The 288,358-nt window shown below is 44.5% G+C and overlaps 1 protein-coding gene and 1 pseudogene across 4 annotated transcripts; one reads left to right on the top strand and one right to left on the bottom strand.

Annotated features, from left to right (window-relative positions):
* Positions 1-89,780: 89,780 nt before the first annotated feature.
* Positions 89,781-90,698, bottom strand: LOC133775781 (ADP-ribose pyrophosphatase, mitochondrial-like; annotated as a pseudogene).
* A 12,438-nt stretch (positions 90,699-103,136) lies between these two features.
* On the top strand, positions 103,137-227,518 carry PCGF5 (polycomb group ring finger 5). 4 transcript variants are annotated; one of them, XM_062214059.1, is made up of 10 exons: positions 103,137-103,220; positions 161,092-161,384; positions 180,374-180,470; positions 185,709-185,764; positions 185,879-185,938; positions 189,007-189,155; positions 201,145-201,243; positions 204,064-204,153; positions 214,063-214,122; positions 221,904-227,518. In XM_062214059.1, exons 2-10 carry the CDS (start codon positions 161,273-161,275, stop codon positions 221,949-221,951), a joined length of 771 nt encoding a protein of 256 aa, XP_062070043.1. In that variant the 5' UTR covers positions 103,137-103,220; positions 161,092-161,272; the 3' UTR covers positions 221,952-227,518. The 4 variants fall into 4 exon arrangements, with proteins under 4 accessions (XP_062070043.1, XP_062070041.1, XP_062070045.1 ...); XM_062214057.1 differs by having other exon boundaries at positions 103,159-103,220; positions 161,089-161,384; XM_062214060.1 differs by lacking the exon at positions 103,137-103,220 and adding an exon at positions 158,957-159,042.
* Positions 227,519-288,358: the final 60,840 nt, after the last annotated feature.

Genomic DNA, 288,358 nt, shown 5'->3' with positions numbered 1-288,358 from the left:
GGGTCCAGATTTCTTTCATTAAAATGTTTTCTTCTTCATCTGCTTGAAAGGCAGAGCAGGAAAAGGAAAGAGGGGAGAACTTTCATTCACTGATTCGACCCCTAAATGCCCCGAACAGCCAGGCTGGGTCCGGCCAAATCCAGGAGCACGTCTGTGTCTCCCCGTGGGCAGCAGGGGCCCAGTCACTCGAGTCATCCTCTGCTTCCTCCCAGGACACATTAGCAGGAAGCTGGATCAGAAGTGGAATAGCAGGGACTCAAACCTGGCACTCCAATGTGGGATGCTGGTGGCCAAAGGGGCAGCTCAACCCACTGTGCCACAACACTCATGCTGAGCCTCCTGAATTTCTAAACATAGGGAGTCCTAAGTACATGGGACTTCCAAGGGCTCATAAGAAATTTGTCACACACACACACACACACACACACACCCCTACCTCATACAGCACTTGGTAACGTCTAGCAGACCACACCTAGCACAAAGATCCCCAAATGAAAATTTTACCTAAAACAATCAACTCCAGACTTTCCATTCCCATGAATGAGCCAAAGGCATGCTGTGAGGAAAAGAGGGAGGGGCAGGAATTTGGCCTATTGGTAAAGCTGCTGGTTTGTCCTCTGAGTGCCTGGGTTCAAGTTGCAGCTCCACTCCTGAGTCTAGCTTTCTGCTAATGTACACTCTGGGAGGCAGCAGGTGATGGCTCTCGTGGTTGGATCCCTGGAACCCATATGGGAGACCTGGGTTGGATTTCAGGCCCCCTGATAGAGCCCCAGCCATTGCAGGTATCAGGGGAGTGAACCGATGGATGGAAGCTCTGTCTTTCAAATATATAAAATAAATAATAAATAAATTTTTGGAGCCAGGAGCTTCATCAAAATCTCCCACATGGGGGCAAGGTCGCAGACACTTTGGTCATCCTCCGCTGCTTTCCAAGGTCATTAGCAGGGAGCTGGATTGGAAGTGGAGCAACTAGGACATGAACCTGCACCCATAAGTAATGCTGGCACTGCAGGTGGCAGCTTAACCTGCTATGCCACAATGCCAGCCCCTATAATAAATAATGTTTTATAAAGATATATTTATTTATTTGAAAGCCAGAGTAACACAGAGAGAGAAGGAAAGGCAGAGAGGAGAGATCTTCCATCCACTGATTCACTCCCCATTTGGCTGCAATGGCTGGAGCTGCACCGATCCGAAGCCAGAAACCAGGATCCAGGAGCTTTTCCGGGTCTACCACATGGGTGCAGGGGCTGAAGCACTTGGGCCATCATCTACTGCTTTCCCAGGCCAAGGCAGAGAGTGGGAGTGGATGTGGAGCAGCCGGGACTCGAACCGGCGCCCACATGGAATGCTGTCTCTGCAGGCAGTGGCTTTACCCACTACACCACAGCGCCAGCTCTGATAAATAAATTTTTTAAACCTGAAGGAAAATATTTCAGAAGGACTCATGGTTTCCCTCTAGACCAGAGTGTTTCTAAACCTCATCTATGCAACAGAATCACTTGGTGGGCTTTTAAAAATGCCAATGTTCAGACCACACCAGAGACCAACTACATCTGAATTTCTGGGGCAGAAATCCAGAGAGCAACATTTTTTCCAGTGCCCTGGGTGCCTCCAACGTGCAGCCAGGGCTGAGAGCTGCTCTGAGTTCCTTCCTTGAACTCTCTCACTGACCCACTGTGTGCCAGCCATTGAATGAGGTGCTGTATTTCCTTTAATTTATTAATATACAATTCCATCTCATCCATTTTACATGAACTGGCCTGCACCCTGGAAGGAGACCAATTTGATAAGCCCTCATTATTTACTCTCTGTGGTTGGGGCACTGGGAGAACAAGAAAAATGTTTTTGCATGCACTTGCTTAAGCCAGCCCCTTAATACCTCCAGAAAATCCTTTACCTCGGTTCTTTATAAGAACATTGGCAATCAGGCTAATTGGGAACGAAGCCACTCCATAGATGCATTCTATAGAATTTAATTTATACACTTCAGTTTATACATGATGCAACAGAAGCTATTTACTTTGGTGGTTCACAGCATTCTCACACCACTTTTGCCTACTAAGTTCCTTATTCTTCCCTCATTTTTTATGAAACAAAGGGGGGAATTTCACTCTTGTGAGAAAGGCAATCAATATAGAATACAACCATTAACCTTCAGGGTGCTTTGTGGAGCTGGGGATGTGACTCATTCGGAATCTGTGTAGACTTCTGCATGGCATGGAGAGGAGAAGGGACCAAGAGACCATGGTGGCAGAGACAGGGCAGAAGAAGCAAAAGCCCAAGAAACTTAGGGATGCCGTAGAGGAAGAGGACAAGAGATTTGAATGAATTTCTGGGGACTAAATTTTTGAATCTGCATAAATATTGGCGACAGTCAAGTGTAAAGACTACAACCTCTATTTGGGCTGTGCTGTGACATCCCCTTGGACAGGACTGCAAGGGCCATGCCTTTTTGTGACTTAACATGAATATGCTGGAGTGAGGAGAGGGGGTAAGGCTCACAACTTCAGCACTTGTGGCTAGTGCAACTGGGATATTGAGTTTATTTTTTGTTAATTTTCTTTCATTTAAAGAAGGAAATAGGTCCAGTGGTTACTCATATTGGACAGTGCAGCCCTACAGGATATGAATATACCTATTCGTCTGCTTGGAAGTATATGAACACTTATAAATAAGTGATTATATACCCTAATACCCCAAGAACATACATATAAATGCAACTAGACACAATTGCATGAATTCCTAGTTTGGTGGAAGAATGTTCAATAAAAATTGAAATAGGAAATAGTATATGGGTCAGTTGGAAGAAGAAGGATATGAGTGGATTGGACAACAAAATGACTTTAAGGAAATACTTTTTATCTTATAAAAAATAAAATAAAAGATTGAAAATCCAATGAGACCACCAGTGGTTTGGGGAACTAAGTATTATTTCCCTTGATTTTTTTTTTAATCTTTCAGCAAAAGACTTTTATAAATGATATACATTCTTCCAAGGTAAACTCGAACTCTTAGGGAATCTAACAACTGGGGAGAACTCCAAGGAGCAAACATAGGAAAAGCAATTCCTAATGAGGATGGCCGAATTCTTTAATTGATATTCATTCACCAAAGAAATTTTCTGTGGGTTGCAGGAGAAGAATTTATCTCAAAGTCACGAAAATTGTATGAAATGGATTAGATGAAGTCACAGCCATCAGCATTATTAGTTTGTCTATAAGCTTCACCACCCCATGGGCCAGAGTGTTGACTTTCCCCTCACTGAACTCAGTTCCACTCTGTGAACTAAACAGTGACTCCGCCATCCAGAAAGCAGTGTCCTTGTGTTTGGCTAGAATTGCTTTCTGTGCTCATCTTATCCATCTCAGTTTCTTGATGTACACCCTTGACCAATGTTAGCCTTGCCATTCTTGAAGTGAGCTACACTGCTGCCTGCCTCTGAGCCTTTGCAAATGCTATTCCCTTGTCATGAAACACTCTTCTCAAACTCTTTCCAAGTTATCTTGTGTGCTTCCTTGTGTGTGTGGTTTCCAAAATACCCCACCTATCCTAGATTACAATAGTTCTTTCTGTTTGATGTTTTCATAGTACCCTGTACTCTTTCATGCCACTTTCCAGTTATAATTACTGTATTTTTATGTAACTATTGCTTAAGTTTATCACATACTCTGGATTGGTAGCTCCATGGGACAGATATCACAATTTGCCTTGTTCATCGGTGCACTGTATCCCCAGAGTTTAGTACAATACCCAGCAGAGAGTAGATGCTCATCAAATATTAATTAAATGTTCAATAAGTGAATGCATGCATTAAAAAATTTCCACTTTAACCTTATTTGTCTTATCCCTCCCTTCCATTTTGGTACATCATATACGGCACTATTTTTAAAGAGATTTTTAAAAATTAATTTTATTTATTTATCTGTGAGGCAGAGATTGACAGAGCAGGAGTAAGCTCTCATGCTGGCCCCTCCCAGAAACTCAATCCAGCCCTCCCATGTGGGTGGCAGAGACCCAAAAACTTGAGCCATCACCTGCTGCCTCCCAGTTTGCCCAATAGTTGGAAGCTGAAATCAGGAGCAGAGCCCATCCTGAACCCAGACATTTCAATATGGGATGGAGGCATCAGAAAAAGGGTCTTAAATGCTGTGCCAAATGCTTACCCCTACACTCTATTACTCTCTAGTTTTGTACAATGGCAAAGCAACTCAAAAGAAGCTCTAAGTTCTGCACATAGTTGATCAAGTCTAATATTTCTTGTTCAGTTCCACCTAAGATCTAAAAGAGCATCCAGTGATGAATCATTAAACCATAGCAGCTATAAACCAAAGCAGCGTGAACCTGGTCTGACATCTAACCAGGCTTCTGACTGTCACAGAAATGCCTCCATTCATTTCAGAAATGTGCTTACCACAGAAAGTTGATGCTCAGCTTGCCGTATTTATGAGACAGTGAATTTTCCAGATGCCTTCAATCAATAGAAAAATAGCCATTATATTCTTACCTGAAGGCAACACTGATAGGACTAGTCGTGAACTTGTGAGTAAGGGAAATGAGATGGCTCTTGGAGATTTACTTTAATACAGAAATGTGCTAACTCACTAGGGGGAGAATGGCGCACTGAACAATTTGACTTGGTTACAATGAGAACTATGGAAAGTGTTAAAGTATGAGTTGGTCAAAAGGGGCACTGATCAGCAAGGGGGACCCAGAAAGGAAGAAGTAAACTCCAGCGAGAAGGTCACAGACAATAGAACTTGAGGAGCCATGGTGACACTGGCTAAATCTTTGCTCCCTGGTTAGAGAGTGATCAAGCTACCCATACCCATCTAATTCTTTGTTCTGTCTCCATGTTCACCAAGCTGCCATTGGATATAATCTGGTTTCTCACCCAAGTCACAGAAGACTGTCTACAAGGAGAGAGTGTGTTAATCTAATCTCACATGCTTCCAGTGTAATGGCTCTGTTTCTCATTGGAGACACAGGCATTGGACACATCAGTGTTGGACACCTGGTTAACCTGATTCCAACCTTGAGAGTACCCTCCCCTAGGCAGGCAGTGAGAAGCAGGTGTCAAAGCCTGTGTGGCTGAGGTCAGCCAGAAGCCTGATGCAGCTACGATAGAAGGCCTGCCCTGGCAAGCTCTCAGGGGAGTCACTCGCCCTCCAGCAAATCCCAACTTTGCTCTATGCTTTCTTTCCAAATTTAACACGCAGACTAAGGAACGGAAAATCTCCATTAGAACCAGCCACACCGTCCTGGAGATCCTTTAGAAGATTTCAGGGGAGACTGGCTATCCAAGTCACACTTCTGGGATGAGAACTGACAACTTGGGAAAGATAATGAGACTTGGGAGGGGGCATGAAGGAGGAAGGCAGGAGGAAGGGGTCCCGGCCAGACATCCTCATCTCAGAAGCTGGGGCGACAGTAGACACCGGGCCACAATCAGGCAAATGCAGCTGGCCGAACAGAACTAAGTTGTAAATGTAATGGATCTTTAACAGTCTAAAAATATTCACTACATGGGGAAGATGAAAAAAGTGTGAATGAATCAAAGCCAGCTCCATCGCAGCAAGGCAGAGATAATGCTAACAGTCAGTCAATGGCGAAATGTCGGTAGACACGTGTTCTTCAGAGACATGGCGGGGCACTGCTGAAGTTCTGAGTGCTTGCCTCCAGAAATGCGACTGAGTAAGAAGCCTTAGGACAAAGGAGGTGTTTATTTTTTTAATATAAGTTCTTGATTATTATTCTTGTGCCATTTGATTTACATATTAACAAATCTGTATTAAGGACCAACTGGGGGCAAAACAGAAGCTAGGCACTGGAAATATAGCACGAAACATAAGTTAAAAATGTAGTAGAGGAAACAGAAAATATCCAAGTAAAACACACGCCAGGTCAGACAGCACTGGATTTTTTTATGTTGAATTGGGGGGGGGGGGGGGAGAAGTGCTTCCCGCAGAGGGGACAAGCTGGTGCAGCAGAGGTCCACCCGGGGAGGAAGGGCCTGGGGAGGCAGAGAACAAGGGGCTGATGCGGCTGAAAGAAGTGAGTGAGAAGACACTCTGGGAGGGTAGAGGTGGCAGGCAGGACACGAATGGGGTGCAGGGCAGGGCACGCAACATAAGGCTTTGCCACCATAGCTGGATTTTGACCTTTCAACTGAGTGAGGCAGGAAGGCCAAAGAAATACCATCTGATGTGTGTGTTGAACTTTCTGACTTTTTTTCAGAACAGATCTTTCTGAGAGAGACATGGGAGGGAACACAGGGATCAATAAGGATAAATACTAGACGATAGGAATTTTTAAAATTAGAAATCAAGCTTTAAAAATGCATCTCCTGGGCTGGCGCTGTGGCTCAATAGGCTAATCCTCCGCCTTGCAGCGCCGGCACACCGGGTTCTAGTCCCGGTCGGGGTGCCGGATTCTGTCCCAGTTGCCCCTCTTCCAGGCCAGCTCTCTGCTATGGCCTGGGAGTGCAGTAGAGGATGGCCCAAGTGCTTGGGCCCTGCACCCCATGGGAGACCAGGAGAAGCACCTGGCTCCTGGCTTCGGATCAGCGAGATGCGCCGGCCGCAGCGGCCATTGGAGGGTGAACCAATGGCAAAAAGGAAGACCTTTCTCTCTCTCTCTCTCTCTCACTGTCCACTCTGCCTGTCCAAAAAAAAAAAAAAAAAATATGCATCTCCTCATAATTTATCGCTAAATAAAAGGACATGTTTTCTTGTTTCAGTGTATACATATCTAGGTGTTAACCATTTTTCTTAATGCAATAGGATAGCTCTCTCCATCCTTGGAGGTTCTTTAAACATCATCATTCTCAGTGACAATCCATCCTCCATGTGCAGCTAAGGGTGGGGTTTGAGAATTAGAAGACTTGAGCAGCTCCTTGGAGGTCCCAGGCTCCTCCCTTGATTTTGAGTCTTGGGTATTTCTGTCCCTGTTCCCTTCTCAGTGGTTCCCAAGCTGGCCAGCTGCCCACTAGAATCTCATGGAAGAATATTTTACACAAATAGACCTCTGAGCCCCACTTTGGCTCAAGGTGGGATCTAAGCAACAGTGTGCCAAGGGCAGAGTGGTGGGCACAGTGTGTCAGGTGTAGGCCATGAGAGTGCACATTGTCTTTGAGAACCTGAACTGCAATAATAGAACCAACTGAAAGTCTGCATGTCTTTTGTTACCTCCGTGTGCTGACGGTTCTGTACAATGTCAGTGAGAAAGCACTTCTCCCCCCTGAAATTTTTGGGTTTTTTGGTCTAACTTCTAAGCAGTTATCATTGAGTTTAAATAAATACATGTGGGGCCAGCACAGTGGCTCAGAGGGTAAAAGCCTCTGCCTACAGTGTCAGCATTCCATATGGGCACTAGTTCAAGTCCCAGCTGCTCTACTTCTGATTCAGCTCCCTACTAATGAATCTAGGAAAGCAATGGAGGATGGCCCCTGCACCCATGTGGGAGACCCAGAGGAAGCTCTGGACTCTGGGCTTCCTCCTGGCCTAGCCCTGGCTGTTGCAGTCATTTGGAGAGTGAACTAGCAGACTGAAGACCCCACCCCTCTTTCTCTTCCCCCCCTCTCTCTGTAACTCTGCCTTTCAAGTAAATAAAAAAATCTTAAAAAAATAAATAAATTACAATGTTATTATCCTTTAACAGACACTGTATTCTACATGAAAGTTAATTTAGACAGCGCTCAGACAGCCAGCCTCCAAAACACAGTCTCACCTAATGGTCATTTGAAGAGAAAATTTTTAACAATTGGGGGTTTTTAGTTTACTTTGTGCTTAATTAGTGTCCTCAACACCATGGTGCTACATTTCCCTACATTTAAAGAATTGATTCTTTTTTTTTTTTAAGATTTATTTATTTATTTGAAAGAATTACACAGAGAGAGGTCTTCCATCCGCTGGTTCACTCCCCAATTGGCCATAACAGCCAGAGCTGCGCCGATCTGAAGCCAGGAGCCAGGAGCTTCTTCCAGGTCTCCCATGTGGGTGCAGGGGCCCAAGGACTTGGGCCATCTTCTACTGCTTTCCCAGGCCATAGCAGAGAGCTGGATTAGAAGAGGGGCAGCTGGGACTAGAACCGGCGCCCATATGGGATGCCAGCGCTTCAGGCCAGGGCGTTAATCCGCTGCACCACAGGGCCGGCCCCAAGAGTAGATTCTTGGTTAGTTGTCAAAAAAAAAAAAAGAGAGTGGATCCTTGGTAAACAAGAATCACCCACGGTAATAATCTTAGTCTTATTAACAACTGAGGAACAGAACTTGAGTTACATTGATTCTGTCATTCTGTGTAATCACTGGGAGGTTTTATTTATGTTTCAAATTTTGAATAGCACTTCAACTATGAGTGACAATATTTTATTTTGGAAAGGGTACATTTTATTTCTTTTTTTTTCTTTTTCTTTTTTTTTTTTTTTTTTTGACAGGCAGAGTGGATAGTGAGAGAGAGAGAGACAGAGGGAAAGGTCTTTTTGCCGTTGGTTCACCCTCCAATGGCCGCCACGGCCAGCGCACCGCACTGATCTGAAGGCAGGAGCCAGGTGCTTCTCCTGGTCTCCCATGGGGTGCAGGGCCCAAGCACTTGGGCCATCCTCCACTGCACTCCCTGGCCACAGCAGAGAGCTGGCCTGGAAGAGGGGCAACTGGGACAGAATCCGGCACCCTGACCGGGACTAGAACTCGGTGTGCTGGCGCCGCAAGGTGGAGGATTAGCCTATTGAGCCACGGCTCCAGCCACATTTTATTTCATATACAAACTTGTTCACTGGCTAATTTAAATCAGAAGTTGTGGTTTCGGTTGGGCACTTGGGTTAAGGTGCCACTTGGGACACCCGCGTCCCACATTACAGTGACCGTGTTCAAGCTCCTTTTCTGCTTACAGATCCAGCTTTCTGCTCATGTGCACCCTGGGAGGCAGCAGATGATTGTACAAGTGTTTAGTTCCCTGCCACCCACGTGGAAGACCTGGGTTGAGTTCTGGACTCGTGGCTTTGGTCTGGCCCAGCTCAGGGTGTTGGAGACATTTGGGGAGTGAACCAGTACTTTCTTTCTCTTTCTATGTCTCTGTTTCTGTCTTTCAAATAAATATATATATTTTAAAGTTTTAAAGAGCTATACTTTTCTTTAGCTGTTATTTATTCGTTAAAATGAGTCTATAAAATAATGTTAGTGATATATAAAACTGTTATTCATATATATACATAATATATACACTACTATATTTGTAGACACTATACATTATATAATTTATATTTGTATTAGAAAATGCACATATTCTATAATCCTATTTTCCATGAGAATTTTACACCCTCACATTTTTACATAATATAATCAGTTATTATTCATTGTTGCATAATCACTCTTAAATAATTTTGTCTCATAGAAGAGGAAGCTATATGTTCCAAGTGTTGAATGTGCTAAGCACTCCACTGGATCTAAAGTCTTCATCTTTTCAAAAGTTCTGCAGGTAATTCTCCCACAGAGCCAGATACGGGAGGCACAGTGGGAAGCCTCTCCCTCTGTATCCCCATCTTCCTCCTGGACCCCGACTCTATCCAGCTTTCATCATATTCAAAGTCCCTGGGGTAGGTGAAGGGGTGCTAATTAAAACCCTCATTACCTCCAGGCAATGGAGTGCTTGGAAATGCTTAACAACTGGCTCTCTGGGAGACTTAAAGCAGTTGCTGATTTCCAATGTAAATACTTCCAACGTGCTAATTTCAAATCACCAGTGTAAGCCAACCTGTTTGGGAAATTCCTGACAATTTAACAATTAGCTCTCCCAAGCTGGCACACATCAGCTGAGCACCCCACTGCTCCCAGGGGTTCCCAAGAAATTCTGCTAGGAGGCTAATGGATTCCCAAGGAAGATTTTTGCTCATTTTTTAGAAATGAAAATTCAGTTTTCTAGATTATTTCTTTAATTTTTCGTTCATCTTTAAAACGGAGATCACTCCAAGATGGCTGTTTGGTACTGGGATTAACGTGCCACGTGGGATGCCTGCATCCATATCACAGTGTCTGGACTCCGATTCTGTCTCCACTTCCATGTCCAGATTTCTGTCCATGTGTACCCAGCAGCAGGTGATGGCTCAAGCACTTGAGTCCCTGCCACCCCTGTAGGTGAGTTCCTGGCTCCTAGTTTCACCCTGGCCTAGCCCAGGCTCTTACAGATGTTTGAGTGAGCCAGCAGATGGAAGATCTTTCCTTGTCCTCTGTATCTCTGACTGCCTTTCAGATCAAAAAACAAAAAAATGCAAAAAACTAGATCACTTTGACATACATTTTCCCAACTAGTGTCAGGAATAACGGCCCTCCTCTGCATTTCTTTATCTACTTTGCATAACACACCCCAGCCCTGTGTCCAGGAATGGTTCTGAATGGAAGTTGACTTTCTGGCAATTGTGTGTAACACACGCTTGCAAAGTCTTCCTTCTCCCCTTAAGTGTGTGATGGAATGTATCTAAGAGAATGGACACTGCTTCCTGTCCCCAGCTAACCTGTTCCCCTTACAAACCCACTTGTCTTCATTCATCCTTTCGTCTCAGAAGGAGCTGCTAAGGAGTGGGGACGCCTCCATCCCAACTTTGGTACCAGGCCTGCTGGAAGAATGAGCTGAAACCAGACAGACCTGGGGTCAAGTTCCAGCTCTACCCAGTTACAGGATGCCAGCTCATCTACTCCCTCTGAGCCAGCAGTAGATGCTACTTCAGGGGGTTGATGTGAGGTTTAAGTGAGCTAATACTTGCAAATTGTACTGCCTGTACCCAAAACAGGGTGAGCCTCCTCGGTGTATGTTGTTATCGTTCTAATTACTCTGATAAGTATTAATGTTATAACTCCCCTAGAATTTCCAGTTACCATGGAAATGAATAGCCAAGGTGCTGATAGTCAGCGAGATGCATCCACCACTGAGCTGAAAACCATTGAAGGCCCTTTTCCTACCCCTCACTCCTCACTGTGCTGATAATGACTTGCAAAGCATTGTTGAGAAGCAAGTCGACTGTAAAATTTCTCTGTATTCCTTTGTATAAACAAAGTCTCAATACTTAATTCCATCTTACTATTGAACTGTTTACTCAGCCTGCTTTGTTTTCTTAATTGTTTTGGGAAAACACAGGACCCACGTCTTATTCATCAGTGAGCTCCTAAACAGTGCTTAGCAGAGTGCCTGCAATGAAGTGAGTTTTCCATAAACATTTGATTGACTACATTGCTGTTTGCACTTCTGTGTGCTTGCCTTCATGCTGGACATCTGTATTACCTCCCATATTCTTGATTCCAAGGACTAAGGACTGTGGAAAAGCAAAGAACCTCCTGCCTCCACAAGCAGACACGTACACTATTTACATTCATACAAAGTATATGTGAATGGGGCCGGCGTTGTGATGTAGCGGGCAAGGCCACGGCTGTAACGCAGGCATCCCATGTGGGTACCATTTCCTATCCTGGCAGCTCTACTTCGAATCCAGCTTCCTGCTAGCAGCCTGGGAAAGCAGCAGACGATGGCCCAAGTGTTTGGGCACCCACATGAGAAACCTGGAAGAAATTCCTGGCTCCTTGCTTTGACCTGGCCTAGCTCTGCCCATTGTGGCCATCTGGGGAGTGAACCAGTGGATGGAAAATCTCTCTCTCTCTCTCTCTCTCTCTCTCTCTCTCTAACTTTCAAATAAATAAATCTTAAAGTCTACATGGATATAGCCAGTTGAACAAAGGTGATTGATGACAATTCCTAGGCCATGCTCTGGGATAAAATGCTAATAATAGCGTGTTCAGGGTCCTCAGACCTGTTGCATTCTCTATCTTTGTTAGAAAGTGCCCTCAAGGGACACTTTGTGTGCCGATCTGGGTGACTGTTCGACACCTGTTTGCCTCCAGAAAGATCCTCCCACGTTGCTCTCATAACAGAACCAGAGAGCAGTCAGTCTACAGAAACCCTCAGCCTTTGTACAGCACTTGCTGCCAGCTGTAAAGGGTGGGAAATGCTGGAGGGAGCAGGTGTCGGGTGGATGCCGTCCGCCAAGCTGGAAAACAGGCCTAGCAAAGGCCTCAGAGGGAAGCCGATTGTTTGCTTTCAGAGATGTCAAATTCGGGGTGCCCAGAAATACTCCCACATGGGCGGTTGTCACGGAGGAGACTGGATCTTGGACATAAGACACTGGAACCCTGAAGAGTGTTCTGGGCTGGATGTATAAATAGGCAGGGCCTTCCGCTTGAGAACATGGGAGTGGATGAATTCACCCGGGAAGAGAAGTGAGAACCCCCTAGTTAGAGAGAGGATTGAAAGCCCACAAAGACACGGAAGCAGGCCGGGCAGAGGAGTGAGCTAGGGACCAAGGGAAAGTGGAGTCACAGCAGGTGAAGGAGGAGCATTTGAAGAGGAAGCTACCTGAAGCTGGTTTCTAAGGTTCCTCCTAAGGGTTCTCCTTGGGTTCAACATGAGTGGGGAGGAAGGGAGGGAGGCAGGAATGAGTAGAAAGGGAAGTTGAGCTGCAATGCAGGACCAAAGGCATCTTGTCTAGCCCCAGATTGCTCAGGAGCTAGGACGGCTGCCGGAGCTCCCTCGAGGTGGCCAGGCCTTTCCCCTGCCCCACAGCAATCATGTTGGATGAGGGCCATCTGAGCCAAAGCGCAATATTAGCTGGCCGGCTGCAGCTGAGGTCAGCCCTGAGCCGGCTCACAGCGGAAGGCCCCACCACTCCCCCAGCAGCTGGGACAACAAGCCCAGCGTGGAAGGGGTCTGCGCGGTGCGTCAGAGCTTCCACCCAGAGGGCCAGTTGGCTGCAGCGTGAAGCTTCCGGTGAGTCAACAGTGTGAAAATGCATGTTGCCATTGATGCTGATTCTGCCTGGTGTGTGTTATGAGTTGGAACTGGGTTTTCAGAGGGTCAGAGAGTGACTAGAAGCAAGGAGAGTGTGCTGACAAGGCTTGCATTTGAAGGGGAGTGCAAAAAGGGGCAGAGGCTGAAGAATGGGATATGGATAGAAGGGCTTTTGTGTTTTTGATGATTTTAAAAAGGAAGACCTTCTCTCTCCCTGTGCCCCAACTGCGTTCCCATGCTTGGCTTCCATGAGACACTCTCTCCGCCTGGAAACACCAGTGAGTTACTCTTTATCGGCTCAGGCTTTGTGAGGGTGGCTTCTTATTGCAACCAGAGCATCTCCGTCAGTCAGGATTCGAGCAGAGAAGCAGAACCCCTGAGCCCTGGAGGCTGAGGGGTTTATCCTAGGATTTAGATCTTATGCACTGATGTGCTCTTGCCTCTGCTTCTGATGTTGGCCCTGCGCTGCTACTGATCAGCCAGCCTGGCAGGCAAGAGAGAAAGCTGGGGGAGAGTAAGGGAAAGCGAGTGCCCTATGCAACAGGTGGAATTCATGAGGACAAACGCCATCCACAAGAGCAAACAGCCTCCAATCTTGATAACGCAACTGGCCTGTGGGAGAAGCCAGCGCCTCCATCACGCAGCTCCCCGCACACCTGGCCCAGGCCCCAGAGAAACTGAAGGAGAGTTTGCGGTGGGAGGAGGAGCAGCTGGGAGCCTTGATGCTGCCCCATGCCAACAAGGAAGCCAGCTGCCACTGTGCTGGCATAGGAATGTAGGCTGCTTTGCTGCTGTCTTCCAAATGTCACCCAGATTTCTCTCGTGGCCAGCTCTAATCCCAGATTCTACAGAGAAGTAATCTTCCTTCTCCAAATGTACACAGTAAGAGTCGCCATCGTGCTCCAAATAGCACAAGGCCTTTCATTCCCTGGCAGAATGAGCTATGCTAATGCATGCAAATCCCACAGAATGACAGACACATACCTGGCCCTCAACAATGATGGGGAGTGAAAAGAGGGTAAATTTTTTTTAAAATGTCAACTTAGTTTCTTTTCCTTATATTTTCTACAGTCCCAACTGTCCTCTGATATCATCTCTTACTTCTAAGTACAAGATTTCCCTCTAGTGCTCCCTCTCCTTAGAGCCAAGTGTGTGGCCCTGTGAATTAGTGCAGTCAATGGTTTGGAAAGTGACACAAGAGCTTTCAGGGCATCCCCTTACTGACCCTGGGCTGCTTCTCTCTGTCCTTTGTGTGGGCCACAGACATAGAGGCGACACAGCTGTGGCCACACAGGTGAGGACAACATCCTGGACTGGTAGAAGGAGGAGATGGCAGAAGCTATATTTTAAGTCCTCTTACTTCTAGATCTCTTGATAAAGCAACTTAGCCCATGCCCTAATTCACATGCTGCTTCCTTACATCTCAGCGTCTCTTCTAAAAGCCTGTAGTTGAGATTTCTTGAAATCTCTCCTAGATTTAAACACCTAAATTTATTGAATAGATGTCCCTGGGAGAAAAGAGAGGCAGAGAGAGAGAGAGAGAAATGAATTTTGAACAAGAAAAAGGATTGAAATCTTCAGAATCCGTGAATAGCGGGGACCCTTGCCCCATTCTCGGGCAGAGTTCTAGGAGATGGCAAGTCTTGGAGGGAAGCACTGTGTGGTGTCCCAGGGAAGCTGGGCCCTGGTACACTGGCTCCAAGTCTCATTGTAGAATACCATGGTGGGAGAAGCAGAGAGGCCAGATGTGAAGGGACCACTCGGGCTGGCACAGAGAAGGACTTGGCAGCAGCCAGCCATCAATTGGCCAAGGGTCTGCGCTAATACCATAGGAAGATGCGAGGCCATTTTACCCAAGAGCCACCAAAGTGGAGCCTCAGAAATCACCAAGACAGATTTCCACATTAGCCCGGCAGGATGGAGACCAAGGCAGATCTAAGAGTGTTTTTTAAATAGAGAAATGTGACATTTCTGACACTCCAGAGTTTGTGGGTTCAAATTCAGTCCAAGGCTGGGCTGAGCTGATCTTCAAGGGAGAAGGTGTTTGGGTCTGCAGGGAGGGGAAGAAACACCCTCATGCCCAGGAAGAACTACAGCTCCAGGGAGGAGTAGTTTTTCCTTAGTTCTTGTGCCTGTGAATATAAAAGAGAATGTTAAAGCCCAAGGAAGCTGAAGGCAGACTTCCAGAGGACTCCAGCATCTCCCATTCTCTCTCTCTCTCTCTCTCTCTCTCTCTCTCTCTCTCTCTCTCTCACCGTCCCCAGCTAGGGAAGGGCTTCAGAGGGGCTGGGGATAACAGAGATTAGAAGCCCATTCCAGGGCATGGAGATCCCCTCCAAGGCTAAATTGCCATGTTTTCCTCATAGCCAGTGCCACCTGGAAACCTTTGAGATGCTTTGTAAATTACAAAAGCCTAATAAATTAGATGTGCACCATAAAGGCCTGAGATTTTTATGGCCCCAAAGCAGGTGTAACAAACAGCTGGAGAAGGCAAACAAAGCTGCTTCCCAGCAGGCAGGTGCACTGACCCAGAGAAGTAGGGTGGCCAGCCCAGCTGTCTCAAGCTCTCCCTCCCTCCCTCCACACCCCCTTCTCTCTTTCTCTTCCTTTTCTCCCTTCCTCTTTTCCTTTCCTAACTCAATCCAAAAATATGTGTTGTGGTTCAAGAACCTTGTTTAGATGTTATGGTTGCAAAGGCAGCCTTTAGTCCCTGCACTAAAGGATACTGTACCATTTTTACCCATTATTCATACATCTATTTTCTCATTCAACACATATTTATGACTTGCTGGGTTAGGGAAAACACAGCCATCTGGGCTTAGTGCTGACACTAATACCTACCCTATTGCAGCTTCCTTCTACCGGGCATACAGAGAAATACACGATCCTGCAGACTGGCTACAGAAATCTGCCTTAGCTTTTCCCTATCTCTTTCTCCATTCCTAAACTCCTCTATGACCATATTCACTAATTTTTCTTCCTAAAAAGGGAAGTTGTTTGCGCCTGAAATTCTAAACTCCTTGATTTCAGACAAGGCCCAGGGTGGTATAAATAAGCACATGAATATTTAGCAAAAATGACTGCTATGCGAAGCTTGAAGCACTGTTGTCATAACGCAGAGCCCACTTTAATCGCAGCCACAGGGAAAGCATTTGTCGCTGCCTTATCACACGGAATGATTTTCCCACTAGCTATGGCTGCCGGCCAGTTGGCTGTGGAGCCAGCGCCCACTTGGTCCTTCGGGTCACAATACCAGTCGGCACGCTCCACCTCCACCAGGCCCTGACATTTCTATTTGTGCAGGAGGTACCGGGGCAGGAACAGAACGCAGAATCACAGGCTCGTTCTTCTTTACGCTGAACATGAATCTCATTTTGGCTCAGAAGCCAAACCTGAGTACATCAGGGTGACTTGGAAGCTTGCTGATGGAAGCCGGCTGGTGGCCTCTGGAGCTTGTCCCTCCCTTTACATTCCCAAGGCAGGTGGCAGAGGAGGTCCGGGTGCTTTGATAGGAAGGCCAGGCATGCTGGTTAGTTGTGTATCCCAGAGGATGCTGCCAAGGGCTCCTTCAGACTTCACCTGACGAAGTTCAGAGCCACTTAGATTCCACAACAGCTGCCCCTTTGAAATATTGTAAAATCAGATGGGTCCTTCGGAGTCTAGCCAGGATGGAGTAATAGTGATCACATTTACTCTCCCATTTTTTTTAAAGTGAACAAAATATGAAACAACACTTTTCAAGCCACTGACTGTGGGCAATAAAGAATCCCTGGGAGCTGAGAAGCCAACACCAGGAACCCGGAAATAGTCTGGAATGCTGATTTGGGAGAGTCCATGGGTTGCCCTTCAGGAGAAAGAAACCCGGGCAGAGGGTCGTGGGCTTCCTGCACTGGGCTGGGGTTGAGCTGCTGGTATGTGTGGGGCAGATTCTAGAGAGGAGAGAGTATTATGCAGAGTGCACTCTAGAAAGTTGAGTGTCCCCCAAGAGTATTCAGCCAAGTTACAACCAGTGTCTGTGTGTGTAAGAGCTACATGAGTTCGGGGAAAGAACCTCCTGGAAGGAGGAGATGTCACAATTCCTAGCAACCACATAAACCTGCTCCCACCAACCACACTGGGCAACTCCCTGGCACATGGAGATTGGGGTGAGTCACAGAAGAGACTGACTTGAGTAGTGGGGGAAAATTAGCCCTTCACTAAGCGCGGCCCCACCCCTGATAAGCAGACCTTAAAGCTCAAGACCCAAAGGGATCCAAATATTTACGAATAATTTAACTGCAACTCAGAATAAAAGCTCAAGAATAATTTCCGGAAGATAAATATCCAGTGCCCAGCAAAGTAAAATGCAGTATCTGGCATCCAATCAAAAATCGCCAAATATACAAAGAAGCAAGAAAACACAACTCATCATTAGGAGGAAAACCAATCAATTAAAACTCAACCAGAGCCCTTGTGTGTGTTAGAGATGGGGATATTAAAACAGCTATTACAAATTTATGTTCACAAAGTTAAGTAGAGACACTGCTTTAAAAGTCAGCGGAATTGACTCAGGAGAGTGGATACTAAGTCGGATAAAAGGGTCTAGAGGGGTAATGGGGAGAACACAAGGAGTGTAGGGGAGACCCAGAATGAGGGAGCTGGGACGTCCAGGAAATGGTAAAGCTTCCCTTCTCTCCCACCTTCGGATTGTAAGTATATAAAAAATGAGATTTCAATGGGTGATTTTTATCTCATACAACATAGAAAAGACAGCAAATATCGAATGGGCACTCTCTGATCTACTCACGAGCAATCATAACAGATGAGTGTATCTCCCTCCAACCACTGCTGCCTGCTCACTGGTTCAAATGAAAAATTACCCAACCTCCTCCTCACTGGCCCAGGATTTGTTTCGTCCTTTTGCACCGGTGTCTCTTCCTCACCACCACGTCATGCCCTGGAGCAGATGCGTGTGCCGTGCCTTTGCTGTGCTCCCAGCTTCCAGCCCTGACCACTGCACCACACCTTCTTCTAACCCCTGCCAGGATGACCCAACTTTGTGGCTAATCTCGCTCCTTGGTGTCCTGCTATGAGCCTCAGTCCTACCCCATGACCATCAGCAGTTCTAACTGTAACTCTGCATCATGCCCACGTCACACCACTCACCGTGAATGGAAGAGCTGGGGTTTAACCCCAGGTATTGTAATTGCAAATATTTTCATTATGCCAGAGGGACTGAGGTCACAACAATGAGACAACCTTGGCGAAGCTTTGGAATTCAGACTCCTCTTCAACCTGTGCCTGATGTGGAGAATTTCTGCAGGGCTGGTTACCTGTAACAATCTGGAGAGTTCTCGGCCGTCCTGCCATTCTTCTGACCTTGCTCCTCTTCAGAGAGTCCCCCTTCAGGTGCGGAAGGGTCCCTGTTTTGTCCTTGACTGTAGGTTATTTTGTTCAGGAATAAGGAAATCCATGTAGACTGAGTTTCTGCAAAATGTTTTAACCTGTTTGATCTTACAAAACAATGACACCAACCTTGTGAGAAGGGACTCAGGACACCATTCGTGTGTGTGTGTATGTATGTGTGTGTGTGTGTGTATTAGTTGAACAAAGATGTAATTCCTCTAGATACTGAACAGGAAATAGGAAGAGTACAGCAAATTGGAGCAATTACTTAGCCAAATATCAAGACTTATTCATAATATAAAGTAATCAAAATTGTATGGTATTTTCACAAAAACAGAGTAAACAAACAAACAAACAAAAACCTGGAGATCATACAGTGTAAAATTTTGTAAGATTTTATTTAAGCTCTAAGAACAGAAAGCAAAAGGCCATTCTACCTCTCTGTGATGAAATGATAAATCTGATTTTAAACATCAATAATTTCCTAAACTCCTCTATGACTCTTCTATTATTTAAATAAATTTAAATAATCTATTAAAAGATAAGACTTTCAAATTTGTTCTTAAAGAGAGATTCAGTTCTATAGGCATGATTTGTAAAGGAAACAAAAACTTGAACAAATGGAGAACGTTGTTTTATTGGATAGGAAATCATAGACCATAAAAAGATAAATTCTCCCCAGGTTAACTTATAATTTCAAACACTCCTCAATAAAAGTCACCAAATTATTTGAAACTTGACAGGCTAATTCTAAAGTTCATTTGAGAAAGAGATTTAATACAGGCAAAGACATTCTGCAAAAAAGAAAATAAGTACTAATACATATTATAAAGTTATAATAAGTTAAGCAGTGTGGTACATGAATTAATAATAAGTGCATTAGAATGTAAAGTCAGATATAGATCAAAATAAGAAATTTAATAAATTTTTAGAAGAACATACTATTGAACAAATAATGTTCAAAGTGGTGGCCAGCTAGAAAAAAACAAACATCATACACCAAAATAATTTCCAGATAAATCAGATTTGAATGAGAAAATTACTTTGTAGGAATACTAAACAAAAAGACTTTGCAAGTTTGACACAAAACCCAGATAGGAATAAAACATTCCTAAATTAGCTATTTAAAAACATATAAGTGCTCACATACAAATGCATTTAAATATCGAGACACTATCATAAAGCCAACATACAGATGGCACAGTAGGAGGAAAAAGAAAACATAGAGACAATGGTGTATAGATATAATCAGATAATAGTAAGTATAGGTTAAAAAAAAAAAAAAGGACCAACAGTAGAAAAATGGGCAAAGCTTCATTTTTTGATATATAGTTTAAATCCCCTAATGGAAATGATTTTATTTTCCAGTCTCTCTAGCCACGTCTTTAATATAATTGTTATAATTTATTGATTCTTCACTTACTTTTCCAGACGATATTTCTTCCATGTCTGCTCTGTTCACTCACTTCTCCACCCTCAGATACCATTCAATTAAAAATTCAGTTTAACTTGAACCTTCACTGGCTTCCCTGATAACCCTCGAAGGTCAGGTCTGGTGTTGGGCAGCATGTGCCAGTGACCCACCTGCTACCGAGGGAGACAGCAGACAGAATCCAGGACTGTTTCAAAGCTAAACCTAACTAACGGCCTTCTTCTCAGCACTCTGCTCTCCCTGTCAATCAGCTGAACACCTGCTTCACATCCTGCTCTTGCTCCTTGGTGGCCACTGGTGCTTGATCTCAACATCCTTTGACATGGAGTCCATGCAGACTGAGCTTCACCCTTCTTCGGGACAGAGACTAGAGGCACTTCAAAGAGTAGTGACATTCAGTGTCAGCCCAGGTGGACCCACCTGCATGGCATTTACCCACCCTCCCCTCAATGTTCCAGCCACACAAAGCTAATGTTTCAACAGGTGCCTTTAAGTTCAATACTTTCCCAGTGTTAATGGAAAACAATGAGTAACTTGTTTTTATTTTGCTTTTTTTTTCTTTCCTCCTTCTCCCTTTCCTTCTTTCTCCTCCTCCATCTCCTCCTCCTTCCCCAGAGTTGTCCCTAAACTCTTTGGCTTTATAAAGCAGTCCCATTAGGTTTCCATATTTGTAGGTATATGTCCTGAACTGAAGTCAGCCTGGATTTATATTAGAAATTTCCTAAAATGTAGAGAAGAGGAAGAGGAAGGGAAAAGGATGTTATTGTTGTTGAATGCCTATCCACTGAGGACAGCAGAAGAACCATTTTGAGTTTTGCCAAAATTAGCATTGCTAGATAAATTGAGAGCCTTATGTCCCTCCAGTTGCCAGGAGAGTGTGCCAGCTAATTTTAGCCCACTGTGTAAATATAACCAGCCCTGGTGTGCACTGGCCTTTAACATCCACACAGGTCAAGGATGTCCTAAAGCAGCCAGAGAAATGCCTCCACTAGCCCAGTCTTGACCAGGCTTCCTGGACCCTTAGGCCCTGCCACTCTTAACATATTGATTTTTTCCACTTGGGAATGCTCTTGGCCATCGTTTGGCCCAACCCTATGCATGAGGCATGACCTCTTCTGCTTCTCTGAGCGGAAAACCTGCCTAGCAAAGCCAGTGACATCTGCAGTCCTTGAGGCAGGTGCTGCTTCAGGCATTTGCTCTCAACAATGGCATTCTCAGAAGAGCTAGAAATGGCATTTTGGAAGGAAATGGTCCTGTGTGTTTTTCTAGAAAAATGCCCTTTTGACTCAACTCTGGAACACCCTCTCCCGGAGCGCAGTAACATCCTAGCCAGGAGAGGTCACAATAGAGCTGATTGTGTAGGCAGCCCTCTGCATCGGGCCTCCTGCAGAACTGGCAGGGGCAGGGTGCTGGGAGGCCCACACCAAGTGGAAGGAACACACAAGGTGGGGAGATGCTCCCAAGCTGGCCTATAGCTCGAGTGTGAGGGCCAGCTCCCTGCACACCTCAGTAGCCTCGTCTACACCAAAGTGCTTACAGTGCCTACCTCTTAGGGCTTTCCTGGAGCTTACTTGACTTGATATATGCAAAGACTTTGGAAAAGTTCCTGAAAAAGTATGGATGCTCAATAAATAGGAATGACTGTTGTATCATTGTCATGTGGACTGAAATCACAAACCTAAGCCTGAATTTCCTCATCAGTAAAATGAGCCTAGGGAATGGGTTGGAGGTAGAAAGTTCCTTGGTTCTGCCCAGGTTCTGCGTGTACCTGCAATGCGGCAGCTCCTTTGCTACTTCTGCAGGCCCTTGAGAGTCTTCGCCTGCACCAGTCACACTGACCGACTCCTCGAGTGGCCCCAAAGGCGAGGCACAGTGACCAGAGATGTGTGAGGACACGTGTTTGTGCTCAGTATTGTGTTCTTGATGGCTCCTGAGAATTAAATCATGATCAAGACAAAATGGCTGTTAAATATGTCAAGTGTATAAAATAACTTGAATAGCATTTGATAGAGAAAGAAAATACTTGTGAATTTTTCCCTGTTATCTTCTTGTTTCTGGGTTTTGGCTTTGTGGGTTTTGTTTGGTGGCTTTTACAGCAAAGTTGGTCACAAGAATGAGAGTGTGATGGAGTTATTAGCCCAAGTGGACCAGCTAGGCTGCTATTCTGATTCAAAGATCCTTGGCAAACACGGAGAATAACTGAGACCAGTAGAAATGGCTTCTCACTGCCCTGTAGACGATGTGAACCTGAAGAATGGGGCTAATACAAGCTGGAGACTAATATCCCACATTTTCCTCATTCGATTAAGGGTGTGTCATGTTATTTGTTTTTAGCGGCCAGTTAATCCTGCTGTGTTTTTGCTTAGACTAATATTAAGGATAGTGTGTGTATTTCCAGAGGTAGCCAAGCAATTGGGATAAGACAGTGACGTGGGGATGTTAAAAGTGGTAAAGGGGCAACTGTAAAGCGAACCATCTGAGAAGAGAGTCGGAGGAAAGTCAGTAGTCAGTGGGGGATATTGCTGCCTAGCTTCCTGGCATAGGGAAGCAACTCTAGGAGGGAAACCATTTCTCCTACACTTCCCCTCATTTGTAAGTTTCCAAAGACTTACTTCTAGAGCTACCTTATTATGTGTTGTTCTTGGCAAACATCTTTCATTATAGCTCCTCCCACCCTCCCTGTGGCCCTCAGGAGACTCGTGGTTAAGCTTTGCTCTTGTGTGATAAAGGCTGTGACAAGTCGAGAGAAATTGCTCCTCTCCACCTCAAACCCCTTAGGGAAAGGACTTTTCTATTTTAAAATGGATCTGGTGCCCGGAAACCTGACAGGCTGAGTTCAATCCCTTATTCTTCAGTTCACAAATGGTGTGGCCCGGGACAAGTTATTTAACCACTGTGAACCTTGCAACAGGAACTGGGATCCACTTGGCCTGGCTTGGCTTTAGCTCAGTAAAGGTCAGTGCTTCGCTCTCGTGAGTCTGGTTAAGCCCCACAATGCTTCTGTGAGGTGGGTGTTATCCTTTGCCGTGTTTTCCAGATGAGAAAACCAAAGCTGGTAAGTGTTTAAGTCATGCCTCGCCACCATAAGGCTTCTTCAGTGCTGCAGGGACTGCCACACGTTGCTTTAGGGTCCCTTACTGAGGGGCCAGTGATGTGCATGGGAGCTTGCTCACAGATCCTTCGAACGGACTGCACCTGTGCCTATCACTAGTGGGAGTAGAAGGAAGAGGAGGAATGTGGTTTCCCCGCCCTTGTCTTCATGTCAGCCCATCTGTCTCCCTCCCTTTTTCCTACTCCATGTTGATGACAGTTTCTCTCAACTTCAGGTAATTTAGTTGACTAATTCTCTCTCTCTCTCTCTCTCTCTCTCTCTCTCTCACACACACACACACACACACACACACACACACACAACTTCTCAGCACTCACATCCTGCCATGGCCACAAGGGTGACCCCAAGACCTGACTTTTCCGTGATGCTTAATCAAGTTTGCTGAAGGCCCCAAGTCCAACAACTTGGCATAGGCTTGTCTGTAGGAAAAGACTCAAAGGCCAACAAAAAACTCAGAGACTGGTAGAAACAAGCTGCACGGAAGGCCACCTACACGGAGTCCTCAATGACACCTCCTAAGGAAAAGGCCAACAGCTTTCTGACCCTGAGATCTCTGGTGTCTCTGGGCCCTGCCCTTCTGCAGCCTGGTTCTTCTTCTCTTTCTTCCATCCTTTGAACTTCTCAGTGTCCCTCACAGCTACCTGAACCAGTTTGAGAAATCAAATTTGAGTTGGGTCTGACATTTGCAACAGGGGCGTTCCAATTTAGTTCACTCAAGTCTTATATCAGAAAGTAGAAGGGAAAGAGAATCTTAAATGTAAATACACTCTTTTCTAAGATGACTCATTCATCCAACAAACTTATTGGACACCTACTGCATGCAAGCGCTGCACTGAGGACTTGACATTCAAGGGTTAATAAAACATCCCTAAAGGAGCTCCTACTCTAAAAGAAGACTATAAACACTAGTAAAGTGCAGTAAAATGCCACCAGGGCATTGATAAAGTTCACAGGCAACCCTGCATGCAGGACGAAAGTTGTCAGTTCTTCTGGAAGGTTCAGGAAAGTCACCAGAGATAAGAACCCTTGGTGATGTTTGAAAGATGAGCATTACCTAGGTTTTTGCTATTCTGAGTGTTGTCCATGGGCTGGCGGCTTTAGCATCATCAGTTAGAAATACAGCATCCGGGATCCCTCTGCAGATCTAAGGAATCAACAACAAATTTGAACAAAATGCTCAGGTGATTGATGCCCCGTTAAGGTTTGAAAGGTGCTGATCTAGACAACAAAGGGGGAGAGAAAGTGTCATTGCAGGCACAGGGACAGTTTGAACGAAGGTTGGCTGAAGTGCTGGATGTGTTCATGTGCTCATGATGTGTCCATGAGATTGTTAGTCTCTGCACAGGGTGAGAGGAAGGATGTGGCACAAATTAAAGCAAGGCCAGACCAGGGAGGGGCTTGTGATCCATGCAGAGAGGGCTGGACTTTATCCTATCATTTCTGGGGAACCAGGAAAGTCAGATGTGACATCATCAGATTGCACATTTAAAAGAGAACTTTCCTGGCAAGCAGAGTAAGGGATGAAGTTTGGACATGAGCTCGAAAGGAGGGGAGGCAAAAGAACAAGCTAAATGCCTAACAGTGGGACAGAGGGCAGCAATTGGCATACTCCTATCCCATGGAAGAGATGATGAGGATCAAAAAGACAGAAGTGGCCATGGGGATGGGAAAGAAGAGAGGACCAGGAGAGAGAAAATGAGGGGACATCTATAGAACACACTCAGGGGCTGAAATTGCATTCTGTGGCTGGGTGTTTCTGGCTTAAATAACAGAGGGGATGTGATGGAAGAGTGAGTATGGAACAGAAGATGAGAAGTTCCGTTGGCAGTCCCTGAGTTTGAGTGCTCTCTGGGGCATACATGTGGGAGATAAACAGACACAGATCAGCACCAAAAACTGACCTTTGTATACAAGGACAATTTAAACAGTTCATAGAAAGAGGATTGGAAAGTTTACTTGGGGAAAATTTTTGAAATCCACACATAGGAGGGGTCTCTCAAAATCTCACAAAAATGAATATTATGAAAATTTATCCATAGATTTCCATTTTTTTGCACCAAAATAAACTTATCTTCTAATTACATTTTTCCATGGAGATTTTTAAATAGCTTGTCCACAGTCTCCTGAAATTCCTCAATTATAACCTACTTTATTTATTTAGGTGTAACTAATCCAGTTAGCTCTGATGTAGAATTTAGTGGCTGTGAACTCAGACTCGGCAGCTTAGAACTGAGCTTCAGCCTGTCACCCGTGCTACCTGCACACCCAGTGTGGAAAGCCATAGAAGCATCAGCAGAAGTCAGAATGAGGTGAGTCAGACAGAAAAAGAGGACTTCTTTCTGTTTTCCTAAATACCCCCTAGCTCCCTCAAGTGCAACTCAACTTAACAGGTAAAGATTGAGCATCTGCCATGAGGCAAGCACTGATAGGCACAGGGGATACAGTAACAAGAAAAAGTTGCCTGAGTCCATCTAGCAAGGGAGACAGCTGGAAAGAAATGTGGCAGAGGCAGAGATCTTCTGCTCAGTTCTCCCTTCAAGAAAGGACCTGGGGCTCTCAAGTGTGTGGTTGGAGGACAGCCTCTAAGTACTTAGTACCTCCAGTACTTAGCACCACTGGGTCTACCTTGGCTTTCCAGGTAGGGCTCATTCATCTCGGGTGACTTCAAGCCAGTATCTGGGCAAAGCAGTGGTAACAGCAGGCGTCTTGAGCTGACCCCCAGCTACGGTTGTCATATTTAGCAAAAAGAAACACAGCAAAGAATGCTGAGGGGCGGGCATTATGATGTAGAGCTTAAGCTGCTGCTTGGGATGCCCCAAACTCATGTAAGAGGGCTAGCTTGACTTTTGGATAACTGTTTCTAATCCAGCTCCCAACAATGCAACTGGGAAGCAGCAGATAATGGCTGTAGTACTTGAGTCCCTGCTACCCATGCGGGAGACTTGGATAGAGCTCCTGGCTTTGTCCTGGCTCAGCCCCAGCTGCTGCTGCCATTTGGGGAAAGAAACTGCATATGGAAGGTTTCTTTCTCTAATTCTCTGTCCCCCTCTCTGTCACTCTGCCTTTCATATAAATAAATAAATACTGATTTAAAAAATGTTCTGAGAAATCAGATGATACGATAAAGGCTGGGAGACTGGATCACTCACTGCTCAGCTGCTGTTAGGAACCCATCCCTGGTGGTAGGTGGTGTGCAGTCTTTGGCAGAAGATGGGGGTCCAGTTGTTAAAAGTTTCACCAGCCATGGGCGGGGATGGCCTATAGGCAGAGAGGAATGCACTGATTCAAGCATTTGGAACATATCTGGGATTTGTAAAGTATGAGAATAAAGGAATTTGCTGATTATGACTAAGTTGCAATGGTCTCCCAATGAGAATCTGAGGGCAGTTAAGGAACAACGGAAACTAACTAGCAAAGGAGTCTCCCAGACAGAATCCCTTTTACTGTGGGCGGGCAGGAAAAAGCTAAAGATTAAGCAAAGGATATAACAGAAGTACTGAATTTCAAAGACAAGCAAATGCTCAATCAAACCTGGCTGTGATGCCAAAGTCAGGTGTTAGATGCCAAAACCAGGGATCCTGACACATGGGATTGGAATGTTTGGATGGATGGTCCCTAGACTCCTCTGAACCTTCTGGGCTTACTAGGGTGGCTCACCCCTCTGAATTAAGAGCAAGCATTTTGTGCAGGAAGACCCTTGGGTCATCCCCAAAAGGCAAAAGGTGGCTCCTTTTTCCTATTTACATCCAGCCTATGTAGAACTAAGTCACAGGACAGCCTAGCCAGGAATATTCTGGCCTTGATAAGGGAGGAAACATCATAACCCAAAGGGGCAGCAGATGGCATCAAGGTATATGAGCAAGGATCACCTTACTTGATCCCTCCAACCAGCTGGAGTGTAAGCCTGGGTCAGGGAGACTTGAGGACACCATGTTGAGATACAGGATTTAACATCCTGGGGAAGGATGCAAAGTTGCCACTAGGGTAGCTCCTAGAAGCCTGGAGAAAGCACTAGTCCCAGCTAGGAGGCTGAATGACATGGAAAATGGGAAGTTAGAAGTTCCAGAGGAGTAGACTTGCAAAAATCAGTGCCTTGTGTAAGGTCAACCAGAAGACACACAAGACACACCACTCACCAAGGCCACCCAGAATGAGCCAGCGAGAGAAGCATAGCCAGCACCACCCAGGACTCAGTGGTGCCGCCCCTCTGGGTCCAGGGCTGACAAGGGAACACTCTGCTCCAGAACTCAGCTCATGGTACCAGTGGGATGTGGCCCGCACCCCACTCCCAGAAACTGAAGTTGGGTGGTGATACCTATCACTGGAAGGATGGTGTTTGTCATTGTCATGACAACCAACGGGAACAGGTTGTGGCCAAGAGGACATAATCCAAAGATCATCATGGAGGGGGTAACTAGAACTCACCCTTCCTGGGAATAATGTGAAGAGCTGGCTAGCAAGGGTCTTGTTTAACATATGGAACAAAAAGGGAAGAAGAACAGATGCCCAGGAGGCCAAAGGAAATTGTCCCAGTGAAGTGTCAGAATAACCTGGCCAGGTTTCTAGATTGGTTTTCAGGTTCAAAATCTGTTGGCTGAAAAGGAGACTAGGTCCACAGAGGCGAGGATCCCACAATACCATGGCAAGTTCATGATCCCCAAAGTCTTTCCCAAAGGAAGCTGTTGTCATCTCCTTGACTGTACACTGAGGAAAAAGAAATGTCCAGACTGCTCAATGACTGTTGGACACAGGATCCAGATTGTCATGGACACATCAGAGTTGACGCATCTGCCGGCACTGCGGCTCAACAGGCTAATCCTCCGCCTGCGGCGCCAGCACCCCAGGTTCTAGTCCCAGTCGGGGTGCCAGATCCTGTCCCGGTTGCTCCTCTTCCAGTCCAGCTCTCTGCTGCGGCCCAGGAGTGCAGTGGAGGATGGCCCAAGTCCTTGGGCCCTGCACCCGCATGGGAGACCAGGAGAAGCACCTGGTTCCTGGCTTCGGATCGGCACGGTGCGCTGGCCACAGAGTGCTGGCCACAGCAGCCATTGGGGGGTGAACCAACAGAAAAAAGGAAGACCTTTCTCTCTGTCTCTCTCTCTCACTGTCCACTCTGCCTGTCCAAAAAAAAAAAAGTTGACACGTTGTCGTGTGCTCTGATTACAAGCCAGGAACATGGACTCAGCCTAGAAATGGAGTCCTGGCCAGAGCAGGTTTGTAGAGTGCCTGCTGGTGCATGGACCCACATGGCAGCCACTTTTTCTGCTCAAAAATGTTTCATCGGTGTTATTAGACTTGACAGTTGATGTAACTCCCACACCGGGTCCTTGGCCTCAGATAAGAGCTGGCGTAGTGGAGAAGGTTAAGTCAATGCCCCGGAAATTCCTGGCTACAGTTAGTAAACAAAAAACAGTTCTGTATCCTGGGAGGAATAGTGGAGATTAAAGATCTAAGGATGCAGAGATAGTGGCCTTGTCATATCTTCACTTAGTTCCCTAGTCTCACTGCGGCAGCAACTGAATGGATCCTGGAGGATTACTGTAGACTACAGCAAGTCCAATGAAGTAGTGGTCCTGATCGTATCTCCTGTGCCAGACATGGCACCATTGCTGGAATAGACAGACATGGCTTTGGGTTTATAGTATGCAACCACTGATTGAGCAACTGCAGGCTTTTTAGTCCCAAACAGAAGAGGCCATCAGCAATGGCTCACATCCTAAAGGAATTCAGCAGGATTCCACACTTAACAGTTTTGCTTCAGGGCTGCTGTTAACTGCCCTGCCTTCTGCCATAACATACCCAAGGAGATTTGGACTGTCTGGATGAGGCAGAGGACATCAGCCTGGCCCATTGAATTGATGACGTGCTGGGGAAGAAGTGACTGCCACGCTGGAAGCCTTAGGAAGAACATGGATTCAGAAACCTGACCCTTCAGTAAAACTCAGGGGCCCTAGGTTCGGGCCACATTAGATATTCTGTCCAAAGTGAAAGGCAGATGTGATTTTTCTTGTGTTCTTATTAAAAACAGGAGAGCACAATGCTGATAGGCCTTGTCATGGCCTGGGGGCTACATACTATACACCTAGAAGTATTGCCTGAGCCCAGGGCAGTGGGCCTGTGACTGTGGGATTCACTGGGTGTATCCCATACCCACCACACAACCTCCTGAAGGTACCGCCAGAGCACCAGCCCAGCGGCCGTGGCCTACTGGAACAGCGTGCCTTCCTCCAGCATGCTGCCATGTGCACTTTAAAGTGGAGGTCTCTGGAGGCATGCCCTTGGAAGATAACTCTCATGAGAAGGTTGGTTATGAGAACCTGCGTCAGGCCCAGCCATTCTCCCTGTTCCCGGAATCCCCACAGAATCTTTTCTTCTTGCCCACGTTCTCTCTTGCCCTGCGATTATCTGTGCCACCTTGGCCTCTGCCAGCAAGGGCACCATCCCCAGATGCTGAACCAATGGGATCACCCGATCCTGCACTGAGGACTTCCATGCCTTCGTAGTTAGCTCTCTCTGGTATTTCATCATAGTCACAAAGAGTTGATTCAAAGGATGAGGATTAATGTGATCACAGAGGGAGAGACTGGAGTGACACAGCCGTGACTAAGCAGTGCCTGGAGCCACCAGAACCTGGGACGGGAAAAGAACAGATTCTCCCCTGGAGCCTATAAAGGAAGCATGGCCCTGCTGACCCCTTGACTTTAGACTTCTGACTCCCGAACTGTGGGAGAATGCATTTCTGTTGTCTGAAACCACCGTGTTTGGGGTAATTTATTATGGCGACCTCAGACACATTGCTTTTCCAAGACGTCCCCCCTCAAGCTGCTGTACTCATAACCACAACTCTGCACCTGCTGCTTGGAGTAGCTCGACCTGCAAAAGCGGGCTATGAGACAGTGAAGTGGCGCGGTTGGATGGCAGTGGGGAGGGCACCAAGTACAGCTGGAGTGGAGAGGGGGGAGGGGGAAGACAGAGGACAGTCTGCACGAGGTGGTATCTCAAGTGCCTGGGCGTGGTAGGAGCCAGCCATGTCAGCAGACACCAAACAGAAAGTGGATCCCACTGGAGGAACTAGCAAGTACTCAGTACGGAGGAAATGAGTGGCGGTGATGTAAGGGCAGTGAGGCAAGCAAAGGCCAGTTCAAACTGGGCTTTGGAAGCGATCTTGGGACTTTGTACTTAATCCTGCAAGATTTTAAACAGAGGGTGCCCTGGCCAGCATTCCACTAATAAAGATGAATTCATTTGACTTAAAAGGATTGGGAGAACACAGCTATTCCTGAGAAAAACAGCACAATAAAAACTTCACTTATTGATGTCTTGGTGGAAACAGCTGTGTCCAATCCTGTGCTAAGAATGCGGTCACTGGGGAGAAGGCGACATTATGACAGCCTTGGGCAGCTCTCTCTCTGGAGTTTGATAAGGACAACTTACATGCAGGCTTCTTTCCATCTGTACATAAGGCGTGTTGCAAAAGCAGCTTCAAACCCCCCTTCCAACCAACCAGCTTCCTTCCATTCAGGGATGGTCTACCCCAAATCTCTTCTACACAGCAACTCTGGTGCTGCCTGTAGCCACGTGTACTTTCAGCACAGGAAGGGTTTCTCAAGCGGGGAGGAGTAGAAGTGATGCAGAAAGTGGCCTAAGCATCTGCAGCCGTGGCTCCTCCCTGGGGGCAGCCTGGGCCAGCATGGGGTCCTTATCTCACCAGAGCAGCTGGGGGACGTGACCAAGCCCTGTGAGCCAGAGAGTCTTAGGCACCCTAGGAAGGCCCAGCCTACTCAGGAAATTGTTATCTTACCTCCCTTTGGGAACAAAGGGGAAGCTTTGTTTGATGCAGACTTCAAAAAGGAGTGGCCTTCAGGCCACATCTGGTGTATTTTCTGTGGTTCTGCTCTTGTTGCTTTTAATTGAACCAACATTCAGATATGGGAAGGGGTCACGTGACAGTCCAGACTTCCAGGTTCCCCTGTCAATTCAGGAGCCCTGGCTTCAATCCCCTGCCTTCCTACAGGGATAAGAGCCCGGCAGAGGCCACCCTGTTCTTGTGGGGCAAGTCCTTTCCCCTCTACCCAGAGCCCCGCCCTGGGAGGAGCTTCTCCTGCTCACAGAGGCCAAGAGTTTTGCCTCTTTCTAAGATGAGCACAAGAAAGACTTAGCTGTACCGATAATCTTACCAAAAGTGGGAAAATGAATTTTGCAATGAGAGGACCAGCATTTCTGTAGAATAGGAAGATGTTGGCCAGCGCCGTGGCTCATTTGGCTAATCCTCCACCTGCGGCGCTGGCACCCCGGATTCTAGTCCCAGTCGGGGTGCCGAATTCTGTCCCATTTGCTCCTCTTCCAGTCCAGCTCTCTGCTATGGCCCGGGAGTGCAGTGGAGGATGGCCCAAGTGCTTGGGCCCTGCACCCACGTGGGAGACCAGGAGAAGCACCTGGCTCCTGGCTTCAGACTGGCACAGCATGCTGGCTGTGGTGGCCATTTGGGGGGTGAACCACTGGAAAAGGAAGACCTTTCTCTCTCTTTCTCTCACTGTCTAACGCTGCCTGTCAAAAAAAAAAAAAAAATTAGGAAGATGTCAGAGTAGTTCTCCTCTTATACTAGTCAGGTTCATTCACTGAATTTATGTGACTGAGTTTGCTGTCAAGGCCCCAGGCCCCCTGGTGCAGTTCATCTTGTAGCCTCCAGGACCCGCTGCCGTTCTGCTAGCCTGAGCCTTCAGATGTGGTTTCATCCTGGTGGCTGAATGTCTCCCTCCCCCAGCAGGTGCCTCTGGGAGACCATTCCTGAGAAGCTGGGGAACTCCAGACATCTGAGAAGAAAGGCTTTGATCAAAACGGAGATTAAAAAATACACTAAACTGAGCCATACTTGTATAAGGCCCTTCCAAAAGTTCATAGAAGACAGAATTAAAAGATAAGTTTATTTTGATGCCAAAAATTTTGAAATTTATATGTATGAGGGGTTTTCAAGAGGTTCATGGAAAATGCATGTTATGAAAACACTATGCAATCTTCCAATATTTTGCACAAAAATAAGCTTATCTTTTACTTCTGTTTTTCCACAGACTTTCTGTAAAATTATGTACCATGTGTAATGGTCAAATCAAGATTATTGGTCTTTCTTAAATATTTATCATTTCTTTGTGTTGGGAAACTTCCAACCTTCTCTTCTGATTCTTGATAAACTATATGATGATCACTTACTGTGAACCATGGTCACCTTCTGTGCTGTGGGCCATTAGAACCCACTGCTCCTGTCTCACTATGGTGTTGGTGCCCATTGTCCAACCTGCCACCATCCTCCCCAGTCTTTCTCATGATCACCATTCTTCTCTCATTTTCTACAAGGTCAACTTTTTAGCTTCCACAAATGAGTGAGAACACAGAGTATTTGTCTGCCTGTGCCTGGCTATTTCACTTAATAAAACGTCCTCCAGTAAATGAGATCTGATTATTTCATTTCGGGTGCACCTGCACACCTAGCTTAGGCCACACCTCACTATTAAACCTACCAGGAGTGGAATTGGAGTCTGCTCATGAATCGCTCTTCCTCCTTGTTCAAGATCATTGGGAGTAAATGAACAGGCAGCCAGAGGAGCTCTGTAGTGCTGGCCTTGTGAGGGAGAGGGGTGCTGTTTCCTTTATTTAGGAAGCAGCAGCCCACGTAAGGTAGAGATGAGAATCCAGCAATGGCTGTGTCCTTCCCTCAGTATGGGCCAGAGTGTACTACAGGGTGGGTGGGGGACAGGCAGTGGGAGTGGGGCAGATCCCCCTAGCATGGAGGAGCATTTTATGATTGACATAATTTAGAATTGCCAACACAACTCTGTTATTGTTTTTAATTCTTCACAGAAAGGGCATCCTCTTATTTCCTGCACCCAGGGCGGCCATGCCTGTGGCCCATCCTCCCTGATGTGCCCTCTGCGCTCCCCACTCTCTACTATGACCCCACTAGCTTTTAAGTATGCTGGCCAGCCTAGAGTCCCACAGGTGAGCCTGTTAACCTGGCCTCACCAACTTACACATCTGCTCCCACAGAATCATCTCAACAGCTCTGGAGATTTTCCAGAAGAGGAATAAGGCTTAGGAAGTGAGGAGACTTGGCCAAGGTCACACCAGGAAGTGACGAAGCGCAGAGGAGTCTAGGTTCACCTGTCTTCTTGTCCTTTGCTTCACTAAGCTGCCCACGCACCTTGTTTCTTTCTGATCGGGTTTCCAGTCTTCCCAGCTGCCGGCCTGGGCCAGCAGCACCTGTTTCATCTTTGACTCACCTCCTAGCATGCGACACCAGTGCTCCTTTTCCCTGACTCAGACCTTGGCCCCTCTGATGACCCATACTTAGGATTCTCCATCTTTCCATGCTGTTGCTAGTTCCCTCACAGAAGACCCCCCCACCTCATCCAGACTGGCCTGCAGGAGGTCCTCCAATCTTGCTAGGTTTGCCCTGTCTATGGAGCAGATCTGAAGCACAGGGAAATGCAACTGTGTGTTAGTGTGCACACATGGGCATGAGGAAGTCTGGAGGAGTGCAGAGGCATGGGGGCTTGCAGGATGGGGCACCCAGTCCTGTTGGGACCACGTCGTTAAGTAAAGATACAGGGAGAAAATCTAGGAGTGATGGAGCCTGACCGACCGCCCCTACGCACGCCTTCCTGGTAGCTTTCCTGCCTGGATGACTGGAAGAGCGTTCTCGGGACTAGCAGCTCCTCTTCCTGCCTCCTGCACTCCTACTTCCCAGTGCTGACTCCAGCAACTCAGTCGCCCCCATGTGCAGAAGAAAGAGGGCACTCTTTACTGGTCCTGCACTGTGTCCTCTCCAACTTGGTCCTTCTGACCAAGGACCTCAGGACACAGGCTTGGCCACCTGCTCCTCCTGTGCCACCGTGCAAGGGAGGCTGGCTTCCCAGTCACCAGGTATGCCCAATGTTCTAATGTGAATGAAGAAGCCAAATTAGAGGTGCATTTTAAGCTAACAATACCATTTAAGTGCTACCAAGTGGTTTTAAGAAATGGATTTTAATTTCATAGGGAAAGTGTACTTAAGAAGAAAAATCAGAAAATCTTTGCAAAAAGTTAAAACCTCATCACACATAGGGAGAAATTTTGAGAACTTCTCCAAGGCTTTTCCCATCAATATGAATGAGTGTGTGTATGTGTGTGTGTATGCATGTGTTTTTATAAAAAGCATGAGAAGTACACATAGTTTTCTAACCTACTTTTCTAAGGAACTGATTATTATGGGTTTGGTGTAGTTCAACAATTTTTCAGGAATCTAGGTTTCCCTATATTATACTCTCTTAATTTTCTTGTAATTCAGTATATTATGCACTGAATAGCTGACAAAGTTTGGGCCAGGATCAATTTTTTATCAATTATGCTTCTGACCCAAGGTCAACCTGTTATGTGCTGGAAGCTTGTACATGCATTATCTCATTGAATCCTTACATCAACCTGATCTTATCACTCATTGTCAAGGCAAGGAAACCTTTGAGAGGTTAATTAACCCACCCAAGGTCACATAGCTGAGAAGCAACAGATCCACCCTCATCTCTCTGACGCCAAAGCTCTTTCCAACTTGCCAGTCCATCAGTGAAATAAAGCTTGGCTTGGGGCAGTCAGGAGAAGTGTGTAGCAATACTGGTAGTGTGATTTCTTTTTAAGATTTATTTATTTGAAAGGCAGAGATTTATAGAGAGAAAGAGAGACGTTCTATCTGCTGGTTCACTCCCTGAATGGCCACAACAACCGGAGCTAGGCCAATCCTAAGCCCAGAGCTAGGAGCTTCTTCTGGGTCTCCTACATGGGTGCAGGGGCCCAAGCACTTGGGTCATTTTCCACTGCTTTTCCAGGCCACAGCAGAGAGCTGGATCAGAAGAGGAGCAGCTAGGACCTGAACCGGCACCCCTATGGGATGCTGGCACTGCAGGCAGAGGCTTAACCTTCTAAACCACAGCGCTGGCCTCTGACAGTGTGATTTAAATGACAGAAGTGGGTGTCCACCGTAACCATGGCGCCCATCTCCAGCATCTGGTTGCGTGTTCTTCATAGAGGCCCATGCAGGGGATCGACCTCAGTCTCCACCTGCAACAGTACTATTCTCAGAACAAGAAGTAAAGTAGGGAAACTGAGGCAGCTGAATGGACTCATGGAGAGGCAGAGCTATGCTTGCCCTCTTGTATATGAGAAAATAGATGCTGTGTTAACTGGGACCCTGCTGGCTGAAGTTGACTGGCAACAATCAGTGCCCTACAGTGGGCTCTAAGGAACCCAGGTGAGCACCCCCAGGCTGTAGTAATTTAACGTCTCTTGTGGAAAAAGGTCCCTTCTGTTGTAAAAATTCAGGATGACATAGGTGAATCTCACCGTGGTCGCTCATGGACCTTGGCTGACCACAATTCGGAAAGAACAGGAAAAACGGTTGCTCTACATCAGGGATCCTTTTGTCTTCTGGGGATGAAACCTGAGAATAAAGGTGCCCACTTGCAGGTTTTGGAATTTGTGCTGTAAGAGTGGGAGGATTAGCACTCCATAACTTCACCCTGGGCTTGAAAGGGCAGTGGTTATTTGCTGGTACAACAGTCATTCATTTCCTTCAGTGCTACAGTCATAACTTTAAACTATTTTAACGTCTTTGAAGAGAATTAATTAGCTCTTCTGTTGATACTTCTAAAGCACTTTAATGCAGGTCTGGTTTTTCCTCAGCCTTTAAAAGAATTTCCATGGAAGCCATTTAACAGATAACAGATTTTTCAGGAAATGCCCGATGCTCTGTAGCATTTGAAAAGAATTGTGTTTGATGGACATTTGTGCAATCAAAAATATAATTACTCATTAAAAAAAGTGTACTCTTGATGAAAATTCTTTTAAAAAATGAAGGATATGTCTTATAATTGATTTTTTTGTTGCCTGGAAAATCATACCATGGCCAATTTGTTTAATTATAAGAACTTTAAAGTATGGGGCAGTACTTACTGCCTAGAACATCACACATTATTTTAAATCTCCAGAGTAAAAGTCATTATTTTCCTGGTGGCACATCTCTATGTCTGACAGACATTTTCACTCCAAATACTCAACTCCATGTATCCTCAAATCAGAATTGTAGAAATTTTTGAATACCTGCTGTGTGCCAGGTTAATTTGGCAATCATTATTTTAAGTAATTCTCAAACTCGATTCTTTTTTGTAAAAAGATTTATTTATTTTATTTGAAAGGCAGAGTTACAGAGAGGAAGGGAAGGAGAGACAGAGAGAGAAATCTTCCACCCACTGGTTCACTCCTCACAAATGGTCCCAATGGTCAGAACTGGGTTGATCCCAAGCCTAGAGCTTCTTCCTGGTCTCTCACCAGGGTGCAGGGGTCCAAGCACTCAGACCATCTGCTGCTGCTTTCCCAGGTGCATTAGCAGGGAGCTGGATTGGAACTGGAGCTGCCAGAACTTGAACTGGCCCCTATATAGGATGCTGGCATTGCAGGCAGCGGTTTAAGAAGCTACGCCACAGTACTGGCCTCCATCCAACTCAATCTACACCGTAGGTAATAGTTAAGTAGCAAAACAGCCTCATTTTTCCCAGTGATAAACTAGAGTTTTGAATAAGGGAGCAGAACCAGGCCTTCAGACTCCAGTGCCCAAAGACAACTTGTTCCCTGAGGGGCAGCTGTGGAAATGTCTCCAGCTTCCAGGCAACACGCGCTCCTCCTGTCCCATCGTCCAATCTCTCTTCCCTGTCTCTGGGTCAGGGATCATGGGCAAGGTCCCACACCTATCGATCAGAATCCTTGATGGGCTCTTGGCATCTGTAATTTTAAAGATTCCCAAGCCCTTACACGTAGAAAGAGTTGAAAAACCTGCGTAAAACCTTTGACTCCAATTCCTTTGGCCTCTGCTCATAAATCTCATTTTCGGCAAGCCATCTTCATTTTGCTATTCCTCCCTCTGGGATTCATCCCTCATAATTAACGCGGAATAGCTCTGTAAAGACTGCCAGCTCTAGGAGACAGAATGATAGAATGGTGGCTTCCTTCCTTCCTGTTGAACCTCTTCAATATTGTCTCTCTGATTTAATGTCTAGGTACAAGATTCAGCGACTCTTTCCCTAAAGCTAAGAGAAGCCTGTAGGTGTAACTGTGGAGACAAAAAGAAACAAAAAACAAAAAACAAAAAAACCATTGGTACAATGAAAAGTTCGACAGAGTTTTATTCAAATCCTTGTGATGTGATTTTGGTTAAGCCATTTAAGCCCTCAGAATGTGTAACATATGGGGTAATCATAGATGCTTCATTGAGCTGTGGGAGTATGTCTCAAACAATCGTGGGCTCTCTTGCTTCCATCCCGTCTAGCCAGGTTGTTGCACTCAGGAATCAGACGTCAATTGCAAACTACCTTGAGAAGCAGCACGTGTATATGAAAGTCCCTTTAAAGATAACAAGCAAGGCTTAGAAATGGCAGTATATGCATGACTAAGCCAAAGAATGAACAGCCAGATGCCTGGGTTCAAATCCTGACTCCTCTACTTACTGGTTGCACGCCCTTGAGCAGATTCCTGGGGTCTTTGCTATAGCTCAGTCTCACGAAGCTCACAGTAGCACGGAACTCATAGAACTGGAAACTACAAGAGGTGGAAGAGCCGAGATAGAGTGAGAGTTTTTCAGATTGGCTGCCCTGTTTCCTGGAGACCTGTCTGATTTCAGGTAGCCCATAGCTTGCAGGCTTTAGGAGCTTTTTTTTTTTTTTTTTTTTTTTTTTTTCTTTTTCCTTCCTACCACTCTCACCTCTGCTCTAGCATCCATTTCCAATCAGCCTGCACCCCAGGGACTCAGCTCCAATATCTGAGTCTACAGACTCAGAATTAAATATATTATTATGTGTAAAGTAGGGTGCCTGGGACATAGTACGGAAATGTGCTTGCTGGGATCATCATTATTGCCATAAAAGCACAAAGCAAAATATCCTTAAGACCCTGAACATAATCAAGCCCCAGAAGTCCCATGCTGGGTGACAACTGCCCCAGTCTCTCATCCTTTTCTCTTCCTAACACCCCTGCCTCCTTGGCTAATGCCCTGCACCTGCCCATCAGATATTGTCCCACCCCCTCACCCCCATAAGCTCAAGCTTGTCCAGGCATACTGTGGTGTACCCCTTTCCTTAAGTCTCCTGCTTTTTTCAGTCTCATATCCCTAACCTTTGCTCCTATCAGCCTAACAGGATGTTGAGAGCTGGCTGGGCAGAAGGCAGCAGTGTTTGTGTCACACTGTACACAGTTTTATGATGCCTGGCACTGGTGAGTGCTCCATCATAGAAGTCTCTGTCTCACGTTCATATCAATTATAGAACACCAAGGGCAAAGCCACCCATTCCAGATATTTATGGAAAGTCTGACACTGCCAATTCCCTCTCATTCACAGCCTGCTAATTCTCCTAGCCGAGGACTCTGGAGCTGAAAATCAGGAACATAAACTCACCCACAGCTTTGGGTCCCATGGAGTCTGAGATCTAGAGTTGCATGGGACTCACTGGCACGTCAGCCTATTGAATTGAGATGAAATAGTATGTAAGTGGTGATTTCCTCACCCACACTAGCTGCGTTTCAAGGGCTCAGTAGCCATATGTGACTCATGGCTGTGACGCCGGACAGCACAGAGGTGGAATGTTTCTGACACAGCAGGAGGTTCCCAGAGGGCAGCACCAGTCCCCAGAGAGATAAGCAGAGCATGACCTGGGGATTCAGAGATCCCCACACCAGTCCTTCCTGAGCCTGCAGACCTCAGCTGCAGGAGAAACCGAGCCCCTGAGGTCCAGGCCCCTTGAGACTGGATGCTGCTGCAGAGCTGAGGGTGGCAGACAGGATGCTAGGAAGGAGAATGGGGACAGCCTGCGGCCTCGCATGTCAATATTGCAAGCTTGGCCACCGGTGCTCAAGCTGGGTCTTCCAGGAAAACAGGGCAGCATGCCTCTAAAAGGCTCCTTCTGTCTCTGCTATCCCATCTCCTGCACTAAACCACTTGGAAAAGGAACGCGGAGGTTCTCTCTCGCCTTTTGAAGTGCAGTGGAAATTGGGAGAACTTATCAGGGCAATTCAAAGAGGAAAATGTCTAACATAAGTGATCTGCAAGGTTGAAGCAGAAGTTAAGGTTTCTGCCCTGAATTCTTTGGCTGGTTGCTTTGATTCTTGTGAAGACACAGTCAGAATGTGTTGCCCACCCTTGCTTGTGATGTCTTCACACCGTGAAGTGAAAATCAGAGGAGGCAGGAATGGCTAAGACAGCATGGAAGATGCGCCAACATACGGGTACCCCACAGGTGGCTGAATACGGTGGAAGAGACTCTTGGTTCTCAGCTGGTGCAGAGACCCTGGCTCTCACAAGTGCTCCTTCCTCTCCAGGGTCTCCTGTCTGTGCCATTCTTTCTGTCTCTTGGAAGTTTAGAGATACAGAACTAAAGAGTGGGGATTTCCATTCTTTTTCTACAAGGTGTCTTTACGTGTTTTTTTTTTTCATTTTGTTTAAAAGGCAGAAAGACAGAGACAGAGAGCTTTCATCTACTGGTTCTCGCGCCAAATGCCTACAACAGGTGAGGCTGGGTCACAACAAAGCCACGAGCCAGGAACTCCATCCAGATCTCCCACATGGGTGGCAGGGACCCAAGTATTTGGACATCACCCTGCCGCCTCCCAGGGCGTGCATAAGTAGGAAGCTGGAATTCAGAGCAGAATCAGGACTCAAACCCGGGCACTCCCACATGAGATGTGAGCATCTACGCAGCATGTTAACCACTGTGGAAAGTGCCACCCCCGTAAGATGTTTAATTTAAAGCTTCTACTCAAGGTGGATCCAAGTTCATGTTTGATGGACATGGATGACACCTCAGGGTCCTACTAAGTCAGGATAACAGCTGTCCAAAGTAATCATGTATCTGAGGACGAGTGAAGAGAGGATATGGTCCCCACAATATCTGTGGAGTAGGATGTTCGTCTCCAGGCAAGGACTGTGTGTACACACAGAGGGCCAGCAGCCTGTTTGCACCTGGCCACTTAAGGAAGCTTCTGAAGCCTTCCACCTCCGTTGTTCTCCTTCTCCTGCTTTTCCACAGGACCAAGACAGAGACAGATCCAGATGCTTATACAATTTGTGAGACAATCCTTAGGACAAAGGACAAAAAGAATTGAGTTCAAATTAGGTACAAAAGTGAATACTGATTTAGACTTCAAATTCCTGGGATCTTAGAAATCCGGGGCCACTCCTCTGAGATCTCTGAGGGGTGAGATCGGAAACCTCTTTAGGTAACAAAATCATGAGTACATGGAATTGCTTCCCAGCAGCAATGAGTTTTCCTCTCACCTAGAACATTCTATAGCTCCCCTGCCCCACCCCCACAACAGCCAGCCTTCACAGGAGCTGTGCAAGTGAGGGACTCCCAAGCTCCAGCTCTGTTAGCACCACAGTGAATCCACCTCTGACCGCAGATCGTGGCACTGGGGAATGGAGCAGGAGGGTGATTTGGGTACCGTAGCCCTCTGTTTGTTGTCGTCGTTGTTAGTTTTATAACTAAGAAAACGAACCCAGCAAAGCAAAGCCATTCCCTCCTTAGTCCCACAGGTTTTAACATTAGGAACGAGAATCCAAGACCTGCCTGCATCTCTTCGTCCCTGCACCACTTCGTCTGATGCGAGGTGACATCACAAAGGGGTCATAGACCTAAGCATGGTCAGGAGATTGGACTGAAAAAACTCTGATTTGCATCTTAGCAGCAGTGGGAGATGGCGCAGGTCCTGCAGTTTTCTTGAATCTTAGGTCCTTGGTCTAAAACTGGGGAGTATCCTCCAGGCCTCATGGGTTTGTTGCGTGCAGTAAGTGAAATGATTTATGTGATGATGTATAGAACATAATAGGTGTTTAATAAACACCTGTCGCCCCCTAGTCTCTAATGCCATCCCTTGAACTATGGATTTCTACAGGAGGGTAGTGTTTGGGGCAACAGAATTAAATTGAAGTAATGTAGCTAACATTTCTTACATTATTTTCTGAAAGTCTAAAAGAGAAGGGACCACATGTCCTTGTCATTTCTTCAATTTAAACAACCCAGGTGTTGGGCCCTCACAATTACAAAGGACTACAAAATTAGCTCTAACTATCTAGGAAAATAAAGTACAGAAGTGACTTACAATTAACATATTCTGCTTTCTGCTTATGATACCTTCATGGTTCATTTTGTGGATTTAAGGATCTGAATTCAAACCAATATTTAGAATATGGGGTATTGATTCTATTTCCTGTTTTGCTTTATGCCAGAAGAGATTTCATGCTGTCATATACACATTCAAGCAGAAAGACCATTTTGCTTTTTCCATTTGTTTTCATTACACACTTTTTCCCCCTGTATTTGTTCTTTGACACTGTTTGTATTGAAGCCAGGGTTTGCCTCCTTTTCACTTTCTCTCTCCATGGCAACAGATAGATTGCAACGCCACACACAAAAATGCAGAATTACAACCTCCCTGCCAGATCAAGCAGAAAGAACTGTATATAGTGTAACCAGTCGTGGAAACTTGCGATAGTTAATGAATAAGCCAAACCTTTCCTTTTCAGACAGAATATAAATCACAATTTCTTTGTGCATCTTCTCTTTTCTTCCTAGGAAAGACCCTTAGCAGGCACACAATAACAATTTATAGAAAGAAGGACTGATTAAGTATTACCACTTCCTTCCCTAAGTGCCCACCCACCAGCTGAATAATAACATATTTGAGAAATTGTTACTATAATTATCACAGCTTATTGAATGCTTTCGTTCAGCTGTGTACTACACTGACTTCATTACATGTATGAGTCCATTGCACTGTCATCTATTGCACATGTAGAACCTAAGGGTTGGAGAGGTAAAATCGTGTGTCCCAGCTGGCAGTGCATGGCTAGGGACAAGAAGAGCTAAAAACGTCTCCCTTAAAGTCTGACTCTAAAGCTTGTGTTCCTAGCCACTCTGCTGGCATACTAGTGTAGACTTCTTCAGGGATATCAACGTCAATTATAATGATTTATTGTTTTCATAAGCTACTACCCCATCTCCTTTGAAAATGGGGTTGCATTTGCTCATCCCTCATGTGTTCCTCAGCCTTTCGCAGAAGTTTCTGACAGTGGCTGTACATTACAACTCCAATCTCCTTCAGGGTTTAGAATTTGTCTCAATCCAGAGACCTAAGCTCATCTGAAGTAGTTACATGTCCCTTGTTTTAAAATACTTGCTATAGTCCTTTCAGTATCAAGTCCAAGTTCTTTGCTGAAGATTATTCTCTTTGATCATCCATTCTCCTTAGAAGCGTTTAAAGATATTGCTTTGGGTTCATGGTGTTGAATCTTGTGTGCTTGGTTGGATTTCTATTGAGCTTCTATTTTCTTCATCTATAAATTAGGAATGTAGGCTCATGGTATCAATTTCTTGGTATTCTTAGGTGCCCAACAGCACCTTCTTTGAACAGAAAACAAGAGATCAGGCTCATCTGTTTGGTATTTCATCTTAAAAATCACTGAAACAGGTTTCACCAAACTACTTGCTCTAAAAAGAAACCTTTCTCCTTATTATTCTCTATTAGCCATACACTGTTTTTTTGTTAGCACTTACTGAAATTTAAATCTAAATTTTCTTTCTTCCTTGCTGGACCAAGCCTTGTGATGATAGGAAGAAAACATTTGATTCTGCACCACATAGTCACCACCCAGCACAGTGATGCCACATGGTGTTTGCCCAGGAAATCCTTGATGAATGGATTTAAGGAGTAATGAATGACTGTTCTAGATTTCCCATCAGTTCTTGATCAAAGTCAACATACAGTGCCACTGGGCTCCTAAGTTGCCAACTCAAAACAGGCATTGTCTTTGCTCTTCCTTTAGTATTTACGCTGTTGACCTTTTCTGCAATCTGTTTCAGGTCTGATCTTTCTGTCCCAGTTCTGTAGCCTCTATTGAGTTGAGACACTTTTATGTCACCCTTAAATTATTGCTATGGCCTCTTGAACACCTTCTCTTGAAGATCTCTATCACTCAGTTCTCCTGTGAAAGTCTTTGGGATTCTTTTGCTTAGAAATTTGCAGCAGCTTTACATCTTTTCAGGCATAGGCTGGAAATCTCTTTACTGGGTCAAGCACTTTGCTCAGAGGTTATAATGTCGCCTGAGATCTCCACATCCCATATCAGAGTACCTGGTTCAAGTTCCAACTCTGCTTCTGATTCAGCTTTTTGCTAATGTACACCCTGAGAGGCAACATGTAATGGTTCAAGAATTTGTATTCTCAGGGCCAGCGCTGTGACTTGGTGGGTAAAGCTGCCACCTGCAATGCTAGCATCCCATATGGGAGCCAGTTTGAGTCCCAGCTGCTCCACTTCCAATCCAGCTCTCTGCTGTGGCCTGGGAAAGCAGTAGAAGATGGCCCAAGTCCTTGGGCTCCTGCACCCATGTAGGAGATCTGGAAGAAGCTCCTGTCTCCTGGCTTCAGATCAGCTCAGCTCTGGCCGTTGTGGCCAATTGGGGAGTGCAACAACGGATCGAAGACCTCTCTCTCTTTCTGCCTCTCCCTCTCTCTCTGTGTAACTCTTTCAAATAAATAAATGAATATTTGGGGAAAAAAGAGCTTGTATTCTTACCATTTTTGTGGGAGATACAGATTAGGTTCCAGGCTCCTGGGCTTTAGCCTATCCCAGTTCAAGCTGTTAGAGGCTTTGAGGAGTAATCAGTGAATGAAAAATCTGTATGTGTGTGTGTATGTGTGTGTGTGTGTGTGTGTATCTCTTTCTTTTCCTTTCTAGTAAATTGAAAATTAATGTTTTTACACTGATAGGTCTAAGAGTCAAAGGGATCACACAAACAAGACTAGTGTCTGCTAATACTAACTGATAGAACCAAAAAGGGAAAGAACAATCCAACAAGGGAAGTGGGAGACACAGCAGACTCATAGAATGGCAGATGTCCTAAATAACACTCTGGCCTCAGAATCAGCCCTTAAGGCATTCGGATCTGGCTCAAGAGCCCATGAGAGTATTTTAGGCATGGAAAGCCAAGACACCATGGAAAAGAAAAAAAAAAAGAAGACCTAAATGAAAGATCTCTGTGAGTGAGATCCCAGTGGAAAGAACGGGGCCATCAAGGTAGGAGGTACCTTTCTCTGAAGGGAGGAGAGAACTTCCACTTTGACTATGACCCTGTCAGAATAGATCGAAGTCGGCGAACCCTAAAGGCTTCCATAGCCTTGGCAACTCATGACTAGAGCCTAGGGAGATTACTGATGCCATAAACAAGAGTGTCAAATTGTTAAATCAGCAACAGGAGTCACTGTGTACTTACATCTCATGTGGGATCTGTCCTTAATGTGTTGTCCAATGTGAAGTAATGCTATAACTAGTACTGAAACAGTATTTTTACACCTTGTGTTTCTGTGTGGGTGCAAACTGATGAAATCTTTACTTAGTATATACTGAATCAATCTTCTGTATATAAAGATAATTGAAAATGAAAAAAAAACTTGGTTTTAAATTGGACATTGCATAGAAAATTAATCAATTTTTAAAAAATATCATGTAGGATATCTGTCCTTAATGTGCTGTACATTGTGATTTAATGCTATAACTAGTACTCCAACAGTATTTTTCACTTGGTGTTGCTATGTGAGGGCAAACTGTTGAAATCTTTACTTAATATATACTAAACTGATCTTATGTATATAAAGAGAATTGAAAATGAATCTTGATGTGAACGGAAGGGGAGAGGGAGTGGGAAAGGGGAGGGTTGTGGGTGGGAGGGAAGTTATGGGGGGAGGGGGAAGCCATTGTAATGCATAAGCTGTACATTGGAAATTTATATTCATTAAATAAAAGTTTTAAAAAAAAAGAAAATTAATGTTTTTAAAGATTTATTTATTTATTTGAAAGTCTGAGTTACACAGAGAGGAGAGGCAGAGAGAGAGAAAGAGGTCTTCCATCTGATGGTTCACTCCCCAATTGGATGTAACAGCCAGAGCTGTGCCGATCTGAAACCAGGAGCCAGGAGTTTCTTCCAGGTCTCCCATGAGGGTGCAGGGGCCCAAGGACTTGGGCCATCTTCTACTGTTTTCCCAGGCCATAGCAGAGGGCTGGATGGGAAGTTGAACAGCCAGGTCTCGAACCGGCGCCCATATGGGATGCTGGCACTTCAGGCCAGGATGTTAACTTGCTGTACCACAGCACTGGCCCCTGCAAATTAATTATTAAAATCCATTTACTAGCATTGCAGTAGCTGTTTTCCTCTTCTCTCCAGGTCTAGACCTATCAGAACAGGTCTCTAATGTAGAGCTTACTGATTTTTACCCTAAACTTTCTCTTGTATCATCCTCCCAACTGAAATCCCCTCTCTATTCCCTTCTGTCTCTAGTTGGAAATTTAGTCTCCATAACTTACCCAACGGCTCTCTTAGCTCTAAAACTAACTGTTTTTGGAATCATGGATAAGCCTTGGAGCCAGACACCAAAGTAAGGTTTCAGGTGGGTAAGGGACATGTCTTTCATTTGTAAAACAGGAAATTGATTATTATGACAAGCCACTTTTCAAGCAGGTCAAATGTAATGAAAAATGAAGTTTAGTGACAATCATGTGGAAGTCGAATATCTGGAAATTGATTCTCTTCAATATCCAGGCTAAAATATCCCTGAAAAAAATCTTCCCATTCACCTTGAAATGCAAATGATCCAGTTTGACAATCACTGGATTGGAAGACACTTGAAGCTCTTCCCAGTTTAAGATTTATATGATTCTCTTTTAAGCTACTAGTTGAGCATTCTGTGAAGTATGCATTCTGGAGCCAGTCAGTCTGTATTCAGATCCCAGTATATTCTACCGATGACCAGTTTTGTGATCTTGGAAAGGTTACATATCTACTCCTTGACTAAATGGCAATAATAACACAGGTTGTGTATCCTTTTTTATCCAAAATGCTTGGGAGCAGAACTGTTTTTGGATTTCAGATTTTTTTCAGATACTGAAATACTTGCATATACATAATGAGACACCTTGGGGATGAGACATAAGTCTAAACATGAAATTCACTTATGTTCCATGTACCCCTTGTACACATCGCCTGAAGCTAATTTTATGCAATATTTTCATTGTGCCTGTGTTTTGACTGCGACCTATCCCAGGAAGTTAGGTATGGAATTTTCCACTTGTGGCATCATGTCAGCGCACAAAAAATTTTTGGATTTTGGAGCATTTTGGATTTCAGATTTTTCAGATTAATGATGCTCAATCAATAGCACCCTTCTCATAGGGATATTATGTGGAGTACATGAGTTAATGCAAGTAAAACAATTACATTGAGTGTTTAATAAGTATTCAATGTTACCATTAATGCTGCTGCTACTATCAATAAAACTAGAGATGGCCCTGGCAAGAGTTTGGAATGTCAGTCATACTGGTGTGGTTGAAAAGGTTTCTGCTCACAAGTGGTAATGGGCAGTGGGGTCCATGGCTAAGCATTTATCAGGCTCTTCCCCCACATGAAAGAAACCAAGGTGGAGGCACAAAGGTGTGCAGGGAAGCAGGGTTTACTTAAAACAAAGGAAAGGCGCACACTCAAGAAATCTGTATGCAAGCTTGAGACAGAGAGAAAGAACAAAAAGCCCCCAGCAGGTTTGGGCATCCTTTTATACTACCGGGGTCATAGGGGGTGATATCAGGGGCAGGGCTTCACTGAATATTCAAAATGGGTGGAGTTTGGATGGTTTTGACTGTAGTTCAGTTCCATGCTCCTTCCTGCTCCTTTCTGAAATAGCCGAAGTGTCAGGTGCGTGATGGAAGTGGAAGTACAGCCATGGTAATTATAATACTAGGTTGACATTAAAACAAACTGAAGGTCGTTGTGGGGCACTTCCTGCAACTGTATTAGATATTTCCTGTTGGCACTGAGGCTGTTTGCGACATTGTGAAATTTGCAGTTTGTGTCACATAGAAATGGGGTAGGGGTGGTTGGTGGTGCATGGAGGGCAGGTTTGGTGGTACACAGAATAGGAGTTTGAGTAGTGCAGAGGAGGCTATGACACGGGCTGTCATAGCTGCTCCATGGGCCAGCTGGAGCCATCCTGTGGCAAGCTGTCAAACCACGACCTGCACTGCCGCCTGGGTTGGCTGGGACGTCAAACCTCAGCTGCTCTTACTAACACTGCCTGCCTGCCCATATCACACTCGTATGCAACACCACTCCTAAGGAAATCTCTCATTGAACAAATGCCAATTTAGCACCAACCAGCTCTTTGCTAGCCCTTGGAGGCCAAGTAGGTCAAAACCCTTGCCCTCTAGGAACTACTCTCCGACACCCCACTCCCATCCCCCCCACCCCAGGAGCTGACAGTTCAGGAGGGGAAGTTGAGGCCCCACATGCTGTCATGCAATTAAGGGGCAAATGTAGGCCACACTTGCCGCAGGAGGTCCGAAGGAGTTGGGGAAGAGGAAGGGCTGAGGCTTAGGAAGCCAGCTATGCTCTTCGGGTGGGCGTAATCTGGGTAGATGTGGAAGTGGCTGAACACAGGGAATTTTTCAGATTTTGCCTGCAGCCAGAAAGGGAAGATAGGAGCCCAGGGTGCTCCTACATCAACCAACACTTAGTCTTAGTGAGGAAAGGATAATGCCCCAAGCCAGCAAGATGGCAGTGGGTAGGGATGACTGCTAAGCCCTGTTCTCATGTACCAGGTATCACCTGTGCAGCTTCGGAGTGGGAACCCTAAACTCACAGGAGTTCAGATGAAAGAAAAGTCAAGAAGGAGTAAATTAGGAACAAGCTGATTGCAAGTTTGTGAGGAATAAGAGTTTCAAGGTCTGGGCTGAAATTATTAAGCCAGCCTAGGAGGCTAGCAACACAATTGGGAAAATCACTGGTCAGTGAGAGGGGTTTTTGTTTGTTTGTTTTTTGGTGCCCCACAGGTGACTTTTAAAAGATTCCTTAGGGGATTTACTTTGGTTTTATATTTTAATACACAATGCTTTAAAAGATATAGTATTTAGGGCTGGCGCCATGGCTCACTAGGTTAATCCTTCACCTGCAGCACTGGCATTCCATATGGGCGCGGGGTTCTAGTCCTGGTGGCTCCTCTTCCAGTCCAGCTCTCTGCTGTGGCCTGGGAGGGCAGTGGAGGGTGGCCCAAGTGCTTGGGCCCTGCACCCCATGGGAGACCAGGAGGAGGCTCCTGGCTCCTGGCTCCTGGCTTCGGATCAGTGTAGCAGCCATTGGGGTGTGAACCAATGGAAGGAAGACCTTTTTCTCAGTCTCTCTCTCTCTCACTGTCTAACTCTATCTGTCAAATAAATTTTTTAAAAAAGAGATATAGTATTTAAATCCAATTCTTTAGTTTTTAAGTTAAACTTACAAAACTTTTCGTTCAGTTCTAGTAAATTATTTTTAAAGGAACATTGAAATAACATTGCACCTTATATGTAAACTTAAAGACCTTAAAACATTTGAACTATATTTATAAATTGACCATAGTCTGTTATATTTTTGTAAGTCTCCTCAACGTCTGACTTAGTAGAAACTTCCCAAGTACTTCAGTAATTATTATAAAAATAATATATCTATATAAATATGACTACTCAAATTCTCTTAAATGTTTCAGTATTATATACATGAGTATACCTAGTAAGATTTTCAGTTAAAATTGTAAGTCTAAGTCAAGATCTTAAATGTACATTTCAAATTGGGATAATAAGGATGGCCACAGAAGTATTTCTTATCGGGAGAGGTATCAGTCACAGTGGTTGTGATGTCGCTTGGGAAGCTCACATTCCATATTAGAGTGCCCAGGTTCAAGTCCCAGCTTGGCTTCCTGTTCTAGCCTCCTGCTAATGTGCTCTCTGGGAGGCAGCAGTAACAGCTTAAATACTTGGGTTCCTGCCTCCCACGTGGGAGACCTGGATTGAGTTCCTAACTCCTGACCCTGGAGTGACCCAGCTCTGGTTATTGCAGGCATTTGGGGAAGTAAACTAGTAAAAAGGAGATCTCTCTGTATTTGTCTTTCAACTAAATAAACATCATATGCCTAAATAGCCATTGGCTCAAAGAAGAAATCACAAAGGAAATTTTAAAAATATATTGAGATAAATGAAAAAATAGAAATTGTTTTGTTATTTTGAATATACAAAATCCTAAATATGTGTCAATCCCTTGATATAAAAATATTAATATCCTCAGTTCAATTTCTCTTTTTTAACTTTATTTGAGACATAGTGACATATAGAGATCTTCCATCCACTGGTTCACTCTCCAAATACATTTGGGACTGAGCCATGCTGAAATCAGGATCCAGGAATTCAATCTGCATCTCCCCAAGGCTGTCAAGGATCCAACTATTTGAGTCACCGCCCACTGCCTCCTAGGATGTACACTAGCTGGAAGCTGAAACTGGGGAGGAGCCAGGACTCAAACCTAAGCACTCTAGCACGGGATGCAGGTGTCTCAAGCAACATCTTAACTGCTATGCAAAATGCCTGACTCCTTGATTTCCTTTTTTTAAAAAAAGATTTTATTTGTTTATTTGAGAGTAGATTTACAGACAGTAAGAGGGACAGACAGAAAAAAAGGTCTTCCATCTGCTAGTTCACTCCCATAATGGCCTTGATGGCCGGAGCTGAGCCGACCCAAAGCCAGGAGCCAGGAGCCTCCTCTGGGTCTCCTACACAGCTGCAGGGGCCCAAGCACTTGGGCCATCTTCTACTGCCTTCTCAGACCACAGCAGAGAGCTGGATCAGAAGTAGAGCAGCCAAGACTAGAGCTGGTGCCAAACGAGTTGCCAGCATCACAGATGGAAGAGTTTGGGGGGACATGAAGTCAACCTGCAAATATGTAAATGCTTATCCTGTGGAAGAAGGAGGAGAATGCTTTTATGTGACTCTTGAGACCACAGTATAGACACAACAGAGGAGCAAAATCAGTTCAGCATAAAGAAGAACTTTCTAATGAGTGACTTTCTCACAAGGAAATAGAGTATCTAAGGAAAAAAGTGAGTTCCTGAAATTATTATTAAGCTATACAATAATTAGTGTTAAGATATACTTCACTAGAAGTATCCAAATGAAGCTGGGTAGTCCTCTGTAGAGGAAGAGTTTGTAACAGTTGTCGTGAGGTTGACTTAAATGATTTATAGACTCCCTTAAGAATCTCTGATTAAGGGGCCAGTGCTGTGGCATAGTGAGTTAAGCCTCTGCCTGCAGCGCCAGCATCCCATATGGGTGCTGGTTCTAGTCCTGGCTGCTCCTCTTCAGATCTAGCTCTCTGCTATGGCCTGGGAAAGCAGTAGAAGATGGCCCAAGTCCTTGGGCCCCTGCACCCACATGGGAGACCTGGAAGAAGCTCCTGGCTTCAGCCTGGCTCAGCTCCGGCCGTTGCGGCCATTTGGGGAGTGAACCAGTGGACGGAAGACTTTTCTCTCTGTTTCTCCCTCTGTCTGTAAGACTACCACTCAAATAAATAAAATCTTAAAAACAAAGAAGTTCTAAAAAGAACTCTGATTACATAAAGCAGAGCTGCCAGAGCTAGATGGCTCATGAAAAGCATCTACATGTCAAACACTTCATGGTGTCATTATTGCCCCGCTTACTGGAGCGTGCGTGCGTCCAACCTCCCGATGCCGAGAGCCTGCTTTCTTCCCAGGGATAGAAAATCTGGGAGTTTTATGGCAAGATCAGCACTGGAGGTGGATCAGGGAAGCGAGGCGAAGAGGGAAGGCAGGGAAGGCGCTACAGTAACAGCTGGAAGAAATTAGGGCTTCAGTAGAAATCAAAAGGAGCAGATACCCTGACGGACAGAGAAACCATGACCACTCCGCTCTTGAACAAGAGAAATAATGGGGAAAGCTTTGTCTCAAGACTTTAACCCTCGAAGATAGAGGAGTGTGTGTGTGTGTGTGTGTGTGTGTGTGAGAGAGAGAGAGAGAGAGAGAGAGAGAGAGAGAGAAGCAAGCAAGCAATTAAATATGATTTGTCAGGCTGGGGACAAAGTAAGTCGTTTGGACACTTCATTATTAGTCATTATATTTTCATAATAATGTTAGCTCACACGTCCTGAGCCCAGTGACAGGAGCCACTCCATGTGTTTCCCACACTCTACAGGAAGCGGAGGTAGGGCGGCCTAAAGAACGCTGCAGAGAGAGGTCTGCACTTCCACGTTCTCTGCCCAGACACCCTGGCCTTCAAACTCAGCGCTCCTGTTTACCAGCTATGGAAAACTTCTTAAGAGCTCAGCTTCCCTGCATGTACAATGTATGCGCATGCTATACTCCCCCTTTCACAGGGAGAGATGTGAAAAGTCAGGAAGAAAGCGCATGGAGAGTGACTACCGGAGTACCTGGAACACAGTAGGTGCTCAATACGTGGTTGCTGCTCTCCATTGGTAGCAACAGCAAGTTGTGTCTGGAAAGGGCCGGATAGTGAACTTGTCTGCTTTGTGGGCCCTACACGCCCCATTGCAGCAACTCGACTGCCCAGCTAGTCTGTGGACCCTGAAATTTGAATGTGACCAAACCTTTCACATATCACAAAATACTGTCCTTTATTTTTTTCAATGATTTAAAAATACAAACACCATCCTTTGCTCTGTGGGTTGTAGTTTGCTGACCCACGTGGCAGCTTACAGAGAACTTTTGCCTCCACTCCACGTTAGCCATGGACAAAGCCCCTCAGGCCAGGGGCCTTGTCCCCGGAAAAGTACTCTTTCTTCTCCAGTGTCTCATCCCTGCCCCCCTCCTCAGCTACATAATGAAAAAAAAAAAAAATCTGCTGAGTGTCTCCTCTGCCCTAAAGGTTGCCTGTGGGCACTTCCTGTGGTCTTCTCCCACATCCTGTCTCCCTCCCTACCAGGGCGCTTTCAGGCTTCTTCGCTTCCTACCGAGGACGGGAGGCTCCCTCCCCAGCCTGGATTCTACAGCTGTCACTGAGGCTTACCTTGTGAAGCACCTTGGGCTCCGTTAACATTTCTTGGAGTGGGGCCAGCGTGTTGCAGTGGGTGAGGCTGCTGCTTGTGATGCCAGTATCCCGTATCAGAGCAGCTGTTAGAGATCCGGCTGCTCTGCTTCAGATCCAGCTCCCCGCTAATAAGCCTGGGAAGCAGCAGATGACGGCTCAAGTACTGGCTCCTACCACCTATGTCGGGAGACCAGGATGGAGTTACAGGCTCCTGGCTTTGGCCTGGGCCTGGCTAATGTGACCATTTGGGGAGGACCAGTGGAGGCAAGATCTCATATTCATTCTCTCTCTCTACCCGCCCCCACCACTGTGCTTTTGAAATAAATAAATGTTAAAAAGCATTTCTTTTAAATGTAAACTGATTGGCCAGCGCTGAGGCTCAATAGGCTAATCCTCCGCCCGTGGCGCTGGCACATCGGGTTCTAGTTCCGGTCAGGGAGCTGGATTCTGTCCCGGTTGCCCCTCTTCCAGGCCAGCTCTCTGCTATGTCCCGGGAAGGCAGTGGAGGATGGCCCAAGTGCTTGGGCCCTGCACCCCATGGGAGACCAGGAGAAGCACCTGGCTCCTGGCTTCGGATCAGCGTAGTGCACCGGCTGCAGCACGCCGGCCATGGCGGCCATTGAGGGGTGAACCAATGGCAAAAGGAAGACCTTTCTCTCTGTCTCTCTCTCTCTCACTGTCCACTCTGCCTGTCAAAAAAAAAAAAAAAAGTAAGCTGATCAATATAGGGAAATACACAGCCTGCCTAAGCCTCTTTTTGGCCTTTTATTAGCACCTTTGTATCAGGACTGTATAAATGGATAGCCTCTCAAATAAATGAGCATGTCCTTCCTGATGCAAATTGAAAAAGGGATGTCAGCCAGGCATTTCATAGTCCATGAAGATGTGCATCCTATAACTTTCCTGGAGAGTGACTTGGCAACAAACATCAAGGTTTTCAATGTTGCCAATGCTTTTGACTAGGTAACTGATCATCCAGGAGGGTGCCCTGAGGAAATAATGAGACACAGGAATTTATGAGCAAGTTGTTCCTCACAGCCTATGTCCTTCAGGCTAAGATCTTAGGTGACCTGATGGGCAGGGTTGTACCTGTTGTTCCTCACAGCCTGTGTCCTTCAGGCTAAGATCTTGGGTGACCTAATGGGCAGGGTTGTACCTGTTGTTTTTTGTTCCATGTCAGGTGCATTCCTCTGACCCACACACAGGGTTGGGAGGTAATTGGGGTGGTCCCTTGCAGAGACTGGGCATAGGGAGGCAATACTTTCCACCCAGTAGTGGATGACACAAGAAAACAATCACAATAGCATGGCAAGTGAAAAGAATAGGACATAAACTGTATGTATGCGAGACCTTAATTTTGAAAATCCAAAGTTATTAAAAAGAAATGAATATTTGCAAAAGTGAAGTCTTCAGTAACATACGTGAACGTGCCATCAAAAGCTATTTTTTAAGAAACCCTCAAAGTTATTTCTCATCCTCTTTTTAAAAAATTTATTTGAAAGGCAAAAATAGAAAGCAGTGTGGAGGGAGTGGAGAGAGAGATAGTCCATCTGCTGGTTCACTCCCCTAATGACCACAATGGCCCGGGCCCAGGCCAGGCTGAAGTCAGGAACCTCCTCCAGGTTTCCCATGTGGGTGCAGGAGCCCAGTTACCTGGGCCATCCTCCACTGTCCTCCCAGGTGCGTTTGCAGGAAGCTGGATCAAAAGCAGGGTAGCAGGGACTCAAACCAGCGCCCATATGGGATGCAGGCACTGCAGGTGGAAACCCACCCTCTATGCCATGGTGCCGACCCCTATTTCTCCATTCTTGCAAATGTGTAATACATGCCTCTCATGCCACACTGTGTCCATCAGCTCTCCAGTCTAATCTGTCCTAGCTTATCATTACTGACAGTTCAATCAACAGTTGGGATTGGTTCCTTCATTTCCTTAAGGCCACAAAGGAAAGATGGTACAAGCATAAGATCTTTGACACATACCCGTGAGTAGATGTTGCACAGTAAAGTTAATTATGTAATGTGTTCAATTGTTTTTTTAATTAACTTGTGGATATATATCATAAACACACCACGTACACCTTTGCACAGGTACTTAGATATATTAAAATACACTGGGGAGGAGGGCACCAGAAGGTGATGATGGCTGGATGATGGGATACCACTGGGTTTTGTCTTCTTTGTATTTTTGCATCTTTTGTAGACTGGTTGCATCAACAAATAAGCATGTGTTTATTTTATAATGAAGAACAGTAAACATTTTTCTTTTTACTTTTTTACATTCATTTGAGAGGCAGAGAGAGAGAGAGAGCTTTCCCATCTGCTGGTTCACTCCCCCAATACCCACACTGGCCAGGACAGGGCCAGACTAAATCCAGCACCTGGGAACGCAATCCAGGTGTCTCACAGGAATGGAAGGGACCCAAGTACTTGAGAAGTCACTGTGCCTCCCAGGGCCTGCACTGGCAGGAAGCTGGAATCAGGAGCTGAGCGGGGTATTACTCCTGGACACTCCAACAGGGAATCTTCACTGCTAGGCTAACATCCTCCATGAGTCAACAGCTTTTTCAAGACACAAGTAGTAGTACTCTTGGACATAACAACCATACCAGGTCTGATTCCCGAGTCACCACCCACTGCTCTCCGCCCCTTTCTTCCCTAAGTTCTTTCGTGTGGGAGACAGAAGGTCACTGCTGGAGGAAGACAGGAAGCCACGTGGATGGGTCTTGAATTCTGTGTGGGTATGTCCTCATTGCTTCTCTGGATCCGTGCTGTCTTCACTTCACTCGGTGCCCACGGATCAATCAGTAGTCTGCATTAACTAGGTTCCTTCGCCTTCCAGTATCAGTGGGTTTGGGGGAAGGAGAGGTAGGTACCAGCAGGGTCTGCCAACAGCCACGGCATGGGACAGCTCCCAGCAGGCCACTCTCTCTGTGTCTCTCCTTGTGTCCTGGGGACTGATATCGCCCCTGGCCCCTTCATGCCTGCTAGTGATAGAGTCTCCCTGTTATCACTGCTCCAGGGTTCTGCACCACTCCTAGGCACATTGCCTAAGTCCTGACCACACCTGGAAACCAACCATTCACTGAACTCACCTTATGCCTGACTTGCGTGAGCCATGTGTTTCCTGCTGAGTCACTGACAGGCAGCTCCTTGTGTTGCTGTACAGATCCTGGTCCTGTGCGTCTACCCCGCTGGCTCTCTGAGACTCTTCCACGATGGTGCCACTCCCCCACAGACACAGCTGGCTCCAGAGGCCTTGCCAGACTGACTTCCCCTCTCCCTGCAGGCCTCTGCCTCTAGGAAAAGGGTGTCCAGAGGTTGAGGCTTCTCATAGGGCCATGAAAACAAACCTCCCGAACAGTCTCTTTCTGCGCTAGTACAGGATCACCACCGAGCCTGTAGTGAAACCCCAGATGTTACATCACTGTGCTTTTTCCTTTCCATTTCATACAGTCTTATTCACTCTAACCTTCGGCAACCTTCAATTCCCCGAATTAAGGAAAATGCCCTCCTCGTCAATAGCACAGCTCAAAAGCAGTGCAGTCCTGCATTCCCAGGTTCTCCACTCAGTTCAGAGGTCGCTCTAATGTCCTGCTGCCCAACACTATGTCTGCTAAGGTTCTAGCTGAGATTCTGAAGGGGACGGAGAAGTGGGAAGAAAAAGAGAAATCTGAGGATAATCCTAGCCCCACATGTGGTGTAAGAATGTGAATTTCTCATGACACGCACATGTAAGAAATATCACAGCTCTGAGTTTGTCTAAATTAAATGAAATCTGACTTCCAGTCTACATATCCTGAGATTAGCAGTGTCTATTATGAGTGATTGGTGCTCACCCACACTCGGTAGGGACGTATAAGACCTCTTGGGTTCATACAACACCTGGAAAAGGGAGGCAGCACTTGGATCTAATTCCAGGTAATTGCTGTCATCATCATTTGCCCATCAGTAATGTGATGCCTCTGTCCAGCACTGATTCTCCAGTGTCACGCTGGCACTGGGTACTTCTCTGGGTAGGCTATTTTCATGTTCTCTTTTTAAGAAACTTCTCTACCAATCTTAGGCTCTGCTATGAGGACTGTCTCCATTTTCTTGCTGTTTAACAAACCCACCCCAAAATTAGTAGTTTAAAACCCCAAAGGTTTATTATGTTTTATGATTGGAGGTTGGCTGGGTAGTTCTTCCATTGGTCTTGCTTGGGCTAGCTCATGCGGCTGTTTTCAGCAGGTGCATTTGTTGGGGAAGGGGTTCAGATGAGACAAGTTGGATGACTGGGCCTCTCTCCCACGTGGTCTTCCTCCTGGATTTCTTAATGGCATGGTGGTCTCAGGATGCCAAGAGGGTGAGAACAGGGCTGTGTGTCTTCTTGAAGCCACAGAATTTGCCCAGTGTCATTTCCACCACATCCTGTTGGTCCAAACAAGCTCCCCATAATCCAGAGGAAAATAATAGACTCCACCTCTTGAGGTGGAGGAGGGAGGAGTGGCAAAGTCATATCATAAAAAGACGTGCAAGGTGGAAGGAACTGGGCCTTGATGATCTGCCAGAGATGATCTGCCAGAGAGGATAGGGAATAAAAGTTCATGATAATCCCTTAGCAAAGGGAAAACAATACTGTCACTTTATCAATAAGGTTATGTTTCTGGATTATAATTATATCATAAGCAGTTTAATAAAGAGCATATATAATGTCAGAAGAAGAAGAATTTTAAAACGTGTAATCTTAGCTTCTTTGCCTTCATCTCTGAAATTTCATCAACTCTCTGTGAACCTAAGCTCTTTCAGGTAGCAACATGGGGATTGCCATCTGGGTGGAATACATGGTATGGGCACCACAGAGCATGTGAAGCTTTGAAAGAGAACTTTCTAGCTAGTTAGAAGACAGAAATAAATAACAGAGCTTAAAAATAATTCATAGTTCAGGGCTGGCGATGTGGTGCAGTAGGTTAATCCTCTGCCTGTGGCGCCGGCATCCCATGTGGGCACCAGTTCTAGTCCTGGCTGCTCCAGGTTGCTCCTCTCTGCTGTGGCTTGGGAAAACAGTAGAAGACGGCCCAAGTCCTTGGGCCCCTGCACCTGTATGGGAGACCAGAGGAAGCTCCTAGCTCCTGGCTTCAGATCGGCGCAGCTCCAGACATTGCAAACATTTCGGGAATGAACCAGCAGACGGAAGACCTTTCTCTCTGTCTCTCCCTCTCACTGTCTGTAACTCTAACTCCCAAATAAATAAATAAAATCTTTAAAAATAATAATTCATAGTTCAAAAGGTAGGTTGTGGCAGAGCAGGCTAAGCCACCAGATGGGATGCCTACATCTCATATCTGAGTGCCTGGATTCAAGTCCCACTTTCACTCCCAATCCCAGCTGCTCATTAATGCACATCCTGGGAGATAGCATGTGATGGCTCCCTGTCACTTATATAAGAGGCCTCAATTGAGTTCCTGGCTCATGGTTTCCGGCTGGCCCAGTCCTTGCTTTTGTGGGCATTCAGGGAATGAACCAGCAGATGGAAGTTCTTATTCTGCTTCTCGAATAAAAATAAATAAATGAAAGTTTTAAACTGAGACAATCCTAGAATTTCTGCAGAGCTCTCTTCAGGCAGAGCCAGTGGTTGGTGGTTGCCCCATAAATGTTAGCTCGAGGTGACCTCCATCACTGTCGCACCACCCCTCCCCCCACCCTGGGGCTCTGCCACAAGGACTTCAGCCCTGTCCCCATCTCAGGAGTGACTTCCCTCTGCTGCCCGGGCTTCTCCCTCCCCACATGTGCCACATAGCAAAATCCTCTCAATTTACATGGTCACACTTTCAGAAAAGCAAGGAAAAGCGTGCAGCCTCACGCAGTTTCTGCAGATAGCCCTGCAAGCACTCCAGAGGACAAGACCATCAAAGAAAACTGAGCCGGAACGGGTACAAGCTAAGGGCTCCATTCATGGGCCTGCCAGGACAGAGCTTCTGTCCAGCTGGCTAGTCCACGAGCTCACTGGCAGCAGGGAGGGATGGCGGAGGGTTGGAGGAGGCTCTCAGCAGTAGATCAGGGGCCAGACTAGGGCTGGTAAGATTCTCCATGATGGCACAGCCCTGACCGTTGTGTGGCTCATCGGGCTTTGCGTCACATGTTGCCTTTCAGCAGATTCTAATACTGTCTTATGTCTCCATCTAGTCCTTGAGTTCTCATTTCCCCTGCCAGCCCCACTCTAGTCCTTAAAAGAGCCTAGGTCCAGATATGCATCTCCTTAGATAACACATAGAACTCTACAGGTACTTAGAAATTCCAATAAAATAAAATCAGGACTTTAAAAAAAATGTTTAATTTTATTTATTTATTTGAAAGAGTTACACAAAGAGGTAGTCAGAGAGAGAGATGTCTTCTATCTGCTGGTTCACTCCCCAAATGGCCGCAACGGCCAGAGGGGAGCCAATCTGAAGCCAGGGGCCAGAAGCTTCCTCTGGGTCTCCCATGTGTGTTCAGAGGCCCAAGGACTTGGACCATCTTCTGCTGCTTTCCCAGGTACATTAGCAAGGAGCTGGATCAGAAGTGGAGCAGCAGGGACTTGAACTGGTGCCCTTGTGGGATGCCAGCACTGCAGCCTGGGGCTTTAACCCACTGTGACACTGGGCCAGGCCCGAAATCAGGACTTTGAAAAATCTTCAGTCTTTCCAAAGTTAAAATCCCATTTTCATTTTTCTCCTTTTATAGGTTAGTTCCTCAAACCCAGAGTAATTATGATTACTATTTGCCAAATAATCTTCTTGATGTGTGAAGAAGGTATTTCAGCTACAAAACAGTCATGGCTTTAGAGAAGCAGATATCCTGTGTTTTTTTTTCTAAAATATTTTGCTTGTAATTTCTGATACCAAGCTAATGAGACAATATTTTTGGCTAGGACGCAGCAATATATTCAAGAGCCAACCTAAGCTGTATATTCAGGGATCGAAATGGGATCTGAAATCCTGGAGATCCCTGAGACCTCGGAGAGGGTCCACAAAGTGAAACCTATTTGCATAACAATATTAAGACATCATTTGTGTCTCTTACTGTCTTGGATTAGCACTGATGGTACAAAAGCAATTTTGGGTATACCTGCTGGCACCTGAACACCAATTGTCATTGTGATCTCCACCATCATGAATTCCCATTTGAGAAAAAAAAACAATTTCAGTTAAGAATTCCTTGATGAAGCAGTATGGACTATTTTATTAAGAGCTAGCCTTTGAGAAGATACATTTTTCAGATCCTGGGTGACAAAATGAGAACTACACCTGAATCACTTGTGCTGCCTGGTAAAGACTGTCTGGAGGAAAGGCACTGGTGCAAGCAAACCCTTTTTTTTTTTTTTTAAGATTTATTTATTTATTTGAAAGTCAGAGTTACAGAGAAAGAAAGAGAGAGAGAGAGGGGTCTTCCACCTGATGGTTCACTCTCCAGTTAGCCGCAATGGCTGGAGCTGTGCAGATCTGAAGCCAGGAGCCTGGAACTTCTTCTGAGTCTCCCACCTGGGTGCAGGGGCCCAAGGACTTGGGCATCTTCTACTGCTTTCCCAGGCCATAGCAGAGAACTGGATCAGAAGTGGAACAGCTGGGACTAGAACTGGTGCCCATATGGGATGCCAGCACTTCAGGCCAGGGCTTTAACCCGCTGTGCTACATAGCCGGCCCCACAAACACATCTTGAGCCATGCTTGCTGCCTTCGCCATGCAGCACTAGCTTGACTTGGAAGAATGACTGACAGACAAAAGATGGCTATAGGATATGGCAGATGTTTTCTCCAAAATGAATGAAGTGAGCCTGTCACTTCAAGAAGTGAAACTGACACCAAGTGTTGCCAATGATACAGTGCTACTTTCCAAGCAAAAATTAGACTTCTGGAAAACTTGTCTTTCTCGTTGAGAATCGGAGAGTTTCTGAATGCATGAAGAGTTTTCTGATGAGATCCATGGTGATGTTAACAAGTGCTTTTTAGAGATTTATTTACTTACTTGAAAGGCAGAGAGAGAGAGAGATCTTTCATCTCTGGTTGACTCCCCCAAATAGCTGCAATGACCAGAGCTGGGCCAGGCCAAAGCCAGGAGTCAGGAGCTTCTTCCAGGTCTCCCATGTGGGTTCAGGGGCCCAAGTGCTTGGGTCATCTTCTACTGCTTTCCCAAGCTATAGCAGAGAGCTGGAGCCCATATGGGATGCAATGTCCCAAGCAGTGGCTTTACTGGCTACACCACAGTGCCGGCACCACAAGCGCCATGGGTTGTAATAAGGCCCATGAAATCATCATGCCTGGCTCTATCAAGGCAGGCACAGGTAGTACTCAAAATTCACTAAATCTAGAGCAGGCTAATTTTTAAGTTGACAATTTTGTAAGGCACACAAATGATGCTAAAAATATCCAAATGGCCCTCAGCAGAAAAATGTTCCCTACCCCTGTACATAGAATGAAAGATATCAAAATCAGGAACAGCCACAGAACTCAGTTAACCAATCATTTAATTAGAATGAGTAACTACTATGTTACACAAATTGTGTCTGTTAATTTTAAACTCTTTAAAGTATAAGACATTACAATATATTTTAATATAATAGAACATGAAAAGTGAATTAGTATGGTTTCAGATTCTACCTTGCAACTAGCTTCCTTTTATTTTTTAATTAATTTATTTGAAAGATAGAAATACAGAGAAAGGAGAGAGAGAGAGAAAGAGAGAGAGATCTTCCATCCACTGATTCACTTCCCAAATGGCCACAGCATCCAGGGCTTCGCTAAGGTGAAACCAGGAGCTAGGAGCTTCATCTGGGTCTCCCACATGGGTTGCAGGGCCTCAAGCACTTGAGCCATCTTCTGCTACTTTCCCAGGTGCTTTAGCAGGGAGCTGGATAGGAAGTGGAACAACTGGGACTTGAACCTGTGTCCTTAAGGGATGCTGGCACTGCAGGAGGAAGCTTAACCTCGTATACCACAGCCCCACCCAAAACTAGCTTGTAAAGAATTACCGCTGTTGAGTTTTGGTATAGAACCAAAGAAGAATATTCACAACTATTTAAAAAGATTGTGAAGATACACTCCATTTCCAACTGCATGTCTGTATGAGGCCAGATCGTTTCCATGCACTCCAACTGAGACGGAATAATCCGATAGCGTGAATGCAGAAGCAAATGCAGTTACACAATGGTTTTCTACTCTCATGTGATAAAGAGATTTGCAAAATTCTAAAATGATGCCATACCTCTGTCTTTTGCATTTGGAAAATAACACTTATCAGAAATTGTTTTATTTATATAAGAATTAACATGTAATGGGTTTATTTTGATTTAAAAATGAACTATCTTATAACTTTCTGGCTTCCACAATGAACTTTGACTTTTTGGTGCTGTGACCAAGAAGTATGAAAACCGGTGGTCTAGGATAACTTAACTCGTAGGTCTCTTCCCCTGAGCGTAACTCACTGGCGGGGAGTAGCATCTTGAAAGGATGAGTCCAAACAGACCAGTTGCCCCTGTGCATGGGCTAACCCTTGCCAGCCCTGAGGCTCCGGTGGTGTGTGCATGATGGTTCACTTGCTACATGGAGGGACATTCTGTATTTCACTTTCATAGGTGGGCTGAGTGCTATTTGAAAACTTGGAGGGCTTGCTTTTCCAGGTCATTCTTAAAGATGCTGAGTAGGATTGCCCTCCTTGTTTGTAACCCTGAAAGGTGTCCATTTAGCTTTGTGCTTTCTGTCTCAAAGGCACCCATCTCCCCTCGACTACACATTGTCCTCAGGTTCAGGAAATCTCAACATGGGAATGTAATGTGCAATCTACCCCAAGGCTGATAATAGTCAAAATCTACTGCATCCACACCTTCCCTTCTCTATGAATATACGAAACTCCTTGAGGATCCCTGAGGGGTTTTCAACCATGATTTCTCCTTACAATTTCCCCAAACATTTAATGCTTGATCTTGATCTTGCAACCCGAGTGACATATTCCGTAGGGACCTTGGTACCCTCAGATATTTCATATGAAAACGGCATTCCCTGCTCCACGCAATCCTGTAATTTAGAGAAGGCATATGCTTTCTTGTTTCTGTCATTTGTGGCATCTTTCCTTCCTACTATGTAACCCTTCTACCCCTAGTGAATTCTTTCACTGTTCCAGTGAACAACATACAAATTTTCCTTCAAGATCTAATTTATAAAATTGGTGGCATTCATTTTTCATGAAAGAATGTTTAAAGTCTTCTGTATCCCTTTGTATTATTTTGAAAATGTAATTACAGGGATTTACTTCAATCTTGCAGTTTAATCTTTTTTTCCTTTTTAAAATTAAGCATCTTGATGGGTTTTCTTCTTATTTCCCTCTTTCTGTCGATTCTGAATTCAAGCACATTGTCCCTCTTAGGCAACAGCTCACCCCCCAGCTACTTTCTGTAGCTATTCCTGATCACCACTTGAGACAAAATACAACATATTTGTTTCCCTGTAGATTTAAAAACTAACTTTATTCAGAAATAATTTATATTATCCCAGACTTCTTATTTCTGTAAGAGATCTGGATTCAAGAATTGCTACAACTGGTATAAATCCTTTGAGAGTTAAGTCCCCAGTTCTTACCAACGGGTCTAATTTTATAATTTCCTTCCTTATTGTAACATGCTGCCATCATTGGGGTTCATCACTGAATTCAGTAAACACTGAACGCTGTCATGGACACTGAACGCTGGAGACATGGATATGGAAGAACATACCCTGACCTCTGGCTTCCAGTACAGTCTAAGGGGGAAGGCAATGGGTGACATGAACAACCCCAAATGGCACAAACATAATGCTTTGAGAGGACACAGAAACCCCTGCTAACAGCTGCATTCATTTAAAAAAAGTCTTCTAATTTATTTTCATTTTTTTAAAAAGGAAAGAGAGAGAGACAAAGACAGATCGCCCATAACTTGTTTGTTTCCCAGATGCCTGCAATAGCCAGGACTGGGCCAGGCTGAATCTAGGAGTGCAGAACTCAAACTCAGCCTCACACAAGGTTGGCAGAGACCCAACTACTTGAGGTCTCACCTCTCCCTTTGCCTCTTCCTCTCCTTCTCCCTCTGTTACTCAGCCTTTCAAATAAGAAAATAAATAATTAAAACTGTAGAGAGAGAGAGAGAGAGAGAGGATGTTCGGTTAGTCTAGGAGCCAGGCTATGAAGTTAGGGAAAATTATTGTGGGAAATTCTTTTCCCTATCCTTGGAACATCTAGAACCATCTCAGAATCAGGGAAGATTTTAGATGTGGTAGACTATTTGCAAAAAAGTCTACTATGATTCCTAGTCTTTGTATTGTACTCCTATGTCTTTGGGGTTGGCCATGTAGCTTGGCTGTGGCTAGTGAGATAATAGCAGAGACTTGAAACTGTTTGAATACTTGGGTTTGTTTTCCCTTATGCTATTGGAACCCCTATGACCACCTGTGAGAAAGCTATAATTTGGCTATGTGTGGTTTAGCGACCACATGGAGTGGAGACAAAGCTCTCAGCTGAACCCTTCCAAGTCAGCCATCCTACATGCACCACTGACACAGGCCACAGTGTCAGTGGCTTTCCCAGGCCACAGCAGAGAGCTAGATAGTAAGTGGGGCAGCTGGGACTTGAACTAGTGCCAATATGGGATGCTGGCACTTCAGGCAGTGGCTTTACCCACTATACCACAGTGCCTGCCCTGTGACTAAGTTTTCAAGTATTTTTGTTCAGCAAAAGCTAACTGATACACATTAATTTACTGGAAAATGACAACAGAAGAATAAACAATTTAGGTTAACTTTACACCTTAACAAAAATGTAAAAACCATAAATAAAACATTAGCAAACTGGTCAACAATGCACACACACACACACAACTTCATGAAAAACTTTATTCTATTAACAGAAAAAAGAGAAATATTTCAAATGGGTATGGAAAATTACTCAATAAAGCTCAAAAAGAATTTCTAATTGAAAAAACTTGTAGCAAATGAAGAATGTAAGAATATTTTAACGTTTTAATGGTTATCTTCCCCAAATCTGACATCAAATGTCATTGTTAATGATAAACCTAGAGCTTTCCCTTAAAAGAAGGAATAATATTAAGATGTCTACTATCACTATAATTCTGTTCAATTATATTCTGGAAGTCTTAGTGCAATAAAACAAGAAAAATAAAATATAAACTAATTTGAATAAAAGACAATTTGTCATTTGCAAATAGTACTGTTGTGTAAAACAAATAAATATGGAGCATGTGAAATCACTACAGGTTTAACAAATTTTAACATGTTAACAGGATATGAAACCAACATGGAGAACTCCATAGGATCTTTCTGAATAACAGAAAAAGAAACTATTAGACATTTTTTTAAAAAGCATTTTCTTATGTATTTGAAAGTCAGAGTTGCAGAGAAAGAGGAAAAGATAAGCGAGAGAGAGGGAAGGAGGTGGAAGGAAGGGAGGGAGGGAGAGAGGGAGAGAGAGAGAGAGACTGCTTCCATCTGCTGGTTCACTCCCCAAATGACTGCAATGGGCAGGGCTGGTCCGGGCTCAAGCCAGGATCCAGAAGCTTAATCTTGGTTTCCTAGGAGAGTGACAGGGAGCTAAGCACTTGGTCCATCTTCCATTGCTTTTCCTAGGCCATTAGCAGGAAACTGGATTGAAAATGGAGCAGCCAGGACACAAACCAGTGCCCTTACAGGATGCTGATGGCACAGGCAGCAATTTTACCTGCTATACCATAACACTGAGCCCTTTAAAAAATGTTAAATGACAAGCACTACATAAAGGCCAGTTTAACTCTGGGCTGCTTACTTATCTTGATCATATTTCCATGTGAAGTAGATGGGTTAGTTGTATACATCTAAGTTGGACATGGGCAATGACAATATCTGATTTGCTCACCACTGTACCTCTAATGCTTGGTGCATATTGGGCACTTGATAAGTACTTTCCACTGACAAACCTAATATGTTGACTAATTGTCCTATTTTCCTTTGTACTGAGGACTTTCCTAGGACACAAAACTTTCAGGACTAAAACTAGGACAGTCCTGAGCAAACCAGGACAATTGGTTTCCCTACCTGTTCAATAAAACCCAAGTGAAAAGGAAAATCTGGGTGTCCAGGAGTAACTAAGGAATAAGTTCTAGCTTTCAGGGTTAAAGGAGAAAGTAAATGAATTTTCACAAGGTTATTTAGTGAATTATTAACCATGTCAAGCTGAAGTTAAAGGACAAGGTATGAACCACTGCTTCTCCATAGTAAACAGGTGTGTGATATTTTGGGACCTATGACACACCATTAGAGCCACCAAGATTATGTAGATTCTTCCTAAACCCTGCTGACACAAACTAACAGCATCCCAAAGCATAAAGCCATAAAAGAATGTTCTTTATTAAATTACAAGTCTCTTTTCTCCCAAAGGCAACCTGAGAAAATCAAAAGGCCCTGTTGCACCAGAAATGATATTGAAAAACAACCATCTGATGAGCCAACTGCTTCTGAGCAGCAATGTAAGTAATTAATTTGCATTCACTACTTGGAAGTTCATTTTTCTAGGATACTCTCAAGAGACTTTCTATTTTCAAATAATATGCAACACATCCAAAATGAGAGAGGGGGATAGTGGAATGTATTAGTTAATAAATAGATAAATATCTGCTATGATTGAATATATGTATTCCTCCAAAATTCATACCCAGGATGAAGGTATTAAGAAGGAGGGTCTTTGGAAGGTGGTTAGGCCAGGGAAGACTAATCTCACCTTGGTGATTGGGCTTCATCCTCTTACAAATGAAGCTTCAGAGAGCTACTTTGCCCTTTTATCGTTCTGCCACAAAGCCCATCCCATTGTCTCTTTGGCCCTGTTAGGACATAACAGCAAGGCACCATCTTGGAAACAGACAGGGAGCTTTCGCCAGACCCTGCACCCACCAGTGCCGAGGTCTTAGACTTCTTAGTCTCCAGAACCATGAGATATGAATTTCTACTGCCCGTAAATTACACCAGCTAAGGTGTTTTCCAAGGCAGCAGGAACAGACTCAGACAGAAACTGGTACCAAGAAGTAGAGAGCTGCTGTGATAAATACCTAAAAATGTAGAAGCAGTTTTAGAAGTGGGTGATGGGTGGAGACTGGAAGAGTTTGGAGGAGCAGGCTAGAAAAAGGCGACATGGCCCCAAGTGGACTGGTCCTACAGGGTGCTTCTGGGGAGGGCTCAGAAGAAGAGACCTGTACAGAGAGCCTCAGTCTTCCTGGAGATTATTCAAGTGATCGTGATATGCACAGATTTAGAGTACTTCATACACACTTAGGGTAGTAAGTGATAGGATGTGTGTAGTTATATGAATACTAGATGGCAATGAGAGGTATACTATTGGAAACTGAAGGAAACGTCATCCTTGTAATAAAGGGACAGAGAACATGGCTGAATCGTGTCTGTATCTTTGTTATAAAGGGGCGGGGAACGTGACTGAAGTATGTCTGTGTCTTTGCACTTTGTGGGAGGTAGAACTGAAGAGCAATGAAATAGCATGTTTAGCAGAAGATATCTCTAAGCAAAGTTTTAAAAGAGCTGCCTGTAGGCCAGCATTGTGACACAGTGGGTTAGGTCACTGCCTGTGACACCAGCATCCCATATGGGCACCAGTTCAAGTACCGGTTGATCCACTTCTGATTGAGCTCCCTGCTAATATGCCTGGGAAAGGAACAGATGATGGCCGAATGCTTGGGCCCCTGTACCCATGTGGAGACCCGGAAGAAGCACCTGGCTCCTGGCTTCATATGGGCTTAGCTCTGGCCATTACAGCCATTTGGAAAGTGAACCAGCGGATAGAACTCTGCCTTTCAAATAGATAAATGAATCTTTAAAAAGAAAAAGGGAGCCTGACCTCTCTTGACAGCTGAGAGTAAAACATGAGAAAAGAAAACAAATGAAACATGGAATTTATAATCATAAGAAAAGCAGACTTAAAGATTTGGAAAACTGTCCACGAAAACAATAAAGGAGCAGGTTTGGGAGAGAACACCAAGTGTGGCCAAGTGAACACTTGAGAAGGAAGTTAGTATGGCTAGAAGGAAGTTAGATTCCATTCATCAAGACAATGGAACAATGCCTCTAAAAGCATTTTGAAAATAGTCAAGGATGCCACTGCCATGGTAGATGGAAAATGCCGGAACTTGCGAGCAGAACAACTCCAGAGGAGGAATCTAGGGTACCTGGGCTCTAGAGCTCACTGCTCAGAGCCACATCCAGTGTCTGTTCCGCAGGTTCTGGCACAGCACCTTCCAGCCACACTGTGTCTCAGGTGGGGCCAGGTGTGGCTTAGGCTGTTGCTGCAAAAGGAACAGATGGTCAACCTTGGCAGCATCTACACAGAGCTTCATCTGCAGGTACACAGATTTTAAAGAATTCCCCAGAGAGCTTCAGGGCCCAAAGAGAGAAATGCCCCAGGGAGACCCCACTAGCTCAATGCCTACGGCCGAGTTGGGTCTTACCCCCCAAAAACCCATCCTGGTAGACCCACCAACGTGCAACTCCAACCTGGGAGAGCTTCAGGCATGAGCAGAGTTGCTTCATGGACTGTGCCTAGCAGAGCTGTGGGGGTAGAGCTATCATGAGCCTCAGAGGCCCAATCCTCCCACCTTCACCCCACCTGTGCCCCAGTAGGCTTAGGAGTCAAAGATTATTCTCCAGCCTTAAGATTAAATTCATTAGCCTTGTCAGGTCTGGGACTTACTTGAGACCCCTTTCTTCTGTCTTGTTATCCCCTTTTGGAATAGGGAAGTCTGTCCTATGCCTATCCCACTATGGTATTTTGGGAGAAAAATCTGTTTGATATCCCAGGCTTACATCTCAGGATGAATCAATACCTGACTCTCAACCATATCTGATTTAGGTGATACTTAGGTGATACTTTAGATTTATACTTCAAAGTTCAGTCTAGGGGCCGGTGCTGTGGCTTAGCAGGTAAAGCCACTGCCTGTAGTGCTGACATCCCATATGGGCGTCTGTTCAAGACCTGGCTGCTCCACTTCTGATCCAGCTCTCTGCTGTGGCCTGGGAGAGCAGTAGAAGATAGCCCAAGTCTTTGGGACCCTGCACTCCCATGGGAAACCTCGAAGAAGCTCCTGGCTCCTGGCTTCAGATCAGCACAGCTCCAGTCATTGCAGCCATCTGAGGAGTGAACCAGCAGATGGAAGACCTCTCTCTCTGCCTCTCCTCCTCTCTGTATGTAACTGTGACTTTCAAGTATAATAAATAAATATTTAAAAAAAAAAACAAAGTTCAGAAAGTTCAGTCTAGTATAACTTAAGTAATTTGGGTTTATTGGGATGGAATAGATATATTTCATATATGAGAAGAATATGAATTTTAGAGGACCAAGGGTAATATATTATGATTTGAATGTATGTCTCCCTCCAAAACCCAAAAGCTGATGGAGTTAAGAGGTAGGGTCCTGAGACAGTGCATTGGCATAGCAAGTTAAGCTCCCACTTGAGATGCCCCTGTCTCTTATTAGAGTACAAGTTCAAGTCCTGGCTATTCTGCTTTCTATCTGACCTCCTTCTGATGTGCCTGACAAGGCAGTGGATAACAACCCAAGCACTTTGGTCCCTGCTACTCATGTGAGAAACATGGATGAAGTTCCTGATTCCTGGCTTCAGTTTGGTCTAGCCCCGGCTGTTAAAGCATTTGGGGAGTGAATCAGTAGATAAAAGATCCTTTCTCTTTCTCTCTCTCTCTCTCTCTCTCTCTCTCTCTCTCTCTCTCTCTCTCTGTGTGTGTGTGTGTGTGTGTATTTTTCAAGTGAATAAGTCTTTTAAAAAAAAGAGGTGAGGCCTTTGGAAGGTAATACAGCAAGGAGCAATCAACTCCACTGTTCTGAATGGGACTAGTGCTCTTACAAAAGCAGTTCTGAAGAGCTGTCTAGCCTTTCCATCGTTTCCAGCATGTGACGATGCAGCAGTCACTCTACCATGTGGGGACCCAGCAACAAAGGAGAACAAGCCTCCACCAGACACTGGTTGTGCCAGGGCTTTAATCTTGGACTCTAAGCTTTAGAACTGAGAGAATTCTATTTCTATTGCCCATAAATTATGCAGCATCAAGTATTTTATTATAGCAGCAAGAATGGATTAAGACAATATCATTTACCAAAAAAGTCCTGTTACTTTCTGTGACTTACCTATTCACAAATAAATACTAATTCCTTCTGCATTTGTGACATTGCGCAATCCATATTTTGTCTTCATCCATGTCTCCTAAAATACCTCCTGGAACCTTTGAAACCTCTAAAGTAATGAGTGTCTTTTTTTTCTATGTGATTTAACTTTTATTTAGTTTTAAAGATTTACTTATTTAAAAGGCAGAGTGACCAGGAGAGACAGAGAGACAGACATTTCGAAAGCTCATCTGTCTACTGGCATACTCCCCAGATGGCTGCAACAGGCCCAAGCCAGGAGCCAGGAACTCCCTCCTGCTCTCCTATATGGTGCAGCAGGGGCCCAAGCAGTTGGGCCAACATCCACTGCTTTCCCAGGCACATTAGCAGGAAGCTAGATCAGAAGCAGAGCAAGTAAGACTCCAACTGTCACTCTGATACAGGATGCTGGCAATGAGCAGACAGCACCCCTAACGTGTCTTTTGTGTGCCAACGTGATGACTGGTGCTAGGGGTAAATTCATGTTGGGGGCAAATCACGGGAAAGAATAAGGCCTTTCAGCTCTACCTCTCCAACCACCAGGGAAGGAGAGAAGCTGAATGTTGAGTTGATTGGCCATGGCCAGTGATACAACCAGTCAAGCCTACATACTGAACTTCCATAATACAAGAGGCTCAGATGAACTTCCAGACAGCTGAACACATGAAAGTTCCCAGACGGTGGCTTTTCTGGAAAGTGCATGGAAGCTCCACACTCTACCTCTGATGCCCTGTGCATCTTTTCCATCTGGCTGGTCATCTCTCTCCTCTGTAACATCCTTTATAATACTTGCATCAGCATAAGTAGAGTGTTTCCCCGAGTCCTGAGGGTCACTCTAGGAAATGAACCAAACACCAAGGAGAGGGTCATGAAACACCAATGATAGCCAGTCTAATCAGAAGTTGGGTCACAGCCTGGAATTTGTGATTGGCCTCTGAAGTCAGCCACAGTTTTGTGGCCTGAATCCTCAGCCCCTGGGCTCTGACGTTATATCGAGGTACATAGTGCCCGAACCGGACTGAACTACAGGACAGCCAGCAGGTGTCCACTGCTCAGTTGATTTGTCCCACACATCTGGTCACTGAAAGGTTCTGTGTTGAATATTATATGAGTGATTGTGTAAGAGAACAGGAAAACTGTTTGTTTGTTCCTACCACTCCTTGGTTGCTGTGTGTATGGGGAAACATCTCCACATTCACTTTGGTGTCAGAAATGCTGAGTGCTTTATGAGGGTAGGAAAAGTATTCTGAGTTTTCTTTTATCTTCGCAGAATTCCTATGTGACTTATCACTGCCAACTAAAATCTTTATCTCCCGTGCAGCTTATGTTTCATTCTTCCTCTGTGTTAGGTAAGTCTTAGTGATTCTGCCTCTAGGATATTTTTCTAATTCTTTTCTTTTGTTAAGTTGATCCTAGGTCTAATGGGACTAGAAATAGAAAGCAGATAAATTTAGGCTACTTTTCAATGGGTGAGCCAGGCATTGATATAAAAGGGAAAAAATAACACTGATTACCTACAGTGTACCATTAAATAAGTTGTCTCAAATAGTCATTAAAATAACTCCAAGGTAGTTACTGTTATCCCTGTTTACTTACAAAGAAACTGAAGCTCAGTGGGTTTATAGGTATCAGGCAAGGTTATTCCTCTACTAAGTAACAAAGTGCAGTTTCAATTCTGGGGGGCAATGGGTTAAGCTGCCACTTGTGATGCCAGCATCCCATTGGCAGTGCCTGTTCGAGTCCCAGCTGCTCCACTCCAATCTAGCTTCCTGCTAATGTGCCTTGGAAGGCATCAGTGCTTGGGCCCCTGTTATCCATGTGGGAGACCAGGAAGGAGTTCCTGACTGCTGGCTTCAGCCTGGCCCAGACCTGGCTGTTACAGTCATTTGAGGAGGAAACCAGTGGATAAAAGACTCCCTCTGCCTCTGCCTCTGCCTCTGCCTCTGCCTCTGCCTCTCCCTCTCTCTCTCCCTCTCTCTCTCCCTCTCCTTCTCCACCCCCCGTCATTGATGCACTGCCTTTCAAATAAATAAATAAATTTTAAAACAAGACAAAGGTTCACTTTCAGCCAGTGCACCTGCACAGGCTGTGTGTGCCCTCTGGCTGGATCTCTCCTGAGTGAACTCGTCCAGAAGGTTTGGGACATCCATGATAAGTGAATGATTTGAAAACTGCTCACTGAAAAGTGAGCACTTCTAGTTTTAACTAATAAGAAACATAGGAAATTAACTTACATACGTGTATAATCCTAAATGTAAATTTTATTATGAACATAACTTTATAACTTCAGATTGTGAGTAAGCACTAAAAGTATGTCAATATAAAAACAAATTCTGCCTATCCCTCTCTAAAAATAGCAAAAACTCACCACTTTGTAGATAAATTTGATCCTTTATTCTAGATTCAATATATATTAGTAGTGTAGGTTGGAATTTTTTTCTAAGATTTATTTATTTATTTGAAAGGCAGAGTTTACAGAGAGGCAGAGAGAGAGAGAGGTCTTCCATCTGATGGTTCACTCCCCAAATGGCCACAATGGTCAGAGCTGGGCTGATCTGAAGCCAGGAGCTTCTTCCAAGTCTCCCACTCAAGTGCAGGGGTCAAACTTGGACCATCTTCTACTGCCTTCTCAGGCTACAGCAGAGAGCTGGATTGGAAGTGGAGCAGCTGGGACTCAAATTGGCACCCATATGGGATGCTGGCACGGCAGGCGGTGCCCTTACCCGCTATGCCACAGCGCTGTCTCCATTTGGGATTTTATATTTTTTAAAGATTTATGTATTTATTTAAAAGTCAGAATTACAGAGAGAGGAGAGAGAGAGAGAGAGTTCTTCCATCTGCTGGTTCACTCCCCAGATGGCCACAACAGCCGGAGTTGAGCCAATCCGAAGCCAGGAGCCAGGAGCTTTTTCCGGGTCTCCCACACAGGTGCAGGGGCCCAAGGACTTCGGCCATCTTCTACTGCTTTCGCAGGCCGCAGCAGAGAGCTGGGTCGGAAATGAAGCAGCTGGGTCTCGAACCAGCACACGTATGGGATGCCGGCACTTCAGGCCAGGGCGTTAACCCACTGCACCATAGCACCGGCCCTGGGATTTTATATTATTTTAAAATGTGAATGAATTTAGTATATCTTGATTTGGGTCAAATTACTTGGTACCTGATACACTGGCTAAGCCACATGCCTGTAGTTGCTAAATGGTATTTCTTGGTTTCAAAAATATCATAGTAACTTTGCTACAAATCCTTGTCTTTATTAAAACTTAGTTCATCCTATGCAAGTGATACTGATAGTACTACTTTGTTTGATTATTTAATAAATGCTGATTTAACTTACTTAAAATTACTTTTATATTATGCAAAACTCCATGTCATTGTAAGAAGTCAAAAAAGGCAGTTGTGTATAAATAAAGGAATTATGGTGTTTTAAAATTATTGTTTGAAAAATAGAGGTAGGAAGAGAGAGAGCTCCTACTTTCTGATTCATTCCCCAAATCTGGAAACAGCCAAGGGGCCAAAACTTGGAGCAAGGAATTCAATTCAGTTCTCCCAATTGGATGCCTTGGATCCAATTACTTGAGCCATCACTACTGCCTTCAAGGGTCTGCCTTTGCAGGAACCTAGAGTTAGGAATCAGAGCTGGGAATCAAACTTAAGCACTCCTACGTGGGGTATGAGCACTTTAATCACTACATCAAATACCCACCCCTAAATATAATAGATGTGGTTAGAAAAATAGACAAGTATCAATTTATAATCAGATCCTGAAGGTCAAATAATGGCGTCTGGACTTGACTAACTTCTGGTGGGATGCCAAGGAGGACAGGGAGCAGCAGAAATGGGTTCTGATGTATGTTTTCAGACCAAGCATTCAGGCTGCTTTTGGAAGAGTGGATGTTTTAAGAGATTTATTTATTTATTTGAAAGGGAGAGTGAGAGAGAAAGAGAGAGGGATAGAAGGAAATATCATCCATCCACTGGTTCATAACCCAAATGGCCACAATGGCCAGGTATGATCCAGTCCAAAGTCAGGAGTTCCATCCAGGTCTCCTACTCAGGTGGCAAGGGCCCAAACATATGGGCCGTCTGTTGCCTTCCCAGGCACATTAGAAGGGAGCTGCATTGGAAGCTGAGCAAACCAGTGCTTACCTATGGGCTGCCAGCTTTACAAGTGGAAGCTTTGCTCACTGTGCTGCTATACTGGCCTGGAAGAGTGGATTGTTATAGAGAACACAAGTGGTATCCAGGAGGCCAGCTATGAGATGCATTCAGCATACAGGGGAAAGACAGTGCTGTCTGAGAATGGTGAGAAAGAGTGGAAATATAAGTCATTATCCATTGTGTTGTTGGATTAGATTGGGAATAGACTGAGAGATCAAACAAAGAGCTTGAGTTATCTCCTAGATTTGAGGCCTGAGCCATGATTGGCAGCATTTGCTGAAATGGAGAGTAAGAAAGAGGCAAGGCCGGCACCATGGCTTAAAAGCCTAATCCTCCACCTTGCGGTGCCGGCACACCGGGTTCTAGTCCCGGTTGGGGCGCCGGATTCTGTCCTGGTAGCCCCTCTTCCAGGCCAGCTCTCTGCTATGGCCCAGGAAGGCAGTAGAGGATGGCCCAAGTGCTTAGGCCCTGCACCCGCATGGGAGACCAGGAGAAGCACCTGGCTCCTGGCTTCGGATCAGCACGATGCGCTGGCCGCAGCGGCCATTGGAGGGTGAACCAACGGCAAAAAGGAAGACCTCTCTCTCTCTCACTCTCACTCTCACTCTCACTCTCACTCTCCACTCTGCCTGTCAAAGAAAAAAAAAAAAGAAAGAGAGAGAGGCAAGGGGCTGGAGCTGTGGCATAGCGGGTAAAGCCGCCACCTGCGGTGCCAGCATCCCATATGGGTGCTGGTTCGAGTCCCGGCTGCTCCACTTCTGATCCAGCTCTCTGCTGTGACCTGGGATAGCAGAAGATGGCCTAAGTCCTTGGACCCTGCACCCACATGGGAGACTCAGAGGAAGCTCCTGGCTCCTGGCTTCGGATCGGTGCAGCTCCAGCCATTGAGGCCAATTGGGGAGTGAACCAACGGATAGAAGACTCTCTCTCTCTCTCTCTCTCTCTCTCTCTCTCTCTCTCTACCTCCTTCCCTCCCTCTCCTCTCTCTGTGTAACTCTGACTTTCAAATAAATAAAAAATCTTGAGAGAGAGAGAGAGGGAAGGGGGGGGGCAAGCTGTTTCCTTGGTTGCAAAGGCTTTCCTGTGTGCAGGTTGGGGGGATGGTGTGCCTCCTAGGATTTTGTTACTCCACTGCTCACATAGATTTTATAGTTTTCTAATTGTGGCAGATAAGCTCCCAACTTCCTGGGGCTCATGTCTTGTGGGATCCCTTCCCCCTGAGTAGGGATGGAACCTGTGACTTCCTTCTAATCAATGGAATATGGCAAAAGCACGGGCTATACATGAAAACATGCATGTGATTGAATTCCATAACATGAGAACCCATTTTGGTAGAAGATTCTCTCCTTTGTTAACTTTGAAAAAGGAATCTGCCATGTTGTGATCTGGCCCATGAAGAGGGCCACATAGCAGTGACCAAAGCCAGCCTCCATTTCCTCGCCAGCAGGAAACAGAGGCCCTCAGGGCAGCAATCTGCAAGGAACTGAATGTTGCCACAACCACATGAAGTTGGAGGCAGGTGGTTTCCCAGTTGAGACCCAGGTGAGAAAGCAGCTCCTGCCGGCACCTTGATACAACCCTTTGACATCCTGAAATAGCTAAGAAATCCATGCCCAGATTCCTGATCCACAGAAACTGAGAGAGAGTAAATGTACTATACAATTGTGATAATGCTGCTAGGAAGCAGTATATAACTAATGCACCAATTTTGTTGAAAGATTTTATTAAAATAAATTACAGTCATGATAAGTTTCAGATTACTCAACACATAAATCCTTATTCTTGTTTTGAAAAGATGGACTTTTGGGTTGGATATTAAGATGGCAGAGTAGGGAGGGAGCTTGCTGCTCTCCTCTAGGAGAAGATAGTTTTTAAAAAGTGGAGAGAGTGCAGTCTCAGGGAAGAGTTATGGAGAAAACAGCAGAGGAAACTCTATATAAATTGGAGGGACACAGTGGACCTACATGTAGGGCGTGGACATGCACAGCTCAGGACCCCAGCAGCCAAGAGCATCCACACCAGCATTGGAGAATAAGGTGAGACCAGACTGCAGCAGCCCAAGTCAATGACAACAAAGCTGCAGGAAGAGCCTAGAGGAATCCAGCTTGGAGCTCCATGATGGATAGTGTACCTACAAAACTACAGGAGAAAAAACAAAGGGGAGGCACATTTTTTTCTCTCCGCGATCATCTACAACTACATCCTGTAACAAGCTGATAGAGAGCAGGTGACATTTTGGACATATACATAACAGCTGCACCAGCCCATGTCCATGCCCAGCACCCAGTCAAGTGGAGAATCCTGAGTCTGGGAGGACTGACAAGGGGCTGGGTGCTTATGACTGTGGGAGGCTTGTATGCCGGGACTGTGGAAACACTGAGGCTGCGTGAGAAGACTCAGGGTGTGGCTGGGACTTTGGGCAGTCACTGTGGGAGGCTCCACACAATCAGGCTTCCCTGGTTACCTATGAGGGACACTGCTAGGGAATCTGAGCTTACGCTGAGGACTGCACAGATCCTTTGAGTGGTCCTTGTGTCAGAGTGAACAAATAATATACCCATTGGGGTTAGCACCCAGGCACTGGTCTCCTTTGAGGAGAGGAGCTCAGCTGAGTCTATGCCAACAGATAAGAACAAACCTCTCCTCTGACAAAAGAAAAAGTGGAGATTTACCACACCAAACCTGGGTGTGTCACTTCAGAAATGCCCTTTATCCTAGGGCACTGAACAGAGCTCCTTAGCCACACCTAACACGTGCCTCTAGATATTCTCTGAAAGCAGACACTCCACTAACCCACACAGACATAGTCCAAAGATAAAAACCACCACAGCAGAAAAATAAAGAAGAAACCGAAGAGTATCTCCATAAATGCTGAATAACCCTGCAAAACGTGCTTAAGGATGTGCTGCACACAGAAACACAGAAACATGATCATCACTACAAAAGAAAGTAAAGGAAGGAAATCTCCCAGTAAAAGTACAAAAGAAATCCAAAGTAAAAAATAAGGGTATTTATGGAAAAATGGCAAGGCAAAGTCAGTACTTTACAATAGTAACACTGAATATAAATATAAATGACCTTTATCTCCAGTTAAAAGACACAGATTTGATGAATGGATTAAAAAATAAAACCCATCTATTTGCTGTCTATAAGCAAAACATCTCACCAACAAAGATGCACTCAGATTGAAAGTGAAACTGTGGAAAAAGATATTCCATGCTAACAGAAACCAAAAGAGACAAAATAGACTTTAACACAAAAACTGTCAAAAGAGACAAAGAACAGCACTGCATAATGATTAAGGGATCAAATCAACAGGAAGATGCAACTATTATAAATGTTTATGCACCTAAATACAGGGCACCTGGCTATTTAGAAGAAATGCTAACAGATCTCCAGGAAGATGTAGACTCAAATACAGTAGAAATGGGGGATTTCAGTACCCCACTTTCAGCAATTGACAGATCAACCAGACAGAAAATCAGGAAGGAAACAGCACAGTTGACACTATAGACCAAATGGACCTAACAGATATCTACAGAACTTTTCATCCTAGAGTTGCAGAATACACCTTCTTCCCAGAAGTGCATGGAACTTTTGCTAGGATTTACCACATGCTGGGCCATAAAGCAAGTCTCAGTAAATTGAACCATATCATGCATCTTCTCAGAGCACAATGGAATGAGGCTGGAAATCAACAACTCAGGAATCTCTAGAACATATGCAAACACATGGAGATTGAACAACATGCTCCTGAATGAACAGTGGGTCATAGAAGAAATCAAAATGGAAACCAAAAAACTTCTGGAAACAAAGGAAGATGACAATGCAATATAACAAAACTTATGGGATACAGAAAAAGCAGTGTTAAGAGGAAAGTTTATAGCAATTCGTGCTTACATCAAGAAATTGGAAAGGCACCAAATAATTGAGCTATCAATGCATCTCAAGGATCTAGAAAAACAACAGTAAACCAAACTTAAAACTAGAGGGGGAAAGAAATAATTAAAATTAGAGAAGAAATCAACAACCCCCCCAAAAAAACCAGAAGGTCAGCAAAACAAGAGCTGTTTTTTTTTAAAAAAAAAAAAAATAAACAAAATTGACACACCATTGGCCCAAGTAATCAAAAAAAGGAGAGAGAAGACCCAAATCAATAAAATTGGAAATGAAAAAGGAAGGGTAACAACAGACACCACAAAAATAAAAAGAATAGTCAGAAATTATTACAAAGAGCTGTATGCCAACAAACTGGGAAACCTAGAAGAAATGCATAGATTCCTGGACACATACAATCTACCTTAATGAGCCATGAAGACACAGAAAACCTAAACAGACCCATTACCAAGATAGAAGTTGAATCAGTAATAAAGACCCTTCCAACAAAGAAAATCCCAGGACTAGATGGCTTAACTGCTGAATTCTACCAGACATTTAAAGAAGAACTAACTCCAATACTTCTCAAGTTATTCAAAACAATTGAAAGGGTAATAATACTTGATAGAATTAAAAAGGAGAAAACGTTCCAACATGGGAAGCAGTCCACACAGCAGAGTCATAGAATGATGATCACTTTAAATAGCACTCTGACCTAAGAATCAGCCCTTAAGACATTCTTGTCTGGCTGAAAAGCCCATGAGGGCATTTCAGGCATGGAAAGCCAAGACACTGTGGCAAACAATATCCTACATGAAGGATCTCTGTGAGTAGAAAGAAGAGTAGAAAGAAGGGGCCATCAAAGAAGAATGTACTTTTCTCTGAAGGGAGGAGAAAATTACTTTTCTTATGGTCTTATCTAAATACCAATGGAGATTGTGGATTCAAAAGGCTTCCATAGCCTTCAAAGTGCATATCAAGAGCCTCAGGTGATCATGGGCATCATACATAAGAGTGTTAATTGTTAAATTAACAATAGGAGTCACTATGCACTAACTTCCCCTGCAAGACCTCTGTTCTCAATGAGTTATATTATGAGAATTAACTGCAAAACTTGTTCTCAAACAGTTTGTGTGTGTGTGTATACAAATTGTTGAAAGCTCTACTTAGCATAGAGTTCATCTTCTGAATATAAAGTTAATTGAAAAATTAATCTTAATGGAGAATGGGAATGGGAGAGGGAGAAGGTGTTGGGGTGGGAGTGGGGATGGGAGGGCAGGTATTGTGGGAAGCATCAGTATATTCTTAAAGTTGTACTTATTAAATTAGTATTCATTAAATAAAAAAATTTTTTAGAAAAAAATGATCCCTAATGGATGCAGAATTAACTGCTCAATAAAGAAAAATAAAAGAACATTGTGGTCTTTTCCCTGAAGGAATTTATCAGGCAAACAGGTAAAACAGATATGACAACTGTCAGAGAAGAAAAACTAACAAATAAGCAAGTTCAGATTAACTCACAAAAAAAGAGAAAAGATGTGATTTTGGAAATATATAATATTTATAAAACTGTGAACTATACTCTCACCAACCACAAATGCATGAAAGTACATCTGTCAATTTAGCACTCATAGAATTACAAGTAACAAGGGAACTGGGATGGGTGAAGCAAGTTGCTCAAATTCCTACAGTTGGTTAGTGGCAAATCCAGAAGCAAAACTTACCACATTGAAATGTGATTTTAGCATTCATATGACATATAACTATGAGGAAAGTCTTGACAATCTTCCATTTTTTGAAGTGTATACCATCAAAACCTTTCAAGAACTTCTAAAAGGCAAATTTTTTTCATCATGAAAGCATACTGCCATATGTAATCTTTAGCATTATAAAACTCAGCTGAATCAAATTATTTTTATTTGTATTTCATTCATTAACTCACTCTAAATTACTTAATGATAAAGGCAAAAATGGTTTCTTGTTGTTTTTTATGTTGTTCAGATTTGTATTAAATATGTACCCAGCCATCGTAGATACTGAAAAAGGAGATAAGCATAGCCTTGGGATCACAATGCTGCCAGTTTGAAGTGGCAGAGCTAGACTTCCCTTTGCTTAACAAAGGGCTACCCTAAAAATGTTTCATTTAGGGGCAGGCATTTACATAGTAGTTGAGATGCTGCTTGGGTCTCCCCAAGATGCTGCTTGGGTTCACATCAAAGTTCTACTTATGAATAACCTGGGAGGTGCAGATACTCGAATAGTTGGGTCCCTGCCACCCACATAGAAAACCTGGATTGAATTCCCAACTCCTGGCTTCAGCCTGACCCAGCCCTGGCTATTTCAGGCATTTAGAGAATAAAGCAGCAGACAGGAGCATGGTATCTCTCTCTCTCTCTCTCTCTCTCTCTCTCTCTCTCTCTCTCTCTCTTTCTCTCTTTCTCTCTCTCCCACCCTCCCATCTTCCCCTCCTTCCTTCTTTCCCATAAATAAAATAGCATGTTTTAAATTATTTCATTTGGTCTTGATAAGAAAGCATTCTGGATAATGCACACATAATGCCTGGCACAAGGTATATGTGTTTGTTACCATCATCATTTGACAGAAAAGGGGGCTGCTTAAGGATAACATGAGGCCGGCGCTGCGGCTCACTAGGCTAATCCTCCGCCTGCGGTGCCGGCACACCAGATTCTGTCCCCGTTGCTCCTCTTCCAGTCCAGCTCTCTGCTGTGGCCTGGGAGGGCAGTGGAGGATGGCCCAGGTCCTTGGGCCCTGCACCCGAATGGGAGACCAGGAGAAGCACCTGGCTCCTGGCTTCAGATCAGCACAGTGTGCCGGCCACAGCAGCCATTGACGGGTGAACCAACGGCAAAGGAAGACCTTTCTCTCTGTCTTTCTCTCTCTCTCACTGTCCACTCTGCCTGTCCAAAAAAAAAAAAAAAAAAAAAAAAAAAGGGATAACATGAAACTTCAAGTGGGTTATAGAGCAAACCACACCACTCTATTACCTTGTGGCTCCCCCTCATTCTAGTTGTATCAATTTTCTTCTATAAAGACCCTGACAAACAGAAAGGACCACGTTCAGTGACATGCTAGGAGTGACTGGGAATGATTCATCAAAAGGAAGAGTTGGCCAGCCATTGGCAGGTGTGCAGGGTGGAAGGAAGCTGCACTAGTACCAACAAATACCTTGGGGCTTGTGCTACAAGTCTGAGAAATGTTCATAAATGGCAGTAATAGGTAGGCAAAACCCGACGTCTCTTCTGTTCTAACGGCAGTCGTTTTTCGAGCACCTGCTGTGGATCAGATGCTGTGCTGAGCACTGAGAAGGTAAAAAATGAGAAAGACACAGTCTTTGACTTCAATAAAAGTCAGTTAGAAGAGATTTCTGCAACAGAAAACTATATAAGGCCATACCATAGCAGTTAGAAAAAGGCTTCTCAGAGATGTCAGAGTTAAGTTTTATTGGATAAATAGGAAGAAAATCAGGGGAAAAATATGGAATGATCACATAAGACATCAGAATGGATGCTTTGGGGCTGGCACCATGGCTCACTTGGTTAATCCTCCACCTGTGGCACCAGCACCCCATATGGGTGCCAGGTTCTAGTCCAGCTCTCTGCTGTGGCTCGGGAGGGCAGTGGAGGATGGCCCAAGTGCTTGGCCTCCTGCACCCACATGGGAGACCAGGAAGAAGCACCTGGCTCCTGGCTTCAGATCGGTGCAGCACTGGCTATAGCGGCCATTTTGGGGGTAAACTAACAGAAAGGGAGGACGTTTCTCTCTGTCTCTCTGTCTCTCTCTCTCTCTCTCTCTTTATCTATATCTCTACCTTTCAAATAATTTTTTTAAAAAGAGCTCAGGCTCTATTTAAAAAAAAAATGGATGCTTCCTGATTTTAAAACTTAAAGCCATACAGTGTGGTGGACCACACTGCAGGCATAAGAACAGACACTGAGATCAATGGAATAGAATTGAGGGTCCAGAAATAAGCACTCAGATTTACAGTCAACTGATTTTTTACTAGGATATCAAGACAATTCAATGAAAATGAATAATCTTTTCAAGAAATAGCTCTGGGGACAACCAGATAACCACATGAAAAAGAATGAATTAACACCTACTTAATACCACATAGAAAACCAATTCAAAATGGATCAAAGAAGTAAAATGTAGGAGTTAAAACTGCACCCGCATGGGAGATCAGGAGGAAGCACCTGGCTCCTGGCTTTGGTGCCACGCGCTTCGGCGGTCACTTGGGGGGTGAACCAACAGAAAAAGGAAGACCTTTCTCTCTGTCTCTCTCTCTCTCACTGTCTGACCCTTCCTGTCAAAAAACAAAAAAACAAAAAAAAACTGGACAGTTCTCAGAATAAAACATAGGAGTAACTTTCTGTGACTGTAGATGAGGTAAATCCTTCCATGAGGTGAAACCAAAAGCATAAGTGGCAAAATTAGAAAAAAATGGATTTCATCAGAATTAAAAACAGTTATGCTGCATAGGACACATGATTAAGAAAGTGAAGACAGCCCTCAGATGGGAGAAAATATTTGCAAATCATTAAGAGATGAAAAGACAGCTCACAGGATGGGAGAAAATGTTTGCAAATCAAATATTTAATAAAAAGCTTGATCTAGAATATATTAAATGATTAGAACCCATCTGCTCCACTTTCAATCCATCTCCCTGCTAATAGCCTGGGAAGATAGCTGAAGATGGCTTAAGCACTTGGGCCCCTGCCACCCATGTGAGAGACCCCGATGAAGATCATGGTTCCTGGCATCAGCCTGGATCACCTCTGGCCATTGCAGCCATTTGGGGAGTGAACCAGCAGATGTAAGATCCCTCTCTCTCTCTCTTTTTCTCTCCCTCTCTCTCTGTAATTGACTTTCAGAATAAATAAATATTTTTATTAAAACAGACCTTAATAATTTAATACAACCATTGAAAATGGGCAAAGGATCTGAATAGACATTTCTCCCAAGAAGATATACAAATGGCAGTGAGCACTTGAGAAGAGGCTCAACATCATTAGTCATCTGGGAATAGAGACCAGACCACAATGAGATACTTCTTTACATTCACTGGCCTAAAATAATAATAATAACAGATGATAGCAAGTGTTGGCAAGGGTGTGCATATTGAAACTCTCACATACTACTGATGAGACTATAAAATGGCACACTTCAGAAAAACAATTCAGCAATTTCTCAATATCATATATAGAGCTACCATATGACCCAGAAATTCCACTCCTAGCTATATAGCTGATAGAAATGACAGCATATGTTCGACACAAAAAAACTTTACATGAATGTTTCTAGCAGCATTACTCACGAAAGCCAAAGAATGGAAGCAATGCAAATGTCCAAGAACTAAAGAACAGATGAAGAAATGTGGTCTCTCCATACACTGAAATATTACTTGGCAAGGAAAAGGAATGGAGGACTGATTCCTGCTATAGCAGGGATCAACCTTGAAAACATACTTAAAAGAAGCCAACAACAAAAGACTATATGAAGGTAATTCAACATGCTTCTGAAAAAATAAAAGATAAGCTTATTTGGGTGCAGAAATTTTTGACATCTGGGATGGGCATTTGGCACAGAGATATTACTTGGGACATCCACATTCCATAACAGAGTGCCTTGGTTCAAGTCCCAGCTCCACTTCCAATACCAGCCCCCTGCTCAAGTGCACCCCCAGGAAGCAGAAGATGATGGCTCAGGTACTTGGGTCCCTGCCACCCATGTGGGAGACCTGGACTGAGTTCCCAGCTCCTGGCTTCAGCTTGGCCCAGATCCAGCTGTGGCAAATGAGGTGGCTCGACATTTTCAGAATATAGCACTGGGTGTATGAACCTACACAGGTGATAAAATTATAGAAAACTTAATACACACACAGAGTATAGGTGAAACTGAGGAAAGTGGAATAATATCAGTGTGCTGTATGTCAATATTCTAATTGTGATCTTTTACTATAGTTTTGTTACCGTTTGGGGAAGTCAGCAAAGTGCCAGTGAGTCTCTCTGAATTGTTTCTTGTGTGTGAACATATAATCATCTCTAATTTTTATTAGAATAAAGAAAAATGTTATTTACTATCAGAAGAGACTAAAATGAAAAATGTAACTTAATTTTTCAAAATGGAAGTTTAGCTGATATCACACCTGTGCTATTCTTTCTTTTTTAAATATTTAGTTAATTTGAAGTGGAAAGGGAGAGGGAGGAGTGGAAGAGGCAGAGGGAGAGGAGAGACAGAGAGACAGAGACAGAGTTATCTTCCATCCACTGGCTTACTCACTAAATGCCCACAACAACTGGGCCAGGCCAGGCTGGAGCCGAGGGCCTGAAACGCCATCAGATTCTCCCATGTGAGTGGCAGAGACCCACTGCTGCCTCCCAGGGTGTGCATTAGTAGGAAGCTGGCATCAGGAACAATACTGGGACTCACACCCAGGCACTCCAATGTGGCACAGGTACCTCAAGCAGTGTCTTAACCACTCTGCCAAATGCCATCCCCCCATCAGTGGTATTCTTGCCAACACTACAAATGTCACAGTATCTAAGCTGGGGGACATGCTACTAAAAAGCTGTCCAGTACCCTCAGATGTGTCAAGATAAAAGACAAAAAAAGGACTCGGGAACTTTCCCAGATTGAAGGAAATGAAGACACAACAATGAGCTGAAATGCAGATCCTTGAGTTCTGGAATAAAAAGGACATTAGTGGAACAGTCAGAAAATCCTGAATAATATCTGAACATTAATAGTAAAGAGCATTCAGTGTGAATTTTCTGGTTTCATTCATTGTACAGTCAATAAATAAGGTGTTAATATGTGTGGAAGTGGAGTGAAGGATTACACAGGAACTCTATGGACTATTTTTGTAACTCTTCTTAAGTTTAAAGTTATTTTGAAATCAAAAGTTTTAAAAATATTATGCCAAATTTAATGTGATCATGTTTATAATTTTCAATGAAGAAGAAGTTAGGGCATGGATAAACTAATAGGAAGAGTTATTTTCCAAAAATAATTCGTTGCCATACCAGACACTGTTCGGGTTCTGGGGTTACAGCAGTCAACCAGATAGAAAAACCCCAGGTCTTACAGACTTTCTCTCTCATAAGGCAGATAGAATACAATCTATGGAGTGATTTTCACTGGTGAGACAAACTGTGGGGCGGGGTCATGTGCAGCTGGTTAAGCTGCCACTCGGGATGCCTGTATCCCACACCGGAGTGCCAGCTCTTCCATTTCTGATCTGGCCTCTGCTAATGCACAGCCAAGGAGGCAGTAGATGTCCTCTCAAGTACTTGGGTCCCTGCCACCCACACGGGGAGACCCGGGCAGAGTTCTGCTCCTGGCTTTGGTCTGGCCCAGCCCAAGCTGTTGCCAGCACTTGGGGAGTGAACCAGCAGATGGAAGATATAAATAATATATATACAAACTGGAAAGGGGTTACTTTAGGTTAGACAGTCAAGAAAACTCATTTTTTAAAAAAGATATTTATTTATTTGAGAAGTAGAGTTACAGTCAGAGAGAGGGAGAAACAGAGAGAGAGAGAGAGAGAGAGAGATCTTCACTGGTTCACGCCCTGAATGGCCACAATGGCCAGAGCTAAGCCAATCCAAAGCCAGAATCCAGGAGCCAGGAGCTTCTTCTGAGTCTCCCATGTGGGTGCAAGGGCCCAAGCATTTAGGTCATCTTCCACTGCTTTCCCAAGCCATCAGCAGAGAGCCAGATTGGAAGATGAGCAGCCAGGAATTGAACCGGTGCCCATATGGGATGCCGGAGCTTCAGGCAGAGGCTTAGCCTACTAGGCCACAGCGCCAGCCCCAAGAAAACTCTCTTTGAGGAAGTATTACTCAAATCAGACTTGAGTAACCTAATGAGTCAACTTTGTGAAGACAAGGGATTTTTAGGCAACAGAAAGCAAAGCAAAGGCCCGGAGACAGAGGCAACTACTCAGTATACCAGGAAGGGAACGGCCAGCCTAGCCCTGGGGGCATGCTACCAGGACAGACGGAAGCAGCAGGCATCGTTGAGGACAGGAAGGCCAGGACAAGGGGGTTGTGCTTGATGAGGAGTTTGTGATCTACTCCGTGTCCTAAAGGAAACAATTAGAGGATGTCTACAGGGGCAAGGCATGATGGGACTGACAGTCTTCAATCTGTCATTTCCTTATTGTTGTAGAAAATGACCCGCTGGAGGATGAGAGTGGCCGGAGGGGAGCCTGTTAGGTGGCAATTGCAGTGGTATAGAAGAGGGGCAACGAGTGATGAGCGTGGTCAGTGGAGCTGGAAAGCAGTGGATGCTTCCGGACATATTGTATGGGAGGCAAGCTGACTCAGTTTTGCAGGTGGGCTGTATTAGGGAGTAAGAGGAAGCAGTAGAGCTAAGATAATGCTGTTTTCTTATACAACTTTGGTTACTTTGGGTGCCATTTTCCATAGAAAACTGATACAGGGGCCAGCGCTGTAGTGCAGTGGGCTAAAACCCTGGCCTGAATCGCCGGCATCCCATATGGGTGCCGGTTCTAGTCCTGGCTGCTCATCTTCCAATCCATCTCTCTGCTATGGCCTGGGAAAGCAGTACAAGATGGCCCGAGTCCTTGGGTCCCTGCACCCACATGGGAGACCCAGAAGAAGCTCCTGGCTCCTAGCTTCGGATCGGCACAGCTTCGGCCATTGCAGCCATCTGGGAATAAACCAGCAGATGGAAGACCTCTCTCTCTGTCTCTACCTCTCTCTTTGTAACTCTGTCTTTCAAATAAATAAAATGAATATTTAAAAAAAAAGGAAAGAAAGAAAACTGATGGAACAGTTTTCTGTGGGGGGGGGGATCAAGATTTCTGCTCAATATATTACATCTGAGACATTTTGTAGACATTCAGTACTTCATGTCTTTGCAATGATTATGTAATACACACACAAATGTAGATTTTTAGGAGCTTACATTTAAAAAAATTAATGAAGTCAGTGTTGGAACATTCAAAAAATGTTAGGCCAGGAGCTGGTGCTTGGCTGGGTGGTTATGTCCCACATCAGAGTGCATGGGTTCAATATATGGCTCCAGATTCGAGTGTGCTCTAATGTACAGCCTGGGAGCCAACAGGTAATTGCTCAAGTACTTGAGTCCCTGCCACCCACATGGAAGACTTGGATGGAGTTCCCTACTTTTGGCTCTGGCTGTAACTTAGCCTCAACTGTTGCAGGCATTTGGGTAGTGAGCCAATAAATGGGAGCTCTGTGTCTATCTGTCTCTTGAATAATAAATAAGTTTCTAAGATGAGGGCAGGAATTTTGTATAATGGTTAAGACACTGGTTGAGATGCCAGGCTCCCAATTTGGAATGCCCAAGTTTGAGTCCCAGCTCCACTCCCTATTCTAGCTTTCTGCTAGTGCACACCCTGGGAGGCAGCGGATGATGGCTCAAGTATTTAGGTCCTTGCCATCCATATAAGAGACCTAGAATAAGTTGTCAGCTCCAGGCTTCAGCCAAGTCCTGCCCTGGCTGTTGCAGGCATTTGAAGAGTGAGCCAGAAGAACAGAACATTCTCTCTCTCTCCCTCCCTCTCTCCTTCTCTCTCTCTCTCTCTCTCTCTCTCCCTCTCCCTCTCCCTCTCTCTCTCACATACACACACACACATGCACATGGTGTGTTTGCTCTTTGCATTTCAAATACATAGATAAAAAGGATTTTGAAAAAATAAAATAGGCATTTAAAACTTGTTGGGCCAACCAGCTACTTCAATTATTCAAATAAAGACAGGGGTCATCTCTCACGTGGAAAAGTTACTAAGACTAATGTATCGGACAAGGCTCCATCCTAAAAACAGGCAGTTGTAAAATTCACAAGTAAAAGCAATGTGTGAAATTTGTTCCTGAGCATGAACAATGATGGGCACCACGGGCAAACTTTTAGTAATTGTCATCGCCCACGAGAAATACATTTTTCAGGAGAAAAACAAATGAGATCATGCACTGCCCGTCAAGTTTAGTAAAAGGAACAGATGTGCATGCAGGAAGAGATTATAATGGTCATTTTTCTTTTCTTTTTTTATTTTTAATATTTATTTATTTATTTTTGACAGAGTGGACAGTGAGAGAGAGAGAGAGACAGAGAGAAAGGTCTTCCTTTGCCATTGGTTCACCCTCCAATGGCCGCCACGGCTGGCGTGCTGCGGCTGGCGCATCTCGCTGATCCAAAGGCAGGAGCCAGTTACTTCTCTTGGTCTCCCATGGGGTGCAGGGCCCAAGCACTTGGGCCATCCTCCACTGCACTCCCAGGCCATAGCAGAGAGCTGGCCTGGAAGAGGAGCAACCGGGACAGAATCCGGTGCCCCGACCAGGACTAGAACCTGGTGTGCCGGTGCCGCAAGGCAGAGGATTAGCCTAGTGAGCTGTGGCGCCAGCTACATTTTTCTTTTCTTTTAAAGGAACAGTGCACAGGGTAGCTGGAGACTTCCGGCGGGGGGGGGGTGGGGTGGGGGGGTGGCAATTATTGGATTGCGATATAGCGGCCATGAGTATGGACTGTGGAGCACTATAGCTTGAGTTCTAGTCTCACCTCCACTGCCTACTGGTTGTATAACTTTTTCCAAGTTCAGAGACTCCTCTGTCCCTGAGTTATGGCATCCATGAAACAGGGGTAATAGTAGGAGACGCTGAGTTGCTGCTTTCACACCCCTTCCCCACAGTCTCCTGGGAATATTACCAGAAGACCCTTTGCTCCCAGCCTTCTTTGGGGATGTCCTTGTCTGAGGAAATCGTGATTCCCAAGCTCACGCCTCCTTCTAGGGCAGCCCATATGCAGTGACTGATCAACAGGGCGTGTAGAGGCCTGACCCTGTTGCTCCACTGTAGGGCAGCTGGAAAGGCCTTCGCAGCTCGAACTGGCTGAGGCCTTCCTTGTGCCTGCATCCCAGCTCAACCTCTCTGCCCGATCCTGTATTCTTCCTCTTCCTTTCCCCAGATGTTGACACCAAGACCACTCGCTAACAAACGTTCTTCACGATACTCTCCTTCTTGCAGTCCACTTTCCACCCTGTAACACCCTTGTACAAGAGGATGATCCTTATTAAATAAGTCACCCTACCTAAGGCACTCAGGGTGCTTGCAAAGAGTAAGTGGAATATTTGTGTTAGCTGTTAACAAAGCCATCCGGTTATGAGGCTACCAACTTCTGTAATAGTTTTTGTTTTCTTTTCCCTAGCAATGGAAAGCTCATGGTAGTGGTTTGAGTTAACTTCTCATATGCTGTAAATAAAGTCAACTGCTTTGTTATTTTTAAGATTTATTCATTTATTTGAAAGTCAGCATTATGCAGAGAGAGGAGAGGCAGAGAGAGAGAGAGAGAGAGAGAGAGAGAGAGAGAGAGAGGTCTTCCATCTGATGGTTCACTCCCTAGATGGTCGCAATGGCCGGAGCTGCACTGATCCAAAACCAGGAGCCAGGAGTTTCTTCTGGGTCTCCCAAGCGGGTGCAGGGACCCAAGGACTTGGGCCATCTTCTACTGCTTTCTCAGGCCACAGCAGAGAGCTGGATTGGGAGTGAAGCAGCAGCCGGGTCTTGAACCGGTGCCCATATGGGATGCTGGTGCTTCAGGCCAGGGCATTAACCCACTGCGCCATAGTGCCAGCCCCTAACTGCCTTGTTTTAGGTGGCAAGAAAGAAAATTTTTTCTGTCCTGCTGGTTACTATTGGAATCCCCTCATTCTTGGTTGTCATAGGGCCATCTCTGTGTTTAAAATCTGGCTATAAATACCTTCTCTGTTTGCATATTGATATTGAGAAAAGGGTAGATGTGGGTTATATTTTCACCTGGCATGGACTGCACACTTCCCCTGTTCAAAGATTTTTTCATGACAGGAGTCACAACTGTAGGATCGTCTTCTGAGATGAGAAGAAACCAATGTCTTGAGCTTAGTGCTTTCTGCTCAGAAACAGGTCCAGTAACTAGATGGCTGGACTTGGAGCTCATTTTGTAAGTGCATTTTAAAAATCTGAGAGGCAAAGAGACAGGGAGCTCCTATCAGCTGATTCACTCCCCGAATGTCCCCAACAGTCAGTAAAGGCAGGAGCAAAGCTGGCAGGAGCCCAATTATTTGATCCATCACCTGTTGCCTCCCTGGATCTGCACTGACAAAAAAAAAAAAAAAAAAACAACTTGGGTCAGGAGGTGGAGCCAAGAACCAAACCCAGGCACCCAGATGTGAGAAGTGGCTAAATGTCCACTCCATGTCGCTGCATTTTTTTTTCCAATCTGGCTTTTAAATACTTGATCTTTATGGACCAAAATAGAAATTGAGCTTTTTTTCCCATTAAAACTGAAACCTCTTAAAACAAGAATAACCAGGGAGTGTCTGTTCTCAAAAGCAATGAACAGTAGCCCATGGGAAGCTAAATTTGACAAACATGTCACTCAAAAAGCCAGATTATATATTAGATTAGACCACATTTTAACACTTCAGGAGAAGAATTGGCAAATGCGAGAATTGACAAAGGCTGACAAGTTGAGGCTGTGGTTGGTAGGCTATCTTTGTCTCACCCACAATCCTGCAGAGCATGAGTTATATAATTTGGTTTAAACCATGAAAATAACACATGCACAAGTCACTATATTCCTCTTCTTTTAAATAGGAAGACAAAAAGTTTGTAATTCCATTCCCCACATTTGTCTAGTATTATTCCTTAATACAGAGCTTTCATATTGTGCCCAGTTTGGAAAATAATCACCCAAGAGGTGGCCCATTCTGTCCTGTTCAGTGGGAATCTGGTACTTTTTGCCTCTTACTTCCTTGTGTTCATTAGAAGGCCTCTAGCTCACTTGGCACCCCAAGTCTCTATTCACGGTAGCCAAGGTTACAGGTCCTCACCCCAGTGGGCAAAACATGAATACACTGGGAGTGGCTGGCATACAACTTGGGTCTATCACTTATGTCCACCCAGTTCACTCCCTCAGCATCATCACCAGCTTCCAGAGGAAGATGCTCCGTTATTTCCCCTGTGTCTTCATGGTAGCTCACAGCCTGTGTCTCCACGCGTTGTCTGTGTTGCGAGGCCCATCCACATAGTCCTTGCAGACCTCGAACTGTTCGTGGCTGAAGAACAGGTGCAGTTGTTCCTCCAACTCCTGCCTCTCTGCCCCGGATTTCTGTAAGGAGTTCCTGGCTTTCTCGCCAAACTCTCTCTTCAGAGCAGCAATCATCTTCTCTACTGGATCCATCACCCTACCTGGGATGGCCCATTCTCCACAATTCTTCCTTTTGATGTCTACAAATTGCAGGGTGGTTTTTTTTTTTTTTTTCCCAGAAATAGGATGAGTAATGCAATTTCCCTTGCTATCCCTTCTCCAGCTGGTTAGGATAGGATCAGCAACATGATTGGGGCCTCAGTGCTCCTAGAGCCCAGGGCCAACTGGGCCTGACCAACCTGCTATTCTGAACCTCATACAGACTATTCTGCCTCCCTCTCTCCACTGGCCCATCCTTTGCATTGAACCTGGGAGAGAAGTTCCCTTCCCCAACCTGAGGGTCTGTCCACAGGGGCACAGCCAGCACAGAGCCAGCAGTGTACTCCACTGGATTGTACTCCAGCTACTCCACCAGCTAGCTCACTTTCTTGTTGGAGATGTGGCTTCATCCCACCCCAGAGTCAGGGTATGGAGAAGTCCAGGCCTTCTGGTGGGGGAATGCAGCAGTACCCTTGGAAGCAGATGTGATGAGGTGTGGAGGGATCCCACATGAGAGAAGGGGCGCCATTTGGCCAGGATGCTGGAGCAGCTACTGGGCCTGCATGCCACAGAGGTCAAGATCAAGGAGAGAGATGTTATTGCTAAAGCCTTCTTGGGGAGGCTTGCCGCCATCCACAATGCGATGGCCACCACAGGTTTCCAGTTGCAGATGGAGGGCCGTTGAAGAGGTGGTGGCAGTGGGTTGGGGGTGGGAGTATGGATGGGGGTAGAGAGTAGCCCCGTTTATCTCACAAACATCCTCTGATGGCCAGGCCTTCCTGAAAGACTAGGGAACTCTTCTACCTGCCATGTGCAGGCTCCAGGACATCATGTGGGGCTAACGGCAGCTGGGGCACCTTGACCCTAGCCCCATGTGCCCTCGTGGCCATAGTGGTGGTTTCATTTGAAACCGAGAGGCCCCCAGCAAACATCCTCTGAGGATATTGAAAAAATCAGCCAAAAACAACAGCACAAGCGCTTTCTTGCTTACCAGGTTATTAGCCATTTAAGGTTAAATTGAGCTCTTATGTCTAGGATTGCAGTCTGTTTAGGGGAGGGCAGAATGACTATGGGGTGCAGGTGGGCAAAAACTCCCTGTGCAGGATGCTCAGAAGAGAGTGAGATTGACCTGAAAGGAGAGGGAGAATTCAACATGGTGCACTGAGCATGGTCCTGAAGAGGAATGCTCGAGATGTGATGTGTGGGGATGGGAGATATAAAACTTGGGTCCATCATTTCCTACCTGGCTAGTTTGGACAAATTGCTTAATCTCATTTTCAAATGAGCATTGGCTGCAGGTGCTGTGCCAAGTACAGAAGAGTTGCTGAAGGCTGGACCACACGACTCCTGTTCATAAAAAAGTCCTGGTTGAGGTGGCAGCATATATATTTTTTGAAAACTAAAACTAACACTGGAAGAGTAGTGCCAGGTTGTTAATAGTTGTACACAGGTTCAAATCCCAGCTCCAATTCCTCCACCACGCCTTGCTCTGGAACCTTCCTGGGAAATTTACTTAACCTGTCTTCAGGTTCCTTATTGTAAAATGAAACTACTAATAGCTTCTTCACAGAGTTATGGTGACATAAAGTAGCCTGTGACATGTAAGGCTGTGAGCACAACATCTCATCTACAAAATGCATTCAGTGAACACTAATTGTCTTTATGATAGTTATTAATGTTTTTGACTCTGTCCCTTGGAAACTAGTTTAGAACAGGGCAGCAGAGGTGACTACGGGAATCTAGCAGTTCATAGGTGAGGTCAGAATTCAACAGTCTATGATTTTTTCTATCTGGAGAAATTCAGACCGAGAGAGAACAGGACCTGTGTCTTGAAAGGATGAGCAAGGAGAAGAGGCACGAGCTTGTTCATTAGGCAGCTGAAAGCAAACCCCAGGGAAAGGCATTGTATCAGTAGGAGCGGAGTTTTAGAACGAATGGAGTGCAGATTGTATACTCTAATTAAGACCCAAAGAACGTGAGTACTTCAACAGTTCCCAAAGTTTGTTCCATGCTATACCAGTTCCACTAGAAAGATGGTCAATGAATAAATGATTTTATGGTCAGATAGGTTTGGGGAATTCTACATATTTTATACTCCCACCTTTTAGAAATAGATGCATATCAGTGTTTTAAAGATACTGAGGATTTCTATAAAAACGAAACAAATCAACCCTAAAGTGGCTGACTTCATTTTATCTAGTATTTCTCAAACTCTCTGATCAGAATTCTGCCTTTATGCAATAGTTTTGTAATGTTATGTAATGTTTTAGGAACACGCTCATCCAAGCTTAGAAAGGTTTCAAAATACACCTACATGATTGGGGGTAGCACTCAAATCTTTTTTTTGTTTGTTTTGTTTTGTTTTTTGTTTTCAGGCAGAGTGGACAGTGAGAGAGAGAGAGACAGAGAGAAAGGTCTTCCTTTTGCCGTTGGTTCACCCTCCAATGGCCACCGCGGTTGGCGTGCTGCGGCCGGCGCACTGCGCTGATCCGATGGCAGGAGCCAGGGGCTTCTCCTGGTCTCCCATGGGGTGCAGGGCCCAAGCACTTGGGCCATCCTCCACTGCCTTCCCGGGCCACAGCAGGGAGCTGGCCTGGAAGAGGGGCAACCGGGACAGAATCCGGTACCCCGACCGGGACTAGAACCTGGTGTGCCGGCGCCGCAAGGCGGAGGATTAGCCTAGTGAGCCGCGGCCCCGGCCTTAAATCTTTTGAAGTTATCACCATCTCCATTACTGTGGAAGACAGCTATCAAATACCCAGCCAATACCCTCACAAAGAACTCCAAACCGGAAGAAGCAGGCTTCCAGGAGCCTTGATACCCAGAAGCACCTAGCACTATGAAGAGCAACAACAAGAAGAAAAGCAGAGAAACATGAGGATTGGTCACCATTAGCTATCCTTGTCATCAATATAGTTGAGAGAGTACTGTGTTTCAGGCACTGTACAAATTGGGAAAGAAACATGATGATTAGAGGACACAGTTCCAGTTCTGTAAATCTTGTCTTCCTATGCCTGATTTTTTTTTTCAGTCATGAAATTACTATTCCTCTATACCCACTGGAAATGTATTAAGAATCATTGAAGGGGCTGGTGTTATGGCGTAAGGAGTTAAACCATCACCTGCAGGGCCAGCATCCCATATGGGCACTGTTCCAAGTCCTGATTGCTCCATTTCCAATCCAGCTCTCTGCTAATGTGCCTGGGAAGGCAGTGGAGGATGGCCCAAGTCCTTGAGCCCCTGTACCTACATGGGAGAACCGGATGAAGCTCCTGGCTCCTGGCATTTTCCTGACCCAGCCCCAGCTGCTGCAGCCATTGGGGAGAGTGAGCCAGCAGCTGAAAGAGCTCTCTCTGTCTCTCTCTGTAACTCTATCAAATAAACAAAATAAATCTTTTTTAAAAGTACTGAAATAAAAACTTAAAATCTTTTGGGAGAAAACACTTGGGAGTTCTTTATATTATTATTTCCAGATACTCTTAATCCAAATCATAGGAAACAAATGAAGCAGAAGTCTTGGGTTTAGTTCTAGTTTCCTCCTGTCACAAGCTGTTTAGCTTTGCATCTGACCCATAGCTTCACTGGGTCTTAGTTCCTCACTATGAAAGGAATCCATTGGCCTCTGATACCCACGAAAGTCCTTCTGGCTTTAACATTTTATGATTCTGAGATCTATGGAAATCTCACTATAAGAAGACTAAGGTCCATTTTTGCTGTAAATCAAAAAGACCAGATGTTCAAACATAAACGACCAGATGCTCAGGGAGAAACACACACTTGAAGGAAGCAGGAGTGCAAGGAAGGCGTGGGTGTCACGAACGAAGCAGATAGAATGGGCTCAAGAAGAATTCATGGGACACCTGGAAGGGGACTTCAAACCGGTAATAGGGTGTTTTGTCTTATTTTTGGCATCATTAAAGGGCAGAAGACAGTTAAATTAGACCATTGGATGATCACGGTACAAAATATGCCCTAAGGGAAGCTAAATGAAGTCCTGTAGTAGAAACCAAATGATTTATTTGCTGGGAAGCCACTGGGAAGGCTTCTTTTCCTAAATTATCATCTGAGGCAGAAATATCCAAGGTAGAAGAACAAACAGAGCTAAACACACAGACTCTTCTGCTTTCATTCATGAGAAAGCCCTAAAAGAACTATTAGGGGCTGATTAGAGAGCAAATCTTTGGCTTGTCACCAGGAATGGTGGCTAGGTCAGAAATTACCAGTGTGATTTCCATTTTATTAAGAATATTATGGAGGGCAGAGTGAGGATGGGGAGAACCAGGGCCCAGACAGTACAAGAACCCCAAACTGTCCTTCCCGCCTCTTTTGGAGAAGTATAAACAGCTGGTACCCAACACATCGAATTCTCCCAAATCAGCCATCTCTTCCTACAACCATGCTGAGGATCAACTTCAGAAAGAAATCTGGAAGGAAAGCAAAGATCTTCTCCTTTCTTTAAGACGGTGATAAATACAGCAATAACATAACTGCAGCTTGCCAAGTTCTTCCTGGGTGTCCGACTGTGGCGCATATATTCACCCAGGTCTGACCACCTAGTTTTGAATTCTGAGTCAGCCACTTTCTAGCTGGTTGATGTTATTCAAGTTTCCTAACTTCTCTTGTCCTCAGTTTTCTTGTCTCAGAATAATAATGGGTACATTATTATAGTATTTATATGAGATAATTCATTTAAAGAGCTTAGAATAATGCTTGGTCCATAGTAAGACCTCAACAAATATTAGCTATCACAACTGTTTTTTTTTTTTAATTTTTAAAAATTTTTATTTATTTGAAAGGCAGAGTTACACAGAGGCAGGGGCAGAGAGAGAGAGAATCTTCCAACCACTGGTTCACTCCCTAAATGGCCACAATGGCTGGAGCTGGGCTAATACAAAGCCAGGAGCCAGGAGCCAGGAGCTTCTTCCGGGTCTCCCACCAGGATGCAGGGGCCCAAGAACTTGGGCCATCTTCTACAGCTTTCCCAGGCCATAGCAGAGAGCTGGATTAGAAGTAGAGCAGCTGGGCGGATGCCGTGGCTCAATAGGCTAATCCTCCGCCTTGCAGTGCCGGCACACCAGGTTCTAGTCCTGGTCGGGGTGCTGGATTCTATCCCGGTTGCCCCTCTTCCAGGCCAGCTCTCTGCTATGTCCCGGGAAGGCAGTGGAGGATGGCCCAAGTGCTTGGGCCCTGCACCCGCATGGGAGACCAGGAGAAGCACCTGGCTCCTGGCTTCAGATCAGCGCGATTTGCCGGCTGCAGTGCGCAGGCCGTGGCGGCCATTGGAGGGTGAACCAACGGCAAAAGGAAGACCTTTCTGTCTCTCTCTCTCTCACTGTCCACTTTGCATAACAAAAAATAAAAAAAATATTTAAAAAAGAAGAAGAAGAAAAAGAAGTGGAGCAGCCAGGAGTCAAACTGGCACCCATATGGGATGCCAGCACTGCAGGCAATGGCTTTACCCACTATGCCACAGCACCGGCCCCTAAACACATTTATTATCAGAGTTAATTCTCAAACAACTCTATGAGTTAGGCATATATACTAATATCACCATTTAGATAGAAAACATAGCAGTTCATAGAATTTAAATGTGCTAGTTACTTCAGAACTGTATTTCAGAATTGGAAAGACTTGACAACAATAAACTTATTTTTTACTGATAGTCTACATGCATATTGAATTTAATTTTTATGGCAAAATGAAACTATTTTATCATAACTATGAAAGTTGGGTTTTATTAAACCGATTCTGTTAGATTTACTCTTTTTTTAAAATTTTATTTTATTGACAGGCAGAGTTAGTGAGAGAGAGAGACAGAGAGAAAGGTCTTCCTTCTGTTGGTTCACCCCCAAATGGCTACCAAGGCTGGCGCACTGCGCCGATCTGAAGCCAGGAGCCAGGTGCTTCCTCCTGGTCTCCCATGTGGGTGCAGGGCCCAAGCACTTGGGCCATCCTCCACTGCCTTCCCGGGCCACAGCAGAGAGCTGGACTGGAAGAGGAGCAGCCAGGACAGAATCTGGCACCCCAACCGAGACTAGAACCCTGGGGTGCTGGTGCCGCAGGCGGAGGATTAGCCAAGTAAGCTGAGGCACCAGCCAGATTCACTCTAAGAAAAGAGGTTGGAGAGAGTGAAACCATTAGCTAGCTTTTGTAGCAAAACAGTTGTAAAGAAAAAGTACCCTGAATTATAAGCCTGTTCAGACTAAAAGACATGGCAGAGAGACATCCCCAAGTGGAAGTGGAGGCCTACAGGGAAGGAGGAGTCAAAAAGGCCCCCCATTTACAGATAATTAAAAATGAATCTTAATGAAGAATGAAATGGGAGAGGGAGTGGGAGATGGGATGGTTTGCGGGTGGGAGGGGGGTTATGGGGGAAAAACCACTATAATCCAAAAGTTGTACTTTTTAAATTTATACTTATTATAAGTAAAAAAAATAATAATAATTAAAAAAATAAGTAAAAAAATAAATAATATAAAGGCCCCTTGGGTAGTGGTGACAGGCAGAAAGAGTGTCAGGCATTGGCCGTGGGGATTCACTTCTAGGAGTATTTCAAGGACACGTGAGTGGACAGAGCATGGGACGAGTGCATCGGAAACTTGTGACTCTGCCAGTAATATTTCTGTGCCTCAGTTTCCTCCTTTACAAAATGAAGAACTGATCTAGAACCAATCCTTTAGATTCCTTTCAACTCCCTAGAGAACCATGAAAATGAATTAGAGGAAGCAGCAAGCATACTTATGCAGATTTTTGGATTGAGGAGGTAGAGTGAGTGATTAGGGAATTGGGTCATTAGTTGATTTTGGAGTAAAAGAGAAAATGGGACAATTATTGACTTTTTTAAGAAGAAGAAAAATTGTGCCTTTTAAGAAATGACTTAGGCAAGATAATGAATACAGCTATATGTAGAATAGAGGCAGTTTACAGATTAACCAAAGAAATCTCAATTAAAATTTGTAACAGTGAAAGTCAAATAGCCTTTATTCATGTGAGAGACAAGCCTCCGTTTGTATGGTGCAATGTGTAGGTGAATAGAAGTCCAGCAGCTCAGAAACAGTCCTCCTGGCCATCTTAAAATACTGCCTGGATTTATGCCATTAAAACAAACCCTTCTGAATGTACTTCACATTGTAAAATTCGCACTTATTTCACATCCAGCTGTTGTCATGCTTTCTGGAGAATTGGTAGCAGAATGACAACTAGCTACACACAATGAACTGAGCAGACACAGATCTGAAGAGGGGAGGAAGGGATTCCTTTGTTTGTGTGGCATTGCTTAAGGCAGTCTGTCCAACGATATGCAAGGACCTGTTACACACAGGCACTGACATACAAAGGTAAGGAAGTTGTGGTGCATTGCTCCTAGATGCCTTACAGTCCAGAGAGAGTACACTGCACAAAGATCGCGGGGCAAGCGCGGTTTTGAAAAGTGGTGCCAGAAGGGTGGGTGCTGTGGTCTAGTGGGTGAGGCTGCTGCCTGTGATGTTGCCATCCCCTAGGAGTTCTAGTCCCAGCTGCTCCATTTCCTATCATCTTCCCCGCTAATGCACCTAGGAAAGCATCATCTCTCTCCCCTCGCCCCATAACTCTGCCTTTCAAAAAAATAAATCTTGAAAAAATAAAGAAAAGAAATGTCAAAGACTAAAAAAGGAAAGGCAGAGAGACAAAAAAAAAAAAAAAAAAGATTGCTCTCTTCCATCATAATTTTGCTGAAGCAGTAGGCAACTACAATTTAAGAAAGACTTTTTCTTGGTCCTACTGAGTCCTCCTAAAGAGCCATTAAAATTTAAGCAGATAGAATTGACACTCTATGGACTGAGGAGTAATGGATAATTCAAGTCTTCAAATCTCTTTAGTTTGATGATTTCTTGGTCCTTTCCCATTTACAATAATAAGATTTTACTATGTCAGAAATTGTAAACTGCAGTTGACTATGAAATACAAGTCCTTGGCTGGCTAATTTTTCATGCTTTTCTCCTCTCTGGAACTTGACAGCAAGCCAGGCCAGCTGAGGCTGTGAGGTGGGAGAAACCAGGAGCAGGAAGCAGAAAACAGAGGAACTGGAGCTAGAAAGATAATATAAAACTTCTTCAAACAGCAAATTAGAGGAGCACATATTTTCATAGATGGCATTAAACAGGCACCATCAGAGATACTATCAAGTAATACAGACAATATTCAATTTGAAAAAAAAAAAAAAAAAAAAAAAACCCTTGGAGGACCAGTTCCAGTTCTTGTGTTTCCTAGCTGGATAACCCTGGGAAATCATAGCCACATTCTCCTGTATTTATAGAGGACTGATTCTATTCCTGGCCAGGCACTGTGCTACATGTTTATAATGGACTGAATGTTCATGTCTGCATCCCTCCATTCATATGTTGAAATCCTAACCCCTAGTGTAATGATATTGGGAAACAGGGCCTTTGGGAGTTGATTAAGACTTGAGGATCCTGTCTTCATGAATGGGGTAAGTGTCCTTATAAAAGGGACCCCACAGAGCTCTCTCACTTGTTTTTTTTTTTTTTTTTTTTTTTTTTTTTTTTTTTTTTTTTTGACAGGCAGAGTGGACAGAGAGAGAGAGAGAGACAGAAAGGTCTTCCTTTGCCGTTGGTTCACCCTCCAATGGCACTGCAGCCGGCGCACCGCGCTGATCCGAAGGCGGGAGCCAGGTGCTTCTCCTGGTCTCCCATGTGGGTGCAGAGCCCAAGCACTTGGGCCATCCTCCACTGCACTCCCTGGCCACAGCAGAGAGTTGGCCTGGAAGAGGGGCAACCGGGACAGAATCTGGCGCCCCGACCGGGACTAGAACCCGGTGTGCCAGCGCCGCAAGGCAGAGGATTAGCCTATTGAGCCGTGGTGCCGGCGTGTGGGAGATTATGACAACTCAGCAGTTTACACTCTAGAAGAGGAAGAAGGACCTCACAAGAACCCTAGTCATGCAGGTACTCTGGTGTCAGATTCCCAGCCACCAGAACTCTGAGAAACAAACTTGTTGAAGCCACTCAGTCTATACTAGCTGGATCCAGCAGCTCAAACTGAGAGAGTGGTTTACATGCAATAGTATTTAATTCTCACAACAACCCTCTGAGGGAGAGTGTTACTTTCTCTATTTTATGGATGAGGAAGCTTAACCATAGATAAGTTCAAAGTCATATAAGCTAACATTTTTCAAAGCAGGAATTTGGATGCTCATTTTCAAACTCCATGATTTTCCAGAGACCTAAGTCTTTGAGGCTTCAATTCTCTCACTTATAAATGGACACATTGGACCAGGCAATGTTGAGATTATTTCTGGTGTTAAAATGCTATGGTTCTAGTTATCGAACTACACCTACATTTAATATATTTCTACTTAATCCTTGTTTCCGAGCAGTCTGTGTCAGAGAACTGAGATCTAAAGACAAAATTCAGAAACATGGTCTCATTTCCTAGGCTGCCCGTGTGTTTCAATCAAATTAGACCACACTGTTTTCCTCTTCCACTGAGAATGCTCTTCCTCAGTTCCTATCTATTGAAATTCTAGCCATCACTTAAGCCAGCTGAAGGGCCACTTCCTCCAGTAACCATTTTCAGTATTTGGAGATTTAGAGTGGGAGTTACTAGATGATTGGGGTTTGGGATGTGGGGGAGATATCCATGCTAAAAACAAAAAGGAAAAGATAAGAAGAAGAAAGGAGGAAGTGAAAGATAAGAAAAGATAAGAGAAGCACCTTATGACCAGCAATACAGATGGCTCCAAATTATATTCAACAGTAGGAGTGAATATTAAATGAGATAATGTGTGGAAAATAGTTAGCACAGTATCTAGATGGGCAACCACATGGCAGTTCCCACTCTTACTACCTGTAAGAACCTGGGCATCTCCATCCTGCTGAAAAATGCTGCCATCCTGCCCTGGAGAAGTAGGACAATCAAAGCGAGAAAAGACTCAGTGGTGAAGACACTTCAAGGAGACAGAAGGGAACACAGAGAAAATGGAAGAGTGATGGAGTCACGCAGGAGCAGACAGGGAGAGAAGGGAAATGGAAATAAAGGAGCAAAAAGTCCTAGCCCTTGGGAAGAAGTTTGCGCTGCACTGCAGAATCCAATCTAGAGCAAGAGTTCCAGAGGCGAGCAGGTGCAGCAGCCAAGGCCGGGGTGCCAGTCACCTTGCCACTGTGCCTTCACATCCATTGTCCTTTCCCTGCTCTGCTTTCCGTCATCTTCTCCCGGCTTCTGCTTTTTAATCACTGGAGGGTGGGTGGAAAGGGAAAGCTAGGGGATTTCTTCCCAGCCCTACTTTGTCAGGCGTTTCCAACAGTTTCACTTCCTTCAGGTCTCCGGTTCTGTTATGGTTTGAGCGGGATTTGTCTAGCCATACTCATGCAGCCATTTAACCCCTTAAGTCTTACATGAACAGTTAATGGATTAGTGCTGACCGTTGATGGATTAAGGTGGAGGCTTGATCAGGTTATGGTGTCTGAGATGGGGCCGTTGGAAAGGGACAGGATTGGATTAGGTTGCTAGGGTGGAGCCAACTGTGGATGGAATCATGACGGCTTTGAAACCACATACCCGGTGGAGAAAGCGTGTCTTCCTTGTCTCTCTGCTTCCTGGCTCACCAGGCGATCTTTCCTTCCCCCAGATACTCCACCACTGCCAGCCTCCACCAGACGCCAAATTCTTGGACTGGGAACCTCTAAGCTGCAGACCAAAATCAATCTTCGCTCCAGGTATCTCGTTGGTATCTAGTTGGTATTTAATGGCCCCTCTGAAGTATCTAGTTGAAATACTCAAAAGCTGAGACAAACTCCCAGCAGCGAAGCCCTTGTCCCTCTGTCTCTCCAGTTCCAGGGGAGAAGGTGCATCCAGGACTCACTAATCTCAGGAGTGCCTCACCTTTCCCTCATAATGCTTCTGGTCCCTTCAACAGCTTTGTAACTCAATTGCTGCATTAAATGATCACTATTGCGTTATCTGGGAAAGAACACTTAACTTTCACTGGGGTTCATCCCCAGAGTTGCAAGGCAGCTTTTTTAGCGGGACTGTATGTGGCTCATCTAGAGAAAGAAATCCAGGTTTCCCAGGAGTCCAGCTGTGCCAGGGATTCATCAGACAGCAACAGATCCACACTAGCTGTCAGGGTTGAGGGCTCTTAGTCTAAGAATTATTTGTAACATGATGAAGTTCACGTATGTTCATATCTGCTCCTTCGTGGTTTTTTTTTTTTTTTTTCCTTACTCACTGTGATCTCTATGAGCCTTGGCTTAAAGACTATAACTGTAGACTTCAACTGTATTCCTCCAAGGATGAAGCACCCATGGTGAGTATGGAGGGCATATGGGTCGCTATGGTGGGGAGGAGATACAGAGGTACAGGAAAAACGGGGCGGGGGAGTGCAGGGTCAGTTTTTGGAAGTGTTTGGTTTTGTTTTTTGCAAGATGAGGTTTGTCAGGAAACCCACTTGATGGAGACTTGAATGTCTCCAGTCCCAGCTTCAGACACTCAGAGACAGTATTATTCTTACAGCTGCTCTCTTTTCTTTTTCTTCTCCTTCTCCTCCTCCTCTCCTTCTTTACAAGATTTTATGTACTTCTTTGAAAGGTAGAGTTACAAAAAGAGAGAGAGGGAGAAGCAGAGAGAGATCTTCCATCTGCTGGTTCATTCCCCAAATGGCCTCAGTGGCTAGAGCTGCGCAGATCAGAGGCCAGGAGCTTCGTCCAGGTCTCCCACGTGGGTGCAGGGACCCAGGCACTTGGGCCATGTTCTGCTGTTTCCCCAGGCACATTAGCAGGGAGCTGGATCAGAAGCAGAGCAGCCAGGACTCCACAGGCGCCCATATGGGATGGCGGTATCGCAGACAGAGGCTTTTCCTGCCACGCCACAAAGCCTAGCCCCTATTCCTACAGTTTTCATTTCTCCCATCACCGGAGCCTCATTAAAACCACAGACGTGTGTGCTTTTGTGACGGGGGTGGGGGTGGGGGGTGGGACAACACAGGCACCCGACTGACCTCCAAGTCACATTCATGGCAGCCCCAAAGGGCGATTCTGCTTGGAGTCAAAAGGCTGCCCAGAGATGGTCAGGGATGGCAAAGGAGCTGAGGAGGAGCAAGGGTTGACAGGTGGAGGGAGCTCTGGGGTTTTCAAGCAGACACAGAGCAGCGTCAAGATGCAGGGGACCAAATAGGGGTTTGGGGGTGATGGTCGAGCCGTGGCGGCCCAGCCGTGGGGGTCTCTGACACGAAGGCACTGGAGCGTAAGGCCATGGGGCGTCGTCAGAGGGTCTTGCCATCAGACGGGCAAGGTCACTTTGGGGAGGGCCACTCTCACGGCTTAGAAGCAGGACAGCCGCAGGCAAGGGAAGGAACTGCGAGCTCCTTCAGCTCCCACGTGAAGCTTCGACGTTACCGTCTCCAAAGGGGCACGGGGAATTCCAGCCGCTTTTCTAGGGATTGAAGGACCAGCATCTTCCGTCTGTGGGGTGGTAAAAAGCGCCCCTTCTGCGGCTGGGTGCCACCAAGACCGCATCTTCAGAAGTTTCGAGCGTCTGCTCGCCAAGGTCGGGCCACTACAGGTGGGCGACCGCGATCCGCGGGGCAGACGCGGGCTCCTCGCTCGTGCTGCGCAGCCGCCGCGGCTCGCCCCCTCCAGGCCCGGGCACCGCTGTGGGCCGTGCCCGGCTAGGGCTCTCCCGGAGCTGCGCGGCAGCGGCGTGAGGAGGCCTGGCGGGCGGCGGCGGCGAGAGGCTGTGCCCCAGTTTGTGTCCAATCAGGGAGTGCGGGCTGTGCCCCGAGCCGGGCAGCAATGCGTAAACAAACCCACGGCAACTCCTCCGCCCCCTCGGCGCGCTCGCCCCGCGCCCGCCGCCGCCGCCGCCGCCGAGGGCTTGCTCTCCTCGCGCCCGCCCGCCCGCCCGCCGGGCCGGCCCGGCCCAGCCCCCGCCCCGCGCCGCCCGCACCCCGCCCCGCCCCCGCTGGCGCGGGCGCCTCACCTACCGCCCCACGCGCGCGCGCGCCCGCGCACCACGCGCCCCGCGCCGCCCGCTCGGATCGTGGCCTCTCGAGAGCAAGGTAAGGGCGATGCGCGGGGACGCAGGCAGCCTCCCCGCCCGACGCGGCCCGGGGAAGTTTCTGGCGTGGCTGTTTTCCGCCGGGCCGGGGTTGGCGGCGGCGGGGAGGCCCCCGGGCGCCGGGAGAGCCTGGCGGGCGGGATGGGGCCGCCCAGCGCCCCCGGGGTCCCAAGTTGCCCAACCTGACATGGGTGCGGGCTGCGCGCGGAGAGGGCTGGAGGCGCGGCGGGGCCGGGCGCCGTGCGGGCGAGGGGAGGGCCCCGAGGAACTTTCTCCTCCCCGGAGGGGCGCCTTGCAGCCCCCCGGCTGCGGCCCCCGCGGCGCGAGCGGCGGCTCCGGAGCTGGAGGGAGACCATGAAATGTGTTTGAAGGAGCTGACGCAGTTAGTGACGCTCGCGGCTTCCTGACGGGGACCGGCCACAGCAGCGCCCTCGCCCAGGAGGGACGAGCTGAGCCGGCGCGCGGGCCCTTCCCCAGCCGGGAGCCGCGCGCCCCGGCGCCTAGTTCGAGGGCCCGTGGGCTCGGGGCGCGAGCATCTGCTGTGGGCCGGGGGGGGCCAGGCCCGGCAGCGCGCGTCGCTTCCGTTTTGATCGGGTTATTATATAAGATGTCACGGCGAGGAGAGGGGCGAGCGAGCGAGCGCGCGGGCGAGGGCGCGGTGGCCTCGGCCAGGGGCGGGCGGTGGGGCCGGGCGCGGACCCACCTGTGCGCCCTCCGCGCCTCTGCGGGCGCCGCCCGCGCGCGTGCCGGCGGGGCCTGGGGGTGGGGGACAGCCGTGCCCGCCGAGCCCTCCCCGCCCCGGGAACACTGGCAACGGCCGCAACGTGCAGTTTCCTCTCGGCCGCCGCGCCTGGGTCCCCACGTTTCTGGCTGCAGGCGTTTGTACTTTGAAACATTTGTTCAATATTAAGGAAGCTGCGTGTGCGGCCGTCAGAGGACGGCCGGAACGTGCGGCGGGGGATGAATCATCGCCCCGCGGAGCGGGTCCCGATGATTCACGCGGGGCCCGCGGGCGCGCGTCCTCGCCGGGTGCTTTTGAGCCGAGCCGGGCGGCTGCCGGCCGCCGAGCCTTTTCCCCACTTCCCCCGACAAGTTTGGGGGTGTCAGGTGCCCCCCGCGTTGTCCGGGGCTTGTTTCAAGGTCCTGGAAGGGTCAGGAGACCCCATCCACCTGGCCGCGTTAAATGAGTCGGTGGAGGAGCGCTGACTCGCCTTATTCAGATTCTGTTTGGTGTCCAGGGAGCAAGGTATCCGACTCTGAAGGAATCCTTTTGGTCCTTGCGTCTGCCTGAGTAGCTATAAAGTAATTAGCCAAAATGTAAAAAAAGTTCTTGGGTCTTCCAAGAAACATCAGTGGCTCCGTTGGGAGAGATCCCTAAACTTTGGGTTGGTGGTGGGGTGGGGGCTTTAAAAAGCAAATCCTAAACGGAACCTAAGTGGGCCATTCGTGAATACAGCATTTTCCTCATCGTGATCACTTTTAAAGACTAACCTGACTGCTTTGCGCTTGCCGGCACACTTGTAGGACTGAAAGTTTTCTCATCATTCAGGATTCGCTTCAGATGACAGCTACATCAGGGCGGCCCTCGCGATCGCCCTAATGAGCTCTTGAGTCCTCCTCCCTCCAGGAACTCCACCCCCAGCCGTCCGGTTTTATTTTCTTTAACATGCTTAGTCTCTCTCTGACATTATTTTGTTTAGGAGTTCTTTGTCTCCGCTCCTCCAGCTAGAATGGAAGCGCCACTGAAGCAGGGGGGTTTGCCCATTGCGTCCCCTGCTCTCCCCCCTAGCATCTAGAACACTGCCTGACATACATAAGGTACCCAGTTTTTGTTGGCTGACTTCTTGTTCTGGCTTCTTGATGGGGCTATCTTCGACGACTGAAATTCAGTGCGTTTTGTGGGCAAGTGTCCAAGATGGAGCAGTTCTAATTTTCTTTGGATTGATTTATTTTTCTGCTCTGTGCTGTTAACTTACAGCCCAAGATGGGTTTGCGCCTCATATCCCAAGATGCTTAGTATGGAGAAAAATGAGGCATATAGAGCCTGTGTAAGTTCAGGGGTGATTATAAATATTATCTGTGTTAGTTGGGGAAAAAAGTGCAGGATATTGAAATGGAATCAGCAAAGTTAAGTTCCCAGAGTCCAATATGTTTCCACTCGTTTGAGAATCTGCTGTCCCTCTACATCTCTAGCCCCACTTTCCGAAGGCAAACTTAAGACTTAGCTGCAATTTAGGTAAGTCCGAGGTAGCTAGCACCTGATATGAAGCATTAACTACAAGATTTCTTCTGTGGAGGCCTGAAGTTTAATTTGTTGTTGATGATGATTCATGTCAGTACTTTAACTCTACAGAGAGTAGACAAAAGGAGTTAGTAAAAGTAACATTTTTAAGTGTCTTAAATAAGTTGTAAGGAAAGCTGGATTATGTCAATGGTATAGTGAGAGAAAGGTTTATTTGTACTGTTTCACAATGTGGCTAAGCATCGACAAACTTTAAATGGTTATAAATAATAAGCTTTGGAAGCTTGTTAATTAGCTCCAGCCTTGTAGCAGTACTTTCAGAACCCAGCACCTGTGAAGTCTCTGCTGAACAAGGGTGGATACCTGGCAGTTTCCTTTCTATGATAGTAGCTGTGATTGCTTTCAGAAGAATGCAGGTTCAAGAGTGAGCCCAGAGGCAGGATTTTAGAGCTCAGAGACTTGAAATGACTTGGCACATGTCACTTTTACAGAGGAAACTAAGGCGCTGTGAGATGATTTGCCCAAATGTAAGGCCAGAATTATAACTAAGAGTCTTGACTCCTACCCTTGGACTTCAGTTGTTGGAAGTCCTTTCGGCAGCCAGAGCTCCCACAGATGGGGAGTGGTGCTTGCTACAGTTGGTTAAAGGTCTAGGAGGTAAAAGCGTGTCTTACTCAGCTTTGTGCCATCCCATGTGCCTTGGACTGCTAGGGACTCGACAAGTAGTTGTTGAATGTGTTTGAACAAATGATTTTAACTTGAAGATATACTCAGGAAGGTAAAAGCAAGAAAACACATCTCTGTCCAGATTAAGGATATTTTCTGACAACAGAATCAAAATATTGGTAGTAAGTAACCTTAAAATTTTTATGCTAATGAAGTTAGTTTTCATACCTCTGAGATTTCAAAAGGTTAAAACTTAAGTGTGCGTGTTTGCTTACTTGTCATAATTATTCATTGGAGAAATATCAAAAAACAAGAGTCAGGACATCTGGTATGTCTTGCCTCTGCTACAGTATCTAGTAGGAAAAGCTGCACGTGCGAAAGAGAGAGGGGGAAGGGAGAGACTGATTTTCCATCTGCTGTTTCATCCCCTAAATGACTGAAATTCCTAGAGCTGGACCAAGGCAGAGGCAGGAGCCAGGAACTCCATCTGGGTCTTCATGGGTGGCAGAGGCCCAAGCATCTTCCACTGCCTTGCCTGGGCACATTAGCAGGGAGCTGGATTGAAAGTGGAGCAGTGAGTACTTGAACCAATGCTTCAGTATGGAATGTAGGCATCATAGGCGGCACCTTAACCCACTGCACGACAATGCTGGTGCCAATAATGTTTTCAGACATTCCTTCATCTCTAAAGTGGGGATAATACCATCTACCTTGGCATATTGGTATGAGATTAGGATAATAGATGCTAATAGTTTGGTGGCTAATATCCTGGTGTATACAACGTCCTTAATAAATGATAACTGCTATAATTACTTATGTGGCCACGAAGGTAGTTTAATTTCTCAGAGTTTCAGTTTTCTCAGCTGGAGAATTAGTGGTTGAGATGGGGAATTGAAAGATCTCCATGATCTTATGCAATACTGTGATGGTTTTTTGGAACCAATAAAGAATGTACAGTTATGTGATTTTAGTTTAAATAAAAGGATTCATGTAGCCTTGACTGAACAAGAGGAACTGCAAATGATTACTTTCCTAGGCCTTCCTAAGGATTTGTCTTTTTTTTTTTAAAGATTTTTATTTATTTTAAAAAAAGATTTTTATTTATTTGGGAGGTAGAGTTATAGACAGTGGGAGGGAGAGAGAGAGAAAGGTCTTCCATCCCTGCTTCACTCCCCAAAAGGCTGGCATGGACGGAGCAGAGCTAATCTGGAGCCAGGAGCTTCTTCCAGGTCTCGCACACGTGTGCAGGGGTCCAAATACGTGGGCCATCTTATACTACTTTCCAGGCTATAGCAGAGAGCTGGATTGGAAGAGAAGCAGCCAGGACTTGAGCCAGCACCATATGGGATGCCAACACTGCAGGCGGCGGCTTTACCCGCTACACCACAGCGCTGACCCCAAGGATTTGTCTTCATTAAGTTTCATGATACTAAGTACCTTTTCATTACTTTATAGGATTTGTGATGGATACAAAGTGAACCTTAGTGCTTCCACCTCTCCTTCACCTTACTTTATATGAAGCTGTATAAGGAATGTGCCCATTAATGAGACATAGACACTTTTTATTTGAGACTTAAAAATCATCAGTGAGCATAAGACAGGTAATGAAATGCTGTGTTACCAAGAAGACCTATTAGGCATACAGAAGATAATTTGTGAATTCAGAAGGAAAAAACTATCTTTAGCCAGAGAAACTGGGGAAGATTTAACTAGGGGATTTTGAATGATGCCTTAAAGAATTGGTAGAACTTTAATTGGCAGAGCTGTGGGGACCAACCTGTACTAAGACTTACAGGCAAGGATACATGAGCATACCAAAGAACAGTGAGGACTGTGGGTAACCTGCAGGTTGAGAAGCTTAGAGGCATAATGGGAGAGAAGGCTGCACGGGAAGATTAGAGCCATACAGTGAAACATCTTGAATGCTAGGCTAAGGAGCTTGAGTGTTAGGCAGTAGACAGCCATGAAAAATATTTTCAGGAGCAGGCATTGAGCCTAGAGGTTAAGATGCCCACATCCCCTCTGAGAGTGCCTGAGGTTTGACGTCCAGCTCCGGCTCCTGACTGTAGCTCCCTACCAGTGCAGGCCCTGGGATGCAGAGGTGATGGCTCAAGCCCCTGGGTTCCTGCCATCAATGTGGGAGACCTGGGTAGAGTTCCTGGCTCCCAGTCCTGGCCCCAGCCCAGCCCACCACAAGCTGTTGCAGCAATCTGAGGACTAAGACTAGTGGAGGGGAGCTCTACCTCCCTCCCTCCATCTCTCTTTCCCCCTTTCTTTCCCCCTCTTAAGTAAATAGTTTTTCCCCCCAAGGATATTTTAAATGGGGGAGTGATGTGATTAAACTTATGCTTAAAAAAAAAACCTTTTATTTAATAAATATAAATTTTCAAAGTACAACTTTTGTATTATAGCAGCTTTTCCCCCCATAACCTCCCTCCCACCCGCAACCATCCCATCTCCCACTCCCTCTCCCTCTCCCATCCCATTCTTCATCAAGATTCATTTTCAATTATCTTTATATACAGAAGATCAATTTAGTATATATTAAGTAAAGATTTCAACAGTTTGCACCCACGCAGAAACACAAAGTATAAAGTACTGTTTGAGTACTAGTTATACCGTTAATATGCTCTAAGAAGATGAATCTTTATCAGAGGAACTACGGGGAGTCCCACTTAGGATGCCATTAAAATAATCTCCAGAAGAGAAGTAATGAGAACCTAAATTAGGGATGAAATGGGTGAGTTGGGTGAGACACTGGAGAAATAAATGCAGCAGAGTTGGTGGTCTCAAGGTGTGTGGGAGTTGTGGGAGAAGTCAAAGAAGCAGAGTCACTTAGGACGACTTGGGCAGGGACTGAAACAGGCACTCAGGAAGGGCCGCTAGGGAAGCACCTGCTAATAGAGCACGCACAGTCAGTAAACATTTGATTAATGGAGGTGGTTGTGTGTTTGCATTTGGATGTGTTAACTTTTTTATATCTGTGGATTATCCACATGGATGAGAACCATTTATAAATAGAGGAATATTTGGGGGGCATCCTCATGGAGGGGGGGAGGTGGACTTAGGAGGATGGCTCAGAGTATAGGTGAGAAGGAGAACAGGGCAGGGAAGGATGTTGGGAAAGCCAACACGTGTGGACTTGGAAAGAGATGGAAGGAAGCAGAAACAATGAGGAAGAGACCGGATAAAAACAGATGGGGAGGGAGAATCTGTAAGTCCTGATAAGACAGTCACTGAGGTTGAAGACTGGAGAAAGTTTCTTTAGTCAGTAAGATCATTGTGAGTAATTTTTGAAGAGCAGGATCCATTGGGCAATAGAGACAGAAGTCAGCTAGGCGCTTGAGGGGCACCTGAATGGCGAGGAGATGCAAGGAGTGAGTGTGAACTGGGACTCAACTGTGAAATTCGGAGGACAAAAACTGAGGCAGTGAGTGCCAGTGATTGGTCCTTCCTCCCTCCCACCTACTGTCCCTCCCTTCCTTCCTCTCTTCCTCTCTTCCTCCCTCCCTCCCTTCCTTCCTCTTTTCCTCCCTTCCCCTCCCTCCCTCCCTCCCTTCCCCTCCCTCCCTTCCTTCCACTTTAAGGGCAGTTACAGAGAGAGAGACAGATTTTTCCATCTGCTGGTTCACTCCCCAAATGACCACAATGGCCAGGGCTGGACCAAGCCAGGGCCAGAAGCCTGGAACTTCTTCCGGGTCTCCCACATGGGTACAGGAGCCCATACACTTGGGCCATCTTCCTCTGCTTTCCCAGGCACATCAGCAGGGAGCTGGATGGGAAGTGCAGCAACCAGGACTTGAACCTGCACCCATATGGGATGCTGACATCATAGGCAAAGGCTTCACCTGCTATGCCACAGTGCTGGCCCCTAGTGAATCTTTCTTAAAAACAAAATTGTAAAGAAGGCCTGAGCTGGCGCCGCAGCTCACTAGGCTAATCCTCCACCTGCGATGCCGGCACACCGGGTTCTAGTCCTAGTTGGGATGCCGGATTCTGTCCCGGTTGCTCCTCTTCCAGTCCAGCTCTCTGCTGTGGCCCAGGAGTGCAGTGGAGGATGGCCCAAGTGCTTGGGCCCTGCACTCGCATGGGAGACCAGGAGGAAGCACCTGCTCCTGGCTTCGGATCAGTGCAGCATGCCGGCCGTAGTGGCCATTTGGGGAGTGACCCAACGGAAGGAAGACCCTTCTCTCTCTCTCACTCTCTCTTACTCTCTCACTCTCTCACTGTCTAACTCTGCCTGTCAAAAAAAAAAAAAAAAAAAAAAGGCCTGAGAGTATGAGTGGAGTAGCTGCCAATGCAGAAGAGGCTGAAGATCAAAGGAGGGAGTGGAAAGGTAATTATTGCATGGGATACTCCTCAGATATAAGGTATAGAAGCAAAATAGGGTGTTCATACATGAGATTTCTCAGAACAATCTCAGTTTACCTTTTTATCACAGTTTATTTATGGGATAATAATTGGACACCTAGTGCCCATTGTTATGCTAAAAGCCTTTTTGAAATAACAGATATTTGACCATCTGATTATGACACAGATGAAGTTATTTGTGTTGGGACAGGTCCTGCGGCATAGCAGGTAAAGCCGCCACCATAGGGGTACCAGTTCAAGTCCTGGCTGCTCTACTTCTGATCCAGCTCTCTGCTATGGCCTGGGAAAGCAGTGGAAGATGGCCCAGAGTCAGAGTTGCACAGAGAGGAAACGCAGAGAGAGAGGGGTTTTCCATCGGCTGATTCACTCCCCAATTGGCCGGAGCTGTGCTAATCCTAAACCAGGAGCCAGGAGCTTCCTCCGGGTCTTCCCACACAGGTGCAGGGGCCCAAGGACTTGAAACATCTTCTACTGCTTTCCCAGGCCATAGCAGAGAGCTGGATCGGAAGTGGAGCAGCCGGGATTAGAACCGGCACCCACATAGGGTGCTGGCACTGCAGGTAGTGGTTTTACCCACTACGCCACAGCGCCAGTCCTGAAAATATATACTTTAAAAAGGGTGCTCCACATCATATGTCATCAGGAAAATGCAAACAAAACACCAGTGGTATACTACTACACATTGGCCCAGGTCCGGAACACTGACACTGTCAAATGCTGACAAGAATGTAGAGCAACAGGAACTGTCATTCATTGCTGGTGGGAGTGTCAAATGATAAAGCTGCTTTGGAAGACAATTTGTTGGTTTCTTACCACGTACTCCGGCAATTCCCTTCCTTGGTATTCCTCCCCATCCCCGTGGAGTTGAAAACTTATGTCCACACAGAAACCTGCATACTGATAGTTAATAGCAGCTTTATTCACCATTTTCAAAACTTGGAAGCAACCAAGATACTCTTCAGGATAAGTAAGCTGTGGTACATCCCAACAATGGAATATTATTCAGAGGTAAGAAGAAGTGAGCTATCAAAACATGAAAAGACATGGTGGAAACTTAAACATATATTGGTAAGTGAAAGAAGCCAATCTGAAAGGATTACATATGGTGTGATTCCAATGATACGACATTCTGGAAAAGGAAAAACTATGGAGACAGAAAAATCAGTGGTTGCCAGGAGTTAGGGTAGAAAGAGGGATGATTAGGCAAAGTAATTGATTTTTAGGGCAGTGCAAATACTCTGTATGATGCTAGGATGGAGTATACATGTTGCACATTTATTCAAAGCCATAGAATGTAACAACAAAGTGATCTATGATTCTGAGGGGGAGATGGAGTTAGATGAAGCCAAAGAGAAATTCTGAGTTTTAGAGAGGAAGGTTGATAACTGGGAGGTGGCTGGATTTGAAGTGAATGGCTGCTCTCTGTTTCCTTGCTGTAATTTCAGATGAGGTGTTAAAGGTGAGGTGGATGAGAGTGGGAAAGGTTTGGGAAGTTGTAGATCTGCGCACCACTGGGAGTCAGAGGTGAAAAGACCTTGACAAGTTTCTTGAAGGCCTTAGCCTTGTAATGGGATGAGTCATTCCTGAATTCATGACTCTCTCCAGCAACGCTCAGAAAATTGGAAGTGGTGATGGTGTAAGTATCACTGAAACTGCCAAGTCCATATGGGTCCTGGGTTGAGTAGGAAGGCAAGTGAAACTAGAGTGTTGATGGGCTGGGAGAATGTGCAGGGGATGTAAGATTAGAATGTGTAATGTCAGGTTTAGCAAGAAAGACGGAAAGGGAGAAATGAGAAGGGAGCAGGGAGTTTCTGAGGGAATTGTTGAAGGGCCTGAGCAACTTCCAGGGGATCAGCTCTGAGTGATGACGAAAATTCCAAGTGGCCGAGCCTGACAACAGCAAAGCGGGCCAGGCCACTAAAGATAGAAAAGCATTGGTTTTTAAGAACAGTGAATAGGTCAGAGTATTAAAGTGATTATAGATCGATGGTGATGTCTGCTTTAAAAATTATGGAGTATACTTATGAAAGCCTTTCTGAGCATTTAGTCCAGAAAGTTGGATAGTACCTTAAAATGAGGAAGTTTTCCCTTCATTAAAAGATGAGGATAGTTTAAAAGACAAATATCATATGTTCTCCCTGATCGGCGACAACTAACTGAGCACCAAAGGGGAAACCTGTTGAAGTGAATTGGACACTATGAGAAACATTGACTTGATCAGCTCTTGTCCTGACTGTTGATGTACAATGCAATACTTTATCCATTACAGTATTTTTTTTTTGTTCTAGCACTATTGTTTGAACTCTGTAATTAACACACAATTATTCTTAGGTGTTTAAATTTTAACTGAAAAGTGATCCCTGTTAAATATAAGAGTGGGAAAAAGAGAGGGAGGAGATGTACAATTTGGGACATGCTCAATCGGAGTTGCCCCAAATGGTGGAGTTAGAAACATGCCAGGGGATTCCAATACAACCCCATCAAGGTGGCATGTACCAACGCCATCTCACTAGTCCAAGTGATCAATTTCAGTTCACAATAGATCACACTGATAGGTCTAAGAGTCAAAGGGGTCACACAAACAAGACTAGTGTCTGCTAATACTAACTGATAGAATCAAAAAGGGAGAGAACGATCCAACATGGGAAGTGGGATACACAGCAGACTCAGAATGGCAGATGTCCTAAATAGCACTCTGGCCTCAGAATCAGCCCTTAAGGCATTCGGATCTGGCTGAAGAGCCCATGAGAGTATTTTAGGCATGGAAAGCCAAGACACTCTGGGAAAAAAAAAAAAAAGACCTAAATGAAATATCTCTTCCAGTGAGATCCCAGTGGAAAGAACGGGGCCATCAAAGATGGAGGTACCTTTCTCTGAAGGGAGGAGAGAACTTCCACTTTGACTATGACCCTGTTGGAATAAGATCGAAGTCAGCAAACCCTAAAGGCTTCCATAGCCTTGGCAACTCATGACTAGAGCCTAGGGAGATTACTGACACCATAAACAAGAGTGTCAAATTGTTAAGTCAACAACAGGAGTCACTGTGTACTTACGTCTCATGTGGGATCTGTCCTTAATGTGTTGTCCAATGTGAAGTAATGCTATAACTAGTACTGAAACAGATCTTCTGTATATAAACATAATTGAAAAAAAACTTGGTTTTAAATTGGACATTGCATAGAAAATTAATCAATTTTTAAAAAATATCATGTAGGATCTCTGTCCTTAATGTGCTGTACATTGTGATTTAGTGCTATAACTAGTACTCCAAAAGTATTTTTCACTTTGTGTTGCTATGTGGGTGCAAACTGTTGAAATCTTTACTCAGTATATACTAAACTGATCTTCTGTATATAAAGAGAATTGAAAATGAATCTTGATGTGAATGGAAGGGGAGAGGGAGTGGGAAAGGAGAGGGTTGTGGGTGGGAGGGAAGTTATTGGGGGGGGGGGAAGCCATTGTAATCCATAAGCTATACTTTGGAAATTTATATTCATTAAATAAAAGTTAAAAAAATAAATAAAACACTCTTTTAGAAATAGGAGACTTGGCCAGAGGTGGCTCTGGAAACAACTGGAATATCTCTATCTTGGTATTTCCTTTGAGGGCAGGAGAAATAATTATCCTCTGAATGAAATCTTCCTCCGTGTACAGGTTGTCCACTGCTTTGAGAACCCCGGTGTCTGTGGGCACAAAAATCCATGAGAGCTGTGAGATAGAGTCCTGTGTGCTGACTTAACTGAAGGGTGATGGCGTCTTTGAGGAGAACCCCCCAAAACCACCAGGTTTCCTCCCATCAATGCAAAAACAAGAACCAGTGTCTACACAAAATATGAACTTACTGATGAAGGCTAGATTGGAAGATATAGCTTGGTGTAAAGCCCAAAATGGTCTTGTTAGAACCTCCCCCCCTCCCCAGCTTCCCACCCTCCAGGGTCTAGACATCAGAACAGCCTACCAGATGGAACATTTAAGGCTACAGAGCAGAAGTACTTAGGTTTCTGCCTTTTATTGTCCAGTCAGAGAAAAAGGCCCAAAATCCCATGGTTAATATCTTTGGTAGGAAAACTTCATCTGAGACCTGAGAAACAGATTCATGGCTGTTACACTCCAACAAAATAAATTGTTTTACCTCCAAGGGAAAGAGTATGGTGTAGGCTGAGAAGCCAGGAGTGGGTAGGGGATATCCCTCTTTTGGAAATCTGAGTGGAAAGAGCTATTTGTTCTGGTTGAACGGTTCCTGTTGAAGGTGAAGTTGTTGACTACTTACAACTTTTTTGTTTGCATTTGAGTTCAGCGAAGCTCATAAGGCATCAGGTACATTGCTAGCCAGTTAGGAATGAATGAAATGACCAGGAGTGGTTTGAGCATAGGTCTCAGTCCATCAGTTTTACAGCCATGCTTTATGCTTCTTTCCTTTCTTGCTGGGACTCTCAGGACTCACAGATGCCACAGCAGAGACCACCAGCTTTGAGGTCTTATCATTGAACACAGAACTGTGGAAAAGTACAGAGTTCTTTTTCCTCAAAAAATGTTAGATGTATGACTCTTGGAGTAAGTGCTGATTCTGTTGGTGTTAGTGATTTTTAAGTGCCTCAGTTTCCTGTTCTGTAGCATTGGAGAAAATAATATTTACTGTGATTCCTACGTATTTGATGTGAAAGGTCTTTGCAAACAAGTAGTGTTAAGCAAATGTAAGGTATCACTATTACCATATGGGATGCAGGGTAAACTGTGAAGTTTAAGAATTTTCATGTTAAATAAAGTGTTCTGAATAAAACAGCAAAAAGGCTATTGAAATATGGGAGGACATTCGTTTAGGTGCCTAAAGTAAATCATGACAACTTTTTACCTTTTATCCATTCCAGAGTGTATAATAATTCTGGCCAAGGGAGATGAAGGCCGTGTGTTTTGTGACAAGTGGAATTTCTGACTTTTTATCTATTTCTCCTTTCACTTTTAAAAAAGTACTTCACCTGTAACATATATACAGAAAACTTTTGAATTGTAGATGTATAATTCAGTGAATGTTAAAAAGTGAGCATCCGTGTAACAAAGAACCTGACCAAAGTGATTCCCCACCCCCACCCCCCCAATTTTTTTTTTTTTCCTTTAGATTACATAGTTTGTAGTTTTGTATTTTTTTCAGGGAAGTTGTGAATAATAGAAGGAGGCAGTAAGTTTTTGCAGGTCCAAAATATGTGCCCCCTTCAAGTGGAAGTAGATCAAAAGTACAATATCAGTATTTTACTCTGCAATTACGCTTGTAATTTACTTATCATTTCTACAGGTGTTGTTAAGAGTTGAGTGCTTATGACAAGTGCTGGATTTTCAGCCTTAAAGATTAAAATCTTCAAGCTATATTTCTCTAGATTTGTGTCCTTTGGGAGTGAAAAGGTTGTGCTCCTTGGGATGTATTTAAAATCCTCATTCTCTTTTTATTTTTCTTTTAAGTTCTGATTGTCCCTTCTTTAGCAGCAAAACAGCCAAGACTCCAGTGTTGATGATGGCTTCCTTGTCAGCCAAAGGTCTTCTGGGAAAGTGCTTGACAGTTATCAATGCGAATACTTTTCCGCTGAGGTCACCATAAGTTGGCTCTGCAGGAGTAAGAAAAAGTCAGTGAAAAAACTTTATTGCATGGAAACTATTGTTTTTGTTGTTAGCTGTAATTTAGTGTTACAATATCCTACCATGTTGTAAGACTAAATCAATGACCCAATAGATTAAAAGTCTTTTGTGGTCTATAGTAAATTATTATGAAAAAGAAAATGACAGTAAATATTAAAATAATTAGGCAAGTATCTTCGGCAGTCAGGTGTGCCTATACAAACAGAAAGGCTAGGTGAGTTCAAAGAAATTGATAGATATTCATATCTGGTGGCAATTTCTATGGTTGTAAGATGTACTTTATGGGATTCAGATTAGAAATTGGTAGATTTGGACAGAAACATGTGTGTTTCTGTGCCTTCTGAAACACCACTATAAAAGTGGTAAACATTAGAAGAGGCAACACCGTAGAGGGAAGGAACCAGCACATTTTTGGAGAATGAAAAGCAAATACACCTGTGGCAACTGCTGGGCGAAAGCTGATACCTCTGTGCTGTTAAGGGAGCTTGGGAGTGGACACAAGGAAGAAGCAGCCAGTTTATCACCCAGAATCCCAAGAAGGCTGTGGAATTAGAGGTGTTGGAGGACAGCATAGGCCTGGGTAGGGGAGAAGGTGGAGGGATTGGTTTAAATCCTGTAAAAGGAACTACATCAGGGTGGCGCCTCCGCTGACTTGGCTAATCCTCCACCTGCGGCGCCGGCACACCGAGTTCTAGTCCCAGTCAGGGCGCCAGATTCTGTCCCGGTTACTCCTCTTCCAGTCCAGCTCTCTGCTGTGGCCCAGGAGTGCAGTGGAGGATGGTCCAAGTGCTTGGGCCCTGCACCCGCATGGGAGACCAGGAGAAGCACCTGGCTTCTGGCTTCAGATCAGCACAGTGTGCCGGCCGTAGCAGCCATTTAGGGGGTGAACCAATGGAAAAGGAAGACCTTTCTCTCGGTCTCTCTCTTTCTCTCTCACTGTAACTAAAAAAAAAAAAAAAAAAGGAACTACATCATCAGTTCACTCCCCCTATTCCATGCAGCAAGATGAAATAATTGCTGGAGACTGGAGATTGTTTTCTCAGGAGAAATGGAAGTACTTTTGAGTTCTGGATTTAGGGATGCCAGGCAGAAAAGAGGGGCATGGGATTTAATAGACTTCTACATACTGAACAGGGAAACACCATACTTGTTCTCCCCACCACCAACTACCCCAACTCTAAGATAGAGAGGCAGTTATTCAGGCAGGATATTTGAAGAACTCTTCTCTGGGTAAAATGAAAAACCTAAGAAAAAAGATCTCCAGGGGCCGGTGCTGTGGCACAGTGGGTTAACGCCCTGGCCTGAACCCAGCATCCCATGTAGGCGCCGGGTCTAGTCCCGGCTGCTCCACTTCCGATCCAGCTCTCTGCTATGGTCTGGGATAGCAGTAGAAGATGGCCCAAGTCCTTGGGCCCCTGCACCCGCGTGGGAGACCCAGAAGAAGCTCCTGACTCCTGGCTTCGGATCGGCGCAGTTCCGGCCATTGCAGCCATCTGCGGAGTGAACCAACAGATGGAAGACCGACCTCTCTCTCTCTCTGCCTCTCCTCTAACTCTGTCAAGTAAAAAATAAATCTTAAAAAAAAAGAAAGAAAAGGAAAAGGAAAAAAGACTCCAGCTACTGAAATTTACGTTCCATGATGGGGGGGAAAAAAAGACTTCAGCCCGTTCTTTCGACAGTGAACCAATCCGTTAGTAACCCTACTACTCTACCTCCCACCAACCCATGAATACAGAAATTTGTCAGCTTTTCGGTACCTTGTTCTTAAATATAAACAGTCAATGAATGTGAGACATTTGCAGAAAACCTTCCACAAAATAGGCAGAAGCCAAAGAAGAGGTTGGGAGAATAATGTAGAAACAAGTATGTAGAGAGATAAGATATGGCTTCCAGAAAACAAGAATAGAGACTGAAAAGGTTGTAAAGAATAAGAAATAAATAAGAATAGGTAAATAAATTCAAGACATTTTCGAGGCTGGCATTGTGGCATAGTGGGTAAGCCACCACCTTCAGGGCTAGCATCCCATATGGGCACCAGTTCAATTCCTGGCTGTTCCACTTCCAATCCAGCACCCTGTTAATGTGCCTGGGAAAGCAGAAGATGGCCCAAATCCTTGGGTCCCTGCACCCGCGTGGGAGACCCAGAAGAAGCTCTTGGCTTTGGATCAGCTTAGCTCTGGCCATTGCAGTCATTTGGGGAGTGAATCAGCAGATGGAAGACCTCTCTATCTCTTCCTTTCTCTCTAACTCTGCCTTTCAAAAAAATAAAATAAATCTTAAGAAAATTTCCCACAACTTCAGTATAAACATTTGTAGATTATCTAGGAGAATGAGTGATAAAAGATGATAGAAGACAAATAACATATACAACATGTCATTGTAAACACCAAGGAAAATGGAGATATCCTAAACCCTTCAGGGCAAAAGCAGGTCACAGGCAGAAAGACTGGGAAATGGAATGATTAGATTCTTAGCAGCATCCACTAATGTCTTCAGAATCCTGGGGGGATTTATTTTTGATGTAGATCTTTGTGCACAATCAGATTGCTGAGAGATAGACTATAAACATTTTGAGGGCTTGAAAGATCTCCAGAATTTCACAGGAAGCCACTGGATGTTATGTTTTATTAAAATGTGGGCATAAACTAAGAAGGAATAATCTATGGAATTCTGAAGTCAGTGAACATAGAAGAAGAACAAAAGGAAATTTGTGGATGACAGTAGTGCAGGAGTCCTAGACAGTATCCGGTTAGAATCAGAGTGGGCCGATGACTTGCAGGAGTTTCCAAGTAAAAACAAAAAACTGACTGATGGTTGGACATATTTGACCAAGAATCAGATATTCTTCAGAGGGGTTTCTACCTCCTGTGGAGCATTTGGATTGAAATATATATATATATATATATATATAAAATGTATTCAAAACAGTAATATTCATATATATATTTGTATGTGAATATATACTTCATATATATTATATAGATAATATAAAGAGTATTAGTGTTTTGAAGTTAGACTCCTGCCCCAAACAAGCGTGATCTCTGCACTTACCATGTCTCAGAATCTTTTGGGGAAAGCCTTTAGAAAGTTCACGTGGTTCCCTTACCACAAGATTCTGACTTACTTGGCTTTGGGTGGGTCCCAGGGAATCAGTGATTTTTAAAAGCTTCCCGACTGCTGGTGATGTACAGTTCCAGCTGACACCTCTAGTCAAGTACTTTAAAAGTCTTTGCTTATGCTTCCTAAACATTTTTAAAATGTTACTCTGCCTTTCAGAGTAACAGAGACAGAAATATCTTATAACCCCTGGTTCATTCCCCAAATGCCCACAACAGCCAGGGCTGGAACAAGCCAAAGCCGGGAGCTTGGAACTCCATCCGGGTCTCCCACGTGGGTGGCAGGGACTTGAGTTCTTGGGCCATAATCTGCTGCCTCCCAGGACAGGTTAGCAGGAAGCTGGATCAGTACAGTGACTGTGACGTGGGTGTCCTGAGTGACAGCTTTAACCTGTACCACAACACCTGCCCCCAAACGTGTTTTGTGCTCTTTCCATCCTATCTTCTTGTACTGCTTCTGTCTTAGCGCCCATCTTCTGTATTCTCAGATCTGAATTGGAGTGGTCTCTTTTAGGTCACAAGAGGAAGGTGAAAGAAAGGAAGAGACATGGGGGCAGTCATTTAGATGGCCCAGGAATAGTGAGAACTGCTGTCACAGAACCAATATTTATTTCTTTTTGATTTGCAGAAACTACTCAAATCAATGACCTTATCTTACATTTCCTATGGATTAACTTTAGACATGAAGTTCAACTGAATTTGAACTTCATAGCAGTTTGCTATTCCTTTGCACTTGGGGCTAGGTCAGCTGTGCCCTCGGATTGCCCTCAAGTTCTTTTCTCTCCCCAGGGTTTTGCCCCTTGCCCGCCCAGGCCTTCACCAGTGGCAGTGTTCCCAGTTTGCAGCCTGGCTCACCAGCAGTTTCATAGCTCACTTGGTTTCTGTGAGGGAATTCTTAGGAGATCAAGCAAGGCCCGTTAGCAGAGCTCATTGCGTGGGACTTTCAGCCGAAGAGATTTTGTATATATCTGAAAGAAGAAATGTTAGTTGTGTGGATAACTATTTTAGGTATCAGTGAAAATCTTCGTTTTTTTGGCAAAAAATCTAATCATAGATTTTTTAAAAGTGGAAAGTTGGAGCAAAGGCCTCTGCTTTGATTTGAGTGTTTCCCCCAGGGGTTCATTTGTCAGAAGCTGGTCCCCAGTGTCTGGTGACATTGACAGGTGGTGGAGCTTTAAGAAGTCAGGCCTAGTGGAGGTGCTTAGGTGGCTGAGAGTGCTGCCCTTGGAAGAGACCAAAGTAGACCCCGTGGGACCCGGAGGATTTCTCTCAAGAGTGAGTTGTTCAGAAAGCAAACTTGACCCCTGACTCTCTCGCTGACTTCCTGTCCCTCTCACATGTGCTCCTGCCGTGATGCCATCACCAGGAGGTGATATAGCCAGGAGGTCCTCGCCAGAGCTGACTCCTTGCTGTTTGCAATTTCTGTCTCCAAAACTATGAGCTAAATGAATCCCCTTTCTTTATAAAGCACTCAGCTTCAGATATCTCATTATGGTAACATAGTTTGCTTATCTTTCCCCAATTCCATTCCCTGCTTCCCTAGATGTGGCTATTCCTGTGAAAGAAATGTGTAACTAGTTCCCATCAACCTAATGCCCTGCTCCATGTACTGGAAAGACTTGCCTTTTTTATTTTATTTATTTATTTTTTTAAATTTTTTTGACAGGCAAAGAGAGAGAGAGACAGAGAGAAAGGTCTTCCTTTTGCCGTTGGTTCACCCTCCAATGGCCACCGCAGCTGGCGCACCGTGCTGATCCCAAGGCAGGAGCCAGGTGCTTCTCCTGGTCTCCCATGCGGGTGCAGGGCCCAAGCACTTGGGCCATCCTCCATTGCACTCCCAGGCCATAGCAGAGAGCTGGCCTGAAAGGGGCAACCGGGACAGAATCCGGCGCCCCGACTAGGACTAGAACCCAGTGTGCCGGTGCCGCAAGGCGGAGGATTAGCCTGTTGAGCCACAGCGCCGGCCAAGACTTGCCTCTTATATCCTGCCTGCATACATGGAGCTGACCTGGGAGATTACATTTGTTTATATTGATACTTCTGGGCCAAGGTGTGAGTTCTAAGGGTTGATTCATCCCATCAACAAGTCTTATTTAGGGCTTGCCCACTTGGTATAAGAATCTTCCAGACCACTGCTTCTCACATGATTGTGCACACAAGTTGCTGGCAAATGACCTCACATTGCACATTCTGATGCAGTCAGTCTCAGGTGGGGTCTGAGGTTCTGCGTTTCTTTTTTTTTTTTTTTAAAGGTTTATTTATTTTATTAAAGAGTTGTACAGAGAGAGAGGCAGAAGCAGAGAGAAAGGTCTTCCATCCGCTGGTTCACTCTCCAAATGAACACAATGGCCAGAGCTGTGCCGATTTGAAGCCAAGATCCAGGAGCCTCTTCCTGGTCCCTCATGTGGGTGCAGGGGCCCAAGGACTTGGGCCATCTTCTGCTGCTTTCCCAGGCCATAGCAGAGAGCTGGATCAGAAGTGGAACAGCTGGGACTCAAACCGACACATCTATGGGATGCTGGCACTGCAGGCAGCAGCTTTATTCGCTGTGCCCCTGTGCCGGCCCCAGATTCCGCATTTCTGACAGGCTCCCATGGGCTGGTCTGGTCTGGTCTGGTCTGTAGGTCACACCTTTGAAAGCAAGATTCTGGCTGCTGGTTCTCAACCCTGGTTGTGTATTAGAATGATCTGAGGGCTTTTGAAACCACCTGCTACATGGGACCTGTCCATAGTGTTTCTGCTTTTCGAATTGGTCTTGGGTAGGACCTGGGCATGATATACAAGTTTGATATATAGGTCTGCTGGGATAAGATTTGATGCTGATGCGCAGATAGGGTTGAAAACCACTATTGGAGCTCTGCACACCTCTGCTCTGGCTCACAAATAAAGATCTGCCTGTATGGATCCTGTGGAAATCTAGGAGGCATGTATGCAGAGATGGGGAACTGTTGTTCTGCCAAGGCCATTTGGATATTTATAACAGCATCCACGGGTCATATGGCATTATCAGATTAAAGACTAGGCTGCTATTGATTTATTGAATTTTGGATCCCACCTGTGGTTGCCTTATCAAGACCAGGCCAAATGATTTCACTGGCCTTATGTGGCTCATGGGCCAGACATTCCCTACGCTTGGTATATAGTCTTCATGATGCACATACACCTGCTTCGTGGGTGTTATCCATGGAGAAGGGAACCTTCTTGATTGCTAGGTTCCCAAAGATGAGGTGGAGGTGGCTTTTGGGGTACATATGTAAGAAGAAAACACGGTTTCTTCATAAAGAACCAGAGATCAGCTTACAGAGGCAGGAGGTTTGAAGTGATGCATGAATGCAAAGTTGGTACCCTCATTCAGGGATCCTTCTGTTTTCTGCATTTTCAGTAAGAGATTATGGGGGGCCAGCGCCACGGCTCAGTAGACTAATCCTCCACCTTACGGCGCTGGCACACCGGGTTCTAGTCCTGGTCGGGGCGCCGGATTCTGTCCCGGTTGCCCTTCTTCTAGGCCAACTCTCTGCTGTGGCCAGGGAGTGCAGTGGAGGATGGCCCAAGTGCTTGGGCTCTGCACCCACTTGGGAGACCAGGAGAAGCACCTGGCTCCTGCCTTGGGATCAGCGCGGTGCGCCGGCTGCAGTGGCCATTGGAGGGTGAACCAACAGCAAAAGGAAGACCTTTCTCTGTGTCTCTCTCTCACTGTCCATTCTGCCTGTCAAAAAAAAAAATTATGGGGAACATATCTTATAAACAAAGCTTTGATGCCTTATATTTTCTTCAGGGAAGTTATGTATTTATTGTCTCTGTGAGTTCACATGTAAATATGTGTACTTGCAAAGTTACTACATAAGCAAGAGTCTAGTATTTACATGTTTCCTTTGCTGGTTTCTTAGAAAAACTTATTTTCTATATATTTACTTGTTCTAAAAAATTGAGAGACTTAACATCCTGATAAAAGGTCAGGAGCTTCCAATGCTAATGGCAGGTTGAAAATTTGATTTGCTAAAAAATCATAGGTCTGAATCCAAATTTGTTTTATTGTTATTGTTACAAGGGTAATCCTAGAAGCAGAGGATATAATTTAATATATGTTATAATTACGTTCATTACAACTTTTTGCAGTCAATAAACCTTAAAACTAGTAGATTAAAATTAAATACATTTATGTTGCTCAGAAATTGGAATTCTCTCTTCCACCTCCCCACTATTCAGTCATAAAATAGGGCTATAATATTATTTGCTTAACATCATTGTGTCTGCTTTATGGCCATTGCCTCTAGTAAGATTCTCATTAATTTCCTCGCTGACCCTGTGGACCTCCTGCCTTGCCCCTTAGACGCCTTCTACCAGGGTCATCTCGTGTAGAGGTGAATCCACGGCTCCTCTGTGTCAAGCAGTGAAATCCTAATCCTCAGTAGAGTCTACTGGCCTTGCCCTACCTGTTCCCTACCTTCATCACCTGTCACTTCTCTAGATAGCAGCTTATTTACTCCTGGGTTGAGATTGAGGATCGAGGAGGAAATACTGGAGGCTTGAAGAGAAAGGTGAATAGATACAAAGAGTAGTCTGGGAGAACGGGAGAGTAGCTAGCACTGGGGGAGTGAAGTGTGGTGTCTGCGCAGCTTTGGAGGTCTGCTGAGGCAGATGATGGTGGAAGTTGAGTGAGGCCAGCAAGCAGGTGGCTGCAGGGGTACAGGGGTGCAGGAGGTGCAGCCTTGCCTTCTGTCCGTGCCTGCCTGTGCCAAGCTACCTCTCCTTTCTGCTTTTGCGCATACTGAGACCTCTCTCTGAAACACTTTTCCTCTTTGCCTGGAAAGATCTTTCTCTCTCTCTCTAAGACTCTAATCATTTCCTCCTCTTTGCAGACATTCTTCTTCCCCCTCTGATATCTGATCATCCCTCTGCGTTCTGTTCCTGTTGTTACCCTGAACTGTTGCTGCGCTGACCATGCCAGGACGAGTATCCGTTCACACCTTGCTCCACTGGTGAACTCACCAAGGGTGGGGATGTGATCTCTTAGAATCCCAGTTCATAACACAGTGTCTGGTACATAGTAGGCACTTGTAATAAAAGCTGGGTAAATGAATGGAATGTTTCCCTGAAGGATATTGAGAAACTGCTTTGTTGGGTTGAGATTCAAAATGAATTCTGCTTAGTTACACATGACACAAAAATTAATATTGTTGGGATGGGCATTTGACATGGCAGTTAAGATACCATTTGGGATGGCTGCCTCTCACATAGAGTGCTTGGGTTTGAGTCCCGACACCACCCCCATTCCAGCTTCCTGCTAATGCACAGCAGAGGACAACCGGTACCTGGGCTGAGTTCCTGGTTCCTGGCTTTGACCTGGCCCAGCCCCTAGCCATTGGAAGGCATTTAGGGAGTAAACCAGTGGGTGATAAAACCATGTGTGTGTCTTTTTCTATCTCTGCCTTTGTGAGTAAATAAATATAAAAATTAAATACCAAATATCCAAGTTAACAGTATTTCTAACTAAGGGGGCTGGCGCTGTGGCGTAGCGGGTAAAGCCTGCAGTGCCAGAATCCATATGGGCACCAATTCAAGTCTTAGCTGCTCCACTTCTGATCCAGCTCTCTGCCATGGCCTGGGAAAGCAGTAGAATATGGCCTAAGTCCTTGGGCCCCTCCACCTGCATGGGAGACATGGAGGAAGCTCCTGGCTCCTGGCTTCAGATCCGCGCAACTCCAGCTGTTGCGGCCAATTGAGGAGTGAACCAGCAGAGGGAAGATTCTCTCTCTCTCTCTCTCTCTCTCTCTCTCTGCTTCTCCTTCTCTCTCTGCATAACTCTTTCAAATAAATAAATAAATCTTAAAAAAAAAAGAAACCAGTTACAGGTGTTTACTGTGATCTTTTAAAAAATAAATAAATATATACATATGTGTATGTGTGTGCATCTGCAGACAGACATATAACTACATGAAGGTGGGAGGAAAGTTAAAAAGATCAACAAATATGAATAAATATTAAATATCTGATATGGCAAACTTCATAGATACCTGCACAGAACTTGTTATATCTGTTCCCTTTCATATGGACCTCCTTGGATAGTAGGAAACTGGTTTAAAAACCACAAAACATGTGAACCAGTATTGAATACATCTGTGTTGAAGTTATAACTATTGAAGTTATAATATAAAAATATAGTTTTGGAAGTTTTTCTCAATTATGTGGAAGTATAGATTTTGCTGAAGCAATATCATAGCTTACTAATAAATAAAAGAACCAGGCAGAAATTAAGGTGTGACCTTTTGTCCTAAAGGAAGGTCTTAGTCCACTTGGGCTGCTATAAGAAGATGCCATAGGCTGGCGCCACAGCTCACAAGGCTAATCCTCCACCTGCAGCGCCGGCACACCAGGTTCTAGTCCCTGTTGGGGCGCTGGTTCTGTCCTGATTGCTCCTCTTTCAGTCCAGCTCTCTGCTGTGGCCCAGGAGTGCAGTGGAGGATGGCCCAAGTGCTTGAGCCCTGCACCTGCATGGGAGACCAGGAGAAGCACCTGGCTCCTGGCTTCAGATCGGCACACCAAGCTGGCCACAGCAGCCATTTGGAGGGTGAACCAACAGAAGGAAGACCTTTCTCTCTTTCTCTCTCACTGCCTAACTCTGCCTGTCAAAAATAAATAAATAAATAAATAAATAAAATAAAAAAATAAAAAGAAGATGCCATAAACACTTCCCAAAAGTCTTATCTCCTAATACCATCTCCTTAGGGGTTAGGATTTGAACCTCTGAATCTTGAGACATTCAGACCATATTGGGTAGTGTTGTCATGTTTTCCCTTAGGGGTGAGGAGTCTAGGTTGTGATGTGCCATTATATGCCTGTGGTGTCAGGGCAGTCTGCCCCACCTCTCGCTGATCTAAAGAACGAGATTTGGTCTAAGTTATTACCAAGGTCATTTTGAATCATCTGTGATTCTGGAGAGTTACGAAACAGGCTGTAACCATGGTGAGGGAAGTTGATTGGTGGCTCCAAAAATAGACTTATTTTCTCCTTCTGTGTAACATTGATGCTCTCCCATTGAGTAAGTCACTCTGTGTATATTGCTTTAATTAGCCACTTTATTTTTTTTCTCCTTAATACTGACTGCTCAGAGTGAATGGAAGATTGTCTTTAAGACATACCAAACAAATGAGCTCTTGCCTCTTGTTTAAATATAGGTCTGAATTATTGTGTTGCTTTTCATTCCTGTTGTAGGTTTTCAAAAAGCAGAAGGTGGTGATTTGGTAAATTTAGAAACTATTTCACATCAGTCCCTGCTGTCTTTTGTGTTTGTGTGAGAACCCCATTCAACATACACCTTATTTATTCTTCCCTTAAATATGCTCTCCTTCATTTTTGCCTAGCCACTGGCAACAGTCCCTATCTGTAAATACGGATTTTGTGGGCATCCTTATGCTGACAGTTATTTTCTCTGTTAACCTGTAGGTAATTTAGTTAGATAGCAGTATGTTTTACCCCCTGTAACCCTGTGATTTCTTGCTGTTTGCATCCTCAGTTTGTCCTTGTTGCTGTGGTGTCCTAAGCACTCCCTGAGAAACATTCAGAGATTGCAGGCTCTGTGGCCATGCTCTTGGGGCTGGACTTGTGTCCAGAACAGCCTGCCTGAAATGAGCTGTCTTGACCTGGCTGGGAGGAGGACACTGCAAGTGGGGAAAGTTTCCTGTCAGTGAGCATCTCCAACTCTTTGAAGTAGAGAATCACCCAGGAACTTCCTAAGTGCCTAAAGAAATAATGTAACTGTAACGTCCACTGTCTTTCTCTATTCTGTAATAATCTGTATCCAAGACCCCTGGGCCTCTCGGGCATGCCCCTCTCTGCAGGTGACCTCTCTGTGACATGTAATTTTCCAAAGCTGGCCACATCAGTATACGTCTTTGGAAAACAAATCTCCACCAGCAGTGTTATCATCTCAGTGACTACTGACATTTATAGAGAGATTACTGTGGTGCAGGCACTGTGCTAAGTGTTATGCATGTATTATGTTATTTAACCCCTGGCAGGTGTCACTTGTAGAATAGCTCCCTTCTTTAAAATAGTGCATCACAGCCGGCGCCGTGGCTTAACAGACTAATCCTCCGCCTTGCGGCGCCAGCACACCGGGTTCTAGTCCTGGTTGGGGCGCCGGATTCTGTCCCGGTTGCCCCTCTTCCAGGCCAGCTCTCTGCTATGGCCCGGGAAGGCAGTGGAGGATGGCCCAAGTCCTTGGGCCCTGCACCCGCATGGGAGACCAGGAGAAGCACCTGGCTCCTGGCTTCGGATCAGTGCGATGCGCGGGCTGCAGCAGCCATTGGAGGGTGAACCAACGGCAAAAAGGAAGACCTTTCTCTCTGTCTCTCTCACTATCCACTCTTCCTGTCAAAAAAAAAAAAAAAAAAAAAAAGTGGATCAGCAGAGGCCTGATGCGGTTAAATGACTGATGTAAACTGACAAAGAATTTTTGAGTTTGGTGGAGAAAGGTGATGGAGGGGCAGAGGGGAGCCCTGTGTCTAGGTGGGGCGTGGAACCATGTGTTCCTTCACTGACTCCTGTGTCAGCAGGTACTGGACAGTCCGCCTCCCTGCTCCAGCCAACACACACACCCTCCATTTTTCTTCCCTCTAGTATCAATTTATTTTCATTTTGTTTAATTAAATTTCAGTGAAGTTTTGAACATCATGGGAGTTGTAAGTCTGTGGATTGATCTGGAAACATAGTGTCATGAAAAAGTATCCAAACTGATACTAAAAAAAACTTTCTGGATCATAAACTGTTGGTCTGTTGGAAAAGTTAACATAGAAAAAAAGAACACATTTCCTCTACCAGTCAATCCCAGACTTTTTGGCAACCAGAAGGCACCCCTGAGGATCGCCCAGGTCAGTGACAGTCCAAGGGGAGGCTTCGCCCTGAGAGGGAGGGAGGGCGTGTGTCTCACCATTCCTCTCTCGTGGCCACTCCTTCCCTCTTGCCATGACAGTGGCCAGCCTGTGCACCCAGGAAGGCAGTAGCTATGAATCTTGTTCATTTTAAACTTCAGTGTTCAGTGTCTCCCAGCTCCTCTGACTCAATATGTGTTTAGTGAATGAATTCCATCAATGTAGAACCTCTGAAATTGCTGAAGTCCCTGAAATTACAACTTCCTCCTGATCCTTGGTATCCAGGGTTTAGAGTTTACAAACATTCAGTTCTAGGGCCTCTATGAAATGCCTAAAACAGATAATAAAGAAGCATTTGTTGTTTGAGCCTTACAGCACTGATTTAAACACAGACATGCAAAAAAGTGGAAACATTGTTCTCCTGTCTGAATTCATATTGCCACTTCAGAAGGTGTTCTCCAGATGATCCATCTGTCCATCCATCCATACATCCATCCAATAAATGTTGATTATTTACTAAGTGCCAGACCCTGGAGAAGTGAAGCTGCACTAGCAAATGCAACAGACAGAAAAAAACAAAATCTCTCATGGAGTGCACATTCTAGGAGCTTGAGATAGTGAGTGTATAATGTGTGTGATTTCTCAGAAGGCCAGATGTACTATAGAGAAAGCTAAATCCAGAGAAGGGGATTAGAAGTGTCAGATGGTGTTCTACCTAGTCCTGTTCCCATGGCTTCCCATCTTCTCCAAGTTGAAGGCAGAGTTCTTACCATGGCCCAGGAGGCCTCCATCATCATGCCACATCTGCCTGACCACAGCCCCTTCCGCTCAGTCTCTGCCATACCAGCCTCCTTGCTGGGGAGACCCTGGGCACTAGTGTGGTCCCTGCTCATGGCGCTTTCCTTTCTATGTGGCTGTTCCTCCTGCAGATACCTAGAAGACTTAACTCCTTCACCTCTGGCTTGTTTGTTTTTTTAAGATTTATTTATTTGAAAGGCATTTGTGGCCGGCGCCGTGGCTCAACAGGCTAATCCTCTGCCTTGTGGTGCTGGCACACCGGGTTCTAGTTCCGGTTGGGGGCGCCGGATTCTGTCCCGGTTGCCCCTCTTCCAGGCCAGCTCTCTGCTATGGCCCGGGAAGGCAGCGGAGGATGGCCCAAGTCTTTGGGCCCTGCACCTGCATTGGAGACCAGGAGAAGCACCTGGCTCCTGGCTTCAGATCAGCGCGATGCGCGGGGCCGCAGCAGCCATTGGAGGGTGAACCAACGGCAAAAAGGAAGACCTTTCTCTGTCTCTCTCTCTCTCACTATCCACTCTGCCTGTCAAAAAAATAAAAAAGAAAGGCATTTGTGTGTGTGTGTATGTGAGAGAGAGAGAGAAAGCCAGCCAGCCTCGCAAGAGCGCTTCTATCTGCAGGTTCACTCCCCAAATGGCCGAAACATCTAGAGCTAGCCCAGGCCAAAGGCAGTAGCCAGGAGTTTTATCTGGGTCTGCCATGTGGGTGCAAGGGCCGGAGGACTTGGACCATCTTCCTCTGCCTCCCTAGGCACGTTAGCAGGAAGCTGGATCAGAAGTGGAGCAGCCAGGACTCAAACTGATGCCCATGGGGGGATGCCATTGCTGCAGACGTCCACTTTACCCAGTGTGCCACAGCACTGGCTGCTCACCTCCTTTTGATCTTGGCCCAGATGCTGTCTTCTCAGTTATGCCTTTCCTGACCATTTTATTTTCAGTTTCCATTCTCCCCGACCCGTGGCACTCCTGCTGTCTAGGAGGTCCCAGCCCAATGGACAAGGTGACAACGCGAGGCAGGTCTGTCTGACATTGGGGAGCCCACACCCAGCTTTGCCCTTCAGAACTATTGGGAAAGTCCTCAGGAAAGACCCTGCCTGGTGGCAGTGCCATGGGGCTCTCCGTGACCCCTTTAGAAGAGGATCCAACCCAGAGCTTCATTGGTGGGAATTCCCGTGATGATGTTTGCCTTTGTCACAGCACGGGGCCATATCTCTTAGGGCAGAGACATGGTTTCTGGAAATTGATGGGCCTGCTGCAGATGGGTGGTGTCCGCGCTGTGGCTGCTGATGGAGTGTGGTTGGTGGGTTTAGTCTGTTTCTGCTCCTCGGCACGGCCATGCTCACTCTCCTTCTCCCTCCTCTCACCCTCTGTGACCACCTCATCTGAGTTCTCAGCTTTCAGTTTCACTGGCTGCACTGACCTTTTCTGTATTTCTTGGTTTTGTGCAGAAACTGAAACTGCATCACGTACGTAACTGGGTTGTATCTGCCTCATTCCCATTGTACTAAAACCTTGGCTCCTTTCTTCTTGTCTCCACCACTTCCTGGCCTTACAGCATGAAAAAGCAACATCCCTGCTTCCATAGGCAAAGTTCCGCAGTGTGATTTTTGCGATAGTAATAAACAAGATTTAAAATGTGCTTGCCACAGGTTGGGTTCCCCAGGAAGCAAATCCAGAGGTGGGGTTTTATGTGCAGATGTTCATAAAGGAGTGCTCTTTGAAGGATGGGGAGGAAGCGAGGGGACAGAGGAGAAGTCATGCCGTGGTGCCAGCCCCACAGGGAAACCTGGAGCTCAGAGGGCTCTTCACAGCGATTGTGACTTGGACCAAGGTGACCAGACCTTTATACACCAGCGGCCCTCATTTGTTGCATTCTGATCACCTTAGGCAAAGGAGCTCTCTGCGGCTGGAACCACCCCTGTAGAAGCCAGTGGAGGCCCTGGCAAGTGCAGCAGGAAGGTTCCCTGTAGAGGGGTCTGGGCTGCACCTCCCAGTGTCTCCTGCATTCACACACAGGAAATTCAGCTTCCAGGCTGAGACATGACACAGTGCATTCGTTCAGAAGGAGCCTCCACCGTCAGTTTTGGCTTGATGAAGTTCAGTTGATTTCATGAAACCGTGCACGGTAGAGCCTGAAGAAGCCACAGAGACCCTCTCCTCAACCCTCTTGTCTGACAGGTGGAGGCATGGAGCATTAAAGAAGGGAGAGGCTATCTCTGTGTGGCTCCCAAGAGGCAGACTCCAGACAAGAATATGAGAGCCAACGGCTCCCCTCAGAAATGCCAGCAGGGAGGTAGAAATATGGGGCAGGAAAGAGAAGGACACCGGTAAAGGGTGCGCTGTCAGGAGAATTGCTGCTCTGGGCAACTGGAGCTCAGTGCTGTAGGGAATTGCAGGAAGCAGTGGCTTCAGGGTTACCCGGCGGAAGGCAGCGGCCGGGGATGGCCGGGGATGTTTGGCCCTCCGCTGCCATCTGCTCTTGGCTTAGGGCTGTTTCCTGCAGGCACTGACTTCTCTGCATTGTCACCTGGCTCTGTGAGCAGGCCCAGCCTGCTGCAGAGCTGGAGTGGAAGCCACAGGTGTTCCAGAAGGCTGTAGAGGTGAGCACTGGAGAGGCAAACAGGGACAGGGACAGGGACAGCCTGAACTGGAGTGGAACTTGGGTGTCCCACCAGCCAGTGCTCTTGACACTGACTATTGAACAGCTTTCTGCTCTGTACTCAGAATGGCTCTCAGTCATCCTAGTGAGCAGCGACTGAGGATGGAAGAAGGAGCAGGGCACGCCGCCCCTTGGAGGCACATCCACGTGCACCAGGTGCACATCGGTGTCTGAATGAGCAGGAGACGATTTCATGCGCATTCACATTCAGTACAGTGATGCCCTACTGAAAGCCATGCATTGCATTTCTCAGCTTTGATGCACTGCTCTACCGGGCTGCTTCAGATGGAATGATTTTTTTTTCCTTCTATTTTTTTCTTTTTACAATATTGAGTCTTAGAGTCTTACTGGGAATTCGAACATGATTGACATGGACTGAGAGCAGATAGACACTGATGAAGACTGGGGGTCTTGGTTGTGGGCTAGCCAGTTTTTCAGCCAATGTCCTTCACTTAGTGACTTTTGAACACTAAGCAAATAGAGCCTTGGTTCCCCCCTCCATAAAATAGGGCCAGTAATTCATAGGGAGTCATGCAAAAATCCAGTGAGGTAATAGATGTAAAACAATTAACCCAGAGCTTCCTGGGTAGGAGTTTGATAACATTAGCTGTCGTCGGAGTAATGTTGACTGGGCAGAGCGGAAGGAGGGACAGGTGGGAGAGGGGCTGGAGCTTAGGTGAGCGTGAGATCCAAGAAGCGGGAGGAGGAATGTTGTGAAGTACACCTCCTGAGATGCCAGATGCCGGGGAAGGCGTCATAAACTTGAGAAGGGCTGCCCACTGGGGCCACATTCTCATGGGAGCCCGGGTCCCTTCAGAGTGAAAGCTTATGGGGAAACCCAGTATGTAAAAAAATGTAAACAGAGCTACTCATTTAAAGGCAGTGGGGAACCAGGGTCCCATCTAGTCCATTCCCCCTTCAGCCACCCACAGCCCCTGAGGGAATTGTGAGAAACCCCAAGGCTGCAAGAACAAAAACAATTTCTATAGAAGGGCTTTTACTGTAATACCTCACTTGTTCTGTATTGAGTTAGTTTTCTAGAAAAACACTCTTTTTTTTTCGTAGAAACTCATCTTACATGAAGTTTTTGCTTAAGTCTGTTGCTTTTCTGCCTTCTTAATGAGGCTGAATGAAAACCTTTTAATCTGTTCTTGATGATTTTTTTTTTTTTGACAGGCAGAGTGGACAGTGAGAGAGACAGAGAGAAAGGTCTTCCTTCTGTTGGTTCACCCTACAATGGCCACCGTGGCCAGCGCGCTGCGGCCGGTGCACCGCGCTGATCCAAAGGCAGGAGCCAGGTGCTTCTCCTGGTCTCCCATGTGGGTGCAGGGCCCAAGCACTTGGGCCATCCTCCACTGCACTCCCGGGTCACAGCAGAGAGCTAGACTGGAAGAGGAGCAACCCGGACAGAACCCGGTGCCCTGACCAGGACTAGAACCGGTGTGCTGGCACTGCAGGTGGAGGATTAGCCTATTGAGCCGCGGTGTTGGCCCTTGATGATTTTTGATTATAGTAATGAGCATTTAGTTATGAGTCTGTGCTTTAATGTGGTGCTTTCCAACCTCAGAGGTTCTGAAGTTAGGGCCCTTTGCACTGTGCTTTTGCAGTTGTCACAAGCAGCAGCATGGTGTGAGGCAAGATTCTGGTCTTGGGAGCCAGACTATCTGGGATTGTATCCTAGCCCTGGATCTTATTTGCGTTGTGACCTCAGGAAAATGCTTAGCCTCTCTCTGCCCCAATTTCTTCTATAAATTGGGAATAATAATTGTACTTACGCCATAAAGTTATTGGGCAAGAAAATATGCATTTTTATATGTTCATTGCTTAGAAAACCTGCATATAAAAAGTGCTGGGTGTAAGTGCTATAATTGTGATGGTGATGATTGGTGAATTTGTTTGTGTGGCTCTTCTGCATTCTCCTTTGATGTGGTACAGGGGTTAAGCCTATGGACTCTGAAAGTAACTAGCCTGAATTTGAGTCTCACACCCCCATTGTGATTTGGGGAAAGTTAATTTAGTTATCCATGAGTCAGTTTATTCACCTGAAAAATGGGGCTAATAATACAAACTAGTTCACAGGACTGTTGTGAGGATTCAGTGGGCTAACATTTGTGAAGTCATTAGCACATGGGGAGAGTGCACTAGCCATCATTATTGTTAATTATTAAGAGTCTGGATGAGGGATGCTGTAATGGAATATAGAGCCAGAAGTTTTTACTCTATTTGATCCCTTAGAAACCTTTGCAAAGTTTCTTCTTGTTACTTAATTGGTTTCAGTTAGCAGAGGTTATGAACTTATTGATTTTAAATATTAAGTGTTTTCAGTGTGCTTCTTAACGTTGGGACTGGGAGTAGGTTGGTGGAGGAATTAGCCATTTATGCTGCATAATGAAATGTTTATTTTCAAAATATGACTCAGGAATTTTGGATGCAGTTATATTGAAGGAGTTAAATAGTCTTTGCTGAAAAGGTCAATGTGATTAGTATTCCTATGAGGGGATATTTTCAAACCAGGGAAAACGAAAAAGAAATATGTCAATGGAAGTGACCAGAAACAACACACAGAGTAGTCAGCAGATTTTCTGATGTGTGAGAGAAGAGGCCAAGCATCATGAAAAACAAGCAAAAAAATAGTTATTTTGCAGCCTTTGTGGTGGTGTGGAATGGTCAGCCATGGTCTGCCAGGGCACCCTTTGGTACTGAGCATTTTAAGGACTAATGTTGGCCATTAGAGCATGCCACTGTGGAGATTAACGCATTCATGAAGGCTTTTGCATAGTGTGGGTTTTATTGTATTTGAAAATGTATGCAGTAATTGGGAAGAAGGTACAGGATAGTTGCATGTTCTTTCTGTGTTACACTGGGGCATTGTAGGATGTACCCAGCCAAGGATCACATCGTTCTCTAGGGAAATGTACTATTGTTTAACTTACTATTTGCTGTTTCTTAGGACCTAGATTCTGTGAAGATAGTGTTGATTCATAGACTGGTAACTGGCAAATGATTAGAGAAGATAACCCCAAAGGTTATGATTTTTTTTTACATATAACTTATTTTATATCTAAATAAGTAATCCTATTTTTAAATTATTTATTTGAAAGGCAGAGATACAAAGAGCAGAGGCAGAGAGAGAGAGAGAGAAAGAAAGGGAGGTCTTTCATCCACTGGTTCACTCCCCAGATGGCTGCAATGGCCAGAACTACACTGATCCGAAGCCAGGAGCCAGGAGCCTCCTCTGGATCTCCCACATGGGTGCAGGGGCCCAAGGACTTGGGCCATCTTCTACTGCTTCCCCAGGCCATAGCAGAGAGCTGGATTGGAAGTGGAGCAGCTGGGACTTGAACTGGCACACATATGGGATGCTGGCACTGCAGGAGGTGGCTTTAACCACTATGCCACAGTGCCGGCCCAGCAATTCTATTTCAATACCCTGTCTTGTATCAACTGTCTTAGATTCAATGTTTACCATACTCCATTGAACCAGATGCATTGCCTTGCTGGTTTCCTCATTACTGAGTTAAACAAATTTTTGACACACACACACACACACACTCACAATATATTTGTATATGAGTCATGTTTTTAATTTCTTGAAAACTGCATTGAAAAGCACCAACTACCTATTAATGGAAATTTCTTAATGTTTTCTACTTTCTCATTTTTGTGTGCTTTCCATTGCAGTTTTAAAATTGAAATTTCTTATAGTTTTTTATTTCAATGTAGGCATTCTGTGAGCAACAGAAACAAGTATAGGTAGTTAAAAGTTTTAAATCTGATTATTTTAGGTTTATGTTTTGTGAACATAATGATTTCAGTAAGACTCATGTTTCTTTAATGATTGATATATCAGTGTGAACCAAACTATTTTATGTACTTTTCATAATGTGATTGTACAACTGGCTGCCATTTATTGTTTTTTGTTTTTTGTTTTTTTTTTTTTATTTTTTTGACAGGCAGAGTGGATAGTGAGAGAGAGAGAGACAGAGAGAAAGGTCTTCCTTTGCCATTGGTTCACTCCCCAATGGCCACTGTGGCTGGCGCATCGCGCTGATCCGAAGCCAGGAGCCAGGTGCTTCTCCTGGTCTCCCATGGGGTGCAGGGCCCAAGCACTTGGGCCATCCTCCACTGCCTTCCCGGGCCACAGCAGAGAGCTGGCCTGGAAGAGGGGCAACCGGGACAGAATCTGGCGCCCCATCCAGGACTGGAACCCGGTATGCTGGCACCGCAAGGCGGAGGATTAGCCTAGTGAGCCGCGGCGCCAGCAAATGCCATTTATTGTTGATTGAGTTTGTGGAGCACAGTACTGCAAGTTAGTAAAAATGTCCCAATTCATGTAACTACAACTACAAATGAGGTAGTGATAGAACTTAGATATCATGTTATTTGCTTCTATAGAGATGAAATTTGTTACAATTGCAAATATATTGGATTTGTGCAAATATTTCTACCCATTCTTTACTCGTTTTGAAATATTCCGACAAGCCTTACAATGGGAGGAGGGCCTTATGTTGGTGACATCTCAGATGGGATCCCAGCAGTGGGTAATAAATTGAACTTTTTTTAAAGTTTTATTTATTTGTTTATTTTGGAAGTCAGAGTTACTGAGAGAGAGGGAGAGACAAGGGAGATCTTCCATCTGCTGGTTCCCTTCCCAGAGGCTACAACAGCCAGGGCTGTGCCAGGCTGAAGCAAGGAGTTCCATCCAGGTCCCTCACATGGATGGCAGGGGCCCAAGCACTTCAGCCATCTTTTGCTGCTTTCCCAGGGCATTAGTGGGGAGATGGATCAGAAGAGGAGCAGCCGGACTTGAACTGGAACCCATATGCAATGCTGGCATCACAGGTGGCAGCTTTACCCACTACACCACAGCACCAGCCCCATAAATTGAACTGTTAATCTTGAAGGTAATTCAGATTGTTAAAGTTTAAGGTTTTCATGGACAACTTTATATTAGTCTGTCTTCTTTTTGTTAGAAGTTTACACTCAAGTAACTGTTGTAGGTTCACTTCATATTTACCTAGTAGACATTAATGTAATATAATGTAATTTAGCTCCTTGAGAGCAGGGCCATATTTGTCATTTTCCCCTGTGTACCTGGCACAGTAGCCAGCTGGTAGTAGGAACTCAATATATTTGTAGCATGAATGAATGACTACATGCCCAGGTTTCCTCCGTTACAAAGCGAGGAACACATTTAGGATTCCATACCAGTTGCACAATTTCAAAGGCTGTCAATGCTTGGCATTGTTTACTCCAGAGCTCTGCCAAACTCTGAGCATGGTAGAAACATAACCTATCCTCTAGTTCTCTTATTGGTCATCTGCATCAAACTCTTCAATTCTCGGCAGCATTTTAAAAAGACATTAGCCTGTATGGAAATTACCAGAACAGGGAGTAAATGAACATGAAAAGGTAGCACCATTTCTGTCCAGACAAGCCTTTGGTTCTCAATAGCCTTGGAAGATGACAAACCCAAGAATCCAGGAAATGCTGAAAGAATGGAAATGAAGTGCACCTAGCAGAAATCCCCACTGCCGATTCACTGTGGCCATGTCCACTTTCTTTCTTCTGCATACTCCTCTCCCCTTCAGCTTCCTAAGTTTCTTTTCTGAAAACAAGTACTTTGGTATTGATTTGATACTGTGTAGGTTACCAAGTTCAAGAAAATAATACATGCTTTTATCTGGACACAGTATTGCAAAGTTTCACTCATAGCGCCGGTGTTGTGGTGTAGCAGGTTAAACCTCTGCCTGCAATGCTGCCATCCCATATGGCTGCTCCACTTCTGATCCTGCTCCCTGCTAGTGCACCTGGGAAAGCAGCAGAAGATGGCCCAAGTCCTTGGGCCCCTGCATCCAAGTGGGAAACCCAAAAGAAGCTCCAGGCTCCTAGCTTTGGCTTGGCCCGATTGGGCCTTCGCAGCCATTTGGGAAGTGAACCCCCAGGTGGAAGATCTCTCTCTCCCTCTCTCCCTCTCTCCCTCTCTCCCTCTCTCCCTCTCTCCCTCTCTCCTCTCCCTCTCCCTCTCCTTGTCTCTCTCTGTCTCTCTCTCTCTCTCCTTGACTCTCTCCTTGTCTCTCTTCCTCTCTATCTATAACTCCTTCAAATAAATTTTTAAAAATCCTTAAAAAAAAGTTTCACTGATGCTCAAGTTTTAGCTTCTTTCTCATAAAATTCTGGAAATGAAAATTTTTATTGAAATTCAGACTATGTGAGGTATATTTAAATGAAAAATACATAAACGGGTAAATTTTTAAGATTTATCTACATAGACAATTTTTTTTAAGGTTTGTTGATTTACTTGAAAGTTAAAGAGAGAAGGAGAAGCCAGTGCCGTGGCTCAATAGGCTAATCCTCCACCTTGCGGCGTCGGCACACCGGGTTCTAGTCCCGGTCGGGGCGCCGGATTCTGTCCCGGTTGCCCCTCTTCCAGGCCAGCTCTCTGCTGTGGCCAGGGAGTGCAGTGGAGGATGGCCCAAGTGCTTGGGCCCTGCACCCCATGGGAGACCAGGAGAAGCACCTGGCTCCTGCCATCGGATCAGCGCGGTGCACCAGCTGCAGCGCACCAGCCGCAGCAGCCATTGGAGTGTGAACCAACGGCAAAAGGAAGACCTTTCTCTCTGTGTCTCTCTCACTGTCCACTCTGCCTGTCAAAAAATTAAAAAATAAAAAATAAAAAAAGAGAAGGAGAGACAGGGAGAGAGAAGTCTTCTGTCTGCTGGTTCACTCCCCAGTTGGCCACAATGGCCAGAGCTCCACTGATCCGAAGCCAGGAGCCAGGAGCTTCTTCCAGGCCTCCCACGCCGGTGCAGGGGCCCAAGCACTTGGGCCCTCTTTTGTTGCTTTCCAAGCCATAGCAGAGAGCTGGATCGGAAGTGGAGCAGCCGAGACTCGAACCAGTGCCCATATAGGATGCTGGCACTGCCGGAGGTGGCTTTAACCACTATGCCACAGCCCCAGCCCCCATAGACAAGTTTTAAAATTTTTTATGAGTTAACTAAAATACATGTAATGTGGGTTTAGAGTCCTACTCCTTACAGTCCAGTTGGGGTAGATGTGTAAATATTATTTTTAAAACATCAAATGTATTTCTCTCTCTTACTAGAGTCATTGTCTTGGGTGAAACCTTTATTTCTTTGATTCTCCATTTCATCCAGCCTTGAATGTAGCTACTCCCAAATATTCTGACAGGAAATTGTGGAATGATTTTCTTTTCTCGTGGGTTCCCGGATTACTAGAGATTTTTTAATATGTATGACTATGTGTTTGGCTCCACTAACAGGGAGGAAGTATCTGCTGCCCCAGCCCCGAGTCATCCATGGCTCTCCAAATCCTTCACCATCCATGAATAAAAACATATTCACAGTGCTAGATACCCGTATGACAAGTGACAAGGCAGCATTCCAGAATTCATTAATAACTAATTGTTTAAGCCAAGCTCCAAGTGTAGTTTTCCTTCAGAAACAATGTTATAAATGATGGGTTTTTCAGGCCAGCTCTTCCAGGTCCTGTCTGCTCTGTGGTTGGCTATGTTACTATCCCTCCATCCATCTAACATCTCAAGGGGTCATACTGTGTGCCTAGCTCCATGCTTGCCTCATACCACATCTGGATCATTGGTGGTGTGTTTATGGTTCATACAGCTGAAGACAGTGTGCCAATATTTTGGAAACTCCTGCCAGCTTAATGAGAAATTTACTTTTTAATCTTTTATCTAAAAACATTCCCACAAATATTTATCAAAGAACAACTATGTGCCTGTCTCTGTGCTTGTTACTAGAAATAAAAAAACAGTGAATGGGATAGCCCCTGCCTTGGAGAACGGAGAGGTAGGTACAGATGTAACAGCTCGGAAGGATGATTACTTCTGGGAAAACAAACACTGGAGGTTGTCATTGCACTTCTTAAGCTTGTCAGCCATAATGCAACACCTAAGAAGACTTCCTAAACCAAAGGGGAAGATTTGGAGCCCTTTGAATCAGGGTGAGAAGAGGGTGACAGGAAAGCAGCTTAGGCAGAGTGTGTGCTTAAGCATGAGGAAGATACCACCTGAGGGAAAACCAGCAGAGGGGGACACCTGTGTGGAGCCTCAGCCAGCGAGGGGAGCAAACTTGGCTACATTTCCCCACCACAGTCTTCATCCCTGGCCTGCCTGGTTGGCTTTTGGGAGCAAGCAGGATGTTGAGTAGATGAAAAAGGTGGGAAGCAGCAGTCCAGTCATCAGCAGTGGCCTCTGGGGGACTGCATGATTGCTGACCTCGCCTCCTATGCTCTCCCCACACCGACTCCACTCCAGCCTGAGGACTGTCCTGCCCCGTGCCTTTGCACATGCTGTGGCCTCTGCCTGGCTGTATCTTCTCCCACTTACCTGCACAATGTAATTGCTCACCTCATTCACACCTTTGCAAAGTGTCACCTGTCTAGAGTCCTTCTCTAACCTTCCTGTTTAAATAGCACTGCCCCAAAGTCCCACTCACCTTTATTTTCCTGTGTAGCCCTTATTCCTTCTTGTCTTTACTTGTTTTTTTGTCTGTTTCCTTCTACTAGAAGGAAATGTAAGGTTCTTCTACAAGAACAAAAGCAGAAACAGGTTTCAGGTCACTGCTGTTTTACTGTGGTGAAAACATGGCCTGGCACATTGTAGAAGAAATTAAGAAATGCATTTCCAAGGAAGGAACTTTTATCCCAGAAAGTTCCATTTCCTGAAAATCATGTCAAGAGGGACTTTTGTAGCCTGCCATTGACTTGTCATCAATTTCAAGACCACTTTGTTATGGGGGTGGGGTGGGGTGCATCTGGTGACAATATTCTTCTACTAGCAGGTTGTGGGATGGGGGCTATTTGTCAATGCATTACTTTTTGATCTTTCACTTTTTTATTGCACTTTCAACTTTATATTATGACAGATTGAAAACCTACAAGAAAATTGTCAGAATATTTCAATTAGCATCCATACTGCTCTGCTGGTCCCTTAGATTCACCATTTGTCAACATTTTGCCACACTTGCTTTCTCTCTTTATCTATACACATTGTTACAGTTTTCACTGAACTGTTTAAGTTGCAGATATGACCCTTTACCTCTAAGTACTTGAGTTTCTATCATGCAAAACAAGGAAACACAATTTCTATATCCAGGAAATGTAACACTGATAGAATAGTGTTAGCTAAGTGCAGACCTGTCTCAGTGATGTCCTTTATAAGCAGCCCTGGGATTCTGGCAGTGTGGCGTAGCTGGAAAAGTTCATGTCCCCACTGCTGCACTTCTCATTAGCTCTCTGCTAATGGCCTGGGAAAGCAATGGAGGATGGCCCAAGTGCTTGAGCCCCTGCACCTATGTGGGAGACTTGGAAGAAACTCCTCTAACTCCTGGCTTCCGCCTTGTCCAGCCCTGGCCATTGCAGCCATTTGAGGAGTGAACCAGCAGATATAAGACCTCTCTGTCTCTCCTTCTTGCTCTGTAACTCTAACTTTCAAATCAATCAATCAATAAATCTTTTTTTTATTATTTTTAAGGCACAAGAACAATGGAGTGCCAATCCAGAAAACCATCCAGGGCCATGGATGACATTTAGTTGGATTTCTTCAGTCTTTCTCATTGCTCTTTGTGTTTTGTGACATGAACGTTTTTGAGAACCACAGACCATTTGTTTCATAATGTGGCCCTTCACATGGGCTTATTCTATGTGTATTCGTGATTGGAGACAGGTTAGACCTTTTCAGCAAAACCATCACATAGATGATACTGTATTTGTCCAAGTTCATCAGCTCAGCAGGTACATGTCCAGTTGTGCCATTACTATGCCATTGAAGTCCATCACTTGGTTTAGGTAGTGTCCAACAGATTCCCAGTGTAAAGGTAGCCTTTTCCCTTTGTAATTCATACATGTACAAAATAAACTTTAGTTACATGGAAGTAAGGTGTCTCTGTAGACAGATACTGTAAAAATGGTGTAAACATCCTGTTGCTAGCAACTTGCATCTAATGGTTTTAGGACCTCCAAAGATCCTTGCCTGAGTCAATTAACAACATGGTTGGGAAATGGAGATGTTGCAACTCTTTATTATTTAAGTTGGCATTCTATTGTAAAGAGCTTTCCTTTTCCCCACTTGTTTATTTGCTTGTTTTCTTGTTAAAAATATGGGTTCATGGATTCTTTTCTTTGAATTCAGTGAATCCCTTAGTGTCATTCACAGACTGTCCTGGCGGTGGTCTAACTGGCATGATCCCTAGCATCTGGGGAGAGAAATACTGAATCCCAGGAGTAAGAAATATTTTTATCCCATTCACAGTGCATGTTTTGGTTTGAATTGTGCACAGATCACCTGGGGCCCAGAGTCCGCCTTCCTAACAAGCTCCCTCAAGATGCTAGTGCTGGTGGTGTGTGGGCTACAGTGGAAGTAGCAAAGCTGTAAGGAATCTGTAGGCTGATCTTGAAGAGTTAGAACTCTTGTATTAACTATGTATTGCACTGCTAATATTGCAGTGACGAATTTGCCTCCTGAACATGGACTAGAACTACATTTTGCAGAGTTGTCTCTGCCTTGGTTCCCAGAAAGCATGTTAATGAGGATGAGGGTGGCTGTTTTCCCCACTTGCATGCTTGCTTTTGCGCTTCTCTTGGCATCCCCACCTTTCAGAGAACTAGCTTCAGCTCCGGGTTTCTCAGTCTCAGTGGTGATTGTCTCCTTACTGGTGTTCTCCATTAGAGAACTATATTGATACCAACGGAAGTTGGGTAGTTCAAGATCTCCTCAAAAAATAAATGTTTGTTTTTTTTTTTTTCACTCTGCGGGAGTATGAGCTTTCTGCTGTTGGCAGATTTTAGTGGCTTCTGGTCAAATAATTTCCTTTTTCCTTTTAGAAGTCATTTCTAGACAGATTATTCTTGGCACCCTGGCCATTTGTAGTTTGTGACCATTACATTCATACAAATTCCAAATACACATGGTATTTTATTTTGCTTAGTTACATTGTTTATTTATGTTTTTACCGTATCCCCCTTTTTCTGATGCAATCTGATTTCCCCATCTGTCATCTGATTTATATCTTAAGAATTGAAGGGTTCTTAAGAAGAGAACTGTACGAGTGAGTGATGCATCAGATATGAGAGGGCACCAGCTTATACAAAAGTTAGAATCATCCTAGTTTAGCAGCTGCCTGTGAGCATTGGGGAATGAGTGAGTGGGGGACGGTGTGCCCATATTAATTCAATTAACAAAATCTGGAAGATTTCCAAAGCGCCTGTTTTGGATTTTGTTGTTTGTTTTATTCTCTACCATTTGTGTCTTTTTGCTGTTTATGGCATTTAGATAGATAGTTGATAATAACATTGGATTTCTGTAAAGCTTGGGCAGTTCCTGTCATAGGAATGATTCACAACTTTATATATCCCACTGTGCTCTCTTAGCTCCCCCTTCTTGCCAGGAGTCCACCTGCTGCTGGAGGCCCCTGACCTGCCAGCAAGTGCAGCAGCTCTTCTGGTCTGCCTCTTGACCACAGCACAGTCTTCTGTGCTCATTGGACAATATGGAGCTAGTTTTACTCTCCCTCTTTCAATAATGAATGTGTTACAGAGGTGATGAATATAGCCACACTATGAAAACATTACCCCTGGGCTAACCTGGAAATCTCCTCCTGAGATATGTAAGCAAGCAAGTTAGAGGACACCACCTGAAGATTTCTAATAACCACCAGTGTAGTTGGCTTAGTCTAGTCAGGCATCATTGTTCCACAGAGGCCGCGTGGTTCCTACAGCAGCTCAGCTCCAACACGACCTGTGGGCTGCACAGGCGCTGTCATGGGTTTGGGGGGCTAGTTCATGGCTGGATGCCAAGGCCCCGTGGAGAGCTGAAAGACTGTTTCAGGTGCCAGACACCTGGTACCAATTAGGCCCACACCTGCTTACTGCTGTTTGGTCTCTTCCTTTCTCCCGTGAGCTACACTTAAAAAAAAAAAAAAAAAAAAAAGAATCACTGAGAGTCAGAAATATTTCAGATTCTGGTCCAGATCTGTGTGGATCTTTGTAACTTTCCAAAAATATATGTGAATTCAGGGGATGGTAGTAAGTAGGAGAGCATGTTTCTCCTGTTCTCTCATTTTGGTGTAGGATACCTCATTCTTTTTGACACTGTAAAATTCTCAGATGAGCTGCTGCACTAAAGAACCCAGGAGGACTATGCATATCCTTCAGTGCCCAAAACAGTAAACACGCAGTTGTGCTAGGGAGTGTTCATGAAAGAAATGACCCATAGTGAAAAGGGAAGGCAGCTGAGTATGCCTTATTTCCATTTCCCACCTTATCAGTTTTTTCCAAGCATTGTTTGACGTCAGAAAACTTAAACTTCTCTTAATATTTCCATTACTGTTTTTGAACACTGTTTCAGTGTCAATCCCTGGCTAATTTATGCACATATGCATAAACTGACTTGCTAAATGCAAGCACAGGATTGCATATTGATATGATTAGCTGCGCTAATTGATTATTAGGTTGAAGAATACTCTGGAAAGTGAGTTGGTACCTCTGATTTTGCCCAAAAAGTCTTGATGATTTCTTTTAAAAAAATTATTCATTTGAAAGTCAGAGTTAGAGAGACATATCTTCCATCCACTAGTTCACTTCCTAGGTGGCTGAAACACCCAAGGAGGAGTTTCATTGAGGTTTCCAATGTGAATGACAGGGGCCCAAATACTGGGGCCATCTTATGCTGCTTTTCCCAGGCCATTAGCAGGGAGCTGGATGGGAAATGGAGCAGCTGGGACATGAACCCACATCCATATGGAATGCCGGCATCACAGGTGGTGGCTTAATCTGCTGTGCCATAACACTGGCACCTTGGGATAATTTCTTAAGAGTGTTACTCCATGACAATGAGTAACTTACCATATTGCTATGTAGCTTATTGTAAATGTGGCCAGCTTGCTAGGCTTCCTGGCCTCTGCCGGGTGCTGCCTGTCCCTGTCTTTGGGCTGTTTCCCATCAGACCTGATCCACATAAACATGAAACATCAATACCGATTCAATACTGGTCCAAAACAAATTAAATACCAGTTGTGAGAACAGAGAGACTTCTGTGAGGTGGAAAGGCTAAAAGAAGGAATGGTTTAAGAGAATGCAGGATTGTCATTGGCCTTCTTGGATGGTGAAGAGGAGTAGGAGGGAGATCAGCACAGTTAGTGGGGTGCAGTATAAGTCGAGGCTAGAGATTGACATGCATGTTGTGTTTGAGGGAGAGAGAGAAATGCACACTCATTTTTGAAGTAGAGATTTTACGTTGGAAAGAGTGGATCTAAGGATCTAAAGCTCGTCTCATGCCACGCCCCAAAGACACTCTGCCGTTGCAGGGCAAGGTGCTCTACTGGGTGGTTGAGCAGCACCAGACTAGTGTTGGAGTTGCACCACGCTGTTCCACTCCAGCTCCCTTGTGTCACAAGCCTTGTGATCCTGATTGTTGCAAAAACTTCTGTCTATGGCTTCCTTATTTATAAAATGAGGACAGTGATTATGTCTGAGAGTTGTTGCACATAATAAAGAAGTGATAACCATGTAAAATACATTCCACTGTAGTGAGCACCTGTTGCTGGTGGAGCTTGTTCCATTGTACAGCTCTTAGGCAACAGAGAGAAGTAGTAGAAGCTGTGCTTTGGAAGGCAGACTTTGATGGAGACTTAAGGGGACTTTGTGGAGTTGCCTCTCAGTTGCATGGAGTTAAAGATAGGATTTTAAAGGCATTGCCATGATTTCCAGCCTATGGGTGTGGGAGAGCACAGGAATAAGTATGAGGTAACCTGTTGAAAGAGACCATTCTGTTTCCACTACATCTCCATGTCACGGATTTGAGGAATGATCATGCTTGAAAGCCTTTCAGAAACCGTTTGTCAGAGTTATGGGGAATACCTCTTCATAGCCATGGAGAACGCATTCTGATCAGTTAGAGGAAGTAAATTACTCAGTGAGAAGGAACTGGAAGGTTGTTGGCTTGTTTTTTTTTTTTTTAAAAAATCAGGGTTAATATTTTATACTGTGTATTATAATGCTACTGTGCTGATAGGATTGTGGTAGACAGTTGACTTGGAATAAATTTAAAGGAAAATATGAATATCTGTAGATGAATTGCAGTCCTTTAGAAACTCATGCATGCTGATTCTGCCTGTTGTTCCGGTTTTGGAGGATAAGAAAATGGAAAGTCACTCCTAAAAATGAGAATTCTGCTTTAATGCTTATCCTTGAAGCTCTTCTGTCTTCAGTCAGTGGAAAGTAAGAAGTAGAAAGTTTGAAGTTTGACTAAACAAGTTCTCTTCTGTTTTTGTAAATAAATGAATAAGTCGTGTGTCAGTTCCGTATTCATGGCGGAAATGTCAGGAAAATTTTACAACCTGTACATTATGCTGATGAAGAAATAGGATAGTATTACAAACCACTCATGCTTTTGTTTATCACAAGACATTTTTACTTGCAAAGTGCTGCTTTTCTGTATTTTGAATCTGAATATCATAGATGTTTCCGTATCTGGTACAATGAGTGTTCTTATATGCAGTTTAAGTGTTTTCAAGGGTGACGGCTTGTGAATGCTAATAGTGACTGTCCTAGCACTCTACATATAATGCCATGCATTAGCTGACATCAGTGGTTGTTAATTCATCTTGATATTTGTGCCTTAGAAAATGTAATACAGGTGAATCATTGAATAGGGTGATTGTGTGAAAGGTCTTCAAAACATTCGTGGAAAAGCATGATATGAAAAAATTGTGCATGGATTTCAAATTTTTTTGCATCAAAACAACTTTTTAATTCCCTTCTCCATGAACGTTTTGAAGTGCCCTTTTATGTGTGTCAAGTAATCCCAGTGACTGTTCAGTGATATGTAGTGCAAATTAGTTCTGTGCCAGCTACAGGAATCATCTGTTCCAGATTCTTTTGATCCAATACGAAACAGTATCTAGAATTACATACAGTATAAATTTACTTTAAAATAACCATATTGTGGTTTGTACCCTTAGGAGTTACATAACTATGAGTGAAGATTTGGTACTCCTTCCTTTGTTTAGTTCAGCCAACCCCTCTCTGGTTCCATTTCCTTCTTTGTCTTCTTCAGATCCGATGCAGTCATCCCTAACTTTCTCCCTATTCTTACACCGTACTTTAACCGTCCATTAGCTTTTTAGCTAGAATGTTCATCCATTGTCCTGCTCCTCTTCCAGTGATTGTCTGAAAATCAGGATTGCTAGAATAAGCTATCCAGTTCCCCTGGATTTTCAGTGCTGTTTGGTTTCATAAAAAAAAGTTCCTGTATGTGCTCAAATCCCCTCCCCCCCATTTTCCATGTTCAATTCTCTCCTAGAGAGGTTGTGTTCCTTCTTGGTGTTGAAACATCCCTGGAACTGGAGAAATCTCAACCTCCATCCCCAACAGACACAAGGTGCAGCAGTGGTGTTGCTGCTGCAGTCTCCCCCTGTTGGCCCCTGGCCCCCTTTTCTCTGTGGGTCCATGACTTCACCTGGCATTTCCTTGTCTACTTGCCACCCTTCTTCTTATAAGGACACTAGTCCTATTGAATTACGAGCCCAGCTATTCCAGTGTAACCTCATCTTAACCCGATTACATCTTCGAAGACCTTAGTTCCAAATAAGCTCACATTCATGGGTACCAGTGGCCAGAACTTCAACATTTCTGTTTGGGAAACACAATTCAATCCACAGCAGGCACTTGGCTCTTTTTTTTTTTTTTTTTGACAGGCAGAGTGGACAGTGAGAGAGAGAGACAGAGAGAAAGGTCTTCCTTTGCCATTGGTTCACCCTCCAATGGCCGCCGCAGCCGGCGCACCGAGCTGATCCGAAGGCAGGAGCCAGGTGCTTTTCCTGGTCTCCCATCGGGTGTAGGGCCCAAGCATTTGGGCCATCCTCCACTGCACTCCCGGGCCACAGCAGAGAGCAGGCCTGGAAGAGGGGCAACCGGGACAGAATCCGGTGCCCCAACTGGGACTAGAACCCGATGTGCCGGCGCCACAGGTGGAGGATTAGCCTATTGAGCCGCGGCGCCGGCCAGCACTTGGCTCTTAATGTGGCAAACTAAAATCATAAAGTTAACATACAGAAACATGAAATGTTTTTACTGTTGTCAAGTATGGATATCATAAATGCTGACTTTAAAAAAATTTTTTAAAGATTTATTTGTTGACTTGAAAGAGTTACAGAGGTAGAAGAAGAGAAAGATGAAGAGAGAGAGAGATTGTATTCACTGATACACTTCCCAGATGACTGCAATGGCAAGGGCTAGGCTCAGCTGAAGCCAAGAGCCAGAAGCTTTATCCATGTCTCCCACTCGGGTGTTAGGGGCCCAGACACTTGGGCCATCTTCTACTACATTTCCCAGGCCAGTAGCAGGGAGCTAGATTAGAAGTAGAGCAGCAGAGACTTGAACAAGTGCCCAAATATGGGATGCCAGCATTGCAGGCTCTGGCTTTACCCATAATGCCACAATCTTGGTCCCATAAATGCTGACTTCTTTTTTTAAGGTGTATTTATTTGAAAGGCAGAATTACAGACAGAAACAGAGGGAGAGAGACAAAGAGGTCTTCCATGCACTGGTTCACTCCCCAAATGGCCACAATGGCTGGAGCTGGGCTGATCTGAAGCCAGGAGCCAGGAGCTTCCTCCAGGTCTTCTACACAGTGCAGGGGCCCAAGCACATGGGCCATATTCTGCTGCCTTCCCAGGCCATCAGCAGGGAGATGGATTGAAAGAGGAGCATCCAAGACTCAAATTGGTGCTGATATGGGATGCCAGAGCCACAGGCAGAGGCTTAACCTACTATGCCACAGCTCTGCCCCCAAATGCTGACTATTAAAACCAAAATTCTATTTATCTGATTTTGTTAAAGGCTACTTTATTGTTGACTACTTCTAAAGTGAACTATCTTCACTGTTTTAAAGACTTCATATGTGTACTCATGGTTGCATGAGTTCAGTTTCTATTTACAGCAAGTCTTCCCTCTGCTCCACTTAACACTTCAGACTTCATTGGTAAAAAAGTTTAAAGAATAAACAAAGAAGTACTATAAAGAAAATGTGACCGAATAATTATAGTCATCAAGTTCCAACTGACTTCTCCATCGGCATTTGTGATAAGTTTCATTCTTCTAACCCTTTTAGGAAGTGAAGGATCATCGTGAAGGTCAAATCACAAGCAACAGTTCTTGATGAAGCTTGCTTTTCAGAAGCATAAGTGAATAGGCTACATGTAATCACTTCCTGGAGTTTTTGGTAGTTTTCTCAATTTAGTATATTAAAATGGCAGAATCTAAATGGTCTGAAATCGGTGCCTCCTCTTTTGTAATTCAAGGAGAAATATGGGTAGGTAATAAGTAGATCTCAGGCTTGGTGACTTGTGCAAAAAGTTCTTGGGAACTCATTTTTTCTGTTTATTGATTCTTTTTGATTTGCATACAGTAGGCATCCAAAGAGCTAGGAAGAGAGAATGTTGCCCACACCACATATGGTTGTGTAGAAATAAAAGCATCCCCTACTCCTTAGGCTTTCAGTGCAGACCTCGTCCCCACAGCTGCAGCATCTGTATTTTCAAATGTGCCCTCTCTTGTTGCAGCAGCTGCCTTTCAGAGAAGGCTGGTGGAGTCTCACCATGCCGTCCTCCAGAGCTTCATTCTGGATCAGGATCTGGGCTGCCAAAGCTGCCCATGGCAAGGCTGGAGTTGACAGATAACACACTCCAGAGTGACTTGCCAAGGGCAGGCCAGCTTGCAGCACTCTCTGCAAGTATGTAAGCAGATAGCTTACTGCTTGAAGCTCTGTTTTCTCTTAGGTCAGCACCTCCAAATCCTGGGTGGGATGGGAAAATAACTTCTCTTTGACATCACCAAGACCACTGGATGTGTTGAGGTGGGAAGTGTGAGGCTGAGCATGTCCTTTGGCACATAGGAGAGAATGTTCTTGTTTAGTATTCACTTTCCCTCTGTTGATAGACTTTCTCTATTGTGACACGGGGGAAATCTCAAATTAGAGCAGAACTTTATGAAGTAGAATCAAACAGAGTTGTCTAACGGTAGTGACAATGATGATGCAATTCCTTATAAACTCCTGTGTTCTACACATTGCCTTGGAATGAGAAATCATGGAATTAAATTAACACATTGCCCAAAAATGTTCTGGTTTGAAACTGTCATCAAGTGTTTGTCAAAATTACAGAACTTATCAATCATGGGGCACAGGCAACTTTAATTGCTACCATTTACACATCTTCACAGAAGTTATCCTCTAGATTTGCAGGAGTTACCAAGCTATCACCCAAGGGTGAAATCTGACTTGCTGCTATTTTTTTTTAAAATAGGGACCACAGCTACATCCATTTATATATGTATTATTTTAGCCCTATGTGAGCAGAGTTGGATAATTATGACAGAAACCTTCAAAGCCTACCCTGTTTACTTGTCTGTCCCTTTGCAGATAAAATTTGCTAACCCCTGCTCTAGATAACACTTTCAAGTTGCACAAGCATACCATTGGACAACTGGAAGTATCCTTAGGGATTGTGTGTCCCAACTCTAAAATGTAACAGATGGGAGATCAAAGCTCACGAAGTGACTTGTCACCTCACTTACACCTGGCTGCTGATTTTTTTGACCAGTTTGGAGAAGGAATATTTTTCATTGACAAAGGAATATAGTCACAGAATATTGGCTTTGAAGTTCAGGGCATTTGCTTCCAGTATTTACAGGTAGGAAGAAGGGAAAGGAAATTCACACTCAGGTAATTTTGTAGACACTGGAGTTGGAGAATGATAATTTCAGTGTAGTAACTCCTCCCGGACAGCATCAGAACACACTTCTCTGGGGAAGTTCAGTGTTTTCCCTGTGCTACGTAGTGTGGCCCCAAACTGGAATGTCTTGCCCTCACCACTGCCTCTGTGTGTGTGTGTGCGTGCTTGCACATGTGAAAGTGTGTGTGCTTCTTGCTGATGATTCTTCTTCTATTATGTAAACTTTTTTCAGGCAGAATAGAATATAATTGGTTATGTTCGATTGGACTAAATATGTCACCTATTGGCTAGGCCTGCCTCCCTAAGACTGTATATACCCAGGACACTCAATTTTGAATGTTTGTAAAACCCTTTGATCTCTGTATCCATCCCGTCCCTTGATTTCATCTGGAGATGACTCATTTAAGCCATGGTTTTCATATCTTATTTGTTGATCTCTTAGAAAGTATCCTTATTTTCAATTTTTTTGTTGTAGGGGGGAAAGAGAAACCCAGCAGAGAAGTTAGGTGACTAAGTTCTGCCACTGTGTACATCCTAAAAGCCAGCAACTTGCACTTGGGCATTTGTTCTAAGTAATTGTCATCAGGCCTTGAATTATATCCTCATGTTTCATCATCATTGTGTCTAAATAGCATGGAACAATTGGAACATAAAATTATTAAAATTAATGCAGCAGGCATTTGTTTGCATTCCATAAACTGAGTCTGTTAGTTGTAGCATCTCATACAATCCTCGTAAATACTCCTGTGTGATGTTTTCTTTTCTTGGGGCCTTTTAAGGGACGTAAAAACTGAGGCAGAGAGTGGTTGTTTGCTTAGGACATAAGGACAAGTAGGGGTTGTGCCAGAATTTAAACATGGGCAGTAAGATGTTAGTGCTGTGCTTGTTCATTCATCCATCCATTCCTCCATTCATTTATTTAACAAATATTTAATCAGAACAAATTGTGTTTAAGATGAGGTTCTAGGGATGCAACAGGGGTGAACATAGCCTCGCCTCCATAGAGATTATTATGCTGCTTGTGTGCTGGAATCCTGTGATCTCATGTGTCATCAAATTTAAGATGCTTCCATGCTGGTGCTTTTTCTAGCTTCTCATTAAGATGGTTCAGAAATTTGGTAGCAGGAAGGGCCTTTTCAAGTCATCTAAGATAGCCCCTTTCAACAGAAGCGGCCATTCAAGACAGAGAGTGCTTCTTTCCTCTTGAGCTATCAGGGACAAGTTATCACCACTTCTAGGACCATTGTAGGGTTTATCACTCTGAAAGGTAAGACGTAAGAATTTTTGTCTTGTAGGCAGTGTCTTGTAGCCAGCTTGAATTTAGGCCAGTTTTCTCTTGGGTTTTCTGCAGACCAAGACAAAAATTAATCAGTATCTTAGGTGTTGAGTGTTTTGAACAGTTGCAAACAGAACCAGCACACTGCTTCGAGAGGTCTCGGGGTTTGGTGGTCATGGTGGTGGTGGTTGTCAGAGTGCTCAGCCCAGGTGGAACTATGAGGAGGAGAGGGGGTAGGGGTCCTGGCCATCTTTGGTGCAATGCCATCTCCTTTTCCCGCCATGCTTCCCTTGCTCCTGCTACCTCCCCACCCTCCCAGGCAGTAAAGTGTTACTGTGAATATGCTTGCTTAACTGTTAACTAAAGCCTTGCCTCCTTCCTTGGCCTTTCTTCCTTTGGACTAAGGAATCTGCTCATCTTGGCCAAACCGGGAATAGATAACTCAAGACATGGCTTATAAGAGCTTCCTTGTGACCCAACCTGGATAATTTGCGTTTTAATGGAAGAGATTTCTGCTGTCTCCTTACCCCCTCCTCATGTTGAGGGAAATAAAGACTAAAAACATTTTTTTTTTTTTGAAGAGAGACAGAAAGAGCTCCAGTAGTTCACTCCTCAAGTGGGTGCAATGGCTGGGGCTGGAGTCAGGAGCTGGGCATGCAGTCGACTGGAGTGGCAGAAACCCAGTTACTGGAGCCCAGGGTCTGCATCAGCAGGAAGCTAGAGCCGGGAATTGAACTCAGGCGCTCTGATGAGGGACACCCGTGTCTTAATCACTAGGCTAAATGCTTGCTGTAGGAGTAGAGTCGTAACATGTCTCTTGAAATGTTGAACTAACCCCAATTATTACAATTTTATAGGAACTATAGTTTCTCTTGCACAACCTTGAATTATTTAGTGAAATATTAAGGTTTACCTATCTTATTTTGAAATTCTTGATGTGATTAATGTTGAGTTCACAGAAAAGAGTACTTTTTCACCATTGCAGTCTTACTTTACATTCTTTAAAGTCCTTGCCTGGCATGATTTTTTCACTACATCTCAATATCAGAACATTTGCTGGGTGATCAGCATTGCTAGATACTATTGAACTGCTGGTGGTCCACAAAATTACTATTTATGCCATACATGTTTTTAAGTCCCTTTATATAGTTTAAAATTTTTTTAAAGATTTTATTTATTTATTTTTTTGGAGAGATAAGAGTTACAGACAATGAGAGGGAGAAACAGAGAGAAAGATCTTACATCCCTGGTTCACTCCCCAAATGGTTGCAATGGCTGGAGCTGCGTCGATCTGAAGCCAGGAGCCAGGAACTTCTTCCAGGTCTCCCACTGGAGAGCAGGGGCCCAAGGACCTGGGCCATCTTCTACTGCTTTCCCAGGCCATAGCAGAGAGCTGATCAGAAGAGGAGGAGCAGCCGGGACTCGAACCAGCACCCATATGGGATGCCAGCACTGCAGTTAGAGGTTTAACCTACTGAGCCACAGTGCCGGCCCCTATAGTTTATAATTTACTATTTCTCACCTGTCGTCTCATTTAATTGGCCACATGGTCATTAAGACAACACATAAATATATCAAGAAAATCTTGCCTGTTGACAGTGATTAAAATGAAAATATAATATCCCTTTTCATAGAAAGAGAATGAACGTGATAGAAGTGAAAAGATTTGTCCTGACTAAAAACCAGGTTCTCTTAACTTTGGATCTGGTGTCCTTTCTTCCAAGCCACAGCTGCCTGTAAACTTAGGACTTTTTCTTCAATTCTTGTGCCTGATCTCCTCTGATACTTGATAATCCATGTTACTTACTGCTGTTTTACAAAAACTCCTAATTTACAATAGTAGACATTCAGAATTGACGATCATTCTTAGTTTCTGCATTTAAATATTTGTCCATTTATGATCTTCAGGAACGTAACCTTCCAAAATAACACCCGTTGTTCTGGAAAGATGTTATAAAATACCATGGTCTTGATGACTAGAGTCAATGCAATTTTTGCTTGCAGTTTGTCCGTACTTTGATTTTATTTTCTATTCTTCCAATGTGACTGGAAGTTGCTCCAGCTAACTGTTGACTTCACAGTAAGCAAAACATAGCTAGTTTTTTTCTGCCTCCAACAGGGAAAAAAAATTGTTGGTTCCTCTTTTTAGAATAATACAGTTAGAGTACTTCAAACTATGTATCTAGTTTCATAGTTTTTCTCAGACTCACCTTGTTCTATACCTATTGCTGCTCTTCTCTACTCATTTTTAGAATATTAGTTTATCTTTTTTCCCACTCTTTCCCATTCGTCATTCACTTTTATAGCGATCAGGATTGTGCCTGGTTGTGGTTGTGACCAGCAGGGCCAGCATGTAGGATTAATTTCTTGACCACCCTGAGGACTCCTTTTTTCAATTGGAGCTTTTGTGACTTGATCATGTTCCACTTAACACTTTATTAATAAATTTGGTATGTTGCTCCATAATTGTTTCTTGTGGGTAAGTCTTTACTCCCTGTTGTGCTGTTAATTAATAGTCCTAGAGGGCAAGTATTATGCCTTGACACATCCTTTGTAAAGATCTCTTCAAGAAGAAACACAAGAAAGGATACACAGGATCTTAGAATGTGTGCAGTTAATCAGATATGTATTTAGTTGAGTACCTACTGTTTGCCACCTACTCTGCTAGGGATGTACAGTCAAGTGGCAGATCCACTGGGCTTACACTCTAACAGAAAGTTCAAGCTAGTAAGCCAGATAATCTGAGACAGTGTGATAAGAGATTTGAGAGAATGAATATGAGTTGTTATGAACATATATGGTCTGTGTCTATAGACACGTGGGAAGGTGGCCTTTGAAATCAGCTGACACCTAAAGGATACATAAGGACTATCTGATACAGCAGGGGTGATGAAAGATGAGGAGATTAAGACTGGGTGCTCTTTTGGAAGGCAATTCCTCTGTCTAATTAGAGGGTAAAGAGACCATGGCTGGAGCATGGAGTTCAAGAAAGAAGCTATAGATGTGCCAGGGATGTGGGATAGCCTTATTAAGTGTTGGCTTTATCCTAAGAATAAGCATTGTTTGTTTTGTTTTTCTGAACCAGGGAGCAGCATGATCAGATGCATAGTTAGAGTCCTTTGTGCTGTGCTGTAGAGGATGGTTTGTCAGAGGAGATCTGTAGGGAGAATACTTAATAGTTCCTTGAGTAATAGAGCCTAAGATGATAATGATCTCAACAGGCTAAGTTATGTGGAGGGATTCAGCAGAGGGTCCTTGAGAATTACTGGATTTGGAGGGCAGGAACAGTGAGAGAGAGAGAGGGAGGGAGGGAGGGAGGGAGGGAGGGAGGGAGAAGGGAGTGAGAGAGTTATGGGCGATGAGAAACCATTCAGTTCTTGGGTCCCTCCTATTCCTCCATCATTGATTTTAGACAGTCATTGATTTTAAGCTATATTATTCATGACCTTAAAATAAATACATGTAATCCCAATAGGAGACCCCTGTTAAAATTTCCTATTTCCTATGATCTATTCAGGAATATTGTTAGATTACAGAGAGTAGTTTATGTGTTGGTGATGCTTTATGTTCAAAAATTAAACATACTTAAACATACTAAGCATACTTAGTTAAATAAAAATTATAATTAAAATAGTCTTATTTAATATTTCAGAGAAAGTTAAGATATGAAATAAAATGAACTATTTTTCAGATCCTTTATCCCATTAAAAGCCAATTAAATAATGGTAAATTTATTAGGGAAGAAAGGAATGTGAACTTGTCACTACAGAATTACCCATCCATTGCCCAGCTTTAACAGAAATAAAGAACTGGACATAAAACATAAAGTAATGAAATCATTTTTTTAGATACACAGATAGCTCAGCTCAGAATAGTTCCAAAGATTGTCAAGAGCCATTTGTCATCACCTGGAAGAGTCTAGGTGAGGAATCAAAGGATGCTGGCATTATGGCACAGAGTGGGAGCCTGCAGTCCATATTGGAGTGCTGATTTGAGTCCTGGCTCCTCTGCTTCTGATCCAGCTAACTGCTAAGGCACCTGGGAGCAGGCAAATGATTCAAGTACTTGAGACTCTGCCACCCATGTGATAGACCCGGATGGAGTTCCTGGCTTCTTCCTGGTTCAGCCCCAGCTGTTATGGCCAGTGGGGGAGTGACCCAGAGAAGATCTCTCTCTCTCTCTCTCTCCCTCTCTCTCTCTCTCTCTCTCTCTCTCTCTCTCCCTCCCTCCCTCCCTCCCCCTCTCTCCCTCTCTCCCTCTCTCCCTCCCTCCCTCTCTCCCTCTCTCCCTCTCTCCCTCTCCCCCCCCCACTTGCCTTTCAAGTAAGTCAATAAATCACTGCTAAAAATGAAACCACTGGGGCCAGTGCTGTGGCTATCGAGTTAAGCTGCTGCCTATGGGTGCCAGCATCCCATATGGGCACTGGTTCAAGTCCCATCTGCTCCACTCTGCATCCAGCTCTTTGCTATGGCTAGGGAAAGCAGTGGAAGATGGCCCAAGTCCTTGGGTCCCTGCATACCCATGTGAGAGACCTGGAAGAAGCTCCTGGCTCCTGGCTCCTGGCTCCTGGCTCCAGGCTCCAGGCTCCTGGCTTCAGATCAGCCCAACTTCGGTCTGTCTCTCTCTCTCTCTCTCTCTCTTCCTGTGACACTGCTTTTCAAATAAATAATTTTTTTGTTAAATGAAACCACAGCTAGGGAATCATTAGTGGACTTTCACTCCTAAATGACATTAAGGAAGCTATTTCCCTTCCCTCCTCCTTCCTTTTTTTTTTTTTCTTCTTAATTTGTTTCTTACCAAACCTCCTTTAAGTTCTTAGACTTGAGCATTTCTCTTAAGTGGTGTAAATAAAATTGAACTGTCACCTTTGTTTTGATCTTGGCTGCATCAAAACCAGCTTTGTAATTAACAGTTTGCCTCCTCTTAGAACCTTGGCTTGTACACCTGTGAAATGAGAAGATGGGAGTGGATTATTGCTAACGGGACTCTCCACCGTGATTTCTTTTATCCTGCCTTGTCTTTTCACTAGTTCTGTGTGTCCAGCTGTTCCAGGCCGTGGTTGACTTGAGGGTCCCACTTGTCTTTGAGATCTGTTTTCAGAGCCACCCCCACATAGTGAGGCTGTTAAGAGGCAGGACCAAGGGGCTAGAAGATAACCAAATAGCAGCCCTTAGGGAAGAGAGAGGGGGCAGTGGAGCTCCCCAAGATTTCAAGTTTAAATACTCAGAATCTACACATAGCCCAGGAAAGCTGTTCCTTTATTACATTCCCTCTTGCCATTGTTTTTGTCACTTGTTTTTTTCCCACCAAACAAATGCTTGCCTTTTTAATTTGTGTTGTTTTCTTTCCGTGTGTGCACATTTGGGGGCCAGAGGAGATGGAGTGGTTGTGAACAGGGCAGAGGAGAAGCCACAGAACCTGTGCTACAAACCTTTGCTGCCTCTGGGGTCACAAAGCACAGATTTCCTTACAAAGTTGGTCCCTCCCTTTGCAGGGTCCTTCAGGGCCACCCCATCTCCACCACCACCTCCACCTCGGACACTGCTCTGTAGCACGGGTGTGGTTGCCCTCCATTGCTGATGTGTGTCCTCCTGCTGCCCACTCCCAAGCTCATGTCCTCTGGAGATACTGACTAACCTCACTCAGCCTTGGACTTCTTTAAAGACATTTAAAATGCATTCAGACACAAAACAGAAACAGCAAGTTATTGTGTGGTGTTGTAGTTTATGTATTAATATCTTTCATTTCATATTTAGAACATCTTAGAAATTGGGTGACTTTCCACATATTGACCTGTTTAGTCTTTGAGATGAAAGATGCAAACAGTAATCCCTTGGCTGTTAAATAATTTGAGTTTTTTCCATGCTTTTTGTGATTGCTGGGTCTTACTGAAGAGGATCCTAGCTTAGAAACTGGCGTGTATAATTTTGCAAAATAGTTGTTAAAAGGACTGCAAAAATGTGACCATTTAAATAGCTATTTCAGGAAGCAAAAAGTTCTCCTGTGATATTAAGAATGGCAATTTGTTTTGCTTATGTCTCCTCTACATATATTTAATTATAAAGTGGACAGTTTTAAAAACCGCCTTGTTCTTTAAATTTGCAATGGATCTTTGAATATCTGGGTGGTGGCTGGACCAGAGGTGGTTTGTTCTGTTGGTTTCTACCACTGTCATCTCAATCTATTACTGTAGTAAGAAGGTGACTGCTTTCAGTTTGAGGTAAAGCAAATACTTTGCATTAACACCCGACCCCCAAACACACACACCTTACTACTGTCAGTCCTTTTAGCCAGCTACCCTGGCTGCTACAAAAAGGAAGGTGTCCTAATTGCAACAGCTTCTTGCCTTTCTGATACACGTAATTCAGATTTGCCCGTTGATGACTCCCTTTGGGATGTTGGTTTTAACTTCTGTTCCCCTGGTGAAGACCGCACTGCTTTGCCAGGAAGACTGGATTGCAGTCCTCCAGGCAGCAAAGGATCAGATCTAACTTATGCTTTACAGAACTCGGTGGTAGAAACTTGTGAGTTTGTGGAATGCAGAATGAGGATTGAATGAGGAGTGCTTTAATGCAGGCTGTTGAATGGATATTTTTGCAATGAATGGTCTCTTGTCAATCTGAAAGTCCACTAGAAAGAGTCCCGGGGTTTTTTGTTTGTTTTGAACGTTGCAAAACAGTCGTAATTCTTCACGGTTCATCCCTTCCCCACCCCCGGCGACCCCCACGCTCCCACAGCAGCCCCCTCTCAGTTATCAGCGGCCGTGGCTTCGGGCCCGCCCTGCCACACACGTTCGCTGGTGATTCTGAAAGTGTGAATCGAGGGGTCACTTCGTCCCCACTGCGGCACAGGTGTGAAAGACTCTGCTAAAAAGACAAATTTCTCAGCGTGACTCACTCTCAACACTGACCGTTGTTGCTCTTAACCTGGCCAGGAAAGATGTACCCGTCAGAGTTACGATGAAAACAACCAGGAGGGGGCTGGTGGCGAGGATGCAAGCACTGAGATAAAATTTGGCCAAAGCTGTGTGTCTGGGCGCACAGGAGCCGCAGCGCGGGCGGGCGGAGCGGCCGTGGCACCTGCGAGAAGCTCGGGCGGGGCCAGAGGACGGGGCGGGTCCCGAGGGCGTGGCCCGCGCGGTGGGCGGGGCCTTCGGGGGCGGGTGCAGCCGCGAGCCGGGCGGGGCCGCCGGTTGGAAGGGGGTGGAGTTGCCCTTGGAGGCGGCACCGGCCCTGGGCCCCGAGGCCCGCCGCGCCCTATCGGGCCTGAGCGAGTGGCCCCGCGGAGCCGGCGCGCTCCCGCCTGCAGGGGGAGGGCAGACAGGGCGCGGGGACCGGCCAGGCCGCGGCGGGCGTTGTTTCTCTTTCACTTTCCTTCGCTCTGAGGCCGGCGCGCTGGCGGGCAGGCGGCGGCGGCGGCGGCGGCCGCTTGGTAGGTACCGGACGGGCTTGCGAGGGGCCGGGGCGCCGCCCGCGCCTGCGCCCGCGCACTGCGCCCAAGTTTGCGCCCCGGACGGACGCGAGCAGCACCTCGGGACACCTGCCGCGGCCGGCCCGTCTGGAGCCGGGAGAGCCTCGGGGGCGGGGGCGGCCAGCTGAAATCCCGGGGCCTGGAGCCGTGCCCTCCCCTCGGGGGCGGAGAGGGCAGCCGACTGCTGGCGCCCGGACCGGGAGAGGCGGCTCACGCTCCGCACTCAGCCCCGGGCCGGCCCGAGCTGCGCCGTGGCGGCGCCTGGGCCCGCGCACCTGCCGATCGCGCGGGCGTGGGCTCCAACCACGGAGCACAGGGCCCGCCGGGTGCTGCCCGAGGACGCGAAAAGTTCCCTCCTGCGCCATCACCGCGAGGAGTTGCTTCCTTGAAGCTTCTTGGTGGCAGGGTCGGGTCGTGTGTGACTTAGGATCTGAGCACACCCCGCATCGGAGCCGCGCTTTTCCTCTGTCCGAGGACTTTTCTCTGAGTCCGGAGCGTGGTGGCAAAGCCGTGGGAAATGCAAGGCGGTTAATCCCAGGGTACGGAGCAGGAAGCCGAGACGCGGGCTCGGCTGTTAAACACTTGGCCGAAGGTCAGCAGGGCCCAGGGCCAGGACCCTGGCCTCGCCATTGGCTGCGCTGACTGTCTGTGACACCCACCGCACGATTTCCCTGAGCGGATGGGAAGGTTACAAACAGCCCCTCTCTTCCCTGCGCGTTCCAAGAGGGTCTGTGTTAACGACGCCTGTTACCATTCGGGTTGCTTAATCCTTGCCTGTGAGTTAGCTACGGTGGGGGAAAAGTTCCTGTTCGTGGAATGAACTCAGGAAAATCAGCTGCTTCTTTCATGTGGTGTTATTCTGAGAAGACACATTCCTTGTAAGAAAGCTTTCAAACTTTTTTTTTTTTTGGTAGCCTAACTTTATTTACAAGCTGACTGTGCTAGATGTTTCTAGAACTGTCGATGACAATTAGTTTTTATTGAGTGTTAGCGTTGCATATATTGTCTCATTGGATCCTCATCACTCTAGGAAGCTGGCATTCACATTTGCATTTTTATTCTTTAAAAACATCGAGACCCAAAAAGGAAAATAATGTTGCCCAGATTATATATCTGCTAAAATATCGCTTCTATTGAAGTGAAGTCAGTCTATTAGAAGAGAGAAGGGGTGAGTAACTGTAAATCAGAATACAAGTAACTGGTGTCAGGAGAGAAGTCAGCATTCAGAACTAGGAGGAATGGCATTGGAGAAGGATTTGAGGGATGAGTGGGATGCAGAGGGGAGGAAGGGCTCATTGGATAGAAGGTGTGGAGCCCAGCCCATCAGATAGAGGGCATGGAGCCTGCGAGGGAGCAGGGGGAGGAGCAATCCTTTCCTTTTGCCTGCAGGAACAGAGGTGTTGAAAGATTTGTTAAGGTCAGCCTGTGGAGGTCTTATGTGACAGGCTAAGAAACTTAAAACTTTTCTGTTTGTGAAGAGGAGACACTGCCTTTGAGAAGCCTCAGATGTGATAGAATAAAATAAACCTCGTGGCAGAATATAAAGTGGACCCCAGCTGGAGCAGTCCTATGCAGGTTGGACCAGGCAAGTGTGCAGAATGGGCAAGGACACCAACTTGATCTGACCGACTGCTGCTGCTATATTATAGGGTGCAGACAGAAGTAGACAGAAGTAGGGAGCATTCTGACCGAGAGGATACCGGCTTCAGCTTGAACCTTCTAACTCGTGTTGGCAAGAACTGGGATCCTAGAAGGGCACTCGAGCGGATGGTGAAAATGCGTTACTGAACAGGTGAAGATACCAACTGGTGTTCCTAGCTTTGGGTGTCATTCATGTAGAGGCCCGTTTTCCGTCATTCTGAATTAAGTTCTAGCAGATTCACAGGTTAATGGTACAATGAAGAATATATGCTGTTCACCCAGTTTGGAGCATGAATATATTGATACTAATATGTTACAAGGAATTTGACACCACTTTCTCTCATCTTTTAAAAATGGTTTTGGAAGCAGACATGGGAAGGCTGAACCACCAAAAGGAGTGATGACCAGCGATCTCACAGTACATCTGGCTGTTAGTTCTCATGCTTCGGACACCCTACTGGGAACGCCACACCAGCCCTGGGATCGGACTCTCATCCACTTAGTACCCCTCTTTGTCTGAACTACTAAAGCCAGGCTCAGCTGACCACGAATGGCTACCCAAAGGAAACACCTGGTGAAAGACTTCAACCCTTACATTACGTGCTATATCTGTAAAGGGTATCTGATCAAGCCAACTACAGTGACGGAATGCCTCCATACTTGTGAGTATTCTCTTATGCTGGGAGCTACACCTGTATTTGTTCCATTAAAACTGCCGTCTTTTGTTTTGATCTAGATTTTAACTTTTTAAAAAGTGAGTAGTATTCCAAGCATTATCTTTGAATTAATGTTCTTACTTGTTCATGAGATACCAGTGGCATGAGGTTTTCCTTCTATTAGTAAATTCTCAATCATTTGATTTTTTTCTTCGCGCTGTAAAATGTTCCAAGAGTCACGGCACACATTTTTGGTTATGGTGTTTTAAAAGGTAGACTATTTCAGGATTTGTTTAATCTTAAAATGTATACCACAGGGATTAATGTGCTGAGAGGTTTTGTTTGGATGCACATACTTTAACTCATTGGTTTCTAAAGTATGATTTCTAGACCAGCAGCTTCATTGTCAGGGCCCCCTGGGAACTTTTAGAAATGCAGAATTCCAGGCTCCCACCCTGGATTTACTGAATGAGAAACTGTGGGAGTGGGCCCAGCAATCTGTGTTTTAAAAGTGCTCTCCATGCCTCTGAAGAATCAGTTGTCCTAGCATCGCATCTGAGGACCTCCTCTCAAATTTCATTGTCACCTGTCTCAGACAAGGAAGGGACATTTTTATAGCCACTTATGTCAGGATTATATGTATTTTGTGTCTCTGCCATTATGACTTTCTTATGTCAATGAAACTAATTCTAGTAAGTTCTAGGTTAATGCTTATTATGTACACCAGAGTAGATACTTTATAATAACTCCATTATAGCTTTACAATAACCTTGTAACATTTTGGAGTGGATGTGGAGGCAGAGAGGGTGGAAACTAAGAGTTAAGTAACTTTCCCACTCACAGCTAATGAGTGATGGGCCTGTATTCAGTTCCGAGGCCCATGTTCTTTTCCTGGTGAAGCTTATGTTTGTTACTTTTGGGGTATCCTATGCTATTAGCAACTAACCATGGACTATCTTGTATGATCAGTTTGCTATTTCTGTATATCACTATTTTACTTGAATAGCTAATAGTTAACTATCACTTATCATACATTTATTGATTAGCTACTATGTGTCAGCACTGTCCTAAGCACATAGGATACAGTAATGCACAAGGTAATAACAATGTCTCCGCTCAAGAAGTTCTCATTCTGATAGGGCAGGGGTGGGAACGGCTGGTCTGCAGGCTGTGTGAGGCCTGCGGAATCATCTGGACTGGCTCTGCCTACACAGCCAAAACAGGACTTGAAATTCAATAAATGTGTAGCAGGCTAATTTTTAACTTTGTGATTCTGTATGGCCTGCAGATTACATTATAAATATCCAAATGGCCCTTGGCAGAAAAAAGTTCCCCCTCTCCCCATAACTGGGGAAACTAACTATGTGCCGTGTTACTGATAAATACTATAGAGAAGAAAAAAAGACCGTAGATATGAGAGATGAGGCTAGTTTATATAAATAAAGAGAGAGAAGACATGTAAATAGAAACCAAAGGGATTGAACTTGGTGGATACAGTGGGAAGAGCACGCTAGGCAGAGGGAAGAGCAAGTACACAGGCCTGGAGATGGTAATATACTTATCATGTTCAAAGAATAGTGAGTCAATTAGAAAACTATAGCTGTAGCTCTTCTGAAAGATGCTGGGGGCCTTCACCCAAGGTGGTAAGATGTGAAATAGGGGTGGTGACCAGTGGTTGAATTGTAGATGTATTTTAGAGGAAGAGCCAATGAGATGTGGCTACTCTAGGTTGAGGACTTGACTTCCACATTTCCCATTGCACCAAGAATGGCACCTGGACATGGTCTGCAGTCTGGTTCTGCTTCTTTTAACACTTGCACATTGATGTATTTTTTTAAGATATTTATTTGAAAGGCAGAGTTACAGAGAGTCGACAGAGACAGATAAATCTTTCTTCCGCTGGTTCACTCCCCAAATGACTGTAACCGCTGGAGCTGGGCCGATTCAAAGTCAGTAACCAGGAGCTTATTCTAGGTCTCCCACACAGGTGCAAGGGCCCAAACACTTGGACCATCCTCCACTGCTTTCCAAGGCGCATTAGCAGAGAGCTAGATTGGAATGAGGCAGCTGGGACTCAAATCAGCAGCCATATGGCTTTACTCACTATGCCACAATGCCAGCCCCTGTATATTGACAGACAGCTGCTGTCCACACAGCTGGGGGCCAAAGATGGGAGGCAGGGTCCCAGATACCTGTGCCATCACCTCTGCCTCCCACACTCCACATTAGAAGGAAGCTGGAATTACTAGCTGCAGCCAGGCTTTGAGCCAAGTGCTCCGGTGTGGTCCATGGCTGTCCTAATCAGCAGCTTAACTACTAGGCCAAACGCTGGCTGCCACCCCCAACCCTCTGGACTTCTGTGTGTCACTGGTTTGTGTTTATGTGGTTTTCAGGCAGACATTTCCAAAGTGTCTCCTTATTTCTAAGGATAGCATAAATGCTACTATAAGGCAGTGTTCCGCAGTCACTGGTTGTGTCTTTGATATGTGGTGATATTCTAAGTTTCCTCTCTTTTACCATGTATACTCAGACAGATATACTAGTATTATAATTTAGGATGAGTACAAATTACATAAAATGATTGAATGGGAAAGGTAGAAAGTGAGAATTATCAAGTGACATTATGGCACCCTATAGTATTTTTAGAACCTAAGCATATTAAATGAACTTATTTTATTAAAATAACTTTGCACAAGACTATAATTCCTTAATTTCTCTGAGTAAACTTTTGTTCTCATTCAAACTCATAAGAAAATGCAAAGATTTTTGTCTTAACTATTCAAGGTGTCTGTTTTTCAAATAAAAATGAAAATTTTAAAAAGTGTGAAACAAAGTTGTATTATTGGTGAGCAAAATCATACAGAGAATGAGTTATTCTGAAGAATAGTCAAGAAATGTGATAAAATAAATTCAGATGTTGATAAGTGCAATGCAGACAGTTCAGCGGTGATAAAATCAGCAGGTGTGTGTCACGATACAGAAGCAGAAAGGAAAGTAAAAGAAGGAACTGAAATGTTTTCTGAAATTCCCAAAGCCGCAGTGCCCAGGCTTTGTCAAATAGGGAGAGCAGCCCTTGGGGCAGCCCCAGGAGCACGGAGAGGGCTGTGCGGCGGTGGCACGGAGGGATACTGTCCTGGGTCCGTGAAGTGATGTCAGCGTTCTTGCAGATTACCCCACGGACACACGTTGACTCTCGCTCTGCCTCAGACCAGTTAGGCTGCTGCTCCCCACTTTCCCATAGAGAAGTTCCGGGGCTCACACCGCCTGGCTGGCCTGTCATTGTGGAAGGAAGGGCCCAGCGGGTGGACAGGATTTCTGCCTGGAGCACCCAGTTGTGTGGAGCGGGAGGCGGGGAGGCCGAGACTGTGGCCATCCTGTCTCGTTGGCTCCTGGACAGAGGCTGCAAAGGAAGGGTGGGGGTCGTGAAAGCCACATGTCGAAGTCAACTCATGTTGATACCACTTCTCAGAAGTAGGCAGGAGATGGATACGCACTTTCAGGATGAGTTAAATTTTTCAAACAAAAATGGGTTTTAGCTTTAAATGATTACAGAATTAGCTAGATGAACCAAATCCACATTAACCATCATTGTTATATGTCTGTGAGATTATTTTCATAACCAGACAAACCTAAGGAAATAACATGGTCACACAAATACTTACTGAATTATTTTAAACATTACTTGTCAGGAGCTTTGCTAGCCACAGTGGGAGAGGTAAATAGAATAGATTTGGAACATAGACTTCTCTATCAAGCAGATTTCCCAATAACCAAAAGAAATGTCTAACACATGTTACTTGGATGCATCCTGTTCTTTCCCGTACGAACTCATCTACTCCGAGACTTCAGCTGGCGTCCTGCATCTCTGTTTCTGGCTTAGGCTTCTCACAGCTTTACAGTCTCACTGGATGTCCACTTGAATGTCCTAAAGTCACCTGAACTCAACGTATCTAGGGATGCCCAAATGGGATGCCAGCACGCCATTCTCTCAGCCAGAGGTGTGCTCTGTGCTAGACCCTCTTCAGCCTCACAGGCCTGTGACACAGTCCTGCCGGTGTCTCGCTGATAGTTCTCACATCCATCCCTACAGTGCCTTCCCCATTTGGGCATCATTCCTTTTCCCCAGAGCCACTGCAGGGCATTCTTAACCTGTGCCACAGCGGCCATCATTCAAACCAACTTACTGTCTTTAGCACTGTCACTCTGTAGCCTACCCCACAATTTCCTAGGGGTATCCGGTCACCTCAGGATAACTTAAAGCTACTTAGCTGTGGCTAGCTTCTGCCTGTCTCTTCCACCACGACCACCTATCACACGTGCAGGTGCTTGGGTCAACTGTTTGCTCTGCTTGGAATGAACTGCTTCTGTGTGCCCAGTTAGCAGTTACCCATCCTTTAACTCTCCTGCCACCCGCCTGCTCCCACAGGCTGATTGGGGTTAAGAGGCTCCTAAACTAAAGCTTAATAAGTGACTAATAAGTTGATTTTATTGTGCATTTTCCCTTTTGAAAATTCAGATGCAGGGATGGGTATAACTTGGAAGGCATGCTGACCATGTTGTATAGGAATTACAAATTTAGAAAAACTGTCTTCCAGAATCTTTATGGGTATCTTGCAAGTCTCAGCTAGGGACGGAGAGAGACTGAGTTTGGGACCTATCGAGATGGATGGTCCTAAACTGAAGGATGCTCTGGGTCTTGCACCAGGGTCCTGAGAAACTTTCCGAAGCTGCTTAGGGTGTATTTGCTGGTGGTTGTATAGGTTGTTGACTTAAAATGAAAGACTTTTCACTTAAACTAAGGACAAAGGAGCTTTGTTCCAGCAGCTCAAATGTGATGAATGCCGTGCGCTGGTTCTTAACCCTTTTATGGTCAGAGGTCTCTAAGAATCTGATGATTCTTTCCTCAGGAAAAAAAGGATGTTTACAGACATGACATTCCAGCCCAGGAACAGGAAATTTTCTTCCTTCTTGAGACATTTGAGAGACTGTGACAAAAATATCTTAACTAAAAATCAGTTCTTTGGAAAAACACATTGTTGTACAGATTTTTAAACTTATACAAAAAAGAAGGGTTAATTGATAATATAGTTGATGTGATGACTGAGAAATTTGGTGATTTTATTTGGCAACATGTAAGAAAGAATAATTTCATCACACAATGGCAGTAGTTAAGAACTAGCCTTGGCCCGCGCTGCGGCTCAATGGGCTAATCCTCCGCCTGCGGCGCCAGCACACTGGGTTCTAGTCCTGGTCGGGGCGCCAGATTCAGTCCCGGTTGCCCCTCTTCCAGTCCAGCTCTCTGCTGTGGCCCAGGAGTGCAGTGGAGGATGGCCCAAGTCCTTGGGCCCTGCACCCACATGGGAGACTAGGAGAAGCACCTGGCTCCTGGCTTTGGATCAGCACGGTGCGCTGGCCGCAGCAGCCATTTGGGGGGTGAACCAACTGTAAAGGAAGACGCTTCTCTCTGTCTCTCTCTCACTGTCCACTCTGCCTGTAAAAAAAACAAAACAAAAACAAAAAACCTAGTAGCCATTTATCGGCTTTGAACAAGTATCATGAATGAGTACTTGATTAAGATACAGAATGTTCAGTATTTAGAAATCTTATGCTACAAGTACGTGCTACTCAGAGTACAGTCTCCAGACCAGCAGTCAGCAACAGCAGTGTCTCCTGGGAACGTACTGGAAGGGCAGATTCCTGGGCTTCACCAGAGACCGACTGAATTACAGTCACAGCAAGCCCTGCAGGTGCCTGATGCACATGGAAGTTTGAGGAGCACTGCTCTGAACCACATATGTATAATCCTAGTATCTCTTAAACTGGACTGCATATAGTTATTAAAATGCTAATAAAAGATTATTCTTACTGAATGTCATACTGGAGCGGCAGTCATGAGCTTTACATTAATTGCTTTATTTAATCAGGAGCTCAAGAACCCTCCTGGGTACGCTGTATCAATCATTCAGCAACTGTGTGTAGCACCCACATATGCCAGTCACTGTTCTGCCATCTCCTAGGAGCACAGCAAGCAGCCTGACAGGCCTGATCTGTGCCCTCTGGAACGGATGTCCCTATAGGAGAGACACATAACAGGCAAGTACAGAAAGTAGTCTCAGGTGCTAAATGTAACAAATGCCCTATGGAGAAATAAAAGAGAGAGGTCTTTCTTGGGAGTTGCCATTTGAAAATGCAGAGGCCAAAATAATGGGAAGGAGAAAGCTGTGAAAATGCATAAAGGAAAGGCGTTTCAGATTCCTGTTCTAGTCAGCCTGCCCCCACCCCACCTTCCCCGAAACAAGACTGCAAAAGGTTAAGTGACATAGCCAGTAGCTGCCTGAACTGGGTTCTGAGTCCTGGGTGTCCAACTCAGGCACATCTGGACATTATGACATTTCCCTAATCTTAATTTTTTTTTCATCTTTTTATTTAGCCTTATTTTCCTTTCTAAATTTTTTAAAAATTCATTTTTATTTTGTTTGAAAGGTAGAAAGAGAGAACTTGCTGTGTGCTGGTTCACTCCTGAAATGCCTGCAACAGCCAGGGCCAGGCTAGGCTGAAGCCAGGAGCCCAGAACTGTGTTCGGTTCTCCCACACGGTTAGCAGGGATCCAACTGCTTGTGCAGTTATCTGCTGCCCTCCAGGGTGTGCCTTAGCAGGAAGCCGGGTTGGAAGCAGAGTAATCAGGAACTGAACTGGGTACTCTGATAAGGAATATAGCTGTCCCAAGTGGCACTTTCACTGCTCTGCCGAACACCCGCCCTTTTGAACTTTTTTTTCCTAAAATTTCTTTACCAATATATTGATTTATGTATTTATATTTATATATGTATGTGTATACACACACATATGGCCTAAATTGTGATTCAGCAGGTTAAGCTGCCACCTGGGACACCAGCATCCCAGATGGGTGCCAGTTCAAGTCCTAGTTGCTCCAGTTCCTATCCAGCTTCTTGCTAATGTGCCTGGGAAAGCAACTGAAGTATCCATATGGGAGGACCCTTATGGAGTCCCAGGCTTCCTGGCTTATAGCAGCAGAGGGAACCAACAGATAGAAAATAGATCTCTCCTTCTCTCCCTCCCCCTCTCCCAGTCCCTCTCCCTGTCCCTGTCTCCCTATCTCTATCCCTTTCTCTCTCCCTCTTTCTCCCTCTTGCCCCCCTTCCCTGTCCATTCCCCCCTCTACCTCTGCCTTTCTAATAAAATAAATCTTGTTAAATAAAAACAGAGAGATACACACATATATGCATACATAGTATATAAATAAACTATACTTTCATGATGTGTAACTATGATTTTATACCCAAAGTTTATTAATTCTGAATGAATGGCTATTACAATAAAGAAAAAAAGATATAAATTGAACTTTCCAATAATGTGTTCCATATAAAGTTTTATTTTTAGAGTACAAAATACTTTTAGAATAAAAAAGATCTAAATAGAAATTATATTTACAGTCTCTGCAGATACACATATAATGCTAGGTGGCACTAGAAGTGAGATCACTGGTATACTGATACTATGTGTTTCAAGCAGTATTTTGGTAGAAACTAGACATTCCTTCTTGAAGGTGTCTGTAGTGTTCATTTTGATGATTTTTCTTAATTATGAAAGAATAACTATAGGTCTTAATCTAGGATGCTACTATTATTAGTAATAATATAAAAGAATATATTGAATGTATGGTTCCTTTAGCTTTTGAAACTATGCATTAGCTCATAAAAGATGTTTAAACAATTGAGCAAAGCATCACAACAGGTACTTCAGGACAAAAATAGGAGATAATAGAAAGTTAAAAAATGAAATTATCTTCTATGTTGACTTCTAAAAATAAATTATAGCCAGGTCCATATGAGTTGGAACTGATGTCACTGTTGGGTTGAGAAAAACATATAATCTCAAATATATCCCTGTTCAGAGCTAGAACTCATGTCCAGTGTACAGGCCTCTAGCACAAAGGTTGTGAAAGCATTATGAACAGGCCAGTCTAATCTTGTAGAAGAGACTAAAAAAAATGTATGTGGATACTCTGAAGACTTTTCACAAACACTGGTGTTTTATATACATACTTTTTTTTACCAAACTATTGTGTCAAAAATTTTAAAACCATTGAACAAAGATGTTATTTTCTTTCTTTTTTTTTTTTTTAAAGATTTATTTATTTATTTGAAAGAGTTACACCGAGAAAGGAGAGGCAGAGAAAGAGAGAGGTCTTCCATCCGATGGTTCACTCCCCAAATGGCCGCAACAGCCAGAGCTGTGCCGATCCGATGCCAGGAGCCAGGAGCTAGGAGCTTCTTCTGGGTCTCCCACGCAGGTGCAGGGGCCCAAGAACGTGGGCTATCTTCCACTGCAAAGCTGTTATTTTCTAAGAATATTCTTCCACTCATTCTCCTTTAGTCAATTAATGGAAAACTATCAGTGTTAGAATCTTAAATTTATATTAATTTAAACCATTTAAACTTTCAAAAAAAATAGTATATTTAGAATCTCTTCCCTTGCTTTAGTTGAAAGTGTAGGCTGCTGTCCATTTTGACTACAGTAGTACATTGTAGTGGGATCTTTGCTCCCTTTAGTCTTCCTGACCTGATGTCCTTATGTATTTCAAAAATACTTACTGAGCACTTCCTCTTCTAGGGACTGCTCTCAGCACTGAACACATCTGGCAATATAGTAAGCAATAAGTAGATCACATTACTTATATTAGAAGGTAATAAATGCTATAGAAAAAGGGAAAGCCAAACTAGGTAAGGGGAGTTGGGCAGTCAATGAGATCTTACAAATCTTACAATTTAAGCCTGGGGGCTGGCACTGTGTTGTAGTGGGTAAAGCCTCTGCCTGCTGGCATTCCATATGGGCACCAGTTCGAGTCCTAGCTGCTCCACTTCTGACACAGCTCTCTGCTATGGCCTGGAAAAGCAGTAGAAGATGGCCCAAGTCCTTGGGCCCCTGTATGCCACTGTAGGAGACCCAGAAGAAGCTCCTGGCTTCAGATAGGTCCAGCTGCGGCCATCTGGGGAGTGAACCAGCGGATGGAAGACCTCTCTCTCTCTCTCTCTCTCTCTCTGCTTCTGCCTCTCTGTATCTCTGCTTTTCAAATAAATAAATCTTTACAAAAATAAAATAAACCTGTGTTCAGGTAGTCCTCATTTAAAAAGTGACGTTTGAACAGAGACTTGACGTAAAGGAGTTAGCCAACCCAGATGTCTGAGAGAATGGTAGAGGAACAGAAAGAGCAAAGGCTCTGAGGTAAGCAGTGTGCCCAATTTGTTGAGAAATGGCCAGAAGGCCAGTGTAGCTGCACAGCAGCTAGGGAAGGAGAATTCATGCAGGTGTTGAGGCCATGGGCACAGTGCACAGTTCTCATAGGGCCATTTGAAGGATTTTGACTTTGAGAGAACTGAGTGCTGATTTCAGATAGGCTTTTCAGTAGGGGAAAGACATGATGCGATTTATGTTTGAAAGAATCCTTCAGAATTCTGTTGAAAATAGACCTGTGAGGTGGCTACTACAGTCATCTAGGAAAGGGATGATAGTGGCTGTAGCACCACCATGGTGCTGAGGGTGGAGATAAAAAGTGGTCAGATTTTGAAGGTAGGTCCATATTTGGTAACGAATTTGGTCATACAAAGGAAATGGAGACTAGGACATCTGTATGATGTTTGGCTTAAGAAACCAGAAGGATAAAGACATCATCAGGTGATACAGAAAACTCTGAGGGTAGAAGATGATGAGTTTAATTTTGGGGAATTGAACATGAGCTGTGAGATATCCAAGCGAAGATATCCATTTGGGAGTTGGACAGGAGAGTCTGGAGATCTTCAGCGTGTGGATCATATGGAAACAGTGGCAGTACCAAGGAAGTAAGCAGATAGAAATGAGTCGAGGACCAAGAACTGAGCCTGGGCTCTGCAGGAGCCATCGGAGGAAGAGGCGGAGCCAGTGAGATAGGAGGAAAATGAAAGGAGCCGGGTCCTGGGAGGCTGAATAAGCATGTAGTGTTGAGGAGGAGGAGACAGGGTCATCCGTGGCAAAGTGTTGGATAAGACAGGACCGAGAACATGCAGTGTGCAGGTCATGGGTGATCTTGTCGAGCATTTTCCATGGGAGTGGTAGGAGTGAAAATCTGAAGGGATGTGAGAAGAAGGACACTTTTTTTTTTTTTTTTTTTTTTTTTTTTTTTAAAGATTGGTTAATTTGAAAGAGTAGCAGAGAGGGGAGGAGGAAAGGGAGGGGTATCCCTTTCCATCACCCAATTCACTTCTCCAATGGCTGCAATGGCCAGGACTGGGCCAGGCTGAAGCCAGGAGCCTGGAACTGCATCTCAGTCTCCTGCACGGGTGTCAGGGACCCAAGTGCTTGGGCCACCTTCTGCTGCCTTCCAAGGTGCTTTAGCAGGAAGCCGGATTGGAAGTTGGGCAGCTTCTTGTTTGAGTTGGACTCACACAGGACCCTGATGAGGGGTGCCTGCCTCTCAAGTGGCAGGTTATCCCACTGTGCCACAACATCGGCCCCTGGAAACATTTTAATTTCCTGGTTGTGATCATTGTGCTATGAACATGTGATTAGTTATCCTTAATAAAAATGAAGAGTGGTGAAAAAAAGAGAGGATGAGAGAGGGAGTGAAAAATAGGTAACTGTTTTGAGTTTTCCTGCTGATAGCTGACAAGGGAAGAAAGGTCAGCAGAAGTGTTTTTTATTTGTTTATTTTTAATCAGGGAAATGATATGTATGAATGTGAGTGAGAATCTTTGGTCAATGGCCAAAGATTGATACACGTGAAGGAGGAGAATTAGCGGAGCAGTGTTGTTAGGTCCTTTAAGAGGTCTAGGGCTCTGGGCAAAGACCGGCTTCAGATGGGTACACAGACACGCTGGAAGCAGGCAGGAGCACAGAGCACAGACGCGAGCAGGTGTGCTGGTGCACGTTCTCTTCGACTCAGTTCTTCTTTCTTTTTCCCTTTGTAAAATAGGAAGTGAGGTCCGCAGTGGAGAGTGAGGATGGAGGGTATGTTGGGGTGTGAGGACAGAGGAGAAGGTGTGAAGTACTGGCAAGGAGCATAATGGACTTGGGGCACTGAGTATGGCTGCCTGGCAGATGATGAACCCTCTTGGGGTTCATGGTCATGAATTTGAGGTGAGAGATTGATCAGCATGGTTGCATGTTTTCTCTCACAACGTTCAGCTATAATCGTGTAGCCCAGAGAATGCAGGGAGTTGGATTTAGCCAGAATTCTAGTTTAGCTGAGCAAGTATGACCAAAGAAGAGAGGGGTGGAGAAGTTAGAGAGGAACAGAACTCTCCAGGCTATGGGTGATCATGGTATTTATATTGGTAAGGAGGGGGAACGAGGGTGTCACATGACTGACTGCGCTCTACCAGACTCTACCCAGAACTTGCAGTGTCCTACTTGTCTCCATAAGCCACTGGGTGGGTAACCTGTCCTCCTCCCAAGGCTTCTCAGAGTCTCAGTGTAAGATCCCTCCGACCAGGCTGAACTCCCAGCTCTGTCCTGAGCCTGCTGAATGAGCTCTGCTTTGCTGCCTGTTCTTTGTACTAGCAAAAGTGGGGGGGGGGGGTCATTGTGCTCAGTAGGAAGTGATGCTATCCTTAGCATTCTCCATGGAATTGCAGCTCACGTAGGCTTTTGAAAGAAATGTATAACATGTAAAAGAAATACAGGTGTTCATTAGTTCCCCACACAAGTAAAACCAGGGGATGCTGTGTGATGGAAGTCACCTACGTGTATTCTGGAAATGTTTTGAAAGATCAGTGTCAGATTCCCAGATAAGAATTTGTATCAAAAATTGTTCTCTTTGCACGTGACCACAGATTACCTGTAAACTGTTAGCAGATAATAAAGTTTTTAAGACCAAAACTGTATATAAAATGAAGGTTATCAAGAAGGGCACATAAAGAAAGTGAGATGCTTAAGGTCAGAGGGAAAAACGTACATCCAAGTTGGAATTTAAGACCAACAAACTCAGATGATTTTAACAAAAGGAATCAGCCTTTAGTTTGTTTTAATAAACAGGGAATTACTAATGAATGGCAATGCCGCAGACATGAGGGAAAACATGACTGTTATTGTTTTATTATCAGTGATCCCAGAGTTAGCACTCAAACGGAGAAGTTTGTGTAGATTATTTTGTGCCATCAAAGCTGGGAAGCTCACCCTCTGTGAAACATAGGAGATGTGGGTGGGCCATTCATCCAGGGTGGCAACCACAAATGACCTTGTATTGTTGTGGACATGCCTCCAAGGCTTTGAAAATAGGGAAGTGAGATAACTCTTTGATAGTTCAACTGTGAAATCAACATATAATATTGCATCAAAGTACGTGTATGCAAAGTTCTGTTCCAGAAAGAGACAGAGCAAAATCATTTCTAGACCAGTGGGGCTGTGCTGGAATTGGATTAAATGTCAAGTTAGGAGAAGCATGCAAAATGGAAAAGTGCTGGTAGTCCTCCTCCACGTGCCCACCCTACAGGAGGTGCCCTGCACACGGAGCGAGGCCATCGGTTCCCCTTCAAGTGAAATGGAGTGTCTGGAGCATTACACTGGAGTTGCAAGACTGTCCCCAGGGTAGAAATGCCTACAGGAGAATTGTTATCAATAAATGAGAGACATTTCAAATTCCATTAGCAAGACTGTTTTTTTTTTTTTTTTTTAAGCTAGGTGCCTCAGACTACAATACTCTGATGTGTATTCTCTTTGTTATAGAGGTACGCTCATCCAGTAACCTAATTCATGGTAATAGTTCACAATTAATGTGTGTACCAGACACTGTAAATCAGTAAGCTTTACATATATTATTTCATTCAGTCCTCAGAAGAATCCCGTGTGATAGGTAACTGTTATCTCCTTTGTTACACAGAGACACACAGAATGGCTGAACTTGGGTTCAAATGATCTGGAACAGCTATGCAATGCTAACCTTGACTTCTCATGTAGATCTGTACTGCAGGGAGAGAATATATTAGTCTCGTGTTCTTTTGATTACAGTTTATTCTGTGATAATGATTTTTTTTTAACTTTTATTTAATGAATATAAATTTCCAGTGTACAGCTTATGGATTACAATGGCTTCACCCCCCCCATAACTTCCCTCCCACCCACAACCCTCCCCTCTCCCGCTCCCTCTCCCCTTCCATTTGCATCAAGATTCACTTTCAATTCTCTTTATATACAGAAGATCAATTTAGTATAAAGATTTCAACAGTTTGCACCCACATAGAAACACAAAGTGAAACATACTGTTTGAGTACTAGTTACAGCATTAAATCACAATGTACAGCACATTAAGGACAGAGATCCCACCTGAGGAGCAAGTGCACAGTGGCTCCTGTTGTTGATAATGATTTCTTAGTGGTGGTAAGTACTTTCTGCTTATGGTTTAAGAACGAGACAAATTCTGGAACGGGGCAACCTGATAGAGATGGTAGCTAATAAGGATTTTGTGAGCAGCCTCTGGCCTCCTTTGGGCAGTGTATCCCAGTTATCTTTTGGCTGTGTTAGTGAGCGCTTTGCAGAATTCTATCCTGGTGCTAATCTCTCGCATATTCTGATTTAATTGGTCTGGGATGGGACCTGCAAATCAGTTCTGTAGAAATCTCATTGGTAATTATAATGCCCAGCTACATTTGAAAATAACTGCTTTAGATTACACAATTTCTCAACTTTTACAACAGCCTAGTTCAAATCTAAGAAATGATAAAAAGGAATTCACTTAGTAAGCTTTAGGCAGAAGCTCAGTGGTGTTTGTAATGAGCTAAACATAAAGATCAGTTAAAGGTATGAAATCTTGATCCCAGGGACCAAATGTTATTCAAACATGCGTTGCACAGAGAGTAGGCCTAGAGCTGCCCAGCCCAGGGGTGCATGCCATTGCTTCTACACAGCTGGGCAGCTGTGGGCAGCTTGTTCCAGCTCTCCAATCCTGCGACCTCATTTGCAGTAACTGTCCATATCGTAATCCACACAAAGCCCTGACACCAGAGCCTGGTATTTGGTTAGTGCTCAGTAAATGTTAACACGTGATATTTTCAGAGCTTCTCCAACCGAGGGTATCTTTGGAGAGCCTAACTCCCTCTCTGACCCTGGTGTCCACGTGGCCTTGTAACATCTGTAGTGTGGCTAGTGAAATAAAGCCTTGAGTTGGTTTCATTTGTGGTCTTAAATAGAGACTAGGACCTCTTCACATCATTCTGGGTCTGAGTGAGCAGTTGAAGACTTGGAGAGCTTGCCATTAAATCTTTAAGATATTTTTGAAATGTGCTATACCACTTGTATAGACTTCCAGTTGTAAAGAACCAAGGATCCGTTTTGTGGTGGTAAGAACTTTTTTAAGCATGAAGGGAAAACCAAATTCTCATTTGTTCAGTTTCACTGAACTTCTGGCCTGAATTTATATAAGGTTGTGCTTTATTTTACAACATTTAAAAACCATGTGGGAGATATATTTCCTAGAGTTTTTTTTTTTTTTTTTTTTTTTTTTTTTTTAGGAATAAGCTAATTAAAAGGCTATTTTGTGCAAAATATTCACTTTAAAGGAGTTCCAATTTGATGGGTGGATATATTTAACGCTCCAAAATTAAGGAGTGAGGCATTGCTTTTCTCTATATTGTAGATCTATAGAAATAAAACTAGAAAAAATGTATCATATAGATAGGCCTTGGTTAAGAAAATAGATTCTGGATTCAAATCCTGGCTTTAATCATCTGCTAGCTTCATGATTTTAGGCAATGTGCTGAGGTTCTCCATTCCTCTTCTTCAGCTGTACACGACCTACTGATGCTACCTAATTAATTGAGTAGTAGTGATTATTAAATTTATCAAATCATGATGAAAGAAATATGTTGATTAGGATGTATGTGTATAGATTAGATGTGTGTATATACATATCTAGGACATAAACTCTAACTGCTGTAATGATAACCACCACAAAATCATCTAAACAAAATAGAAAATGAGGCTATAAGTATTACCTTGTTCAGTATTTAAAATTTTACTTTTTCAAAATTTTTAATGAAAGCCACTTTTGGTCTTAGCTGCTGAGAAAAATAATTCATATCAGCAACCCTAGATTAAGTCTCTCTGCTGCCATTCACAAAAGTAGGCAGGTGACCTCACCTGTTGAAACGTCTCCTCCTTTATCTGCCAAAGTGGAATCAACCACTGCATCTCAAAAGTTAGTATGAAAAATAAATTTATTCTTAATAGGGTTTCTATATCCATCTAGAATAATACTCTTCAGCAGAGCTAAAATGTGAGCCATATGTGGAATTTAAATTTTTTCTAGTAGCCATCTGAAGAAAAGTGAAATACTATAAATATATTTTATTTAATATATTTAATATTATATTTAACCCAGTGTGCTTAAGATTAACATGCAATATAAATTGCTGACATTTGTTTTGTGTCAAGTCTTTGAAATCTAGTGTGTTTCACAATTATAGCAGCATCTCACCTTGAGCTGCCCACATTTCAAGTTCTCAGCATGTAGCTGGGGACTTCCGTGCTGGACAGTCCTGGTCTAGATTACAGGTTGGTATTCCCTGTCAGTGCCACTGGGGGGCGGGTCCTTGACCTCAGGTGCAGGGCTGAGCAGCCTTTCTTCTGCCAAGGGCCACTTGACTATTTATCACATCATTTGCAAACCACACAAAATTATCAACTAAAAATATTCACCTGCTATAATTTAGTGAATTTTGAGTTCCACCTGCAGTGCCTTGGCTGCGCCAGACCAAATGATTTCACAAGCATTATACAGCCTGTGGGCCGATGGTCCCCACCCAGCTATGGAATTAACAAGGCCTTATTCTTTTTTTTTTTTTTTAATTTGACAAGCAGAGTTAGAGAGACAGAGAGAGAGAGTTATAGACAGTGAGAGAGAGACAGAGAGAAAGGTCTTCCTTCTGTTGGTTCACTCCCCTAATGGCCTCTACGGCCAGAGCTGCGCCGATCCGAAGCCAGGAGCTGGGTGCTTCCTCCCGGTCTCCCTTGCAGGTGTAGGGACCCAAGCACCTGGGCCATCCTCTGCTGCCCTCCTGGGCCACAGCAGAGAGCTGGACTGGAAGAGAAGCAACCAGGACTAGTACCCGGTGCCCCAACCGGGACTAGAACCCGGGGTGCCGGCGCCACAGGCGGAGGATTAGCCAAGTGAGCCATGGCGCTGGCCAACACGGCCTTATTCTTAAAAATGTGCTCTCCTAGCCGGCACCGCGGCTCACTAGGCTAATCCTCCGCCTTGCGGCGCCGGCACACCGGGTTCTAGTCCCGGTCGGGGCACCGATCCTGTCCCGGTTGCCCCTCTTCCAGGCCAGCTCTCTGCTGTGGCCAGGGAGTGCAGTGGAGGATGGCCCAAGTCCTTGGGCCCTGCACCCCATGGGAGACCAGGAGAAGCACCTGGCTCCTGCCATCGGATCAGCGCGGTGCGCCGGCCGCAGCGCGCCTACCGCGGCGGCCATTGGAGGGTGAACCAACGGCAAAAGGAAGCCCTTTCTCTCTGTCTCTCTCACTGTCCAGTCTGCCTGTCAAAAAAAAAAAAAAAAAAAAGTGCTCTCCTTTAGATGCCTGAGCCTTACATCTCATCAGCAATCTAGATCAGGATCTCTGGCCCCTGAAAAGAGAAAGTCCTACCTATAGATTTTTGGGTATGTCATGTGCCTCCATATTTGATGAAGGCAGGTAGACAGCCAGGAACTGCTGAGTTTGTTGAACATGACACATCTTTTGAATGATACAGGTCAAGATCAGTCTTTAAAACCCTCTCACTCTTGTTTCTTATCTGTTCTTTTATTGCCTCTTTCCCAAATTTCAGAGGGTTACCTAATGTCCCTGGGAAAAGAGCAAATACTAGCAGTCTAAAGGACTTCAGCTTCTCTGTCTTCCAATTCCACGTGACAAAGCAACCATTCCCTGAGGTTATTTTGACTTTTAAAAAGACATTTAGGGTCCAACATTGTGGTGCCTCAGATTAAGCCGCCACCACCTGCTGCAATGCCAGCATCCCATGTGAGTACTGATTCAGGTCTCCAGTGCTCTACTTCCAGTCCACTCCCTGCAAATAGAAGACAGCAGAAGATAGCCCTAGTGCATAGTCCCCTGCCATCCAGGTGGGACCCCTGGACAAAGCTCCTGGCTTTGGGACCCCTGGACAAAGCTCCTGGCTTTAGCCTGGCCCAGCCCCAGCAATTGTGGCCATTTGGCAGTGAACCAGTGGATAGAAGCTTTCTCTCTCTGTCCTTCTCTCTGTAACTCTCTACCTTTCAAATGAAAAATCTTTTTTGAAAAAGGCACTTAGAAACTTTTGGGTGGCCATGAGATTTGTAGGGGGAGTGGAGGTGTTCAGCTCTACCTAACACTAGGCTAAGTGTTCTTTTCTAAGCTTTTACAGAGGTTTTCTGTTACTGTCTCTCACCCATATTTTGGGGAAATTATAGTGACTGTGCATTATCCTAATGGCTTTACATAATGGTGAAAGTATGTAGTATGGGATTTCAGGCATATTTACCCAACAAAAAGATCTCCTCCGGGGACCAGTATTACGGTACAGCAGGTGAAGTGGCATCGCTCCCTTATTGGAGTGCCAGTTTGAATACTGGCTGCTCTGCTTCCTCTCCAGCTCCCCACTGATGCGTGCGGGAAAGCAGCATAAGATGGCCCTAGTGCTTGGGCCTCTGCCACCCACATGGGAGATTCAGATGGGGTTCCTGGCTCCTGGCTTCAGCCTGGCTGTTGTGGCACATGGAAGGTATCTTTTTCTCCCTCTCTTTCTCTTCCCATCCCTTTCCCCAACACACAGCATTTCAAATAAGTCTTTTCAAAAAATGTCTCAGATGTCACTTTCTTAGGGAGTCCCACCCTGCTCATGAGCACAGTAGCTGCCAGCCCCTGGCACTCTGTCCCTACATTTGGCAGGGCTGGGGGCAAAGGGGTGAGGGGTGGTTTCCTTCCTAAAAGGAATCTAACTCCCATAAAGATGTGGACTGTGTTGTTTTCTCCTGCATCGCCCAACTCTAGTACAATGTCTCATAGTCAGTAAAGGCCTCTTGAACCAATGAATAATTAAGGGAAAGGAAATGCTGAGATAAATTTCCCATGTGTACTAAATACGTTTAAAATTAGATCCTTGGTAGAGTTCTTCCCTGACCATCACTTCTCTGGCATCTGTGTGATAATGTTTGAACTTTCAGACCTAATCTCAGTGGTGGGAATCCTAGGGTTTGCTCTTGACCAGTCATTTAGATAAACTTCCACTCCATTTAGATTGCTGCATGTGAAGAGACAGTTGTAAAAGATGAGAGAGACTCGTAGCCAGAGGGAGAAGCTTGTGGGCAGAAATCCACGAATTATATTTCCGTTGTCTCTATTTAGAATCCCCACGGGGAACGTTAGTTCTCTGCATCAGTTCTCAGCCATTCTGCCAGTTTACCTCTCATGCCAGCCTTTGTACCAGCTTGGTGCTGCTGCCCACACCTTGCTCTGCGCAGAGTGAGGACCCCTATGAGCACAAAGCCATCATGTTCCTGAAAGACCAGCAGTTCCTCAGGAGCTCAGTTCCCAGGAGCTTCCTGCCTGTGAGAGTGATCCAAACCTGTTGAAAACTCCCAAGTTTTAATAAGAATTGTTCATGTTGCATTCAAATTACTTGTTTTGAACAAAACAAGTAAATGTGGACGTACTGGTTTTTTAAACTTTGTCCTCTTAAAAAAAAGAAACTTCTATGTAAATGCACCAACATTTTTAGAGTAATATGAATATTGTGTGCTTGGTTTGTGAACTATTTAAGAAAATCAATGTTGTGTCAGTCGGCTTTCATTTCAGTTGGGTTTTATTACAGTGCTACAGTTTTAAGGTTTTATAAAGGTTTGGTTAAGTGATAATATTCTGTTTGTAGTGGTAATTTTCAAGAACTATTTGTAATTACATTTAGTTCAGTTTTAAATGGTAGTTCAAATGATGCATTTTTAACCTAACATCTTCCTTCTCCTTAGTCTGTAAGACTTGTATTGTCCAGCACTTTGAAGATAGCAACGATTGTCCAAGATGTGGCAACCAAGTTCATGAGACAAATCCATTAGAAATGTTGAGGTAAGAAAGGTCCACTTAATTCAAATCAATCTATAAGCTCTTTGGTTTTATTATACATCATATTTCTTGGTGTCAGCTCAGTTAACTTAGGTCTTACTAACTCTGTGATTTTTGTTTTTCTATTTGAAAGGCAAAGTCACAGAGAAAGAGGGACATACAGAGAAAAATCATCCATCTGCTGGTTCACTCCACAAATGGTGGCAACCTGGGAGCCTGGAATTCCATTCAGGTCTCCCATGTGGATGGCAGGGGCACAGGCACTTGGGCCTTCTTCCATTGCTTTCCCAGGCACATTAGCAGGGAGCTGGATTAGAAGCAGAGCAGCCAGGACTCGAACCAGCACATCCATATGGGATATCAGTATCATACCTGCTGTACCACAGTGCTGGTCCCATGAGTTTTATTTTATAGTATTTTGTTAGGAAGAGTTAAAAAAATAAGGCTACATACCTAAAATATTTTTTTAAATTTCAATTGAAATCATAGCTTTTGGGGTAGGCACTTGGCCTAGTGGTTAAGATGCCAGTTGGGGTGCCTTGTCTGACACTGGAGTCCGTGGGTTCCAGCTCCTGATTCCAGCTTTCCACTAATGCAGACCCTCAGACACAGTGCTGATAGCCCGAGCAGCTGGGTCTTCGTCACCTACGTGTGAGACCTGGATTGAGTTCTTGGCTCCTGGTTGTGACCCCAGGCATTGGGGACATTTAGGGAGTAACTAGAGGATGGAAATATTCTCTTTCTCTTTTCAAGAATGTTTAAAATTGGGCTTTTCTCTTAGGCTCTAAAAGTGACTGTAGTTGCAGTTATTTTCACTATTTTAATACTCTATTTTTTTTAGCTACATGGCAGTAGAAAGACTAATAGACTAATTTTTAATTTATTAATTTCTCATGTATTCAAACAACATCTATGTAAAACTTAAAGAATTTTTAGAAAAGAGTACCAGGTACTTACCAATCAATTTAGGCAGTATAATGTTTTTAAAACCATGTATAGTCTATAAGATCATAATCTAAGATCTTTTATTCCTGGTTAGGAAATTGAAATTATCACATGACCTACCTAAGGTCTCACTGCGCAGGTCAAATGTCACTTTCCAGCTACAGTCCAGGTGCTGTCACTGCTAAAGTTTGTGTGTGTGTGTGTGTGTGTAAGATTTATTTATTTGAAAGGCAGAGTTAGAGAGAGAGAGAATCTTCCACTGCTAGTTTACTCCCCAAATGGCCATGATGGCCAGAGCTGGGCTGATCCAAAGCCAGGAGCCAGAAGCTTCTTCCAGGTCTCTCACGTGGGTGCAGGGACCTAAGGACTTGGACCATCTGCTACTGCTTTCCCAGGCCATTAGCAGGGAGCTAGATCAGAAGTGGCGCAGTCAGGACTTGAACTGGGGCTCAGAATGGGATGCCGGCACTGCAGGCGGCAGCTCAACCCGCTACGCCACAGCACCAGCCCCTAGAGTTGTTTTCTTCTCAGTGTTCCTGTTACAGCTCTAACACATCAACTGTTTGATCTTAGGGAGTTACACATCTGAAAACACAGCTAGATATTCTGTGAAACCTTTGATAGCTCTCTTACCTACCTGTATGATATTGGCCATCATTGCCTAAGACTGGATTTGGAATTCTTGGATTTCAAACTTCCTCTCCCCAATTTAGTTGGACTGTTTGTCTATAGGTAAATGTGTCTCTCAGTGGTTTCTTCAAAAACTCCGTTCCAAAACCATTAGTATCTTGTTAGAAATGATGGCTCTTGGACCCTGCTCGATCAGAAACTCTAGGGCTGGGGGCTGGCGCTGTGGCGCAGCAGGTTAACACCCTGGCCTAAAGCACCAGCATCCCATATGGGTGCTGCTTCGAGACCCGGCAGTCCCTCTTCTGATCCAGCTCTCTGCTATGGCCTGGGAAAGCAGCAGAAGATGGCCCAGTCCCTGGGCCCCTGCACCTGCGTAGAGACCCAGAAGAAGCTCCTGGCTCCTGGCTTCAGATCAGCACAGCTCCAGCCATTGCAGCCATCTGGGGAGTGAACCATTGGATGGAAGACCTCTCTCTGTCTGCCTCTCCTTCTCTCTGTGTGTAACTCTTTCAAATAAATAAATAAATCTTTGGGGGAAAAAAAAAAAAAGAAACTCTAGGGCTGGCGCCCACTTAGTTTATCAAGCCCTCTCAGTGACCCTAGGACGCACTAACGTTTGAGAAGTCCTGGGCTGCTGTGATCTGTGGTTCTGAGCAAGGCTTCTACTAATTGGATTTATATCCGTGCTGCTTAACCAGGGGTAGATTTGCCCCCAGGATACATTCAGCAACATCCAGAGATACTCTGTCAGTTCTGGGTAGGAGCCCCTGGCAGCCTGCAATGCACAGGGTAGCCTCCTTCACAACAAACTTAGCCAGCCCCAAATGCCAGTAGTGCTGAGGTAAGGAAACTCAGAGAACAAAGGGAATACATAGTTCCCAGTTTTGAAAATCAGAAACTGTCCTGTGACCGCCAGGGGAATGTGGGGCATGGAATCCAACAGCCTAAGAGGAGAGGCAACCGCCATCCAAGGGCACCTGTGGGTGCGCACCCTGGGCCTGGGTGCAGGCACTGTGGGTAGATGTCTGTGCTCACTGAGGAGGAAGTACTTCTCAGCAGAGAGCGGCGATGGGAGACAGGGATGCAGAGGTCTGAGGAGAGGAAAAACATTGTGTGTTCCCCCAGGCCCTAGGAGAATATATGGCCAGGGAAGCACAGTGCCATGTGAAGGAATGTGGTTTCTTTCCCCAGCCGTGGGTGCAGGTGCAGGTGCAGGTGCAGGGGCGGCAGAGGGTGGGCTTTCCCTAGAGTTGTGGTCATAGCAATAATCTTGGGCAGGGAAGCCAGGGTACCTGCAGAGGGTGATCTTGGTGACTGCCGTGTGTCCATCTCTACTGACCCAGGTTAGGGCAGCGAGGACATCAGAAGGGTGAGGAATGCCTCCGAGGAGACAGCAATGAACTGGTGGTTCCTGGTCTGTTTGTACAGTGAGAAGGGCTCCCTTTCGGGAATTTGGGAATAGGCACATAAGAAATAAGAAGGAAGCAGTCACGAATGCCAGGCTTAGAAAGAAAAAAGGTGGATGAGGGGACTCTTTTATTCAGAGAACACTGTGCATGTTTATATAGTCCTAACCATGTAAACTCTGGTTATTAAACATAGCCATAACTGTACTGGATAAATATATTAGTAATAAAATACATGGAAAAGAGAGTAAGGAGAAGTATACAACGAGAGGAGAAGAGGTGAGGGGACAGTGTACTTCTAAACCATTATCTTCTGTAAGTGGATGTCAGGAAAAGCATGGCTCTTACTTAAGGGAGAAGCTGCTAGAAGGAAGAATTTGGGTGTGAAAGCGGTTGCTCATGGGGTTGTAGGGGTCAGGAACGGAGAGGATGGAGCATGAGAATAGTTTTCATCCAGGCTGTAGAGGGGACTATGACCTTTAAGTTCAGTACATATATTTCAAATGTTAAGAAGAAACGAAGCAGTATTGTATGCGCTGCTATTACATAACTTGGAGAACTTTGTGAGCAAGTCAGTGTTTGAGGTAAGTCTTCAGAATAAGGTGACACCGGTGTGGTTGAAGAGCAGGAAGGAAGTGCTGGAGTCAGGATGGAGGGAGAAAGCCAGATGGGAGAGGTGGGGAATCCCGGGGTGCCTGAAGGGAGGAGAGCGGGAAGGGTAGCCCACATTCAGGCTGGAGGTCCGCCTGCAGTGTTGGGCAGGGAAATAGTGAGCAAAGTCATCCTTAGCATGTCAGGAGAGAGAAGGGAAGTCTGTCTCCACCACACGAAAGGAGGGGGTAGGAGGGAAAGCACAGGTGGGACAAATACTGAGAAGGAGCTGTGAGCGCTTGATTCGGGAGAGAAAGAAGCTCAGGTGGTTCTTTCATTTTGAGCTGGCTTGGGAGAGTTATGGTATTATTGAAAATCTAATTAATGAAAAGGGAGACAGTATTGACTGGAAGAGGCTAGATGAGACAGTTGACCAAGTTGGACGAGAGGGGGTGCCTGAGCTGTTTGGCACCTGTTGGCAGTACGGAGCATGAACTCGGGAGAGTTGCAGCACAATTTCGAAGCCACAAAAGAGGAGACCCCCACGGAAGACAGCCTGTAGCAAAGGTGGGAGTGCAGAGTAGAGGGCGCTGGAGAAAAGAAGGCACAGAGAAACAGGGAAGGACAGATGGGGGAAAGGACAGAACAGAGTGGAAAGGCCACTCCAGGGAGGCGGTACTAGACAGCGCCATCAGCCCACTGCCGAGCAGTGCTGGCGAAGAATCCATTTTAAAAACTGAACTTTTTGAGGTTTAATTCTAGAACTAATTAAACCCATTCAGCACGAACGTTCGGGACAGTTTGGAGAGTCCAGTGGAGTCTGAAGTGAACAGAGCGTGTGGCAGGTTATGCTTGCACGTTTTCCCAGTTAGAGTGAGCGGCCGAATACCAGCTTGAAAGGACAATGCATTTCGCGGAAGCTTTTGTTTTATGTTAGATGTGGGGACCCTCTGCATCCTGGCAGTTAGAGAAGAACTATGCTGTCGCACAGGATGACAGAGATGATGGGGGAGCAAGAGGAGGGGAGCGACGGCATGAAAGCCACAAAAAAAGAATGCAGTTTGGATGGCAGGAAAAAACAGGAAGATGTCAAGATAATACTGGAAGGGAGATGCAGCCTGTTTCCTTTCCGGAAAAAAGCCAGGGTTGTGGTGGAGGATTCGGGAGTGGGGGTGTCAGCGTTTGCTGCACGGCAGCCCCTGCCCGACAGACGCCCTGCAGATTTGGTCTTGAAACAATCAGTGGCTCTCAGTCCCCTGTTGGCCATCAGCAGGGCTGCTCGGCTCCTCCACCTGGCGCCTGCCCCTCTAGAGGAGATGAGAGTGAGCAGAAGCGTGGGGTGCCCCTTGGGGCTCAGCTCCGAACTCAGCACTGTCACCTGTACCACACGCTGTTGGCCTGACCGGGTTCCGGGCTCACCCACATGCTCAGGGTGGGACGGACAGCAGGCTCCACCCTTTCCTCTGGGTGGGGAGCAGAGGGTCACCTCAGAGGGTTTGTTGTAGAGGGAGAGCTGGGGACTGGAACCATTTGCAGTCGCATGCAGTGGGCATTCTGTTCTGTACTTGGTTATACAAACGAGGTGCCGCTCTCACTTCTTTACTCACCTGCTGGATTTGGATGTCTTCATCGTTAGCGTGTTCTTTTTCTCTCTCCCTCCCCTTCAAAGGTTGGATAATACATTAGAGGAAATTATATTTAAGCTGGTCCCCGGACTCCGAGAACGTAAGTTACCTTTATATGTTGTGGACTTTCATGTTTTGTGACATCAATATTTCTATTAAGGATTTCATGATTTTCCTATGGTTTCTATACTGTTGTTTTTTTTTTTTCTTTTAGAAGAACTTGAGCGGGAATCTGAATTTTGGAAGAAAAATAAGCCTCAAGAAAATGGACAAGGTGATTTGCTTTATGTCTGTATTAAACAGAATTTCCCAAATTGGTCAGTGTTTGTAGCTTTGGTAAACCAACCTCTCCAAGCTCAACCTTCTCCTACACAAAATTCATGTGTCCCTTAGTTAAATTAGTTACACTTAGTTATCCCCTATTTCTCTTTGGGAAATTTTACAAATGTGTGTAAATCTGGTGTCACTCCAGTTGAGGGTAACTGGGAAGAGAAAAGGTAGATAAAACAGAACACTAAATTATTATAGGAATTATTTCTAGAGAGCTAAAGGAAGAAATAGCCATAGTTTGCAATTAAGTAGTGAGGGTTTTTTGTTTTTGTTTTTCTGTATTTATCTGGGTGTTTGATTTAAAAGGAGAGGGAACTGAGCCCTGGCTGAGAGCCGGATCAGGAGATGTTGCTGTACTGATGCTCTGAAGCGAAGTTGTCCCAGCAGGGGCTCATATGATACTCACATGTATGTCCTGGCTATTAAAAATATGGTTTCACTGCTTATATGGGAAGTTTTCCCATCTCCTTGGCTAAGTGTCTAAATCTGAGTCCCCAGGAGACTAAGCAGTTGGTGATTTTTTTTAATAAATAATTTAAACAGTGATGAACATTACTGGGCAGAGAAAAGGCTTTTTGTATGTGTATGAGCCACACAAAAGGATGTCTAAAGTTATAAGACAGTAGCCTTCCCATTTTTTAACATGAGGTTTTATTGAAGGGGTATTAAAAGGCATTGGAATCTGAAGATATATATACGTCTTTGTGGGCTCACTTATGGAAGCCAAAGCTGCATCTTCAGTTATACAGCACTAAGGGGGGTGAGGAAATGCCGTCTTCTTTGATCTGTAAAATGAAGATCATGGTTTTACTGGTTCGGCTACGCTGTGCGGGGCTGTTGTCCCATGGCAGGGGAGGTTTGATGGTTGGAATAAGGTAGCAAGGGACTGCTGTTCATCCATCACAGCCAACAGCGAGGAAGAAGCTAAGCCTAACAAAAAAAATGACTTAACTGAGGGTTTGTTTGGCCCAAGTGTACACTCCAGTTAGACAGTAGTGCTACCATAAAAACACAGATAATGAAATGTTCCTGGTTTTGACTGCCTGTTGAAGAGACCAGGAGCTGGGGGTTGTCATGACAAGTTACGTGGTAGTAGGTTCAGTCTGCGACTCTATCATGGGTGGACTTGTGAAGGGCTGTAGCCTCTTTGTCCATTTTAACTCTTTTCCCGTTGTTTCTCCCTTTCTGAGGCATTTATGATGTTTAGCACTTAGTTTAGGTAGAGAGTTTGGGTCTTGTCTTGGGGCTGAGAGTTTGATCCATAAAAAGCAGCTCTTATCTGTGTGATTTCTCTATGACATGCAGAAGAAAACCCACCTTCCCCTAGGGCACATCTGTAATACTTGTTTTTTCAAAGATTTATGTATTTTTTCTATTTAAAAGCTGGAGTTAGAGTGCACACTTCCATCTGCTGGTTTACTCCCCAAGTGGCCATGATAGTCAGGGCTGGGCTAGGTCAAAGCCAGGAGCATGGAACCTCATCTGATTCTCCCATGTCAGTGGCAGGGGCCCAAGCACTTGGACCATCTTCTGCTGCTTTCCCATGCACATTAGCAGGGAGCTGGATCGGAAGTGGAGCAGCTGGGACCTACACTGGTACTCATATGGGATGCGGGCATCACAGGGGCCACCTTGACTCTGTGCACTTACAGGGCTGACCCCGAACATCTATAGTGCTTTTATTATAGTCATTGAGGAGGAGCTGACCTGTCATTTTGGGGACTGGAGATTTTTCTACAATGTAATGCCTGACTGGCTAATTTTTTCAAGTTTTGGCTTAAAAGTATTTCATCTGAAATCTTCCCTGAATCTTTGCCTCACCACCAAAGTTTAGATGAGTTTCCTCTTTTATATGCAGCCATGTAGCAAGCCCATTTTTCCTGTCCCGTCTTGCAGTTGTCAACTTTGACCTGCATTTCATCCTGTGCTCTGACCACTATGCCCGTGCAGGTGACAACACTCTAGTTTGGTCTGGTTCCCCCAGGTCTAGCACAGTACATGCCTAACATCCAGTTAAAGGTACTCAATAAATAAATTAATCAGTTAACATATGTAATAGGTTAAATATGAGCTTACTTTAAAAAGTCTGTGGAGGCATCAGCGCTGTGGCGCAGTGAGTGGACGCCCTGACTTGAAGTACTGGCATCCCATATGAGCGCTGGTTTGAGACCCAGCTGCTCCACATCCGATCCCACAATCTGCTATGGCCTGGGAAAGCAGTGGAGGATGGCCCAAATCCTTGGGCCCCTGCACCCGCATGGGAGACCCAGATGAAGCTCCTGGCTCCTGGCTTCGGATCCACACAATTCCAGCCATTGTGGCCAGTTGGAGAGTGAACCAGCAGATGGAAGACCTCTCTCTCTCTCTCTCTTTCTCTTTCTCTCTGCCTCTCCTCTCTCTGTGTAACTCTGACTTTCAAATAAAAATGAATAAAATCTTTAAAATTCTGTGGAAAAATGAAATTAAAAGACAAAAACTTTGGAAATTCTTGAATAGTTTTTTTCATAATAGGCATTTTCCACCAACTTTTTGAAGAACCCTCATATATTGGTGTATAATACAAAATGTGCCACTCAGATTTCCTTAAGGGAGTTCTATGTGTGTGTATATTATTTTCAATTTCTGATTTTATGAATATCTAATGTGAAAATTTGAGAACTTAAAATATTTTGTAGCTTGCAAAATACATGTTTTTGGTTTGAATATATTATCTCATGTACACATAGAATTGGAAGTGTTTTTTTATGTCTTGTCTACTTGAGGTCATCATTAATTACAGTAATTTTTGTGACCCAGTGCATTTTTGTGGGTCTTTCATTTGGATTCCCCCATGGGCTTGGAAATCTTAAGCTAGGTTACGAAGTTTCTCAAAAATGCTTCCATTGTTGAGTTGGTTGGAACATTTTCAATGTATTGGAAAACATTTCCTAAAGGTGACTTTTGTTCAGATGATTAATGTGTTGTTGCTTAACTTGTAAAGCATCCTTGAGTTCTATACCTTAAATTTTACAGATGATACTTCAAAAGCTGACAAACCTAAACTAGATGAAGAAGGTGATGAAAATCAAGATGATAAAGACTATCACAGAAGTGACCCCCAAATTGCCATATGTCTAGATTGTTTACGAAATAACGGACAGTCGGGAGACAACGTGGTAAAGGTGAGTAGACGGGTACAGCTACGTCGTCTTATAGTTTTATAATAAACCTTTGTTAATTTGTTGCAGAATTTTATCATGCTTAAAAATGCTCACTTTTGAAGTTTTAATTAACAGAATCAAGTGGACTTCCTGTCTCTGACAGTCCAAGCAGTTGATTGTTTATTACAGACACCTTTTTCAGTCTTGCCAACCGAACCATCCTGTCAATGCCAATGCCACCACCTAGTGGTTGGCATAAAGAATCACACCTCATTTTCTGCTGTCCTCCTTTTTGTACCTTTGTTGAGTTTCTGTGCTTTCTTACCCCATCCCTCCTTATTTTAAGTGTTAAAGTAACCATAGATAATTTCATGCCAGGAAATGGCCCTTTTATTCCTTGTGTTATGACTTTCTTCGTTCTCTATTTTCCTATTTTAATTTATAAATCAACAAAGCTTTCCTTGTCATGACTAATGCAGTTTATGAAAAATATATTTATTTGGTTTTGCAGCAAAATTAAATGCTGTAAAGTGCCTGCAAACTTTTAAAGTCCTTTAAGGTTCTCAGTTATTTCCTATGGAATCTCCGATCCTGTTTCCTTCTGTGTCTGCTAAACGAGCCTTTTCGTGAAGGATCTTTATAGAAAGTCTTTTTTTTTTTTTAACCCTACTCCTCTTCTTGATTTTCTTTAGTCTTTAGATGATGTTGCTTAAATGATGTTTTCTGCTTTTTTTCATTGCAAGCAGCCTTACTTTTCATTATAAATGTTTGCTACTTTATCTTATAAATAGGATTTTTTTTATCACTTTGTCCTATCAAATGTCAGCCACTGAGAATAGTGTTTCTCTATTTTTATTCTATGTTTTCTTTCAAAAGCCTATATCCATTGTCTCTAGAATTTTCTTTGACTTCCTCTCAGTCTGTAAGACAGTGGGCTGAATTTTTTTTATTAATACTTTTTTAAAGATTTATTTATTTGAAAGGCAGAGTGAGAAAGAGAGATACAGATCTTCTATCCACTGGTTTGCCCACAACAGGAATTCTGTCCAGCTCTTCCATATGGATGGCAGAAACCTAAGTTCCTGGGCTGTTATCCACTGCCTCCCAGGCACCTTGGCAGTCAGCTGGATTGGGACTCAGACCAGATCTGTGGTGTGGGATGTTCAGCTTAACCTGCTGCACACAGTGCCTGCCCTTTTAATAATACATTTAATGATATTTCCTTATTAGGAAATGAGAAACCTAATTTATCAACTCTGATTAAGTTTTCCAAGCATCTTGCAACAATGAATATAGATGAACACAATAATTCAGTGGATATTAGAAGAAAAAAAAAATCTTTCAACCAGTGAACTTGGTTAGTTATAAGATAAAGGGGCTTTGCTTGGGTCAGGCATGTCAGAATGGGCAGCAGTCGCTAGGGAACTGGCCCCGTACCTGGTCCTTCCGGTGTTCCGTGCTGCCTGAGTGTCGGTGCAGCAGCTCCCGTACGCCTTCCCATCAGTGTCCGTCGGTGTGTTTGTGTCTTTTTTGCCAGTCATTTCTGTAATCCCCTTTGGGAAAGGTTCTTCACAGAGACTGTGCTCATCCTGTAGCTCTGTGGTTCAGGAGTGATTATCTCATGGAGCTGAATATCTTTTCATTAGTAAACATCAAGTCATTTTTGCTGCATGATTCCAGTGTGAAAACCACTGAGGGAAATTCATCTGAAAAGCTACCTGCCTCGATTCTTTTGACCTCTTTGATGTTTCATACCACTGAGTTGACCTTTCTTCACCTTCATTCTTTACCCTTATTCTTAAAACAACTTTCTTTCCTTACGAATGACTTGTACTGTGCTACTTAATTTTCACCTTTTTCTCCCAGACCATCTCCACGCTGTCTCCCTCTGATGTGGGCTCTTGCCTTCTACTTGACAGATGTGGGTGTGTCCCGGTAGTACTTTCTCTATATTCATTCTGCAAAGTCTCTTCCATGTTTTATGGATTCAGCTATGTGAGCACTTTAAAATCCCCATTTTCAATTCTGCCATGTTTTCCAAATTCAAGAATGATGAGGGTACTTCAGAAAGTTCATGGAAATGGAAATAAGAGATTTGGGTGCAAAAAAAAAGTTTTTGAAATCCATGCATATTGTTCCCCTGATACACGTTTCCCATGTACTTCTTGAAGACCCTTGGTACTTCCTGGAACACCAGCCAGTCATGTGAGTTGAAAACCTTCAGCCATCTTTGATCTTTTTTCCTTCAAAAACTTTCCCTAGTTTAGTGCTGCTCACCTTTACATCTCGATTTTTTTAAAAAATTAGTTTGTGTTTCTCTACCTGTAATTTCTCCTTTATTATCTGAGGCCAGGGCCACTTGCCCGAGTGTGAGCAGGACAGATGAGGTTCAGAGTCAGATAGGTGACTACTTTAGGGTTTGTGGGCCATGAGGTCAGTGTTGGAACCCCTCCACTTGTTAACGGTAGCACTGGAGCAGCCATAGACAATAGTGAATGATTGGCATTGTTGTGTTCCAATAAAACTACGTAGGAAAACTGGTCATCAGCCCAATTTTGCCTGAGGGCATGGCCATAGTTGGTCTTCTTCTGGCCCATAGAATCAAGTCTTAACTCCTTATGTTAGCATTCAGTGTCCTTCTCTAACAGCTCCTCTCTGGTTGAGTTTATGTCCATTAGAGCCATCAGCAAAGCCCCCTCTCAAGACAGATGATTGGAGCTCTGCCCATGAGTGCCACATGCATTTTGGAAAGTATGGATCTAGAACACACGAAGGCTCGTGTTGTGACCATGGAAGTGCCTGCAGAGCCTTGAGCATCCCTTCCTCTGTGCCACAGTCCTCTCTCTCACTGTCGTCCTCCTGTGCTTCTGTCGAGGCCCCAGCACAGAACTGTCTTCACTGTGATGCTGTTTCCAGTCTTGTGAAGGAGGCCATTGGCAGGGGCAGCCGTGAACCCACTGAAGCGCAACACCAGCCCCTCTGCTCTGAAATTCCGCGGGGCTCCTGTTTATCACTCAGTTAGGACTTGGTTCACTCTGTGTTAAGGATGAGAGGTGCTGGTACTGTCTTTACCTTTTTCAATGTAGGTGTTAGCTTGAAACCAGGCTGAAAAGCCCTTAGAGGCAGAGACACAACGCCTGTTGCTTTGTAGCCTTCTCAGCTGTCTCATTCCCCTGAAGCAGGGTACGGGGCTCAAACACACTCATGGGGTATCAAGTTTGTACTGACTTTTAAAAAAAAATTAATTACTACTTAATTTTATTGAAGAGGCAAATCTTCCATTTGCTGGTTCGCTGTCCAAATGCCATCATTTGAGCCAGGCCAAATCCATGAGACTAGAACTCAGCTCTGTATTCCCACATGGGTGGCAGGGATCCAAGTACTAAACACTGAACAGCACCAAAGCTAGTCCTAACAGACATGAACACTGCACCCTGCGATGACAGAATATACCAGGGCACTCAACATTTGTGGGAAACAGAATTAAGTTTATTTGCTGCAAAAATTTCTGAAGTGCATACATAAGTTGTTTATGATATGTATTTGAACTTTTCAGTGACATTTTTTTCAGGGTAGAACATATGTTAGGCTACAAAGCGAATTTCAATAAATATAAAAGACTTTCAATTGCAGTTATACCAAGTATATTCTCTAACCACAAGAGAATGAAATCAGAAATAAATCATAGTCGGCCGGCGCCGCAGCTCAACAGGCTAATCCTCCGCCTAGCGGCACCGGCACACCAGGTTCTAGTCCTGGTCGGGGCGCCGGATTCTGTCCCGGTTGCTCCTCTTCCAGGCCAGCTCTCTGCTATGGCCTGGGAGTGCAGTGGAGGATGGCCCAAGTGCTTGGGCCCTGCACCCCATGGGAGACCAGGAGAAGCACCTGGTTCCTGCCTTTGGATCAGCGCGGTGCACCGGCGGCAGCGTGCCGGCCGCGGCAGCCACTGGAGGGTGAACCAACGGCAAAGGAAGACCTTTCTCTCTGTCTCTCTCTCTCACTGTCCACTCTGCCTGTCAAAAAAAAAAAAAAAAGAAAGAAAGAAAGAAAGAAATCATAGTCAGAAACATGCACAATTCACAAGTATGTGGAAGTTGAACAGCATACTCTTAACCAATGGATCAAAGAAGAAATCACAAGGAAGATTAGAAGATGTCTTTAAATGAATGATAGTGGAAGCATAGCATACTCAAAGTTATGGGATGCAGCAAAAGCAGTGCCCACAGAGAAATTTATAGCTGTAAACTCATTACGAAAGGAAGAAAATCAGGATTGGTATTGTAGCACAACAGGCTCTAAGCCACCACCTGGGACACCCACATCCCATGTCAGCAGAGTGCCTGAGATGCTGTCGTCCTTCCTCCTAACCTTCCTAGGAAGCAGCAGCTGATGGCCGAGTACTTGAACCCTTGCCACCCACAGGGCAGACCTGGACAGAGTCCCAGCCCTGGGTATTGCAGGCATTTGGAGAGTGGACCAGTGGATAGGGGATCTCTGTCTCCTTCCTGTGTCACTCTGACTTTGAAATAAATAAATACTATTTTTAGAAGGACAATATCAAATTAATAACCTAATTTTCCAACTTAAGGACTAGGAAAAAGGGCAAACTAAAATCAAGAAAATGAAGGAAATGGTAAAGGTTATATTAGAAAAAAAAATCAAATAGAACAAAAAAATAGAGAAAGCTTTAAAGTTTATTCTTTGAGATCAACAAAACTGATAAATTTTTTGCTAAACAGACAAAGAGAAAACTTTCAAGATCAGAAATGAAATGGGGCATTACTACCAAGTGTACAGCAAGAGAAGTGATTGTAAAGCAATGCTATGAATGATTGTATGCCAACATTGTATTACCAAAACTGACTCACAAAGAAATAGGACATCTGAGTGAATCTATAAGTAAAGAAATAAACGTGGTTGTAAAATAACTAAATAAAACTTCCATAGCAATCCAAACATTTAAAGAAGTGACACCAAGCTTAAACTCTTCCAAAAGACAGAGAAGAGGAGGGACTGCTTCCCAACTCACTCTGTGAGGCCAGTATTATCCTGATAGCAAAACCAAAGACATCACAGTGTGAGAGAACTGGGGGAATTTCATGCATCAAAGGACACAGGCAACTTATGGAATGGAAGAAGATACTGCAAATCATGTACCTGATAACCAGTTAAAACCCACAATATATATAAAGAACTCTGGGGACCGGCGGTGTGGCACAGTGGGCAAAGCTGCTGCCTGCAGTGCTGCCATCCTGTCTGGGCACCAGTCACTCCACTTCAATCCAGTTTCCTGCTAATGTGCCTGGGAAAGCAGCCGTCCATGTGGAAGACCCAGAAAGAGCTCATGGCTTCGGCTCGCCCCAGTCCTGGGTGTTGTGGCCATTTGGGGAGTGAACCAGTGGATGGAAGATCTCTCTGTGTGTCTCTCTCTGTCTCTGTAACTCTGCCTTTTAAATAAATAAATGCAATTAAAAAAAAAATACCCAGGAATAAATTTAAAAAAAAAAACAAAAACTCTACAAGTCAACAAAAAATGAAATAATGCAGTTAAAAATTAGGCAAAGGAATTAAATAGACATTTCTCCAAGATTTTATTTTATTTTTTAAACCTTTATTTAATATAAATTTCAAAAGTACAACTTTTGGATTATAGCGGTTTTTCTCCCCACAAACCATCCATCTCCTACTCCCTCTCCCATCCCATTCTTCATTAAGATTCATTTTTAATTATCTTTATATACAGAATATCAACTTAGTATATGCTAAGTAAAGATTTCAACAGTTTGCACCCACACAGTACTGTTTGAATACTAGTTTGACCACTAATTTGCATAGTACAATACATTAAGGGCAGAAATCCTACATGGGGAGTAAGTGCACGGTGACTCCCATAGTTGATTTAAAATGCACACTCTTATTTATGACGTCAGTAATCACCTGAGGCTCTTGTCTGAGCTGCCAAGGCTATGGAAGCCTCTTGAGTTCACAAACTCTGATCTTATTTAGACAAGGCCATAATCAAAGTGAAAAGTACTTCCTTCTTTGATGGCCCGTTCTTTCCGCTGGGATCTCACTCACAGAGATCTTTCATTTAGGTCATTTTTTGCCACAGTGTCTTGGCTTTCCATGCTTGAGAAACTCTCATGGGCATATTTAGCCAGATCCGAATGCCTTAAGGGCTGATTCTGAGGCCCAAGTACTGTTTAGGACATCTGCCATTCTGAGTCTGCTGTGTATTCTGCTTCCCATGTTGGATCATTCTCTCCTTTTTAATTCTATCTGTTATTATTTTTTTTATTTTTATTTATTTTTGACAGAGTGGACAGTGAGAGAGAGAGACAGAGAGAAAGGTCTTCCTTTGCCTTTGGTTCACCCTCCAATGGCTGCCGAGGCTGGCGCACTGCCGCTGGCGCACCACGCTGATCCGAAGCCAGGAGCCAGGTGCTTCTCTTGGTCTCCCATGGGGTGCAGGGCCCAAGCACTTGGGCCATCCTCCACTGCACTCCCGGGCCACAGCAGAGAGCTGGCCTGGAAGAGGGGCAGCTGGGACAGAATCTGGCGCCCCGACCAGGACTAGAACCTGGTGTGCCGGCGCCGCTAGGTGGAGGATTAGCTTATTGAGCTGAGGCGCCAGCCTAATTCTATCAGTTATTGTTAGCAGACACTGGTCTTGTTTATGTGATCCCTTTGACACTTAATCCTATCTTTATGATCAATTATGAACTTAAACTGATCACTTTGACTAGTAAGATGGCATTGGTACATGCCAACTTAATGGGATTTGTAATCCCATGCAAGTTTCTAGCTCTACCATTAGGGGTAAGTCCGAATGAGCATGTGCCAAACTGTACATCTCCTCCCTCTCTTATTCCCACCCTTATATTTAACAGGGATCAATTTTCAGTTAAATTTAAACACCTAAGCATAACTGTATGTTAATTAAAGAGTTCAACCAATGGTATTAAGTAGAACAAGAAAATACTAAAAAGAATAAAATAATAAGCTGTTCCTTTTAGGTGCTCAGTTGTCACAGATCAGGGAGAACATATGATATTTGTCCCTTTGGGACTGGCTTATTTCACACAGCATAATGTTTTCCTGATTCCTCCATTTTGTAGCAAATAACTGGATTTCATTTTTTTTTTTTTACCGCTGTATAGTATCCCATAATTTCTTTATCCACTGTACTGTTGATGGGCATTTAGGTTGATTCCATGTCTTAGCTATTGTGAATGGAACTGCAATAAACATTGAGGTGCAGACAGCTCTTTTATTTGCCAATTTAATTTCCTTTGGGTAAATTCCAAGGAGTGGGATGGCTGGGTCATGTGGTAGGGCTATATTCAGGTTTCTGAGGAATCTCCATACTGTCTTCCATAGTGGCTTTATCAGTTTGCATTCCCACCAATGGTGGGTTAGTGTCCCTTTTTCCCCACATCCTCACCAACATATGTTGTTGTTTGATTTCTATATATGAGCCATTCTAACCAGGGTGAGGTGAAACCTCATTGTGGTTTTGATTTGCATTTCCCTGATGGCTAGTGATCCTGAACATTTTTTCATGTGTCTGTTGGCTGTTTGGATTTCCTCTTTTGAAAAATGTCTATTGAGGTCCTTGGCCCATCTCTTAAGTGGGTTGTTTGTTTTGTTGTTGTGGAGTTTCTTGATCTCTTTGTAGATTCTAGTTATTAATTCTTTATCAGTTGCATAATTTACAAAAAATTTTCCCCTTCTGTCGGTTGCCTCTTCACTTTCCTGTTTCTTTTGCAGTACAGAAATTTCTCAATTTGATGTAATCCCAATTGTTAATTCTAGCCTTGACTGCCTGTGCCTATGGGATCTTTTCCAAGAAGTCTTTGCCTGTGCCTATATCTTGCAGGGTTTCTCCAATGTTCTCTAGTAATTTGATGGTGTTGGGTTGTAGATTTAGATCTTTAATCCATGTTGAGTGGATTTTTGTGTAAGGTGTAAGGTAAGGGTCTTGCTTCATACTTCTGCATGTGGAAATCCAGTTTTCCCAGTACCATTTGCTGAATAGACTGCCCCTTGCTCCAGAAGTTGGTTTTAGCTCCTTGATCAAATATAAGTTGGTTGTAGATGTTTGGGTTGATTTCTGGTGTTTCTGTTCTGTACCATTGGTCTATCCATATATTTCTGTACCAGTACCATGCTATTTTGGTAACAACTGCCCTGTAGTATGTCTTGAAATCTAGCATTGTGATGCCTCCGGCTTTGTTTTTGTTGTACAGATTGCTTTAGCTATTCGAGGTCTCCTGTGTCTCCATATGAATTTCAGCATCATTTTATCCAGATCTGAGAAGAATGTCTTTGGTATTTTGATTGGTATCACATTGAAATTATAAATTGCTTTTGGGAGAATGGACATTTTGATGATATTGATTCTTCTAATCCATGAACATGGAAGATTTTTTCATTTTTTGGTATCCTCTTCTATTTCTTTAAGATTTTGTAATTTTCATTGTAGAGATCTTTAACATCCTTGGTTAAGATTATTCCAAGGTATTTGATTGTTTTTGTGGCTATTGTGAATGGGATTGATCTTAGCAGTTCTTTCTCAGCGATGGTATTGTCTCTGTATACAAAGGCTGTTGATTTTTGTGCATTGATTTTATATCCTGCTACTTTGCCAAACTCTTCTATGAGTTCCAATAGTCTTAGTGGAGTTCTTAGGATCCCCTAAATAAAGAATCATATCATCTGCAAAGAGGGATAGTTTGAGTTCTTCCTTCCCAATTTGTATCCCTTTAACTTCTTTTTCTTGCCTAATGGCTTTGGCAAAAACTTCCAGTACTGTATTGAATAGCAGTGATGAGAGTGGGCATCCCTGTCTGGTACCAGATCTCAGTGGAAATGCTTCCAACTTTTCCCCATTCAATAGGATGCTGGCCGTGGGTTTTTCATATATTGCTTTGATTGTACTGAGGAATGTTCCTTCCATACCCAGTTTGCTTAGAGTTTTCATTATGAAAGGGTGTTGTATTTTGCCAAATGCTTTCTATGCGTCTATTGAAATAATCATATGGTTTTTCTTCTGCAGTCTGTTAATGTGGTGTATCACATTGATTGTTTTGTGAACACTGAACCATTCCTGCATACCAGGGATAAATCCTACTTGGTCTTGGTGGATGATCTTTCTGATGTGTTGTTGCATTCTATTGGCCAGAATTTTATTGAAGATTTTTGCGTCTATGTTCAGCAGTCTCCCCAGATTTTATACACTGACCACCAGCAATGTGGACAGATGCTTAGGAGCAGGGATTTGACCTAGCAGTTAGGACAGGTTAAGACCCCGCTGCGCCTCCATGTTGGGGCAGCTTCATTTGATACCTGGCTTCAGCTCCTGACTCAGTCTTCCTGCTAATTCAGACTCTGAGAAGCAGTAGTGTTTGTTCAAGTGTTTGGGTCCCTGCCACCCACTTGGGAGAACTGGATTCAGTTCCTATCTTTCAGCTTTGACCCCAGCCAAGCCCTGGCTGTTGTAGGCATTTGGGGAGTGAACCAGCACTTGGGAGTTTGTTCCTTCTCTCTGTCATAAAAAAATAAATTACAAACAATCAAATACCTTGGAATAAACTTAACCAAGGATGTCAAAGATCTATATGATGAGAATTAAAAAATCTTAAAGAATGTTTTCTTTCTCTGTCATAAATAAATTACAAGGATGTTCAACATCACTAATCCTTAGAGAAATGCAATCAAAAACATTTACATATTTTCTTATACCCACTGAATGGCTAGTTTCATAAAAACAACAGGAAATAGCAGGTATTAGTGAAAGTCTAGAGAAATTGGAACCCTTTTGCACTGTTGGTGGGATTCTGAAATGGTGCCACCATCACAGAAAACAATATAGAGGTTGCTCAAAAAATTAAAAATACAACCACCATATATATGATCTGCCAATCCCACTTCCAGATTTATAGCCCATAGAATTGGAAGCAGGATCTTAAAGAGATAACTGAACACACATTTCATAGCAGCATGACTGACAGTAGCTGACTGGTAGACAAAACTCATGTCCATCAATGGATGAGTTGATAAAATGGAGTATTTTCAACCTTGAAAAGGAAGGAAATCCTATCATATCCTACAACATAAATGAACCTGAAGGGCCTTATGCTAAATGAGATAACCCAGTCACAAAAAGACAAATACCAAACGTTTCCACTTATATGAGGTATCTAAAGTGGTCAAATTCATGAAAACAGAAGTTAGAATGGTGGTTACTGGGAGGGAAGGGGGTATTGTTTAATGAGAAATGCGAAAGTTCTGGATGGGCAAGACATTTGGTGCCGCAGATCAGACACCACGCGGTAGGAGGCCCACATCACCTGTCAGAGTGCTTAGCATCAAGACCTGACTATGCCTCCGATTCCAGCTTCGTGCTAATGCACACCCTGGGAAATAGCAGAGTGTTTGGGTCCCTGCAACCCACGTGGAAAACCTCAGTTGAGTTGTAGGCTCCTGGCTTTCTTTGGCCTGGCCCAGCCCTGGTTGCTGTGGCCATTAGGGACTGAACTAGCAAATGGAAGATCACTTTGTGTCTCTATTTCTTTGTCTACTAGTCAGCTACTGTCAGTCATGCTGCTATGAAATGTGCGTTCAGTTATTTCTTTCAAGTAAATAAAATAAGTACAAGTTTTTTTTAAAAAAATGAATTGTGAAGACATCCTATTGAGAGGTTGGAAGACTTAGTGTATATTCTCGAGGTGGCTGCACTACAGACACTGCCCTACAGACTCAGTGAAAATATAGCAAAAGTCTAACTGCCTTTTTTTTTGCAAGAATTGACAAGCTGATGCTAAAAGTCATATAAAACTCCAAGGTTTGTTTTTACTTTTGATAACTTGAAGTTGTGGAATGTCTTTTTTTTTTTTTTTTCATATATCGGTTCACGTGGACCTTGTCTACCACTTCATTTCGCCTCATTTTCAGTTTGATATCCATTCTGGATTGGTTCTCGCATGTTAGTGATGTCGAAGCTTAGAGAGTCAAGTGCTGCTTTGCACATTTTACAGATTAAATACATCCAGGCCCACAGAACGAGTTTTCCAGTGCAGTACTGCTACAGCCCACGAGACGCTGACTGGGCCTGACTCTCCCCACCCCACAATCCATAGCTTAGTGTACACCTTTCAGTTGCTGGAGCTTTTTCTTGTCTGATTGGCCTGTTTGTTCCGCTGTGGGTCTCAGAGTCTCATTTAAAATTGTTCCTTTTGTCAGAATTATTTAGAAGTTATGAGACCATGTGTTTTTGTTGTTTTTTTTTTTTAAGATTTATTTTATGTATTTGAAAGAGTTGCAAAGAGAGGTAGAGACAGAGAGAGAGAGAGGTCTTCCATCCACTGGTTCACTCCCCAGATGGCCACAACGACCGGAGCTGCGCTGATCCAAAGCCAGGAGCCAGGAGCTTCTTCCGGGTCTCCCATGTGGGTGCAGGGGCCCAAGCACTTGGGCCATCCTCTACTGCTTTCCTGGGTCATAGCAGAGAGCTGGATTGGAAGAGGAGCAGCTGGGACTAGAATTGGCACCTATATGGGATGCTGGCGCTTCAGGCCAGGGCGTTAACCCACTGTGCCACAGCACCGGCCCTGAGGTCAGGTTTTTTAAAAATGTCTCTAATGCTTTCAGATATAATATCCACAATAATATATATATATATATATATATATACACACACACACACACACACATATATGCTTCTTGTGATCTTTTTTATTTTTCACTTGTGTTTTCTTTTCTGAAACATTTGGAGATGAGCAGACTGTCTCTTTGCCAGGATTTTCCTAACACACATAGTACATTCTCTCAGAACGTTAGGTCGGTATTCAAGAATCAGGAGCATTTGTACTTAAAACCACTGAAAAAACTGAAAATTGAAAATCTTTTCACAATAAACTTTGAAAGTTCACAAAATGATAGCAGAAATGGTATGTATGGTTTTATTAAAATCTAGGCTGTTCTAATGCGAGATCTTTATTTCCTTTAGGGTTTAATGAAGAAATTCATTCGATGTTCTACACGTGTAACTGTGGGAACTATTAAAAAATTTCTAAGTTTAAAACTAAAACTTCCAAGTTCTTATGAGGTAAGTTAAAAAATATCTAACATTGATCATTTTGATCATCCTAAAGTAAAATTCTAACAAAATTCGTAAAAAAAAATCTTCAAATGAATTTTGTGGAAACTGGTTCTTCTCACATTTGTATGTTCTTTGTGTAGTATACATTTTTCTAATTTAACACATTCTGACTAAAACGTCTGCTGGTGTGCTCGGTGTTTTATACTTAGATGAAATATTTAAAGAATTTAACAGTAAATGCCTCCAAAATAAATATTTCTGCTACATGGATTCTTTAATTGCCATGCTTTAAAAAGTGTCACTTTTTATCTGAGACCTTTGAGAACTGTTAGCCCCAATTTTTTTTAGGTTTCTTCACAACGTTAAGCCTTGTCTTTTTTACAAAAGGGATCTCATGCATGACATTCATGGAGTTCCATGATACACCAAAGCGAGACCATTTAGCACCAGGCAACCTAAACACAAAACATCTGCATGAGTGCAGTTCACCTGCTTACTTACGGGAGAGGTAAATTGCTTCCAGTGTGTCACGTGTTCACAGAACACGAATGACCCTAGCCGTGTGGATATAACAGGGGGTGGAAATATGACCCTCACCTTGCTACCTGCGTGGATGGCAGTCTTGCAGCTTCTGTTAGTTTTCTTGTCACCTCCTTGGGGTTCTGATAGGAGCTTCTAGAACACTAAATACCGGGACTAGTTTCTCTTATAAGTAAAGATATGAAAAGTAACACAGTTTCCTGACTTAATATCTGCAGTAATACTGTATTATCATGAACAGGAGAAATAAAGCATGGTAGGGTTTTGAACACGGACACTGACAGATGTTAAGCCTGTGTTTTGAGGAAGTTTCTGATTCTGCATTGGAGGATTTCTCTCAGATGACCAGTTAGGCTGTGGATTAGCAATTTTTATTATAGCCTAGTCCTATAAATATTAAAATTCCAGAGATGTTAACTTTTGTATTAGGAAAAATGAAAGTCAAGTATCAAAGCCCAGATAATAAAAAAATTTCTACATACAAACTACAGGGGGAAAATAGTGAAATTGGGTTTGCAAACTTTAGTTTACTTACGAGCATGAGGGAACTCCCATCCACTGGCTCATTCCCCAGATGCCTGTAGGGGCAATGAAGGGCAGAGAGCTGAAGCCCAGGAGCTGGGGACTGAATCCAGGTCTCATGTGGATGGTGGAAACTCAAGTACTTGAGCCTGCTGCCTCCCAGCATCTGCATTGGCAGGTAGCCTTAAGCCAGAGCTGGGGTCAAACCCAGGCACTCCAGTGTGGACACATGGGGACCTCAATGTCATAGCAGCATCTTAACCATCAGGCCAAATGCCTGCTCCTGAAATCGTTGATTTGGTTTTGCACTTTATTTTCTTCTTGAAGAATATCATGTGTGGTTTTTATTTCCTTTGAAGTTTGATTCATTGGATCACTATTTTCTATTCTGGTTTTCAGGAAGTTGTTAGAGCTGAGAACTCCCTCAGGGAGTCTTATTTCTGGCTTGTGTATTTGTAGAGAAAGATGGAAGTGGAAGACTCTCAATCCACCCACAGCTCCTTAACCTATCTCAAAGCAAAGGGCTTTTACTGTGATTTTTAGAAATATTTATCAATCCCCTTTATTCTGCTGCATAGCATGTAGGGGCATGATGTAATGAAATAGTTGATAACTAATGCTTCAGTGACAGCACTGCTAATTGGGGAAGATAGTTTAACAATAACAATGGAAGCAGTGCACCTGACTAGTAAGTGCCTTCTAAATAAGTCACTTCTTTGCTTAATATGTTACAGGCAAGAAAATTATCTACTCTGTCCTTTTAACGTTTAATAAAATAGTACCTGAAAGACATTTCCAGAAGTCAGTAATGTAGCTTGAAGTGTTTAATACAATTGGAACTATACTAATGTATTACTTTCATACTTCGAGTTCAAAACTGTAGTCTGTCTAGCAAGACACAGAATTATTTCAAACCCATTCTTTCCCCTCTCTCCACACTTCGAATGTAATCTCATCAGTTTGGTTTTTCATAGCTAGCAAACTGAAACACTGTTTTATTTATAGGGCTCTTTAGTAAATATGTGTTTCACTGCACTTTGTAACATTAGTTATACCCATAGTTCCTGTGGTCTGCACCAGGATCTGAGGGGTAGTTCTTTTCCTGCAATTCAGGGTGAACATGGGCATTAATAAACCCAAACCTCTTTTGAAATTTCATGCAAGGTAGGAAGATGATCTGGTAAGAATTGTGCGAGTCACCATTCAAGCAAACCAGAGAGCCTCGCTGGTTTAGGAGACACAGATCTGGGGCAGATTCCTGCCTGTTCTGTCAACTTAGCTGTCACCAATTACGGGAATTCACATATACCTGGAAGGCTTCATAAATTTCTATATCCACGTTTATTCGTTTCCCTTCTTGGAATCTGAACAAAGGAGAAGAAAGCAACCCCTTCTAATCTTGGGAAGTAAAAAAAAAAAAAAAAAAAAAAGAAAGAAAGAAAGAAAAGAAAAAGAAACTTGGGAGTTAACCTCAGAAGCCCAAAGAGCTCTGAGCAGCTGTAAGGTTGCTAAAGGTTCCCCTCATTTAGTAAGGGTGGGTCAGAAAATTGTGTGCAGCCTCTGAGGTTGTAGAGAGACCTGGACTGAGAGAGCATCCATTGCATTTACAAAGTTTGTGTGTGAACTTAAGGTACGAGTAGATAGTATCTCCTATTTTCCTATAACTTGGTCTCTTGAAAGTTAGAAAATGTATAAACATTTTTTTAAATACTTATGAATTCAAAATTATTCATGTTAATCTACCTGTAACTGTTCTTTTTAAAGTTGGATGTGCTGTGCAATGGTGAAATTATGGGGAAGGATCATACTATGGAATTCATCTATATGACCAGATGGCGTCTGAGAGGCGAAAACGTAAATTCTTTTCTATTTACTTACCTTTGTGTCTATTTAGTGTACCAATATGGCACTCAGATTTAAAAGTATTACTTAGGAACTGAAAAACCTAGTTTGAGAAAGAGAAGAAACTGGTTCCACTTATTGTTTCTTCCAGCACTCTGTGAAAATTGGTCCCAAGTATAAGACTGTGTTAAATGTGGTTTTGTTGTATTTAAGGTGAGTTTAAAAACCTTATCTAAATATGTTCAGGATTCTGCTAACTTCAAGACAGAGACTCGGACACTTAACAGAGGGGAGCTTAGAGGTATATGGAGTGGGTGGGGGAGACAGAGTTCTTCCCTGACTGGTACGATTAGTGGTTGGCGAGAGGGTTGTGGTTGTAGTTGTGGTGGATGGACAGAGAGTAGGAGCCAGGTCATCTTTTTTTCAGGTACCTCTTTTACACTGAAATTATCAAATCAGACCCCAGGGTAAGTGAACTTGCGGAGGTTTCCGATAGCAGCATTAGATTGTTGTGGAATACGGAAGAATTTATTCAAAGGAGGAAACAAAATTGTGTTCTGGATTGTAAACTGATGAGTTATGATCCCAGGCTGCAGCATATCTGAGTTCCTAGTAACGTGGGACACCAGGGAGATTTGGGACAAGCTGATAGATGAAAGTGAAGGATGCAGCGGTAGCACTCCAGGAAATTCTCTTCATGAACCGAGTGCGTGAACAAGCACCAACTGAGAAGGTTGGACTAGGCAACTTACAGAGTTATCTTCAGACTCTGAGCTGTAGTGTACATGGTGCAGTATATCAGACTTTGTTAATAACTTTGAAATAACTCTGTTATTTCATCTATTTTGTAGACTAGATTTTATTACCTTTTTTCACAGAATGTAAACCATAAAAAATAACACAGAATTAAGAGATTTAACCTCTAACACATGGACAGATAATACAAAATTAGTCATCATGAGAGTTGCCTTGTTATAATAATTCTAAAGCACACTTGCATTGAATAGAAGAACCACTGTAAAACCTCAAAAAAGTCATTTCTTATGCTATTCCATGGGCAGCATATGTGGCTGTTTTTCAGAAATGTCTTGAAATGATAGGGGCTTCACTTAAAATCGTTTGCTGATGTGAGTCTTCCTTGGGTAGAGACTTTCTGAGAAGCTGACTGCTGTGGTCACCGCAGGAGGAAAAAGTGACATTCTCATCATTTACTTTCTCACCACCTAATCGTGTGCCCTTGAACCCAGCAAACCGCTTTAGAGTTTTTTAAAAAATCTAATTGTCGGCCGGCGTCGTGGCTCACTAGGCTAATCTTCCGCCTTGCGGCGCCGGCACACCGGGTTCTAGTCCCAGTCGGGGCACCGATCCTGTCCCGGTTGCCCCTCTTCCAGGCCAGCTCTCTGCTGTGGCCAGGGAGTGCAGTGGAGGATGGCCCAAGTCCTTGGGCCCTGCACCCCATGGGAGACCAGGAGAGGCACCTGGCTCCTGCCATCGGATCAGTGCGGTGCGCTGGCTGCAGCGCACCTACCGCAGTGGCCATTGGAGGGTGAACCAACGGCAAAAGGAAGACCTTTCTCTCTGTCTCTCTCTCTCTCTCTCTCTCACTGTCCACTCTGCCTGTCAAAAAAAAAAAAAAAAATCTAATCGTCATTATATTTGGTAGTTACTACCTATGTTTCTGTGACATTTGGTAGTTTTTTAAATGGCTGCACACATGTCACCCTCATGTGACCGTTTGCCCCCAACACGTGTCAAGTAGCAGGTGCAGACTGCAGGACAGACAGGTCGCTGTCAATCAGCCAGCAGTGGTAGGGAACAGATACTGCAGGGCTACACTTGACATTGATATTGCACTGAACATAGGTGTAGCTATGATAGTTCAGTGGGCATTCCAATGTGTTTTGGTGCTTGAAATCATCATGGTGAATAGGTTTGCCCTAAAATTAAGAAATCACTTGTCACCATAGTGAGACCTCTACTGGTGCTCACTTGTCCTTTCTAAGACCCCTTCCCAAAGTCATCCACACTTCCAGATTTTTTTTTTTTTTTTGACAGGCAGAGTGGACAGTGAGAGAGAGACAGAGAGAAAGGGCTTCCTTTTGCCGTTGGTTCACCCTCCAATGGCCGCCGCGGTAGGCGCGCTGTGGCCGGCGCACCGCGCTGATCCGATGGCAGGAGCCAGGTGCTTCTCCTGGTCTCCCATGGGGTGCAGGGCCCAAGGACTTGGGCCATCCTCCACTGCACTCCCTGGCCACAGCAGAGAGCTGGCCTGGAAGAGGGGCAACCGGGACAGGATCGGTGCCCCGACCGGGACTAGAACCCGGTGTGCCGGCGCCGCAAGGCGGAGGATTAGCCTAGTGAGCCACGACGCCGGCCAACACTTTCAGATGTTTTAATGTAAAAACATCAAAGAGCTAATCATAGGAAGTTTTACTAATAGAATATCAGTTAAGTCAGTCTAACTATAATTATGTTTTAAATGACATAGCTGCACACAGTTTATTGAAAGCTCAGGAAGTATTTCAATACCTTATGATTTTTGAGGTGGAAACTAAAGCAGTGAACAGGAACGATGCTGCCCTCGGCGTGTGCGTGCAGCAGTGAGGTAGAGTCGGCCCGCGGCTGTCCCTGCCACAGCCAGCTGTCTTTCCGTTCTCCTCTCAGCCCGTTTCTCCCACTGTCGTCACAGTCTCAGACCAGATCCCCCAAGGCAGCCCTGACTACGGTTTCTTTCATCCAGCCTTAGCAGATTCTGAAAACCTCTACTGTGAAAATACTGAGGTCAGAATGCAGCTGTGCCTCCCCTCCTCCCGCTCTGGTCCACGCCACCACCGCCACTCTCCGGAATGAGAGTCTCCCAGCTGGGCTCCCAGCCATGCCCTTCCCCAGCACGGAGCCAGAGGTTAGAAGATGCCAGTCCTCTGCTCTGCGCCCTCCAGGAGCACTTCACACCCTTCAGATCAAAGCTGAAGTCCTCCCAGAGACCCCAGACACAGCCCGCACCCACCAGCTCTCGGCCCTGCCAGCCCCCTTTGCCCCTTCTCTCACCTGACTGTGCTCCTGTGTCACTTGCTCAGTAAGGCCTCTCCTCTCCCAGCCGTATCCTGGGTCCCTTTTCCTGCTTGTTGTTCTGCACGGTATTCCACCCCCCTGACGTGCCTGGCCTCTTGTTTATAAGTTCATTGCTTGTCCTCCGACAACAGCATCATCTGAAGACAAGGACTTGGGTTCTTCACTGTGAAATCTCCAGCACAAAGCAGTGCCCAGCACAAACACTCAGTGAATATTTGTTTGAAGAGTCAATTGGATGGAACTGTGTTTAATAATAAGATGATTGTTACACAAAATCTATCCTGAGGATAATTTCACCCCTTTGACTCTCAGTTTACCGTTTGTTTTATCTGCTCAAGTTTAGATTTTTGCTCAGGGTCAAATTAAGTACAAGTTACATTACTAGTAGATGAAACCTGACAGTTTGAATGACATGCACAAATGCAGCAGCAGCAATAAAACAATCTTAAAGTTTATTTATTTGTTTGAAAGGCAGAGTCAGAGTGAGGGAGAGACACCCCCAAGTAGCCCCAACGGCTGGGGCTGGGGCTGGGCCAAGCCACAGCCAAGAGCCTGGTTTCTCTTCTGCCACTTTCCCAGGCATAGTAGCGGGGGATGGAAGCCGAGTAGAACAGCCGGGACTCAAACCGGTACTCTGCTGTGCCATGCGAGTGTCGTGTGCTGCAGCCACTGTCCCAGCCCCAGCGGCGGTTCCTTCACTGACTCCTGTTATGGAGAGCACACGCCTCCCCTCTCTACCATCAGCAGCCAGCAAGGCGCCAGGATGCCTGAGGAGTTGCGACTGCTCTCCCTCCTGGCGTCACTAACTAGCAGGTTATTTGCTAAACTAGTGGCCACGCTGTGAGTCTTCGGTTTGCCTCTAACGCTTTGTTAAACATTTTCATCCATCTGGGATTAATTCATATATACACATACAGAGCAAAGTTAAAATTAATTTATTCTTAGTTTTATTGACTACAACATATTGAATACGCCATACCTCGCTGTTTTATCACTTCCTATACATATACATGCACACATGTATATATTCTAGAGTATTTCAGAAAATTTATGCAGAAATGGAATTAAAAATTTGGGGGATTTATTGCAGAGCAGTGGGTTAAGCCACCACCTGCAGTGCCAACATCCCATATGAGCACCAACTTGAGTCCCAGCTGATCCACTCCTGATTAAACTCCTTGCTGATGTACCTGGGAAAATAGCAGATGGCCCAACTGCTTAGGCCCCACCATAAACATCAAAGACCCAGATTGGAGTTCTAGGCTCCTGGCTTCAGCCTGGCCCAGCCCGGCCCAGTCCTGGCCATTGCAGCCATTTGAAGAGTGAGCCAGCAGATGGAAGATCAGTCTCTATCTCTCTGTCTCTTTCATTTTTCCTTTTTACTAAATTTTTTAGAAAAGATTTTATTTATTTATTTGAGAGGTAAAGTTATAGGCAGTGAGAGGGGGAGACAGAGAGAAAAGTCTTGCTTCTGTTGGTTCACTCCCCAGATAGCTGCAACAGCCAGAGCTACACTGATCCGAAGCCAGGAGCCAGGTGCTTTTTCCTGGTCTCCCATGCGGGTGCAGGGGCCCAAGGACTTGGGCCATCCTCTGCTGCTTTCCCAGGCCACAGCAGAGAGCTGGATTGGAAGAGGGGCAGCCAGGACTAGAACCAGCGCCCATATGGGATGCCATTGCCACAGGCAGAGGATTAACCTACTGTGCCACGGTGCCAGCCCCACCTTTTTAACTAAATTTTTAAAGATTTATTTATTTATTTGAAAGGCAGAATTAGAAGAAGGGAGGGAGGGAGGGAGGGAGGGAGGGAGGGAGGGATAAAGACCTTCCATCTGCTGGCTCACTTCCCAAATGGCCGCAATGACCAGGACTGGACCAGGCTAAAACTAGGAGCTAAGAGCTTCTTCTGGGTGTCCCATGTGGGTGCAAGGGCCTGAGTACTTGGGCCATCTTCTGCTGCCTTCCCAAATGCATTAGCAGGGAGCTGGATTGGAAGTGGAGCAGCTGGGACTTGAACCCATACCTATATGGGATGCCAGTGCTGCAGGCAACAGCTTTACCTGCTACACAATGCTGGCCCTTGCCTTCTTTCTTTAACTCTGCCTTTCAAATAATTTTTTAAAGTTTATTCTTGTACAAAAAAAAATTCATGCATGACTTTTCTTATGTACATTCCATGAACTTAAATTTTTTTAATTTTTCATTTTTTATGTGAAAAAAATGGTTCACTTCCCAGATGCCAGCAAAAGCCAGGGTTGGGCCTCCCCAGGTCAAAACCAAGAATGCAAGCACTTGAGCTAGATCAGAAGCCCAGTAGTGGGGCCAGAAACCAGACACTCCAGCATGGGGTACAGGCATCCCAAGAAGCTACTGAAGAGTTTCATGAACTTTTTGAAGACCCTTGTGTGCATGGATTTCAAAATTTTTGGCACCAAAATTAATTTACCTTTAATTCCATTTTCCATAAATTTTTTGAATACGTTCCTGCACATCTTATTCTTTAGAGCAGGTCTCATGCCCATGTTACATGTTGAAAAGCTTTTATGAAAATCTGATCACATAACACCCTTGTCTAAAACCTTTCAACTGCTCGTTTCGGGGAGAAAGGGGTCAAGTTTGATTCAAGTCCAAACTAACAAAGCTAAAAAAAATGCTTTGCCTCATAAAAGATTTATTTATTTATTTGAAAGTCAGAATTACACAGAGAGAGGAGAGGCAGAGAGAGGTTTTCCATCCGATGGTTCACTCCCCAGTTGGCCGCAATGGCTGGAGCTGCGCCGATCTGAAGCCAGGAGCCAGGAGCTTCTTTCAGGTCTCCCACGCGGGTACAGGGGCTGAAGGACTTGGGCCATCTTCTGCTCTCCCAGGCCATAGCAGAGAGCTGGATCGAAGCAGCCGGGACTAGAACTGGCGCCCGTATGGGTTGCCGGCGCTTCAGGCCAGGGCTTTATTTTGCTGTGCCACAGTGCCAGCCCCTATAAGGCAAATCATTGGGCCTTCTAAGCTGTTTGATGTTGTATATTAGTACCCACTAGGGGAGGAATCCCCCACTGATACTCTTCCTATTTGTGCTATCACATGAGCTTTAGATTGGGTTTGAGATTGGCGCGGAGCTGTATTTCGAGTCGGTTGGGCTGAAGCCAACATCTTTGCAGTTTCTTCATTTTGTGTGGTGTGGTGTGGCGTGGTGGGACATCTGCCGGATGTGCCACACTGTTGTCTGTGAGTCCGTCTGTAGTTTTCTTTGCTCTTCATGCTGGACACTACCCCTGAGTCTTTCGCCCCAGGGGAGACTGCTGCATATTCTGATCAGCCCTGTCCTGGGTCCCGCTTCTGCCCTCCATGGATGGATCACAGGAACCGTGGTTTTGCCTGCAGGTCTGAAGAGCAGTGGGTGTCTCCTCGCACCAAAGAACTCTGGTCGTCAGGCCCTGTGGGCTCAGGCTCAGGCTTGCTTCTTGTGACCTCGCCCTTGCTGTGCCCTTGTCTTCACTGTGGTGCATTCCTGAAAGATTTTTATCTCCAGGCAGTGGAACAACACTCAGACTTAGCCAGATCTTAGAAATTTTTCAGTGCATAATAATATTGTCACCTCACGATTAATCTTTTGCTTATTAGTGAAAATATCCTTTAAATGAAGTAAAACTGTGCTTCCCAAGCTGTAATGCAAATACACATCAGCTAGGATCTTGGGAAAACACAGAATCTGACTCTGTAGGTCTGGGTCAGGGCCCAAGATTCTGCACATCTGACAAGGTCTCCGGAAATGCCAGTGCATTTGATCTTTGTACCATTCTTTGTGCAGTAGGGAGACGTGGCCTGTGACCATTGACTTGCCCTGTAGCTCCCACACCTACAAACTGAGAGTGTTTTATTACAGTTAGATCCCAGTGCTGAAGAGACTCAGCCATCTAATCTAATCTTCAGTCTGATGCTCAGAGCCCCATCCATGCCGGTGATTCCTCTTTTTGGAAACATAAATGGAAACAAAGCATTGTTCTGCAGCTTCTCTCCTTTGATGATACGCCTTGTAGACAGTCAGTGAACTTGGAGACAAAGCTTTAATAGCATTCCATTTGTGTGGCTGTGGCATAATTTGAGTAACACTCTGCTTTGGTGGGCGTTTAGATTTTTTTTCAGTTTTTTGACATTACAAGCAATGCTGTAATCCGGTGCATATACCTTTTTGTACATGTGCAAGCATATCCATTGTCTAGCCATGCATGTTTTACGTTTTGTTAGATAATAACAAGTGTCCTCTTGAAAGGTTTTAGCAGTTTGTAATTACATCAATAATAATGTATGAGTGCCCATTTTTTTCTTTTTTTTAAAAGATTTAGCTATGAATTTGAAAGGCAGTGTCAGAGAGCGAGCAAGCTTCCTTCTGCTGGTTCATTCCCCAAGTGACTGCAATGGCCAGAGCTAGGCCAGAACAAAGCCAGAAGCCAGGAACTTCTTCCAGTTCTCCCATGTGGGTGGTAGGGGCCCAGGGCCTTGGGCCATTTTCCTCTGCTTTCCCAGGTGCCCAGGTGCATTAGCAGGGAGCTATATTGGAAGTGGAGCAGCTGGAACACAAACTGGTGTCCATATGGGATGCTGGCACTGCAGGTGGCAGCTGTATCCGCTATGTCACAGGGCCGGTCCCATAGAAAATACCCATTTTCTAATATCCTCATCAATGATCAATGTTGCAGATTGTCAATCTTGTAATTCTTCTGTGAACATTGTTTTCATATTTGTTGCCATGGGTGGGGGGTGGTTCATGTTTGTCTTACTGACTTCTGGCAGCTCTTTCCATAGTTTGAGTGAATTTTCATACATGTTGTAGCCATTTCCTCCCAGTTGTGTCCAGCCTCCTGGCTTTGCCCGTTTTTTGACTGTTAAAATTTAGGTAATCATAACTCTTGAAAAGTTTAATGTGAATTAATGAGATATGTATATACTAAGGTGCTTAGAGTGCCTGGCATAATAAATGTTAGGTATTTTTTAAAATTAAGAATATTAACTTTCATGATTATGGTTCTCTCCTGTCCCGCCTTGTGATCTTACCATCAACATCTCTTTCCCTGCAGCTCAGTTTCATCCTAGAGTCATGTTCTTCTGCTCACCTTTTCTTGGGCAGGTTGAGTACCCACTGTTAGTACAGCCCCCTCTTCCCAGATGATCCTTTAGTTTTCTGTCATCCACAAAGCTCTGCCCGTCCAGAACCTAAAATCACTACACCATGCAGGTCTTCCTTTGCATTATTTGTGGTATCAAGCAATTAAAGAAAAGCAAACATACCTGTCTTAATTGATAACAAAGAGATTAAAAGGAAAAAAAAGTATAACCGCGAGGTTGCCTCTTAGCACCTTCACTCTCTTTTTAAAATTATTATTATTTTATGTATTTAAAAGGCAAGGGAAAAGAAAGAGAATGAAGGATGTCCTGTCCACTAGTTCACACCCTAAATGCCAGCAATAGCTGGGGCTGGACCAGGCTGGAGCTGGGAGCTGGGAACTCAATCCAGATCTCCGACCTGGGTGGCAGGGTCTCGGCAAGCTGAGCTGTCCCCTGATAGCTCCCAGGGTACATGTCAGCAAGAAGCAGAAATTAGGAGCGGAGCCAGGACTGACACCCAGGCACTCCAGTACAGCATGCGGGCACCCCATGCAGCATCCTAACTGCTGTGCCAAATGCCCGCCCCAAGTCTCCACTTTGTGCTGGATGCTATTTGAGACTTTCATATATCATATATAGGCAAAGTCTGATAGGTCAGAGCTTGGAGAGACTTCAGAGAGAAAGCTCACCAAAAGAGAACAATTAATGAGCACTGTGCACAAAATTAGAGACCAAATGCTAGAGGAAAAAACTGCTATTTTGAGAAAATACCAAGTTTCCAAAATTTTTCTTAAAAGGTTACTAATAGATTTGTTTTCATCTTTGCTTAATTTTTCAAAGTGTTTTCATTGCTTAGTCTTTCGAAGTATATCTTTTAAAAACCTATTCTGAGATGTTGTAGTTAGCCTATTTAATTTATACTTCACTTTTTTGTGCATTTTTTTCATTAAGCATATGCAGTGCTGATTCATACATACCTAATTTTAAGGTATATATTATGTTTTATAGTCTGATACTATATACTATATACTATATACTATTTTATATTTAATATCAAATTTAAGAATGATCAGTTTGAAACTCTTAAAAGGTGTAGTAGGTTTCCAATGGAATCTACTTAAATTTTAAAATGTTTGCTCATTTATTCCATCATAAAACACTCCATGATAGATGGCGGCTCTGTCTTCACTATTAGGTTTGCAAATAGGAGTGAGAAACAGAAAGTTAAAGAGTTCATAACCCAGTGCTATGAAAATAGATACGGAGACTACAATCATTTGAGCAGTAGAAAGAACATAATATACAACAGAAGACGGCTGAGTGAATTTTGATGCCCCGGTCAGACCCCCAATCTCCTTGAACAGTCTGTACAGTTGGAGGTTCAGGACAACTGGTCTCAGAAGGGATGGAAGAAGGAGGGTGCCCCTTGAATACACTCAAGAAGTGAGGATTTTCCCAATAATTAGCATTTGAAAAGGACTGGCCTTCAGTTTGGAATTCACAGAATTTAAACAAAACTCATGCCTCCATGCTAAAATTATTTCAAGCTAAATTCTGCCAGTGTTACCAATCACTAAGTTAGGAAAATCTATTTTTCCCCCCAAAAAAACTACCATATTTTGAAAAGTGTTTATTTAAAATTAATCTTGTTGACTCTTATGCTTTGACATTAAAATATTTTAAATAATCCGTTTTAAATATGTGTCCAGTTGTGGATGCCTCTTATCTGATGAGTTCATCTCCTCCGCAGTTTCGGTGTCTGAACTGCTCATCTTCGCAAGTCTGCCCTCAGGATGGCCCCTTGTATCAGGTAAGAGGCACTCAGGACTGTGCATATGCCCATCACAATGTCACAGCAGGGATCGCTGGTCCCAGAGTTCCTAAGACACTAACTGTAAAGCCAGTAGTCACTTGAATTACAAAAGCTTGATCTTTTCAACACATGTATACAAAGTTTCCCGTTATTTTAATTCTCCTGAATGATCTATTTAATCTTACTGAACTAAAAATGAAACTATAAATGTTCAGGCCATTAGTTTTAAGTCAGGAATTTTTAACAATTTCTAGTTTCAACCCCTGAGAATTCTCTGATCCATGTTGAAGTCAGATGTTATGTTCTGAGTGTAAGGTTTTATAATTTTTAAACAAATCAATCGTAAGTGAAAGATGAAATTTTGGGACCGGTGCTGTGGCACAGCAGGTTAACGCCCTGGCCTGAACCTGGCATCCCATGTAGGTGCCGGGTCTAGTCCCGGCTGCTCCATTTCTGATGCAGCTCTCTGCTGTGGCCTGGGAAAGCAATAGAAGATGGCCCAAGTCCTTGGGCCCCTGCACCCACGTGGGAGACCTGGAGGAGGCTCCTGGCTCCTGGCTTCGGATCGGCACTGCTCCGGCCGTTGCAGCCATTAGGGAGTGAACCATCAGATGGAAGACCTCTCTCTCTCTCTGCCTCTCCTCTCTCTGTTGAAATGTCAAATTAGGTGTCGATAAATAACAGCCTCAGCTAAATCTAATTGTGAGCTTGTTTAACAGGCACTTTTCTTGGGTTACCTCTTTTAATAATGAAACAATAGTGAGCTAATTAATAAAAACATGTGGTAAAAACCTGGAGAGGGGCCGTTCTCGTGGCCCAGCAGGTTAAGCCACTGCTTGTCCTGCTGGCATTGCATATTGCAGGCCCAGCTCGAGTCTCTCTTGCTCAGTTTCTGATCCGGCTTCCTGCTGTAGTGCACCTGGGAAGGCAGTGGAGGATGGCTGCAGTACTTGGGCCCCGGACACTCATGTGGGGGACCAGAATGGAGTACCTGGGGCCTGGCTTCGACCTGGCCCAGCCCTGACTTTTGTGGCCATCTGGGGAGTGAACCAGTGAATGGGAGAGCTCTCAATTGCTCTGCCAAAAAATAGATCGACAAATCTTTTAAGACATTTCGGAAAACCAGAGACTAAGTGCTACAGTGTATGGTGGAGGTGACTGAAGATGAACCTTCAGGTTGTCTTCATTTTATTTCTTTGGATCCAAGACCAGAGAATTGCAATTATAACAAATGTCTCTAGCAAACTTAATTCCCGCATCGCAGTCTTGGGGCTGGGACATAAGAATGCATGTTAAATATTGAAAAAAACTACTTCAGAGGCCAGCACTGTGGCATAGTGGGCTAAGCCACCGCCTGCAGTGCTGGCATCCCATATGGGCACCGGTTCTAGTCCTGGCTGCTCCACTTCCAATACAGCTTCCCTGCTATGGCCTGGGAAGGCAGTAGAAGATGGCCCAAATCCTTGGGCCCCTGCACCTGCGTGGGAGACCCAGAAGAAGTTCCTGGCCCTAGCTTTGGATCAGCCCAACTCCAACCGTTGTAGCCATTTGGGAAGTGAACCAGCAGATGGTAGACCTTCCTCTCTCTCTCTCTCTCCCTCTGTCTGTAAATCTACCCCTCAAATAAATAATCTAAAGGGAAGAAAAGTCCTTAGAAACAGAATTATTCAAAAAAAAAAAAAAAAAACACCGTGACCGGCGCTATGGCACAGTGGATTAAAACCCTGCCTTGAAGTGCTGGCATCCCATATGGGTGCTGGTTCTAGTCCCAGCTGCTCCTCTTCCAATCCAGCTGTCTGCAGTGGCCTGGGATAGCAGAAGTCCTTGGGCGCCTGCGCCCACGTGGGAGACCTGGAAGAAGCTCCTGGCTCCTGACTTCAGATCGGCTCAGCTCTAGCCATTGTGGCCATCTGGGGAGTGTACCGGCAGATGGAAGACCTTTCTCTCTGTCTCTACCTCTCTCTGTAACTCTATCTTTCAAATAAATAAATCTTTAAAAAAAAAAACTGATAAAAATTTGTGAATTAGTAGTAGTTCAGAATTTCTCTTCAGTCTTTTGGTCAGTGCTATAATATAGAAGTCCCCATGCCTTCATTAAAACATGTGCTTTTTGCCGGTGCCGTGGTTCAACAGGCTAATCCTCCGCCTAGCAGTGCCGGCACACCAGGTTCTAGTCCTGGTCGGGGCACCGGATTCTATCCCGGTTGCCCCTCTTCCAGACCAGCTCTCTGCTATGGCCCGGGAGTGCAGTGGAGGATGGCCCAAGTCCTTGGGCCCTGCACCCCATGGGAGACCAGGAGAAGCACCTGGCTCCTGCCTTCGGATCAGCGCGATGCACCGGCTGCAGCGCGCCAGCCGCGGCGGCCATTGGAGGGTGAACCAACTGCAAAGGAAGACCTTTCTCTCTGTCTCTCTCTCTCACTGTCCACTCTGCCTGTCAAAAAAAAATAAAAATAAAATAATAAATAAATGTGCTTTTTGATACACACATTTTTAAAATTTATTTGAAAGATAGAGCTCCTATCTGCTGGTTCACTCCCTAGGTGCCTGCAGAAGCTGGGTCTGGGCCAGTCCAGAGCCAGGAGCCAGAAACTCAATCGGGATCTTCCACATGGGTAGCAGGGATTCAACTACTTGAGCCATCACCTTCTGCCCCTAGGGTGTGTGTCAGCAGGAAGCCGAAGTCAGGAGTAAAGCCAAGAACTGAGCCAGTGCATCCAACGCAGGATGTGGGTTGTCGCAAGAGGCATCTTAACCTCTGCGCCAAATGCTTGCCTTGATACATGCCGTTAAGTTCTAGGTTTTCAACAATGGAGTAAATTAATGTAACATCTATAAAGGCCAAGAGAAAATTAAGCAAGAAAAATCCTCCTCATATTATGTAAATGATGAAAGTTACAATGTAATTAAGCTGGTGCGCTCTATAAATATATAAACTTTATGAGTGTTTCACCTGCTTTGAGCATCATAGCTTATTTGGGGATGATGAATTATAGGGATACCGCTAGCCTATAGCTATAACCCAAACATGTGGTTTTTTTGTTGTTATTCTTAGAATTGATGTCTGTTTCCTAAAAAACAAAAATGTTCTTAAACCTCAATCCAAGCTATTAGGCAGCTGAAGAGGAAAAAACAAATTTTTTTTAAAGATTTGGGAGGAGAAACAGAGACACAGAAGGGCAAGGATCTTCTATCTACTGGTTTACCTCCCAGTGGCCACTGCAGCTGGGACTGGCCCAGGCCGAAGCCAGGAGACTGGAAATCCAGCTGAGCCTCCTATGTCAGGGGCAGGAACCCCAGTATTGGGCCCTCTGCCTGTGCTTTCCCAGGAACATGAGTGGGGAGCTGGATCGGAAGCACAACAGCCAGGACTTGAACTGGCGTTCATGCGGGATGCCAACCTCACAGGCAGCAGCTTAACGCACTGCACCACAGTGCTGGCCCTGATAGATTTCCAAATCTACAGATTTCCTGTCCTTTCTTGCATACTTCATTATGGGTTATATAGTCTTGTAAGAAAATTTAACTTGTGGGTAGAGGAGGTACCCTTAGCCAAAATCAGAAAATGTCTAGGAAGATATCAGTGGATCAAAATTAACACAAGAAGGAAAACTTAAATCACTAATTCATGAAATGGATAAAAAAAAAAAGATAAGGAATTAACTTCCTTAAAGGATACCTAAATGGTTTTATGGTCATATTCTCTCAGATTTTTCAGATCATTCCCAAATCATTTCAGATCAGGCCAAATATATGTATTATTTTACATCACCGAAAAAGGTGGAATTCTCCCAGATTCCTTTACAAAAGTAGTGTAACCATGACAAAACAACTGACAGACAACCCATAGACGACTAGTACCAGCTGTCATTTAGATGATCATGCACTGAAAGAATGGCAAACTAAGACCTAGTTGAATTTCTATTAGAAATGCAAAAATGGCTTAATATTGGAGGGATAACATGTACGAATTATAAACTTTTTTTAGTTAGTGCCTGTGTAGAAAATCCAGGTCATCAGTAGATAACTACAGAGACATGCTGATCAAATTCATATTCTTTACCTAGATTTACAAATTACCAATTCACTCCTGTTGTAGGTGTGTGTGTGTGTGTGTGTGTGTAGCCATTTAAAAGTATATCAGGTAGTATGACAACTAGCCATTGAAAACACAAGTGTGTCTTTCGTAAGACAGACCTTCTGTGTATCTATAACTCCATTTCATACTCAAGAAGTTTAAGTGGTGCACTAAAATTACAGAGATGTCAGTTACCCCCATAATTATGCCATTAAATGTAATTCCACACACACTTGACTCAGATTTTTGTTAAACTTTATAAAGCCTATCATTGTAAAGTTCATCAGGAGATACAAACAGGGGCTGCTGCAGCCACATGTTAACCGCATCTTAGAGCTGAGCTAATCAGATGCTCATTTGAACACAGACGTAGGATAAGGATAGCTCAGGAACAGGCTCTGGAATGTATGAGACTACCAAGAGTCTCTCATAGGAATGGAGAAAACAGACGTAGTTCACAAATACCCACTGAGCACTTGGCATGCGATGGCCCTCTTCCAGGCTTTGGGGATAAAGGAAGGCAAGTCTTGGTCCTCACGGAAGTTACACTCTGATGATGGTCACAGAACAAATGAGTAAACTGGGGACTGTTCAAAGACGATTTAAAGGAGATAAATAGAATATTTTTGATAAAGGGCCAAGGAAAGTCTTCAAAAATGAAGAAGAATTGAGAAAAGTAGCCGTGAGAATGTGGGAGGTAGAATGTAGAACACACAAGGCCAGAGGAGTAGTCTGCCAAGGCCCCAAGAAGGGAACCTGCGTGGTAGAGAAGCACACGGAGGCTGGGGGGGGCTGTGGCCAGACAGGAAGGGCAGGCTGTGTGGTGATGGAGTGCTCGGGGAAGCAGGTGCGGCGGGGCAGGCTTGTTTTCAGCAAACCACACAGTGTGCAGTGGCCGTTCAGTCCATGCCTCACTATTTCCTAACAGTTTCTTGGTGGTGTGGATGGCAAACCTTAAAAACTGGTACAGAAGCAATCAAGAAGAAAATAGAAGTTGAGCAGCTGATCTCAGACTGGGGACAGCCTTTCCCTTTCTATCTTGTTTTAAAAACTATGAATATTGAAAAGCACATAGCAAGAAGCTCGCATCACTAAGAAAGCTTTTGTACAACAGAAAAAGGTTCAATATCCTTAACACAAAGAATTCAAACAACTCTTAAATTTTTTTTTAAAAAAAGGCCTTTCATTTAACAAAAAGGAGCAAAGGATAACACTCATTCTGAGTGAGGTTCTGGGGAAATGGGTACTCATATTTCTTTTGGAAATATAAAAACAGAACACCGTTGTAACAGTATTTATAAAAGAAAGTTTTTTAAAATATGCATGTCGATTGAACCCACAGTTCCACATCAGGGAGTTCCTATCCCCAGGGTGAGAAATAGATCACTGGATCAAGATTAACCCATTACAGCAAAAGAAAAAATTTTGCAGCCCCCTGACCCGTACAGCAAAGGGAGACTCAGATATGTGTGACTCATTTCTGTATCAGCTCAGTCTATAGCTGCTCAAAAGGATCATATAGGAAGGTATTAAGTCACTTGGAAATAGGTTTGTAGAATTTTAACTGGACAAGATTATTAACCAAACAATGTGTAGCATGATTCAAATTCTGGGAAAAAATGTAGATATGACCAGAAGGATACAATTTTTATGATGATTGTCTTTGGATGGTAGGATTTAAATAATTCCTCTTTTAAAACCTCTACACATGCTTTTCTGTATTTCTAAATCTACAATAAGACAAATTACTTTTATGATAAAAAAAATCCTTTAAGGAAAAAAAGTACCTCAACCAGTTTTGTCATTTTCTAAAATTACCACTTTTGAAATGTTTACTTTGAAAGTATCTATCCCTCACTTCTGTAAAATGAGGACCAGCACCCGTGCAGTGCAGGCCCAGTCAGCGCAGGAGAGGCCGCCTTTCATAATAGTAATCGTGGTACCATTTTCCTTCAGAACACAAACTGAAGCACAACTGAAGGTGCAGCTGAACACTTCTCAGGGTTCTGACACATCTCACTGAAATTATTCAACGATGTATGCTGTCCTACAACACCAGTGAGAAACTCACTCAGTGACTACCAAGCTCATTTACTTCCCTGTCTACCTTCATCCCTAGTAGTATGGTGACGGCTGCCTCTGTCCATGAGGATTGCATGTGGGGGCTTTTTAAAAGGTGGTAAAATGGAATTGAAATGGGATCTTGAAATCCATGCAGTTTTTTCACAGTACACACTCTCAATGATCTTTCACATGTCTGGATTTCATAAACTTTTCTCCCACGATAAACTCATCTTGGAATTCCATTTCTCATGAATTGTTGAAGTTCCCTGTGCCTAGTACTGTTGTCTCAGGTTTTTGCAGAAAGCATGATGACTGAATCCAGAATGGGAGGTCGACCTGGAAAGAGTGTGGGGAGGGGCCAGCTGCCGGCCGGGAGAGATGGGATGGCAATCAGTAAGCTTAGCATAGAACCTCTTAGTGGTTTCAGAATCTGGCTGAATGACAGAAACAAAGAATCTTATAACACACAGATTTCTGTGCCCTCCCCCAGATAATCTGATTGTGAGCAAACAGAATAAAGTTTAAAATACAAACAAGTAAAATCAAAAGAATTTCAGAGCACAGAAACCTCGAGGGACTGAGATTTCTGCTCTCAGCCTTTAGAAAGCCACTGCTGGCGTCTGCTGTGCCTCTGCAGCTGGGAGCCCAGGAGCCAGGCAGCGTTTGGATTCCTGCCTTCCAGACCTGTCCCCAGCGGGATGGCCCAGCAGCCTGTGACCTTGAGTGTTCTCAGACACAGCTCCGCGAGGCACGAGCTGGTCATTTTCAGGACCACTGGCTCCCACTCTGTCCCTTTCATCGGCATGAAGGAACACCAAGCTCTCTGACCTGGATCTTTGCACTCACCTGCACTCTGGTGGAAAAATGCTAGTTGGAGGCAATCTTGGCCCTTTTCTTGATTCCACACATTTCGTTTTAAAAGGGTCAGTCACAGCTTTAATGAAACTCCTTGGTTCTCCAGTCGCTTTCTAATGTTTTGCATTTATATGATCTGGTAACAGTAAAAACAGGTGCAAAAGTTAGTGTGGCATATGCCTGTACTGCGAGAAATGCTGGACGTATGATAGCTTTTCTGCATAGAATAACATCCAGGACGATGTAAAGCCTTCAGTTATGCAAGTATTGTGTAGTAGTTAAGTCTAAATATTTCATACTAACAGCTGGCTTTTGAAAGAAGACGGCGACCTAAATGTTTATGTAACAGCTACTTATTTTTAGTATTTTATAAAGAGCCATTAAAGTTAAGTGTTAAGTGCTAAAAATTATCAAGCATGTGAAAAATGTGATTTATGAAGACTACTCTGGTTCCTTATATTCATAGTGGTGGTGGTGGGGGGGTCTCTGTTAATAAGGGACTCACATGAGTCACATATACAATCTCTGATGTCTATGGGTCTTTGAATGTGGCCTCTGCTGCACGTTAGTGAAAATAACTGATTCTAGTAAAGTAATGGCAGGCAAAAGAGATTATTAGTTTCTTATAACTTTAAATGGTAGTTTAAATCTTAATGTTATAAATTCTAACACCAGGTAATATTATAAATGATGACCTCAAATTCTTAAAAATCTCTTGTATATAAACTATACTGTCTTTACAGAAATCTAGTCTTACTCATCATCTGTTTTTATTTTGTAGTCATATCCTATGGTATTGCAGTATCGACCAAGAATTGATTTCGGTTAGACCAAGGGGCCTAGATGTCACGGAGATGAATCCTGCACTATTTGTTTACTCGTCAACAGATTGCACAGAAAATGGTGTGCGGACTAGAGGGAAACAATCAGATTTTCAGCATGCAAATAAGGCCATTGTTCGTCTCAATTGTCAGTTGCATTCATGTTGTTTCTATTAAAAGCAAACCAAGTGCCATTTTGCTACTGAACCATCTGCATAAGGTATTTGTGCTGTCTCACAGTGTGCAAGTCATGGTTGAAATCAGGTGTGCAGCCATGAGTCTGACTATTGCTCGCCTCTTCCAAGATCGTTCTATTATTTAATTACACTAGCTCAATGGCTCAGTCTTTGTGGTATCGCAGTTTTCACATAGACTATTTTATTAATTCTTGTTCAAATAGAGTACTGTACAAGAAACTAATAATTATATCTTGAAATTATTTTGTATGGAAATATATTTAGAAAAGTGGTTTCTGAACCATCACCCTGTTGTTGGTAAGCTTTTTGTGTAAAAAATAGTTCATGTGTGTGTGTACAAGTCCTTTTGTGAAGAATTCCAATTATTCTTTAACATTAGAGCACATCGAAATCGTAGACATCCTCAGTGTCTGTCTTTGTAGTCTACCAATTGCACAAGGAAGGCATGTCAGCCCTCCCGATGGAAAATCCGTGCAACATCTGGGACAACTGAAGATAGACTCGCAACCATTCAACATGGTGGCAGCTGGTCACATTTACTAATAAGAAAACTTAGTGTGTAAGTAAAGTTAATATTTGCTAATGCCTTATGCGAAGCAGGTGCTGCTTACTGACATGTCATTGGATAGCCCGTTTTATGTTTGTATCTTTACGTTGTTGCTGTCACTTAATGAGTGCACTGTTTCTCTTTTTAAGTTGGCCTTAGATGTGTGTCCATGTGGCATGCAGAGGGTTAGGATGACTTTTAATATTAGGATTTTTAGAGCAGATGACATTAGCTATTTTATGGATTTCAAAAGTCTCAAAACAGTTGTAGATCAAAACTGTAAGTTACCTATTGCATTTCCAAACCATACATGTAAAATAGAGTAAATGCAACACTGTAGGTCAATAGGCTGATCAGAACTAATGGTTTGAGAGGAATTTTATTTTAGGTCCTGTAGCGGTCAGAGGGAAATGAGATTCTTGCTCTCTACATGAGTTCATTATGGCCAGAGCTGTGATAACGTCCTTGATTTTGTGGTTTTGTTCAGTCTTCCCTTCATTTTGGGATTAGTCTGCAGTTCTTGTTACCTTAAATTATATGAGAAACTTCATTTTAAACCTTTCAAAATTCACAGTTGTTTTCAGAAAATTTCTTTGGAAATTGTTTTACTCATTGTTTCAAAACAAAGTTAAACTCAAACAGGAAAAATTCTTGAAAGGAAAAATGTTTTAGAAATCTGACATGAGCACAATCTGTGTGTTAAACACATAGTTTTATACTGAATGCATGGTAGAAATGCTACATTTCCCAGTAAAATATGTTAATGCCTTCTGAATTTTAAAATGCTTCTTAGAAACATTGTGCAGTGCTAAGAGAAATACAAAATGCAGCTCATTCTTTGTGAATGAAACTTCCCAATTGTTTTTTTTCTTATATATTTTATTCAAGTCCAAGTCTGTGTTACAGTTTTCTGTTGTTACTGTGACTTTTGTGGGAAAAGGTTATGGCAATATCTCAACTTCATTTTTTTATAATGTGTTCTTGGAAGGGCTCACAAGCAGAATTTAAAAGGCAGATTTTCACTAACTCTTTCAGTGGTTGGAAAAAACCATTACACTCAACCGAAAACTGAATTTACCATCAGGCTACAGAAATTATTTTGCTGTGCCATGAAACCTAGTTCCCAGATATCCCTAAGAAATGTTTTTAATTATTATAAATTTATCACGTCTAGGTCAGTGATTAAGAAGTAGTGCAACATGGAAGTTAATTTAATCAACTCAAAATGGATTAAGGATGCATTTTTAAAACCAGAAATGAAATTTGATGTTTTAGCTTCCTGGCAAAAATTTACGGCCAGAAATGAATTTTATATACAAGATCTCTTTAAATTTGATCTGTTGCCCGATCCTATGTAATTGTACTATTTTCCTTGGAAATATATGAGACAGTTATGGAATTGAAAATCATTTTATATAAAGTTGCTCTCTTTGATGTTAATGCGTTAACATTTTGTTCAAATGCAATGGAGGACATATATGTAAGTGCCAAAACAGGTGAAAACCTCCCATTCAGAGGGCGTCAGTTGCTATTTGAGGCCAAGCACACACATTTGGATGCTTTGAGTCACGTGATACTGCTCCTGAGAGGCACAGGCTGCTGGCGCTGCCCACTGTGGGTATAGGCCGCTAACTGCTTTCCCGTCCAGCAGTGCACTCGGCTCCCGCTTGTTAGCCCCTAAGTCAGTTTGGAGAATTTTAGGAAAGTATGCAGACACCCTCGTGGTCTACTTTATAGATTCAGGGTGCTAACAAAACAAACTGTATCAGTAACCCATAGGGGTAATCATCAAACTCTGTACAACTGGAGAATAAAGAAACCTAAAGTTAACTTTTCCTTTCATCTGTTGTTTAAGCAATACATTGAAAAAAAAAAACTTCCATAAAAGATTTATCTGCCTTAATTATCGCTGTAAAAGAATCAAGGAGCCCTAGATGTCAAGAATGCTTGTGGTTTATAAACAGAACTTTATTTGAAGTAATCACAATCAGTTAATAGAGAAGTCAGAATATGGCCTTTTCTCTAGATTGACAAGACAATTTTAAGGAGTTTGGGGAAAAAACCTGAAAGGCTCATTCAGGAGGTGATACTTGGTCTGGGGTTTGGGTCATGTCCTCCAACTACTCTCAGGAGAGTTTGTCATTTCCTCATTCATTAAATACCTGTCCCATTCTCACAGGCCACACTTTATGAAGTTACTGAGTTTTCTCAATTATATTATACACTCAAATATAAGCTAAATTTAAACTGATTCTTAAGGGAAAAAAAAGCATTGTATAATATTGTGAACTGTTTAGCTTTATCGAATATTTAAGAGAAAGTGCCTCACTGCTGAAGTGCATTTCTGTTTTAGATTTACTGCATAAATTTTGAGTTATCTGTACCTGTTTCTTATGAATGGTTTTTCTACTTAAATAGGCGCTTGCAAGTTTCTCTCTTTTTGAAAGATTTTCTTAAGAACATAGGTATCACCAAAGACATTTTACTGTTAGTAACCATATTACAGAAACAGTTTTAACAGTTTGGAAGTTGGAAATTTTTAGTTTGCAATTTAATTTTGTATAGTTAGGCAATAACCTTGATCAATCGCTACAGTATCACCAAAGAAAGGCTTTAAACTGAATTTTCTTGGTGAGCTCAAGCAAATGCAGGTGCTCCCTGCAATAATCAGAACCTGCTTCCTTTCATCTGTCATCAGGATGTTAGAAGAGAAAGAGATCACCACAAGAAATAGCCCCCTCTGGAAAAAAAGGGGGAAATACTTTGAAAAGAAAATTGAGATTTTTAAATCATAACTCGAGAAGCTCTTTGTTCCACACAGGGTAGTGTAAATTAAAATTACACTTCTTTAGCTCGAGGGTTCTTAGTCGTGAGAAAATGTTCACTGAAGACACACTTTGGGAAGAGTGCTGACATGCTTACTTGTATAGAACACAACACATGCTATTGGACTTACATAAGTAAGTGCTTTTTCTGGATGCAAAAGCTAAATTTTCATTAGGGCTTATTTTTTTTCCCCCTGTAAAGCAACTCTATCTTGTTTCTCAGCAGTTACTGTACTGTTAGTACAATTTAGATACAGCCTAATTCAGCAGACTGGGTTCCAGAACAAAGAGCACATATGCCCAGCTAACGTGAGGAACCGTTGTACCCCCTCTCTCCTTGGGAGCTCACACTGTGGGCACCTTACAGGTCACATGGCGTCTTCCTGATGAGTAACTGGGCAAACCTCCCTGCACAGGATAAGATGGCTGCCCACTCAGACATACACTCTGCCTACCATGCAGAATTGCCCGGCAAGCTAAGATTTATGCCAGTGACACTGGCTGCTTGCAAGAATTCCTGAAGTGACTGACTTTGCCATAACTGACTTCCTGGATGAGAAATGCAAAAGTGTGAAATGCCACTATTATTTGGTGATAGATACCCCTAGACTTTGGAGAGTGACAGAGAAGGTAACACACGCAAGAACTGGTTTGTGAGGAGTAGAGATGAAGAGGGTAACCAACAGTTACTGGATTTACTTTAGAGTGCTGACAGAAACATCGGATTGCAAAGTCATTAAACCCAACAAGCAAATATAAACTACAGGGTTTTCATAGTTTTGTTTTTTTTTTTTTTTTTTTTTTTTTTTTTTTAAGCAGTGGCATTTTTCTGGTAATTTAGAAGTGATTCTCTGCGTAAGTCATACAGTTTTCAAATAGTTTGTTTCCCATCCTCATACTTTCAAGTAGAATTAAAATGCTTGAGCACTACCTTTTCAGAAACCTATACAACTCGCCCAGCCCACTCACAGGTCTCTAAACTGGAAGCACCACGCCCCCCGTGTCTGAGTCACAAGACTGCATTTTTTCTCACCTTTACATTTAGAATCAAGTGAAGCAGACCACGTGGAGGCTTCAGCAAGTTCATGGTAAACGGCATTCAAAGGTGGCTGCCAATATCCCATGAGCTTGTTCAATCTCCCCTCCCCGTATATTAAATACTGGGTCTGGTGTTCTTCCATCTTATAGTGCTTCATGAAGAAAGAAACTGGTGTGAGTGCAGGTGGAGTATTTCTGGTGGCAGAGAGAGTGAAGAGATTAATGTATTTATCCCTCCACTTCGCATCAGTGCCCTGGAGTGGGGGGAGCTCTTGCACATCAAAAATACATGGCATCAGCCTAGCATTGTCCGGGGTCAGCTAGCTTTTGCTGTATTTCTTAGAAGGGGAGTGGGGGCTCAAGTGTCCTTACAAAGCTGTGGTCCAGGACAGGAGCTGGGGCGGGAGGGGGGCGGGGAGTGCCAGGGTTCTGCTGCTTTCCTGAATCGGGTCAATACAACAGCGGTATCAGTTTATCATAAAGTAGCCCTCACAATAAGTACAACTATCACAAAGTATATTGTAAAGTTATGTTGCTGTTTTTCCTTTGAGACATGAAATACTTTAAGCTTTTTGTCAAAAGTGGTAACATCTTAATACAAATAAAAACCTTTTTGTGGTTGTAAGATTTAGCTTATAAATCATTCAAATTGAAGTGAAAGATTTACCAGGTCATTGTTAATGACTTAGTCTATTAAGAATATATGTATTTTTGTAATGGAAAAGCACTTGTAGATATTTAATCAGTCCAAGATATATGTGTTTTGCAGAAATAAAATGCTGCTTAGAGATTCTCTTTAAATATTTTTTATTTTTGTGCTCAAATGTATTTTCTGTTGATCTATGGAATGTTCTGTACAAAGCTGTATGATTGTACTGTTGGGCTAGATACATTTTTTAAAAAAAAAATCTGGACTTAGGCAAGTATATTTGACCATGTTAAAATAGTATCTTTGTTATTAAAAATTTGATTGCATAACTTACTGTTGTCGTCTTTATTCTTAGTAGCTGGAGATTACAACCTCCCTTAAAACTGTCTCCGCTACCTACTACTCCTAGGGCAGATTTCACTGAAACTTAATGAGTGTTTGAGATTGTAAGCATTTTCTAAAGATTCTGCAGCTGTTCAGTTTTAAGATGGCAAACTGCCCCTCAAATAATACTTAAGCCAGGAAGGAGGCTGTGAGCTGGGGTGCTAGCTGCCAGGGGAGCAGGGCCCCAGCATCTACCTGTTATAGGGGCTTGCAGCGTGCTGATCACCTCCCCTAACTGCCACACTTCCCTCCTCCCCATTGGCCTGGACCGGCCATGACCCACGCATCACACAGCACCACCAAGCGCTTGGACGCACAGCTGCACCCTGAATCAGTCATGGGTGGGGGCAGCATCAGAGCCGAGGTCCCCATCGCCCCTCCTGTCATCGCTCGCATGGTTCTGACACAAAGCCAGTTTCTCATTTTCCTCTTCTTCACCAGAAATGAGCTCAAAGTCAGCACGTCCCCACTGGACAGTTCTGGCCTGGGGAGCTGGGGCTGCATGGGGCCGGGCAGGGTCACCTAATGTTTACGGCCAGGGAGCAGGTGGCTGCCTCCCAGCCTCATCATGACACCAGTTGGCTGGCTCAACCGGGCGGCACTGACTGCCAAGCAGAGAGACAATGAGACAAAAAGCAGTGCGGCCCAGCGAGGCTCTTGGAGAAAGCAAAACTTAACAGCTCTTTCCTTTCTCTCTCTCCTCCTCCTCCCTGCACTATTATGAATTATTCTGATTAGTATTTCATTCATTCTCTCGAATTATGCCCCTCCCGCTTTGGGCCCGTCCCTGTTCCCCTTTCTCTGTTCTCAACCACTCTTCCTCGTCCCCCGGCTTGTTTTCCTCACCTCCGTTCTCATCAGTTTCCACTGCCTTTCCGTCATTCTGTGTCTGCTTGTCCCGCGTTCCCCTCACTCTGTTCCCTTCCCTTCCCTTCTCTTCCAGGCCCGCTGCTTCTGAGCTTTGGGTCTTTGGCCCTCCCCCAGGGGTCCCTTCTCTCACCCTGCTGTCCCTTCTGTAAGTCAGAGCCCCACGTGCTCCACACCCCCCAGAGGGAGAGGGGAACGGCCAAGCCCCTGGGGAGCAGCTGGGGCCTGGTGCCCTGCAGCAGGGACATCCCTGGCCTCGAGGCCGACCTCTCCTATCAGGCCCAGAGGACCCACGTGGTAACCACTTCTCACAGACCCCGTAACAAAATACCACAGGCCGGCAGTTCACACCACCCTGAGTGACCCCCTCTCCGTTCCAGAGGCTGCCAAGATGGAGGTGTTGTGGGTTTGGTGTCCCCCAAGGCTTCTCTCAGATTGTCAGCAGCTGTCTTTCCCCTGTGTGTGCACAGTCTCTCCTCTGGCACACGAGCCCCTTTCTTCTTCTAAGGTCACTGTCACAGCAGATTAGGCTCCTGCCCTTCTAAGTTCTGTTATCCTTAATTAACCTCTCTGAAGGTCCTATCCCCAAAGAATAGCATGTTCTAAGGGACTAGGGCTTGAGCGTGCAGCCTGGGGGAAGGACACCCCAGAGACCTGGGTTCAAATGCAGAGCTGTTGTGTTGTGCACCTGGACAAGGTATTGAACCTGAACCTTAGTTTCTGCATATCTAAGGCAGGAATAATCATGACGTGCCCCAAAGGCTTGTGGGCAATGAAGCACAAGGCTTGGGCAGAGGGCCGCAGCCATTTGCAGTGTCTGCTCATCTGTACATTGCAACCTTTGGTCCTATTGGCGTCTGCCCTTGGTTTGCTTCCAGAACTGAAACGCTGCCAGGTAACTGAAGTCCTGCTTACGACAGCTCCTCCAATCACGGCTGGTTCAGAAAAGTCATTTCCACCGAGTTTGCTAACAGAAAGGACCTGGCACAGGGTCTAGAACAGACCAAGTCTTCTGCAAACACCTTCCCTTTTCCTCACTCCCATTTCATCAGCAGAGACCGATGAGGTGGGAACTGTTAGCCTGATTCCAAGGACGTGAAAGCAAAGCTGAAAACTCCAATAATCACCTAGCACATACCTGGGAACTTCAAGAATTAAATGTTGATTTCAGTGCAAAAAACCCTTGGAATCTATGCCCAGTTTTCTTGTAACATGCATTTTGTGTGCCTTCTGGAATCCCTCTGGGTCTCCACCAAGGTCTCCTTTGTTCCAGGGGTGGTCCTGCTTTCCAGGGGGCACTGGCTTTTAGGCTGAGAACTGTGACAGCCACAGGAGACTGCACTCAGGTCCTCCTGGCTGTCCCGGGTGGAGAGCAAAGAGCACAGATACTGGGAAGCCAGCCTGGGCCCAAGACGCCATACCGCGGATGCCCACGTAGCCAGCCCATGACTTCCAGCACCCACTCCGTCCATCCCAGGCACCAGGCTAGGCTGTGGTGATCTGGTGGTACTCAGATACCACCTGTCCGTTAATGGGGCTTACAGCAGGAGGGACAGCCCTTTGAGAAGATCATATCCCAACAGAGACCCCAACTGAGAGGTGAACTGGAGCCAACCAGGCAGAGAGCAGGGGCAAAGAGAACTCCTGAAGACAAGTGATGACAGCAAGAGCTCAGGGCAGCCCAGCAACCTGTAGATGAGCCAGTTGGGCCAGGGGGAAGCGGCAGGCAGATGAGTGATGGGAGAGGACCCTGGAGAAGGCAGGGCCAGGGACGTAGATGACTTCAGGCCATGTTTAAAGCACATAAACAGGAAGATTTTTAACAGAGGACAGACTTCAGCTTATCTCTGCTTTTAAATGATCACTCTAGGAGCTTGGTGGGACAATAGACTGGCAGCAGATAGGGACAGGGACAGAGGAACCCAGGTGTGGTGCTCCAGGCAAGAACGTGACAGGATGGGCCCAGAGCAGTGGGGGTGGCACTCAACACCAGTGGGGACAAGTGGGCTTCTTTGCCCATCTCGCCTCCACCCCCTGCAGTGTGCCTTAACGAGCTAACCTTAGTTGTTAGGTCTCGGTGGGGGATGAGAGGAGGGCAGACAGAACAAGATAGGAGCAGTGGAAGTCAGGTTCCTACCACCACCCCCCTACCACCAGGAAACCTGGAGAGGGCAGGTGCAAGGGGCGGGGGGGGGGGGGGAGGTTCTGGTTGAAGTGGGTGGGAGAAGGAGCCCTGGAAAGCCTTCTCTGCCCACCCTGTCCAGGGCTCCCCATGGAACCAGCAGCACTGCCAAGCCCCTGTCCTTGCCCTGCTGAGTCCCTGCTCATTCCTCGAGGCCAGGTCACCCCCAGTCACCCTGCTCACTGCTGCCACCCACCTCCTTCCCTCCCCAGAGGTGATCGATCCTCACCACCTGCTCTCTGCAGCCACGTGCCCACCTCTGCTGTGTCACAGGCGCTGCACACACACAGCCCTGGATTCCAGTTTGGGTTCCACCACCGATTAGCTGAAGGACTAGTAAATTTCGTTGTCTGTCCTCCTTGACCAGGGAGATGCTAATTTATATAAATGCAACGTTGAATAACAAGAATTCCTGAGATGTAGTCAAAGTACCTAATAGTTCATACATGCCCCATGCCTTCCTGCCTCTGGCTGAAATCTACATCAGCCCCTTCCCCAGCATGCTCCGCATCACCAAGCAGCGTGTTCAGAAGCTACAGTGTCCAGTCCAGTCTACTCGTCCACGCTTCACCCATCTCCAGGTAGCACGCCCTCCCTGCTGCTGGCCAGAGCCCGATACCAGGTCCTTGCACTCCCACAAATAGGGCATGGTCCGTTCCCTCCCTCTCCTCCCTTCCTGGACTTGGTGCCTACTGGGGAGGGGCTACAAATGGGCTCAGCAGAGCAGGTCGTGAGCCAGCCCCAAACACCTGCGCCTGACCCTCTCCCTCAGTAACCCGTCCTTTGGAGGGGTCCCTCCTCAACCCCTCAGTGGCCACTCACCTTGCCCAGGGCCTCTAATTCAGTTTCCTATAGTCCTCACCCCCTATGGCAGAGCTACAACCCATAGCCTCCTCCTGCAGGGACTTGCTCTGCCCTCAGGCAGCCATCTGGGGCAGGATCTCTTTTACTATCCAGCTCCTGGCCGCTGTACCTACTGCAGGTCCCCCATGTGGCCACCAACAATCAAGCAACATTGGCAAAGACAAGCCTGGGCTTCTGCTCAGGGTGCACCCTTCCTGCCCCGATGCCTCCCACTTATAGGCACAGCCTGTGGCCTGCGGATTCCTCTGGGTTTGTCACCCGCAGGCCACATGTGCCACTCCTGCAGTTACTTGTATTAAGCTTTCCTGTGGGTGCTGTTGAAGCCCAGGCCTGCCAGACTCGGAGGGGAGGGGGCAGGTTGAGGAATGGTATCCACAGCCCAGCTCACTCCACACACAGCCTGTGCAGAAATCCATCCTGCTTAGTTCCTGCCTGTTTCCTTGAAAACTGGAAGACCGTCCTCTCAGCCAACCAGGCAACCAGAACCTGTAGGCATTTTATTCCCACTATGAGCCGATCCTTCCTCCACCATCACGAGCAGGGGAACCAAGGGTATCCCGGCTCCCAAGAAAACATGATTTTCTATGGTCACCTTGTGCAGAGGCGAGATGATACACTGCCCTTCAGCCAGCCATCGGCTCCTGACGGCCAAAGCAGGTAAAAAGATGATGCCCCTGCACACTGCATTGCAGCGAGTGGGCCACCCTGAGGCCCCAGGGCCAGCCCAGGCCAGACTTTCTCAAATCAGCAGGCCCTGCCAGCCAAGAACTGGACTCAAAGGAAGGAACAGGACACCCCCTGTCACTTGCTGATGTCCAAGACCACTGATGACCCTCGGGTACTCTGAGCAAGATCGCAGTGCCACCTGTCCCCACCCCCACCCCCAGGACTGAGAAGGAAGTGAGAATAAGTGGAACGGACATATGGGATGTAAACACAGTGTGGGCACCCCTGTTGTGGGTTGGTCAGCGCCCCCTACAGGCAACAAGTAGTCTTTCTCAAGCTCCTGCCATGGGGCAGCTGGGACGGTGAGGCTGTGCTAGGAGGTGTTCCCATTGGGCTGATGAAGTGAGATGGGGGCAGCCCGAGGAAGGTTGGCTTGTCCTCGTTGTTAAAGAGAAGCTCACTTAAGAGTGGCTTGGAGCTGCCACGCGAGGCAGCCCCAGAGCTCCGAGCTGAGTGGCATAGGGATGGGGCAAGCAGCAAGGCTGCGAGAGGTCAATCAAGGAGGGCTTCATCCCCAGTCTGGCCACTTGCCAGCTATGTGAACGTGGTCGGGCACCTTCGCTTCTGGTCGCTGCTTGGCTCCTTCCCTTGGACTTGTTACTTTATCGCTCGTTCAGTTGCTCAGGTAGCACCTGTTGCCTGGCTGAACTGCAGGCTCCCAAGTGCACAGGCCAGTGGCCGGTGCTCAGCCTCCGCCCTAGCACACGGCTGGCCCATGGCAGAGCCCCGGAGAAAAGGAAGCCCACCGCGAAGAGGAAGAGCAGCATATTACAGATTCTGCTGTTACCCCAACACCACGTGTGGTGCCACCTCCACACCTAGACTGAAGGAAGAAGAGCTACTGTCCTGGAGAAGGCTCTCACAGTGCCTGTCACCAGCCTGCAAGACGAAGACTTTTTTCCCTTCTTGATCTTGTAAGAAAGACCCCAAAGGTCTGCTGTGGAAGGTCGCTAACCAACTGAGCGAGCAGAAATGAGAGGAGGGGGAAATACTGTCCGCTAAGGCACCTGCTGGCCAGGCAGCATGGTGTGTTGTCTTGAGGGGAGGGGCATATTGTGGTTTCAGGGCCTGCTCTGTGGCATAGCCAGTTAAGCTGTTATCACCTGCAGCACTGGCCTCCCATGTGGGCCCTGGTCCAACTCCTGGCTGCTCCACTTCCAATCCAGCTCCCTGCTAAAGCACCTGGGACAGCAGCAGAGGATGGCCCAAGTGCTTGGGCCCCTGCACCCATGTGGGAGACCCAAGAAGCTCCTGGCTCCTGGCTCTGGCCTGGCCCAGCTCTAGTCGTTGTGACTCTTTGAACAGTGAACCAGTGGATGGAAGGCCTTTCCCTCCATCTCTCACCACCCCTTATCTCCCTAACCCTACCTTTTCAAATAAATGAAATAAACCTAAAATAAATGAATGTAAGATTGTGGTCTCTGCCCTGGGAAATCAGAGATGGGGGTGCCAACTGGTTAAAGTTGCACACACAGTATCACCCCAATGAGTGCCCACATTGACAGAGCTCTGGACCCCCTGCCTTGCCTCTGCTTGAATAGTATCATTTCAGAAGGCCCTGGATCTCTGGGTAAGTTCGCAGTGTCCATCCTGGATTCAACCGAGTCCAGGTAACCTGGGGGCCTAGACCAACATCCAGCTTCTGCTCCATTAGCCCCACAAAATCACTTCAGCTCATAGGCACTAGGGCCACCCAGAGGCGGTGTACCACCGTCAACCTCTGCTGAGCTCACTGCAGGGCCCTGGGTAAAACAGGAGGATGGCTGGGACTGGAACGTGGCTATGTGGACTATACAGGGGCATGCCATGTGGCCTCGATTTGTACCACTGCGGGAAACCTAGATGGAGTTCCCTGGTGGTGCCTGACTTCAGTCTAGCCCAGCCCTGGCTGTTATAGCCATTTGGGGAGTACACCAGCAGAGGGAAGATCTCTCTCTCCTTTGCCTCCTTTTTTCTCCTTACAATTGAGAATAGGTTGTTTTGAAAGAGAAAATTTCAAGTCGGTTTACAATTCAATCATTCAAAACATACAAGCTAAAAAAGAACATACTGAGTACCAAGGAACAAAAGCATGCATGTGCTGTCTGCCCAGTAACTACAAGGCTGCAACTATTTAGTCACCCAATTCTTCAGTCTGTTTAGAACTGAATGAAACCTCAAAAACAAGAGCATAGGAAAAGAACTGCAAAAATACGCACTAAATTGTGTTCTGTGGTTCCTGCTTCTTTTCACTTTCCCTTTGCTTACTGCAGAATCAATGCGCAACTGCTCAAAGGGTGTACATGACATGGGCTGTCTCCCCATCTGCTTGTGGAAGTCAGAAGTTTGGGAGACACCACAGATAGAGAGAGAGAGAAATCAAAGAACCCCAGGATGTAACGGTTTCCACTCTTCGGGCAAACAAGGAAAGGCAAGCCAGGAGCATGCCTCGGTCTGTCACCTGGGCTGGGGGTGGGGAGCTCTGGGTTTGGGGATCCTCATTCTTTGCATATGACAGCTAAATCCCCTATGACGTCTGTGCTTTTTATTATTTATTTATTTGCTGCATCATCAGGCTGTTGGAGGGGTCAGAGTATGGTCCTTGTGTGTCCCACCAGAGACTCAACCCTTAATGAATGCTCACTGGCAGAATGCACGTGCACTGGACCCCTATTTAGAGAAGGGGACAGTGATTGCCAGTTTAACTCCTGGAGGCTGATGGGAGTAACTGCCAGCAGCCTGGAGAACTTTCAGCCCAAGCAGCGACTCGTTCCTAACTGTGATCTCTATTTGTCAAAAAGGAACCTGTTGTTCTTGCCTAAAGCTGTGGTTTTTTTTTTCCCCTGATTTAACGACTTTATAGAATTTGCAGAAACATCCTACTATAACACATTTTAAAGAATCAGATAGCACTTAGTAGGTACCTGCATACATGTACAACTCAGAAGACAAGTAACAAACAAAACGATTCCCAGAGAGTGCACCTGAGAGTGATCTTAATGTGCTATCATGTAATGTGGGTCAATGTGAAATGTTTAAGAGAAAGTAAATTTAGAAGAATAAGCCTTATAAAGCAGAAACGGTTGTGACTGAATTTCATTTAGAGCAGAGAATTTGTAGAAAAACAAAGTGTGTGATTTGAGGGGGGGAGAAAGAGAGCAACTTTCACTTTCAGCTGTGTTGCTATGAGGTTGAAACGGTTTCAACAATCAAGAAATAGGTTTCAGATTCCAAGATGGCCAAATACTTGTGCCCCGCGTTCACTGTGGGCTCCACAGAGAAGAACGAAAACAACAAATCAATAACTGCATCTGGAGGCAAGTGCCTGAGGAGAGCGAGAGTGGGGGCCCAGCTCAGGAGATGCACGGGGCCTCTGAAGCAGGTGCAGACCTGAGAGGGCAGCAGAGAGGGAGACGGGAGGGAATGTGCATCTGCTTACTGCTCCCAGCTCTCGCCTCTACTCTGCTCAACTATGTATGGGCTTTTTGCTTTTCACTTATTGAGCTCTTTATTAAGTGGAGCATTAAGGTGTTGACTATAATGTAAATTAAAAAATATGTTATCTCAAAAATAAGAAAGGCTGAGAGGGAGGAAAAGAGGGAAGAGGAGAGAAAGGAAGAAAAGGTCTTAGAATTGTACCTATGAATTACATTAAATCTTTATATAAAAAATCTTTATATAAAAAATAATTGAAACTGGGGGAAAAACAAACAGAATTTTAGGTAATGAAGAACTCAATAAATCAAAAAAGTACAGTTGAATGTCTCAACAACAGACTAGATCACAAAGAATGAAGACTATCTGATCTTGAAGATGGGTTGTTTGAAATATCCCAGTCAGGTAAGAAACACTCATGAGAAAGAATGAAGACAGCCTCAGAGACCCTAGGACAACACCACTAAATAAAGGAGTATTAGAGTTCAGGGGGTTCCTGAAAAGGCAGAGAAAAGTAAAGGCATAGAAAATCTAATCAAATCATTACTGACCACTTCCCCAGTCTCAGGAAAATGTGGATATCCAGTTACAGGAGGCTCCTAGGACCCCAAATATGTATGACCAGGAACAACAACTCACCATGACACACCACAGTCACACTTTCAAAGTACTACATTAAGAGAGAATTCTAAAAATTCTAAGAGAAAAGCATCAAGTCACATTTATGGCTAGGAAGAAAACAATATATTCCATGCTCTGAAAGAAAAATACTGCTTACCAAGAATACTATATCCAGCAGAACTATCCTTCATGAATGAAATAGAAATAGACTTTCCAAGACAAGCAGACACTGAGGAAACCAGTCACCACCAGACCAGCCTTACAGGAGATGCTTGAGGGAGTCTTCCATCCACCAGCAAAAGAAAGAGAGCTTCCACTGTGAACACACATCAAAGCATAAAACCCACTACAAGAGCAGGTATGTCAGAGAGATCGAACATCAAAGCTCATCATTAGAGCAAACCACAAAGATGAACATCAAGTGAGGAAGAAAAGAACAAAGGATCTGGAAAATAAACATAATTTCTTTTAAATGACAAGACTAAGTCTTTACCAGGCAATAATAACCTTGAATGTAAACTTTGGGGTGGGTGTGAATTCCCAAAAAATAAGGATACAGACTACCTCAATGAATACTAAAAAACAAAAACAGGACCCAGTGATGTGCTACCTATAAGAAACTTCACCAGTGAAGGCACACACAGGCTGAAAGTGAAAGAATGGAATGATAGCCCATGCAAATGGAAACCAACAGAGAGTGAAGTAGTTCAGTTATATCAGACAAAGTAGGATTTAGGCAAAAATTATACAAGGAGACAAAGGAGGAGGGGGACAACGGCTAAGCTGCCACTTGGGACACTAGCATCTCATGTCAAACTGCCCAGTTCAAGTCCAGCTCCTTTGCCTCCAATCCAGTTTCCTGCTAATGCACAAGGAAGCATCAGATAACAGCTCTCACGTCCCTGGGTTCCTGTCGCTTGTGTAGGAGACCCTGATTGAGTTTGGGACTCCTGGGTTTGGCCTGACGCAGCCCTGGCTGTTGCAGGCATTTGGGGAATGAACCAGTAGATGGAAGAGCTCTCTCTTCCTTTCCAATAAAAGGAAAATAAATCCATTTTTTTTTAAAGAGAAAGAGTCAGTACATAATGATCCCTGCAACAAGAAGACAGAACAGACAGAGTAGATGTGTAGACAGTAGGCCTGAAGAGAGACAGGCTCCAGCACACAGTAGTAGGGAACTTCAACTCCACAGTCTCATCCATGGAGAGATCATGTCAACAAAGAAACAGCTAAACTGTACTACAGACCCAATGTACCCAACAGACGTTCACTCAACATTTCATCCAGCAGCTGCAGAACATGCATTCCTTTCACCAACCCATGGAACGTTCTCCAGGAGAGACCATAAATGAGGCCACCAAGTAGGACTATTCAAATTAAAAAAAAAAATCAGATCATGTGTTTTTCTCACCACAATGGAATCAAACTAGAAACCAACAGAAGGAATTTTAGGACTTACACAAATACATGGAAACTGAACATGCTTTGAAATGAAGCATTTCTACAATGGTTATTGTAGAAATCAAAAGGGAATTTTGAAACTTTCTTGAAACAAAATGAAATGGAGACAACATTGAAAAATCTACAGAATTACAGCAAAAGTAGGAAGTTTATAGCAATAAGCACCTACACGGAGGGAAAAAAAAGTGAGAGAGAAAGATTTCAAATAACCCAGCAATACATCTCAAAGAGCTAAAAAGAACCAAGCACAAAATGAGAAGGAAAGAAATAATAAAATCAAAATGCAGATACATAAGAAACTAAAAAAAGGGGGGCGGAGCCAAGATGGCGGATAGTGAGGACATGCGCCGTAGTTTGGGAAAATAAAGTTTCATAAAGGTGGAATTACTGTAGCCTCAGGAAAAGACTCAAGAAAAAAACTGCAGAGGAAACGCTTCCGGATCTAGTGGATGTGACACAGAGGACCTACAGGGAGCCCACCGCGTGGAAACTCAACCGCGGGAGAGGAGCCGCAGAATCTCGCCAGCGCGGGAACGGGAGGGAGGTAAGACAAAGACAGCAGAAACCCGAGACATTGGGGGGGAAAAGCAAAGGCCTCTCTTGTCACTCAACGAGCAAAACAAAGAGCAGGAGCCATTTTACATATCTAAAGCGCAGCCACAAACTCAGTAACTTCGGAATTTGGTGAATCTTGAGAACACATTGAGGGCTGCATAAACTCTTTGTGTGGTCCCAGGGGTAGATCAAACGAATACTCACAGAGGCCAGATTTCAACTACCCTCAATTTCACTCAGCCATTCGGGATTACTTCCCAACTGAGTTAAAAAAAAAAAAAGAGAGAGAGAGAGCGATCCAGTAAGGAGCAAGGGAGTGAACAATCTGGGTGAGTCGCTTTTTGCACAGCCTTAAACCTGAAGAATCAAGCAGAGCTCTCTGGCCACACCCATCACCGCCCCTAAGGATCCAACAAAGCAGACAGCCCACTTAGAGGCATAGTATAACGAGAAAAAAACACCACAGCAAAAAAAAAAAAAAAAAAAACAAAAACCATAAATTATCTCCAACATGCCAAACAACAAACGTAGAAGCCAAGGTAACAAGAGCAAGGAAGACACTATGATGCCTCAAAATGAACAAGACACGCCAATGCAAGATTATGAAGATGAAGAGATAGAGGAAATGCAAGAAGCAGATCTCAAAAAATTGATAAGAACATTAAGAAGTTCTCAAAAACAAATTCTTGAACTACAGAAATCCTTACTGGACAAGATAGAAAATCTCTCTCGTGAAAATGAAATATTAAGGAGGAATCAAAATGAAATAAAACAACTAGTAGAACATGAAACTGTGATAGTGACAAAAAACCACAATGAAATGAAGAACTCAATAGATCAAATGACAAACGCATTAGAAAGCCTTAAAAACAGAATGGGTGAAGCAGAAGAGAGAATATCGGAATTAGAAGACAGAGAACAGGAAAGGAAACAGTCAAATCAAAGAAAAGAAGAAGAAATCAGAAATCTAAAAAATACTGTCAGGAATCTACAGGATACTATTAAAAAACCCAACATTCGGGTTCTAGGAGTTCCTGAAGGCATGGAGAGAGAGAAAGGATTAGAAGGCCTTTTTAGTGAGATACTAGCAGAAAATTTCCCAGGTTTGGAGAAGGACAGAGACATCCTAGTACAGGAAGCTAGTAGAACCCCTAATAAACATGATCAAAAGAGATCCTCACCAAGACATGTCGTAATCAAACTCATCACAGTGAAACACAAAGAAAAGATCCGAAAATGTGCAAGAGAGAAACGTCAGATTACTCTCAGAGGATCTCCAATTAGACTCACAGCTGACTTCTCATCAGAAACCCTACAAGCTAGGAGAGAATGGCGAGATATAGCCCAGGTACTAAGAGAGAGAAAAACTGCCAGCCCAGAATATTATATCCTGCAAAGCTCTCATTTGTGAATGAAAGTGAAATAAAGACCTTTCACAGCAAACAGAAACTGAAAGAATTTGTCGCCACTCGTCCAGCCCTGCAAAAGATGCTTAAAGATGTGTTACATACAGAAACACAGTAACCAGTATGAAAGAAGATAAAGGAAGGAAACCTCACAGCAAAAGATCACAGGAGTCTCAAACAATATATTAGAAAAATATCTTTGGGAAAAAGGCAGGGCAAAGTCACTACTTCTCAATAGTCATATTGAATGTTAATGGCTTGAACTGTCCAGTTAAAAGACACCGATTGGCTGATTGGGTTAAAGAACAAAACCCATCTTTTTGCTGCTTACAAGAAACTCATCTTTCCAACAATGACCCATACAGGCTGAAAGTGAAAGGCTGAAAAAAGATATACCATGCCAACAGAAATGAAAAAAGAGCGGGCGTAGCCATCTTAATATCGGACAACATAAACTTTACCACAAAAACTGTTAGGAGAGACAAAGAGGGGCACTATATAATGATTAAGGGATCCATTCAACAGGAAGATATAACGATTATCAATGTATATGCACCCAATTACAGGGCACCAGCTTATTTAAAAGACTTGTTAAGGGACTTAAAGGGAGACTTAGACCCCAATACAATAGTACTGGGGGACTTCAATACTCCACTCTCAGAGATAGACAGATCAACAGGACAGAAGATCAACAAGGAGACAGTAGATTTAAATGACACTATAGCCCCAATGGATCTAACAGATATCTACAGAACATTTCATCCTACATCTAAGGACTTTACATTCTTCTCAGCAGTACATGGAACCTTCTCTAGGACTGACCACATACTAGGCCATAAAGCAAGTCTCAGCAAATTCAAAAGAATTAGAATCATACCATGCAGCTTCTCAGACCACAGTGGAATGAAGGTGGAAATTAGCAACTCGGGAATCCCTAGAACACGTGCAAACACATGGAGGTTGAACAACATGCTCCTGAATGAACAATGGGTCATAGAAGAAATTAAAAGAGAAATCAAAAATTTTCTCGAAGTAAATGAGGATAAAAGCACAACATACCAAAACCTCTGGGATACAACAAAAGCAGTGTTAAGAGGAAAGTTTATATCAATAGGTGCCTACATCAAGAAATTGGAAAGGCACCAAATAGATGAGCTTTCAAGTCATCTCAAGGATCTAGAAAATCTGCAGCAAACCAAACCCAAACCCAGTAGGAGAAGAGAAATAATTAAAATCAAAGAAGAAATCAACAGGATTGAATCCAAAAAAACATTACAAAAAATCAGCCAAACAAAGAGCTGGTTTTTTGAAAAAATAAACAAAATTGACACCCCATTGGCCCAACTAACTAAAAAAAGAAGAGAAAAGACCCAAATCAATAGGATCAGAGATGAAAAGGGAAACGTAACAACAGACACCACAGAAATAAAAAGAATCATCAGAAATGACTACAAGGACTTGTATGCCAGCAAACAGGGAAATCTATCAGAAATGGACAGATTCTTGGACACATACAACCTACCTAAATTGAGCCAGGAAGACATAGAAAACATAAACAGACCCATAACTGAGAAAGAAATTGAAACAGTAATAAAGGCCCTCCCAACAAAGAAAAGCCCAGGACCAGATGGATTCACTGCTGAGTTCTACCAGACATTTAGAGAAGAACTAACTCCAATTCTTCTCAAACTATTCAAAACAATCGAAAAAGAGGGAATCCTCCCAAATTCTTTCCATGAAGCCAGCATCACCTTAATTCCTAAGCTGGAAAAAGATGCAGCATTGAAAGAGAATTACAGACCAATATCCCTGATGAACATAGACACAAAAATCCTCAATAAAATTCTGGCCAGTAGAATGCAACAACACATCAGAAAGATCATCCACCAAGACCAAGTGGGATTTATCCCTGGTATTCAGGGATGGTTCAATGTTTACAAATCAATCAATGTGATACACCACATTAACAAGCTGCAGAAGAAAAACCATATGAATATCTCAATAGATGCAGAGAAAGCATTCGATAAAATTCAACACCCTTTCATGATGAAAACTCTAAGCAAACTGGGTATAGAAGGAACATTCCTCAATACAATCAAAGCAATATATGAAAAACCCACAGCCAACATCCTATTGAATGGGGAAAAGTTGGAAGCATTTCCGCTGAGATCTGGTACCAGACAGGGATGCCCACTCTCACCACTGCTCTTCAATATAGTTCTGGAAGTTCTAGCCAGAGCTATTAGGCAAGAAAAAGAAATTAAAGGGATACAAATTGGGAAGGAAGAACTCAAACTATCCCTCTTTGCAGATGATATGATTCTTTATTTAGGGGACCCAAAGAACTCTACTAAGAGACTACTGGAACTCATCGAAGAGTTTGGCAAAGTAGCAGGATATAAAATCAATGCACAAAAATCAACAGCCTTTGTATACACAGGCAATGCCACGGCTGAGGAAGAACTTCTAAGATCAATCCCATTCACAATAGCTACAAAAACAATCAAATACCTTGGAATAATCTTAACCAAGGACGTTAAAGATCTCTACGATGAAAACTACAAAACCTTAAAGAAAGAAATAGAAGAGGATACCAAAAAATGGAGAAATTTTCCATGCTCATGGATTGGAAGAATCAATATCATCAAAATGTCCATTCTCCCAAAAGCAATTTATACATTCAACGCAATACCAATCAAGATACCAAAGACCTTCTTCTCAGATCTGGAAAAAATGATGCTGAAATTCATATGGAGACACAGAAGACCTCGAATAGCCAAAGCAATCTTGTACAACAAAAACAAAGCCGGAGGCATCACAATACCAGATTTTAGGACATACTACAGGGCAGTTGTTATCAAAACAGCATGGTACTGGTACAGAAACAGAAGGATAGACCAATGGAACAGAATAGAAACACCAGAAATCAATCCAAACATCTACAGCCAACTTATATTTGATCAAAGATTCAAAACTAATCCCTGGAATAAGGACAGCCTATTCAATTAATGGTGCTGGGAAAATTGGATTTCCACGTGCAGAAGCTTGAAGCAAGACCCCTACCTTTCACCTTACACAAAAATTCACTCAACATGGATTAAAGACTTAAATCTATGAACCGAAACCATCAAATTATTAGAGAGCATTGGAGAAACCCTGCAAGATATAGGTACAGGCAAAGACTTCTTGGAAAAGACCCCAGGAGCACAGGCAGTCAAAACCAAAATTAACATTTGGGATTGCATCAAATTGAGAAGTTTCTGTACTTCAAAAGAAACAGTCAGGAAAGTGAAGAGGCAACCGACAGAATGGGAAAAAATATTTGCAAACTATACTACAGATAAAGGGTTGATAACCAGAATCTACAAAGAAATCAAGAAAATCCACAACAAAAGAACAAACAACCCACTTAAGAGATGGGCCAAAGACCTCAATAGACATTTTTCAAAAGAGGAAATCCAAATGGCCAACAGACACATGAAAAAATGTTCAAGATCACTAGCCATCAGAGAAATGCAAATCAAAACCACAATGAGGTTTCACCTCACCCCGGTGAGAATGGCTCACATTCAGAAATCTACCAACAACAGATGCTGGAGAGGATGTGGGGAAAAAGGGACACTACCCCACTGTTGGTGGGAATGCAAACTGGTTAAGCCACTATGGAAGTCAGTCTGGAGATTCCTCAGAAACCTGAACATAACCCTACCATACAACCCAGCCATCCCACTCCTTGGAATTTACCCAAAGGAAATTAATTTGGCTAATAAAAAAGCCATCTGCACATTAATGTTTATTGCAGCTCAATTCACAATAGCTAAGACCTGGAACCAACCCAAATGCCCATCAACAGTAGACTGGATAAAGAAATTATGGGACATGTACTCCATAGAATACTATACAGCAGTAAGAAACAATGAAACCCAGTCATTTGCAACAAGATGGAGGAATCTGGAAAACATCATGCTGAGTGAATTCAGCCAGTCCCAAAGAGACAAATTTCATTTGTTTTCCCTGATCGGCGACAACTGAGCACCAAAGGGGAAACCTGTGGAAGTGAAATGGACACTATAAGAAACTATGACCTGATCAGCTCTTGTCCTGGCTCTAGATGTACAATGTAATACTTTATCCTTTTTAGTATTTGTTGTTGTTGTTGTTGTTGTTGTTCTAGTACTAGTGGTTGAACTCTGTAATTAACACACAATTATTCTTAGGTGTTTAAATTTTAACTGAAAAGTGATCCTTGTTAAATATAAGAGTGGGAATAAGAGAGGGAGGAGATGTACAATTTGGGACATGCACAATCTGACTTGCCGCAAATGATGGAGTTAGAAATGTACCAGGGGATTCCAATACAATCCCATCAAGGTGGCGTGTACCAATGCCATCTCACTAGTCCAAGTGATTAATTTCAGTTCACAACTGAAGGCTCTGATAGGTCTAAGAATCAAAGGGATCACACAAACAAGACAAGTGTCTGCTAATACTAACTGATAGAATCAAAAAGGGAGAGAAAGATCCAACATGGGAAATGGGATACACAGCAGACTCATAGAATGGCAGGCGTCCTAAACAACACTCTGGCCTCAGAATCAGCCCTTAAGGCATTCGGATCTGGCTGAAGAGCCCATGAGAGTATTGTAGGCATGGAAAGCCAAGACACCATGGAAAAGAAAAAAAAAAGAAGACCTAAATGAAAGATCTCTGTGAGTGAGATCCCAGTGGAAAGAACGGGGCCATCAAAGAAGGAGGTACCTTTCTCTGAAGGGAGGAGAGAACTTCCACTTTGACTATGACCCTATCGGAATAAGATCAAAGTCAGCGAACTCTAAAGGCTTCCATAGCCCTGGCAACTCATGACTAGAGCCTAGGGAGATTACTGACGCCATGAACAGGAGTGTCAAATTGTTAAGTCAGCAACAGGAGTCACTGTGTACTTACATCCCATGTGGGATCTGTCCTTAATGTGTTATCTAATGTGCAGTGATGCTATAACTAGTACTGAAACAGTATTTTTACACTTTGTGTTTCTGCGTGGGTACAAACTGATGTGATCTTTACTAATTATATACTGAATCAATCTTCTGTATATAAAGATAATTGGAAATGAAAAAAAAAAAAAGAAAACCCTGGTGTTAAATTGGAAATGGCATAGAAAATTAATTTTTCTTAAAAAAATATTATGTAGGATCTCTGCCTTTAATGTGCTGTACACTCTTATTTAATGCTATAACTAGTACTCCAACAGTATTTTTTTTTCACTATGTGTTGCTATATGGCGGCAAACTGTTGAAATCGTTACCTAATATATACTAAACTGATCTTCTGTATATAAAGAGAATTGAAAATGAATCATGATGTGATTGGAAGGGGAGAGGGAGCGGGAAAGGGGAGGGTTGTGGTGGGAGGGAAGTTTTGGGAGGGGGAAGCCATTGTAACCCATAAGCTGTACTTTGGAAATTTATATTCATTAAATAAAAGTTTAATTTAAAAAAAAAAGAAACTAAAAAAAAAATACAGAAGATGATATTTGGTTTTTCAAACAAAAATTCACAAACCTTAAACTAGATTAAGAATATAAAAGAAAGGGGCTGGCACTGTGGCATAGCAAGTGAAGCTGCCGCCTGCTGTGCCAGTATCCCATATGGGCACCGGTTCAAGTCCCAGCTGCTCCACTTCCAATCCAGCTCTCTGCTCTGGCCTGGGAGAGCAGAAGAGGATGGCCTAAGTCCTTGAGCCTCTGCATCCACGTGGGAAATCAAAACAAAGCTCCTAGCTCCTGGCTTCAGATAAGCACAGCTCCAGCCATTGCGGCCAACTGGGGAGCGAAACAGAGGATAGAAGATCTCTCTCTCTCTCTCTCTGCCACTGCCTCTGCCTCTGCCTCTCTCCCTGCCTCTCTCTCTGCCTCTCTTCTGTGTAACTCTGACTTCCAAATAAATAAATCTTAAAAAAAAAAGAATATGAGACAACTCAAAATGAGGAATGAAGAAGATGTTGGCCGGCACCGTGGCTCAATAGGCTAATCCTCTGCCTGTGGCGCAGGCACCGCGCTGACCTGAAGCCAGGAGCCAGGTGCTTCTCCTGGTCTCCCATGCGGGTGCAGGGCCCAAGGACTTGGGTCATCTTCCACTGCCTTCCTGGGCCACAGCAGAGAGCTGGCCTGGAAGAGGGGCAACTGGGATAGACTCCGGCGCCCCAACCGGGACTAGAACCCGGTGTGCCGGCGCCGCAAGGTGGAGGATTAGCCTGTTAAGCCACAGCGCCAGCCCTGGCTGCTCTTCTTCCAGTCCAGCTCTCTGCTGTGGCCTGGGAGGGCAGTTGAGGATGGCCCAAGTGCTTGGGCCCTGTACCCGCATGAGAGACCAGGCTCCTGGCTTCGGATCGGCGCAGCTCCATCCGTCGCAGCCATTTGGAGAGTGAACCAACGGAAGAAAACCTTTCTCTTTTTTTCTCTCTCTCACTGTCTATAATTCTATCTGTCAAAAAAATTTAAAGGGAGATTATCCTTCCAAATTCATTTTATGAGGCTTGGATTGCCTCGATACCAAAAGGGACACTTCAACAAACTATAATATGTCCTTGATGAACACACAGGAACCTTCCAACAGTTTGTAGAAAACTGGAAATAAAAGACAGCACATTTTCTTTTTTAAATTTTTCAAAAAAAATAAAAATAAATAAATAAATAAATAAATACAATTTTCATGCCACTTATTTTCATTTTACTTAAAAAGAAACAGGAGAGGCAAATCTTCCGTACATAGGTTCACTCCCCAGATACCTGCAACAACCGAGATTGGGCCAGGCCAAGTTCAGGAGCCCCAAGCTCAATCAGAGTTTCCCACATGGGTAGGGACCAGCCACCAGCTGCTGCTTCCCAGGGTATGCATTAGTAGGAATCTGGATCAGAAGCAGAGCAGCAGGGACTAAAATGAGGCACCTGGATAAGGAAAGAAGGCACCGCAAACTGTGAATTAACTACTGCAAAAAAACACACATATAAATGAAGTTGTTAAAAGACCCAATTTAGCTTCAAATATTCAACAAAATATGAGATCCAATCCAACTGTGAATCAGAAAGATCATTGACCTTAATCAAGCAGAATTCATCGCAGACACGCCAGAATGGTCCAACACATGCAACTCAGTCACCATCATACATCCCATCAGCAGAATAAAGGATAGAGATCACAGTCATCCCAGTAGATGCTGAAAAGGCACTGGACAAAACTCAACATGCATTCACGATTAACACCCTCAGTAAATGAGGCACAGGAAGATCACATCTCAGTTGAGCAAAGGCTATGTATGACAAACATAGAGCCAACATCACAGTGAACCGGCAAAAGCTGAAAGCATTTCCTCCAAGACCTGGAACTAGACAAGAATGTCCACTCCCACTGCTCTATATAATACCATGCTAGGAGTCTCAGCCAGAGCAACTGGGACAGAGAAATCAATAAAAGGTAACAAAAAAGAAAAGAGATTTCCAATAGGAAAGGAGAAAGTCAAATTACCCCTGTTTGCAGGTGATACAATTCTATAATAAGAAAAAACTAGAGCCTCCACCAAAAAGTGATTAGAATGTATACATGAATTCAATAAAGTTATAGGATACAAAAGTCAGTGTAAAAGAGTAGCATTTTTACAAACTACTAATGAACTCTGTCAAAGAAATCATAAAGGCAGTCCTATTCATAGTATAGCTATGAAAAATGCATGGGATTAAAGCATAGGTATAAATGACTTTTACAATGAAAATCATAATCAAAAAAATTAAAGATGACACAAAAAATGCAAAGAATTTCCATATTCATAGGTTGGATGAATATTATTAAAATGTCCATACCACTTAAAGCAATTTATAGACTAAATGTACTGTCTATCAAAACACCAATGGTGCAACCAGTGTTGTGGTCTAACAGGGTTAAACTGCCCTCTGTGACTCTGGCATCCCATATGGGCACCAGTTTGGTCCCAGCTGCTTCACTTCTAATCCAGCTCTCAGCTATGGCCTGGGAAAGCAGTGAAAGATGGCCTAAGTTCTTGGGCCCCTGCACCCATGTGGGAGACCCAGAAGAAGCTCCTGGCTCCTAGCTTTGGATGGGCCCAGCTCCAGCTGTTGCAGCCATTTGGGGAGTAAACCAGCAGATGGAAGACCTCCCTCTCTAGCAACCTTGAACCAAAACAGTAACAACAAACCCACAAGAGACCTACAGAGGTACAGGCATCACACCACCTGATTTCAAGACATATTACAGAACTATGCTAACCGAACAAAGTAATAAAAAAACATACATTCGAGAAAGGACAGCCCTTTCAGTAAATGGTGCTGTGAACATTGGGTAGCCATAGGCACAAGGCTGAAACTTGACCTCTACCTCCCAACTCTGAACAAGATCAACTCAAAACGGATGTAAAATCTGTGTGTTGGACCTGAAGCTAGGAGACGAAACAAAGAAAACACTTTAAGGTTTTGATAATAGAGGTGGCTTTTTGCAAAGACCTCAGAAGCACAGGCTACAAAAGTTCTAAGATACAAACGGAATTATATCAAACTGAGAAATTTCTGCACAGAAAAGTAAATAATCAACGGGCTGAAGAGATGACCTACAACATGAGAGAAAAATGTTGCCAACTCTCTGACAAAGGATTAAGCCAGAATATGTAAGGAACTACAAAATAACAAACAATTCAATTACAATGGTTAGGTGCGATAATAGACACTTCTCAAAAGAAAGCATTCAAACTGTCAATAAATTTATGAAAAAAAAAGAGAAACATCATTAGCTATCAGAGAAATGCAAATGAAAACTATTAGAATGGCTATTACCAAAAAGACAAAAAATAACAAATGGAGGCCAGCGCTGTAGCACAGCAGGTTAACACCCTGGCCTGCAGCACCTGCATCCCATATGGGCACTGGTTCAAGACCCGGCTGCTCCACTTCCGATCCAGCTCTCAGCTATTGCCTGGGAAAACAGAGGAAGATGGCCCAAGTCCTTAGGTCCCTGCACCCACGTGGGAGACCCAGAGGAAGCTCCTGGCTCCTGGCTTCAGATCGGTACAGTTCCAGCCGTTGTAGCCAATTGGGAAGTGAACCATCGATGAGAGATTCTCTCTCTCTCTGTCTGCCTCTCCTCTTTCTGTGTAACTCTTTCAAGTAAATAGATCTTTAAAAAAAATAGCAAATGCTGGAAAGGATGTGGAGAAAAAAAGAACGCTTGCCCTCTATTGGTGGGAATATAAATTAGTGCAGCCATCATGGAAAATATGGACATTGCCCAAGATGTTAAAATTAAATCCACAGTGTGATCCAGCTTTCCCACTTGTGGGTATTTAGCCAAAGGAAGTGAAATTGGCATGATCAAAGAGGGGCCTGCATTTCCATGCTTATTGCTGCACTGTTCATAATAGCCAAGATGTAAAGTCAACCTAGACGCCCAATAACAGAGGAGTAAATAAGACACATGCACATGCGTGCACACACACACACGCATGATGGAATATTACTCATTGTCTTATCATTGACAGCAAATTGTTGATCATTATGCTGAGTGAAATAAGCTAGACACAGAAAGACAAATATTCCATGTTCTCATATATGGGAGTTTTTAAAGAATTTTTTTTTTTCTCTGAAGAGTGATAGGTACATGCTGCAAAGGATAGGAAGGGAGAGAGATAGAGGGAGTTGAGATAACCAGTATCAAAACACAAGGTCAGGCCGGCGCCGTGGCTTAACAGGCTAATCCTCCGCCTTGAGGCGCCGGCACACTGGGTTCTAGTCCCGGTTGGGGTGCCAGATTCTATCCTGGTTGCCCCTCTTTCAGGCCAGCTCTCTGCTATGGCCCGGGAAGGCAGTGGAGGATGGCCCAAGTCCTTGGGCCCTGCACCCGCATGGGAGACCAGGAGAAGCACCTGGCTCCTGGCTTGGGATCAGCGCGATGCGCTGGCCGCAGCAGCCATTGGAGGGTGAACCAACGGTAAAAAGGAAGACCTTTCTCTCTGTCTCCCTCTCACTATCCACTCTGCCTGTCAAAAAAAAAACAAACAAACAAAAAAAAAAAACAAGGTCCATAGGAGGAGTAAGTTCTAGTGTTCTCTAGCCCAGTGGGATGACATCAGTTCCCAATAACCTATCATCTTACTTTATGAACAAATCAAAGAGGAGCTTAGAGCTTCCGAGCCTAAGGCATAAGGAGATGGAAATGTTAATAACTCTCAATTGCTCAGCACACACTGCATACATCAATTGAACTATCATACTGTGTCCCACAAATATGTAAAAATTAGACTCAAGAAATAACAAATACAAAGGGATAAAAAATAAATTCAGAGAAGATAACCTATTACTGTTCTCCAAGTGCTATAGCTAAAATTGCACGAGCATTGGGGGGGGGGGGGAAGGGGAGGAGAGAAGTGGGGCTCTTCTATGCTCTGGTTTACTCCCCAAAAGGCCAGGCCAGAGGCAGGAGCCCCATCCAGTCTCCCACATGTGTGGCAGGGGCCCAAGCCCTTGGGCCATCCTGAACTTGAACCACCGCCCAAAAGGCTTTAACCTGCTGGACCACTCCCTGGGCCCCATTTTTCCTACGTTGCCCTTGAAGCACACTTGTATTGCAGGAAAGAAAACAGGCAAGGACTCCCACCAGAGCATGAGCCCCTCACATACGGAGGGGAGGCAGTGGCAGACGCATAGTCCCAGAGCTCCCCCTCCTGGCCTCCAGGGGGTGCCATCAGCCTGCAATAGCTCTATTGCCCTTGGGGTCTGCAGGAGGCAGCGGATCCACCTGAGAGTGAGGAAAGGAGAGGATGCCCTGGCAGGCACTTGGGGGCGGAACACGCCAGCATGAGGCCTCAGCTCTTAGAACAGAGCCCGTGTTCTTGTCAGCCTCACTGGGATAAGCAACCCTGCCTCCTCAGATTAAAGCCCTTTCGCTCCTGCCTTCACTTCGCTGTTCTCATTTCCTTCCGAAAGAAAGGCCGCCTCTCACGGGTGGGCGCCCTCCGGAGAAGGGGCTCCGAGAGGCTATTCGCAGCCGGACGGCGGAGGCCTGTTGACAGCACCACTCCCGTCCCCACCCCACCCGGAGCAGCACCGTGTCCCCGTCGTCGCAGGCTCTTTCGCAAGCTGCGGGGTCAAGGGCTCAGGATCGAATGAATGGGGAGCTGATTAGCGATTTCCACTTAGGCCGATTGATGCACACTGGGTCCATTTGCAATGTTCTAAGAACTGTGTCTGAAAAGAGAGCGCTTCATGCCGGCACAGGGAACACTGAGGGCAAGATTTCCAAACCCCTAGGGGACCGACCGGCCCTCTTTTTACGCAAGAGCACCTCAGAAAGCCCCTGAAATGTCCCCAGCATCTTCCAGAAACCAACCGAGAGATGCCCGGGAGAGAGCAGTCCTCCTGCCCCGGGCCCACAGCTGGGAATGGCAAACACAGAAGCTGCGCTCAGAGCCCGGGGCTGGCTCTGCCACCGCCCCTGGAGTGACCTCGTGACTCAGGGCCTCAGCACCCTCACCTGTTAGACCCTGGGCCCCGGGCGCTGCTCACCTTCCCTTCCAGGTCTGAAATTACGCAGAGTTAATGCTGCAGGTTCCCAAGCTTCTTACTTCCATCACTGAGTACTGAGAAGGCCCAGAAGCATTTGTGTATGGCTCTTTGATCTATCAGGATTTATCATACTAGAAATTCAAACCAAGAACATTCAAGGCACAAGAATACACAAACACAAGCTCCTTTCACTAACAGAGCGATGATCTTATCACACATCATGTATTCTCCGGGCAAGCTCATGGTGACACGGAAAGTTTAACAGCTTCTTAGTCGGATTAGGAAACAATTCTGATCTCACAGGCTGCCTCCCCCACCCCACCTGGGGCGCCCAGACCATAGCACCGTGAGCAGATCCCAGGCTCTGGAGTCAGAGCCGCTGCTTGAATCCAGCCCTTCTGCTTCCTGAACACACAACCTCTGACACCTGTTACTTAACCACTTTGTGCTTCCGCGTCCTATGGATCCGGGATAAGAGGACCCAAATCACCAGCTTTTCAAAGGGTTAAAAAAAATCTTGTCATCCTTAGTGCCCTAAGAAATGCTTGAAAATTCAGGCTATTTTTAGGCAATGGGAGAGAATTTTTCATCCAAGAAACATACTTGAAAACTTACAGAGAAACACCTACCCAAGCAACAAAATGGCTGCTTTTCTGAAGAAGAATCCAGAAATTAGACTTGTACAGGGAACATCATGGAGCTTCAGACCTACAATCTGTGACAGTGCCTGTGGGTGGCCTCTGCTGCTTAGCAGGGTCCTTTCCAGAACGAGAGGAGCCCCACCTTCAGGGACCTTCCAGGGCTACTCCAGCCTGCACAAGAGCTTCCCATCACCGCTATAGTTTCACACACAGCGCCCCCTACAGACGTGCATGAGCCCATTGCTCAAGGAGCGATTTCCGGGCTTTCATGGGGGGGCCCTCCCCCATGGATTTGGGGGAGGGGCTTCTTCTGTTCCTTGGCATCCAGTGCTCCGGAAGACTGATCACAGTATGGGAGTTTCAGTGTCTACTCCAGGGGCCCCAGGTTCTCCCCAAGCCCCTTAACTCTGCCTCTCCATTTTCATATTTGCCATGGTTGATGCAATTCAGTGGCTGTGAACCCCGGAAGTACACTTGAATCTTCTCCAGAGCTGAAACTTGGCCTGGGACCCCCTTCCCGGGATTCCGAGTTCGCTGGTATCTGTAGGAGCTCCCTGGTGACTCTCCTGCCCGGCCAGCCTGGAGAGGACGGCTCTCATCCTCAAAGTGGGCCTCCCAGCAAGCAGTGCCAGTAGCACCTGGGATTCCTGGAAGTGCAGATTCCCAAGCCTGCCCCAGCCCTACTGGGGTGGTCCCTATGGATCTGGTTTAACAGATTCCCCAGGCCACTCTGATCCATGTTGCACTGAGACCCAGAGCTCTTACTGGCTACACCACTGTGACTTCTTCTTCCACCTCCACTTCTACCTCCATCAACAAAGAAAGAACTGCTGGGGTCTTGATCAGTCACTCAATGCCACACACACAATTCAGCAAACATTGACTGCCAAGGTTTTTTGAGGCACCAGGCTACGGCTGAAGACACTGAAGGATAGCTCTGCCTGGCTTTCAAATAAATGAAAATTTAAAAAAAAAAGAATTTAAGGGGTGGCATTTGGTCCAGAGTTTAAGACACCGATTGGGACGTCTGCATCCCACATTTCGGAGTGCCCGAGTTCAGACCCTGCTTCCTCTAATTTCAGCTTCCTGCTACTGTGCGTTCTTGGAGGCAACACATCCTCATTCAAGTACTTGGGTCCCTGCCGCTGATGAGGAGACCTGAATGGAGTTCCAGGCTCCTGGCTTTTGTAGGCATTCTCGAGAGGGAATGAGCAGATGGATAAAAGTTTAATATAAAAGCAGTTACTTTTTTATATCTTTAAAAAAAGACAGACAAGTGCCAGTCCCTGCCCCGAAGGAATGTCTATTTTACCAGGCACCAGGTACAGAGACAAATAAGAAAGCGGAATAGCAGACCCAAGATAGTCACATCGGGGCTATCATTTACTGAGCATTTTCTGGTTTGTTTGTTTTTTAAGATTTATTTGAAAGGCAGAGTTAGAGAGAAAGAGGGGTGGGGAGAGAGATCTTCCATCTGCTGGTTCACTCTCCAAACAGCTACAATAGCCAGCCCTGCTGGGGCAGCCCAAAACCAGGAGCTTCTTCCAGGTCTCCCACATGGGTGCAGGGGCCCAAGCACTTGGGCATCTTCCACTGCTTTCCCAGGCTATTAGCAGGGAGCTGGATTGGAAGTGGAGAAGCACCCATATGGGATGCTAGCATTGCAGTCTGAGGCTCAACCCATTACACTGCAACACCTGAGCACCTTCTATATCTCCCCCAAAGCATAGCCAACTTCAAGTGTAGTATCTCAATCCTCACAACCACCCTAAGATAGACATTAGAATTATCCCCATTTTATAGACAAGGAAACAGCTACATAAGGGGTAAAGTCACTGCTAGGTGGCACAGTGTGTAGGAAGCCAAGGTTTAAGCCCAGATCTGTCTGACCCCCAGCCCTCTAAGGCACATCCCTCCATGTGACTTTTAATGTACAGAGGGTGAGAGAGACCTCAGAGACACTTTATAGCCAATTCTGAGCAAAGACCCATTTCTTAAAACAGAGATGGACTAAATGGGTCTAGAGCCTCATCAGGCTGCAGAGCGCTTGGGCTGGAGGAGATGGATGCTGGCTGAAGGGCCTCCTTAGGGCTTTTCTCACAGCCATTCTCCTCCAACTCTCTCCACCTCTGACACACAAGAGAGGCTCAACCCAAAAGAAAGACACAACCTCCTCCAGCCTGTGCTAGGCATGCCAATGAAGGGGTTGAAAAAAATTATAAAAAAAAAAGGTGTGGGGGCGGAGCCAAGATGGTGGAATAGTGAGGGCGTGCACTGATAGTCCGGGAAAAGATAGTTCAATAAAAGTGGAGTTACTGTAGTCTCAGGAAAAGGCTCAGGAAAAAATTGCAGAGGAAACTCTTCCGGATCTAGTGGATGTGACACGGAGGACCTTCAGGGAGAACAAGGATGCCCACAGTGTGGAAGCCGAGCCGCAGAGTCTGCGCGCCAGCGCTGGAACGGGAGGTGAGACAAAAACCTCGGTAACCCAAGACATTGGCAGGGAAAGGCAGAAAGAGCCTAGAGGGAACAAGGCTTGAAGCCCCACTGGGGAAAGTTCACCAGGCTGACTGGAGGAGAGAAAAAAAAAAAAAAACAAATAAATAAGGGGAACCGGCATGGACACTAGCCTCTCTCTCCACTCGCCTTACAAAGCCAAGCAAGACAAAGAGCAGGCACCATTTTGGACATACGTAAAGCGGTGCCTGCCATCAGCCAAGCAGAAAAACCTGACTCTGGTGGGGAGAAATAACAGGAGGTTAGGACCTAGTGAAAGTGTGGAGCTAACGAACTGAGACTGAAAATCTGAGGGTGGGTGAGAGAATTCACCGAGTATACAAACTCGGTAACCTTGGCAACCAGGTGAGAGACTGCAGAGAAATTTGAGACCACACTGACGGCTGCATAAACCCTTTGTGTGGTCCCTGGGGTAGAGCAGACGAATACCCACAGGGGCCAGATTTCATACATCAACTACCCTCAATTCCACTCAGCTGTGAGGAATTACTTCCCTTCTGAGTCAAAAAAAGAGAGAAAGAGAGAGAGAGAGAGAGAGAGAGAGAGAGAGAACAACCTGGGTGAGTCACCTTTGGCACACCCTTAACCCTGAAGAACCAAACAGAGCTCTCTGGCCACACCCATCACAGCCTCTAAGGATCCATCAAAAGCAGACAGTCCACTTAATCTAGAGTCATAGTATAATGAGAAAAAACACCACAGTGAAGAAACCAAAGAATATCTCCAATATGCCAAACAACAAACGCAAAAACTGAGGTAACAAGAACAAGGGAGACACTAGGACGCCCCCAAATGAAAAAGACACCCCAATTCAAGATTATGAAGATGATGAGATCGAAGAAATGCAAGAAGCAGATCTCAAAAAATTGATAAGAACATTAAGAAGTTCTCAAAAACAAATTCTTGAACTACAGAAATCCTTACTGGACAAGATAGAAAATCTCTCTCGTGAAAATGAAATATTAAGGAGGAATCAAAATGAAATGAAACAACTAGTAGAACAAGAAACTGTGATAGTGATGAGAAATCATAATGAAATGAAAAATTCAATAGATCAAATGACAAACACATTAGAAAGCCTTAAAAACAGAATGGGTGAAGCAGAAGAGAGAATATCGGACTTAGAAGACAGAGCACAGGAAAGTATACAGTCAAACCAAAGAAAAGGAAATTGGAAATATAAAAAATATTGTTGGGAATATACAGGATACTATTAAAAAACCCAACATTCAATTCTAGGAGTTCCTAAAGGCATGGAGAGGGAGAAAGGATTAGAAAGCCTTTTTAGTGAGATACTAGCAGAAAATTTCCCAGGTTTGGAGAAGGACAGAGACATCCTAGTACAGGAAGCTCGTAGAACCCCTAATAAACATGATCAAAAGAGATCCTCACCACGACACATTGTAATTAAATCACCACAGTGAAACATAAAGAAAAGATCCTAAAATGTGCAAGAGAGAAACGTCAGATTACTCTCAGAGGATCTCCAATTAGACTCACAGCTGATTTCTCATCAGAAACCTTACAGGCTAGGAGGGAATGGCAAGATATAGCCCAGGTACTAAGAGAGAAAAACTGCCAGCCCAGAATATTATATCCTGCAAAGCTCTCATTTGCGAATGAAGGTGAAATAAAGACCTTTCACAGCAAACAGAAATTGAAAGAATTTGTCGCCACTCGTCCAGCCCTGCAAAAAATGCTTAAAGATGTGCTACACACAGAAACACAGAAACACGGCCATCAATATGAAAGAAGGTAAAGGAAGAAAACCTACTAGTAAAATATCATAGGAAGCTCAAAGCATATACTAGAAAATATCTTTGGGAAAATGGCAGGGCAAAGTCACTATTTATCAATAGTCACATTGAACGTCAATGGACTCAACTATCCAGTTAAAAGGCACAGACTGGCTGAATGGATTAAGGAACAAAACCCATCTATTTGCTGCTTACAAGAAACACATCTTTCCAGCAAAGATGCATGCAGACTGAAAGTGAAAGGTTGGAAAAAGATATTCCATGCCAACAGAAACCAAAAAAAAAAAAGCAGGTGTAGCAATATTAAAATCAGACAAAATAAACTTTAACACAAAAACTGTTAAGAGAGACAAAGAGGGGCACGATATAATGATTAAGGGTTCAATTCAACAGGAAGATGTAACTATTATAAATGTATATGCACCTAATTATAGGGCACCAGTTTATTTAAAAGATATTTTAAGGGACTTAAAGGGAGACTTAGATTCCAATACAATAGTACTGGAGGACTTCAATACTCCACTCTCAGAAATAGACAAATCAACCGGACAGAAGATCAACAAGGATACAGCAGATTTAATCGACACTATTGCCCAAATGGATCTAACAGATATTTACAGAACTTTCAATCCTACATTTAAAGATTTTACATTCTTCTCAGAAGTGCATGGAACCTTCTCTAGGATTGACCACATACTAGGCCATAAAGCAAGTCTCAGCAAATTCAAAAGAATTAGAATCACACCATGCAGTTTCTCAGACCACAGTGGAATGAAGGTGGAAATTAGCAACTCAGGAATCCCTAGAGAGTATGCAAACACATGGAGACTGAACAACATGCTTCTGAATGAACACTGGGTCATAGAATAAATCAAAAGAGAAATCAAAAACTTTCTGGAAGGAAATGAGTATAACAACACAACGTATCAAAACCTATGGGATACGGCAAAAGCAGTGTTGAGAGGAAAGTTTATATCAATAGGTGCCAACGTCAAGAAATTGGAAAGGCACCAAATAAATGAGCTTTCAATGCATCTCAAGGATCTAGAAAAACTGCAGCAAACTAGACCCAAATCTAGTAGGAGAAGAGAAATAATTAAAATCAGAGAAAGAATCAACAGGATTGAATCCAAAAAAAATTTACAAAAAATCAGACAAGCGAAGAGCTGGTTTTTTGAAAAAATAAAATTGACACACCATTGGCTCAACAAACTAAAAAAAAGGAAGAGAAAAGACCCAAATCAATAAAATCAGAGATGAAAAAGGAAATGTAACAACAGACACCACAGAAATAAAAAGAATCATCAGAAATTACTACAAGGACTTGTATGCCAGCAAACAGGGAAATCTAACAGAAATGGATAGATTCCTGGACACATGCAATCTACCTAAATTGAACCAGGAAGACATAGAAAACATAAACAGACCCATAACTGAGAAAGAAATTGAAACAGTAATAAAGGCCCTCCCAACAAAGAAAAGCCCAGGACCAGATGGATTCACTGCTGAATTCTACCAGACATTTTAAGAAGAACTAACTCCAATTCTTCTCAAACTATTCAAAACAATTGAAAAAGAGGGAATCCTCCCAAATTCTTTCTATGAAGCCAGCATCACCTTAATCCTAAGCCAGAGAAAGATGCAGCACTGAAAAAAAAATTACAGACGAATATCCCTGACGAACATAGATGCAAAAATACTCAATAAAATTCTGGCCAATAGAATGCAACAACACATCAGAAAGATCATCCACCCAGACCAAGTGGGATTTATCCCTGGTATGCAGGGATGGTTCAACGTTCGCAAAGCAATCAATGTAATACACTACATTAACAGACTGCAAAAGAAAATCCATATGATTCTCTCAATAGATGCAGAGAAAGCATTTGATAAAATACAACACCCTTTCATGATGAAAACTCTAAGCAAACTGGGTATGGAAGGAACATTCCTCAATACAATCAAAGCAATACATGAAAAACCCACAGCCAACATCCTATTGAATGGGGAAAAGCTGGAAGCATTTCCACTGAGATCTGGTACCAGACAGGGATGCCCACTCTCACCACTGCTCTTCAATATAGTTCTGGAAGTTCTAGCCAGAGCTATTAGGCAAGAAAAAGAAATTAAAGGGATACAAATTGGGAAGGAAGAACTCAAACTATCCCTCTTTGCAGATGATATGATTCTTTATTTAGGGGACCCAAAGAACTCTACTAAGAGACTACTGGAACTCATCGAAGAGTTTGGCAAAGTAGCAGGATATAAAATCAGTGCACAAAAATCAACAGCCTTTGTATACACAGGCAATGCCACGGCTGAGTAAGAACTTCTAAGATCAATCCCATTCACAATAGCTACAAAAACAATCAAATACCTTGGAATAAACTTAACCAAGGATGTTAAAGATCTCTACGATGAAAACTATAAAACCTTAAAGAAAGAAATAGAAGAGGATACCAAAAAATGGAGAAATCTTCCATGCTCATGGATTGGAAGAATCAACATCATCAAAATGTCTATTCTCCCAAAAGCAATTTATACATTCAACGCAATACCAATCAAGATACCAAAGACCTTCTTCTCAGATCTGGAAAAAATGATGCTGAAATTCATATGGAGACACAGAAGACCTCGAATAGCCAAAGCAATCTTGTACAACAAAAACAAAGCCGGAGGCATCACAATACCAGATTTCAGGACATACTACAGGGCAGTTGTTATCAAAACAGCATGGTACTGGTACAGAAACAGAAGGATAGACCAATGGAACAGAATAGAAACACCAGAAATCAATCCAAACATCTACAGCCAACTTATATTTGATCAAAGATTCAAAACTAATCCCTGGAATAAGGACAGCCTATTCAATAAATGGTGCTGGGAAAATTGGATTTCCACATGCAGAAGCTTGAAGCAAGACCCCTACCTTTCACCTTACACAAAAATTCACTCAACATGGATTAAAGACTTAAATCTACGAACCGAAACCATCAAATTATTAGAGAGCATTGGAGAAACCCTGCAAGATATAGGTACAGGCAAAGACTTCTTGGAAAAGACCCCAGGAGCACAGGCAGTCAAAACCAAAATTAACATTTGGGATTGCATCAAATTGAGAAGTTTCTGTACTTCAAAAGAAACAGTCAGGAAAGTGAAGAGGCAACCGACAAATGGGAAAAAATATTTGCAAACTATACTACAGATAAAGGGTTGATAACCAGAATCTACAAAGAAATCAAGAAAATCCACAACAGAAAAAACAACCCACTTAAGAGATGGGCCAAGGACCTCAATAGACATTTTTCATAAGAGGAAATCCAAATGGCCAACAGACACATGAAAAAATGTTCAAGATCACTAGCCATCAGAGAAATGCAAATCAAAACCACAATGAGGTTTCACCTCACCCCGGTGAGAATGGCTCACATTCAGAAATCAACCAACAACAGATGCTGGCGAGGATGTGGGGAAAAAGGGACACTAACCCACTGTTGGTGGGAATGCAAACTGGTTAAGCCACTATGGAAGTCAGTCTGGAGATTCCTCAGAAACCTGAATATAACCCTACCATACAACCCAGCCATCCCACTCCTTGGAATTTACCCAAAGGAAATTAATTTGGCTAATAAAAAAGCCATCTGCACATTAATGTTTATTGTAGCTCAATTCACAATAGCTAAGACCTGGAACCAACCCAAATGCCCATCAACAGTAGACTGGATAAAGAAATTATGGGACATGTACTCCATAGAATACTATACAGCAGTAAGAAACAATGAAACCCAGTCATTTGCAACAAGATGGAGGAATCTGGAAAACATCATGCTGAGTGAATTCAGCCAGTCCCAAAGAGACAAATTTCATTTGTTTTCCCTGATCGGCGACAACTGAGCATCAAAGGGGAAACCTGTGGAAGTGAAATGGACACTATAAGAAACTATGACCTGATCAGCTCTTGTCCTGGCTCTAGATGTACAATGTAATACTTTATCCTTTTTAGTATTTGTTATTGTTGTTGTTGTTGTTCTAGTACTAGTGGTTGAACTCTGTAATTAACACACAATTATTCTTAGGTGTTTAAATTTTAACTGAAAAGTGATCCCTGTTAAATATAAGAGTGGGAATAAGAGAGGGAGAAGATGTACAATTTGGGACATGCACAATCTGACTTGCCGCAAATGGTGGAGTTAGAAATGTACCAGGGGATTCCAATACAATCCCATCAAGGTGGCATGTACCAATGCCATCTCACTAGTCCAAGTGATCAATTTCAGTTCACAATTAATGGCTCTGATAGGTCTAAGAATCAAAGGGATCACACAAACAAGATAAGTGTCTGCTAATACTAACTGATAGAATCAAAAAGGGAGAGAAAGATCCAACATGGGAAATGGGATACACAGCAGACTCATAGAATGGCAGGCGTCCTAAACAACACTCTGGCCTCAGAATCAGCCCTTAAGGCATTCAGATCTGGCTAAAGAGCCCATGAGAGTATTGTAGGCATGGAAAGTCAAGACACCATGGAAAAGAAAAAAAAAAGAAGAAGACCTAAATGAAAGATCTCTGTGAGTGAGATCCCAGTGGAAAGAACGGGGCCATCAAAGAAGGAAGTACCTTTCTCTGAAGGGAGGAGAGAACTTCCACTTTGACTATGACCCTATCGGAATAAGACCAAAGTCAGCGAACTCTAAAGGCTTTCATAGCCCTGGCAACTCATGACTAGAGCCTAGGGAGATTACTGACGCCATGAACAGGAGTGTCAAATTGTTAAGTCAGCAACAGGAATCACTGTGTACTTACATCCCATGTGGGATCTGTCCTTAATGTGTTATCTAATGTGCAGTGATGCTATAACTAGTACTGAAACAGTATTTTTACACTTTGTGTTTCTGCGTGGGTACAAACTGATGTGATCTTTACTAATTATATACTGAATCGATCTTCTGTATATAAAGATAATTGGAAATGAAAAAAAAAAAAACCCTGGTGTTAAATTGGAAATGGCATAGAAAATTAATTTTTTTTAAAAAAATATTATGTAGGATCTCTGTCTAATGTGCTGTACACTCTTATTTAATGCTATAACTAGTACTCCAACAGTATTTTTTTTTTCACTATGTGATGCTATATGGTGGGAAACTGTTGAAATCGTTACCTAATATATACTAAACTGATCTTCTGTATATAAAGAGAATTGAAAATGAATCATGATGTGATTGGAAGGAGAGAGGGAACAGGAAAGGGGAGGGTTGCGGGTGGGAGGGAAGTTTTGGGAGGGGGAAGCCATTGTAACCCATAAGCAGTACTGGAAATTTATATTCATTAAATAAAAGTTTAATTTAAAAAAAAAAAGAAATCCACCAACAACAGATGCTGGAGAGGATGTGGGGAAAAAGGGACACTAACCCACCATTGGTGGGAATGCAAACTGGTAAAGCCACTGTGGAAGTCAGTCTGGAGATTCCTCAGAAACCTGAATATAACCCTACCATTCAACCCAGCCATCCCACTCCTTGGAATTTACCCAAAGGAAATTAAATTGGCAAACAAAAAAGTGGTCTTCACCTTAATGTTTATTGCTGCTCAATTCACAATAGCTAAGACCTGGAATCTACCTAAATGCCCATCAACAGTAGACTGGATAAAGAAATTATGGGATATGTACTCTATAGAAAACTATACAGCAGTAAAAAAAACAATGAAATACGGTCATTTGCAACGAAATGGAGGAATCTGGAAAATATCATGCTGAGTGAAATAAGCCAGTCCCAAAGGGACAAATATCATATGTTCTCCCTGATCTGTGACAACTAACCAAGCACCAAAAAGAAAACCTGCTCAAGTGAAATGGACACTATGAGAAACGGTGACTTGATCAGCCCTTGCCCTGACTGTTGATGAACAACTTAATACGTTATCCCTCTTAGTATTTTTTTGTCTGTTCCACTTAATACTACTGGTTTAATTCTGTAATTAATACACAGTTATTCTTAAATGTTGAAACTTAACTGAAAAGTGATCCCTGTTAAATATAAGAATGGGAATAAGAGAGGGAAGAGATGTACAATTTGGGACATACTGAAGCTGACTTGCCCCAAACGGTAGAGTTAGAAACATACCAGGGGATTCCAATTCAATCCCATCAAGGTTGCATATACCAATGCCATCTCACTAGTCCATTTGATCAATTTCTGTTCACAGTTGATCATAATGATAGGACTAAGAGTCAAAGGGATCACATAAACAAGACTAGTGTCTGCAAATACTAACCGATAGAACAAAAAAGGGAGAGAATGATCCAACATGGGAAGCGGGATACACAGCAGACTCATAGAATGGCAGATGTCCTAAACAGCACTCTGGCCTCAGAATCAGCCCTTAAGGCATACGGAACCAGCTGAAAAGCCCATGAGAGTATTTCAGGCATGGAAAGCCAAGATACTCTGTTAAAAAAAAAATGACCTAAAAGAAAGATCTCCGCAAGTGAGATCCCAATGGAAAGAACAGGTCATCAAAGAAGGAGTACCTTTCTCTGAAGGGAGGAGAGAACTTCCACTTTGACTATGACCTTGTCTAAATATGATAAGAGTCGGTGAACTCAAAAGGCTTCCATAGCTTTGGCAACTCATGACAAGAGCCTAGGGTGATTACTGATGCCATGAACAAGAGTGTCAATTTGTTAAGCCAACAACAGGAGTTAATGTGCACTTACTCCTCATGTAGGATCTCTGTCCTTAATGTGTTGTCCAATATGAAGTAATGCTGTAACTAGTACTGAAACAGGATTTTACACTTTGTGTTTCTATGTGGGTACAAACTGTTGAAATCTTTACTTAATATATACTAAATTGATCTTCTGTATATAAAGAGAATTGAAAATGAATCTTGATGTGAATGGAAGGGGAGAGGGAGCAGGATAGGGGAGGGTTGCGGATGGGAGGGAAGTTATGGGGGGGAAGCCATTGTAATGCGTAAGCTGTACTTTGGAAATTTATATGCATTAAATGTTAAAAAAATTTAATAAAAGTGCACAAGTATGAACCTTTGTTGGAGTGCTCAATAACAGATTCTATCATCTTAGCCATTCTCTCTGGAAATTCCATTTAACAATAGGCTGTACTCCTCTGGCGTCTTCTGGTCAACGCTCATGGGACTCAGTGCTTAGAGACTGCTATCCACCCCTTCCATCCTTCTCCTGGGAGCTCTGATGCAGACACAGGAACACGCCAGGAAGTCCATGGAAAGTGGAATTCAGTTTATTTTGGTGCAGATGCATGATGCATCACGTTTTCTTCATATGCATTTCCACGGACTTTTTGAAGCATCCCAAGTGCATGAATTTCTGTCATGTGGCCCACCGAGGGTGGGCTCTTGGCCTCTTTGCTTGGGACTTATCCGACTTGACGCTGAGCAGTCGCCCTCTGGTGACAGAAGCTGCAAGGTGCACAAGCGAGTACTGTGGAGGACAGGTTTCTGGTCTGGGGGTGGCGGGGGGAGCCGCCAGTATGCAGAGAGCAGCAGAAGCAAGAGAGGGCCCGCACGCTGCAAACCTGGCGCATGCCCAGACTGGTCTGCACGGCTGTCTCCCCCAGACTTGCATTCTCACCATTCCCTTCCCTCTTATGACTCTGTTGTTTCCTCTTAGGCAGGAAGCTAATTGGAATTCCAGTTCTGTCGCTTGTAACCACAGCCTTAACCAAAACAGCTGTCTGAGCAGCTCTAGCTCTAGGGGATTACCACGAATACAAAGGGGAAAAAGACGCCAAGCAACAGACCTTACGTCTCCCTTGCTGTCACCTTGTCTTAGACAGGTAGCTTTTGGTAGATTCCTAAGGGTCAGTTTTAGTCACTTCTTAGCAAACCTTTTATTGAATTATAAAACCCTGCCTAATCTTGACTTCTCACAAAACACACAACCCATGCAACCAACACCGGATCACAAATCACAAGGTCTCTAGGAACCTCCCAGTCTGTACACCCCAGCCTCAAGCCAGCCACACTGCTGACCTTGACCTAAGAGAGCAGCATTGCCCCTTTCTGAACTTGAAGCAATCCCACCGGGGCCGCTCTTGTTTCTGGCTTCCTTCTCATTACTCAGATGCATCCATGCTGCGGCCCAGGGTTATAGTTCACTGCTGAGACTATACTGTCTCCAGCTTTGGATTTGCAATGTCACCTGTCCTTCTGGGAAGCAGCCGGGCAATCAGTACAGGCGCTGGTAGAAGCAGCTGTTTGTTTTCCTGGTAACCTACTGCTCATGATGGCACAAGATCCAACCCAGACATTCTGCCTAGAATTTTGCAGTCGAGAGAAACTGTATGTTAGAAGTTTCATTGAGATTACTATGCTGCTCAGCTACAGGGAGGATGTGGGCTGCTTCCCGACTATGCAGGAGAAAAAACTCGCGACCTGCCTCCTATCTTTGCTTGAATAGAGCTGAAAGAAAACCACAGCTCCACTCCCTTCTCAGAAAACCTCATCAACCTGCCTATTGTTTATTTCAGCAAAGAGCATTCTGGGATTCTAAAGACAGTGGAGTCTTCCCTGCAATTTGAGTGATCATTTCCGGAAGACAACACCAGTCTTCTAATTTGTAAGCAAACAAGCAGAAATTTATCCACAGGGCTGTTCTGTCTGTTCTTTCTTCATCAGCTCTGAGATGTGAGTTCTGAAAATAATTGCCATTAAAACTTATTACTTTTCGTCTCTATACTCCATGAGATTTAGAATGCAAATAACAGGAGCTGGTGCCACCTGTGACCATGGCATCCAGTTCTGAGTCTCCACTGCTCCAGTTTCGATCTGGCTCCCTGCAAATGTGTCAGGGAAAGCAGCAGCAGATGACCCAAGTCTTTGATACCCTGCATGCAGATGGGAGGCCTCGATAAAGCTCCTGGCTTCAGTCTGACCCAGCCCTTGCTGTCACAGCCATCTAGGGGTAAACCAGTGGATGGAAGATCTCTCTCTCTCTGCTTTTCTTTCTCTGTAACTCTTTCAAATAATACATAAATCTTTAACAAAAAGGAATGCAAATAACAGGAAATCCCAATTCTACTGACTTAAAAAAAAAACAGGAAAATTATTTTCCATCACAAGAAATACAGAAGAAGCTCTTTCTGTCTCCCACTGACCTCAGGAAAGCACCCAGAGCCCTAGATAGACTGAGGCCATTCCAAGAGCGACATCCAGAACAGCCTAGGGCAGCCACAGACACTGTGCCACCCTCAGTCTGTCTCTCATCACCGTCTCTAGAAACCCACATCCGGGTCCATGGGCAAAGCCACCCTGTGGCAGAGGGAAGAGCCCTGCCATGGTTTACCCAGAATTCAGGGTTTACCCCTCCCAGGAGGATCGAGTCCCCTTGCCGAGTCACTTTCAGACAAGGCAACAGCTCTGGCAGCAAGGAGGAAGACCGTGCAGGTGACCCCTCTCCAGCACAGTCCGCCTCTTTGGCTTTCCAACATCCATGTTCCTCGTGTTGTTCCCATTTGATAGACAAGGAAATGACTTGTCTATCAAATACTATCCTCAGACTTCCACAAAACACCCCCAGTCCCACAATGGGGAAAAGCCAATTGCAGTCTCAAAGATGACAAGAAACCCAATAAAAACTCACTTTCAGAAAAAGCCAGGAAGGGTCCCGGCTGGTGCTCGCTGGCGGGTCAGGCACGGCACGTTCTATTCCCACGAGCCGAGGACGCCATGGATTTTCCACCAGGCCTGCACCTGCTCTGCTGGGGCTTCCCTGGTCCTTGTCCTCATGGCCACGTCTGGGGCAGACACTGGAAAGGTGCTCACCCAGAGACTGCTGGATTTCAGCAGTTCGCGTCCTGCAGGTACAAATTCTACAGCCTCAGGACCACCTGAGGCCTTGGAAGGTTTCGACTTCTGTCTGTCACATCTGGCGCTCCTCTCTAGTGGATTCCAGACATGGACACAGCCGGCCATCTTGTCTGACTCGGGACTGTGTAGCTATGGCTATGACCTTCCCTCCCACAAGCCTCAAGTTTTGTTTTTAAGATTTTATTTATTTATTTGGGAGGCAGAGTTACAGACAGTGAGAGGGAGAGACAGAGAGGTCTTCTATCTGCTGGTTCACTCCCCAAACGGCCGCAACGGCCGGAGCTGCACCAATCTGAAGCCAGGAGCCTCTTCCAGGTCTCCCAAGTGGGTGCAGGGGCCCAAGTAACTGGGCCATCCTCCACTGCTATCTCAGGCGATAGCAGAGAGCTGGATGGGAAGAGGAGCAGCAGAGACTCAAACCAGCACCCATATGGGACGCCGGTGCTGTAGGCGGAGGATTACCCCACTGAGCCACAGCGCCGGCCCCAAGCGTCAAGTTTGATGGCCTCCACCTGAAGGAAATTGAGAACAACGACCACACGGTGAAAGAGGGAGCCAAGCAGAACAGGGGAGGGGCCGCCTGCCATCCCAGCCCGCACAGCTGCAGCTAAGTGAGACACGAAGGGGAGGCACTGGGAATCCGATTTCCTTTCGTCTCAATCCCATCAGTCCTACCTCTTGCTACACCTTTTTTAGGGGGAAAGGTTTGCACCAATTTTGTACTCAGCTTTTATTTCTAAGCTCAAAAATCTCCAAAATAAAGCCTTTATAGTAATTTAGATTATAGGTTCCAAGCAGGAAGACCGTATTAGCAGAACTCCGTTTTCTCCCATTTCTGTATTCAGGCAGCCACTTTGCATCTAAACGTGCCCCTTAAGTGATCCCTTTCTTGGAGACTGCAAGAAATAACCAGCATGTGCTACTACTCCTCATCCTTCTCATTAGCTCCAGCCCCACAGTCCCCCTGCAGGCCAGCAGGTGACCATGCGACCCGATGACTCCGACTTGGAGATTCTCAAACGTGGCTTTTGCTGTTGTAAAACACGCGAGCGCCGCCTACAGGAAGAAACGAAGATGCTGACCACCAGCAGTTTGACATGCTCACGCCTCAGCTTCACCTGTTCTCCCTCACACGGGAGGATCCTCGCTCTCTTTTCCTAACAACACAGTTCTATGGGCTGGGTGAGGCATAATTTAAAAAAATTACTTTAACTCATGGTTCTGAACTAAGGTCAAGAGCTCAAGTTGTGGTGGCAACGATGGGCTTGTTGCTGGCAGGGTCCTTAGGTGGCACAGAGCATCAGGCAGTGAGAACCAAGGAACAATGCAAGAGATGCAGCCAAACTGGCTGTTATAGCACTCTCGTGCTAACCCATGAACCCACCAATCACCCCTTCAAGCTCCCACCTGGACCCACCCCTTACTCTTACCAAGGGCACCATTTCAACATCAGCTGGAGTGGATAAGTCCTAATCACACCTTGGTAATGAGTACATTCTCGTCTTCCCCTACCCACCCCTCACCTTTGCAGAGACGGTTTCAGATCCACATAAGGAGGAGGCTCTTGGGCCAGTGTCGTGGTGCAGTGGGGTTAAGCTGCAGCCTGTGACGCCGGCACTCTCCATCAGAATGCCAGTTAGAGCCCCAGTTGCTCTGCTCTCAATCCAGCATTCCTGCTAACAAGCCTGGGAAAGCAGCAGGTGATGGCCCAAGCCTGACATCCCATGATGGAGTTTTAGGCTTCTAGCTTTGGCCTGGCCCAAACCCGGCTGTTACAGCCATTTGGAGAAGGAACCAGTGGATGGAAGATCTCCCTCCTCTCTTTGACTCTCTGCCTTTCAAATAAATAAGATTTTTTTTAAAGAAAGGGAGACTCTTTTACTTGTTTGTAAACACACTTCTGAAAGGAATGTAAATACATATTTTGTAAACAAAAGGAGAGCCCAGCTAACAACATAAAACATGTATTTGAAAGTAGATTGAGATGTACAAGGGCACTTCAGCAGGTTTGTGGAAAATTGAACTAGATAGTTTACTTTGGCACAACCAATTTTGAACTCTATGTAAATGAGGAACCTTCAAAATGCTCATGGAAAATGTGCATGATGAAAAAACTATGTGTGGATTTCAAACTGTTTAGCCAAGAGAAATTTTTCTTTGAACCCCATATCCTATGACACTTTTTGAAGGACCCTCATCCATCTGACAAAAGGAGGGGCTCGTAGAATTTTTATCGGAAGAATAAAGTGGAGTGTAACGTTGAATATTTCTTTGCTCGTTGAGATGGTTAACACTCAGAAAACATGACACGACGGTCTGCTTCTTCTGGACAATCCCAGTGACATTTTGTGTTCAGGATGCTGTCTTCAGCAGGGCTCCACCCACGGCCGATCCATGTTCCTCCGTGACTCCTGGGAGATCGTTAGGAAGGGTGCACCATGAGCCTTCCGACCTCAGCACTCAGTGCAAAGTCAAAAACCCAGCCCGGCTACGTGCTGCACAAAAGGGAAGTCACACGGAATCCCATGGGACTGGGAAGTCTCAGGGGTCCCCACACTGACACCGGCTTTCTGGGACTCTCCGCCTGGCTATGATTGGTATAATTGTCACCATGCATGAGGTTGACAGCTTTTGACACTATTTCAGCCACATCAATGTCCCTTCCAGAAATGCATCCTCCTATTGGATGCTGAACTGAATGCTAATTCTCTTTATACAAGTTGGGCACGTTTGAACAAGACAGAACCGTGTTCCTCAAACAAGTCTGATGTAGTATTTTGTGTGGCCAATTCCTCCTTTAGCAAGTCCCTGACACAGAGTAGGCACCCATGACCACTAAATGCATGGGTGAGTCGATGAGAGGAGACGTTTCCACGCAGCAGCTCATTCAGCCTTGGCCTTGGCCATTTCCCCGCTCACATGAACTTGTTTGCAGTTTACTAACCATGCAGAAAGAAACCAGGCCTGGAGAAGTCAAAGTTGTGTACATCTGAAATGGTTTAGCATTTCATTAGACTACGGGTCTTGCTTTTCTTGTCAAATAGTTTCTATTACTGCTCCCTGAATAGTGCTGTAGCCTCTACTGAAAGCTGCAAGAAGCTCTAGGCTTCTTGGTAGTGATTAGGGTAGTGCTATGGGCAGAATGCAAAACATTACAAATTCCAGAATGAACCTCGCTTACATTTTCCTCCCTCCACAACAAGTACCTGTTTCTGAGCCAGGTGTCTCTGAGGTCCAGCTCTGAAATCCTACAATGATTGGCCCCTCTGAAGTTCCCTAAACTCCTTCTGTCTTCCTGTAGTCTTAGAAACACCTGCCGCCTTCCAAGTCCCATGCCATTGTTGTTACCATCCTTCACCATTATTGCAAGTTGCCTACACGTGGTCCTAGAATTACTGAAAACACATGGTTCTCTCTTGCTCGCTCACTTGCTCGCTCACTGTGTGTCATCATGAGTGCCTGGGGGACGGGGACCCATTCGCGGTCTCAGCACAGTGCCAAACACAGAATACACATTTGTCAGAGCCATGAACGAGCAGCAGATACAATTTCTCTCCTCTTTGAACTGGCAATTTACAGGTAAAAAAAGGAAACCTGGATAAGGCTTCTTGCCTTAGTATTGCACAAGCTTGGGGGAAATTCAGTATTAACGAGCTAGAAGATCAGTGAAAGGGAAAAGCAGTCCCAATCTCTTTGGACTCAGACATTCGGGAGAATGTGCATAGCACATGAAATCTCCTTTACACTCTTTTCCATCAAGATACGTCAACTCCCTCTTTCCCCTGGTATCTGAACGGATCTCAGTGGCTTAGTTGTAACCAATGGAAGGTGGTCCGAGTGATACAACATAGCTCCTGAGGCTAGGTAGAAGAAGCCATGGGGCTTCCACCTGGTTAGGATGCTCATTCTAGGGAACCCTGTGCTAGCCACCTGTAAGAAGTTTGACTGCTCTGGCATCTGGGGACTGGAGAGGTCTCATGTCTGCAGGCCTCTGCCAGTGTCAGCAGCCAGCCGTGTGTGTGAGCCACCTTGGACGTCCAGCACCCTCACATGACGAGGGCCCCAGAGACAGCGGGGTTGCAATCACATCAAAGTGAGATTGCCAAACTGTTTCTAAATATGACTATCAAAATAGAATGTAGATCTGCCGGCGCCGTGGCTCACTAGGCTAATCCTCCACCTGCGGCGCCGGCACCCCAGGTTCTAGTCCTGGTCAGGGTGCCGGATTCTGTCCCGGTTGCCCCTCTTTCAGGCCAGCTCTCTGCTGTGGCCCGGGAGTGCAGTGGAGGATGGCCCAAGTGCTTGGGCCCTGCACCCCATGGGAGACCAGGAGAAGCACATGGTTCCTGCCATCGGATCAGCGCGGTGCGTCGGCTGCGGCAGCCATTGGAGGGTGAACCAACGGCAAAAAGAAGACCTTCCTCCCTGTCACTCTCTCTCACTGTCCACTCTGCCTGTCAAAAAAAAAAAAAAAAATAGAATGCAGATCTGAAGCCGCTGTGTGATAGGGCAATTCCTTACTCATTCACAGTAACTGGACCAATGGCCTCTGCAGATCAGCCTTTCTAGAGTTTTCCATAAACCCTTGGAGTTTTTTCTCCTTATTCCCAAATGGGATAGCTGAGCCCTTGGTTTATTTTCAGGCCAAGCACACACAAGGATGTGCAAATCCACCATTCATCAGCGAGTGACTTAGTCCATAAATAAAAGCGACATCCGGAGCCACTGTACGTGGAATCCATTAAAAATAATTAGGGGGTTCTGGAACGGAAGCAGCCTGTGCTTAATTGAAGGCAAAAATATGAAACCTGTCTAAGATGAGAGCTGAAAAATTAATTAAAATTATTATTAGAAGTTTCCAGCAAGTGACATTTCTTAGCTATTAAACAAAGACTTTGTTTCTTCTCTGAAAGGAAAAGTAGGGAGAAAACATTCACAGAAACACCTTGTGAGTGGAGCGAGCTCTGTCCCCATGAAGGCGCGCACTGGAGCCCCCGACGGCATCCCCGTGACCAATCTCAGACTTACACTCTCTCCAGCCAAGGCACCAGCAGGAAAACTTTGCACGTGGCCAAATCTTCGCACAGTCAGTGGGGTTTGCCAGATGAGTAAATTAGACCTTTCATTTGCACAAAAGGAAAGAATTGCATGTGTGACCCTTTGTGCTCCTTTCTTTGTTCCCCTTCCCTCAGAGACGTGTCCCAAGCACATGTGGCTGTCCTGCAGCAGGGAGGAGGTGACTTCTCAGGGCTCTGTCCATCCTTATAAACCCTGCCCTTCGCCATTGAACCCTCAGCATTTCCTGTGTTTGGGAAGATGGCTGAGCTGTCATCATGTATCACCTTTTCCAAGGCCAAGGGCAGGGATTTGGTTGTCTGCAATGACTGCTTCTCAATGCGCAGCCACTTGTGGCTGTCCTTGAGACTGAGAGCTGGACCCTGTTCTTGGCAGCCACCCTGCTTGAGCAATCTTGCTGACAATGTCCCCTAGACATCTAGAGAGAGTGGCTTGCAGGCTATACTAGGAAAAGCCACAAGGACACATGTAAGGGTTACCACAGAGAAGGAAGAGTGGAGGAGTGAGATCAGAAGATATCTAAGAGGGGCTGGTGCTGTGGTATAGTGGGCTAAGCCTCCACCTTCAGTGCCAGCATCCCATATGGGCACTGGTTCATGTCCTGGTTGCTTCTCTTCTGATCTAGCTCTCTGCTATGGCCTGGGAAAGCAGTAGAAGATGGCCCAAGTCCTTGGAGCCCTGCACCCAAGTAGGAGACCCGGAAGAAACACCTGGCTCCTGGCTTTGGATCGGCCCAGCTCTGGCCCTTGCAACCAACTGCGGAGTGAACCAGCAGATGGAAGAGCTCTCTGTCTCTCCCTCTGGCTGTAACCGTACCTCTCAAAGGGAAAACCTAGTGAAGTGAAATGGACACTATAAGAAACAATGACCTGATCAGCTCTTGTCCTGACTCTAGATGTACAATGTAATACTTTATCCTTTTTAGTATTTGTTGTTGTTGTTGTTGTTCTAGTACTAGTGGTTGAACTCTGTAATTAACACACAATTATTCTTAGGTGTTTAAATTTTAACTGAAAAGCGATCCCTGTTAAATTTAAGAGTGGAAAAAGAGAGGGAGGAGATGTACAATTTGGGACATGCTCAATCGGACTTGCCCCAAATGGTGGAGTTAGAAATGTGCCAGGGGATTCCAATACAATCCCATCAAGGTGGCATGTACCAATGCCATCTCACTAGTCCAAGTGATCAATTTCAGTTCACAATTGATGGCTCTGATAGGTCTAAGAGTCAAAGGGATCACACAAACAAGACTAGTGTCTGCTAATACTAACTGATAGAATCAAAAAGGGAGAGAAGGATCCAACATGGGAAGTGGGATACACAGCAGACTCATAGAATGGCAGATGTCCTAAACAAACTCTGGCCTCAGAATCAGCCCTTAAGGCATTCGGATCTGGCTGAAGAGCCCATGAGAGTATTGTAGGCATGGAAAGCCAAGACACCATGGAAAAGAAAAAAAAGAAGACCTAAATGAAAGATCTCTGCGAGTGAGATCCCAGTGGAAAGAACGGGGCCATCAAAGAAGGAGGTACCTTTCTCTGAAGGGAGGAGAGAACTTCCACTTTGACTATGACCCTGTCGGAATAAGATCGAAGTCACTGATCGAAGTCAGTGAATAAGACCAAAGTCAGCGAATTCTAAAGGCTTTCATAGCCCTGGCAACTCATGACTAGAGCCTAGGGAGATTACTGACACCATGAACAGGAGTGTCAAATAAATAAATAAACCTTTAAGGGGGGGGGGGGGCTCTGAGGTCCCACTCACCTAACAACCAGGGCATCTCATCTTTTTCCTGCTTTGCAGTTTGGATTTGGAACAGTTCATCTGTAGAAAAAAAAAATGCTAACCCTAACACTGTCTGAAAACCACTGCAGAGGCTGAACTCTGGAATCAGAAGGCTGTGAGCTTACGGTCCAGTCCTGCCCCATGTTGATGCTCCCCAAAAGTCTCTGACCTCAGTTCTGTGAAACCGGGACAACAATGCCACACAGACAGACCTCGTGAGAAACAAGTGAGATCACGTGATCAGAAAGTCCGCCACGTTGGAGTTGCTTCATAAACAAAGGTTGGGGCTTTAAAGGGTCAATACTATTTAATAATATTTCCTTCTTTTTTTCTGTCCAAGTTCATACCAGTTGAGAACTAGACTCAGAAATAACACAGCTAAAGGCCAAAAAGAACAAGCTCTTCGGAGAGCAAGGCTTGGCTCTGGGCCAATGGAAGCTTTTCTAATACTGCATCCTGTAATTAAGTTTACCCACTCCATCAGAAAGAGGAGGCAATCGGCAGGCCTCCAGGGAACAGTTACAGGTGGGCGCCTCTGCAGATAGATTCCAAGCAAGCAAGCAGGAGGAGGGCTGAGATCCACGCACTCAGCCTCTGAAATTCACCAACAGGGAAGTCACTCCCACAACTTCTAGGCTACCCGGAGCCATCAGGTACAGTCTTACATGTTCACTGCACAGTTGTAGATGCCAGTGATTATGCATTTTGATTTGCCTTCTAAGAGTAGATCCAGAAGTTTCCACAGGTCACAGCTTGCTGCTCCACTGGCTTCTCAAAATTTTGTTAACATAGCAAGTAAAGAGCAAAGCCTCTGTCGGAAAAGCACTGAGAGAGAAAATCCATCACATTTCATGGCCAGTCCCTAGACAAAGAATCTTCAAGGCGCTAGATACACATGAAGTGACAGAGGGGTTCATCCTACGATGGTCAGAATGGACAGCATGGCCCATCGTCAGAATCGTGGGTGCACAAGAGCTGGAGGTCGCCTTTGGGTTAACTGCTGCGTCTGCACCTGGGACAGCTGTTCCAGGGCTTGACGGAACTGACCACGTGCTGGCCGTGCGGCATAAGCCCTGCCACGTAGTCTTGTCACCTTTGGGGTAATTTTTCTGGAGGTACTTATTAGCTATTGTTAGTGGTATTCGTTGCTGTATTTCACTTCTGCAGTCATACAGAGACCTGCTCTCTGCCTCTTGTCTCAGAGGATCGCTACCGCCCGCTGGGGTCTCCTGCCTGGGATCAATGCAGATCAAAAAGGCTTTTACAATAACTCCCCAGCGTCTTTTGACTGAGGGCTAATCTTGGGGGAGTACCAACCGCTCACCCTCCTGTCACAGTGCAGAATGTACCTATACCCTTCTGAGACAAAAACTTCAACTCAGTGCGAAGCCTGGCATATGCTCATATCCCTCAGAATATCCCCAGCTTAACTAATATTAACTCTGGCCTTAAGTTGCCAGAAATCCTTGGGAAAGGGACAAAGGGTGTTCAGTGTGTTTTGGTCTGGTCTTCTTCACCATCTCTTCCTGGCTTTAGCTGGAAGGGTTTTGCCATAGTTGGCTATAAGAAATGGAAAAAAGAACAGCTGTGTTTGTGGGATACCAGTGGGTAGCGGACTACTGTAAATTATTTGGTAAAACAGCAAGGCCTCAACAGCGGTATGAGTATTTCTAAGGATGAGGTGGTTCCCTGTGGCTATGGAATTTCTCCAAAAACTTCCTGGATTTGAACAAGGAGCCAAAAACAGTAAAAGAACAATAGCTAACGTTCGTGGAGCTTTTGCCGAGTTGACTGTGCTGCACATTTTCCTTTCGTCATTTCATTTTATTCTCCCCACACCTCCGTGAAATAACCACTGCTATAAATCCCCATTTTATAGTGGAGGAAGCAAGAGATTAAGTAATTCACCACAAGGACAGAGAACTGCAGAGTTCCAGACGTGAACTTGGATTCCGCCTTCCTGACTCCTGAGGTTGTGAGGCTATGTAGAAAGTGTTATTGCTCTTGAAAAGATTCAAACAAATCACTGTGTTGATATTGTCTATAGGAAAACCATTCTCGGTTCAACTGGTATTGAGAGATTTTGCCAACAGAACTCTTTGGAAAATTCTCTTCTTTCCTATAAGACACAAGGGCTTCCCCAGCTGAGAAAATAAACCTGATTAGAAAGGGATATTCAAATAAGAAGCTCTGTGAAAAAAAGTTGTCAATGTCGAGGTGCATATGACAGGTTATACAACATCAAAATAGCCTCTGAATTGCTGTTCTGAAAATGGGCCATCCCTGGGCTTCTTCCCCAGTCCTAAGCAGGGAAGATATTTTATGAAATCAGAGTTGGAATAAACCCCTGGTCTGAACTAAAAATGCACAATATTTGATGGGTATGGTGATAACCCTATTCCTATTAGTTGTTACATTGCTATGAATGAAGGACCTAAGAGCAAAAGAATGGAATAAAACTTTAAGTTTGTATGAAAATAAACCAAAAATGAAGAATCTCCTTGGAAAATTCAAGACAGAAATCCTGTACTGCATTTTTATTAGGGCCCTTTATGTTCCAGAGGAAGTGGGATGTGGTGGTGAACAAGCCTATGGGAATCATTTTAAATGACACTGCACTGATTTTCTGGTTCCATTTGAAAGGCAACAATACCATTTTAAAAATCAAACCAGATTTGGAACCTTCATTACCCAAGGGTTCAACTAGTGGGCAGCTTTTAGTTCCCTGGATACAATGCTTTCTGAATAAGCCTCAAGGGTTTGGAAATTGCCTATTCCTTCACCAGAAACAATCTTCCATGTGAGCTTGCAGGGAAGATGGGAGTTGGCATGAGAAACAATGTTGCAAGTATTTAATGGTCAACTCCAACCTAGGGTTCTGCCTCACAACATCCCATTGGAAAAGAAAAGAATCCTGGGGCTAAAAGGAACTCAGGAAGAATTCTTTGACTCAACTGGAATCAAGATTGGATGATCCAAGGGCCACTGGTGGAGCTAATTCTATATATTATGCATCAATGCCAGTCATCACCATTATCATTCAAAATTGATTGCACTACAGAACACAATGCTAAGGAGTGGGGGTATAAACATGTTCTTACAGCAGGGAATTCACAGAAAGACTGGGGACACAGGGTACATCCATATCCAAAATAGACCATGATTCAAACCAACATTTGACAGTTGGCATTTACATGATACAGAAAAAATTCTTTGGTGGTTTAGATGAAAGAAATCCTGGGGGCTGGGCAGGCAACTGGGTCTTTAAGAAGATGTAAGGATTGAGAAAAATGGGAGAAAACAACCTTTCAAAGTCTAGATGCCCCATCTTGAAATTCAAGAAAACTATAAAAATAACTCAAAATTCATTTGTGAGAAATCATTGAGCTCTGTGCTAATGACTTCTGCACTTTTATTCATGTGTGCTGTTCTATGCTTGGCACTTCAATAATAACTTTACAATTTTTTAAGGAATACAGCTTATAGAAAGTAAAAGCTTCCCAGATAATGTCACTTCATTGTCTTATCTCTCAATAGGTTGGTAGGTAGGTAGGTAGATGGAAAGACAAAGGGACATGGATCATATGATATATATGTACAAATTACATAAAGAGGCCCAGAACCAGTTATTTTGAATTGATATAATACTTCTCCTAACACAGAATGAAGATGGTGCTTTGGCTGGGGCTCATAATCAATCCATATTTGCAGCATTTTCTCCAAAAATATAGAATCCAAGGGCAGATATGAACATAGTAAAAGTTTGAGAAACAAAGGCAAAGTGAAGGTAAGCCTCTGGAATGTTAGACAATTTGGCTTCCCTAGCAAGGGGTTCTCCCAAGAAATAGGCTCCGGCTGCAGTGCTGTTTGGACTGTGAACGCACGCTGGGGGCACAGAAGTTAAAGAATCAGACCTCACAACATGGCTGACTTGCATTGTCCTTCCTCTCCTCCACCACTGGGAGCCACTTCAGGCCACTATGTAATCGATCAGTAGCTCTTTATCTCTCCTATGGCTTCAGATGACCTCTGGGAAGTGCTCCGAGTGCCTTCCCAGAGGTCCACAACATGGGAGAGGAAGGCTTTCCTACTCATCTCAGTGCAGAACTTGTTTGTTACAGGATTGGGGGGAGGGGAGAACGGCAGGGGAAGCAACAAAAAAGGAAATCCCACAAAAAAGGAAAGACATGGAATCACAGAACAAAAAGAAGGAATGACTGAGAGTGAGAGGACACACCCCAGAGACATATCAGACATCATCAACAGCACCAATAAGTGCATAATGGACATGTCAGAAGAAGAAACAAAGAAAGCAAAAGAAAGAATATTTGAAAGAAAAAAAAATGGCCAAAGTGTATCAAATTTCATGAAAAAGTATTAATCTATATATCCAAGAAAGTAAACAAACTACATGTGGGATAAATGCAAAGGGATTCATAACTGGACACATCATAATCAGACTACTGAAAGGCAAAGAATCATGAAAGCAGCGAAAGGGAAGTAAACACATATAAGTTATCCCGAATCACATTAATAGTTGATTTATCAATAGAAACCATGGATGTCAGAAAACAGTGGCATGACATGTTCAAAGTACTAAAAGAGGCTGTTAACCAGGAATTCTATACCCAGCAAAATGATCTTTCAAAAATAAAGGAGTCAGTAAAATAGTCCTGTTGCTTAGAGAAATGGTGTGGCAGTTCTTCAAAAAGTTCAACATAGGGTTAGTGTATGGCTCAGTGATTCCATTCCAAATATTCACCCAAGGGCATTGAAAATGCATGTCCATATTGTCAACATTTGTTATGAAACTCACAAACATCCAAATTAGTATTATGTAGAATACTTAGTATAAACAACCAAATGTCTATTGATGAATGTATTAAAAATGTGGTCTATACCTACAAAATATGAATATATAAAAAAGTCCATAGAAAGTATGTATTATGAAAACCATTTCCATAAATTTAATTTTTTTGCAATAAAATAAACATATCTTTGTATTCTATTTTTCATGAGCTTTTTGAAATATCCTTTCAGCCATAAAAAGGAATAAAATACTGATTATACTACATGGGTAAATCTTGAAATCATTATATTCAATTTAAGACATGTAAGACCAATAGACAAAATAGAGATTTACTATAAAAACTGGAGGTCTTAGCTTGGTAGTGGTGGGCGCTAACCCCCAAAAAGACAGGCAGAAAAGGCAGAGTGATGAGGACAGTGGCGATCCACAGACTGTGACTGGAGGAATCCTGAGTGGGCGGGCATGCCGAGAGCACATCACCGGCCCCTTGGCAAGTCTGTCCCCAGGGCATAGTACTCTCGTGGCACCACCCCATTCATTCAGAGTTGTTGTTTCAGCCATGTGTGCAGGGTGCTAGGAAAAGACCATTGGAAAAAGGGGAGCCGGAAAGGGGTATCAGAGGACGATGAAAGCTAGAAGTGGGAAGTAGACACAGATGAAATGAATGTGTCAGTCAGGAAACACAGGGAAGAGCCTGTGCTAGGCGACACTTGCCAAGGAAACAGGCCTACAGGTAAATGGGAGTTTTCCAAACAGGCTGAAAAAAAATGTGGTGCCCCTTCAAGTGGCAGACAGAAAATGAGGGAAAGGCTAGGGCAGCCCTGGCTTCAAACCTGCACGCTGCACCCACCAAAACAAGGTAACCACGGAGACCCACCCTCCTTAATAGGCAGTTGAATGAGAATTTATTCCTCAAATATGAACTTGAGCTTCTCACGCTCCTCACTCTACATGATACATCAAAGCATTTCTTTCCAATTCCCACTTGCATTAGTTCACCTTATTTATTGGCACCCAAACTTCACTTGAGCAACTTACTTGCTGCTAGCTCTTAGTCACTATGAAACGTAGCCGATCATTTTTTCCCACTTTACACTGGCTGTTGGAAAGCTTCAAGACACGTTTATGCCCCATCCTTGGTAAATGTTTACTAAGGACAACTTAGTATGTATCCTGGCAACAGCCTCACACTCCTGACCCCGTTTTATGTTCCTGGATTTTTCTTCTGTGTTTTAAGTGAAGGCTGTAGATCTGTAAGTGGGTCACAAACATGCATGGAGAACACGAGCACTGCCAAGTTCTGGTACTGCCAGCCAGGTCTCAGCAGTGACAGCACCTAGCAAAGGGACTATGATTACAAAGTTTCAAATGCCCTCTGCCCGAGAAGGTTCCTCCTCTGCCACTTAACATTTTAGCTTGACAGCACTCGTCACTGCTCATGACAACTGGGTCAGTATCTCCCATGCCTTAGGGAATGGAAGAGGGTTTTTTTTTTTTAATGGAAATTAATTCGAAGAAGGAAAAAAGCAATTTCTCCGCATGATACAAACCCAATATTATGGTAAGAGCAGAAGTGTGGAAATCGCACAGAGAGCCAGGGAATGCTATTAGTGAATTAAGAATTACATATGTGTAACACATGAATTTTGCTTATTTTTGCATTGAGGGATATTATGGGGCCCTGCATCTTGGGATTAAGTGGATTAAGCTCACCTGCCATGCTGGCATCCCATATTAGCACTGAGTTATTGCTATTCCGTTTCTGAGCCAGCTCCCTGCTAAGGAGCCTGGAAAGCAGAACTGGCCCAAATACTTGAGCCCCTGGCATCCATGTGGGAGGCCCAGATGGAGTTCCAGGTCCCTGGGTTGTTCTACCAGTCTCAGCCATTGAGGCCATTTGGAGAATAAACAAGCAGATGGAAGTCAGTCTCAGTCTCTCTCTCTCTCTTTCTCTCTTTCTCCTCTCTCTCCTCTCTTCTCTCTCTTTCTCCCCCCTCCCTCTCCTTTTCTCTCTCTCTCTCTCTCTCTCTCTCTCTCTCTCTCTCTGTAACTCTGCCTTGCAAATAAATCTTTTTTTAAATGGAAGGATAATTTTTAAGCCTGTGTGTATAGGCACCTTGCACACAAAGGTGTTTTAAGTTATCCCTCAAAAAAACAGATCCATGCCTCTGACAAAAAAAAAAAAAAAACTAGGACTTTTAAAAGCTATCATCCATGAAAATAGGAGCAGGAAATCCCCCATTCACTAGCTTCGGGAAGTATCAATACATGTTGAAGGTAAAAAAATGTATATAACTCATGAGAAATCAAAGCTCAGGTTACATAAGGGTATAGGGTCCAAATTTGCAGGACCCCTAATGGTTATAAAAAAAAACAAAAGAATAAATTAACATTAAATAGGTCTAAGATTTGTGAAACTCCTAGAACTAACACAGAAGTAAATTCCAAATTGTTCTGTAGGAGAAAGCATACAATTCAGATTCAATATTCACCACCAACACCAAAAAAGAAAGCACCAAGATACCTTTATAATAAGAACATTCTACACTACACAAGGCAGCAATCTAGGCTGAGGGCGAATTGACAGAAGCAACATGTTCACAGACTAGAGAAAAATAGAGCAATCTATGAGATGAAAATACTGTTTAAAATAATTAAAGATATTGTCATGGAAGAACAGAATGGGATGTGAAAAGAACAGGCAGAGAGCAAGAACAAACAGCTTTTAGAAATGAAAATCTACATAATCATCAGATTAGACGAGAGAGAGAGAGAGAGAGAGAGAGAGAGAGAGAGAGAATGAGAATCAGTGAATTGGTGGATAGATTAATTATTTACAATATAGCACAGAGGTAGAAGCCATGAAATAGAAGCAGAAATGTGGAGTAATGAGTGAGAAGATTAATCCTGTCTGTATTTTTCATGTTTGATTTGCAAACACAAAGGGCACGAATATTAAGGAGATGATTTCATTCAGGCTATGGCCACAGATGAGTGGTTACTAATGAGGGCTATTTCAGTGGAAAAGGAGCTGGCCTGGGTCTGCAGAGCCAGGGAAACAAGGGGGTCCTCAAGACTTCTACATGGAGATGGGCTTCTATGGACTAGACAAGGGCAGTGTGGTCCTTTCAGGCTAGCGCTTCCAGAACACAGGAGAGTGAGAAGAATTCACAACCATTCCTACTTTCCCGAATGCAGCTCAACATTCCCAAAAAGGAGTCTCAGAAGGATCGAGTAGAAAGAATAGAGGGAGTTTGACAAAATCTCAGAATTTTCCAGAACCAAAGAGAGACGTAAATCAGAATGAGGAATTGCATCAGGTCACAAATAAGGATAAACCAAACAAAAGGCATACGTAGACACATAGGAGCAAAACTTCACATACAAACAGAGTTAGTTAAATAGGATGTTTTCCTCGTTCTTTCTCTTTTATATCTTCCCACATTTCAGATATTACTGGTTTTAACCAATTAGCATTATACTTTTTTTTTTTTTTTTTTTTTTTGACAGGCAGAGTGGACAGTGAGAGAGAGAGACAGAGAGAAAGGTCTTCCTTTTGCCGCTGGTTCACCCTCCAATGGCCGCCGCGGTAGCGCGCTGCGGCCGGCGCACCGCGCTGTTCCGATGGCAGGAGCCAGGTGCTTATCCTGGTCTCCCATGGGGTGCAGAGCCCAAACACTTGGGCCATCCTCCACTGCACTCCCTGGCCACAGCAGAGAGCTGGCCTGGAAGAGGGGCAACCGGGACAGGATCGGTGCCCCGACCGGGACTAGAACCCGGTGTGCCGGCGCCGCAAGGCGGAGGATTAGCCTGTTGAGCCACGGCGCCGGCCAATTATACTTTTTTTAATTGCTTTTTTCTCCCTGAGGTTGAGAACTTAGGCAAAATCAAAACCAGTTTTTTTTCATGCTTAACAATCTTTAATTCAAATGTAAAATTTCCAATACAAGCCATTTGTAGGGCTTGAGATTTGTTGTTCCTTTAAAAACAAGACTGGGGAAACAAAACAAAATGATCTTTCCACTTTTTAAAAACATTCAAGGAAGGGATAGATCACAGGGCCATGAACGATCCATTTAAGCAAACCCAGTTTCTCCCACTACCAATAGTCTTAAACCCATTCCACAGTCTTAATTACATATTCCTGAATGAAAAGATTTACAGTTCAGCTTTGCTTACATAACCATTGAAAAATAGTTAGCACCAAAGCTTGCTTCCTGTAATGCCAAACAAATCAGGAAACTACTTCAGTATGTGTTTCTTCTCTTTAAAACAAGGGGGCAGTTATTTGTAGAAGGCAGTACTTAGCCTCCAGGTACACTTCCCAGAAATGGCATATTCCACTCAAAGGTCTAGACGCTCTCATGCTTTCAAAGTGAACTTAACTTCTTAGCCTGATGTGCATAGAAGCATGAATGGCGAAGTTGAAGATCAATATTATAATTATTTTTTCTATTTATTTGAAGCACAGTAAAAAAAAAATTGGTACACTTTGGAAATTCAGTATCACAGAAAATTAGTTTATTAAGAAAAAGACTGGGACAGCACTGTGACGTGGTAGATTAAGCCTCTGCCTGCAGCACCAGTATCCCAAATGCTCCTCTATCAATCCAGCTCTCTGCTACCGCCTTGGAAAAGCAGAAGATGGCCCAAGTTCTTGGGCCCCTGCTCCACACGGGAGACTAAGAAGATGTTCCTGGCTCAGGATTGGCCCAGCTCCTAATATTGTGGCCAGTTGGGGGGGGTGGGGGGGGTGGGTGAATCAGTGTGAAGGACTTCTGAAAATTTACCAGAACCTAACCTGCTGAAAAACAAGGAAGTTTCAAGAAAGGTCAGTTTCTGGGAAACTGCAACTTAGCAGATAACAGGGAATACCAGTTTGGAAATCCCCCTTGTGTAATGGTTAAGATAAGTAAAACTGATGTGTACTAAGATAAGTAAAATTGCTGTGTGCTAAGATAAACAAAAATCCCCTTCCCCTTTGTATTCACTTGCTTAAGATAATTTTATGGTTTTTGCCTTTAAATACTGCCTGTAACCCTTGTCCCACACCTCACTCTCTCAGGAGGGAGGGGTCTGTTTTGCGCAAAACGTAAATAAACCGCCTCTTGTGCTTGCATCGCAGGTGTCCGGAGTCTGAATTTCTGGGTCCCCAGGGTGCTACCAAGGACCCCGCCAGCTTTGGGTCCTTCAAGTGGATGGAATACCTTTGTCTTTGGGTCTCTCTGTCTGTAACTCTACCTCTCAAATGAAATAAATAAAATCTAAAATTAAAAAAAAAAGAATAAGATTTGGAAAACTTAGACTGGATTTCCCATTCATTCTGTCCCCTGTGATTTCTTCCTCACCGTTTCCTCTGGAGGTCATATCTCGCCATCAGCTTGGGTCTCTCCGCTTCTCTTTATGGTCGCCCATGTTCACAGGTGTGAGCTGCTCACCCTCCCTCTCAGATTGCCCCTGAGGAATGTCACAATTCCCGTTTGGCCTTTTCTTTTTGTGTCTCTTTTCCCTCCACCCTTTCAGACCTAGTTCCTCCCCAAAGAGGCCTTCAATGTATTTCCCTCATCAAACATCTCCCCAGTACAAAGCAGGTCACCACTCAGGTATCTGGAGTTTACTGCTCTTCTTTCTTCATAATAATTCTTTATCCCCAGCAACAGGGATCCCCCCCCACTCTGAATTATAAAGATCTATATGAAATACCACTGACTTTTATTCTTTTTGAATCCTAATTTTCCATGCTGGGCCAGTCTTGGTGTGGGACACAGGACAGGATACAGGAGTAGAATAAGGAGTCTCCAAAGCTTTTTATTTTTTAAAAGGTTGACCGGCGCCACGGCTCACTAAGGCTAATCTTCCACCTAAGGCGCCAGCACCCCAGGGTTCTAGTCCCAGCTGGGGCACCAGATTCTGTCCCGGTTGCTCCTCTTCCAGTCCAGCTCTCTGCTATGGCCTGAGAAGGCAGTGGAGGATGGTCCAAGTGTTCGGGCCCTGCACCCGCATGGGAGACCAGGAGGAAGCACCTGGCTCCTGGCTTCGGATCAGCACAGCTCACCAGCCGTAGGGGCCATTTGGGGAGTGAACCAACAGAAGGAAGACCTTTCTCTCTGTCTCTCTCTCTCTCACTGTCTAACTCTGCCTGTCAATAAATAAATAAATAAAAATAAAAAAGGGTCAAAAGTTGAAACGGGGTACTGGCACTGTAGCATAGCAGGTTAAACACCAGATCATGCCCCGATTGCTCCACTTCTGATCCAGCTCCCCGCTAATGGCCTGGGAAAAGCAGCAGAAGACGGCCCAAGTATCTGGGCCCCTGCTACCCACCTGGAGATGCAGATGAAGCTCCTGGCTCCTGGCTTCAGCTTGGCCCAACACAGGCCATTGTGGCCATCTGGGGAGTGAACCAGCAGATGAAGACCTCTCTGTAACTCTGACTTTCCAAATAAATAAATAAATAAATAATTTTTTAAAAAGGTTGAAATGTCTGTTATTTATTTAATATTTTTTAGCTCACATGAGAATGGGTAAACCAAAACAGTGTCATAAAAGCAATTCTATCAAAATATCATGGACGTGGGGTGCAGGAAAGTTAAGTCACCATTTTGGATGCCTGCCTCCCATATTGGAGAACCAGGTGAAGTCCTGGCTCCTCTGTTTCTGATCCAGATTCCTGCTGTGGAAGACAGTGGGTGATGGCCCAAGTATTTGGGTCCTTACCACCCACATGGGGGACCCACATAAAATTCTAGGCTCCTGGCTTTGGTCTGGCCCAGCTCCAGCTTTTGCAGGCATTTGTGGAGTGAGCCAGCCAGTGGAAAACCTCTCTCTCTCTCACAGATAAAACAAACTTTTTTTAATGTCATGCACACATTTCATATTAACTTTCCTCTACAGATGAGAAATGGAAGCTCTAGCATTCAGTTTCCTTCTCTATGCTCCTTGTGCTGGTAAGTGATTGAGCTGGGTTTCAACCTACATCTTCTGATTCAAAATACCATTTTCTTTTCATGACACCATGAAAGCTGTAGAGCTCCTTCTCAATGTAATAAATTTCATTTTAACCTAAGGAAAAAATTGAAGGTTGTTGCAACTACAAGTACTTTGTATTTCCTCCTAAGTGCTCCATTGAGTACAGCTGGAGTTCAATTCCTCTTTACAATGGAAGTTTCCAGAAGGTAAACAGGGAAAGAACATATGCAACACTTCAAGCTGAGCTTTATCTTTTTTCTGAGAAATCAGCATGCAAAATCCCTGGCAACATTGGGACTTCCATACATATGGAAATAAAGTGGGTATTGTGATGGCCTGTGATATTTCCTGGATATGGTGTTCCAGCTATGTTGTCAGCCAGCAGCACCAGCTCGCTAGGGCTACAGAGCATCCTTCTAAAAGCATCGCCCTGAAACCTGTTGCTGTTTGACCCGCTATTATCCAAATCATCAGCTGTCTAATGTGCCCCAAGAACCATCGGAGTAAGGACAAAGAAAACACTGTGTTACAGACTTCAGTTAGGGAGCCACTGGGTGGAGTCATTCCTGCATACACTCAGGTATCTCTGCAACAAGTACTTGAACACCTGTTACGTTCCCTCCTTGTGCTAGGCGCTGGGGATACGCTAACAAGAGGTACAACCCCTCTCTGCATGTAGCTCATGTTAGGCAGGGAGACAGACATTAAACTGTATACAGACATCGCACAAGTACCAGCTGCCTCAAGCAGCCCCTCTTTTATCTCTTGCAGCCTGGATGCAGGAGACATCATCTCTTTTCTCTCCGATAAGTAAGTAGACAATCAACTCTGCACCAAAAGCATTGGTGAGCAACGTAGGTGTTGCCCAAGATTCTGTATAGAAAAATCTTACAAAATGTCCTGTGCACATTCTGTAGGAAACTCCTGTACAAAAACCTTAGTGAGACACCACACCTCAGCAGGTACTGCAGTCTCTTAGAAAGGGCGTGACTACTCCCCTCCCCCGACTCCAATCTGGGTTCTTCACCCTGTTCTGGACCTTGCCGTTGTGCCTTCTTCTTCCTGTTTTTTTTTTTTTTTTCTATTTTTCCCTTCTCTGCCGCTCTCCCCCTCCCCCCCATCATGGTGAGCAGTTCTGCTCTACTTTGGACTCTGCCTCCAGCCTTGCTTGCTGGCAGCATCTCGTTCAGCACAGTTGGTGCCCTAGGGAGCACGCAGCTCCCTAGAAGACAGCAGAAGGCCTGGGGGGTGGGGTGTGCATAGCATTGACAATCAGTTGTGCGCCAATTATAATTGGGACCATTTGCTAGAGAGGGAGAGGTCCAGGTGCTGGGAGACCAAGCGAGGTGGCCAGAAACAGCTGGCTGTGCTGCAGCACATAGCCCATGAGGCCCTGCCCCCCCCCCGAGTCAGCCTGCTTCTCATTAGGAGCAGCCACGCTCCCCGACTGCACAACTCCCTGGGACCGAGTTTGTTCCTGAGTGACTCCGTTCACACGGGATGAGACACCGTCTCTCTCCGCTAGGAAGTGGAATCAAACAGCTGACTCACATGTCACACTTCTGTCTCTGCCAAGCAGAGACGATCGATGTCTCGGTTACTCAGATGTGAGCTAGAGAGGAATCTGCTTTTTAGAACTCACTGATTTGGCAAGGAAGTTAAAAATCCAGGGACCAGGGACTTGAGGGAGGTACACTGAGTCAAGGTTTGGGTCCTGGATGGGAGCCATTTCTCCATCCGGAGATCTGGTCTCACCTTAGATAAGACCCAAGAAGGTCGTATTGACTAAGAAGTGCTCTCCCATCCACACTTGTCCTTCCTGGGTGCGTCCTAGAAAAGGCCTGGATCGCAGTTATGCTTTGAGCCTGTGTGCTATCCTAGAACCAGAACACAGAGGCTTCAGGGGCCACTGGTGGATGCCACTTGTACACACTAAGGAAGTCCAGCCCAGGGACTCAGCTGGGAACCAACCCGACCACCATGGCCAAAAGCAAGAACAGTCCTCAGATCTGGAACACCAGACAGATCCAGTTCCCCTGGGCTGCAAAAGCTGGGAAGGAGGCAAGGACTCTGACCTGAGTGTTTGGGCCTTCTAATTACCTGCAGTGATTAAGAAAGGTGGCCAGTAGGACCCTTGCCTATTTTATCTTAACATTATTTCATAGCTATTTCCCCACATATATAGTAGTTACACCTACTGTTACAAAAAAGGACATGTGACTTACATGCACACAATTATGTCAGAGTAGTTATGGTCACTGATCCTGGGGTATGTCCACAAAATGCACACAAGCACTGAGTGTACACTGGACCGTCTTCTGCTGTATCATGATGGCCAGGAGGGAGGTCAAACCTTCTCCCCATCGCCTGCTTGGTTGCCAAACATGATCTGGCTGTTTTAAAGAGCAGTTCACCAATTTAAACGTGGTTACTTTTGACCCTTTCCCTGGATAGTCCCAAAACTAGGAATTGACAAGTTAAACTATAGGATAAACTCTATAAACTTACAGTCAGCTCACATCCATACATCCGTACATACTAAGAAATCCTCAAAACCAAGTGACTTAAGCTCTGTTATTATCCCTGTCTTATAGAGATGGAAACTAAGCCTTGGAAAGGTTAAATAACTTGGACTGAATTATTCAGTAAACAAATGGTGGTAGCATGCTTTTAAAGTCTGTCTGGGGCCAGCTCAAGGGCACAAGCACTCTGTTCTTTCCTGGGAATGCACACAGATACACTGATGAGTCCTTTCTCCTGTTGCTTAGGCTCAATGTGTTGATACTGCACCCTGGTGCACTTCCTTTCCACAGGTTGCTGTAAACAACGCAATGCTTCCCATCACAGCAACTCTTCACCCACACAAGTTTGTCATGACTAATCCCTTCCCTGACCCTTCCTCCCCTGAGCCTAGCTTGATTACTGTGCCAAATAGCAAATTCTAAATTCTGATTTTAAATTTATCATCTCCAGGAAGTGGAAAACTACCAATCAGTTGGGGTGATCCTGAAAATCTGTTCTGCCCAAGCCTGACCCATCCTGAATCATGAGTTAAGTGAAAGTGCAGGCTGATGCAGCAACTGCTGAGTCACTAAGACATCACTAGAGCTGATCAGAAGTCTGTCCGTTACCTCATTTCCATTGATGTTAGGGAAAAAAAAAAAAAAACATTTATCACAAAAGATATCCATCCGGGGCCGGTGCAGTGGCACAGCGGGTTAACGCCCTGGCCTGAAGGGCTGGCATCCCATATGGGCACCAGTTCAGGTCTCAGCTGCTCCACTTCCGGTCCAGCTCTCTGCTATGGCCTGGGAAAGCAGTACAAGATGGCCCAAGTCTTTGGGCCCCTGCACCCACGTGGGAGACCCGGAAGAAGCTCCTGGCTTTGGATCAGTGCAGCTCTGGCCGTTGCAGCCATCTGGGGAGTGAACCAGCGGATGGAAGACCTCTCTCTCTCTGTCTCTACCTCTCTCTGTAACTCTGTCTTTCAAATAAATATTTTTTTTAAAAAAAAGAGATTCATCCATGGTGTTCTCTGGAACTTGAACAACCACAGCTGTGCCACCAACCTTGGGACCCACTAGATAAAAATGTCTGTATGTCAGCTGAAATTCTTAAACTAAAGGGTGTCTTATCAAATTGTAACCTTTACCTGCTATGTGGCATAGCGGGTAAAGCCACCCACTCTACTGCCAGCATCCCATATGGTGCT

The sequence above is a fragment of the Lepus europaeus genome, chromosome 17 (genome assembly GCF_033115175.1).
Source record: "Lepus europaeus isolate LE1 chromosome 17, mLepTim1.pri, whole genome shotgun sequence".
In the NCBI taxonomy this organism is placed as follows: domain Eukaryota; kingdom Metazoa; phylum Chordata; class Mammalia; order Lagomorpha; family Leporidae; genus Lepus; species Lepus europaeus.
The sequence above is the reverse complement of the archived record's forward strand: the minus strand, read 5'-3'. Positions and strand labels throughout refer to the sequence as shown.

Coding starts and splice junctions, on each gene's coding strand:
- PCGF5 (XM_062214059.1), top strand. CDS start 161,273: ATGGCTACCCAAAGGAAACACCTGGTGAAAGACTTCAACCCTTACATT. Junction 185,939..189,006: donor GCCTCAAGAAAATGGACAAG/GTGATTTGCTTT, acceptor TAAATTTTACAG/ATGATACTTCAAAAGCTGAC. Junction 204,154..214,062: donor GGCGTCTGAGAGGCGAAAAC/GTAAATTCTTTT, acceptor TCTCCTCCGCAG/TTTCGGTGTCTGAACTGCTC.